The 285898-nt window shown below is 48.4% G+C and overlaps 4 protein-coding genes and 1 non-coding gene across 16 annotated transcripts in view; 2 read left to right on the forward strand and 3 right to left on the reverse strand.

Annotated features, from left to right (window-relative positions):
• Eif3f (eukaryotic translation initiation factor 3 subunit F) overlaps positions 1-7010 on the forward strand; it is a 9342-nt gene extending 2332 nt beyond the window's left edge. The window contains exons 2-8 of the mRNA XM_045146293.1: positions 3832-3902; positions 4099-4178; positions 4471-4608; positions 5559-5650; positions 6010-6146; positions 6267-6380; positions 6782-7010. Coding sequence (XP_045002228.1) covers positions 3832-3902; positions 4099-4178; positions 4471-4608; positions 5559-5650; positions 6010-6146; positions 6267-6380; positions 6782-6859 — 710 coding nt within the window. The 3' untranslated portion in view covers positions 6860-7010. The remainder of the gene's footprint in view (positions 1-3831; positions 3903-4098; positions 4179-4470; positions 4609-5558; positions 5651-6009; positions 6147-6266; positions 6381-6781) is intronic.
• Positions 7011-18833: 11823 nt separating this feature from the next.
• Positions 18834-130478, forward strand: Tub (TUB bipartite transcription factor). 8 transcript variants are annotated; one of them, XM_045145901.1, is made up of 15 exons: positions 41950-42035; positions 44525-44609; positions 45187-45234; positions 75159-75317; positions 113622-113673; positions 113933-114095; positions 117348-117497; positions 118783-118950; positions 121195-121316; positions 121841-122038; positions 122335-122447; positions 123212-123329; positions 124963-125061; positions 125291-125462; positions 125930-130478. In XM_045145901.1, exons 1-15 carry the CDS (start codon positions 41966-41968, stop codon positions 126061-126063), a joined length of 1851 nt encoding a protein of 616 aa, XP_045001836.1. In that variant the 5' UTR covers positions 41950-41965; the 3' UTR covers positions 126064-130478. The 8 variants fall into 8 exon arrangements, with proteins under 8 accessions (XP_045001840.1, XP_045001836.1, XP_045001834.1 ...); XM_045145899.1 differs by lacking the exons at positions 41950-42035; positions 125930-130478 and adding an exon at positions 125546-125923 and having other exon boundaries at positions 44267-44609; XM_045145900.1 differs by lacking the exon at positions 41950-42035 and having other exon boundaries at positions 44270-44609; positions 118864-118950.
• On the reverse strand, positions 54162-54268 carry LOC123459669. The gene has a single exon (XR_006636427.1). It is a non-coding gene; the product is annotated as a U6 spliceosomal RNA (small nuclear RNA).
• A 5719-nt stretch (positions 130479-136197) lies between the features above and the next one.
• On the reverse strand, positions 136198-163266 carry Ric3 (RIC3 acetylcholine receptor chaperone). The gene is made up of 6 exons (XM_004650891.2): positions 163138-163266; positions 160370-160593; positions 158612-158684; positions 155240-155333; positions 149593-149738; positions 136198-137010 (listed from the first exon to the last, which is right to left on the reverse strand). Exons 1-6 carry the CDS (start codon positions 163259-163261, stop codon positions 136571-136573), a joined length of 1101 nt encoding a protein of 366 aa, XP_004650948.1. The 5' UTR covers positions 163262-163266; the 3' UTR covers positions 136198-136570.
• Positions 163267-229169: 65903 nt separating this feature from the next.
• Lmo1 (LIM domain only 1) lies at positions 229170-271210 on the reverse strand. Of its 5 annotated transcripts, XM_045144795.1 has the most exons (6): positions 271134-271210; positions 269283-269379; positions 266377-266682; positions 234051-234264; positions 231220-231345; positions 229170-229573 (listed from the first exon to the last, which is right to left on the reverse strand). In XM_045144795.1, the coding sequence occupies exons 3-6, from the start codon at positions 266399-266401 to the stop codon at positions 229468-229470; spliced, it is 471 nt and encodes a 156-aa protein (XP_045000730.1). In that variant the 5' UTR covers positions 266402-266682; positions 269283-269379; positions 271134-271210; the 3' UTR covers positions 229170-229467. The 5 variants fall into 5 exon arrangements, with proteins under 5 accessions (XP_045000730.1, XP_045000731.1, XP_012806076.1 ...); XM_045144796.1 differs by lacking the exons at positions 266377-266682; positions 269283-269379 and having other exon boundaries at positions 271134-271154; XM_012950622.2 differs by lacking the exons at positions 266377-266682; positions 269283-269379; positions 271134-271210 and adding an exon at positions 266772-267018.
• Between the last annotated feature and the right edge of the window lie 14688 nt (positions 271211-285898).

The following is a 285898-nucleotide window of genomic DNA, read 5'->3' on the forward strand; positions in this document are numbered from 1 at the left end:
CCATTTCTCCAGCCTTACCAGGTTTTTTTAATTTGTGTGTGCGTGTGTGTGCATGTGTGTACCATGGTGAGCAGGTGAAGGCCAGAGGACAACCTCCAAGCACAAGGCCAGGTCTTGTGCTTCTGCTGGCTGCTGGCTGCTGGCTGCTAGCCAGCTGCTGCCTGGCTCGAGAGATTCTCCTGGTTCAGCCTCACACTGGATTCACAGATGCAAGAACCACTTTTGCATCCAGTTTCACGTGGGTGCTGGGGAGGATTGAACTTTGAGCTTGGGCTGCAGGCTTTGCAAGTAGAAGCCAGAGGAGAACATTGGGTGTCCTGTTGTCTCACTTGTTCCTGTATTTATCTCCTTGAGATGGGGTCTCTTCCTCGACCCGAGAGCTGCTGTCATTAGTAAGACCCAGCAGTTCTCCAGTCTCTCCCCTCTCCACCAGTTACTGGGGTTACAGGTATACGTGGCCATACACAGCTTTTTATGGGGGTTCTGGAGAGGCAAACCTGGCAGTCTTCAGCTCAAGAGGCCCTCGTGCTTAAGCAGCAAGCACTGTAACAGTTTTATAGTGTGCGAGTGTCATCAGTGATTTCAATTAATTTAACAAAATTAATGTCAGACTAAGAAAAGTGTCCATCTCTGCATCACTGTTCTGTAACAGGACAGTACTGTGCCCTGGTTCACTTTGGAAGAGTCTGAGGATCGAGCAGACTAGCATCACCATGGTAACTGTGGAGTGAAGCATAAATGACTGCAGCTCAAGCATTTGTTAAGTGTCAAGTCAGTGCTGCAAAATCACTTTTTAACAGAAGCTCGCAGTATGGCAGTTACAGAATGCTGTCACACTGTGGGAGGTTAAGAATGGAGTGAGGAACTGGAGGGGTGGCTCAGCAGTTAGGGCACTTGCCTGACAGACTTCTTGGTGCCCACCAGTAGTATGCTGACTCCTTCAGTGCATTTGCTGCAGCAGCTGGAGGCACTGGTGTGCCCATTCTGTCTGTTCCTCCCTACCCCTCTCTAACCTTACAAATAAATTGAAAACTTATTTTGGTCATTTTTGAAGCAGGGACTCATTCTAGCCCTGGCTGACCTGGTATTTACTTTGTAGCCCCAGGCTGGCCTTGAACTCAGTGATCCTCCTTCCTCTGCTTCCAAGGGCTAGGATCTAAGTTGTAGACCACCACACCCAGATGATACATATGTTCATCGCAGTAGAATAAAGGAAGATAGGAGAAAGCTAACTTTTGGGGACAGTATCAAGTTAGGAGTGAGGCTCAAGAAAAACCAGGAGGTGCCAGTTTGCTCACCCTGGCACCAGAAACTTTGACAAAAATGTCTAAGACTGATCCACAGTGCCCCTACTGCCCACAGTGTGCTGTACTACCTGGGTGAGCTGACCCTTAGGTTCATCCTTCAAACTTACCAGCCAATCAGGTCTTCCCCTTACATACCTGAAAAGGCTGTGGCCTTTCAGCCCCTCCCTCTCGGAACACCTCTCAGTGTGCGCCCCACTGCTCTCTCCCTCTCCAGCTCTTACTGTGTGACCAGAACACACGCAAGTCTGGCCCATTACATTCTTTCTTGTTTTTTTGTTAATTTATTATTTGAGAGAGAGAGAACAGCTGCTCTAGGGCTTCTAGCCACTGCAAACAAACTCCAGATACATGTGTCACCCTGTGCATCTGGCTTATGTGGGACCTGGAGAATCGAACCTGGGTCCTTAGGCTTCGCAGGCAAGTGCTTTAGCTGCTAAACCATCTCTCCAGTCTCTGCACTGTTTCTTGATCTAAACTTTTCCACTTGCCTTTGTTTTATAGATTGGAGTAACATCTCACTACCTGTGTGATACACTGCATGGCTGCTTCCCTGGCTCTCGATGGTGTTCTTGCTTTGCACTCGGGGTAGCCATGAGCGTACTTCTCTCCAACACTCATTCCTCCTCTGATTCTCTTCGTTGATATCTGCCCTCTCAGTATTTTCATTCAGCCTCACCGTTTGTCCTCTTAACTCGCCTAAAAACACATGGCAGTTGCCGTGTGCGTTCCTTCTAGGACTCCCTACACAAGCTCCTAGATTTCGCTTTTCACATGTTCGCAACTTTGCCCTAATTTCTCTCTAAAATCCTCTGTTTCTTTCAAATTCAAGTGCTTGCAGCTTTATTCCAGTTTTGCCCTAGAGACCCTCAATTTCTCTTCTTCTGATACTTTTCCCCCATCTCCAGGAAAGCATGTGGTGGATGCTGTGTGTGTTTTCTGAGTCTTTCTACATAGACGTCTAAGTTCTACTTTCAATGTGCTAAAGACCTTAATTTCTCTTAAATGAGCCCTATAAACTGTACAGTATTTCCACAGGACAGTATGTTTCCTAAACCCAACAATTTGTGACTTCACCCTAAATAAACTTAATAATTCATATTTTAAGTGTGCAGTCTGTCAGAACTATTCAGCTGTCTTTCTAACAAGAAAACAGCCATAGATAATGCAGAAACAATTGGGCATGTAAAGTTTTATTAACAGAAACATTTCTAGGACACAGTTTGACCTAGAAAAGAAGAATTAAGTAAAAACTAGGAAAACAGAGTGCTAAAGACCTTGAGATGTCAGTGTTCTGAGAAGCCAGTCAGTATGAGCAAGAGAGAACTCAAGAGACTGGTAACGTGGAAGCCCGGGGGAAAGAAAGCTGTGGGCTGGAGGAGTGGTTATGTCTGCTGGACGCTGTTGAGAGGTACATAGTTTTAACTGGGAAACAGAAGCCACAGTGCGCTGGAGTGGGTACAGGGTGCAGTCTGTGGGAGAGGGAGCACTCAGAGGCTGGGGTGGAAAGCGCCGGGAGGTGAGGAGTGGGTAAGTCAGGACGAGTCGTTGGTGAGATCAAGGAACTACTGAGAGTAGAGGTTCCAGAGCAAGAGTTTGAGGTTAAGAGGTAAAGACTGACATCTGTCTAGTGTGAGGCTCACAGGGAGAAGGGGGGTTCTACATGAAGATAGCTAGGGCTGTGCTGAAGGAGGTCCGTGTGTATGGTGGTTTATCCTGTCAACTTGACAGGCCTAGACTGATGATGTGTGAAGGATTATCGTGAACAGGTTCGTTGAGGTGAGAGGCCTGCCTGAGTGAGGAGGAGAGCCCGGCTGAGCTTTCTGACCGCGGGCTGCAGTGGCCAGCCCCCTCAAGCTCTGCTGCCGTGGCTTTCTGGCATGACGGACTGCTAGCTGGATTAGTCCTTTCTCCCGTAAACCAATTTTTGTCAGGATTTTTTTTCTCAGCAATGAGAAGGTAACTGATGGGGGCGAGAGAGATAGGTCAGTGGTTAAAGGCACTTGGTTGCCAAGCCTGCTGGTCCAGGTGCAGTTCCCAGTACCCATGTAAAGCCAGATGCAAAAAAGTGGCTCAGATGTCTGGCATTCATGACCCTAGTAGCACACGTGTGTGTGAGTGCCACACTTGCATGCAAGTAAATAAATAATTTTGACAAAATGCATGATACGTGTAACACTCCAAAAGTTGTGCTCAGCATGAGATGAGGCTACTGTATTGGTGTTCTACGTAGACATTAAATCTTCAGGTAGCCCTGCAGGTGGAATTATGAGGAGAAAGTCTAGAGGCTGAACAATGAATGTCTGAATTGCAAGGCTGGTAGTAGAAAGTCAGGGGCAAAGGAGACCTTATGGTGATGAAGAAAAGAGTGCCCATTCTCAGGAGAGTCGTGGTCCTGTTGATGCAAGCTTAGGTCTAATGTCGGTTTTATGGTCACTTACTGAGGGGACCTCCCAAAGTATCTCAAAAGTAGTCAGAGCCTGTCGGACCCCGAGGGTGATGTAATGCCTGGCTTGTTCTCTCACAGGAACTGTGGACAAGCACTCGGTGGAGGTCACCAACTGCTTTTCCGTGCCACACAACGAGTCAGAAGATGAAGTGAGTGGGGTTTGATCGGCAGCTCTGCGCCATGGCTGGGCATGCGCACAGTGGGCCGCACTCGGTACACGGCGCCCAGGGCCAGAGGCTGCTTGGCGCTGTCTCGCCTGCTGGTCCTCTTCTGTCTGCCGGGGGTGGTCGCCTTTTTACCCAGTTTGGTGTGCTTCCTAACACTCTTTTCTGCCTTCCCTCTTAGGTGGCTGTTGATATGGAATTTGCCAAGAACATGTATGAATTGCACAAAAAAGTCTCTCCAAACGAGCTCATCCTGGGCTGGTAAGCTGGGGAGGGAAAGGATGGAAGGCCTGTCACCTGTGCGGCACTCGCCAAGCTGATCTGGCCCTGTGGAGACTGGAAGTGTGGGGCCCAGGGGACTATATTGTATTTTTCTACAGTTCCGATCCTGAAAAGTCAAGAAACTTCGTTGTGAATTGTAGCTTTGTCCTGCAAGGGAGGGGTGGGTGGTATTAGGTTTCACTGCCAAAGGGGTGTCAGGCACCCTAGAAACACTCGATCGCTGTTGTGTTTGCTACTGGTGCCACGAGCCTAACTGTGTCCCATTCTCCAGGTATGCTACAGGCCATGACATCACGGAGCACTCTGTGCTGATCCATGAGTACTACAGCCGGGAGGCCCCGAGCCCCATCCACCTCACCGTGGACACAGGTCTCCAGAACGGCCGCATGAGCATCAAGGCCTATGTCAGGTGACCTCAGACCCCCTGGGCCATAGGGGCTTTGAAGGCAGGCCAGCTTGCCTAGAGAACACCCCACACAGTTTCATTCCTTCAGTGTACAGCTCGCTTCCTCCTCAGGAAGTTCATTGCTCCCTTTCAGCAGCTGTCATGAGAAAAGTTTCACTGTGAAGAAAATTCTGTCCACTTAGAGTCCCTCACTGATCTAGTTACACCAAAGTACTGATTGCTCATAACCAGTCCAAAGGGAAGCCCTCAGGTATCTGAACAAGCTCCTACATTTCTTGCACATAATCTTTCTGGAACAGCTGGTCCTTGTATGGGATGACACATCTCCTGATGCGTGGTGACCATGCTTGGTACTTCGCTGCTTCCCCTTTAGTTTGTTGTTAGAACTTAGCACAGCACTCACTGTGATTTACGTTCTCCTTGTTCTGAACTTGTATTTTCACCTGGGGTTGAGCGCAGTTTTGGCAGTCAGTTTCATTACATCATTGAACCACCAAACTTATGGGCAGCTGCAGTGTGTGTTGGTGGGGTTTGCTGGAAAGACTCCAGCAGCTGACTGAGGGAGGTAAGGGGGGGAGGGGGTTCTCTTTGTATTTCTTAGTGCCGTTCTTAGGCTCAGTCCCAGAAACACCAGTCAGTCTCTTACGCCTGTTTTCCATGGAGATACATGTCTAGGCAACAGGCTCCATGGAGAAATCCAGAGTCCTGTCTTCACGACCTGCACTGCAGTGTGGGAAGTATCTTCTAAGGAGCCAGGCCAGGTCCAAAGGCTGAGTTCCTTCTCACAGGCCAAGGGTTTGGTGTGTGCAGTAAGCCAGGAGAAAAGTGAAGTTTGTTCTGGTTATGCTTTGAGGGACAGCCTCTCTCGTCCTTCCAGTGTCAGAACTATGGAAGCATTACCAGCTGTGACCGCTCTCAAGGCCATCTCCTTAGCTTCTCTCGTCTCTCCCCAGCACTTTAATGGGTGTTCCTGGGAGGACCATGGGAGTGATGTTCACACCTCTGACGGTGAAGTATGCATATTACGACACAGAGCGCATTGGAGGTGAGTAACCCTCCCGTTCCCCCTTAGAGGTCTCCGGCTTGTTCGAGGAAGCTAGATGCAGGTCGTGGGTCACAAAGAAGAATCCTTGTTCCAAAGTATATGGGTTATGGGTGTTGAGAGTTATTCAAGGTAGGATACTGTCAGCCTAGAGGCCACATGACAGTTCATATGAGGCCAAATCAAATGGTTAGCATGCCAGGTAGAGGAACTTAGCTCTATCCAAAGGAAGAGAAGTCAGTAAGGGTAGAGCCGAGTTGAAGAGGGGTGTAAGGGTTAGCGGCATGGTTAGAGGCCTTCTCTTTCCCAGTGGTGGGGCTGCATTCCTTTGTTGTCTCTTACTCTGTACCACACACCCACAGTTGACCTCATCATGAAGACGTGTTTTAGCCCTAACCGGGTGATTGGACTCTCGAGTGACTTGCAGCAAGTAGGAGGGGCCTCAGCTCGCATCCAGGATGCCCTGAGCACGGTGTTGCAGTACGCCGAGGACGTGCTGGTGAGGGGAAGGAGTGCAAGCGGGCACAGGCTCCACCCTGGGATCGCTGAGGGCTTTATGGTGAACCCATGGTGCCAAGAGACGGAGCTGGGCCTCATCTAGTCTTTGTTTTGTGCTTAGTCTGGAAAAGTGTCTGCTGACAACACGGTGGGCCGCTTCTTGATGAGTCTCGTTAACCAAGTACCCAAAATAGTTCCTGATGACTTCGAGACCATGCTCAACAGCAACATCAATGTGAGTGCTGTGGCTGGGCCCTGGGAGCTGGGCAGACAAGGCTGCTGCCTCACAGTCAAGGTGGGGAGGGGAAGATGACCTACCTATGTTCAGGGTGTCAGGTATTGCCGACACTGCTGTGGCTTCTTACCTAGGTTCAGTAGAAATGCTCAAACTCAGGGATAATGAAACAGTTCATCTTCCACCCATAGATCTCATCTAAGCACCCCAGTCCATAGTGCCTTGGTAGGAACAGGAAAGTGAACAAGCATTTCTTCCTGTTTCCACCCTTGACTCCAATGAGGAGTCTGTCCCTGCTTTCATCACCCTGGACTGCTCCATACTCAGTGTCCACGTGGAGCCGGCCAGCACCAGCCCACCTGCCCCTTCCACCCACTCGTTGTTTACCCTGTGTCTTCCAGGACCTGCTGATGGTGACCTACCTGGCCAATCTCACACAGTCACAGATCGCTCTCAATGAGAAACTGGTAAACCTGTGAATGGGCCGCGTGCAGCCTCCTGCCGGTCTCCTCCGTCACTAGGGTTCAGAATGAAGTGGAGGTGAAGTGGTTTCTCTGTGGTCTTGAGTCACGTGGAATCAAGTCAGCTGCTGTGACTCCCAATAAACAGAGCCTGCCTTTTGTAAATGAATCCATCTCATGAGAGTTTATTGCTGGATGGGGGGGAGAAGATTGTTCTAGAGCCCGTACAGAAGTCAGGGAGTGGGCACCGTAGGTGGTACTTGGGCATGACTCATCATCTTCATCTTTAGTTGTGCCCACAGCCCAAGCCACATTAGCTTCACCTGTCCCCACACCAGAAAGCCTTTTTGGCACACTAGTTTTACAGCTGCTCTTTATCCCAACTCTTCATCAGAGCAAACTTTGTTTTGTCATTTCTTCCTCTGTAACATCTTACATGGGTGGCAGTACAAAGGAAGGGTTGCCTTGTGCGCTGTGTGGAAGGACCAGGAGTTGAGCCTGGTGAGCGGGAGGAGAAGACAAAGAGGACGGACACAGGCCTCAGCTCTGAGCCCGTGAGTCCATCCAGGTAGAAGTCCGCCTCAGTCTTTTTTTTGATGGGTCATTTGGTTTACGTAAAACTTCACAAAATTTCCAAGTGCTTTCTGTTATTTCAGAACAGCCAAAGGCAATGAAATCAGTATGTAATAAAATAAATTCTGTTTGTCAGGAATAAATTCTGGAGGTTTGTCATACAGTGTGGTACTTAATGTATGCCTGAAAGTTGCTAAAAGAATAGGTCTTGGGCTGGAGAGATGGCTTAGCAGTTTAAGGTGCTTGCCTGCAAAGCCTAACCTGAGTTTGATTTCCCCAGTACCCATGTAAACCAGATGCACAAAGTGGTACATGGATATTTATCTATGCTTGCAAATAAGAGTAGATCATAAGTCTTGTAACTACAAAGAAAATTAAGTGTGTGATGATAGATAGGTTAGCTAGCTTCATGTAATAACAGTATGCATATATCAAAGCATCCCATTAGCTGGCTATGGTGCCATGTCCCTGTAGTCCCAGCTACTCAGGAATCTGAGGCAGGAGGATCTCGCCAAGCTCATAATTGCAAAGCAGCAGCTTGGCCAACATAGCCAAATCCCATCTCAAAAACACATACGTTGTATATTTTTTCAACTTAAAAATGAAGATACAAGCCAGGTGTGGTGGTGCACGCCTTTAATCCCAGAACTTGGGAGGCAGAGGTAGGATGATTGCCATGAGTTTGAGGCCACCCTGAGACTACATTGTGAATTAGTGAATTCCAGGTCAACCTGAGACCCTACCTCGGAAACCCCCCCAAAAAAAATAAAATGAAGATGAATGAATGGTTAAAATGGAGAAGGGCTCCCTCTCCTCCCTCCCTAGTTAAGTAGAGATGGGTTCGCTGATTGGGAAGCAGGTAAGTGGTCATTTGGAAACAGTCCTTGGATCCCTGATTTATGACTTTCACTGGGATAGTTACAGGTAGATGAGGATGCCGTGGTTTGGATAATCCCCCAAAAGCCTGTGTTAAAGGCTCAGCTGCCAGCCTTAGGAGCCTTTTAGGAGGCAGAGCCTGGTAGGAAGAAGTTGGGTCACTGGGAGAGAGGGGTGCCTTTGAAGTGGCCATCGTAACCCAGCCCTTCCTGTCTGCTCCTGACTGCATGGGATGGGCACTCCTGCCATAATGGCCTGTCTCACCACAGGCCTAAGGTGACACTCCAACTTGCCATAGACTGAAGCCATGAGCCTCTCCTTCTTTAAGTTATCTCAGGTATTTGATCAAAAAGATGAAAATCTGTCTAACAGATAAAATGAAAATTTTGACTATGAAAAAATGCATGTAACCTGACCGGGGCTATAGCCGTCAGTGGAGTGCCTGCCTGCCATGCACAAAGCCCTGGTCAACTCCCAGCACCACACGAACAGCAAGGAGGTCATCATCCTTAGCTGTGTAGCAGTTCAAGGCCAGCCTGGACTACATGAGACCTTATCTTGGGGATGGGGGGGCTGATGTAACTAGGAGGAAAAAAATGCGAAATTAGCGGAGCGTGGTAGCTCACACCTGTAATCCTAGTACTCCAGAATCTGAGGTAAGAGTTCAAGGCCAGCCAGGGATAGAATGGTATGTCCATTCTCTCTCTGTCTAATAAAGTAAAATATTTTTAGTGAAAAAAAGAAAAAGTGGTATCTATAATTTCTTGCTGTTGTGTGCATGAAAACAAATGATAACCAAAAGTATATTCAGGTAAGTGCTGTCAGTAACTATAATACCTTTCAAAAAATAAAATTTAATGGAAAAACTGATGTGTACAATTAGAAGCAGGAAACATGCAAAAGAATAGTCAGATCGGATTCGGGATACTGACGCCGCTCCTTAAGGGAGGGAGGGGAGATGCTGTTGGTGACAGGTACGCATGGTTTCAACTGTGACTCCTTCAAAAGAGGGTAGTGAATCTGGGACACTGAAGTTGACAGAGCTGTGTGCATGAGAACTTTGTATGTTTTTTCATAACTGTCATGTAAGCATATGCAGTTAGACACTTAAAAGGTTAACCTATCTTGGAAAGATTTGCATACTAGTTTATCTTGTGCCCAGAAAACTGGGAGTCACCCGCACATCCTCATTTCCACCTGGATGCACCCTTATATCTCTGTCCCTGTCTCACCTCAGTCACTCCAAGTTCCTGTCAGCTGCGTTGGATTGAGAGCCTCTGTGGGGTAGGAAAGCACACCTGGGGACATCTGTGAGGGCTTTCCAGTTAACTGAGGGGGGAAACCACCCCGAATGGGCAACACTGCCATAGTCTGGGATCCCAAATAGAACTTAAAAAACAGATGAACTGCTGCTCTGCGCCCCTGCCCTGAGGGCCTAAAGCTTGTGAAATCAAATGCTTCCTCCTCGAGTGTTTCATGTGAAACCAATAAGCCTCCCAAGTATCGCTGAAGGGCAAGGGTGAAAAACCCAACCTTCCTGATGGAGGCCTCCTGGGGCCTGGTGGGTGTTGAAAATAGTCCCCTAAGAAATTGCACAGGGAGGCTGGGCACATGAAAAGACACTTGCTTGGCAGCACAGAGTGGTGCATGCATTTGGAGTTCATTTTCTGGTGCACCATTTATATTCATTCCCCCCCCCACACACACACACACACTTGCAAATTCATAAAATATTTTTTTTTATTTGAGGATAACAGAGAGAAAGGCAGATAGAGAATGGGCACGCCAGCGCTTCCAGCCACTGCAAATGAACTCCAGACGTGTGCATCTGGCTAACGTGGGTCCTGGAGAATCGAGCCTTGAACTGGGGTCCTTAGGCTTCACAGGCAAGTGCTTACCCACTAAGCCATCTCTCCAATAAAATTTTTTTTTAATGTTCATGGAGGCTGGGGAGGAGGATAAAGTGCTTGCTGCACAACCCCAAGGATTCGAGTTCAATTCCCAGCACCACATAAAATGCCAGGAGCAAGAGGATCCCTGGGGCTCTGACCAGCCATCAGTGATCTCCATGCTGATGAGAGGCTGCCTCAGACGTGAAGGTGACACTGTTGTCCTGTGGCCTGCACATCGTGTATGTGCACAGACACCTACACATGCACATAGATGCACAGCACACACATACCAAGAAAAAACTTCAAGCTGAGGCAGCCAAGAACAGAACTGCTACAGAGCCCGGCAGAGTCACGGGGGACATTAAGAGTGAGACTAGACCACTGAACAGCGCTTGGCTAATTGTTGGAACAGATGTGTCTCGCTGCAAACCGAATCCACACAGTAAAGCAAGTCGTGTTAGTCCCCTGTGACGAAAATTGCTTGTCCTTCAGTGGATAAGATGGTCCATCCTGGCCTGTATTATTTGAATGGTAGTTTCTGCCTCATCTGCTAGCTCTGTGTTTATGTTCTGTCTGCTCATGATGGTTATCGACTTTATAATGGTCTCATCCCGTGGTATCATGGCTCCTGAACATGAGAAAGTTCCCTTAGGAGCAGTTATCAATGTGCTTTCTCAGTTGCTCCCACTAGAGGGCATGCTGAACATAATGTAAAAGCAGCTGGCTGCTGAGTCTCATGCCCCAAGCAGTTTTCTATGGCCTGCTTAGAAAATGTGTCTTGAGCTTTGGAGATGCCAGGATAGTGCAGAACGAGTGGCCAGCTCCCTTATTAGTTAAAGAGGCTTAAACCACCCTTGCAGGCTGGCCTGCTGGTGGACTGGATCCTTCCCTAGCTAGTTAGGGGCATTTGAGGCAGGATGTGAGCAAAGCACATGGAACCCCTGCTTTGCTGAAATGAAGAGGGCACCACAAATGTCTGGTGTGGGTGCCCCTCGCACTGCTCAGGTCTGCTCACGACCCACAGTGTATTTAAAAATGCTCAGCTGCAAGCTTAAAGCTTTCAACAGGAAAATTCATGGACTTAAAGCACTGCTTCCTGAAGCAGCTGGTCTCAGTACTGCCAACTCCCTTTTCAGCCACTCGTTCACCATCTCCCACTCCCTGGTGGACACTAAAGTGGGCCGGGGCTGCTCATCCCGACCACTGGAGTCCAGGGTGTCTTGCTGTTGCTCAGCTTTGTTGCTGCAATGGGCTGGCTTTTCGCTGCTATCACCGATCTGGAAGCGCCCAGAGATGCTCTGGCACCGGACTCCTTAGCAATTGGGACTGATGGCCTCCTCCAGCACAGCATGTCTCTGCACATGATGCACCATGAGTCCAAGGAACCCACAGTGACTCTGCAGGAGAGCTGATGAAAACATCCTGTTAGCCAGCAGATCCTGAGAGTCCGTGGAGTTCAGGGTCCCTAATTCAACAGAGCCAGGAATTTTAAGCAATTTGCACAAACAGTAAGCCATTTTCTACAAGGAGTTGTCTGGGTAGTAATGAAAGGGAACAGTCCTACTTTTTACCCTTCGTTACTCTGTCCATCGTATGCCCTAGTATGTGTGTGTGGAGGCCAGAGGTTGACACCTGGGAGCTTAGTCACACTTTGCACAACCTGGAGCTCACCAATTTGGCTAGATTAGCTAGCCAGCAAATCCCAGGCATCTTCTTGCCTCTAACTCCCCAGCTCCGGGGTTTAGGCTCGCTATGCTGAGCATGCTGAGCTTTTATGTGGGGGCCGGGGTTCAGGTCCTCTTGCTTGTGCAGCAGACACTTGGCCACTGAGTCATCTCTCCATCCCCCGCCCACGGCTTCTTAAATTGGGCCACAACTCCATCAGGGGTCATGTAACTGAATGTGGGAGTCATGAACATTTAGCAGCAATAAATGTTTTCTGAATGTGCTGCAACCAAAGTTAATTCAAAAGTAAACCTGGGGCTGGAGAGATGGCTTAGCCAATAAGGTACTTGCCTACGAAGCTTAAGGACCCAGGTTTGATTCCCCACTGCCCACATAAGCCAGATGCACAAGGTGACACATGTGTCTGAAGTTCATTTGCAGTGGCTGGAGGCCCTGGCATGCCCACTCTCTATAGATCTGCCTTTTTGTCTCTCTAAATAAATAAAAAATATTTTTTTTTAAAAAAAGAGCAAACCTATAATGAATCTGAGGCCACCACTTCACTGCTGTCGTGGGCACTGCACAGGCCACGCAACCCTGACAAATCCTGCCTAAAGCACCTCCACAAACTCAAGACCATTGTGAAGTGGTGCTCTTCTATTGGACATACAAAGTGTTATGCTCTTACAGAATCATAAGTGCTCAATTACAGAAACAAAAGACTTAATATTTTCCTACTGTGATTCCTCAGCACGTAAGGATCATAGTAGTATGTCTTTGGAGTTGTGTTATGTTAGAACGTTCAGTTTTAAAAGTTGCTATTTGCATTGCTGACTTCAGTTTCATTCCGCAGGACCCATGTTAAAGCCAGATACACAAAGTGGCACACACATCTGGAGTTGGTTTGCAGTGGCCAGAGGCCCTAGCATGCCAATTCTCTCTCTTCTTGCAAATAAACAAATTTTAAAATATTTTTTTAAAGTTATTAACAAGAGACAAGAGGAGGTAATGAATGAGAGACGGTGATGTTCAAAAAGACATAAGCCAGGCATGGTGGTAGCACACCTTTAACCCCAGCACTCAGGAGTCAAAGGTAGGAGGATCACCGTGAGTTCAAGGCCACCCTGAAACTACATAGTGAATTCCAGGTCAGCCTGGGCTAGAGTGAGACCCTACCTGGAAAAAATTATATAAGTGCAATGTATATTCAAAAATAAATTATAATGTACATATATGCACATTACATATGTGTATGTAACATACATTATATGTATGCATAAAACTTGTCAATAAAAAGTTTTAAAATCATTAAATAAAATTTTGCCTAAGATTAGAACGTAATTGCTAACAATTTCTGAACGGGCATGAACATGTTTCTGCTCATTTGTACTACATAGTTATGCAAAGTAGCACCTCAGCCTTGATGATTACATCATCATATCAATTCTGAACAGTGTGGGAGATGCTGTGTCCTGCAGTATCAGATACATGGCCGGGATTCAACTCTCCATGTAAAAATAAACACATCCATCTCATTATTGTGCAGACTTGCTTTGACTTTAATAAATGATAAAACCATATGTGTATGAAAATGTTTGAAAGGAATTTCTTTAGGATTTATTAATAAATATTTGGTGCATATATCTATTTTATATACTTTCATATCTGGGATCACATAAATATTTTTCATGGAAAAAAAGGTGTCACAAGCAGAAAAGCCTAAGAAACTTGGTGCTTGTGCTACGTCTGGAGACAGTGGCCCAGTAATCAAATCCACAGGTGTCACCTCAGAGCGGGCTCTAGCTGAACTTTGCCAGGCCATTCCCACTTTCTTTCTTTTTTTTTTTTTTTAAACCTTTTTTTTTTCAAGTTTATTTATTTGAGAGAGAAGGGGGGAAAGAAGCAGATAGAAAGAGAGAATGGTCATGCCAGGGCCTTCAGCCACTCTTTAAAACTCCAGACGCATGCACCACCTTGTGCATCAGGCTTACGTGGGTCCTGAGGGATCAAACCTGGGTCCTCTGTTGTCCTATGGCTTTGCAGGCAAGCATCTTAACCGCTAAGCCATCCTTCCACTTTCCCACTTTCTGCCTTTTGCTTCCAGTATGTGGGAAGACCCGTTGTTTTAGAAGACCAGCATAACAGTCCCTTGGCTGTAAGCTAGACCCTAAGTTACTCATGCATGACCTGTAAACCACTGGTGAAGCAATGTGGGCATGGAAAATGGGAGAGCACCACACTCAAGAAAAGGAGGCAGTTCCAGTAAGGACAAACTCCTTCCTCATCAGAGTGCAAGAAGGCAGCATTAATCTGCCACCACGTGCAAGGACAGCCTCCTCGATGGCACCATGAAGATCTAGGCCACTGTGGGTAGATCAGCTTGGTGAGCAAGGAGTCATGGCGTTAGGCTCCTACAGAGCTTGCTTTCTGCCACACTCCCACTTCATGCCTGGGTGCAAGTTCTCAGGTGGTAGAGAACACAAGCTAATATCCACAGTTGGTCATTGAGTGTCCTTTCCATAGTAGATGCTTTCCCAGACATCTGGAGTACAAGTCAGACCTCAGTGCTGTCTGTACCCAAAGTATGGATGCCACAAGTTCTGCTCCTGTGTCTGTCGAGAGTGAGACAGCAGCCGGGGCTGGGTGGATGTGAAGCTTAGGTATTGTGTGTTGGTAGACAGAGGGGCTCAGTAAAAGTACTGAGTTTTCTGGGCTCTTGAAATATTCTACCTTTTGCTTTATGCTTAGGACCCTGGGCATGGTGGCTCCCATCTGTCATCCCAGCACTTGGTTAGGCTGAGGCCGTCTTCGTGGGGTGGAACTGCCATCCTGCTTTGACTTTGCTTTGCCCTGAATGTGAGCAGTGCACTGCCTTCTGCATCCCCCATAGCACGTCACAGAAAGTGGTGGCATATACATAGCAGACTTGCTGAAGGTTTCAAGAGAGAAAGGCAACAAAAAGGAGCTCAAAACCAACTTAAAAAATAGTGTTTACTGCAGAGATGGCTCAGTGGTTAAAAGCACTCACTTGCAATGTTTGCTGGCGCAGATTTGATTCCCTAGTACCTACATAAAGCCAGATACACAAAGTGACACATGCATCTGTAGTTTGTTTGCAGCAACAAGAAGCCCTGGTGTCTGTGTGTGTGTGTGTGTGTGTGTGTCTTTGCAAATACATAAATAGATTGGACAACTTCATTCCCCAGATTCTTTTTTTTAAATTTTTTATTTATTTATTTGAGAGTGACAGACACAGAGAGAAAGACAGATAGAGGGAGAGAGAGAGAATGGGCGCACCAGGGCTTCCAGCCTCTGCAAACGAACTCCAGATGCGTGAGCCCCCTTGTGCATCTGGCTAACGTGGGACCTGGGGAACCGAGCCTTGAACCGGGGTCCTTAGGCTTCACAGGCAAGCGCTTAACCGCTAAGCCATCTCTCCAGCCCCATTCCCCAGATTCTTTGAGCATCCTGACCCTGGGAACTTCTAACCAACTACTTTCCGTCTTAGAGTCCAGTCTTCTGCCATTTCACCTTCTCTTCTTGCCCAAGCCTTTCTCCTGCACCCATTCTTTTCCTAGGTCCAGCTATTCTGTTGTCACTTATCATTTAACTACCAGAGAACAACTTCTAAATTCCTAATGCCTAGCCAAGCAGAGCAATCCAGTTTCCATGTAGCTTTTCTATTCCGACTGTGCCATAATCACAAGGCCCATTACTGAGGCAAAAGAAAAATCCTTTGAGATGAATTCTGCCTGCCCGGTTATCTATGGCATAAAACCACCACCGTTTCATAATAGAGATTCTCTGGGCCAAGGCAGGACAAGATGTCTTGGAGTGTGCATGGCTGGTCCCTCTGTGATGTCTGGTACTGAACTAGGGAGAGTAGGCAGCAGAGTGGCTTGAAGCACTAGAGGCTGTAATCATTTGAAGTGTTCTTCATTCGTGTGTCTGGGGTCTGGCTGTAGGCTGGCCCGTCTGGATCTGCCAACTGAAGAATGTATATTCCCTTATCCTTACAGCTTAGGCTTACTCCAGCATAGCAGTCTCATAGTGGCCAGGCTCTAATGTGGTGGCTCAGGGCTCCAGTGAGCAAAGTAACATCAGGAACACCAAAGGGCTTTTTATTAAATTGACATAAAGACCTAAAGCATACAGATATGAGTGAAGATCATAGATCTCAGTAGGGGGAAGAGTCAAGATGTTGCAACCATGCTTTAAAACTGCCACATGGCCCCCTCCCACAGAATGCTGCACCCCACTCCTGGCACAGATAAGGGTCAAAGGTTCTTTGTCTAGGGCATTGTTAGACAACTCCTCTTCTCTGGCCTGGAGTCACCTTTGGGATGTCTAGGGTGTCAACTTTCAGCTCTGTGTCATGACACCAGGCCTGGACTTTGTTTCTGTTTCTAGGGGTGTCAGGATTTGGAGGTGGACATCTGGGAGCTCAGTGCACCTGCCACTGGCTCTTATGGGCATACAATTCTTGTACTGTGCCAACTAACTGGTTTCCTGGGGCGGTAACCCCAGTGGGCTCACCCAGGTAGCTGCAAGGGAGTGGCAAACAGTGCCAATGTCAGTCTCAGGAGGCCTCTGCGATTGCTGGTTTGGACCATTTTTGCTGCTGGGTAGAGCAGGATCTTTCCTTGAGGAAGGTCCTTTCTCCAGTCCTATTGTGTTTCCATCAATCCTTGGAGAAAGGGCTTCCCTAGAGCATTTCTTAACAATAAATGGTGCCAGAGCAGTAGATATGTTCTGTAGTTTCTGTGGGAGAGCTCAGACACTCCCAACAAACTCACCCTACCTAGTCATATAGTCCTACCTAAGCAGTAAGTCCTCACATAGGGTAACAAAGTAGGGGCTTTGTTTGTTTGTTTTGAGGTAGGCTCTCACTCTAGCCCAGGCTGACCTGGAATTCACTCAGTAGTCTCAGGGTGGCCTCGAACTCATGATGATCCTCCTACCTGGGCCTCCCAAGTGCCAGAAGTAAAGGTGTGCGCCACCATGCCAGGCTTAAAGCAGTTTTTGAGTCTCAATCCACTACTTGAGAGGTCACCATTAATTAAGATGTGGTTTAGAGGGCTGGATGGATGGGTTAGCCATTAAGGCGTTGGCCTGCAAAGCCAAAGGACCCAGGTTCAACTCCCCAGGACCCACGTAAGGCAGGTGCACAAAGGGCACATGCATCTGGAGTTCATTTGCAGTGGCTGGAGGCCCTGAGTGCCATTCTCTGTCTGCCTCTTTCTCCAATCTCTCTCTCTCTCTCTCTCTCTCTCAAATAAATAAATAAAACTGATTTGCAAAAAAAAAAGATGTGGTTTAGAAACCATGGTGCTGTGCAGGACTCAGTCCTTTCGTGTGTCTTGGTAAACTCCACAGGACACAGTAGGCGGCCTGCTTGGTATATGCAGTATATTGCTGAGTGTCTGGTCCTTAAGTCAGCAGGGAATCTTCAGTGGTGACAAACTCAAAAGCAATAGGGACCATGTAAGTTATATTGAGAAAAGCTGGCCTTGTGGGTAATAGTGTGCTCCCTGAGCAGAGAACAAACCCCGTTTTCTTCTTTGTCACCCTGAAGGCAGCCCAGATTTTCTTAGTATTCAAGAGAGGACGGAAAGCTAGATCAAGGTGTACCTCCTGGTTTTTAAGGGCTGTCAACTTATTCTAAGTAAAAACATTGTTCAGCGAAAACGCACTTGAGAGCGGAGGCAACAGGTGTGTGGCTGTGGCCAGCTGCAACTTCTGTCACCCCCACGGTCAAGTCGGCTTTACTGGAATTTGTTAGGATCCTCTCGTTAGGGGACCTCACACCCTGCCTTCTCTCACTGCACTTCGCCTCCACACTATGAACGTGGGCCCCTCCCATCGACCCTGACCCGGTCGGGAAGTTAGCCTAGTCTTCCCCCCAACAGCCGCATTGAAAAGCCCTTAGTCTTCTGTGACCTTTGCAAGAAGATTACACCTGTAATCCGCGCAGCCAGCAGCCCACGGTGGGGGAAGGGAAGGGGAAGAGGGGCCTGAGGGACAGACGTTGTGCTCATCTTTCCCTGAGCCCAAGGCAGGGGCACAGAGTACACCTCACTTCCGGATGAGCCAAGACAGCTGGACGTTTTCCAACGGGTTTTTTAGTAGCAATGAAGGAAAAGCACAAAGGGACATAAAGAGAACGAAATGGCCTAGAAACGGGAGTGTTTACAAGAGCTTGGTTTTGGAGCCCTAGAGAGCCACAACATGCTAGCTAGTGGGGCCCAAGGGATCCCGTGGGGGAGAAGTGGAGTGGATTTCCACTCTCGTTTAGCAAGGAGGTGGAGTGAAGAGAGGAAGGGACAGTAGTTAAAACAGTGATTCCCAAACCCGGCGTGGTGGTGCACGCCTTTAATCCCAGCACTCAGAAGGCAGAGGTAGGAGGATCGCTGTGAGTTCAAGGCCACCCTGAGACTACATAGTGAATTCCAGGTCAGCCTGAGCTAGAGTGAGACCCTACCTCAAAAAAAAAAAAAGACTCCCAGGCTGGGAAAGCAGGAGCAGAATCCCGGAAATTAGGGGGTGAGTGGGTATTTCTATTCCCAAGAAAGGGGAGAACTCGTGGGTGAATGGTGGGAGGGGAGGCGACAAAGACTGTCGCGGGGAAAAGGTGGTAGCATATCTGCAAAAGAGACCCTGAGCGCAGGGAGAGTGTACTCCCTTGATGCCCACGCGAGCGCCTCTTAGCAGTCTCTATCCTGGGAAGAAGGTTTGAAAGCAGCGGTACCCGGGTGACGCCGGAAAAGATGGAGCGGTTGCCATGGCGACGCGGAGCACACCTCGGAAATAAATAAATAAGCAGCTAGGGCTGCGGCAGGCAGCCGCTCCCCCGCGGGAACCACGCGCGGAGGAGAGGGACCCCCCTCGGGCCCGGGTCCCCGCGGCCCGTACGCCCTCTCCATTGGCGGAGCCGGAGGGGGGGTTCACCCCCCGGGGGGCGAATGGTACAGTCCTCCGCCCGCGCCCCAGCCCCAGCCCCAGCCCCACGGGCAGCGAGCAAGTGAGCCGGTGAGAGCCCAGTGCCGAGGCGGCTATGGAGGGAGTCAGCAGCCATCGGACCCTGTCCTACAGCCGCTGGAGCTACGATAGGTAGGGTGCGCGCACGGGTGATGGGCACCCCAGGGCCCTCCGGGTGGCTCCGCGTGGGCGCCACTGACGCTCGCGATGCTGCGGGCGCCGCGGCCTCGGAGGGTGGAAGCGAGTGCGAGCACCCTGGGCCACCAGGGCTGTGGACTCCTGGGGTCACTTGGTCCCCCAAGTTATCTGGGAATTTGGGTACCCAGGGCTTCGCCAATCGCTAGGATGCTCCGGCGAAGGTGTCCTCACACCTGCGGGCCAGAGCTGTCGGAGGAGGGCACGTGGGCACTGAGACACGCGAGCTGCCACATACCCCCCTCCCCGAGCCCGCTTGTCCCGTGGGTAGCAATGGTCACAGAACCCTTGGCAGGTGGGGCGGCAGGGAGGGGTGGCGCAAGGAGGGGCGCCCCAGAGCCAGGCCGCGCCCCACCCCGCACGGTCGGTGTGTGTACCCGGCTGGACATCGCCCGGGGACGAGGGTTGTTGGCCCCCGGGGGTGGAGTGCCCGGCTCGCTGCCCCTGACCTGCGAGTAGGTGCCTGCTCGGCCGGGCGCGATTGCGGCCCGAGGCCGGATAGCAGAGGTGGCCCCGGGTGCCCGCAGGGTGGCCAGGCTGCGCGCCGGCTCCACGGGGATGAAAAGCGGCTGCTGGCGTGGGCGGATTGGAGCCGAGCTCCCCACGCATTCGTCCTGGAGGAAGAAATCATCCTCCCTGGAGAAATGGGGAAAAAATCAGGACAAGAGAATTGAGATGTCCATAAAGCAAAGGAGATTTATTCTGAGAAGATTATATCCGTTCTGTCTTTTGGGGTGTGTTAAATGGCAACCTTTTATTTCAAAGGAAATCATGCTGATAGTAGGGTTTTTTGGTTTGTTTGTTTTTAAGTTCAAACCCGATGGGGATCTTTAGAATTCTGGAGTTAAATCTCTGCTTGGTGGCTTTAAATGGTCAAAACTGGAAAAGAAAGTTTAGTAGCTGGACAATCCATCTCTGCCTTCTTCCCTTCTCTCTGAGAAGCCGAATGCATCCCTATGCTTGTTTTCCAAGATTCAGAAGAACTGGGTCCCTCCTTCTCAAGGCTAATTCCGGAGGATTTTTCTTCACTCTCCCTAGATCTCACCTCCCATTGAGCACATTTCTCTCCTCCACGGTCACCTTCTCTCTTTACTGGGTGGTGGTCTACAGACCTGTGCAGGGGTCTCCAGTCTCCTCATGATGGCTACTCCGGGCCCACATCTTTCTCTGCGTTCACTGCCGCCTCTGGGGAAAAGTATCTGCCTGCAAGGGCCCGCTGATTCTCTTTCCTTAGCAAGCCTTCAAAGAGTCCACAGATGAGCTCTCTGCAGTGCCCCCGCCCTCCAGCCCAGTGAGCTTGCCATTCTGAAAAGCAGAGTCCTGTCCAGGGAAGAACTCAAAAATGGTCATAATATTAAACTCAAATAACAAAACATACCAGCTTACTTCATATCGCAAATCATACGTTTATGTATCTATTCAACGTGTATGGAGCGCAAACTGAGTGCTGGGCCCTGGAGATAAGAAGATAACAGGACATAAATCCTCCCCCAGATGAGCTTACCGTCTAGAATGTTGTAGAAGTGAGTGCCAGCCTATGTCAAATGCCTAAGCACATATGAGAGAAAAACTTAAAATTAAGCTAGTTCTCAATAACTAATTTTTCCCTGCACAAACAAAAGCAGACACTGAACTTAAACCAAGTTCAAGACCCGACTCTATCTAACTTACCATAGACCAAGGACTTCCTCTTTTCTGGACCTCAGTCTGTTCATCTGCAGACTGGGGAAGTATCAAGCATTAAGGTCATTAAATATCAAGGGTAAGCCCAGTGTGGTGGTGCACACCTTTAATCCCAGCAGTCGGGAGGCAGAAGTAGGAGGATCTCCATCAGTTCAAGGCCACCCTGAGACTACATAGTGAATTCCAGATCAGCCTGGGCTAGAATGAGACCAAACAAAAAATAAAATAAAATCAAAAATTTTTTTAAATAATAATAAAATCAAGGGTATAACATGCTGTTTGGGATGCAGTTTTATTAGGACATGTTGTAAATGTCTCTAGGAACCACCATTTTCAGAAACTCAATTTAAAATTTATTGTTCTCCTCTTTGGAGGAAAACATTTGCTGGAGTTCTATCCTGAGAACTCTTTTTTTTTTTTTTTCTCATCTCAATACCCAGGCAGTTTTGCAAAGAAAAAGACTTCCTTGGTCCATGTTCAAACTAACTGAATCAGGATATTAGAACCCTGAACTGAGTGTCTGTGCAAAACTTCCCAGGGTTGACGCAGCTGGCTTGGCTGTCCTTATAAGCCAGGTCTACACCACTCACCTCCATTTTCTAGCTAACATTTTTTTTTTCCTGGCGTAGGGTCTCACTCTGGACCAGACTGACCTGGAATTCGCTATGGAGTCTCAGACTGGCCTTGAACTCACAGTGATACTCCTACCTCTGCCTCCTGAGTGCTGAGATGAAAGGCGTGCACTACCATGCCCGGCTAACACTTGATTTTTAAAACATAGCCATGGAGGGCTGGGGAGGCAGCCACAGGTGAAGCCCTCAGGCTCTCTAGCCAGCCAATCTAGCCTACTTGACAAGTTCCAGGGCAGTGAAAGAAACTGTCTGAAAAACAAAACACAAAGACAGATGGTGCCTGAGTCATGGCATTTGAGTTTGGCCTCTGGCATCCACACACATGCACATGTGCACGTGCACACACATCAAAAACCTGAACTAAAAAAGTCATGCCTCAGGCTGGAGAAATAGCTTAGAGGTTAAAGCGCTTGCCTGCAAAGCGAAACGATCCAGGTTTGATTCCCCAGGACCCACATAAGACAGATACACAAGGTGACGCATGCGTCTGCAGTTCATCTGCAGTGGCTGGAGGTCCTGGCTTGCCCATATCTGTGTGCGCCCCCCCCCACAAATAAGATAACATAAAAATATTTTTAAAGTTGAAATAAAAAATCACACCTCAATAAAGCCATTAAAAATATTATACAAGGGCTGGAGAAATAGCTTAGAAGTTAACATGGTTGCCTGCAAAGCCAAAGGACCCAGGTTTGATTCCCCAGGACCCACATTAGCCAGATGCACAAGGGGGCACACGTGTCTGGAGTTCGTTTGCAGTAGCTAGAAGCCCTGGCATGCTCACTGTCTCTTCCCCCCCCCCCTTTCTCTGTCAAATAAATAAATAAATATCAAAAAATTATACAAGCAACATATGTATAGGGTACAGACACATTGAGTGAAATCTTATGATTCTGCTTCCCCGCCCCCACCACTACAAGTTACCACGTAAATAGCTGTTACTTGCCAAACCTGTTCTCTGGCATCTGTCTCCACCACACCTTTGAACCTGGGAGACCACTCTTCTTCAAGTCCCCATCCAAGTTAACATCTTTGCATTGTGCTTATTTAAGCCGTTTGCCCTTTGCTTCTGGGGTCATACATGCATCAGTTATATGTCACTGTGTAACAAAACACTCCCAGACTTAACAACAGGCACTGTTAGCTCAAGATTCAGTTGATCTGGACTCAGTGAACAGTTCTTGTGGTCTGGGTCAGGCATTGGAATCAGCATTCCTGAGCTGGATTTGCTCCTCTATCTGATGTCTCTGCTGACAGGGCCAGAACACCTGGACCTCTCTCCAGATGCTCTGTCAGGTTTGTTTCTATGGTGACAAAGGAGTTCTCAGTGAGAAAAGATGCAAGACCTCTTGAGGCCTAGCTTTGGTACTTGAGGCTACTGCTGTACCACACTGTATTGATCACAGTAAGTCAAAATGCCAGCCCACATTCAAGAGAAAAGAGAAGAAGGTTGGCCTCTTGAAGGGAGAGGTTCACACCATGTAGGACCATGCTATACTTAACCACATTGTGCCATCTATGTGTTTTTTTTTTTAAGTTAAATTAAAAAAAAAATGATTGACTCTTTTGGTCCCCACTGTCCATAATGAATTTATGCCAAAGATTTTCTGTCTTTCATTCTATCCCATTCCATTCTATTCTCAGACTTCACCCCCTCCATGCATTTCATAAAGAACTTCATGCCTTCAATCCTTGTATATATAACATTCTTCTTTCACTAACTCTGTGTTCCCTAGCATCCTTTCACCAATTGGCATGTGTTCTCCATCTAGTCATTTCACCTGTATGTTCTTCTTGCTCTCTCTCTCTCTCTCTCTCTTTTTTTTTTTTTTTTTTTTAGGGTAGGGTCTCTCTGGCCTAAACTGACCTAGAATCCACTATGTAGTCTCAGGGTGGCCTCAAACTCACAGTGATCCTCCTACCTTGGCCTCTGTGATTAAAGGCAGAAGTTACTGTGCCTGGCCCCACCAGTTTTTAGGGAGGTAAAGTGAGGCAACGTGTGTAAAATGACTGGTACAATGAAACCATCAGCAACTCCATTGGTTTTTCAACAGCTTAGCATTCAGTTAGCCATTTTGTCTCCATTCAAGCTCTAGACATTTCCTAAGAGATGTCAGTGATCAAACGAGGGCTTCTCACTGATCATTTCTGGGTCTTCCCATTCTAGAGACTTCCCTCCACCTATTCACATGATAAATTCCTATGTTGACACCTAGACTTGCTTCATTTCCGACCTCTTACCCAGTCATATCCCATACTCTGACCTCAAGGCCCCTCACGTCTGCGCTGCTCCTGCCTCACCACAGGTTCCTCTGGGGCCTTCATCTCTGTGTTTTCCTGGTCTGCTGATCTTTCCCTGGCCTCCTTTTTTTCTCAGCCTGGATGACATGGTGGATTATTCAAGTCCCTCATTGTCATTTTCTTTCTTTCTTTCTTTCTTTCTTTCTTTCTTTCTTTCTTTCTTTCTTTTTTATTTATTTTTTTTTATTTTTCAAGGTAGAGTCTCCCTGTAGCCCAAGCTGACCTGGAATTCACTATGTATTCTCAGGGTGGCCTTGAACTCATGGCAATCCTCCTACCTCTGCCTCCTGATTAAAGGATTAAAGGTGTGCGCCACCACGCCCGGCCCTCATTGTCATTTTCATTCCCTTACTAACTCCAGCCCTGCACAGATTCATGTTCTCCCCATGACATGAGGACACCATCATAGAAATGACACAGCTATGCAGATTTTCATCATGTTTATAGTCTTCATCTTACCTGAGTCATCTACATCATCTGTTGTGTGTCATTCTATTTTTATTTTATTTTATTTTTTAATGATATTTTTATAAATAGTTATTTATTTATTTATTTATTAGAGAGAGAGGGGGGCAGATAGAAAGAATGGGCACACCAGGGCCTCCAGCCACTGCAAACGAACTCCAGATGCATGTTCCCCTTGTGCATCCAGCTTATGTGGGTCCTGGGGAATCAAATCAAGATCCTTTGGCTTTTCAGGAAAGCACCTTAACTGCTAAGCCATCTCTCCAGCCATATTTTTATTTTTCCATAGCTGACTTCTCTCCTGTTGCCCATAACAGTTCTTCAAAACCTTCATCAATCTCAAGATTGCTTGTTTGCAGTGTGAGAGCATGAGCCTAGGGCTTCGCATATGGTAGGCAGACATTCTACCACTAAACTAACCCCCAGCTTTCTTTCTTTCTCTCTCTCTCTAAGTTTTCTTGATATAGGGTCTCGCTAAGTTGCCTTGGCTGGCTTTGAACTCACTATATATTTCAAGTAGACCCTGAACTTTTGCTTCTCCTGCCTCAGCCTCCTGGGTTATTGGCCAGTGCTAGCAGGCCTGGCTGGAACCCTTCTCTATGTGATCCTTGTATCCACACTCCCAGATTCTAAGCACTGACCCGGCTTGCTCCTCAGGAAATGGGCCACATCAGACACTATCTGAAGTTACCTCTAATTTCACATACTTCCACTCTACTCTAGTCAGTCCCTGTGAGACTTTTTTGTTTCCAATTATTTTGCTATTGTAAATATTTGTTATGAAAAGCATCCTTGTTTGTATAACATCTTTCCCTCATGTCCAATCACTTGATAAGCACAAACTCCATGAAGAAAGGTTGTTAAGTTTCAATTTTTGGCTATTGCCCAATTACCTGCAGAGGAATCAATTAATTTCTGTTCCCACAGTCATTCACTTTAATTTACAAAGCAGAGGGCAGAGTTTGACTGCACGGAGGAGCTGGAGAGGGGCGGGTTGCGCCAGAGTGTACCGTGGTCATAGGAACTGATGTGGTGTGTCAGCCACTACATGAAAAAGCAAAGGAATGTATTATGTGACTAACAGAGAAGAATGTCCCAGGGAAAGAGCAGCAAGCAAGTGAAAAGATTTTGATGTAAGAATGTGGCTAGTGTGTTGGCCAGTGGATCTTTGCTCCTCTTGGTAATACTTCCTTCCTGTTTCTGCCCCAACTGCTGAACCCCACACCCATCCTTGGAAAAATGCTGATTTGGTCTGTTTGCATGTCATAGAAGTTGTATAAATGGTATGTACCCTTGCTTCACTTGGCTTCTTTCACATAGCTTGATAACTTTTACATAGCATCTTTCTCTTTTTTTGCTTATGCATGTAATATGGTACACGTGGGGAGGTGTTGCGTATGCACATGTACATGCCCTTGAGGTGCCCTGTGCACTCGCCTGTGTCAGGGTGCATTCACCTGCAGTGGCTGAGTGGAAATTCCAGTGTCCCAGTCCATCACTCTTCTGCCTGTTCTCATTTGAGCTGGAGTCTTTTACTGATCCCAGAGTTTTTTGTTGTGTTTTTCATGAACTTCCTGGTCTCTGCTCCCCTTTGAAACGAGGGTTACAGATATATGAGGCCATGCCCAGCCATTAATGTGGGGCCTGGATATTTGAATTCATGTTGTCTCAGGCCCTCATGTTTTCACTGGAAGTGTACTTAACCTTTGAGCTGTCTCTGCAGTCCAGTATCATTATCTGATGTTCTTCCTTGCTGCATGAATCAATAGATCATTTCTTTTTCCTGCTAAGCAGGATTTCATTATATGGGTATAACAGTTCTATCTAGTAACCCTTTGGTAGACATTTGGATTGATTTTATTTAGTTTTGGAGTATTAAAAATAAAGCTTTTGAGGGCTGGAGAGATGGCTTAGCAGTTAAGGCATTTGTCTGCAAAGCCAAAGGATCCCGGTTTGATTCTCCAGGACCCAAGTAAGCCAGATGCACAAGGGGGCGCATGCATCTGGAGTTCATTTGCAGTGGCTGGTGGCCCTGGTGTGCCCATTCTCTCTCCCTCCTTCTCTGCCTCTTTCTCTCAAATAATTAAATAAAATATATTTAACAAAATAAAGCTTTCAAGAATAAGTCGCCAGGTGTGGTGGCACACACCTTTAATCCCAGCACTCAGGAGGCAGAGGTAGGAGGATTGCTGTGAGTTCAAGGCCACCCTGAGAGTACATAGTGAATTCTAGGTCAGCCCAGGCTAGAGTGAAATCCTAACTCGAAAAAAAAAGAGAGTAAGTCTATGCATGCCTATATGTTTTTATTTTTCTTGGGCAAGTAGTTAACAGTGAAATAGCTGCACCCATATGGCAAGTGTATGTTTTACTTTAAAATTTTTTAATAGTAAGTACTTTATTTTTATTTATTAGACACAGAGAGAGAATGGGTGCACCAGGGCCTCTAGCCACTTTGCAAATGAACTCCAGATGCATGTGCAATGGGCTTATGTAGTTTCTGGGAATCAAACCTGGGTCCTTAGGCTTCTCAGGCAAGTGCCTTAACCACTAAGCCATCTCTCCAGTCCCTACAGTTAACTTTTTAAGAAAACTGCTTGACCTTTCCAAAGCAGATGCACCACTGGACATTCTCATGAGCAGTGCATGGGAGTTCCAGTTCCTCCACATCCTAGGGACAGCTGACCCAGGCAGTCTTTAATGTTAGCCATTCTAATAGGTACATGAGGGTATGTCATTATGATTTTGCATCTCTGTATTGACAGATGACATTAGGCATCTTTTCCTGTGTTTATTTGCCATCTGTATGTCTTTGGGGGCCGAGTGTCTGTTCCCTGTTTTCAAATTGGATTGTTACCTTGTTGGGGTTATATAGTACCTTTGATATTCTGGATGTATGTCCCCTTTTCCAGTGTGTGTGTGTGTGTGTGTGTGTGTGTGTGTGTGTGTGTGTGTAGACAGGCTCTCAGGTAACCCTCTCAGGCTGGCCATAGACTTGCTGTGTAGCTAAAGCTTGTCTCCAATTCCTGATCTCACTACCTCCATGTGTTAAGTGCTGGGAGACGGCAAAGTTCCACCACACCTGCTGAATTCGTGTACTTGGTTAGACATATAACTTCTAGTGTTTTCTCTGAGCCTCGTTGCTTTGTTTCTAGAGCAGAAAGTTTCTCCTATGGATGAAATCTAGTTTATCAGTTTGCTCTACTATGGATGCATTGTGCTTTTGGTGTTGTATTTAAGGAATCACTCCTAACTAAAAGTGGCAGAATCAATCGCCGTGCCAGCCAGCTTCAGTTTGGACCACAGTTCACAGACACGAAGTCTTCCATGGACACTATGGCAAGCAAAACCACAGTCAACACAACTTTTGTATGATTAAAAACAAAGTGTGGGGCTGGAAAGATGGCTTAGCAGTTAAGCGCTTGCCTGTGAAGTCTAAGGACCCCAGTTCAAGGCTCAATTCCCCAGGACCCACGTTAGCCAGATGCACAAGGGGTCGCACGTGTCTGGAGTTCATTTGCAGTGGCTGGAGACCCTGATGTGCCCATTCTTTCTCTCTCTCTCTCTATCTGCCTCTTTCTCTGTCTGTCGCTCTCAAATAAATAAAAAAGTAAACAAAAAGTATTTTTTTTAAAGTGGGGCTGGAGAAATGGCTCAGCAGTTACAGCACTTGCCTGTAAAGCCTAACCACCCAGATTCAATTTCCCCAGTACCTATATAAAGCCAAATGCACAAAGTAGCACATCTGTCCCTCCTCTTCCCTTCCCTTCCCTTCCCTTCCCTTCCCTTCCCTTCCCTTCCCTTCCCTTCCCTTCCCTTCCCTTCCCTTCCCTTCCCTTCCCTTCCCTTCCCTTCCCTTCCCTTCCCTTCCCTTCTCTCTCTCCTTGCAAACGAATAAAAGCAAGAACTTTGTTTGTTTTGAGGCAAGGTCTCACTCTATCCCAGACTGACCTAGAAGTCACTCTGTAACTTAGGCTCGCTTTGAACTCATGATGATCCCCCCACCTCAGCCTCCTGAGTGTTAGAGTTAAAAACATGCACCGCCACGCCCGGCAAAGTTTCAATGCACGAACGTGCTCTAATTTGATCATGACCTCCTTCCATTAGCTTCTCTGGCCCTGCTTGTCCCATCCCATCCCACCGAACCCACTCCTCTGTTCAGGCACTCCTATTTTGATGTCTCTCTCTTTTTGTCCTCCTCCACTCTCTACCAAATGTTGATGTACTACATATGGTGCAGGTCTCGTGACAGTAACAACATCTACTATGAAGTTATGAATGCACCAATCACTTCATGCCTGGAGGACAGTGCCCCAGAGTATTCCTCCTCACCTTGCAGCCCCCAGGTTCTTTCTGTTCCCCGTTCCACATTGTTCCCTGAGCTTTGGAGAGCACGAGAGAGAGCTCTCAACAGCTGCTTGTTCTCAGCACTTGGAAGAGCGTTGAATCTCCTCACTACCCACAGCTACTTCCAAAGAGAAGCTCTTTGGCCAACAGTGAGAGCAGCACTAATATTCTGCTGCCGCCTCCTCTCTTGTCTTTTTATGTTTAAATTTAGGTCTATGCTTTGTTAATTGTTTTAAATTTTATTTTGGTGTTGGGGATTGAACCCAGGGCTGGTACATGCTGGGCAGGCACTCTATGCTACATTTGGAGTTCACTTGTTCTATAGTTTTGTTGTTATTGTTCTTATTGTTGTGTTTTGTTTTTAATTTATATTATATTTATTTATTTATTTATTTGAGAGAAAGAAGGGGGAGAGAGAGAGAGAGAGAATGGGTGCGCCAGGGCCTTTAACCACTGCAAATGAATTCTAGATGCATGTGCCCCCTTGTGTGAAAAAAAAAATCAAACCATGATCCTTTGGCTTTGGAGGCAAACGCCTTAACCGCTAAGTCGTCTCTCCAGCCCCTTGTTTTGTTTTTAGAGACTGGGTCTCACTATGTAGCTCTAGCTAACCTAGAAGTCACCATGTAGACCAGACTGGCCTTGAACTTTTGGTAACCCTTCTTCCTGCCTCTGCTTGTCAAGCTCTAGTATTACAGGCATATACCATCATGCTTGGCTCATAGGGTATTTTCATTCAGAAATAAAAGTTGTCTCAGCACCTCTTTTTTTTTTAATGTTTTTACTTATTTATTTGCAAGGAGGGAGAGAGAATGAGAAATGAATGGGCATGCCAGGGCCTCTGGCTGCTACAGATGAACTCCAGACACACCTGCCACTTTGCGCATCTGGCTTTACACAGGCACTGGGGAAGTAAAGTGCTGGGAATTGAACCCCTGTCATTAGGCTTTACAGGCAAGTGACATAACCACTGAGCCATCTCCCCTCCAGTACCTCTTTTTTTTTTTTTCTTTTTTGGTTTTCTGAAGTAGGGTCTCTGGCCCAGGCTGACATAGAATTCACTATGGAGTCTCAGGGTGGCCTCAAACTCACAGCAATCCTCCTATTTCTGTCTCCCAAGTGCTGGGATTAAAGGCATGTGCCACCACGCCCAGCTCCTCCAGTACTTCTTGAAAAGACTTTTCATTTTGCCACTTTGAGCCTGTGTTGACAATCAAGACTGAATGTGGTGGCATAAGCCTGTTCGCAACCAGAAGGTCACTTTAACTCAGTCATTAAGGCCAGCCTAGACAACACAGAGAGAACCTGACCTCAAAAGAAAGTAAGCAAAGGGAAAGAGGAAGGGAGGGAGGACAGAAGTTATCTTTATGTCTAATCTGTTCCATTGATCGGTTTGTCTTTGTGGATATGGATAATATACTATATCAGTTTCCATAGCTCCAGAATAAATATTAATGTCCAATAGTTTATGACCTTCAACTTGGTTCTTTTTCAAAGTTGTTTTGACTGTTGCAGGTCCTTTTCCTTCCTTTTTTGGCTTCTTAAGGTAAAGTCTCACTCTAGCCCATGCTGACCTAGAATTCACTATGTTGTCTCAGGGTGGCTTTGAACTCTTGGTGATCCTCCTACCCCTGCCTCCCAGGGATCAAAGGTGTGTACCACCATACCCGGCTGATAATGAGCTTTAAATTCAACCAAGGCAATAAAAAATTAGTCTGCTTGGATTTTGGGTGAGATATTATTGACTCCATAGTTTAGTATAGGGAGAGTTGACATCCTAATATCAGCCCATCTGATCCATGAACATATATATCTGTTTATTTAGATCACTGAAATTTCTCTTAGATGTATTTTACAACTTTTAGTATATAGGTCTTAACTCTTTTGTAAGATTTATCCTTAAGCATTGCATGTTTCTAGATGATATTATTATAAGTAGTCTTTTATAAAATTTCAACTTCCAATGATCTGTCGCTATGTGCAGCAACATAGCCAGGAAGCTTCAATTGTGACAAGTAGCATTTTTGATGGTTTCTCAGAGTACAATTCAGTGGCATCAGCTATGTTCATCGATGTAATCATTATCATTATTTCTAAAATATTTTCCTCATTCTCATTATCGTTCTCCCCTAACCTCTAGTCTATTTTCTATTTCTATGGTTTTGCCTCTTCTATTTCATGTAAATGAAATAATATAGTATTTTTCCTTGTGTGTCTGCCTCTTTCACTTAGCTAGATTTTCAAGGTTCACCCTTGTTATACCAATTATAAAATCTTCATTTTTTTCTTGATTGAATAATATTTCATTGTGTACATAGACCACCCTGTTTATCCATCCCCCAGTGGGCAGGCCTTGAGTCACTCCGTTCGTCTGGCCGCTCTGGACCTGCCCTGTGAACACTGTTGCTCATGTACCTGAGTCTGCTCTGGGTCTTTGGGTTCATATCGAGGAGCAGAATTGCTCGATCATGTTGAGTCTATGCTTTTTTTTTTTTTTTTTTTTTTGCATGAGTTGTTGCAGTCAGGTACACATTGCTGGTAGAAATCACCTCATCAAGAGCAGTTTGGGGAAAAAAAGAGGTTTATTTTGCCTTACAGGCTCGAGGGGAAAGCTCCATGATGGCAGGGAAAATGATGGCATGAGCAGAGGGTGAGCATCTCCCCCTGGCCAACATCAGGTAGACAACAGCACCAGGAGTGTGTGCCAAACACTGGCAAGGGGAAACTGGCTATAATGCCCACAAGACTGTACCTAACAATACACTCCCTCCAGGAGGCGTTATTTCCCAAATCTCTATCAGCTGGAAACCTAGCATTCAGAATACCCAAGTTTATAGGGGACACCTGAATCAAACCACCACATTCTACCCCTGGTCCCCATAAACTGATGGCCATGCATGATGTAAAATAAAATGCATTCAGTCCAACTTTCAAAGTCCCCATAGTTTATATCAATCCCAATGATATTAAAACATCCCCATAGTCTAAGATCTTTTAACTGAGCCATAATACCAAAAAATCCCCCAAAGAAACCCATAATGGCACAGAATAAACACATTGCAAAAGATGGCATTGGGCAAAGCAAAGAAATATTTAACCAGTACAAGATTTAAACAGGACAAATATCAAATTCTGTAGCTCCAAGTCCAACAACTCTAGCCAGTGACAAATCTCCAAGCCCAATAAGTAATTCTAACCAGCAACAAGTCTCTGGGGTTCCAATTTGGTCCCTCCAGCTAGGCTACTCACAGTCCTGGAAAACTTCATCCGGCAAGTAGCTCTCCTTAGCAGGCATCTCGTGGTCCCGGCATCTCCATGGGGTCTCCACTACAATCCACGGCTCATCCTCATGGTCTTATGAGGTCTCCATGCAGGCAACCAGCAAACATGTTTCACACTGCCCATAGCCATTTCCGAAACACAAGACTATGTTGAAAACTCAGTGACCCTCTCTTTCCTGAAGTTCTTATACTCCATAATACTAGGTGGGGTGCCAATTTATTAATCCAGGGGGGAATAAAGCTGACTTTGAAGAACAGGACACTCCTTGAGCACTCAGGCCCCTTCAAAAGAGTCTACATTCTTCCTGTTGCCCCAGCGCAGGTCAAGTGGCCCAATCTATCTCAAAGGTTGTAATCTCTCAATTGCAGCTGAATGGGCAGCAGTTCACCCAAAGATTTTTCTTTCTCTGTCATATCCCTCTGCTCACACAAGTTCCTTTCTATGTAAAGCAACCCTGCACAACTTCTCAGGACACAGGCATAACAGCAAGCTTTTCACACAAACTGCCTCTAGCCAGATCCAAGCAAAGCACTTTCTCACCCTCATAAGCCAAACCTCACAGTCCATAGTTCTTACTGCATTCAGGTCTTTCAGCTCTGACCAGAATAGTCCATTAAGCTGTACTTACAGCACTGCAAGGCAACTCTTGGGCCAAGGTTTCAAATCCTTCCACATTCATCTTGAAAATCAGCTCCAAAAGGCCAAAGCCACACAGTCAGGTGTCTAGCAGCAATCCCACTCCTCGGTATCACTTTACTGTTGCAGTCCAGTTCACATTGCTGGTAGAAATCACCCAACCAACAGCAGCTTGTGGGAAAAAGAGGTTTATTTTGGCTTACAGGCTCAAGGGGGAAGCTCCCTGATGACAGGGAAAATGATGGCATGAGTAGAGGGTGGACATCACCCTCTGGCCAACATCAGGTGGACAACAGCAACAGGAGAGTGTGCCAAACACTGGCAAGGGGAAACTGCTATAACTACCATACACCTGTGCCCAACAATACCTTCCCTCCAGGAGGCGTTAATTCCCAAATCTCTATCAGCTGGGAACCTGGCATTCAGAACATCCAAGTTTATGGGGGACACCTGAATCAAACTGCCACATGCATGTGTATTAGTCTATGTGGTGTGTTCACGCACAGCGTGTGAGGAGAATGTCAGGCATCCTCTTCTATTGCCCGTCTGCATTGTTTCTCTAAAACTCTGGAGCTGCCATTTATTTATTTATTTATTTATTTATTTATTTATTTATTTATCAATCAGACTGGCTGACTAGTGAGCTCCAGTGATTTTCGTATATCTGCCCCTCCCAGGGCTGGAGTGACAGGCATGTGTAGCCGTGCCCAGATTTTTCCATGGATGCTGGTAGTCAGACTCAGGCCCTCTCAGGCCCTCACGCTTGCATGGCTAGCTCTCTCCCACTGAGCCATCACCGCAGCCCCTCAGCTTTTATTGTTGTTGTTGGTTTTTGAGGTAGGTTCTCACTCAGGCTGACCTGGAATTCACTATGTAGTCTCAGGGTGGCCTCGAACTCATGGCAATGCTCCTACTTCTGCCTCCCAAGTGCTGAGATGATAGGCATGCCCCACCATGCCTGGCTTAACTTTTTTTTTTTTTTAAGAAACCACAGAATTGTATCCTACTGCGGCTGTACCACCAGCAATGTGCAGGGGTTCCATTTCTCCCCAGATGCCTCTCAGCTTCTGTCACCATCCTACTAGGTATGAAGTGTGTCCCTTTGTGGTTCAGATTTGTGCTTCTAAGTAACAAATGAAAATAAGTAGTGACATCATTTATTATACTTATCTCCATTTGTATGTCTTGAAGAAGTATCCATCAAAATATTTTGCCCATTTTTTTTTCCAGAAAGAGAGATAAAGAACAGGCACTCAGGGCCTCTAGCCACTGCAAACAAGCTCCAGAGGCATGCACCACTTTGTGCATCTGGCTTTACATGGGGGCTGGCGAATCAAACCCAGGTCATTAGGCTTTCAAGCTAGCACCTCAACTGCTGAGCCATCTCTCCAGCCCCTTTGTCTATTTTTATGTCAAGTTGTTGTTTTGTTATTGTTAAGTTATAGGGATTTATTTGTATATTTTGAATATTAAGCTCTTAAAAGATGCATAATTTGCAAATATTTTATTCTACTCTGTAGGTTGTCGCTTTCTTGATAAAGTCAATTGAAGTATAATAGATTTCAATTTTGATGAAGTCCATTTTGTTTATTTTTTTTCTTTATTCCCTATGCTTGTGGTGGTACACGTAAGAAGCTATTGCCAACTCAAAGGTCATAAAGATATCCCTCTTTTCTTCTGTTTGGGGTTTTAGAGTTTTTCTATAGATCAGTGATCTGTTTTTTTTTTTTTTTTTTTTTTTTTGTTTATGTTAGGAAGTGAAGCTCCAAACTTCATTCTTTCACACATGGAAACCCATTTGTCCCAGGACCACTAGCTGGTGAGACTAACTTCTCCTGCTGAATCGGCCCGGCACCCTTGTCTAAAACTGATCTACCCTTGATGTAGAAGTTTATTTCTGAGCTCTCAATTCTGCTCTATTTATATTCCCTTAAGCCATTATTGCACTGTTTTAATTGCTGTAGCTGCATGTCTTTGTATTGGGTTCTGCACAGGAGGGCAGCAAAGGGAGCATGCCACGCCACATTCCTAGGGACAAAAGAGACTCCCAAGAGGCTGGATCACTGAGATGTCATAAAAGGCTTTAGAGCTTAAATCTAGGCATTAGACCTGGGTTCACATCATAATTCCATCTCTTACTATGTAAGCACAAGCCAGTAAGAGGAAATCCTTATTGCTTTTCTGATTATAAAAATCATATCTTGGGCTGGAGAGATGGCTTAGCAACTAAGGTGTTTTCCTGCAAAGCCTAATGACCTGAGTTAAATTCCCCAGTACCCACTTAAAGCCAGGTGCACAGAGGTGCATGCATCTGGAGTTCATTCGCCGCAGCTGGAGGCCCCAATGTGCCCATTCTGTCTCCTCTTCTCTTCTCTCTCTGCTTGCAAATAATAAAAATATTTTAAAAATTAGCCTGGCATGGTGGCTCACACCTTTAATCCCAGCATTTAGGAGGCAGAGGTAGGAGGGTCACCGTGAGTTCAAGGCCACCCTGAGACTACATAATGAATTCCAGGTCAGCCTGAGATAGACTGAGATCCTACCTTGAAAAGCCATTCGATTTTTTAAAAATCACATCTTAATACATTTTTGAGAACATAGCTTCTACTTGTAAAAAGAAAAGAAACAAAGATCAAACAACTTCAAGTTGGATGTAGTGGCACATACCTTTAATCCCAGCACTCTGGAGGCAGAGGAGAATTGCAGTGAGCTCGAGGCCACGCTAAGACTACATAGTGAATTCCAGGTCAGCCTGGGCTAAAAGGAGACTCTACTTCAAAATGATAAAAAAAAAAGTCAAAGTGGGGCCTAGATATATGTATGTATGTATGTATGTGTGTGTGTGTGTGTATGTATGTATGTATGTATGTGTATATATATATATATGTATGTATGTGTATATATATATATATATATATATATATATATATATATATATATGTGTGTGTGTGTGTGTATATATACACACACACATACATACATACATACAGTCTTTCATTGACCTGGAGCTTGCAATTAGGCTAGACTGTGAGGCTAGCAAGCCCCAGGGATTTGCATGTCTCCCCCTCCCCAGCCCTGGAATTTCTAGCACACACTATCATGCCTAAATCTTTTTCTTTTTCTTCTTCTTCTCCTCCTCCTCCTTCTTCTTCTTTTTCTTTTTCATGTGGATTTTAGGATTGAACACAGATGCTCATGCTTGCAAGGAAAGCACTTTACTGTAGCTCTCTCTCCAGGCCCTTCTGATGTGTTCACTTTTCAGGACAGGACCAAGCACACTGGACTGGGTAGAGTAAGTCGGATGCACAGAGTCGGTGAGAACCTCTGGCTCATTTTCTCTCCATCGTGACGAGTAGGGACTTCCCTGCAGACGCAGTAACCCCGCTGTGATGCGGGCACACGCTCCCAGCCAGCCTCCCTGTGCGGCTTTGGGCAGGTGTCCTGGTGTCTGATTCACAGAGGAACACAGAAAACTCTCGGTTGGGTTTATGTGGAAGTGTGTGGGCTTTGGGGACCCGGCTACACATGCTTTTGCCCCCAGAGGAAGACATCTTCAGGTGAATCACAGCAGAGGACTGTGTGACAGGCAGGAACCGGCAGAAGAATGAGGGGCACAGAGTCGGGGGGCTGAGGTCATAGCGTCTGGGGCCTCTCTGAAGTCAGGGAGAGCTGGCACAGGGAAATGGTGACCCAGGATTATCTCTGCATGAGATCCCAGCCTGGCTGTGCCTCCGTGCCCTTCTGGCACTACAGATCAACTTAGCGCCACGCTAGGAAGACCATGGTTTGCCAGGGGTGTACTAGCCACGGGCATCACTCCTCCTCCCACAGGCTGACATCCCAAGTGGTGTCTGTCCTCTCTATTGCCAGTTGTCATAGGGCCAGAGCGGAAGCAGCGAGAGTGGGTCTGCTGGGAAAAAGCTTTTGTGAGCATACCCATTGGCTTGTACTGAGTGAATGCACCTGAGGTGTGTGCACACTGAGCGAGTATGGATAAGCTTGTGCATTTTGGGAACGTGTGTGTATGCGCGCCACTAAGATGGCCATGAGTGCAAGTGGTGTGTGTCTGAGTGGAAGCAGGTGTGCAAAGAGAAGTGATGGGAGGAGGGAAAGAATGACCAGAGCCCCCCCCCCGTCCCTGTATTGGGTGGGAGCAGGGGATAGGACTGTGAAGTGTGGACAGGCCCGGTACACTGCCCCTTCCTTGCGCTAAGAAGAGATGTGGTGAGAACCAGGAGCTTTCATGAATGCAGCCTTTAGCTGTGGCAGACTGGTGGCCTCTAAAAATTTGTCAATAAAACAGTTAAAATAGGGCTGGAAGGGTGGCTTAGCAGTTAAGGCATTGGCCTGCAAGGCCAAAGGACCCAGGTTTGATTCCCCAGGATCCACGTTAGCCAGATGCACAAGGGGGCGCACGGAGTCTGGAGTTTGTTCGCAGTGGCTGGAGGCCCTGATGCACTCATTCTCTCATTCTCTCCCTCTTTCTCATCAATCAATCAATAAAAATTTTTTTTAAGTTAAAATAAATGAATAAATAAATAAAACCCAAAACTCAAGGACCTGCACTGCCCGGGGTATACACCAAAGGGGTCCACTTCATCACTGGGCTGAACAGTGCCCTTGGCCCTTGGGCTGCTGTGTCGAGGAGTCCTCGCTGCCTGCAGTCCAGTCCCAGCGCTGCCCGGAGCGCGGACCTTTGCTCTGCTATGAGGGGCTCTGGGGCAATCCGGGCCGCATCAATGTTGGATGAGCCCGCCCGCACTATGTCCGCGTGGCCTGGATACCATCTTCCTCGGTCTCACTTTTAGTGTAACTGGAGAGCCCACAGACCAGCCTCTTTTGGGGACGTGTGATCGTCTTGCCCCGCGCCACCTGCAGAGGGACAGGGTTGGGTGGGGAGTCTGGGCAGGTCCTACTGTATGTCTGGGTTCACAGTGGGGGTCAGAAGGGCTCAGCGTCACCTGGCAGGGGTCGTTCCAGTCTGGCCTGTCCTCGGCCCCTGGCTCCTGAGGTGCCTGGTTACACCACCTCCCCCCGCGGGCCACCTCACTTTCCCTGGGTGTCATCTGTCTGTTGGCTTGCCCTTAGTGCGGCTCAGTCCCGTCCGCCACCAATCCTGCCCCCTTTCTCTGGGGGATTTCTGCCGGGGAAAGGGCTGCAGGGGCTGCGGCTAGACGGAGAGAGATCCCCACCTAGGGGAAGAAAGGGGAGTAGCAGCGACAGCAGGTGAGTGTCCCCCACACCTGAGTGTTTGTGGGCAAGGGCTAGGAGGGCAGGGCTGAGACCGGCTGCCACTGGACCCACTCTTACTCCCCCCCCCTCACCCTCGGACCCCCATGCCTCGAGTGCCAACCTTCTGGTGGGCTGCGCCAGTAGATACTGGATCGGGGCTGGAGTGACAGCCAGCTCTTGTAAACAGTTTATGGAACAGCCCACGCCGATTTGTTTAAGTGGCTTTGGTGGCGATTTCACTCTGCAGTCTTTTGGAGCTGAGTCTGGCTCACGTGTCTGAAAACTTACCCCCTGGCCCTTGAAGGAAAAGTCTGTGACCTTATGAGCCCTTCTCCAGGCTGTGCTGCTCTTCTCACCCCAGTCTGCCCCCCAACACACACACACACACCTGCTGCTCCCCAGGGGGAACGCGCACCAACCCCTTGGAACGTTACCTTAGGGACCACTCGCCTGACATCTGGTGACAACTCCTGTTTGGCAAGAAGTTCAAATGACCGAGAGGCGGTGAGCACTCCAGAGCCCCCTAGGGTAACAGCGGACCGAGGGGCGTCCCTTGCTGCATTCCAGGTTGTAAGGGAGCCCTTCCCGGGGCCGCAGACGCAGGGGCTTTGTGGTGGTGAGCACAGCTTCTCTGGACCCCCGAAGTGCATATTGGTACCTGGCAGGCTAAGCAGGCCAGTTCTGGGCAGGGGTTCCTGTCACTCCCTGGGTCAGGTCAGGGGGTCTCATTGGAACAGCGGGGACACGTTGGTTGAGTGATCGGATAGCAAGCGGGCGCCAGCGGGCGCTGCACCGGGGTCCGTGCGAGGGTTGGCCCCTCCCTGGCCCCTGCCCTGCTGCTTCCAGCCCCTGGGGCCTTTTGTAATTCTTTTTCTCCGAACCCCAAGCCCTTTGTGAGCAAAACCAAACCCATTTTATTGGTTTTCCTTCCCATACGAGTACGAGGGTGCTTGTCAGAGGCAGGACGGGGCGGGGGGGGACCCCAATAGGCCTGCAGACACACTGCACTCCTGCTTCTTTGTCACTAGATGGCGCTCAAGGTGCCGGCTCTGGAGCTGGATGTTTCTGGCCACTTTCCCCCATTCACACGTCGGGTTGTAGCCCGAAAGGCTGCGGTCCCGCACTCTGAATCCAACTGGCCTGGCCAGTTGTCTGTCCTGCCACACTGAGGCAACTCAAAGACACCTCCCCACCGTGGTTTACGACAGAACTTACTCTCTCACCCAGCATATGCCTGGACCGATAGAGAAGGCAGGGGCGCCCGGCAGTATATGACGTATCAACCATTGTCCACCGCCTTCGCTGCCCAGCACTTGCTTTCTGAGTGTCCCGCTACCTTTTAGGAAGCCGGGGAGAAGGACCGAGCATGTGTGGGCCCTGTGGAGGTCAGCAGTTCACACATGGAGCCGCCTTCCCCATTGTGGTCTGGTTCTGGGCAGTGTCAGAACTCTGTAGGTCCCTAAATGAGATGAGAGGCGTCAGGGTGCTGTGGAGAAGCCAGAGAAGGTTGCTTATTTCTAGGTACAGTTTTCTGGCCCTTGTCTGGAACCAAGAGCAAACAGGGACCAAGATGCAGCCTGGGATGGACACCCAACCCCTAGCATGGCTTCTAGAACCTGGCTCCAACTCAGGCCATTGTAGGAGGCTTCCAGTCCGACAGTGAACAATGTGTGTCCGTACCGGGGTCCCAGGCATTGGAGGGCTCTATTTGTATTCCTGAGGGTAGGCATCCCTCCACCAAAGGAGCAGCTTTTGACATCCAGGAATAAAATCAACAGGGATCCCCACCTTGCCCAAGGAGTGGCAGGTGTGTGTGTGGGGGGGAAACAGTGGGAATGAGGCTTGGAGACTGCAGCTGAGACGGTGGGTGGGGGTCCCTTGGTACAGCAGTTCCTAGGAAGAAGGATGAGCATTCCTGTCCACTACATCCCACTGCAGGGTCAACTTGTGCCCTCCAGCATGGCCCCAGGAAAGAGTCCTTGGTCCCAGTCCCCTGCCTTGATTACTGGCACTGACATGCAGGTGCCAACTCCCTGCCTAGAAAGGGCTCCAGAGTAAGACTGGCATCGCTCACTGGGGTAATTACTGGTTTAGGTTCAGTTTTCCATTCAAAACAGTAATCCCAGCCTGAGCTGGTGTCAGATCTGAAGGTTGATCATTAGTAACATTTATCAACAGCCTCTCAGCTTCAGGCAATTACAGCTAATCTGCCATTCCAAGGAAGTCACGCAAGACTGCCAGCCTCTTCCCTGCCCGCCCCTTCATCCCCTTTCCCCACTTTCTCCTTGCCTCCTCTTAGCAGCCAGCCCGAGGGAGGGCAGGAGACAAGAGCCACCTTATGAGTCACTGTCACCCAGGGCGTAGAGGCCCATGCACAGGCCAGGCACCTGTGCCTCCCAGCAGCGCTGCTCAGGCTGCAGGGCCTGTGAGGTCTGTAGCTGATGTTCAGAGCAGAGAGGAGCCCATGCAGAGGGCAGGTGTGGACCCCTCCACCAGCTCTTTGTCACATGATCTAGTCTCCTAAGGGGACTTAGACTGCCCCTCCCCTCCAGAGCCCAGATAAGGATGAGCCAAAAGAGAGCTCAAGTTCTACTGCACAGGAATCTCCACAAAATGCATGGACCAAGCCAGGCCCGGTGCTGTAGATCCCTATAATCCCAATACTCTAGAGGCAGAAGAGAGAGGTTTGCTGCAAGTTCAAGGCATCCTGGTCTTCATAGTGAGTTCCAGGTCAGGACTACATAGAATGACCCTGTCTCCAACAAAAAGAATAAAGAAAAAAAAAAAACTCACTAGCTCATTAATCAAGATAAATATTTCAACGTAATCTTTTTAAAAATTGAAACACCTGTGACGAGCAAAATCTGAATGTTGGTATAAACAGGACACAGACCCAGCCGTGGACTTTCAGGACCTGGCCAGGCCACACCTGCCCTCCATTCCATCCATTCCAGACTCTAGTGAAAATTTTGATCTTTTGTCATGACATTGTTAGTTTTTGTGTTGTTGTTTGTTTGTTTTTGAAGTGTAACATCTCTTGCCCATGAGAGTTTTGGGGGGCTTTTTGGTATGTCTTTAGATTCTGTATGCCTCCTTCAACCCACCCAGCCCCGGCCTCTCTGTTCCTTCTGCTGGACACTGACTGGCTCCCCTCAGGGCTCACGTCTGCTAAACCAAGCAGGATGGCTCAGCTTCTCTTCAGAGTGGGAGCCGAGAGTGGCAGGGATCCAGGGGAACCCCCCTCCATGGCTACCCGTGGGTGCCCATTCCCCATTCAACCTCTGCGCACCCTGCTTCAGCCTTCAGACACACTTGAGAGAAGGCCTGCACATTGCCATGGTAACTGAAGACCGAGTTTGCTCCATTCCTATAATCACGTCCAGCTAGGGCAGTGCAGACATGCCTGAGAGCCTCTCTGACGCTCACGTAGAAGGAGGCTGGAGCACGCCTGGATGTGTAGGGAAGTGGAGAAAATTACATTTGCCTGAATTCCTGCCAGGGCGAGGACAGCATGTGGCTGAAGGAAGACAGTGACGGTCTGTTTGTGACAGGGAGGTGAACCGCTGAAGCAGACAGAGATGGACGCTGGCTAGCTGACCTTCTGCAGAGGGTAGGTCTCACTCACTGAAGGGCTCTTGTGGTGCCCAGCTGGATCTGTCAGCAAGGAAAGCCCTGTCTCCAAACAACATCCCCTCTGCCACGCCCCAGGCTGCACTCAGCTTGTGTAAGGGTTAAACGACGTTTTAGAAAGATCAGTACTGAAGGGTTGCCGACACATGCTGTGATGTCGTGGGGAGGTCTGAAGCTTAGTCACTGGGCCACTCACTGTCAAGGATGCCTGTCACAGTGGGTGGAGGTGGGTGAGGGCCTCAGGTGACATCTACTAGAAGCACCTCTGTCCTGCCTGTTTTATACCTGATTTCCCTTCTGAGCATCTGCTGTACTGCAGACCTGGCCTGTTACCCCTCTTGGCAATAGAAGGTGGTCTTATCCCTCCATGAACAGAAATAGATCATCCAGGGCTGGAGAGATGGCTTAGCAATTAAGGCACTTGCCTGTAAAGCCTAATAACCCATGTTCGACTCTCCGGATCCCACATAAGCCAGACACACAAAGGTGAGGCAAGTGCAAGGTCGTGTGTCAGAGAGACAGAAAGAGAAGAAGGGAGGAAGGAAGGAAGGAAGGAAGGAAGGAAGGAAGGAAGGAAGGAAGGAAGGAAGGAAGGAAGGAAGGAAGGCAGAAATCATCCATTTCTCTTTTCCACCATGCCACACATTGGGGAAGTCACTCTCCCCCTCTGAGCCCTGGCTTCCTCGTCTGTGAAATGTTGTTACTAATGTCCTCCTTAAAGGGTTGAGCTCCCCACTGAAGGAATGACTGAAGATCCCTGTGAAAGCCTAAAGACTCGTGTTCCCGTGAAGACAGACCCAGAATCAAAGGGAGGTGTGTCTGGGCTTGAAGTGACTTTGCCAAGTGCAGGGGGAAGGGGCCACTCTGGGTGGAGTCAGCATCCCAGTTCTGAAAGACTCACGATGTGGTTTCAGAACCATCTACCCATCAGCTTAGCTCCGAGGAGCTCCCTGCTCTGGGGAGGTGTGGTCCTGAAGGGACGCCCTTTACCTGGCTGTGGTTGTCTTTGACTGTCCTTCCCTGATCCTCCCCAGGGTGTCATGGGCAGAAGCCTTGGTAGCCGCTGAGCCCCGTGGAGCAGCCTCGAGGTGCGGAAGGTTGGGCTTCAAGGGAAGAAGCTGGCGTCCCTCACGGTTGATAAGTTCACCTTTGTGTGTGGTCCACTTCTCCTGCCTTACCCCTGTGGGCCCACATATGAGTGAACCTGAGGGCTTGGGCAAGAAGGGACTAGGGAGAACTGGAGAAAGTACCCGTGAGTGTCAGGTCTAAGAGCCTGGTAACTCCTGATTGGAAGTTTCTAGCCAGTCCACAGCAGGACAGAAGACATCTGAGAAAGAAAAGTTTGTGAGAGATGGAGAAAGTCTCCAATGTCAGATATAAGCACTGCTCCACCTAGAAGATGTCCCCACATACCGTGTTAGAAGCCCTCCCTCCCTTTTACTTTTTTTTTTCTGAGGTAGGGTCTCACTCTAGCACAGGCTGACCTGGAACTCTCTCTGTAGTCCCAGGCTGGCTTCAAAATCACAGCGATCCTCCCACCTATGCCTCTGCTGGGATTAAAGGGGCGCACCACTATGTCCGGCTTCCTTCCCTCCCTCCCTTTTAGCCTCCGTGCTATCTGTAACACTGGGGACAGGAGAGGTACCATCTCAGCTGACAGTCCATGATGCTTTGTGTTCTGGTGGCTGAGAGAACAGACATTCACGGTGCATACTATTCCATGCTACCTAGTCTGCCCATAAGACTCCCTGCTCTGCTTGGCACACTAGGGGCCCAGGTGTCCACAGCCCCATCAAGTGGGGCCAGCAGTTGATAGCTTTGTATCTAGATACTCATTTTGCCACCTGGAATTTGCCATTAGATCCTGAAGATTTTTTTTTTTTTGTAAAATTAAAAGGTTCTAAATTATTATTCCTAGTCGTCATTGAAATTCAAGATGTAAGATTCACAAGAGGATGAAAAGGACAGGGGAGAGCGGGCCTGGAGGTAGAGAAGGAGAAGACAGGAGGTGATGCACCCAGGGGTGAGGCTGGAGAGTCGGCAGGACCCTCTGCAAAGTTAAGCTGAGCCTTCCTAGAATGGGGGGCTTCTGAAGGGGTTCAGCAGGGCAGTGGAGGCACAGATCAGATTGGCATTAGAAAGCTCACTCTGAGGCCACTGAAGGATGGATTTGAGAAGAGACCATTGATGGCAGACACCATCCTCGTGCAAACATCTGGGTAACTGAGGCTAGGGGAGAAGGGCTGGGTAGGGTTCCGAGAGGCTCAGTAGAGAACATCAGAATGCTCCATGGCTGGACCAGTGGAGGCAGGTGGACAGGACACAGCAGCAAGCTAGTACCTCAGGGCCTGGCTGGTGTCTCAGACACAGAAGGTTTTGAATGAGTGAAGGCCTAGGAAGTCCATAAGTGCACATCTCCGTGAGAGAGTTGTGTGGCATCCAAGATGCTGGGTGCAGAGAAGAGGTAAGAGAGGCAGGTTTATTATTTATTTGAGAGCGACAGAGAGAGAGAGAACGGGCATGCCAGGGCCTCCAGCCAGTGCACACAAACACCAGATGCGTGTACCATCTTGTACATCTGGCTAGCATGGGTCCTGGGGAATCAAGCCTCGAACCAGGGTCCTTAGGCTTCACAGGCAAGTGCTTAACCGCTAAGCCAGCCCCAAGAGGCAAGTTTTGAGTCATGGAGAGGCTGGTCTAGCAGAGGGTTGGAGAAGGTTAGATCACCGAGATGCCCTTTAAAATGGAACAACGAATCAAGAGGCTGAGGGTGCAGACAAGCAGATCCTGGTCCCTCATCAATCGCTGAAAGGCAGAGAGCTCAGAGCCTGACCTCAGGCACAAAAGCTGTCCACAGAGAAGGCACCCATGAGGGTGCCCTCAGCCTGTGATTCCCTGCAGATGGGGCCTTTGTCCTCAGTGCACTCAGCTCAGTGTGGGTTGCCATAGTAACCTGCAGAAGCAGGGACACATGGTCTCTGTGTTGTCATGGAAACCAGCAATTGGCTATCCCAGCGTGGCATGGCCACTGAGACCTTGAGGATTTAGGTCTGGGCTGGAAGAGTGTGAGAGGGAGATGAGATTGGCAGAAGGGGTTCCGTGCCCCAGGTAGACTGTGGGGGAGGCTGTTAGCCTGGCTGCCGCCATGGTGATGAAGGGAGACACCCGAGTGCCTTCATGTGCAGCCCGAAGCAGGACCAGTCCCCAGACTCACTCTACCCACTGGCAGGCATGGGGCCAGCACACCTTTGCCTTCTCTCTGGGCTGGCACTCTTTCACCCAGACAGGGATTTTGTTCCCAGGAGGCACTCCCCGGCCCATGGGATCTCGGCATTCAAAGCAGAACAAGAAACCTGGGCCCCTGAAACGAGGCCACCGAAGAGACCGGTAAGCGCTCAGCACCCTGTATTTAGCCCACAGGCCAGGCTGACCCTCCGCAGCAGCAACTCCACCCACCCAGCCCCTCACTGGCCTCACCCCGCATTGCCCAAGGCCTCCCCTTCACCCTGGAAGCCCCTCCTTCACCACATGGGATCCCCCAGCCTTTTCCCCCAAGCCCTTCAGGGTCTAAACAGGTGACCAGGAGGTCTTCACACATCAGGATCTGCCCAGCATCTTTGTGGGGTCCACCAGCACTGGAATGAGGACCTCTCCCACTTCCCTCAAGTCCTCTGCCCTCTTTCTCCCCTGAGGGCTCCTCCTTCCAGCTTCTGCCTGCCCCATCGCCCCCACCCTTAGCTTTGTGAACTGTACTTGCACCCCTCCCTTAGCTCCTCGCTGCACTAACTCTGGCCTGCCTGCCCTGCTGGGCCCACAGAATGAAACCCTCCTACGGTAGCCCTTGTACCCTGACCCATCCAAGGCACGGGAGGAGGCTTGGCGTGTTCATGGTGTGGCCAGGCAACAAGTGGGGACAGCGAGCTGAGCCAGCAAGGGTGTAGTCACGGCTTCTTTTCCCCTTCAGGAGATCGTCCCGGAGGAAGTACTGGAAAGAAGGAAGGGAGATCGCTGGGTGAGCTGGCCGGGGCGGGGGCACTGCTGGCCCTGTGCGTGACTCTATGACCAAAGACCCCCTAGGTGCTTGGATGTGTGTATGTGATGTGGGTTTAGAGAAGGGTGTGACCACTGGGTAAAGTCAGCGCTCAATGTGTCTGTCACGTGCTCCACTAGCACCTCTGGGATCCTCTGAGCTTCTTTGTCTTGTCTCCATCCACGTAGTGCTGATGAGAGGCCTGGAGGAGTTGTCCACTGCATGCGGTCAGCCTGGGACCCAGGGCCACTGACAGGGTCAAGCCAGGGCCTCCAGTCCCCATTGCCCAAGTATACCGTCTCACTTACCCAGTCTGGCATCCCCGGGCCTGTCTTCTGAAGCCATGAGATGGGTCTTGCCCAGGACCCCCGATGAGTACCTCATTTGTAGTTTACTGACGTTGAGGTCCCTGGGATGTGTTTCTTGGCCAAAGGGGATGGTCAGAAATAACCATCTCTGAAGGAGGGTGCTGAGCCTTGTTTATGCACAGATGAGGCATCACAGTGGGGCCATCTCTTTGGTTGGTTGCAGAGTAGCTACTGCAAATACCCAGTACCTGGGGATCTGCCAGCCCTCCAGGCTAGAGAAATACGGGCACCTGTGGCTCTGATTTTCCCCCACATGGATGTTGGTCATGGAACCTTAATGGGATTTGTGATGGAGGCACCTTCTAAAGAGAGGCTCTGTGGAGAAGCAGGGGACTCAGGTGTGGCCCCATGAGCATCCTGTGCCTCTCGTTTTCTATACACAGTCTCAGACCAGGTAGACATTTTAGCCTAAAGACGATCTAATGAAGAGGAAGCATTGCTTGGACTTGGTTCAGGGGACAGCAAGGATGCAGTATTGTACCCTGAGGGGACTACTCTTCTGTAATGACTCTCTCAAACCCTGCAGGCTTCAGCTCGCTTGTCTTCTGCAGCTGGTGTATTGTGAATAACGTGAGCCGATGAGAGTTCTTTTGTGCTATCCAGAACTCCATAAACTGTCAAAGCTGCCAGTGTCTTTGAGATCCTACATCCAACCCCTTGGTTAATAGGCCAAGCTGGGGCTTTGGGGCAAGGTCACACTGCAAGATCATGGCAGAGTCAGAGCTAGAACCAGGCCACCTGCGCAGGGCTCTGTCTATGCATTAAAGATGGGGGAGTCAGCCTTACAGACAAGGATCTTGCTGCAATCACTGTCATAATGCAAGCTCTATATCTATAGGTGATGGCTGGGATTTCTGGACATGTTGAGTTCCTGGGCTGGCTCACTTCTGGAACTTACTACTTGGCTATTTTTACCCATGGCCCTGAGCACCATTGTGGCTCTTTCATGTTGAAAAATTCTTCTAGTATCCTTAAAGATCAGGCCAAACTGTAGTTCAAGATGGTACCCACATCTCACCAGTGATGGCCAGTCCTGTGTGGACACGCAGGGCTGTGAATAGATGGACATGGGAAGTGAGGAGCATGGCAACCTCAGGGTTAGGCACAGAGCCACAGGTTAAGCACAGTCATGACTAAGGGCAAAGTTCCAGAGATACTCAATTTTTTTTGGCTTCTCTGGTCCATATTTAATGGAGAGTTGTCCGGGGCCATACATTACATGATCCTGTGGGTTATGGGAGTATATACTGTATCGGTTACTTTCTTATTATTGTGAACAAATACCCAACCAGAAACAACCTATGGAAGGAAATGGATTTAATCCAGCTTACAGTTGGAGAGCAGGTCTCATGTCAGGGGAGGCGTGGCAGCAGGAGCAGAGCAGAGCTGGTCACCTTGCTCGGCGGGAAGCAGAGAATAAACAGGAAGGAGAGCCCACTATCAAGCCTCGAGGCCCGCCCCCAGTGATCCATTTCCTCTAGCAAGACTCCACTTCCTAACGATTCCCAAACAGTGCTACAAGCTGGGGACCAAGGATTCAAGCGTATGAACCTATGAGGGGTATTTTGCATTCAAGCCACAGCACACATGTTGATGTTGCATGACGTTATGACACAAGGAGCCATCCTGGGCCTCACGTCCGGGGCAGCGAGTTTGGGATGCAGGAACGTGAGAGAACCTTGGCTCTTGGCTCATAGTATATCATTGTAAGGTGTTTTTTTTTTTTCTTTTTTTGTCTGCTTGTTTAACCACTACACTGGAACTTCTGTGCCCATAAAAATATCGTGCTCAAAGCTGGGCATGGTGGCACAAGCCATTTATCCCAGCACTCAGAAGGCAGAGGTAAGAGGATGGCTGTGAGTTCAAGGTCAGCCTAAGATACATAGTGAATTCCAGGGCAGCCTGGGCTAAAAGAAGACCTTACCTTGAAAAAAAAAATAGCGTGCTCATACCCTGACCTCTGAGCTCCTTACCTTCAGCTTGTTCAATATCACTTTCATTTCATCCATTCGTTACTGGCATCTTATCATCATTTGAAACTTTTCCACCTCTGAATTGTTTCATTTCTGGTGTGTGTGTGTGTGTGTGTGTGTGTGTGTGTGTGTGTAATATGTGGCATGTGTTTGTTTGTTATGTGCATGTGTGTGTACATATGTATGTTCTCCTTGGGCATGTGTGCCAAGGCTAGAGGAAGATGTCAAGTGCCCAGTACCAATCTCCCATATAATATTATTATTATTGGTGTTTGGAAGTGGGCTGACCCGGGATTCACTATGATGTCGCAGGATTCCCCCTGGTTTTCTTAAGACAGAGTCTCTCACTGAACCTGAAGCTTCCTGTCCCTATTAGACTGGCTGACCAGGGAAACCCTGCTGTCAGTGCCCCTCCCCTTCAGTGCTGGGATTACCGGCATGCACGCCACTCCCCACTGGTTGGTTTTTTTTGTTTGTTTGTTTTTGTTTTTAGCTTTTAAACTATTTCATTTATTTATTAATTTGAGAGAGAGAGAGAGATGCAGAAATAGGCAGGTAGAGAGAGAGATAGGGAGAGAGAGTGTGTGCCAGGGCCTCCAGCCACTACAAATGAACTCCAGATGTGTGTGTCCCCATGTGGGTCCTGAGGAATAGAACCTGGATCCTTTGGCTTTGCAGACAAGCACCTTAACAGCTAAGCCATCCCTCCAGCCCCCTCCTGGTCTTATGTGGGTTCTGGGGATTGAACTCGGGTCCTCATAACTTGTACAGCCCAGCAAGTGCTCTAACCCTGAGTCATCTCCCCAGCACCACCTCTGGAATCTTAACTTCTTTGTGCCTCCTATGTATTCTTTTTTTAAAAAAAAAATTATTTGCTTATTTGAGGTGGGGGAGAATGGGTGTACCAAGGTCTCCTGTCTCTGCAAATGAACTCAAGATGTATGTGTCAGCTTGTGCATCTGATATCATGTGGGTACTGTGGTAATCAAACCCAGGCTATCAGGCTTTGTAAGCAAGTACCTTAACCACTGAGCTATCTCTCCAGCCCCCCTCCTGGGTATTCTGTTGTGTCCATTCACAGAGACCTCCGAGCTCTTAACTCGGAGCTTTTCTCTTCACTCTGAATCAACTCTTTTTCCTATTCTTCCTGGATCCAGGAGCTTGTCCCTACAACAAAACAGTTCACCATTTACTCCTTGGCTCCCAAAGGCTCCCACTGCATCCTTGGATGGTATCTTCCTACCTTGTCTAGCCTATATTTGAGGGATCCCTTTGTATTCTGAGCCCCCAGAACTGCCCAGTAGTCCTGCTTAGGCCCACACCCCTCTACCTGAGCTCAGTGGCCAACTGTCCAGGCTCACTCCAGGCCCCACAGCTGTTTTCAGAGCACTCATTTAACTTTCTGCTTTCACACATAGCACTTCCCCACTCTTCCTCAGCAGCCAACCTGACCCTGACTTCACAAAGAAAAGGACACTCATTGGCAGGACATTATTTAGCCTCTGTCCTGGGAAGTAAATGTACCTGCATCCCTGTGAGTCTGTGCCTCTGGACCCTGCCCATGAAGAGATAGGTTTCTGTGGTGATTTGATCCAGGTGTCCCCATAAACTTAGGTTTTCTGGATGCTAGTTTCCCCAGCTGATGGCAATTGGAAATTAAAGCCTCTTGGAGGAGGTGTATTGCTGGGGGTAGGCTTATGGGTATTACAGCCAGTCTTCCCCTTGTTAGTGTTTGGCACACTCTCCTGTTCCTGTTGTCTACCTGATGTTGGCCAGGGGGTGATATCCACCCTCTGCTCATGCCATCGTTTTCCCTGCCAGCATGAAGCTTCCTCCTCAAGCCTGTAAGCCAACATAAACTTCTTTTTTTTTCACACAAGCTGCTCTTGGTTGGGTGATTTCTACCAGTAATGTGAACCTGACTGCAACAGTAAAGTGGTACCAGGAGTGGGGGTGTTGCTAGACACCTGACTATGTAGCTTTGGCCTTTTGGAGCTAATTTTCAAGAGGAATGTGGAAGGACTTGAAACCTTGGCCTAAGAGATGCCTTGCAGTGTTGTAAGTACAGCTTGATGGACTATTCTGGTCAGAGTTGGAAGACCTGAATGCAGTAGGAACTATGGACTGTGAGGTTTGGCTTATGAGGATGAGAAAGAGCTTTGCTTGGACTGGGCCAGCAGTTTGTGTGAGAAAAATTTGCCGTTATTCCCCCTGAGAAGTTGTGCAGGGTTGCTTTGCATAGAGATGAACTGGTATGAGCAGTGGGATATGGCACAAAAAGAAATATCTTTGAGTGAACTGCTGCCTGTCAGCTGCAATTAAGAGATTACAACCTTTGAGATTGGGCCACTTGACCTGTGCTGGGGCAACAGGAAGAATGTAGACTCTTGAAGGGCCAGAATGCTCAGAGTGTCCTGTTCTTCAAAGTCTGCTTTATTCCTCCTTGGATTAACAAATTGGCACCCTATCTGGTATTGTGGAGTATAAAGAAATGCGGGAAATAGAGGGTCATTGAGTTTGCAATGCAGTCTTGTGTTTTGGAAATGGCCATGGGCAGTGTGAAGCAGGTTTGCTGGCTGCCTGCATGGAGACCTCATGAGGCCATGAGGATGAACCATGGGTTGCAGTGGAGACTCAATGGAGATGCCAAGACCACAAGATGCCTGCCAAGGAGAGCTGCCGGCCCTAGATGAAGTTTTCCAGGACTGTGAGTAGCCTAGCTAGAGAGGTGGAATTGGAATGCCAGAGACTTTTGCTGGTTAGAATGATCAGACTTGGAGATTTGTCACTGACTAGAGTTGTTGGACTTGAAATTAAAGAGTTTGATGTTTTCCCTGGTTGTTTTAAATCTTGTATTGGTTGAATATTTCTTTACTATGCTCAATGTCATGTTTTGCAGTGTGAGTGTTTATTCTGTGCCATGATTTTTTTTTTTTTTTTTTTTTGGTATTATGGCTCAGTTAAACAACCTTGGGTTATGGGGATGTTAGAACATCATTAGGATTGGTAAAACTCTATGGGGACTCTTGAAGTCATACTGAATGCATTGTATTTTATATCATGTATGGATATCAGTTTATGGGGACTGGGGCAGAATGTGGTGGTTTGATTCAGGTGTCCCTCATAAACTTAGGTGTTCTGGATGCTAGTTTCCCCAGCTGATGGCAATTGGAAATTAAAGTTTCCTAGAGGAGGTGTATTGCTGGGGGCGGGCTTTTGGGTGTTGTAGCCAGACTCCCCTTGTTAGTGTTTGGCACACTCTCCTGTTCCTGTTGTCTACCTAATGTTGGCCAAGGGGTGATGTCCACCCTCTGCTCATGCCATTGTTTTCCCTGACATCATGGAGCTTCCCCTCAAGTCTGTAAGCCAAAATAAACCTTTTTTCCCCACAAGCTGCTCTTGGTTGGGTGTTTTCTACCAGCAGTGTGAACCTGACTGCAACAGTGTGTCCCTCTTCCAATTAGCCTTGCCCCCATGGATTTAGTAACCTTTTCTATATCCCTTGTCCCGTAAGCACCTCACTCTGTTGCCTCTCCATTTTTTCTGTCTTCATGCCCAACTCTCCTGGCACCTCCCTAGGTAACCCAGTTCAAAACCAGGCCAGAGCACCTCAACTTCATGACCTCCTCCTGCCCTCTCCCTATCTACCAAAGTCAGCATCCTCTGTCATCCCCAGTTCCTAGCCTCCTTCTGAGTCCTCAGTCCACTCCAGCCTGGCTTCTTCCCCTCCTTCACGCAGGCAGCTCATACCAGCAATTTGTAGTGTTAGTCCTGAAATCTTTGTTTCTGCTGCTTCTGCACTCCTGCAGCTTCAGTACACTCGGCCTCTTGGTACACTGTCCTTATCTGCCCTGTATACTGTCTACCTTTCTGAATTCTAAAATCACAGAATTTAGAATCAATTAATCAGGGCTAGAGAGACGGCTCAGTGGATAAAATTACTTGCTTGCAAAGCCTGCTGGCCCAGGTTGGAGTTCCCTAATACATGTGTCTGAAGTTAGTTTGCAGTGGCAAGAGGCCCTGGCATGCCCGTTCTCATTCTCTCTCTCTCTCTCTCTCTCTCTCTCTCTCTCTCTCTCTCTCTCTCTATGTCTTTCTCTCCTTTCTCTCTCTCTCCTTGCAAATAAATAAAAGTATTTTAAAGAACGGAATTACTGAATCCGAATCCGAATCAGAAGTCTTCTTTGTGGGAACTTCTTTCCTGGTCCCCCTTCTCCTTTTCCCCAGTTTCTGATGACCTCACTGATGAGCACGTCTTCCATTTTGTCTCCTAGAAAAGCTAGAGCTCCTCCCAGGGCTCTTCCTAGATTGCACTTTTCAGCTCAACCAGTTCTTGCTCCCAGTGCACCTGAATTTCCTTCTTAGGTGTATAACCGTAGGATTGTTCTCTGCTCTAGGATGTTCATGTCTGCACCAGTACAAAGCATTCTTCTTTAGTCCTGGCGGCGTCACCTGCTTTGAAGTCCGTTTTCTGTTGATCAGTTTCTGCATGGCATCTTGCCCCCATCCTTTTGATTTTAACCTCCCTGATGTTATATATGAAATGATTTTCTGTTAGGCAGCATGTAATGGTGGCATTTTATCTGATATGTTAACACTGACCACCAATGAGAGTGTTGGACAGTTACTGTTGTTAGTAACAAAGCTGAATTTCAGTCTCCCATTTTGTTCTTAGTATTGTACTTGTCCCCTGTTCTTTGTTCCTTTCCCCTCTTTCCTTCCTTTTTTTGAAACTAGATTTTTTTATTTTTAATTTTTTAATTTTTTTTGGATTTTCAAGGTAGGGTCTCGCTCTCGGTCTAGCCAAGGCTGACCTAGAATTCATTTTGTATTCTCAGAGTGGCTTTGAACACACCTTGATCCTCCTCCCTCTGCCTCCCGAGTGTTGGGATTAAAGGCGTGTGGCATCACGCCTGGCTTAGACTTTTTTTTTTTTTTTCCCTGAGGTAGGGTCTCACTCTAGCTCAGGCTGACCTGGAATTCACTATGTAGTCTCAGGGTGGCTTTGAACTCATAGCGATCCTCCTTCCTCTGCCTCCCAAATTCTGGGATTAAAGGCATGTGCCACCACACCTGGCATTTGCCTTACATATTTTTTATGATTCTATTTTATTTTTTTTTATGAGAGAGAGGGGAAGGGAGAGATTTGGCATGCCAGGGCCTCTAGCCACTGCAGTCAAACTCCAGATGTGTGCACCACCTTGTACACACACATCACTGTGTGCATCTGGCTTGTATGGGTTCTGGGGAGTAAAACCTCGGTCCTTAGCCTTCACAGGCAAGCACCTTAACTGCTAAGCCGTCTCTCCAGCCCCTATTTTACCTTTTATTCTTATAGCTGTAACACTTTGATTTATTTCTGTTTTTAGTGACTTCTCTAGAGTCTGCAGTGCATATCTTCAACATGCAAGGTTCAAATAATAATAAATAAGTAAAATTCAAATAATAATCAATTTTGAGCATTTTCATTACATCTACTGACAAAGATGTCTATATACATTAGTGGTGTCTCCTACCAACCGCAGCCTAAGGGAATGAAAGAACTGCTAAGCTATCTTCTCTCTTTATAGATTTGCCTATTCTAGGTATTTCATATAAATAGAATAATATAATATGTGATGTTTTGTGACTTTCTTAAGATGGGGCTTGCTTTGCAGTGCAGGCTGACCTTTAATTCAAAGTCATCCTGCCTCAGTCTCCCATGCACCAGAATTACAGGCATCACTACTACAAGTTGGTACAATATTTTCAAGGTTCATCCGTATATTAATGTGTCAATACAATTCTCCATATTAATGTGCTGCTTGGATATATTTTGTTTAGCTATAATCAGTTCTTCAACATTTGGGTGTTTTCGCTTTCTGGAATTTATAAATAATGCTGCTATGACTACTTGCGGACATATGTTTTCCTTTCTCTCAGTAGCTGACTCACATCTCTGCTCAGCCTTCTGAGGAATTGGCTGATTGCTTTCCACATGATTACATCATTTTACATCCCTAGTAGCTGTGCATGGAGGTTCTGACCTTGCTACTCCTTGCCAGTGTATGTTATTATTTATAGTCTTAATGATCAGCATCCTGGTGAGTATGAAGTGGTGACCATTGTGGTTTTTGCTTACATTTCCTAATGGCTGGTATTGACTCACGGTGGGTCTGGAGGCTGTTTGTATGTCTTCTTTTAAAATAATGTCTATTTTTAAAAAATATATTTCATTTTTATTTATTTGAGAGAGAGAGAGGCAAATAGAGAAAGAGAAAACAGGCATATCAGGGACTCCAACCACTGCAAATGAATTCCACCTTGTGCATCTGGCTTACGTGGGTCCTGGGGATCAAACCTGGGTTCTTTGGCTTTGCAGGCAAAAACGCCTTAAATGCCAAGTTATCTCTCTAGCCCAAGCTAAAGTCTATTTTTAATTTGTCCATTTTAACTAGGCTGTGTGTCTTGTAATTATTAGTTGTATGCACTCATTTTTTTCAGTATTCATTTATTATTATATATTTATAATAGGATAATGTATTGCTTTCAAAGCTAACAACTGAATTTTTATGTGTATTTAAAGCATAAAAATATGGAACACTTCATGAATTTGCATGTCATCCTGGCAAAGGGGCCATGCTCATCTTCTCTATATGGCTCCAATTTTAGTATATGTGCTGTCAAAGCAAGCACACTTGCATGCATTCTTTATCTAAGAGACAGATATTCAATTTGCACATATTACACCTCATTTGATGGTTGTCTTTACTTTCTTGACAATATCGTTAACAGTAGAGAAATTTCACTACACACACACACACACACACACACACACACATATATATATATGTATATACAAATACAAATATATATATTGTTTTGTTTTGTTTTTAGTTTTGGTTTTTTGAGGTAGGGTTTCACTGTAGCTCAGGGTGACCTGGACTTCACTATGTAGTCTCAGGGTGGCCTTGAACTCACGATGATCCTCCTACCTCTGCCTGTGAGTGCCAGAATTAAAGGCATGTGCCACCACACCTGGATTAATATATTTTTATGTTTTAATTATTTGCAAGATAGGGAAGGGAGAGGGAAGGAGTGAAAGAAAAAGTATGAGCATGCTAGGTCCTCTTGCCCCTGCAAACAAACTCCAGACACATGAACCACCTTAAATACATCTGGCTTTACATGGGTACTGGGGAATTGAGCCCAGGCAGGCAAGCTTTGAAAGTAAGTGCCTTTAACTACAGAGTTATCTCTCCGGCCCTGAAGTTTCACATTTTTGTGAAGTGTATCTTGCCTTGTTTATGTTCTTTTGTTTTGTGTTCCTTTGGTATTGCATGGAAGAAACCATCACCTAACTCAACTTTACAAGGATTTAATGTCTATATTTTCTTCTAAGATTTTTAATTTTTAGTTTCAGGTCTTGGGTTTAATTGAGGACTTCCATTCATTTTGAGTTAATTTTTGTGTTGCTGTGAGGTAAGGATCTGTGTCAGCTTTTTGTCACTATGATGAAATCATGAGGTAATTAACTAATAAAGAGAAAATATTGGGGCTGAGGCAGTAGATGAGTGGATAAAGCACTTGCTGTGTAACTCTGAGTACCTGAGTTTAGATCCCCAGGCTTACGTAAAAAGTTGAAAGCTGGGCTTGAGAGATAGCTCAGTGGCTTAAGCACTTGCCTACAAAGCCTAATGATCCAGGTTCAAGTCCCCAGTACCCATGTAAAGCCAGATACACAAAGAGGCCCAAGTGTCTGGAGTTTGTTTGCAGAAGCTGACGGCCCTGGAATGCCCATTCTCTCTGTCTGTCTCTCCATGTCTCTCTCTGCTTGCAAATAAACAAATAGATAGATAGATGAATAATAGTTTTTTAAAAGTTGAAAGCTGATGCCAGGTATGGTGGTGCATGCCTTTAATCCCAGCACCAAGGTGACATAAGTAGGAGGATTTCTGTGAGTTCAAGGCCAGCCTGGGGCTACAGAGTAAGTTCCAGGTCAAACCGAGCGGGAGTGAAATCTTATTTCAACAAAACCACACACACACACGTACACACACACTTGAAGCTGTTGTGGGCTTCTGTGATCCTAGTAAGCCCACAGTGAGAAGGGAGGCAGAGACATTGTGCCTAAAGCTCCAAGACCAGAGCAGGCAGCACAGAATACTGTCTCCCATCCCACTCTTTCAGCGAGCCTGAGCAGCCTGCTTGTGTGTACCCTGACACAGGGCACTTGAACTCAGCAAAGCCGATCGTCCGGGTCACTCATGGCCTCACCTCGTTAGTACCATTCAGCTATGGAGGATTATGTCTTGCACCAGTCATCACCTTGTCTCTCTCTCTCTCTCTCTCTCTCTCTCTTTCTCTCTTTTTTTCTCTCTTTTTTTTAATTAAAGAGAGAGGAAGAGGCATAGAGGGAGAATGGGTGCACCAGGGCCTCCAGCCACTGCAAACGAACTCCAGACACGTGCGCCCCCTTGTGCATCTGGCTAACGTGGGTCCTGGGGAATCAAACTGGGGTCCTTAGGCTTCGAGCCAAATGCTGCTAAGCCATTTCCCCAGCCCTCGTCTCTCTCTTTGTGAGTTGGCACAGAGGTTTAGGTTTTATTCATTCTTGCATTTTCAAATACTGCTTCATTTGATTCTTATAAACTCCTCCTCACCGCCCCCAGCCTGTTTCTCCCCTCAGTGTCCTCTCACTTTCTGTTTACGTGTCACGTGTGACCTTTGCCCTTTCCCACCCCTCTTCCTGCGCTCTTTGTACTTGCTTTGGGTCGTCATTCTAGCTCCATGGGATTACCCACATTTGTCCCCATGTATGTAATGTCTATAAGTAAGTATGTCCCCTGACATATAATACCAAGTATATAGTACATATGCATGGGGACATACTTAAATATGTGGCATTCTAGGATCCTCATATCAGAGATAATATGTAGGTTTATCATTTTCATCAAGTTTGAAAATACACTGAGGCATTTCTTTTTTCATGTATATGTGTGTGGTGTGTATGTATGCGTGCTGGTGTATGTATGTGTACATGTATGCACAGGCATGTGGAAGCCAGAGGGTGCCACCAGGTGTCTTCCTCGGGTGCTCTTCACTCCTATTGACTGACACAAGTTCTCTCACTGGAGCCCAGCGCTCACCAATGCATCTAGTCCGGGTAGTGAGCTTGCCCCAAGGATCCCCGTCTCTGCCTGTGGAGCTTCGGGACTACAGGAAGGCCTCCCTGCCCATCTGGCGTTTACATGGGCACTGGGGCTCTGATAGGTGCTGGGGATCCAGAGTCATCCTCATGCTTGAATAGCTTGCATAGTCAGTGCTTTATCCTTTGAGCCAATCCCTAAATAGTATTTCTTCACTGACATTTTTCTGTCCCACCCTACTCTGAATTCTGGCTGTGCCTATGGAGATTGCTTGATATTGTCTTAGAGTCCATTGGATGTTTTCTGCACTTTTTCCATATTTGATTTTGGGGTGTGTGTGTGTGTGTGCACGTGTGTGTGTGCACGTGTGTGTGTACAGGCTGGCCTCAAAGTCAAGAACCTCTTGTCTCAGCCTCGCTGACACTGGGATTATAGGCATGAACCACCACATGTGTGCCCCTCTTTGGACTATTTCTATCAAAGGTTTTGAGTTAACTATTTTTTTTCTTATGGTATCTAATTCTACACAGCAGTTGAATTTAGTCCTTAATTATAGCTGTCATATTCATATTTTCCTTTACTTTCTTTAAATGAAGCAAATGTGTAATTTCTCTTTTAACATTTCTGTGGCAGCTTTAGGTCTGTTTCTATTTGTGCTGTTTTTACCCATAATATTTCTCAGACCAGGTGTGTGTGTGTGTGTGTGTGTGTGTGTGTGTGTGTGTGTGTATTTTCTATACCTAAAATCAATTTGACAACTTTCTTGATGCGTACTGTCTCCTACAATTCAGTTCTATCTTGACTACATGGGATTACTGTGATCCCCCCCCCCCATTCCAGATGCTAAAAACAAGACTCCACTTGCCTCCTGCACTTTTGGGCAACCAGCTATAAATTGAGCAATCCCATAATCCTCTCATCTAACTTGCGAGAATAGATTGTAGAGCCCAGAAAAGACACCTTACTTATTATTACCAGTTTATTAGAACGGACACAACTAGGGAACAGCCATATGAAAGGCACTGGGCTGGGCATGGAGGTGAGCAGAGCTTCTGTGACTTCTCACAAGCCCGGAAGCATGCCAGATCTTGCTGTGTAGGGATTATATAGAGGTCCTATTGCATGGGGATGGTTGTTTAAATCATTTGATATCAGTGATTGAACCCAATCCCCAGCTCTTTCCTCTACCCTGATCCTAGGGTGAGACTGAGGCTCTAACTCCTTAGTCACGTGGCTGATTGATTCATCTGGCACCCGACCCCGATCCCAAAGCCATCTAGGGACCTACCAAGAAGCACTGCGCTGGCGCAGACCCGGGTGTGGTTGGAAGGATCTTCTTAGGAGTAAAGACAAAAAGACACTCCTATCACTCAGGGTTTAAAACACCAAGGGTGGGCTGGAGAGTGGCTTAGCAGTTAAGTGCTTGCCTGTGAAGCCTAAGGACCCCAGTTCGAGGCTCGGTTCCCCAGGTCCCACGTTAGCCAGATGCACAAGGGGGCGCTCGCGTCTGGAGTTCGTTTGCAGAGGCTGGAAGCCCTGGCGCGCCCATTCTCTCTCTCTCCCTCTATGTGTCTTTCTCTCTGTGTCTGTCGCTCTCAAATAAATAAATTAAAAATTAAAAAAAAAAACGCCAAGGGTTTTTAAAGCTCTGGGTCAGGGACTAGGGACAAAGGCCAAATACATTGACCATGAAGTCAGTCAGACAGACAGACAGACAGACAGACAGACAGACACAGACACACACACACACACACACACACACACACAGAGAGAGAGAGAGAGAGAGAGAGAGAGCTGCATCACACCAGTGATTGATTTTCTGGTTGTGAATCCCATTTTTCTCACTTTTGCCTGTCCGCAGTTTTTGATGAGGTGGTGGGTGTTGGGACCCTGTATAGCGGAGAGCTGTCTTTGTTTTAGTCCTCTGAATAATGTTGGGTCTCTTCTGGCACACAATATCACCCTTTGGACTTGGTCGAATCATCTCAGGTTTTCTTTTCGGCTTTGTTAGGACAGCCCACTGCAGCCTTTGGTCTAGGACTGCCTCACCCGTGACTAAAGCTTCCCGAGCACTCTCTGTCTGCGCCCTGGGTATTAGGAGGTCTTTTCAGTGGAGTGGGAGCACAGACAACTCCCAGTTTTCCGTGAGTTCCTGGGATTGTTTTGTCTATTTTCTAGCGATTCCTTCTCCATCCATAAGTAGTTTTCTCATATGCAGGTACAGATTCTCTCTCAGCCTAAGACGTGAGGGAGCCCTCTGCAGGTCTCGGAAGCATACTGCATGTTCCTTCCCCTCCCCGCCCCTCCCCTTCTCTCCCTTCCCTTCCTTTTCTCTTCCCTCCCTTCCCTTCCTCTTCCCTCTCCTCTCTCTTCCTCCTGCTCTTATTCTCTCCTCCTCCTCCTTATGCTTCCTCTTCCTCCTCCTAGTAGCTCCCTCCTCTCTGATATCTCCACAATCAAATTCTAGCCCTCCAGTGACTTTCCTGAACTTTAACTCTATGTGCTCAATTCAGTGAGACCAACAGGCTCTGTTCATGTTTTGTTATGTTTTGTTTCTTTTTCTTTCCTACCTAAATGCTGTGGTCTTGAGCCGGGCGTGGTGGGGCACACCTTTAATCCCAGTACTTAGGAGGATCACCGTGAGTTCAACGCTACCCTGAGACTACATAGTTAATTCCAGGTCAGCCTGGGCCAGAGTAAGAGCCTACCTCGGGGAGAGGGTGTGGGGGGAGCTGTGGCCTGGAAAGCCCAGCCAGCAATTTGGGTCATTTGTGGGCTTCCCTTGTTTGCTTTCTTCTCTCAAGAAACACTGCTGTGCCCTAGTTTTTGTCCAATGTCTATTTCAGATATTTTACCTTGTTTGTAAAGTACAGGAAAAATTCAAAGAAATATAAACCTACTCTCTTATCCTCCATTGTGGCTGCAAGCAGAAGTGTCCCTTTCAGTGTCACAAATGTGACGTCCTAGGATGGGTGTCACCCAGGTCCCTTAGGCCAATGGGTCCAAACCCACATCTTCTCTCTACAATCTACCCTTCCTCTTATATTTCCTATCTCACAGGAACAGCCTGGTTCAAAATCACAAAGGCTCTTTATTATGAGCTTTCTTTCTGTCACCTATACAAGAAATCGAAATTAAACCCTTTCCGCTTCATAGTCTGGGTTCCTCTCAACTCTGTATCTTTCTTCTTCCTTCTTTTCTCCCCACTCCCTGGACCAGATCACTGTAGACCCCCCTCATCTTCAGTCTAAGTTAATATATCGCAGCCTGCACCCCGTCAGGCCAGGCCTACCCCCAATACTACCTGCACCAGCCCCCCCACCCCGTGTGCTCACCCCCAGCTCTGTGGCTCCCCTGCATGCCGTGCTCCTCTCGGTCTTCACCTGGCGAGCTGGGGTGTTCTCCCACACAGTGCAGGTCATAGCATGACCATGCCTCAGTCTGAGTCTACCTCTGAGCTGTGGCCTGAGCGGAGGCGAGGAGGATGTCCCTTTGGGCTTTGTGCAGGGCTTCTCACAGTACAGCCTAGCGCGCAGTATAGCTGCACAGCTGGTGGAAACAAAAAGACCCAGGGCCGGTCGCCCTCTGGTGGCCTGAGCATCCCCAGGCTGTCAGCTCCCGGTGGAATGGCTCAGCACAGCAGGGCTCCCCACCCCACCCCAACAAGCTGAGCAGCTGTGGGATGAGGGGCTGAGCAGCCTCCCCACTCCTCTGCACAGGGATCCGCAACACCTGCGTCAGAGGGAGCCCTGCAGAATCACAAGCCTGCCTGGGACCCCATTTCCCTGGGAAGCCCTCAAGGCAGCTGACATTTGGCTTCTCGGCAGGGGAATGTCCTACCTATGGGCCAGAAGCTATGCCTCCAAGAGCCAGCTATGTCACGGGTCGTTCTTATTGGAAAGGAACACAGAATTGTATGTCATGAAAGGCTAGCTAGGGAGTGCCACAGTACGATATAATTCTGCTAGGAACGGCTCATCCATTTCAGAAATTACTTATTTGCTGCCATTTGATTATGAGCTCGCTCCACAAAAGCAGGGCCACATCTTTGTTTCTTCTTGTTGTGTTCCCAGCCTGCAGTGCATGTGCACGGGAAACACGCAATAATCATTGAGTGAGTAATGGCAGCTAATATTTAAGCCACACTAGATTCGAAGCACATTTCAGATCATTTAAGAGCCACAGTAAGCCCGTGAGAATGGAATATTATCATTCACATTTTGCAGATGAAGAAACTGAGATAAAGTGGCTAAGTGACTCTCTCAAGGTCACGCCATCAAATTTTCAAAGATTTATACTTTAACCTCTTGGGTAAACCATGAACAAGTGAATGTTTTATATCTGTAGAAGAGAATTATAATAGTTACAAAGAACTGTTTGTACTTGATATCTCTGTATGTAGTGTAGAAAATGTAATTACACCCATTATCGAATATCCCGTGCAATTAAGTGTCATACACACATAAACTAGCATTCAGCTATCACTGCATGTTAACCTCTCTATCGGGTGTTTTAGATACATTGTGAAATGGGTGTCAGACTCCGTGACTTCCATGTAGTGCAGCTGAGGCTCAGAGAGGCGAACCTCGAGGCCGCAGAGTTCAGCACAGAACAGGAGCTGAGTCCAAATGTTCCTCCCCGCCCATCCCCCCTTCCGCCCCCTTCCACCCCCACCCCGCTCCCGCACAGTGGCTGCTTAAGCGTGGGCTACGTGGGGCTGTCCAAGCCCTTGCTTCCTTGGCAGCTCCCAGAGGCGAGAACTTAGTCTTCGTTTCGCAGCCCCACTCAAGGGGACTTGCACTGCCCAGGCAGGTTTTCCCATCTCCTACCCAGGAGAGAGAGCTGGCATATCAGCAGCTCCTATCCTGTGGTGTGTGGCCCTGGTGTCTTCACCTTCAACAAATGCCACATCCTAGACCAACTGAATCAAATGGGACCCAAGAACCTGACTTTTAAAAATAACTGGCTATGTGATTTGGTGTCCACTTGGATTTGAGAATCACTAGCCCCGATCTGGAAAAGGGACAATGGATACTTATCAGGAAAAGAAGTGTCCAGGCCAATGGATGTGTACTGTGTGTATATACATGTATATGTGTGTATTTGTATGTTGGTGTATAAAGTAAAACTAACCATATAGGTAACTCCTGTTGACAGATCCATTAAGTTTAATTTTAAAACTTTTTATTTAAATAATAGGGCTGAAGAGCTTGCTCAGTGGTTAAAAGTCCATGCTTGCAAAACTTGATGGCCCGAGTTCAATTTCCTAGTTCCCATGCATGCATCTGGGTGCATGCATCTGGAGCTTGTGTGTTGTGGTAGGGAAACCCTGGTGCACCCACATTCATTTTCTCTCTCTCCCTCCCTCCCTCTCTCTCTCTTTCTCTCTTGCTCCCTCTTTCTGTCTGTCTCTCAAATAAATAAATAAGTAAACTATTTTTAAAAGAAATATAAATAGTATACATTAAGATATCTTTATTGTAAGTTCATAGCATATGTGTGTGTGTGTGTTTTCAAGGAAGGGTCTCACCCTAGCCCAGGCTAATCTGGAACTCACTTTGTAGTTCCAGGCTGGCCTTGAACTCATGGCAGTCCTCCCACTCCTGCCTCCTGAGTTCTGAGCTTAAAAGTGTATACCACCATGCCTGGCTGTATTTTTTGCAGATGAACACAATCATGTTAACACCACCCCTGTCAATAAGTAAAACTCTGCCAATAACACATTAGAAACCCCCCTTGAGCCCCTTCCACAGTAGTTAGCTGTCTATCATCATAGCAGTTTTGCCTGTGTTTGGTACTCAGATTAATGGAATAATTTACTACCTTCTCTTTGAATCCAGCTCATCTTGTTCCCCAGTATACATATACTGTATACTGAGATTCAGCCCTGTTAGCATGTAGTTATGCAGAGGTTCATTGACTGCAACTGTACAGTATCCAGTGGTGTGATTGTGTTAGCATTTATATAAGCATTTTACTGATGTGAAGTTGTAGCATTTAAAATACTTGGAGATCATTGATACCGCTGCTGTGAGCATTCTCATGCATGTCTTTGGTACATGTGTAGATGCGATTCCATGGGGTGTGCATTAGGAGTGAAATTGATAACTTTATGTTCAGCTGTGTACAGCGCCACCAGGCAGGTTTTCAGGATGGTTCTGCCGTGCAGAGTGTGAAGTCTGGTGCCTCTCTGCCTACCAGACCTGCTCTTCCCTGTCTTTTCACGGTAGCTGTTTTGGTGAGGGCACAGTGCCGTGTTGTGGCTTCATTTTGTACTCCCTGGTGAAGAGCATCATTTCTCTAAGGCCGTTCTGTTTAATCTTTTCCTTATGGGAGCCTCTTCTGGTAACCCTTAGTCTAAGAAGAAGAAAAAATAGCAAGTAAAGACAAAAACTGTGAGCATAAAGGCAACACATTCTAGTAAAACAGAAAAAGATATCCTGGTTTTTCTGCAGTGAAATCCATCCCTTAAAAGCAAGTTGTGTCTAACAAGGAGACATTAAAGAAAATGTGTATTCTGATATTGCTCTTTTTTCCTATGCTTTCCGCTTCACTGTGCTTGTCTCAGTGACAGCATTTATGTCTTTGTTGGGATGCAATTTTATGAGATGGTGCCTATATATTATCCCAAGAAAGACCATTATGACAAAGGAAAAGCTTAAATTCAGATGCCTTCGGTAGCTGGTACTAACCCTGAGTCAGCACCAACATGGTTCTGCTGAGAGCTGTCAGAGGTGCGCCTCGGGAATGTGCTGTGAGCATTACAGAGTGGATTCTAAATGAAGGTGGTTTTGTGTTTTCTTTGTGATTGAAGAAAATTGTTAATTTTAAAGAAATGGGTCTACAGTCTTTTTAGGTGGTGTTTTAAAAATATCTTGGAGGGGCTGGAGAGATGGCTTAGTGGTTAAGCGCTTGCCTGTGAAGCCTAAGGACCCCGGTTCGAGGCTCGGTTCCCCAGGTCCCACGTTAGCCAGATACACAAGGGGGCGCACGCATCTGGAGTTCGTTTGCAGAGGCTGGAAGCCCTGGCGCGCCCATTCTCTCTCTCCCTCTGTCTTTTTCTCTGTGTCTGTCGCTCTCAAATAAATAAATTTAAATATATATATATATATATATATATATATATATATATATATATTTATTTATTTCTTGGAGGCTGGAGAGATGGCTTAGAAATTAAAGCTCTTGCCTGCAAAGCCAAAGGACCACAGTTCACTTCTACCCAGTGAGCCAGATGCCCAAGGAGGCGCATGTGTCGAGTTTGTTTGCAGCCTCTGGAGGCCCTGGTGTGCCCACTCTCTCCCCATTTCCCTCTCCACCCCCCCCACTCTCTCTCCTCTCCCTCTCAAAGTGAAATAAATAAAAACAAATACAATAAAAATATCTTGGATGTTATCTGCAAAAATTTGCCATATAAGTTTGTTTGCAAGGGTCAGTTTTATACATTTCTGTGTACATATGTCCTAAAGAAATTTTGTTAATCTGTGCCAGCTAAATTGTTCACGGAATATATTGTCCCATAATGTTATTGGATGAAAAAGTATTTATTTTTTTTTTTGTTTTTTGATTTTTCGAGGTAGGGTCTCGCTCTAGCCCAGGCTGACCTGGAATTCACTACATAGTCTCAGGGTGGCCTCAAACTCACGGCAATCCTCCTACCTCTGTCTCCGAGTGCTGGGATCAAAGGCATGTGCCACTGCACCCGGCTGAAATTTTTTTTTCTTTTTTATATTTTTTTTTCCTTTTCACAATTTTTATTAACATTTTCCATGATTATAAAAAAATATCCCATGGTAATACCCTCCCTCCTCCCCCCCCCGTACTTTCCCCTTTGAAATTCCATTCTCCATCATATTACCTCCCCATCTCAATCATTGTAGTTACATGTATATAATACCAACCTATTAAGTACCCTCCTCCCTTCCTTTCTCTTCCCTTTATATCTCCTTTTTAACTTACTGGCCTCTGCTACTAAGTATTTTCCTTCTCATGCAGAAGCCCAATCATCTGTAGCTAGGATGCACATAGGAGGGAGAACATGTGGTGCTTAGCTTTCTGGGCCTGGGTAACCTCACTTAGTATAATCCTTTCCAGATCCATCCATGAAAAATTATTTTTGATAGCTGCATAATAGTTGTGTAGATTTATTTAACCACTCTTTTATATTAGTTATTTCCATAATTTCTAAATTTTAAGTGTTGAACACAGCATATGAATCTCCTTGCTTTTGCAGTATTTTCTCAGGATAGCTTCAGAGAAGGGCAATTAATGGCTCAGGAAGAATGAATATCTTTAAAGGTGTTTGAGCATGTTTATATTATCTTCCTCCCTTCCAGAAAAGCTATCGATGGACTCTTCCTCACATCACAGAAAGTACCTCCCTCAGGTCATATTTCCCAAATTTACAGTCACTCAGTAGCAGTGCCTCTAGCCTGTGAGACAAGATAGAGTTTACCTTGTAAAAATGTGTGGCTTTTTTTTTAACTTAATAAAATATAACTTCTGGGGCTGGGGAGATGGCTCGGCCATTAAAGGTGCTTGCAAAGCCTGCTGGCCCACATTCAATTCCCAAGCCACCCGTGCAGACACAACAGGAGGCACAAATGTTGGTGTTCATTTGCAATGGCTAGAGGCCTTGATGCACCCATACATACACACACATGTGCAAACGTATGCATACATACATACATACATACATACATACATACATACATACATGAAAATTTTAATGCAGCTTCTGGATTTAAGAACTGAATTAAATAAATATACTTTCCAACTCTCCCGAGATAAGCAAAAGGATATCCCTTGACATTTTCTACTTGTCATTTTCTTGGTTTATTTGCCTAAATTAATCTTTAATCTGTCTGTTATTTGTACTTAGGTATAATGTGAAAATGAGATGTAACCTTTTCTCCAAATGGCCAGTGAGTAGGTCTATAAACCATTTGATCCAACATTTCATCAGTGTTTTGAAAGGTCCTGTGTGCCATGACCCCGAGTCTCCTTGTTCTGCAGCAGCCCATGTGTGGGGGCATTGAGGAGGTTGGCCATTCTCACGTCAGTATCACTGGGTACCAATTTGTAGTGTGCGTGAACATTATTGCAGATTCACACCGTAGTTGGATATTTGCCCTGGCAAGTGACTCTCGGTTGTTTTTTTCTTTTACAAAAAAACGTTTTGACTGTCTTGGAAAGTTGGTTTATTTTTCCAGATGAACTTTGGAATAAATTTATCCAGTTGAAAAGTAATTACTACTGCTGTTGTGAAGAAAATGACAAAATTATAATACCATGTAGGAACAGAGGGGCTGTCTCCTTTCATTAGCATTTTTGTTTGCCTTCATGCATGCCTAAGACACTTCTTGTGACATTTTCTAGTTATGTGTTTTTTTCTGTTGCTTATGCAAATAGGATTATTTGTTAATTTTAATGGGATATTTCTGATATAAAGGAAAATTATTTATTTATGGAAAGTTATTTTATGCTCATCAACTTCAGTGACCTATTCATTCTGGCAGTTTTTCAGAGATGTATTAGGTAAAACAATCATAATAGCAAATAATGTTTATCTTCTCTCTAATAATTACATGAAAAAAATAACAAAAAATTCTTGCATTGTCCAGAACTAACACAACAATGTTTAGTTATATCTAAGATTATTATTGTTGTTGTTTTGTTTTGTTTTGAGGTAGGGTCTCACTCTAGCACAGGCTGACCTGGAATTCATTATGTAGTCTCAGAGTGACCTCGAACTCCAATCCTCCTACCTCTGCCTCCCCTAGTTCTGGGATTACAGGTGTGCACCACCATGCCCTGCTTAAGATTTTTTATCTTATCAAGTAAATATACATTTGTTTCTAGTTCACTAAGAAATTTTCTCCTTCACTCATTCTTTCCCCTTCTTCCTCTCCCCTTCCCTTTCTCCTCTCCTTTCTCCTTTCTCTCCTCTCCTTTTTTCTCCCTCTTCCTTCTCCTTCTCTACAGGATCTCACACTCTACCCTCCTCTGGTTTAGAGCTCAATATGTAGCTGGAATTCATAGTGATCCTCCTGCCTCAGCCTCCCGAGTGCTGGGATTTACAGGCATGGGCTGCCATGCCTACGTATAAGAAATTAATTTTAAGCCAAAATGGGTGCTAAATTTTTCCAAGACCTTGTTGTTATCTGTTAAGAATATGACATTTGTCATTAGGCTTACTAATGTGATATATTACATAAATACAATGACTAATATTCAGTCAGCTTTCCATTTCTGGAACAAGTCCCACATGGTGCTTGTCATGGATTTTTTTCAACTTACTTCTAGAACTGATTCATTAATGTTTTAGTTAAAATCTTACATGTACTTTTAATAAACGAGGCTATTTTGTAGCAGAGTGTTAGGTTTGGGAAAAGTCAGTTTTTATATCAAGGCTTGATAAACCTTGTAAAACTAGTTGCATCTTTTCTATGACTTGCCAAATGATTTCTCTAAACCACTACTTATGTACTTACCCTCAAATTTAGCTTGTTCAGACTCCTTCCTTGACTGAAGATATTTAAAATGTTTTCAATTCCTCTTATAGTTGTCAATCTATTATACTTTCAAGTTTAAAGACATATATGTATATATATATTTTTTTAATTTTGTACTCAGTGAATACAGTCAAGTTGGTACCATTATTAGCCTCCTCCCTGCCCTCCCCCCTCCACAGGGACCCTCCTTGTTGGTGTATATGGGTTGTGCATTGTGGCATTAGCCTTTAGTTTTGGGTAGGAAGAAATGTCTCTGTGTATCATGACCCAATGTGTGGCTCTGACATTCTTTCCACCCTCTCTTCCACAAATTTCCCTGAGCCATGTTGGGTTCATATTAGGTCTGCTTCAGAGTTGAGACCTTGGGAGCCTCTGTGTCTCTGGATACCTGGTTTGGTAGGGATTGATTGTTCTCTGTATCTATCTCCTTCACTGTCGTGCTGGTTCCCAGTTCGCCAAGAAAACAGCATTCTTGCATGTTTCCCCAATTCCTAGTTTCAGCTGGGGCCCTTTGAGGTATGAAGGGGTGGTTCTGTCCTTAGGATCTGCATCTGTTTGAAAAAGAGAAGCAGATTCTCCAATGGAGAGTAGACTTAGCACCAAGTAAATGTGATAACCATTAATTCTTAGAGAGAGTTTAATGGAGAGCGGGCTCATTTTTGGATATGGTTCTGACTTTTTTCCCAGCTCCAGCTATGGGTTCCATTCCACTGAGCAGATCAGTTAGCCAAATAGAGAGCAGTTGGTTTCCCACCATGGCTGTGTGCTACTATTGCTCTTCTATGAGCATCACGTCAGGTTGTTTGCTGCTAAATAGGTTAGACCATGCTTGGACAGATGTTGGTTATTTTTGCCCAGTCGTTCATGTGGCACCTTCTGGCACTAGATGTGCTATCTGGGGACTGTCTTTCAGCTTCCAGCCGTGTTGCTCCATGATACATGCCAACAGTGTGTGGTGTCTTCAGCAGTAAGATCTTACCATTAACCTATGGTGGGTCATCAAGAACTCTGCCATAAATCTGTCTTCTTTTGGGGAGACCTTGTAGGTCTCTATGATCAAAAGCTCATTGTGGATGATACTCACCTGCTGGTACTGGGAGTTACAGGTCAGCACCCAAGAAGAGAAAGAAGAAAAGGATAAATGATATAAAAGAGATAGAGAGATGAGAGACAAGAGAAAGAAGAGGGAGAAGGAGAGGGAGAGACAGAAACAGAAACAGGAGGAGATAATGGTCAGTTTTTGTCGTACCCTCTCCAGGGCCTTGTGAATCCAGTATTCCCTCTAAGGGCCTGGTGAAGGTTCAACCATTTGGTCTGTCTTTTAGGATGTAGACTTTTATGGTCCCATTGCCATTTGGATCCAGTTTTGTGTCCCCCACCCTTTTCCTTACCCTACCCTCACTCCCCACCCACCCTATTGTCTGGTCGTTGAGATGCTTGGTAGGTATGTTGGCATCTTGGGTAGACTCACGTTAGGAGCTGTAGATGAGTGAGACTATGCAGTGATTATCTTTCTGTGATTGAGTGAGTTCACTTACCCATTGTTAGACGAATGGATAACTAAGATGTGGTATATCTACCTGATGGAATTCTACACAGCAGTAAGAAAAAAAATGACACAACGAAATTTGAAGAAAAATGGTTGAACCTCTAAAGATTTATATTTTTATAGAACTCTGTTTCACTGATATTTGTCTAGAAATGTAAAATTCAGGTTTGTGTAGTCTCCTCTGTATTACTGTCATGTCTGGTCTTAACTCTCTTTTCTGCCACTCCACATTCCCCTCCTTAGGCCCAAGTAGAGAGAGCCAGGGCACATGCACGCACGTGTGTTTGTGAGTGTGTGAGTGTGTGTGTGCATGTGCATGTGTGTGCATGGGTATGTGTATGTGGGGCATGTACTGCCCAGTCTGCAAACCACAGAGTGTGAACTGCATGTGGAGTTACATGTAGAGCCCTGGAGACATGCTCACCCACATGTCATTATGTAAGTGCCCTAGCATGTATCTATGTGTAGCCATGCGTGTGTGTCCCTCTGCATGTGTGTCAACATGCATAATCCCCAGAGCTTGTAGATTTCTGCTGCGTGTGAGCATGGCGTGCATGTTCCTGTGTGTGCCACACCCAGGTTCATGCTTGCACAGGGTGAATGTGTTTCTGTAAATGCCACTGGGAAGCACACCCACACCAGTCTGGCTAAGGGAGAGGCAGCGTTACTCAGCAGAGCGCTGGCTCTTACGTCATCATTATAGACAAGCTGTCAAAGGGCCACAAGGGGATGAGGAAGAGGAAGAGGGAAAGGAAGCAGCTTGGAGTGTGGAGGGGGCAGGTGGACCCTCCTGCTGATTATGGGCCCACTTTGGAAGTCGTCTGAGGAGAGGCTGGCTTGGCCTGGAATGTATGTGTCTGAGCTGCAGGCTCGGAGAAGACCTCCCTGGGTCCTCACTATGGTCAGAGGCTTAAGACTTGCCCTGCGCCCCAAGGTGAGCACAGGACCAGGTCCACTGAGGAGCCCCTGAGCTAGATAGGGAAGCTGACTGCGGTTGCTATGGCAATTTCAAAAGAGCATCTTTCTGAAGGAGCAGGATGTACAGTCCAGAGATAACAGGGTGGGGCCAGATTGGTGCAGCCTGTCTCTGGAGGCCCTGCATGTGTACGTGTGTATGGGTGTGTGGATGGACAGGATCAGAGAAGAAAAGAGTGGGGGCGCTTTTGAAAGGGAAGTGCATGCCTCAGGTTCACCTCGAAGGCTTCAGCCATGACTCTGGAACATTGCTGGGTGACACTGTAGGAAGGTGTGATATGCCAGGGAGAGAGTGACTCTGTGTCCAGCAGGGCCTAGTCAATGGGTGTTGCTCAAGTGGGCTGGGACCATCTCAGCAGGTGTGCTGCATGTGGGGAAGACATGTTCACCAGCTGCAGGGAGCTCATGGCCTAGCAGGCGACAGTAGTCACAGCCACTCTCTCCCTGTAGAAAGTGAAAGGGGAAGAGGCCTAACTGAGGCAAGTTGGAGGGTACCAGGATAAGAGCCTGATGGAACCTGCTCATAGACACTTAGGACCCAATACCCTTTCTGTGACGTAGGCAAGGCAGCACTCAGGAGTGTGGGATATCAGAGGAGGGGAAACAGGGGACCGTCATGGCTCTACCATCTTCCCAGGTTTACTGTACACTGGCTCCTTCCTCAGACGCTGGGTGGTTCAGGAGGGAGGCTCTGACCCAGGCCACACAGAAACTGGGGTATGGGAGCAGAGACAGACCCCTCACTGAAGGACTCATACCTGCACAGGCTAGTTCAGGGGTAGGGCAGGCAAACAGAAGGCAAAAGTATAGGATGGGGCTGGAGAGATGGCTTAGTGGTTAAGCGCTTGCTTATGAAGTCTAAGGACCCCAGTTCGAGGCTCAATTCCCCAGGACCCACGTTAGAAAGATGCACAAGGGGCCACATGCATCTGGAGTTCGTTTGCAGTGGTTGGAGGCCCTGGCGCGCTCATTCTCTCTCTCCCTCTTCCCCCCCCCCCCCCCGCTCTGTCTCTTTCTCTCTTTGTGTCTGTCACTTTCAAATAAATAAATAAAAAATAAACAACAAAAAAAAGTATAGGACGATGGTGGTTCTGGGAACCAGATAGGGTTCCAACCTGATGTGGAGCTGAGGGACAGCCAAGGATGGGGTGCCTCTGTCTGTGAAGATGAAGGGAAGGAACGTTCACTCGAAGGTCTGAGAGCTGCTGTGGAGTTTATGGGAGCACTGACCTCCTCGATCTCCTTTCCCCAGCCCCTGCCTTATGGAGGAGTAGAGCCCAGCATTCGTTACAGCCTGTAGAAGTCCTCACAGCTCACCGAGGCCTGGTCTCTGCCTCCACTGGTGTGGGAGAAGCTTCGGGGAGCAGATGGCGTCTACTTTGAGGGTGCTGGGGAGAACAGGAGGGAGGGTGCTGCTTCAGGGACTCACGGTGCCTGAGGACGGGTCTGAGACAAGCAAAGGTGTTGGATGAGCCAGAAGCCCTCGTCTCTTCCCCGCTCTGTGGTTCCCTGTGCCTTGGACCAAAGTCTTATCTCCAGGGAAGTCAATCCCAGCTTATCCAGCTCACACTATAAGGATTCCCCCCACTGCTCCTTGATTCAGAGTGTGAGCTCAGAGGGTTGGCAGGAGGAGGGGTGACCTCTTGTCCTGGAGCATGGGGACAATACGGGACGCTGGAGTGTGAACCGCATGTAAGTGTGGCCATGTGCCTGGGAGAAATGTTGGTGCATGGTGAGCATATATGTGTGGTGTTCATAATGGGGGTAGAGACTGTGTGTGGTATGTCTGTAGTGTTAGGGAAGTTGTGGGCATACTTGTAGACTGCCTGGGCATGGAGACATTGGTGTTTAGTGGAGGGCATGTATGAATGAACTGCAAGAGGGAGTTACAGGTACTTAGCATGTCTATTTATAGAATGTTCATGTGACTGTGTGTGTGAGACGGAGTTGAGGTGTCTGAGTGATGTGTGAGAGACAGCTGTGCACAGGTCATTTGAATATGGAGGTATGGCACATGTGGCTTGAGAGTGTGAGGTGTGTGCATTACCCAGAATGCGTGCATAGTGTGTCAGGAAATTTTAGTGTTGCGGGTTGGAGGGGGAAAATGCCCAGGAAAAAAAAATACTAGAGAATATGAGCACATGTCCATCATGGGCAAGAAAGAGATAGGTGGTGGTGGTGGTATGAAGTGCATTAATTCCTCCTCAAGGGTGAGCCTGAGGTCTGCAAAGGAGACAAAAGCTGCCTGGGTCACACAGCAGAATCTGTTTGACTCTTCTTCTTCTTCTTCTTTTTTTTTTGAGGTAGGGTCTCACTCTGGCCCAGGCTGACCTGGAATTTACTATGTAGTCTCAAGATGGCCTTGAACTCACAGCGATCCTCCTACCTCTGCTTCCTGAGTGCTGGGATTAAAGGCGTGCGCCTCCATGCCACCTCTTGGTTTATTTTAAAAGTGTGTTTCTAAAAACACATGCACATCTTAACAGGGTTAAAACTATATGGGATATATAGTAAAGAGCATTGGAAATTTTATTAAGACTTGTAAGTTGCCTGCTATCCATCCTGTATGTTGGTAAAAGTTATGATAAACTTATGTATGCATGCATGGAAACATTTTTTTTTTAGAAAGCTATCTGTTAAATATCACTGTTTAAAGCTGGCTTCCAATACTCAGTAAGTCCTACATTACCCACACCTCTGACACTGTCCTTTATTGGAGGGAGTGGATGCAGGGGTCAGGTATCTTTTGTAGTCAGTGGCAGTGGCAGCTGCTCCTCAGGTTTCCACAAGCTGTGAGCTGTCACCAGATCATCTGTGATTGCTTCCTGGTCATGAATGGAAAGATCCCATTCATTTAGCACCCATAGCCCAGTCCCTTCTGTGTGCCAAGCACCAGGGAGCTGCATGTGGGGAAGACATGTTCACCAGCTGCAGGGAGCTCATGGCCCAGCAGGCAACAGTAGTCACAGCCACTCTCTCCCTGTAGAAAGTGAAAGAGGAAAAGGCCTAACTGAGGCAAGTTGGAGGGTACCAGGATAAGAGCCTGATGGAACCTGCTTGTAGACACTTAGGACCCAATACCCTTTCTGTGACGTAGGCAAGGCAGCACTCAGGAGTGTGGTATATCAGAGGAGGGGAAACAGGGGCCTGTCAGGACACACTTGGAAAAACACTAGTCTGGGAGGCTAGAGGGTTTGTTCAGGGCGAGGGGACAGGAAGGGGAGATCTGCAAAGAGAGTTGGGGCTGGTTGGAGCACAGTTAAGGTGGGCCAGTCTGGAGGAGAGAGAGCTACAAAAGCAGGAGAAGAGGCAGGTGAGCAGCCCCCCGCGCCCAGCCCCGTGGAAGAGCTTGATGGAATGCGCAGGCGAGGGAGGGTCTACGGAAGGAAGCTGCCCGCTTGGTGACGTGTTCAGACTGACTTTTCAAAGCCTAGATTCCCGGAGCAGGTGGAACTCTGGCAAAGAGGCTGGAAGGAGTCCTGAACCCAGACAGCGGCTGTAGGGACAGAAGGGAAGGGACTGGGTGGGAGGACCCTCAGGTCAGAGCACTGAGCTAGTGACAGAGAGGATTTGGGGTGGCACCGAGCCTCCTGGGTTGATGAGGGTGTGGATGGCAGGGACAGAGGAAGAAGAGGGCTGGAGGGCAGTAAGCTCCGTTTGTGGCTCAGAGATTTTTGTGTTGCCCCTGGAAGGGCAGAGAGGGACCTGGAGCTCAGGGGAGGCATCAGAAAGTAAACAGGGGAGTCCCTGTGGGTAGGTAGGGTAGCAAGGTCACCAGGGAGAACACATAATGACAAGTGTCAGGACACAGTTCATGACCCAATCCTGGAGGGCCAGGAGCTCAGATACCCACGAGAACCTCGTTTCTGGAAGGCATGGCATAGATGCCTGTGAAGAAGTGACTGGGAGCGGGTAAACAGGGGCATCAGAGTCCCGAGGGAGGCTGCTGGCTGTCTTTGAGCAGGACGTGGAGGCCACAATGATTAGACAGGTCCTGGCTCTGCTACCAACTTGCAGTGTGACTTTTGGCCAATCATGACCTACTTTGAACCTCAGCTTTGTCATGAAAATAAGATGGTTGGATGGGACCAGTGATTTTCAAATGACATTTGGAGCCCCCAGGGTCGGGAGAGTCTCCAGGGGTGTGTGTGTGTGTGTGTGTGTGTGTGTTGGGGGAGATAGGGAGAAGAGAGCTCCTGCCACATCTGCCCTCCCACGGAGCAGCTGGCTTTTGTTCTCTTTGGGCCTGACCGTGAAAGGATGTGTGTGCTCCAGCCGGAAGCCACAGGGCTTGAGGATCCCAGACACTGCCATGCACATTTGAGGTCTGTGAGTCCTTGTCAGCCAGCAGAGATGCTAATGGACACTGAAGAGGAAAAAGAGAGCGAGAAAACCACATAGCTCCGTTCAAGACAGTGTGACCCTCTGGGCCAATGTTGCATAGTCCCAGTTATGCCCCTCCCCCATTATGCCGCTCGGGCTGTGCCTGGTGAGGAGAGGTTTCAGCATGGGATGCCACTTTGTCTCTTCCCCTGCCTGGTGGGCTACAAGCCCCCTCTGCAGTGCCCCGGACAGAGTGCAGCAGGAGGCTGGGAAGCAGCACGTGTACCTCCTGCCCTTGGTTTCTTCCCCTTTCTACAAAGACAGAGCCAAGATTCCCTGCACAGGGCACCGAATGCAGAGCTCTTCCTCAGACCTGGCTCCAGTGCCGACGCACTCGGAGGTGGGAGGGCTCCGTGGGCGGGGGTCCTGGCCCCCTTTCAGCCCCATGAAGCTTCCTGACAGCCAAGCACCATGGTGGGGCCCTGGCCAGGGTGTAGGGGAGAGAGGGGGATGGAGAAGGCACCAGGATGGAGTAGACATGATGGTGCCTGGCTTTTCTCCCCCAGTCATGGCCTCAGAGTTGGGAAGGGATGGCAGACCCCCACCCCATTGTTCTGGGGAGCTGTGGAGAGGGAGGAAGATGAGGGATTTCAGCTCACAGAGCCAGAGAGCATGCTGCCTTGCCCTGTGTCACATCAGCCCCCGCTCATGTCCCTTTGCCCAGAAAATGATTCTATCTTGATCTTGCTCCCATAGGGGATCCTGAGTTGACCACTCTGGATCTCATGAGATCCCAGGATCCAAAACCATGATTTTGGGGAGTTACGATCTCCCTCCCAGCTTTCTTGCCTCCTCAGGAACAGCTGGGAGGGAACTCTTAGCAAAAACAACCTTCCTGTCCCCTCCTTAACATCTCTCACTCAGACTCCTGAGAAGCCCCTGACCCTGCGGCCCCTCGCGGTTCTTCCCGGCTCTCGAGGTTCCCCGGACCACCGTGGAGGAGGGCTCCTGGCCCTCACTTGGCTGGGAGGTTGGCCGGGGACAGGGTGACGACTCTCGGTGTTTCCTGACAACAGGCCTGGGGAATCAAGCACCAATGTGAAGCTGAAGAGAGTCCTGGAGACAGGGGGCAGTGACACCGAGTCTGTCCAGGCCACGCCCGTGGCTGGGGTGTGGCCCTGGGCCTGGGGAGGGTCGCTGTTTGAAAGAAGGATGCAACTTTATAAAATGACTCCGTAAGTATGCCCCAGCAGGTGGGGCCATAGATCCCACTGTCCGCCTGGGATGAGGGTGTGGACCAGGACAGGGCAGCAGACAGCGGGGGAACCCAAGGCTCGGGATGTGGTGGAGGCAAAACCTGGCTCTTGGCCTCTGGAGAACTGAGGGGCGTGGCAGCTTTTCGGGACCTCCGGAAGTGCTCTCTGGAGCCCGATGTAGGTCACTTACTGATGGAGCCCTGTCCCTTGAATGGCACATGTGCCATATGTAGTCGAGGGGCATGGTCTCTGCCATGACAGCTGGCTGAAAGCCGGCTTTCTTCACAGTGGCCCCCCAGAACTTAGCCACCAAACCGAAGAGGCTCTGAGAGGGTTTTAAAATCACACACCCGCAGCCCCGCTCCTAGGAAACCCAGAGTGGAACTTAGGACCATGTTCCAAAGGCTGCAGGACGCTCAGCTCAAGGAGGCCACCTGCCCTGGGCCAGTCCTGATGCAGGCACGTGGACATTCAGGCCTTGACACTCGCACTCAGGTTCTGGGAGGTATTCTGATCATCTGGACCCCCGTGTCCGACAGACGTACATGCTCTTCAGTGATTCTCCTGAGGCCTAAGGGATAGAAAAGAAATTACAGGGGAGGGAAAAGGATGAGGGAAGAAGACCGGAAAGGGATGCTGCGACAGACACGGTGTCTGCGCCCACGGAGACTGCGGACCTTGTGGTGGTTTCAAAGTCCCACGCTACCCCTGTCCATCAATGAGCTCGCCTGGCGGGTCTTACAGAAACATTAGAAAGGAGATTATATTTTATTTATTTTTTTTTAAATTTATTTATTTGAGAGCGACAGACACAGAGAGAAAGACAGAGGGAGAGAGAGAGAATGGGCGCGCCAAGGCTTCCAGCCTCTGCAAACGAACTCCAGACGCGTGCGCCCCCTTGTGCATCTGGCTAACGTGGGACCTGGGGAACCGAGCCTCGAACTGGGGTCCTTAGGCTTCACAGGCAAGCGCTTAACCGCTAAACCATCTCTCCAGCCCAAAGGAGATTATATTTTTGAGAGGACTCTTTGAGAAGAGCCTACCCAAGGATCATTAGGTAATCTTGGTGGAATTCCTTTGCAGCATTTGCATTTTAGATGTCTATTTGTCTTGTTTTGTTTGTGTTTTTGAAGTAGAGTCTCACTCTAGCCCAGGCTGACCTGGAATTCACTATGTAGTGTCAGGCTGGCCTCAAACTCACGGCCAACCTCCTACCTCTGCCTCCCGAATGCAGGGATTAAAGGTGTGTGCCACCATGCCTGGCTTTTCTTAAGAAAAGAACCCAGTTAATTCAAAATGACCTTTAGAAAAAGATAAAGATATCTAGTTGACACAAAGGCTGCCGCCACCTGACCAAATTACCCTGAGGGCAGCACAGACTCGCCGGCCGTACGTTTCCATGGCAGAAGCTGGAGTCAGAGGTAGTCTGGGTTGGCTTGTTTCCCATCTTGCAGGCCCAGGGTTGAGCATCCACTCCACCTGAGACTGAACGTGTCCATACATCCCGCTGGAGAGCATCCCGATGTGTTCACTTGACCCAGTTTTCTTAGTCAGTCCCAAAGGGCTAAGCCTTTGGGCTCTTTCCAGATTCTTGCTATTAAAAATATCACAGCCAGGAATATCTCTGTGCAAATTACTTTCTTAGTATTTTACTGGGAAGCATTCCCCAAGTGGAATTACTAGGTCAAAGGGCATGAAAAAATTTTACATTTCTTGTCGCATATTACTAGATAGTTACCCAGATATACTGAAGCCATTTACCAGGACACCAGTGATATATGGCTTGTTCCTACAGTATGCCCGTTTATCAAGGTTCATGTTTTTTGTTCATTGGCAGCCATTTTATTTATAACTGCCCCCCTCTTGCCCATTTTGTTATGCTAGTTCAGAGTGGTCCTGTCGAGTTTTTGCTGCGTGTTGCTGCAACTTGGGTGAAGCTTGACGTTCTCAGAGGACATTCTTAGAGGGGACTATCTGTGATGCAGGATTATGCTAGGATTGGGATTGATGCTGAGCCAAAGGGCTAAAGCAGGCCAGCTGGGCCTGCTGGTGAATCCCTGGAGTCCCAGCTACTTAAGAGGCTAAGGCTGGAGGTTTACTGGGGTCCATGAGTCAAAACTAGTCTGAGCAACATATAAAGACCCTGTCTCAAAAAAAGAGGTGTGCGGATGTGGCTCTATTGGTAGTGTTTACTTGGCATGCACGAGGCTCTGGGTTTGATTCTCGGCAACTTCTCCTTCCAAAACAGGTTAAGATGAAAGAAACAGACAAAAAAAAAAAAAAAATAGAGGTAGGTGAGGGCCCAGCTTACTCAGTCCTTGGTCTTCCTGTACAAGTCAGGGTTACAGTTCTATGCGCCTTGAGACCATGTGATAAATATGTTTTTGGTTAATATATATATATATATATATATATATATATATATATATAATTTCTTTGTGCGTGTGTGCACATACACATGCCTGTGTCTCTTGCCACTGCAAGTGAATGCTAGATACTTGTGCCACTTTTTGCATCTGGGCATCTGGCTTTATATGGGTACTAGAGAATCAGGGACTACTGGGCCCATCAGGCTTTGCAAACAAGCATCTTTAGTCACTTAGCAATCTCCCCAACCCTCAGTGTGACTTTAATTATGGTATCACTTGCTCCGAGTAGAAGACTGATATGAAGGAGAAAGGAGAACCACGGCCCTGTGCTTGCTGGGCCGAACCTGAGCCTCAGTGGGACCTGCAAGAGTCACTCAGCTGTGGCCTCCAAGGTGAACGGATTAGCAGGTGTGCTGACAGTCGCCTGTGGATAGAAACCTGATCTGGAGTCTGTATCACATTTGCTGGCCAATGAGAGCTCTGATGGGGGTCAGCAAGACCAATCTGAGTAAGGCAGTAACATTGGTTGGGGTCTAAGCCCTTGCTTGTGTCTTGGTTAAGTCCAAGCACGGGAATTGTGGACAAGAGGGGTAGAAAACACTGGTCTAAGGAAGAGCTTAAGACAGTGAGCTCACATCATGAAAGGAGGGCTTTTCAGTCATTAGTGACGCCAGGTTTCATGATACAAAACAATAAGGCTCAGGAGCACAAACCAGGACGGAACCAGGATGACATAATGTTGCAGGAGGCAATGCGGCCTCCTAGTGTCAGAAAGCTCCAAACAGAGGAAAAGTTTTAGGGAAAAGAGGAGGGGCAAGGAACATGTGTGTGGCGGTGGCTTAGCGGAGAGGGGAGGCGGGTGTGAGTCAGGAAGTGATGGAAGAGAGGAGGAGAGAGAACCATGAGAGAGAGAGAGAGAGGGAAGGTGTGTGTATAAGGAAAAACAGATGGAGGCTGAGGCTGAGACAGGGAGAGATACACTCAGAGATAACAGAGATGGAGAAACAAGAGAACACAAACCTTACTTCAGAAAGAAGGCCAGAGAGAGAGAGACAGAGAATGACATCTGGGGGCTGTTATGCCCATGCCGTTGAGGTGGGGCAATTTGCCGAGGGGAGGGAAGGGCCTTGTGGAGGGTGCACTGGTGCTAAGAAAGGAGCCAGGTTGGGTAGATCTGCTGTTGAGATTTGGCCGGGCGGTAAGGGAAAGACAGGGCAAAGGAGAGGGCTCTGAGACTCTTGCCACCTAGAATCTCAGGAGAGACAGGCCAGATAGATGATGGAGTCAAGAAGTCGGGGCAGACATGAATGGTGAGGTAGGAGGAAAAGGCAAAATGTGAGACCGGCAGCTTTGAAAACCAACAGGATATTTAAGGCAGGGTGGAGCAGAAGAGTGACTCAGGCAACCGCAGGGTCTTACAGGCCCAGGGCCAGGGGCCTGTCCAGGTTGAAGCAGGTACTTGTGAGGAAGGGACAGCGGGACTCAGCCCCTCGGAGGAGACCCGGCAGAAGTTGGTCAGCGGGTCAGCATTCCAGCCACCTCCTGGATGTGGGCAGAGCTGCTGTCTGCAGAGGGCAGGCCAGGGTCAAGGGCATCAGCTAGGTGTGAAGTCTGCATCTTGTTGTGGCGATGTGTCTTGGGCTCACCAGGGTTCTCCAGCTTAGAGCAGGAAGAGCTGCATTTCCTTTCCCTGTCCTTCTCAGACCGCCGCTCATGAAGCCAGGGCTTGGGTGGAGCTGGGCTGGTAGAGGAGTCATGGCAGGTACCCCAGAGACCCCAAGTAGCAACTAGACAGAGTTGGTGAGTGGTTTGGTGGAGGAGTATAGACCATACATTCAAACAAGACCTGTCTGGTCCCAACTCTGTACCTTACGGGGCCATCCTGGTTATCGTCTCAGAGCCTTCCTTACTTTCCTGTTCTGGGGTCTTCACACCTGCTAAATGAGGTGGCTGAGAAAATTAAATGAGAGAAATGCTTGGAAAGTGCTCATCATAGATCTTGTTGATTGTTGTTGTTTTGAAACAGCGCCTTGTGACATTGCCTAGGCGGCCCTCACATTCCTGGCCTTCCTGCCTCAGCTCCCGAGTGCTACAGTTACCGGCATTCAGGGTCGCACCTGCCATTCTTGCTCAGTGTGTACAAGTTTTCTTCCTCTCGCTTCCCACGGCACCTAGAGCAGGGCCGAATGTATCTGCAGCCCAGGTAGGCCTCCACGCCAGGCCACCAGGGCCTGAGCATGGGGTGGGCAGGCAAAGGCGAGGTGGAGGAAGGGGCAGCGGTTGTGTGGCAGGACCAGGAGAGGAGGCAGGCTTGAGCTCAGCTTCTGGGCTGGTGCGGTATGGGGAAGCGCTGCACTCAGCCAGGGGGTGCACATCAAGGGAAAGAGCACACCAGCGGGCGAGATTCTGACGCTCGGTCTCCTTCTCTGAAAAGTGGCTGTGTGAATGCCTCGCCCCAGGGCTGTGTGCGGGCTGGTGAGCACGCAGGGAGAGTGGGCAGCATCATGCGCCCATGGCGGGAGGTCCACACGTGTGTGATGGCAATCTCTGTGGGCCTGGAGACCTTAAGTGCCCTGGAGGTCATACCCTGTGCAGGGTTTTTCTCTGTGACTCCAGAGTCGAGTCCAGGTCGGATAGACATGGGAGAGGATGTATGCATAGTGATCGTGATTGCACTGGGCCAGTCAGTTAATTATTGTCATCCTAGACAGGGCTGGGGGGGAAGGAGGCCCAGCACAAAGCCACTGCGAAGGCCCTTGGGCCACTGACGAGGCAGAACGGGACACTCAGCTGTCCTCTAGCCCAGGGTGTTCTGAGACTGTCAAGTGCCAGTAGTTCGGTTCAGGCACTGGCACAAGGCACCACTTGGCACATGGCAGGACCTTTCCCCTGCTGGAGTGTGACCAGAGGCAGCAGTGTAGAGATGAAGGGAGGCAGGAGGGCCTAGCCTAAGCCGAGAGTGGGTGAGAGCAAAGAAAGGCGGGTGAACAACCCCGCGGTGCCCAGGGAGCCAGCCCCGGGCTCAGACCTTGCAGGTCACTGTAGAGGGAACCTGGTCATGGGCTCGTTCTTTCCTGGCGGGTATGCAGGCTGCAGAGTGTCCAGGCCACCTGGGGAGAAGTAGGGTGAAGTCACTCCAGCTTCTCTCGGCTGTTTCTCTGCTTGGAGCAGCACCACTTTGGAGCTGGAGAAGCCCCCCCACTCAGAGTCCGTCTGTCCTCCCCGCAAGCCAGAGACCTGGAACAAGCTTATCCTCTGACTCCTCAGACGCTCCGGGCTCTGGTCTCTCCTGCTAGACACTGCTCGTGACCTAGCACGGGGTGGAACCAGATCTGGCCGCTAGGCCCCAGAGCTTGCACCTGAGAGAGACTTCAGCAGAGGCACTGGGGATGCGGCTCAGGTGCCAGTGAGCTTTTCCAGCACGCGCAAAGCCCTGGCTTCGCCCCTCGGTGCTGCATTCACTGCATGTGGTGGTGCACACCTGTCCTTACCACACAGAGACAGCAGATCAGAAGCTCAAGGACGTCATCGGCTACTAGGGAATTGCAGGCCAGCCTAGACTACGTGAAGCCTTGTCAAGAGAGAGAGATTGACAGAGAGACAGAGGTATCAACAGGGTTTATACGGCATCTTTAATGGGCATATAAACTACCTGTGCGAGCCCAGCCAGAGGCAGATGCACACGTCCTACATTTTGCAAATGTCTTCAGTCCATGTCACTCCAGGGCAGTCCTGGATCTGTCCAGGCCTGTATGGATACTCAGACAGTCCTTAGAGCCCACTGTCTCCCCTAGCACACATGTGCGTACGTGTATACAGTCACAAGGAGAGAGATAGGACCATGGGACTTTACTCCCTCACTGGCTTCTAAGCTCCACTGCGCCTCTGGCTCCAGCCAGCAACTCCTATTTCCTGATTGGCTGCATTTGTCTAGCCTCTGGCCTCAAGTCTGGTGTTGCGTAGGTCCTCCTTCTCCAGCTCCTGCCTTTGGCTCCCTTCCAGTGGTCATCGAGATGTAATAACACACAGTCATCATTGTTTTCAAGGGAATTGTTTCCAGGCTGTTCCCTGGCTCCTGGCTGGCAGTATTCCGGAGCCCCCTGCCAGGAGACCTGGGGCCCTGGGGTTGGGTCATGGCTCCTCTTCAGTATGTGTGTGAACTCAAGGCGTCCCACCTTTTAAACCCATTTTCTTCTCATCTGTAAAATGGGAGTGATTGTGCTTCGTCTAGGGGTTACCCTGAAGACCTGCAGGAGCAGCTGTGAACAGTAAATGTTAGCTAACTGCTATTCTTTTGTGCCTAAAACATATTTGGAATGGAAGTCGGAAGAATTACTTTATTCGTGTGGCAAATTATTTGTTGGCTTTCTACTTGGTACCCAGCACTGTCCTGGATCCGGGGGTCGCGCACAGCAGGGCGCACAGCTGTGAAGGGTCCTGCCCGGAAGGGGCCTGGCTTCTGCTCTCCACAGCCCCAAGTTCTCCAGCCTCCCTCCTTCAGCCACCCCCCCGCTCCCCCAAACCTGCAGACTCAGGACAAGACAGATTTCCTTCTCCTCACCCAACAGCACTTAGCTCTGCGCACACTTTTCCAGTCACCTGGAATGTGGTGTTCCCAAAACATAAAGCTAGTGTCTTAGTCCACGTGGGCCAGGTGGCTGATAACAACATCCACTTCTTGCACTTCAGGAGGACGGAAGTCCGAGACGAGGGTGACTGTATGGTTGGGGTCTGGTAAAGGCCTCTTCTGGGTGACAGGCAGCTCACTTCTCACTGAACCCTCACATGGTGGGAAGAGAGAGAGGGGGAGCTCTCCACAGTCTTTCTCATCATTCATGAGGCTGCACCCCCATGACCTAACCACCTCCCAAAGGCTCACATCCTAATAGCATCGTATTAGAAGTTAACATTTCAGCATACGGGGTTGGAGAGATGGCTCTGCAGTTAAAGGCATTTGCTTGCAAAGCCTCTTGGCCTAGGTTTGATTTCCCAGTACCCACATGCATCTGGAGTTCATTCACAGTGCCAAGAGGCCCTGACATACCCATTCTCTCTGTCTCTCTCTCCCCTATCCCTCTCCTTGCAAATAAATAAATAAATTTTATATATATTTTAAAGATTTCAGCATATGGATTGGGCAGATGCAACACACAGACATCCAGCTCATTGCACCTGATACATCCCAACGGCCCTCTCAAGCCTGCCCCTCCTCCTGGGCTCCTGAGGCAGCCCCACCCACCCTGTCCTGCCCCCCACACGTAGCTGCTCCGCTGTCGTCCTCAACGCATGGGCAGAGCACATCCAGGCGCTGCTCTAACAGCCTTCGTTGATTAAATCCTGTGAGTCCTTGACATCCCTAAGAAGTAGTTCCATTTGTTTGCAGAAATGGTCCACAGTGACAGAGCCAGTGAGGGGCCGAACCACGGGCAGGGAGCCAGGCTGTCTAGCCTCAGCCGCTGTCTCCAGAGAAAGTGTCTCTCCTGTCTCTGTGTTTTGCTGCCTAAAGTCCTGGGAGCACCAGCTCCGGCCCTTTACCACATCCAACTGCCTGCTCACCCCAGGGTGTCCTTGCTTCCCCAGGGCTGCCTGTGACCTTCGCCCTTCAGAACATGCTATTTCTTTCTGCTCACTAATTTTCATTGGATTTTTAAAAATTTATTCATTTGTCAGGGGCGGTGCTCACGTGGGTGAGCTTGGGCACGTGCATACCTCGGCGCACGTGTGGAGGTCACAGGACAGCTTGCTAGTTGGCCTTGGCCTTCCACCTCCTTTGAGGCTGGGTGTCCCCTTGTGGTTTACCACTCTGCTTGAAAGCTTCTGGGAAATTCTCCTGCCTCCACCCCCTCTCTCGAAGCAGGAGCACTGGGATTTCAGAAGCCTGCCACAGCTACTGGCTTTTTATGCAGGATCCAGGGAATCCCAGACTCAGATACTTGGAGTTGCACAGTCACTTTATACACTGAGCCATCTCCTCAGCCTTTTTCCTCTCATCTCCTTTCCTGGCTTTGTTGTTGTTGTTTTTCCTGTTCCATTTCTTTTTTGGAGACAGGGTCTTGCTAAGTACCCCACACTGACCTCAAACTCGCAGCAGCCCTCCTGCCTCATTCTCCTAAACGCGGATTCCAAGTGTGTGCCACACTACATCAGGTCACAACCACATCATTTCCTAAGCAGCAAACCCCCACCATTTCCCACTATTAACAGACTGAAGACCACATATTCACTGACTCTATAGCAGTCTGACTTACCTGGCCCCAAATACCTCTCCAAGTCCTCTTGCCCCTATGCATTCCCTGCTCAAAAGAGCTAGACACACCACCTCCCCCAGTTCTTCTCCTTCCTGGTGCTCCCATACCCTACTTGCCTTTACAGAGCACTGCATGTTTGGACACCCAGCCCCAAATGCAGCCCCTTCTGTAGAGTTCCCATACTACCCCCCACCCGCCATACCTCCGCTTTTGACCGAGCTAAGATTTTGTTTTATGTCTGCGTCTATCAATGTCCCTCACTGACCCTGGTCTTCACTGGCCAGCACCATGTCTCATTCCTCTGAATCCCCCCACCACAGGGCTGGGCACAGGGTGAGCCTCCCCACTGATGTGCACAGAACTGATGGACGAGGCCCCTGGGCGATTTGCGCCAGGAAAGGTCCAAATGTCATCTTGTGCTGCTACCTAGACTCCATGTAGAAACCACAAGCAGGGAGTGATTGATCCCTGAACTGTGAATCCCAGAAGGCCGAGCCAGAAGGGCCACCAGAGGTCCTCTGAATTAATCCTTTATCCTTGAAAAGCTGGACTGAGGCCCGGAAGCGGGGAAGGCCTAGCCCACGATTGCTCATCAGGGAGATGTTGTGGCTGGAATTCAGAGCCCTGGCTCCCAGCCAGGCCCGGGCTCTTTCCGCTCTGCTCTGTCTTGCCTTTGTTCTCTCTCTACATCACCCTCTGACGACGGCAGCGACAATACTTGAACTGCAATGTTACCCCGACCTGACCTGACCTCGGAGCTCTGAACCTCTCTCCACCCCTCTCCATGACCACGTGACAAATTGTATTTTATTTTTGACATTTTACTTCCATTTTCTTTAGCTTTTATTTGGTGATTATCACATTCTTTGTTTGTTTGTTTTTGGTTTTTCAAGGTAGGGTCTTGCTCTAGCCCAGAATGACCTAGAATTCACTATGTAGTCTCAGGCTGGTCTTGAACTCACAATGCATCTCCTACCTTTGTCGCCCAAGTACTGGGATTAAAGGCCTGCACCACCACACCGGGCTGATTATCACTTCTTACAGATAAACTAATTTCTTGAAAGAGTTTCTTTCTTTCTTTGTTTTTTTTTTTCCTTATCTTTTCTTTCATTGAAATTCCATGTGAGATTCTTGTCTACAGTCAGATTGTTTTAGTTTTAGCTTTGCATTTTATTTATCTACTTTTTAAGTTTTTTGTTTATTTTTATTTATTTATTTGAGAGTGACAGACAGAGAGAGAAAGAGGCAGAGAGAGAGAGAATGGACGTGCCAGGGTCTCCAGCCACTGCAAACGAACTCCAGATGCATGCATCACCTTGTACATCTGGTTTACGTGGGTCCTGAGGAATCGAGCCTTGAACCAGGGTCCTTAGGCTTCACAGGCAAGTGCTTAACCTCTAAGCCATCTCTCCAGCCTTTTATTTGTTTTTATTTATGGGAGAGAAAGAGAGGGGCAGATAGAGAATGGGTGTGCAGAGCCCTCTAGCCACTGCATAAAAACTCCAGACACATGCGCCACCTTGTGCACCTGGCTTTACATGGGTACTAGGGAATGGAGTGTGGGCCCTTAGGCTTTGCAGACAAATGCCTTAACCACTGAGACATCTCTCCAGCCCTAGCTTTGTGGTTTAATAACTGGTGGGTCTTGTCATGTTTCCACAGTCCTCATTGTCAGAAATGTTTGCTTTCCTCCTATGTCCTTTTGCTTTGGTTTGCTTTTTCCTTCCAGATACTTTTGTTGTTGTTGTTGTTGTTTTGAGATAGGGTCTCACTCTGGTCCAGGCTGACTTGGAATTCACTATATAGTCTCAGGGTGGCCTCGAGCTCACGGTGATCTTCCTACCCCTGCTTCCCGCGTGCTGTGATTAAAGGGGTGCACCACTATGCCCAGCCCAGATACTTTTTACTTAGGCTATCTAGAGTAACTAAAGTCAGTTGAGTAGTCGACACCCAGGCTTCTCTAGTCCTGGGTTTCCACACAGGACAGATGAACTTGGCTCTCTAGACATGGCAGAGATACCCAGTGAGTGGTGAAATAGACAAGAAGAAAAAAAAGAGAGAGAAGTATGATTCTGTGTTAATTACTTTTTTTTTTTTTTTTTTTTTTGAGGTAGGGTCTTGCTCTAGCCCAGGCTGACTTGGAATTCACTACATAGTCTCAGGGTGGCCTCGAACTCATGGTGATCCTCCTACCTCTGCCTCCCAAGTGCTGGGATTAAAGGTGTGCGCCAGCATGCCCAACTATTTTAATTACTTTTATTGTTGCTGTGATTTAAAAATTACTGACATGGGGCTGGAGAGATGGCTTAGCGGTTAAGCGCTTGCCTGTGAAGCCTAAGGACCCCGGTTCGAGGCTCGGTTCCCCAGGTCCCACGTTAGCCAGATGCACAAGGGGGCGCACGCGTCTGGAGTTCGTTTGCAGAGGCTGGAAGCCCTGGCGCGCCCATTCTCTCTCTCTCCCTCTATCTGTCTTTCTCTCTGTGTCTGTCGCTCTCAAATAAATAAATAAAAAATTTTAAAAAAAATTACTTGACATGAATAACTTACGGGAGAAAGACTTTTGGTTCACAGTTTAAGAAGGGTCCAGTCCCTGTCCATCATGGGGGGGATGGCGTGACAGCAAGTGACGTTGTTGATCACATTGACTCCACAGTCAGGAAGCAGAGAGAAGTGAATGCTGGTGCTCAGCTGGCTTCCTCCTTTCTTATCCAGTCCAAGGATCCCAGCCCATGGTATGGCGCCACCTACGGCTAGGGTAGAGCTTCCCCGCTCAGTTAAGCTGCTATGGAGCATTCTCATAAATAGGTTCAGAGGTGTTTCTTTGGTGATTCAAAATCCCATCAAGTTGACTGTGGTCGTTTGAATCTGATAGTTTGAATGCAGGGCCCCCACTGACTCGGTCATTTTTTATTAAACTTTCTACTTGAGCCCCCAGCAGGCAGAGCTCTGTTACAGGGCGTGTGTCAATGGGGGCAGACCTGATTTCAGCCCAGAGGTGTGTTCAGAGCAGTTTCGAGCTCTGGTGGTTGGGGCTTGCTGCTTTGCGTGCGTGCTGCAAGTTTGGTGGTCTCTCTCTGCTTGGGTCTATGAAAGGGAACCAGCTTCTCCCACCATTGAGGGAGCTTCCCCTGGATCTGTTCACCCGAAATAAACCCCTTCCTCCCATAAACTGTGTCTGGTTGGATGTGCATCCCAGCAGCGTGGAGCTGACTGCAACACTGACAAGAAGATTCACCAGGTGCCTACTCCTGGACTTCCTTCTGCCTGACTGCTGCCCGCTAATCTGCCAGCCTGGCATAAAGGACAGATGCCAGATCAGTGCAAGCCGATTCCACAAGATGCATGTGGCTGGCATTGGTGGTCACTCAGAGCCTGGAAGCCCCTCGGCCACTTCCTATTTAGGCTGGAAAGTTTGAGGGGTGCAGGGTGGACTCCTGTGTGCTCTGAGCCAGTAGCTCCATCCAGTCCTCAGACATGGCACCTCGGTGCAGGGGCCAAAGCTCTGCAGTTTCTCCTGCAGGACTCTGACCCCTCAGTGACCGCACCCCCAAAGTTATTAACTCAAATACCACAAGTTTCCATTTATTACTTCTTCCCAAAACCACTCTGAATGGACTCAGATCCAACTGCTTTGTGTGACAAAATTTAGGAGCCAACCGTTCTGGGCTGTGGACAGTGTCGGCATTCTCTCACGGCGTGGGTCCTGATGACCCACGGCCACCAGGAAGCCAACAGGCTGCCTTGCCTTTCTCAAACAGTACCTGTGTTAGTACTTCACAAAGCCATCCGAATTTTTATTTGAATGAAACAAAGTCTCATTCTTTTGTAGGAATACATTAGGAATCTCCGTGTATTCAAGTTGTCTTTATGAATCTCAATTACGTTTAACATTCTTATTATCTTCCTGTGGATCACAAAAGAACCTCATTGATACTATTTTAAGATGTTTCCTTCATAGACTTGCCATTGTAAATGAGGTTTTTTCTTTAAACTTTCATTTTGTAGATGATTATTATTTTACATAGAAATGTTATTTTTATTTACCTGACACCTTTGCTGCTCTCTCTGATTCTAGTAGTTTTCTGGTTGATTCCTTTTGGGGACCTAAATCTGCATTTCCTATCTTGTAAATGGAGAGTTTTCTAATACAGTAGGCTAATGACTGCTCATCAGTGCCCCCCTCAGGAACTTTAAAGAAATACAGGTAATCTGGCCCTTTGGTCCTATAGGTTCAATGGGGCCCATCCCCATTGAATCTCAAGCTGGAGCAAAGGCCTGGACCAAGGAGGGTGAAAGTGAGAGGTGGATTCCAGACCCAACAGAGAACACTGACTGAGGTGGGCAGAGCAAGAGCTGGGCTTGGGCAGAAACAGAACGGTATGGCTGGAGAACAAAACCTTGATTAACTTTGGAGGCCCTTTAAAATGCTGTGGTCTCAGAGCAGGGAAGTCAGTGAAGGATTTTAAGCAGCAGGTGCAAGGATAGATTTGCATTCTGAAAAGATCACTCTCTGCCACGTGAGAACAGACTGCAGGGTGCCCAGAGGGAAAGGGGGTGCAGATCCTTACATAACAACCACTGACTGGAGGCCCGCTGCAAGTGGCTTCCATGTGTTAACTGTTGAGTCTCCAGGGTGCGCCAAGGTCGCGCACAGCAGAGTCGGCTTGCAAACCAGCTGCTCACCCGACACAGCCCACCGTGCCGTCTACAGGTTGTCAGGGACGAGCACAGGGGCACAGGGCCCCATGGGCAGGATGGAACATCAGCAGGGAAGGAGGGAGGGAGGAAATTGAGGCCCGCTGCCAGGATGCACCCTGCTCTTCCCACCTCGCCTCGCTTCTCAGGGCGGGGTAGAATGAGGGGCGGGGTCTCTGGCTCTGGGCCTGTTCCTTTATATTTACATGTATATCTATATCTATCTATATGATTTATTTATTTGAGAGAAAGAGGCAGAGAGAAAAAAGAGAGAGAGAATGGGAACACTAGGGCTTCCAGCCGCTGCAATGGAACTCCAGATGCACGTGCCCCCTTGTGCATTTGGCTTACATGGGTCTTGGGGAATCGAACTGGCATCCCTGGGCTTTGCAGGCAAACATCTTAACTGCTCAGCCATCCCTCCAACTCATGGGCCTTGTTCTTGAGTATAAGCGTCCTACTATGCTCTTCCAGGGCAGTTGAAGCCTGGGCCGAGATCTCTATGTACCTTTATGTAAACTGTCAGAGAGCTCCCTTTACACTAGAGGAATTAGAGATCGCATCTCAACTCCCTCATCTTGTGTGTGTCCACATGTGTGTGCTCCCCCGTGTGGGTGCAGGGGCGCATGTGCCGCGGGGTGAGTGTGGAGGTCAGAAGACAACCTCGGGCACCGGGCCTCACCTTCCACCTGGTTTGAGGCAGCATCTCTTGCTACTTACCTCTGTGTTTGCCAGTCCTCAGCTTCTGGGGGATTCTCTTGCCTCTGCCTCCCTTTTTTTTTTTTTCCCGTAGGCATGCTGAAATTACACATGCTCACATCACTGCCCCTGGCTCTATGTAGGTTCTGGAGATCTGAACTCGGGTCTTCGTGCCGTGTAGCAATAACATGAGACATGAATGGCATCTCCAGATCACGTGAGAATGTTAGCTATCGCTGTCCAGCCCCCCGCAAGGGGCCAAAGGGAGATCCCAAAGTCTACTGGAGTGAAGGGAGTGGAGTGCGATGCAGTTAAAAGATACATTGTATCAAGCCAGATGAAAAAGGGGCAATAGACGGAAAGGAGACAGGCGGAAGTGCAAGGAGGGGGCGCAAGGACACAGAGCAGCACTGGGGAGTGCCGGGCACTGGTCAGGAGGCTGGCACAGAGCACAGTGTGACTTAGCTAGAGGAACACATCCGTGCCTGTGAGGGTCCCTCTGTTCTGGGGAACAGAGACCTCTGTAGTTCATTCTGAGGGCGTCTCCCAGCGTCCCTATCTTCAGAGAGATCTCAGAAGTCCTAGTGAATGTGAAGGTTGTGACAGAGCCAACTGGCATGCGATTTCCAGCTCAGAATCAGGCTCTTTGTCCTGCCAAGCCCAGCTCCTGTCTCCCGGGCTCCCACTGTCCGATGGCCTCAGGGCAGGACCAGCGAGGGGGCGAGCTCCGCTCTGCAGCCGCGGGAGTGGCACGCGGTGGAGACACAGGGAGGAGGTGGACTGTGATCAGGAGTCAGAGAGAGCTTCGAAGAGGCTGGGCCAGGCTGAGGCGCGTACTGGGCCTTCCAGCCCCAGCGTCTGCACATGCTCTCGCTTACAGGAGTCTGGAAGCCAGCTACTCAGTACCTCATCCCAGTGCCAGAGCTCAGAGATGGTGAGGGGAGGTGACCCTCTCCCGCTCCCTCCTAGAGCCCGGGCAGGGCGGCAGCTAGGGCCAGCCTGTGGCCATCCTTATCTCTTCATTGGAAAGTGACCCCTTTGCCCAGGCCTTGGCTGAGTAAATGCCTGCTCTCTGACCACCTACTGTGCACCTGTTTCCTTCAGGTTGTTGTGAGCAATCAATGAGGTCACACCCGCCGGCGCTGCCCTGCGTGAGTGAGGGCTCAGCGAATGGGACTACTACTGACGACCAAATGCCGTCACCTGTCTGTGGAGCGCTGGGCTTCAGCAGCATTCACAGACTCGCGTTCCTTCTCTCCATCAGTTCAGCCTGGCACACTGTGCAGTAGGCAAGACCCACAGCGTCTCTGCTTAACAGATGAGGAAACTGAATTGAGCCCAGGAGAGTGGTTTCTGGCCCCCAGTCAATTAGCAGCACTGAGTATGAGAATTCTCCTCTCTTCACCAAGTCTTGCCTGTGGACAATACTGTGTGTGTGTGTGTGTGCGCGCGCGCGCGCGCGAATCGTCAATAAAATATAAGCACTCTAGTCTTATTGCAGAGTTAAGCAAACTATGACCATCTTTCATCTCCAACAGCCGGATTCCTGTATAGGTAAAATACTATAAAGCTAGGCCTGGAAAGAACTTTTGAATAAAAGTCGTCCTGATTTTGTGAGGCACAGAGATTCTGTAGCAGTCACCTTCCTGTTGCTGTGTGTGGGTGTGACAAGACACCCATCCAGAAGCAGTGTATGGGAGGCAAGGGTTTATTTCTGGCTTAGTTCCGGGAGGAAGTTTTTCTCATGGCAGGGGAAGCACAGTATGAGCAGGAAGCTGGCTCACAAGGTCACATAGCAACAGGGAAGAAGCAGCAAAAGTGAGCTTGCTGGCATTGGCAAGAGGGACTGGATTATAAAACCCCAAGGCCCCTCCTCATTGGCGCACCTCCTCTTGCAAGGCTCCACTTCCCAAAGACCTCACCAGCTAGGGATCAAGGATGAAGCCATGGGGAACATTTTACATTCAGCCATCACAGGTTTTCTCGGTAACAGCACATATAGGTCGAGAAAGTGCAGAAACACAGGACTGTGTTCTCCCCTCTGTTCCCTTCAGGTCTTAGAAACTTGGGGGTTATTTTTTGTTTCATTAAACATTTATTAAATGTGAATCTTGATGTATAAATGCACAAGCAGATCTAAAAGCAGATACAGGAAAATATTGGTTGTGGTGACATCTGGGTAGCATGATACCCATTGACTTTTAAATATTTTTATTTATTTGCAAGGAGAGAGAGAGAGAGAACGAGAATTGGCATGCTAGGACCTCTAGCTGCTGCAAAGGAACTGCATTTTGTGCATTTGGCTTTACATGGGTACTGGGGAATTGAACCGGGGTCCTTTGGCTTTGCAGGCAAATGCCTTAACCACTAAGCCATCTCTCCAGCCCACTGACTTTTTAAAAAACTCTTTTTTTTTTTTGTTTTTTTGAGGTAGGGTCTCACTCTAGTTCAGCTTGACCTGGAATTCACTATGTAGTCTCAGGGTGGCCTTGAACTCATGGATATCCTCCTACCTCTCCCTCCCGAGTGCTGGGATTAAAGGCATGCGCCACCATGCCTGGCTTTAAAAAACTTTTTATTGACAACCTTCATGCATATAAACAATACACCACAATCATAATCCTATTCCACTACCTTCACTTTCCCCCCTGCTGAATTCCCCTCCACTGAGTCCCTTCTTCTTTCCAAGTAGTCTTTCTTTTATTCTGATGTCATTGTTTTTCCCTCCTATTATGCAGGTCTTGTAGCATCAGCGACTGTGAGGTCATGAGTGTCATGGCCACTTTGTGTCTGGGTGACAGTATTGCAAAGCAGACCTCCCCTTTTTATTGGCTCTTACATTTTTTTCCCGCCACCTCTTCTGCAGTGGTCCCAGGGTGTTAGCGGGTGTGACAGAGATGTCTTAGTGCTGCCTACCTCACTGTCACTTCTTCTCAGTCCTTTGATGAGTTTTGAGTCTCGCCAGTGGTCACCACCATCCACAAAGAGAAGCTTCTCTAATCAAAAGAGAGAATAGCATTAATATATGGGCATAAGCCTATGTATTTAGAGGATAGTTTGGTGGACACAGTATGTGCATTGATCCAGACAACAGTAGTAGCTTCCCTGCTAGGTCTTATGACCTTCCCAGCCATTGGCTGTTGATTAGGTTTTCAGTGCCAGGCATGAATTCTCTCCCATGGAGCAGGCCTCAAATCCAATCAGAAAGCAGTTGTTTTCCTCCATAACGGACTTTCCATCATTACACTGGTTGGCATATTTGTCCTGACTGGCCAATCATAAAATTTGCAGTGTCCACTGCTGGTTAATACCACCAATAGGCTACAGCATTCTTTCCAGCTTCCTGACAGCTAGTCAACAGGGAGGAAGCTTCCAGCTCAGCTCCAGCTTGATTTCTCACTGACCTGACACCCAAGCATGTGGTGTCTTCCAAAATAGAGTCTTACTATCTGGTTCTGGTAGGCAACCAAGGCAACCCAGAGCCTTGTTAATAATATAGCCTGTAATGTTTTGGGGTATCAATGGCCTCCTTGACCAACATCTCCCTGGAAAGCACCCTATCCCTGGCACTGAATTTTCTCTGTTTTGGGGGGCGGGGTTTGAGGTAGGGTCTCACTGTAGCCAAGGCTGTCCTGGAATTCACTATGCAGTACCAGGCTGGCCTCGAACTCATGGCGATCCTCCCACTTATGCCTTCTGAGTACTAGGATTAAAGGCATGTGCCACCATGCCCACCCACATTGACCTGGAACTCACTTTGAAGCCCAGGCTGTCCTCCATCTTATAGCAAACCTCTTACCTCAGCCTCCTGAGTGCTGGGATTAAAGACAGTCTTAGAACTTTTACCTCTATTCCAGCAATGGAAAAACAGCAAGCGAGGGAACGCAGTTTAGCTGAAAATCCCATAGCACTACCCTTGGAGACTTATGTCTTCAGCAACCTGGTGTCTTTGTGAATCAGCAACAGCCATAAGGAAGAGCTATGATAGAAGGGAAAATGTGGTGTGCTGGGGTAATAACCAGCAAATAGTTGACATTGTGTTTCAGAAACTGATTCCGCTCACTAGAGACAATAGTTTGTGAGTTCAGAGAAGGATTATTTAAAAATGCATTTCACCTTTTCAATGACCTTGTTTTTCTTAGATGAGGGAAAAACAGGTCAAAATCACAAACTCATGGGCTTTGCTGAAAGGTTATAGAATGAAATGTCCTTAGCTGGAGGATATAAAGGAAGCAGCTTCTGTTTGACAAAGGAGAGGGCACTTCCCCATAAATCCTGCCTTATGAACAAACGAGAGCTCTCTCCCTCTCTTCCTGATCAGCTTAATTCCCTTTTGCTTATCTGTAAAATCCAATAATGCCAGTCAAACAAACCCTCCTGGAGGCTGAGCAAAGGGGCCTGGGCCTCTTATCTTTTATTTAAAACCCCTGCCTCTGCTGCTGAGGACACTGGGCGAGGCTGCTGGGGGAGGGGTGGCAGGCAGAAGGACTTGTTTAGGAACACAAGCTGCCGCAGGTCAGGGACAGTGTGCTTTTGCCTTGAATCTCCCTGAAGAGGAAATGTTCAGCCAGTGTATCCAGATGGGGTCACGACAGGCTGAGAGAAGAATGGGTGCTAAGATTCAGCATCTTTCCTGTACCCCCACCCCCCTGCTCCCCAGCAAGACAAATAACCAGTCTGAAATTACCAACATTTCTTGTACCTGCTTCTATCTGAGTATGGCCACCTGGGTGTCATCATAGTGTTGGATTATGTCATACTGTGTGACTGAGTGTATCAGGTACTCTTTTTGTTGCTGTGATGACCAAATTACTTGGCAAGAAACACGTAAAGGAAGAAGGGTTTATTTCTGCTCCCAGCTCGAAGACATGCATCTTGGTAAGGATGGTATGACGGCAGGAGCTGGAAGCAGCCGGTCACGTCCATTCACCGTGAGCATGGGGAGAGGGGTGAATGCTGCTGCTCAGCTCATGTTTCCCTCTTTCTTCAGTCCGATACCCCATGGCATGGTGATGCCTGGAGTTAAGATGGGTCCTCCCACTTCTGTTAACCTAATCTAGAAACTGCCTCATAGATGTGCCCAGGGATGTGTGTCCCAGATGGTTCTAAATCCAATCAAATTGACAATTGAATTGAACCATCACACCAAGGACACCTCAACCTGTATGGCTCTCACTTTTTTTATTTACAAGATCCACTGTGGATGGACAGTGTATGTTGGTCTATCTCTGTACCCCTGAGGATGTGGATTCTGTCTGTGCTGTACAGAGGTCACTGTGAGGTCTCAGGAGCAAAACGCTATGTTAAGAGGAGCCTGGAGCATCTGGAAGGAGGGACCACAGGTAATGGAATATGGGTCCCAAGGGTGGCATCACTGATGGCAATATACTATGTCTTTTTCAACCTGAGCATTTTTTTTTTTTTTAATGATACCAACTAAGCATGGTGGTGCACGCCTTTAATATCAGCACTCAGGAGGCCGAGGTAGAAGGATTGCTGTGAGTTCAAGGCCACCCTGAGACTACATAGTGAATTCCAGGTCAGCCTGGGCTAGAGTGAAACCCTACCTTGAAAAGCCAAAAAAAAAAGAAAAGAAAAGATACTATTCATGTATTGACAGCAAACGGATCTTTTGTTATATGACATTATACTCATTAGTAGCGCACCCCATCTCATAAACCTATTCCTCTGTTAGTAAAAGTTCTCCATAAATTATACTAATGGGGTGCTGGTCTATCCATTGAGCACAGATTTCCATGACTGAGTCTTCATCGATAGACGCTTGTTCCCACCCCTGCTTATTTCCATTATTAGAAATAAAATGTCAGTGAATGTGTCTGTGCCTCCACTGCTGACTCCATCGCATGTTTCCTTTGGCAAGATTTCTGGAACGGGAATTAATGAGTCAAGAGCCAGGGTCGTGATCCTTGTGGCTTCGTCTAGCCCCTGGCTCTGGAACTCTCTGTTGCCTGAGTTTAAACTTGAATGCTATCATTCATTGTCTGTGTGACCTTGAGCAGATGTTGTGCCCTTGTGTTCTTCCATCTGTAAAGTGGGGGTAATAATAATCACTATGTCAAGTGTTGCAGTGAGCATTCAGTAAGGGGAGCCATATGTAATTAAGTTGAATGGGCATGACTCATGAAATGTCATCATAAAACAAACTTTATTTTTATCTCGCATGGTCTCTTTACATTCTATGAGGCATCTTTGTGCCTCCCCCCTCCCAAATGAGGTGAAATTTAGTCCTAGGGCTAAGTCATAAGATGCTTCTGGCCATTTGTAGGAAACCCAAAATTGCCTTATCAGTAATCTATCCTGTTATAATAAAATAAATAGGGTTGGAGAGATTGCCCAGTGGTTAAGGCACTTACCTGCAAAGCCTAAGGACCCAGGTTCGATTCCCCAATACCCACATAAGCCAGATGCACAAGGTGATGCATGCATCTGGCATTTATTTGCAATGGCTAGAGGTCCTGGTGTACCCATGCTTGCATGTGCTCTCTCTCTCTCTCTCAAATAAATTAAAATTTTGAAAAAAAAATGCTGTGGTGCTAGGGATCAAATCCAGAATTTCCCGTGTAGTAGGAAAACTTTCTGCCACTGAGCTACATCCTCAGCCACAAAAGATTCTTGAAGCTTCAGAATTATACTAACTCCTCCAAGTACAGCCCGATGAAGGATTGCTTCCTGTGCAGGCAGTGTCAGCTTGCAAATGGCTCTCTGATGCCTTTCCAGGGTGCATGGAGGACGGAGTAAAGATGGGAGGAGAGGGGCAGGGCAAGTTCCTCCGTGAGTTACTCTGCTGAGCCCCTGTACATCCTTTGATCTTCTCCCTGCAGGTGGTCTTGGTGGGATGCTTGAGACCATGCCATCCCTGGGGTCACTTCCTACAGCTCTCTTGATGGCAGGGGTGCACCTCCCTGAAGCTCTGCACCTGGTTCCTTTCTCAGACCCTAGAAACCCCGTGTTTTCCCCCTCCCCAGGTGTTACCAACTGAAAGAGGGGAGTCCTCTTTCTTGGCCTGGGTTAAGCCCACTTACACCCGGCTGTCACTCCAGAATCTACCTGAGCTCCGGGAATGGCTCCAGTGGCTATTGCTCTGCAGACCTGGGGGCACAGTCCTGTTCTGATGCCTTGGCACCCTCCCTGCTTTTAGGAAGGAGATAAGCTGCCACTGGCTCTTTGAATTTGTCAAGTGAGCATTAGACGCCAAGACCATTGTAGCCACAAATGCAGCTCTCCTAGAGGTCTCCATAAAGCCTCACTCTCTGGATTTGAGGTGAAAGCAACAGCTTCTTTTCTACTTTCCAATTATTAGAGGGCATTGAGCCTCAAGGACTCTCCCTGAAATTCCTCTTAAAGCTCCATCAACCCTTTTTTTCCATCATCTCTGTTATTGTCTACGTGCTAGAGACGGATGTTGGCCAGCGGCACAAATCCAGGCTTTTTTGAGTCGCGCTTTGTATATCCCATTCCACTTCAGAATGTGGTACCTATTAACTCAGCCCTTCAACCGGAACCTACGCTGGAAGAGGTCCGCCTCATCATCCAGTTGCCCAGATGTGTCCTTGTGAAATAAGCAGAGGAACGCCTGGCTCGGAACACACACTCGGCAAATAACAAAGTTGCACAGGATCCAGGCTCGGTGGCTCTCTGCTTTCACTTTATAACTGCTACATTTGATTTTGTTCCTGGAATCTTGTTCTGTGCCTTGTGAGCTTTATGTTCCCTGAACACTATGCTGTGAGTGAGTGTGTTTGTGTGTGTGCATGATTTGCTATAATATTTAGCAGCAATTTGGAAAAGAGACATGCTGTTTACAGTTCTACTGTTTAGCCTACTTTTTTTTTTCTTAAAGACATCGGTACACGTATTTACCTTCACTTTAATCACTGAAAGTGAAGGGATGGTCTGTGTATATACTGTAGTTATTTAGGTAGGAATCACACAGGGAGCTATCTGGCCACTGGCATGTGGCCATTTTGCCCTGACATCTGCTTGATGTTGTAGGGCCTGGTCATTTCTGCTGGTGTGCTTAAAAAGGTATCCCATCCCATAAACATGTTTCTCTGCTATGCAAATAACTCTCCTTGAAGGATGATTACCAACCCTTCCGGTAAACACTGTACTTAATGTTCTTAACCAACTCCTAGTTGATAGACATTTTGTCCCCACCCTTTCTATACCTCTTTTCTAGCAGCCTCTAACAGTTGCCCATATCACTAGTACTGCAGTACACCTGGACAGTTCATTCTGTTGTCTTAAAAGCTCTTTAGGGCTGGAGAGATGGCTTAGCGGTTAAGCACTTGCCTATGAAGCCTATGGACCCCGGTTCGAGGCTCGGTTCCCCAGGTCACACATTAGCCAGATGCACGGGGGGCGCACGCGTCTGGAGTTCGTTTGCAGAGGCTGGAAGCCCTGGCGCGCCCATTCTCTCTCTCTATCTGTCTTCCTGTGTCTGTCGCTCTCAAATAAATAAATAAAAAATGAACAAAAAAAAAAAAGCTCTTTAATGGTTCCCCATTAGCTATAGGATAAAACCCAAAGTCCCTAGTCCATTTTGCAGAATGACAGATTATCTGACTCTACCTTAATTCTAGGTCCATCTGCCACAGTGAGCCACTCACCCATATGCTTGTTCCCACCTTGGTCTTTAAGAACACTGGTCATGCACCCTTGTGTGTCCAGGACTTTGCTCATGTCACTCTGTCCAGAATGAGCATCATGCCTGGCCAATCACAGAGTCAAGGTAAACATCAGTATCCCTTTTCCTATCAGTCTGTCAAAAACCTTCTCAGCCTTCAAGGCCCATGGTCAGCTGTTATGCTTTTCTGTTCATACTAGAATCTTGTTCAAATGTGGCCATCCCCCTTTTAGTTCCCCTGACTGCCTCTCCTCTACGCCTTCCCAAAGCCCACCATTGGGTACACCTGTATTACATATCACCAACACATTTGATACCGATCCACCCCGTCTCCATGGGCAGAGCAAAAGGGCCCTGAGCCACCATCCACCTGACCCCTGTCAAAAAACTCTGCAGTGGACTTTGACCTGATAAGGTCTTGTGAATGTATGCTTGATTTGAATTAACTTCCTCACACTGCAAGGTCACAATACCAAGTTATCAGGAAGGGCCCAATCTGAACACATATTCATTTATTATTCATACCCCTTTGCTTTCAAACTTGAAAGAAGTGGCCTGACTCACTAAAACTGTCACAGTAGATACAGAAAATGGAAGACTCCATATGGAAGTCACAGCTTGCCAGAATGCTAATCTTCTTCCTCTGGAGAACTGACCTCACTGAGGAGCGCTGGCACTGGGGTACGCAAGCTTAGGTGGCACGTGCAAGAGTCTCCTTCCCATCCCCACACAAACAACTGCCATGTTTGAAAACGTGTAAAGTTTAATATAGAGAATTTAAATTCATAGCACGTATACCATCCGTGGTGGGTTGAATGTGAGTGTATGTCCCCCACAGCCCCAGAGATTTTTGATCAAGACTGAGGTTGTAACTTGAGTCTCCAGTAGCCCAGCGGGAGGAGGGGGAAGATCTTTGAGTGCAGCCCTAAGGTGTTTTCAGAGCCAGTGTGAGCTCTGGCTGTTCTTGGTTTTGTGGTGCTGGCTGCTGGTGGTGTCTTTCTGCTTGGCTCTCTGAAAGAGAGCCAGCTTCCTCCACCATTAATGGGTGTTCCCCTGGGAATAAACCCTTGCCTCCTGTAAGTTGCTTTTAGCTGGGTGTTTGTTCCAGCAAAGAGGAGCTGACTACAACAGTAGAAATGGTACTGAGGAGAGGCGTCACTACTGTGATGAATTTGACCATGTGGATTTTGGGCCTTTGGAACTTGTGTGCTGGAAGAATGTGGGAGGACTCGGTACTTGAGACTGGAGAAACTTTGCAGTGCAGTAAGAAAAGTTTCTTTTTTTAAAATATTTTAGTTTTATTTATTTATTTATTTATTTAACAGAGAAAAGGGGGGAGGAGAGAGAGACAGGAGCCTCCAGCCATTATAAATGAACCCCAGATGCACGTGCCACCTTGTGCATCTGGCTTACATGGGTCCTGGGGAATTGAACCTGTGTCCTTTGGCTTTTCAGGCAAGCACCTTAACAGCTAAGCCATTTCTCCAGCCCGGTTTTTGGTTTTTCAAGGTGGGGTCTCACTGTAGCCCAGGCTGATCTGGAATTCACAGTTTCATTTATTTTCTTTCATTTATCTATTTTAGTGCGAGTTTAAAAATGCCAAATGCAGAATGAATTGTGTATTGTGAAGGCTTGATTTGTGAACTTTCAAAGGGGAAGCAGAAGCTGGGCATGGTGGCCCACGCCTCTAATCCCAGAACTCAGGAGGCAGAGGTAGGAGGATCACAGTGAATCCGGGACCACCTTGGGTCTACGTAGTGAATCCCAGACCAGCCTGCGCAAGAGTGAGACTCTACCTCAAAAAACCAGAAAAATGGAGGATGAGCAGAGAACCTTGTTGGAACTTGGGTAGTGACAGTGAGGCTGGTTGTGTTCTGCCCAAGCCCTAATAATTCGAGGAAGGTTAAATCTGAAGGTAATGGACTGGGGTACTTGGCGGAAGGTATAGAACAGAAAGATATGAAATATGTGGGGTTTATTGCCAGAAAAATTCAAGCAAATTTAGAGTTACTGGCACACAGACTGGTTTTAGGTTACTGACGCTGTAATTATTAAGCAGATTACCACCATTAAGGGTGGGCTAACTGTTTTGCTTGGAGGCAATTGAAAAGGTGTCTGAAGGTGAAATCCACCCAGGAAAGGCTCAACTGAGTAATGTAAATTCTTTTACAAGGAAGTGACTTGAAGGAAGAATTCTAAAGAAGTAGCTTGCTCTTCAACATCAAGGTTTATTCCCCTCTCTTCACCCCCAGATTTTCAAGTTTATGTATGCCTCACACCTGGTGCTGGTACACACAATTCTGGAAATGTTAAGCAGGGACCAGTAAGGCCTTTGTATGAAGATGAATCGATTCCAGTCACTGCTGAGATGTAACAATGGGAAGCAAGGATATTAGAGGCTAAACAGGCCATTGTTTGGAGCTATGAAGATGGACTGTGGTTCTCGGTATAGACCTGAAGATGTTTTGGATATGCCAGGACTGTGAAACAGTTGCCATGGAGAGCTGATGGTTTGGGATGGGATGTTTGCCCAGGCTGTGATCAGCCCAGTGGAAGGAGCATAATTGAAATTCAGAGACGTTTGTCACTGGTTATGGATGTTGAACTTGGAACTGCAGATGTTTGATGTGTTCCTGCTGGTAAATGATTTGTACTGGCCCAGCCTCTCCTTGTTATGCCTTATTGCAATAGAAATGTTTATTATTATTATTATTTTTTTGCCAATATGTGTTGAAAGTAATGTAACTTCTTTTGATTTTACACTGCTCTGTTAAGTGACAGTCTTGAATCTCGGATGAGACTTAAGAATTTGGAGCAATGTGAAAATTGATTTAAAAAAATTATGGGGACCTTTGAAGTTGGCTATGTAAGAAAATTTTGAGGCAGGTTTGAAAGGAAGGAGCAGATAGACATCTCTTGCAAGAGCAGGCTTTTCTCAGGGTTCTGGAAACTTGCAGTACACTGGCAACATTTTGCAAGGGGCTTTCATTAGCCTTGGGTTGGGAGTAGAGTCTTACTGTCAGAAAGAGTGGGGATGAGGGAGTGAAGGGTACAAGCTGCTTCTCCAGGTATCCAGCTCCCCTGAGGTCATAGGTCAGCAGGCTGCTTTCTTTTGCGACAGCAGAGCAGCTTTATGATCTCTGGACAGACTTCTTGGAGTCCAAGGTTTATTGCTAGCTTTTCTGAGAGTCTTGTTTCCTGGCCTCTTTACCCCAGGGTTGCTTGCTGACCCTTTCAGTCTAAATACAATTTATATTGTGAGATGATCATGAGTCTGTGGAGGCCAGGGGCAGAATATGGTGGTCTGAATGTGTGTCCCCCATAGCCCTAGGGATTTTTGATCAAGGTTGAGCTTATAACTTGAGTCTCCAGCAACCCAGCTGGAGGAGATGTCACTGGGGGAGGATCCTTAAGTCTCTCCCTAAGGTGTGTTTAGACCCAGTCTGAGTTCTGGTTGTTCTTGGCACCAGTGGATTTATGGTGCTAGCTGTTGGTGGTGTCTTGCTGCTTCTGCCCTCATAACGGTGTTGCCCTGGAATTAGCAAACCTGAAATAAACCTTTTCTTCCTATTAGCTACTTTGGGCCAAGCGTTTGTCCCAGCAAGGAGGAGCTGAGTGCAATGCCCTCCTTAAAGTGTTTGGCCCAGTGGTAGGGAAGGCATGTTGGGATTGCTGTGCAATAGTGTTTCAATAGCGATGACCTTGTTCCTGAGGCATATGCCCTTTTTCAAGATCATATAGAACAGTTGTAGAACACACACACATACACAATGTTTAGCAGTGGCCTACAAAATTCTTCCTATGAGAGCTGGAGAGATGGCTTAGCAGTTAAGCGCTAGCCTGTGAAGCCTGAGGACTCCGGTTCGAGGCTCGATTCCCCAGGACCTATGTTAGCCAGATGCACAAGGGGGCGCATGCATCTAGAGTTCATTTGCAGTGGCTGGAGGCCCTGTCACGCCCATTCTGTCTCTGTCTCTCTGCCTCTTTCTCTCTCTGTCACTCTCAAAGAAATAAATAAATGAACAACAACAAAAAATTTTTAAAAAATTCTTCCTATGGCTTTCAGAGTGCCTTTTTTATGTGTTTTTAAAATTTATTTATGTGAGAGAGAGAGAGAGAGAGAGAATGGGTGCACCAGGGCTTCCAGCCACTGCAATGAACTCCAGACACATGCACCACCTTGTGCAGCTGGCTAATGTGTGCTCTGAGATATCAAACCTGGGTCCTTAGGCTTCGCAGGCAAGCACCTTAATTGCTAAGCCATCTCTCCAGCCCCCAAAGGGGCTTTTTGAAGAAGCCAAGGTCATAAACGTCAAAGGTTCACCATGGATGTCATTGGAGTGGGAAACCCACCATGAGTTCCAAGTAGAGTGAACACTGTGAACCATGTAGAACACTCCATCTTCCCCTCACCCTGCGTGCACCATCACATATCCAAGTAATGTTCTTGTGCAGGCTTGTGGATGCAGGGACACACACACACACACAGACACACACTCACACACACTCATTTGCACTGGCATGGAGTCCCTTACGGGTCACTCACAAGTACACACTCATAGGTACACAGACACTCATGTGTACACTGACACTCAGTCCTCTGGCTTCCTGCCATTCCATATGTACCCACAGGCACATGAGGCACACGCCACACATACACACACACACACACACACATTCATGAGTACACTGGTACACGGACCTTTGGCTTAACCATATATCATGGGCACACACTCAAACATGCACCAGCACATAGACTTGGTTCCCCCATATCTCATGTGCATATATACTTTTAGGTACACACATACACACATGTGTGCACTGGCAGAGTCCTCCTGACTTGCCACATCCCACGTGCACACACAGCCTCTGCAAGCAGCGGCAGCATAGAAAGCTGCCTCATTTCTGCACCCCACTCTACCTCCAAATTTTCCTCCCATAGGACCACAGCCTAACGTGTCTGTTTAATAGATTCAATTACTCCAGGCTCCTGAGACCTTCCAACTTAATTCTTACTGCATTAAGGTGTCAGATAATTTGGGAATAAAGGTGGGGAGGGAATGCAGCCTCAAATCTTGAAGAGAAAGTCTTCTAGACTTTCTTCATCCTAAGATGTAGCTGATGCTATGACTCTTGCAGAGATGGCCTGGAAGACAGAGCTCCAGGGCACAGAGCCTCTCCCCCCCTCCCACCCCCCTGGCTTCTAGGAAGTCTCAAGGACACAGGCCTGTGGGGAGCAGCTTTGCGGGGACTCCTCTGCCTGTTCCTGGCAGTCCGATGGGTGAGCACAGAGGCTAGGCTAAGCATCCCTGAAGGAACCCCGGCTTGCTGCACTCCCCGAAGATTTGTCTCGTCCCTCTAGAGGTCCAAAGTGACCACGAGAGCTCTTTCTTAAGAGGCTGATAAATAATCAAAAGTAACAACATCCCGGAAGCCTGTGCCAGGCAGGGGAGACCAGGAGTGTGCGCATGTGTGCAGTATGAACGGTGACAGGCACAAGATAGGCTGGGAGTAAGGAATGTGAGCTGAGCACTAGCAGCGTGTGAGAGCTAGCTTCACCGTGGACCACCTACGTGACCTGGAGCAGTGCCTCTCAGATCCTTATCTTTTGTGCACCTCAGTTTCCTCTGCTGTGAAGTGGGTATGAGAGTGCCTACCTCCTACGCCACGTGGTTGTGAGGATTAAATTCTCCTGACGTTCAGCAGGCAGCCCAGATACCTTCATTATTGTTTTGTGCTTTATGGGCCAGACAAGGCAAGGCTGAGAAGCTGGGAGAGTTGAGGGCTAGAGATCTTGGCTTGGCCCCAGGGCAACAGAGTGGGGCCCACCCTTAGGCCCTGCGGGTTCTTGCAGTCTCCCAGTCAGGCCCGCAGATTCCCCCTCCTTCCCCCGCTCTTCTGGCATAGCTGGTGCTACCGAGCCCAGGGTGCACACGAGGACGCCCATGCGCTGGTCCCCATCTCTACCCACAGGCGGGCCTCTCCGCAGAAGGCGCTTTTTTTTTTTTTTGGCCTATCATCAACTGCTGCCCCCAAGAAAGGGCTTTGAAGGACCAAAGATCCTAGATCAATTTCATCCCCCCCCCCCAACCCATCGATTCATGCCTTTAAGGCATGTGAGTCTTACCTGAGAAATAAGGATAAAAGATTTGCCTCTCAAAGCTATTGCTTCCATTAAATAGTACAACTTTGTAAGGGTCTGGAATGCAGGCAAGCCAAGTGACATCCCCCCCCCCCGCCTTGACTGACTGACAGCCCCCCGAAGCTCAGATGGGAAAGAACCCCAACCCCCCCCCCCACCCGGGGTAGGTTGTCTAAATCTAAAGTCAGAAGCCTCCAGAGGCAGGCGTGTGGAGTTGGCTGGCCTTGGTGCTTGGCCAAGGAGGACTTCCTGGACTTCCAAGTGCACATCTGGAGTCCCGATGCCCCGCCCCGGGTAAACGGATTCTTGTGCCCTCCGTGTCCAAATGATCCTCGATCCCCAGAGGCAGAAACTGAGGCTGGGGCGGCAGCCGCGGAGGGCGGGCGCCGTCCGCAGACGCCCGAGGGGGTGGGGGCCGCGGCGGCGCCGGGGCGGGCCCGGGGTGGGGTCTCGGCCGGGGCGGGTCCGGGAGGCGGGGCGGCGCGCGGGGCGGCCGCGGCTGGCGCGCGGAGCTCGGGCGCCGGGCACGCGAGGGGGCGCCGGGCGGTGCGGGCGGTTTCTCCCGCCTCCACGCGCGCTCCCGGCCCGCCCGCTCGCCCGCGGCTCCGCGCACTCCCCGCCGCGGCGCCCACTGCGCCGGCCTCCGCAGACGGGAGTCCGCGGCCGGGGCCCTGGCGTGCAGCGCGGGCCTCGGCGGGGCCCGGCGCCCCGGCCTGGGAGGATGCGGTCCGGGGCGGCCCGAGAGCTGAGCAGGGTCCACGCTCCAGCCCGGTCCGGCCCCGGCCGTCCGAGCCGCAGCCGCCGCCCCGCCCCCGAGAGACATGACTTCCAAACCGCATTCCGACTGGATTCCCTACAGGTACGCGGGCGCTGCACCCCCTCCCCGGCCCCAGCTGCTCTTCATCCTGGGGGACCCACCACCCTCCGGGGCTGCGGGCGGGGGAGGGCTTGGAGCCCGGGCCAGGGGGCCCACACCCCTCGTCCCGGAGACTTGGCCTGGGCTCAGGGCACCCATATCCCCCTTAAGTCGTCCAGCACTGGTGGTGGTGGGGGGGATCTGGTCTTTCCTAGCCCAACTTTAATGGCCTGAGGCCACCGGCCCTCTTCTATCCCCCCCCTCCCCATCACCATCTCCAGCCCGGGTTGCGGGGTCGGACAGCACGATGTGCGGGCCTGGGAAGGACATTCCTGTGGTGAGCCTCCTCCTAGGCCCAACACCTAGGACACACGTCTGCATAGCATGCGCGCACGCACAGGACATCCGCGCATTGGTCCAAAGATGTCCCTGCTGGTCAGTTTACATCTTCAAAGCATGGATTCTTGGAGACAGTTATTCCGAAGCGAGACCACATGGCTGCTCGCGCGCGCGCAGACACACACACACACACACACACACACACACACACACACACACACACAGCGCGCGCGCCACATCTAGCTCCATAGAGTCCAATTCTTGGACTGCACAGCTGCACACTTACCAATCTGTGCACGTACACATGCCAGTTTCAGAATATCTGGCAGTACCTACTCACAAGTACTAAGTACCTTTCAGGATTCAGCTAACAGACTAGCTCACGGAGAACTGCTGTCATTTGCACAAAGGCATTCGAGAACGCCGGCCCTGCTTCTGTGCTTGGACACTTGGCCTGACTCAAGGAAGGTCCAGCTTTTCCTCTTGAGTGGGGAGGAGGAAGCGGGCGGGCTCCCAGACTTACACAGGGGCAGGCCTTTCCCCCTCTACCCCAACTCCATTCTATTACCAGGGAAAGCAGCTCATCGCCATAGCAGCGCCACATCCTTGGCCACCCATTGGCTCTGTGGTTGCCATGGGCTACAGGGCTATCTCTAGGCCTCTTGGAGAGGCATGTGTGTAAAAAGGGTGCTGGACTGCTGAGACCCACTTTTTATTGCTGACCCAAGGTGTACATGCTGGAGAGCAGGGGCGAGGGGTAGAAGCAGACCCTCAGGACCCACCTGCTCCGGGGAAGGGGGGCTGCTCCAGTCACTGAAAGTAATTCTGACAGAGCTCTTTCATGCATCTTTCCAGACAGAGTCCCAAACAGAAACCAGCAGAAACTGTCTGAGGCTTGTTACAAGCAGATCTTTCTGTTGATAGGCCCCTTCACTGGCCTAGGAATTCAAGGAGAATTGTTGGGGTCTCTAATCTATTACTGTGGGGTTCAGTGCTTCCCAGGTTCTTTTGCATCTCCCCACCACCACACACACACACACACAGACACGTGCACACTTGAATCATGCAGGATTTGTAGACATGTACTTATACCTCAGTTTCACATGGATCAGGGAGATGCTTCCACTGGAAACTGGGGACAGGTGTTGTGGTACCTCAAAAGAGTGTCTTCCCCGGGTAGAAATCCAAGAAGGGCACAGGTAGCTGCTGGACCATCCTGGTATTTCTTGGCCCATGTGAGCGGAGGACCTTCTAGAAGTTGGTGCAGCCTTATAGAATCTCTGCTGGCTTTCACAGGCCAGCAGAGGCACAGGACGTTGTCTGTGTGCTGAGTGGACTCCAATGAAGTAACTGCCAAGGGTATCCAGATGCAGGGGGTAGCCATAGGCCGAGGAGGGCAGAGGCAGCCCCGTGGCTATAGGGATGAGGGCAGAATTTAGGGTCCAACAAATAGGAGGCTGGGCCAGGTTCAAGGAGACTTCTCCAAGGACTAACACAATTTGTAAAGTAACAGCTGTGCCTTGGAGAAAATCTGCCTCAAACTGGGGGAGGCTTCAGCTTGCTTGTGGGGAAGGGCACTCCAGGAAGGTAGCAATGTCCAAGAAATGGCATTGCCTCTCCCCACATGTGCATAGACCACTGGTATCCTGCAAGGAGTGATTGACACTTGACTCAGCCCAGCCTAACTACTCCCCATTCTCCATCCCACACTGAGCCTGGAGTCTCCACCCTGGAAGCCTGGTCTTGAAGGCAGCCTGGCACCCCAGTGACCCATCCTGCTTGCTTTCCCCAGCCCTGTCACCCTGCCTTCTTGCTCTGTAGTAGGGATGGTAGATGCTCACCCAGAGGCGGCCTGTAGTCAAAAGTGGCCAGAATCTCCTCTGACATGTCCAGCCTTTCTGGGCATGCACCGAGCCTGGGAAAGTGTCAGGCTTGAGGTGCGGACTTACAGGATGGGGAGGCATGAGCTGGAAGAAGGAGAACCAAATTGCCTCTTGCATTAACTGGGCTGCTGATGCAGGCGAAGCCACATGCTTGTCTGATGAGAGAAAACTGGGACAAAAAAAAAAACCCCGACAAGGCATTTGCTTACAGCTAGGGGTGGGGACAGCATGTGCACACACACACCACTTGACTAGCGGGAGGTTTCCCTGATGTCGCAGCTTGTTAGAACTGGAAGGTGGCGTTTGGGAGAAAGGAATTGGTTGAGTTTTTTTTTTTTTTTTTTTTTCTCAGCATTGCTGATGGGGCCTTAGACTCTGGTGGTGGTTGCATCGTGCATTCCCTGAGCTCAGCACATTTTTTCCAAAGCAGTGATAGTTGGTGATAATCTTCTTATGGGTAATTTTGGCTCAGTTTATAATGGTCAGGGATTAATCTCACATTCTGACTTAAAAGGGAGCCATTTAGTTTATAAACTTGATCTAGTTGGGTTTATTATTTTTTTGCCTTTGACTTATTTTTTCTATGAATAATCATTTCTATTTCTGCCAGTTTCTCTTTACCTGTATTATTTTATGATTATTTATTTGCATATGTGTGTGCATGCATGTGTGCGCACCAAGATCTCTTGCCACTACAAATAGCCATCCAGCTTTATGTGGGTGATTGAAGATTTTGAACTCAGGCCGGCAGGTTTTTTTTTTAAGCAAGTGCTGTTAACCACTGAGCAATCCCCCAGTTCCTCTTCCCCTACATTCCTGAGGCATACTAAGTGGCCATGAGCATGACTTTACAACCTTTTACAAGTTGTATGTGGGTGGAGCTCTGAGACTGAGGAAGGACTGTAGCTGGAGACATATTGAGGGGCTACACCACTGATGGCCAGCCCTGTCTTTAGTCCTCTGGTCTGCATGGTCAGCCCTAAAGCAGTGCCTAGGGTTTCCCTCGCCAGGCCATGAACTTAGGTGGTTTCCTGGCTGTGTGCCCAGCATGGGTAACTGCCTACATCTTCACGTCAACGTGATGTCCAACCCCAGGTGGTAGTCAGAGCGTCTGTAGCTTCCTGACACCATACCTAGGCTCTCAGCACACTCCAGGGGCATGCACTCTGCACACAGCACGGACTCCTGAACGCTGCTTGCAAGGCACGGCTCTAGTTCATAGAGAGGCTTGGGCCAGAAGGGCCTGCTCCACCCTCTCTAGTTCTCCACGCTCTGCTCGGTAGCATCGCTGCCAAGCACCTTCCAGCCACTGGCTGTGACTGCAGGGCTCATCAGGGGTTGAGGCTGTGACCCTGGGCTCTCCTCCTTCAGACTCCTGCTAGGCTCCTCCCACCACGTGCTCCCTTTGCTTTCTGGGGATCAGCTTGAGCAATGAAGACTCTCAACCACTCCGCACTTAGGGTTAGCCTTGGAGAGGCACCCTGCTTCAGCCATCTCCTCCACCTCTGGGAACTCCTACCAACTCCTCAATCTCCTGTTCTTTTTTATTATTTATTTATTTATTTATTTATTTGAGAGCGACAGACAGGGATAGAGAGAGAGAGAATGGGCGCGCCAGGGCCTCCAGCCACTGCAAACGAACTCCAGACGCGTGCGCCCCCTTGTGCATCTGGCTAACGTGGGTCCTGGGGAATCGAGCCTCGAACCGGGGTCCTTAGGCTTCACAGGCAAGCGCTTCACCGCCAAGCCATCTCTCCGGCCCAACCTCCTGTTCTTTAAAGCTCACCAGCCATGGCTCAGTCTCCATCTTCATGGCTGAGAATTAGAACCTCCCACAGCACTTGCTTTAAAAGGTAAAGAGAGAGAGAGAGAGAGGGAGGAGGTGGCATTGATTCTGGGGCATGAACCCCAGTAGTTCCGAATTGCCAAGTTGAGGCCAGTGCTGCTAGCAGCTCGAGTGGAGTGCCCCTGGCATGGTTGGTGACTGCGGGAGATGGCCCATCCTCAGGGGCAAGAGCTCTTGCGAGCAGCACTGTCCTCTCCCTTCTCTTGTTGTAGCTGAGTGCCAGGCAGCTGCCAGGCAACGGGAGCCATGGATATGGTCTTGCTCGAGTCTGGGATTGAGCCCAGACACTCTGGGTGACCCATCCTCTCCTGACAGCCCACGACGGTGGTTCTTAGGTTTGGTAGGGATGGCTTCCACGGTGACTGAGGGACGGAATGAGGACCGGAAGAAGACAGGCCTGAAGCTGGCTTGCAGAGAGTACCTAGATGTCTTAGTCTGTCCCTAAGTTGTCCTGGCCTGGCTGCGTGGTGTTGCTGCATGGATTAGCTGAAGCTCATGGGGTGAAGTGTAAGAGGAGGAGGCTGGAGACAGGCTTCCTAATGTGCTGGCCTTGTGGGGCTTTTCTGGCCTATGGAAGAAGTGCCCTAGCTGTCAGTCTTCATGGTTTACTCCCCATGCCTAGTGCCCAATGCTCCCAGGGCAACAAGTCAAGGTAGATGGGCTGGTTCCTTGGGAAGTAGAGTTGCCACCTTATTGGCCCTGGGTAGAGTGGATGAATTGGGGGACACTTTAGATGACCTAGTGGCTGCTGCATTTTGGCTCCTCCTTGTTCTAGCCCTGAGCAGGAGGTGACCATAATGAAGGAGCCACCAGGGTCAGCTGGAAGACTCATCCGTCAGGGCCCTGTCTCTATCCCAGTCTCCTGGCGGGGCTGCAGCTGGCTGCCTGGGCTTGGCAGTGATTCCATGATTGGAGCTGGAGTCATTAAAAAGCCATTAATGTCTCCTTGCGAGGTTATCGTTCAGAGCAGCCTAGGACGGTGCCCATCAGAAAGAGGCAGGCTGGGGCAGCGTTGTGAGGAAGACAAGACACCCCAGGAAGGCATCGCAGTGGAGTGGAGCTGCAGGCAAGGCCAGCCGGCAGGGGTGGAGAGGGGATCTGGGCCCTGCTGAGGAGAAAGCTTTGGTTCTGCTCTTCCTGGAGGCAACCAGCATTGTCCCCGTCATACTGGGGATCCTTTGTTGTTCGCCAGGGGGCAGATGTCTGTGCTCTGGTGCATTGACCTTAGCCAGGAACACCCTCCGCGTGCAAGCTTGTAACTTCCACGTGATTGTGCTCTATTCTGCACCCTCACAGCTGTTCTAGAAACATGGGTCTCCTCTTGTATTGTGTCCATTGTGGGAGCCTCCTGGAATGATGAGTTTATTGTAGGACCTTCTGAACGGCTTTTATGGGACCTAGCTCATAGTGGTACATCTCCTCAGCTGCTGCCCTGCCGTGTGCCCTTCCTTTTGCACACTTGCGCACGCCTAACACTGAATGAGGTGCTGAGTGGCTGTCTGGTCCCTTCTGAAATATCTGTGGTTTTGGGAATCTTTCACAAAGGCCTCACCGTTGTTTCCATCCTTCTTTGAAGGCCACACTGAAGCCTTTCCTTCTACGTGTGTCTCATCTGGCCATCACTGTTACTAAAGCTTGTGGCCCTTTCCCACCAGGGGATGGAGGCGGCGCCAGAGGGAGGAGACATAATGTGCTCCTGGAACTCCACCTCCAGTCCCAGGCACAGCTCTGTGAGAAGTCCAGAGAAGTATGGCAGTGCCTTTGGTGAGAAAACACCCTGCCTGCCTGGCACAGGGCTGTGAGGCTACCATCTTGTCAGCTGAGCTGTTTCCGTGACCCAGCATCTCTGGAGGTGGCTTTGCTGATGGGCCTCTTGCCTCTTTGAAATGCCCCTAGAAATCTGTGTTGGCACTATGGAAGGCATATCGTGTGTCCTGCTCCATCCAGACCAGAGTCCGGCATGGCCCACGTGGTCATCTCTCCCCCCCCCCCCCGCACTGCCCTCTGAAGACGTGTGATTTGTGACATCCCAGTAAACTACGAAATGGCTTCCCTTTGACACAGAGGAAGCCAACACTATCCTGTGCGCCTGTCAGACACTGTCACTTCTGTCAGCCAGGAGCCACTGTGAAAAGCCCGTACTGCACTTTTTTTTTTCTCAGCCATATTCCAGAAGCAGTGAGCAGGGGTGCCCCTCTCATGCTGCTGATGGTGGTGGACAGCAGGGCTCAGGAGTCAGTCTGAGCAGATATTCTGCCCCCGTGTTACTGATACGAGAAGCAGAGGCAGGGGGAGCCAGGCTCTAAGGCCTGGCACCCATCCCTTTCTCTAGAGGTCCTCGCTACCTCTGACAATTTGGCGGGTTGTGTGTGTGTGGGGGTATCCGCTATGGGGAGATCTTTGCCAGCTCAGCCAACCTTGAAGTTTTAGGAAGCAGGTTTGGGCCTCAGGTCCTGGCAAAGCCCTCAGAGCGCCCCAGATCTGCTGTGCCCCTCCTGCAGGCAGGATGTCTCAGGAAGACTGACATGTCCCGTATCCTCCACCATGTTTTCTCCCATGTGTTGGCAGCTGCGGGGTTGTTGAATAAGGCCACCTTATGCATGGCATCACATCACAGTCAGGGCTCCTCTGATGTGCAGGGCTGCCCAGGGGGGTACCAGGATAGATCTTTCCAAGCATCAAGTAGATGAGACAGCTGTCAGTTAAAATGGTGCCTAGGGCTGGAGAGATGGCTTAGAGGTTAAGCGCTTGCCTGTGAAGCCTAAGGACCCCGGTTCGAGGCTCAATTCCCCAGGACCCACATTAGCCAGATGCATAAGGGGGCCGCACGTGTCTGGAGTTCGTTTGCAGTGGCTGGAAGCCCTGGTGTGCCCATTTTCTCTCTCTTTCTCACTCTGCCTCTTTCTCTGTCTGTCTGTCACTCTCAAATAAATAAATAAAAAATTTTAAAACTATTAAAAATAAAATAAAATGGCGCCTAGTCCTCATAGGTTCTAGCCAGGGAGTAAGCGGGTCAAGCCAGAGGTGGGTGGTGGATGGTCTGTAATATGTGGGCCTCTGAACAAAGTCTCTTGGGGGTATGAGTAGTTTAAAGAAGGTCATCAAGCTAGAAAGTATAGCTGTCAAAAGGTAGAAATGGCCTCACCTCATCTTTGGAATGATCCGACCTTGTCTTCCCCCTTCCACACACCGTGCTCACCTGCGCACAGGCAGGCCCACTTACCCAGGTATCTGCGTGAGACCCTCTCACACCCTTCCTCAGAGCCCCACGCAAGCCTAATGCACTTGAGCCTGCCTGAGCAAGTCCCCACTCAAGACTGGTTCAGCCCGGCTATCTCATACTGCGACAGGGAGCCTGGGGCTCCCAGAGCTCCACTCATTCCTCAGGCCCCACCTTCATGCCCGGCAGCATCCTGACTGGCTTTCATAGCATTTGGGCCTGGGTACCGTGGACCAGCAAGAAAGCCCAGTGGTTAGCTCCCAGCTTCCCACTTCTGTTCTCCGTCCCCTGGCAGGTGGCCCATCTGAGTAAGAACAGGCTGCCTGTCCTAAGAATTTGTTGTCCCCGGAGCTGTCTGTGGTCAGGAAAGGGGCTGATGGTTGGTTGCCGGTGTGTGTAGCAAGCTACTGTGTGAGCCCGCCCAGCCCGGTCCCTCTGCCCTAGGGACCCACTGGTTTCTTAGCCTCCGTTACCGAATGAGGGCGCTCTGCCCTCTTCAGGTGAGAAGAGGTGCTGTCAGCGTCTCTCTGCCTGCCTGGGAGCCAGGAGTTTGGGAATGGGAGACATTCTGTCCCAGAGGACTCAGCTTTTTTCCAAAAATGATGCAGAGAAGTGGGTGGAGCCTGGTGGGGGCTGAAGAAGGCAGACCCTGGCATGCAGGCATCCTTGCCCCTCAGCTCTGGCATGCAACCAGCCTTGCCCCTCAGCTCAGGTTTGTGGCCCAGTACCTCTGCTTGGGTTTTCCTGGTGTCTGTCAAGTTCAAGCCTGGCCTGGATTTGTTCTTTTTGCTTACCCAGGACCCACAGCCACTGGTCTAGAGGCTTCTTTGCAGTGCTCAATAAATGTTTGGGAAATGCAGTCTGGGAAGTCCTTGGAGCAGCAGGACCCCAGGAGGAGATAAGCTATCAAAAAGGGAGAACTGTGATTTAGCCTTTTGACTGATTTCGGTGCTTTATGAGACACACTGGCCTTGAACTCCAGACCCTTTTATCCCCAGTCTCCCAACTGCTGAGACTACAAGTGTGGACCACTACACACATCCCTGAAGATTTTTTCTTGTTTTTGTTTTTTGGGTGTCAGCGTTTTGCTTTTGTTTCGTTTGTGCTGGGGATTAAACCCAGGGTCTGTGCATGCCAGACAATGCTCTCCCAGCGAGCAACATCCCACACCCTTCCCTTTTGAACTAGCTTCCAAATGGCAGCCTCCATCCTTCCTTCTACCATGTGGACTCACTGGGAGCCATGATGGGGGAGGGCTCTCAGGAGGAGGGAGGGCTCTGGTCCATCTCCGGGCCCTTCACGTCCAGCCTTGAACCTCTCTCTCTCTCTCCCTCTGCAGTGTCCTAGACGATGAGGGCAGTAACCTGAGGCAGCAGAAGCTTGACCGGCAGGTGAGTGAGGCTGGGTCTCGGGGCAGGGCAGGGGGAAGAGGGATCCCCCGGTAATCCTGTCCGATGGAGGAGAGAGGTGAGCTCTCTGCCTAAGTAACCCTGCCCCAGCACTCGCCACTTGTGCCAGGACCAGCGTGGACATCACAGCTGGTTCTGATGCCCAGTCCAGTGAGCAGGGCGCTCCCTCCAGCCCCACTCTGAGGGCTCCTTGGTGGAGGCGGCAGGCCAGTTTGCCCATGTCTGCCCTGTGCGTCTGTAGCGGGCCCTGCTGGAGCAGAAGCAGAAGAAGAAGCGCCAGGAGCCCCTGATGGTGCAGGCCAATGCGGACGGGCGGCCCCGGAGCCGGCGGGCCCGGCGGTCCGAGGAGCAAGCCCCCCTGGTGGAGTCCTACCTCAGCAGTAGCGGCAGCACCGGCTACCAAGGTACGCCCGGTAGCCCCGTCTCTGCCCTGGGGCTCCACCCCCATCAGTTTGTCTAGACGGAAGGCAGTACCCACCCAGCCCAGGCAGAACCGCTGAGTGGAGTGGGCAAAGAAACGTCCTCAGCCGCGGGCTCCTGCATGGATGGGCTCAGGCTGCCACCTCCCGAGGCAGTTGCGGAGGCCAGGACCCTCTCAAACCCCAAGGACAGTGGAATCCACAGGGTTTCAGATCTGAACCATCTCCTCGACCTTCTGCACCTCACTGGCATTCGTTCTCTCCTGAGAGGAATCCATCTCTCAGCCTCCTGCCTTGCCTCAGCCAGGGGCTCCGGGGTCACCCGTTTCCTTCGTCTTTGAACTTTCTGCACCCTCGGTACGCCTGGCTTCTTTAGCCGAGGCCTTTTCCCCGGCACCTTGTGCTGCCATCAGTACAGTCGTTTCTCAACAGAGCCTTCTCTGGGGGATTTTCCCGCAGCTCACCCCAGGGCGGGGTGACTCCATCTCACCCAGCGCCCACGACTTTTCCTCCTGCGCAGATCCAGTAGTAACTCGCTGGAGGCCAGGCAGGGTTGGTGAGAAAGAGGACAGAGGGAGACTGAGTCGGTCTCCACTGCCCCCTGCTGGTTGGATGCCAGCCATGCAAGTAGCTACCCCATGCACAGAACACTGGGAGGCTGCGGGTAACCCTGGCCCTGGCAGGTGGGAAGAACCTGGGCAGCCATGGCCCTTGACTCCCTTTGTAGTTTCCTTCTTACGTGGAGCCTCCAGCCGCTCACCTCCGATGGTAACTTCCTCACCTCATATCTTTCTCATGGAACCCCTGGCCCCATCCCCTCCCCTACATCTCAGGTCTGTTTCACGAACCCAGGCAGGCCTTAGCTCACCTGCCCCCCCCCCCCACACACATTCCAGTGCCTTAAAGGGACATAGTTGGGTCTTCTTTGCCTATTGCCTAGTTTGTGGCCTGGCACACCATTTAAGCTTGGTCCCCTCCCTGTGCACACAAATGTGTGTAGGAAAGCCACTTTGTTCCTGACAGAGGAGGCCATCTTTGGGCACGTTCCAGGGCTGAGCATGGAGCTGCTTGCTTTAGCGCTGCGGCAGTATCTGTCGCTCATCCTCACGGAACTCCTCATCCCTTGGGCCTGGGAAGGCCGGGGCCTGTTCAGCAGCTTGCCTGTAGCACACGGCCGTCGAGCCACAGTTTGCATGTTGACCCCCAGGCCCGTCGGACTTGTGGTCTTTCCACCCCATCGCACTGCCTCCCTCTCCGGCAGCTCCGTGTGGCAACTCCCCTGCGAACCTCGGGCCGTACCTAGCATGTCTGAAGGCCCCAGGAAAGCCCTTCTGGAGGGGAGCAAGGGGCCTGAGCCTCAGCTGCTCCCGTCCTGCCCTTGGCTGGCAAGTGCTTTCTCTTCAGTTCTATCCCAAGGATGGCTGTGGTGCTCTGCAGGGAGGCAGCCACTGTCCTTGGTCCTGTGGAGCCTGGCCTACTCCTGGGTGGGCACCACAGTCCCAGCTCTGCCAGGGTGGCACCTGAGCCACTGAAACTGCATGTGGAGTGGGAACTTGCACCTAGCCATTGGACCCTGCCACTTTGTACCAGAGGTGCATTTCTTGACGGAGCGCTGGCATGTGGGGCATTTGGCAGTGTTTCTGCATAGGGCTTAGGCCTGCAGAAAGGCCTACCGTAAGCGAGGCAGCACACGGGGCATGTGTCTTTCCACTGGGTGCTTCCTGCCCATGACTGGCAAGTCACCCTCTCGGGCATGTTTTCCTCCACTTATAAAAAACCTTGGGTTAAGCCCGGCGTGGCGGCACACGCCTTTAATCCCAGCACTCGGGAGGCGGAGGTAGGAGGATTGCTGTGAGTTCAAGGCCACCGTGAGACTCCATAGTGAATTCCAGGTCAGCCTGAGCTAGAGTGAGACCCTACCTTGAAAAACCAAAAACAAAAAAAAAAAAACCTTGGGCTTCAAAAGGGGCTGAGTTCAAACTCAGCTGATGGCTGTTCTCTGCTGAGACCAGAACAGGCAGGGGACACGGTGAGGTGCCTGTTGCTTCCCTAGGGCACAGTCTGTCTCCAGCTCTGAGGGGCCGACTGAAGCCCAGGGGAGACTGCTGCACATCTGCTGTCTGACCTGGCGGCCAGTGTTCTCCTGACCTCCTGGCCTGCCCTCTGCTGGCTGTGGGTGGTAGTGCAGGGGACTATGCCAAGAAACTGCCCAACATCCGAACTGATACCTTCTCCTAGTGAAAGTCTTTGACCTGCTAGCTCAGCTCATTGCTGGTACACATTCATGCATTTCATGTACATTTAGTGAGAACCTCAAAGAAGGCTCTGGACTAGTGGCTGTGGGTCCTGGGCAAGCAGAGACAGGTGTGATCTCTGCTTTCATAGACCTTCAGGTCTAGACGAATGTTAAGCAGATGGTAACCGCTGTGATTTGTGGAAAGAAGTTAGGTTCTGATGTGGCGACAGGACACCTGCTCTAGGTAGCTGGGGACAGATTCCCTGAACTGGTGTTAGCAGGAATTTAGAGGTGGGAATTAATCAGACGGGCAAGGGCCCTATGGCCAGAGGGAGTGTGGTTCATGCACTAAGCCAGCCTGGAGATCTGGAACCTGCATGTGGGCGGTAGAGCGTGTGGGTAGGTCAAGGGGGGAGTGTGGGAGCCAGCTAGACGGAAGGACGCCGGTCTGAAATGAGCAGCTGCTCACGGATTGCGAGTAGGGTAGAGTCCTGCTCGGGGGAGAACACAGAGACCACCAGCCCTGACCTGAGTGTTCCCTGGTGATGTGTATACTCCTTTGTATCCCAGTGTTGTACGTCTCCGGGACCTCACCCATCCCACTCCCACGAGCTCGACACCCGAGGCCTAGTCAGGCACCTGGGAGTGCCCGCCCTGCTTGTGGTTTCTTCCAGAGCCTGCAGCCCTTTCCGACCCTTCCCCCATTTCCCACGACACCCCCTTAGCTTTGCTGGGCTCAGAACAGCCGGCTGGCCACGAACTCTGGTTGCTTTTGCATAGCCGCTGACTTCTTCGCACCAGGCTGGTGTGCCGCGTTGCAGTCCAGCCTGCCCTGGGCCTTCGCCGGGTCGATAGGGGTGGGCCTGGTGACGCAGGCGAGAGGCCATCCCGGGGGCGTGGGTGGGAGTGGAGGTGGGAGGGGTCATGCTGACCACTACGACCGATGGGAGCCGGGGCTCTGGCCTCATTTTCCCCTCTGTCTCGGACTCTCCGCCGGGCAGTTCAAGAGGCCGAGTCACTTGCCAGCGTGCAGCTGGGAGCCACCCACCCACCAGCACCAGCACCAGCCTCTGCCAAGAAAAGCAAGGCAGCGGCCACATCAGGGCTCCAGGGAGGGGCCTCCAAGCAGGAGAAGAAGGGAAAGCACAAAGGTGAGCTTGTCTTCTGCACAGCCCGCTCCCAAGGTCCGGCCTCATCGTGGGGCGGTGGGGAGGTGAGCGGTGGGGTGAGCCATCTCAGTGAGTGGGCACGTGGGTGTGCCCCCCCAGCTGGCCTTGTCCGGCTCATAGGCACAGGCCCAGTTAAACCATCAGGAAGTGAAGCTAGTTCAGCTGTGGCCCAGGACCACCCCTTGTTCCCAGCCTGCTTTGGCCTGCTCTCTCTCTCTCCATCCCGATCCTGGGGCCGTGACACTCTTCCCGCCAGAGCTCCCCGCCTCCCGGCAGCCTGTTGCGCTTGATACTGAGGGCTTGCTCCCACTTCGTGCTCGGCTCCTAGTCCCACCCTCTGACTCGCAGGCGCGTTGGGTGGTCTATGTGCTCCTCTCCAGGAAAGACCCCAGGGGACCAAGGGCAGTGATGGCAGCTTTTGCCCTGTGTCCTCACCTTCTCTTCATAGGCAGTGATTTCTAGGGCCCGTGGGCCTCTGGAGCTGTCTGCAGCATGAATCATGGTTCATCTGGGCAGAGTGGCCACCTGTGCAGGGCAGGCCTTGCTTCTCTTCCCAAGGCTGTGCACTTGGGCAGGAAGGTTGATGTGAGATAGATTATCTGCCTGGAAAGGCAAGCGTATGCCAACCAGTCTGTATTCAAAGAAACTGGGCGGGGGGCTGTTTTTAAGGATTTGTGTTAGTACTGTGTGTGTGTCTGTGTGTGTGTGTGTGTGTGTGTGTGAGAGAGAGAGAGAGAGAGAGAGAGAGAGAGAGAGAGGGAGGGAGGGAGGGAGGAAGGGAGAGAGAGGGAGGGAGGGAGAGGGGGAGGAGAGAGGGAGGGAGTCTGGGGAGAGAGAGAAAGGGGAGGATACACAGAGACAGAAACACACCTGTAACTTGTAACTGGCGATGCCCATGAATGATTGTTGGCTTCAGCTCTGGTCTGGGTTGTATCCTTGTTCTCCATCTTGTTTTTTTTTTTTTTTTTCCACTGTGCAGTTGATTTTTGTAGATGGCTGCTGTCTGTCTTAAGGATGGTGGGGTGTTTTAAACTTAACCCTTGGCAAGCAGTTGATTTGGGACAAGAGTCGATGAAATGGCACCCACATCCCTTCGCAGTTCACCAGTCATTAGCAGGCTGACAGCAGCCATTGGTTTTTAAAAGCCTAGCTTTGCAAATAAAATTTTGCAAAGAGTCTCCTCAGCCATCCCCCGCCCCCTTTACGGACATCAGAATCCAGGCCCTCCTCTCCCTCTGGATATAACTCAGGGGTGTCTGGTCTGCAGGGACCAGCGGGCCTGCAGCCCTGGCAGAAGACAAGGCTGAGGCCCACGGCCCCGTGCAGATCCTCACTGTGGGCCAGTCAGACTACGCTCAGGACGCAGGGGAGACAGCAGCCGGTGGGGGCGCACGGCCCAGCGGGCAGGACCTCCGTGCCACGATGCAGAGGAAGGGTGAGCCCCATGGGGGCCCAGCTGGGACGAAAGCTCAGTCCCAGGTTCATAGATACACCGTTTGAAAGCTCAGTCCCAGGTTCTCAGACACACCCTTCCTTTGTCTGGTCCGCCTCCTCCGTGGATATAGGGGAGAGGCGTTCTTGGAGACAGACAGGAAGCCTCTGGGCCAGGGCTCCTGATAAGGCCAAATTAAGAGAAACACGTACGAATTGGGATAACTAGCCCACAGGCAAGCCCTGTCGCTTGCTAACCCAAGGAGGTATAGATCCCCTTTTCTTTTGCTTCTTAGAAAAAGTTTATTTTGGAAGGAGTTGCCCCAATGTCTACTGGGCTGGTGGGAACAGTCAGGATGCCAAGGTAGGGCAGATGCTCCCTAGACACTTGTTGCCTAATTTCCCCAGCATGGGCCTCGCTGGGGTCCCCTGAAGCAGCATGGCAGAGGAACGAGCCTCATGGGCCTTCACACATTGCAAAGAACGTCCTTAGTGATGGCTTCCGGGAGGAAGGGACGTTGACTCCACTCGGGACTCTGGGTAGGAGAGGACAGCCAAGACAGGCTCAGAGCAAGCTGGGGAAGCCAAGGCAGCAAGTGCCACCTTCCGCCCAGTGAAGTCCCCAGTGAGGGGTTTTTCCTTTGCAGAATCCATGGCTTATGCTACCCAAGGCCTCTCAAGGCCTCTAAAAGGCCTGAGGTCAGAAATGGAAGTCCCCTGTGTAGGCTCAGCTCAGCGCAGGCTTTGGCACACAAAAGACAAGAGAGACGTAACTGTTAGGGAGGAGGGGGCTACAGTGCCGGGACTGAGCTGAACTTGGGCGGTGGGAACGCAACATGAGGATCATAATCAGCCCCAGCTCGTGCGTGCACCAGAGAACGTGTGTCCTTGTGTACATCATGCGTGCACCATGGAGAATGTGTGTCCTTGTGCATATCATGCGTGCACCAGGGAGAACGTGTGTCCTTGTGCATATCATGCATGCACCAGGGAGAACGTGTGTCCTTGTGTACATCATGCGTGCACCAGGGAGAACGTGTGTCCTTGTGCATATCATGCGTGCACCAGGGAGAATGTGTGTCCTTGTGTATATTATGTGTGCACCAGGGAGAACATGTGTCCTTGTGTATATTATGTGTGCACCAGGGAGAACGTGTGTCCTTGTGTATATTATGTGTGCACCAGGGAGAATGTGTGTCCTTGTGCATATCATGCGTGCACCAGGGAGAACGTGTGTCCTTGTGTATATTATGCGTGCACCAGGGAGAACGTGTGTCCTTGTGTATATCATGAGTGCACCAGGGAGAACGTGTGTCCTTGTGTACATCATGCGTGCACCAGGGAGAACGTGTGTCCTTGTGTATATCATGCGTGCACCAGGGAGAACGTGTGTCCTTGTGTACATCATGTGTGTACCAGGGAGAACGTGTGTCCTTGTGTATATCATGCGTGCATCAGAGAGAATGTGTGTCCCTGTGTACATCATGCATGAACCAGAGAGAATGTGTGTCCCTGTGTACATCATGCATGAACCAGAGAGAACATGTGTCCTGTGTATAGCATGCATGAACCAGAGAGAACATGTGTCCCTGTGTACATTATGCATGAACCAGAGAGAACGTGTGTCCTTGTGTATAGCATGCATGAACCAGAGAGAACGTGTGTCCCTGTGTACATCATGTGTGTGCCAGGGAGGACGTGTGTCCCTGTGTACATCATGTGTGCACCAAGGAGGACGTGTGTCCCTGCGTACATCATGTGTACACCAGGGAGGACGTGTGTCCCTGCGTACATCATGTGTGCACCAGGGAGGACGTGTGTCCCTGTGTACATCATGTGTGCACCAGAGAGAACGTGTGTCCTTGTGTACATCATGTGTGCACCAGGGAGGACGTGTGTCCCTGTGTACATCATGTGTACACCAGAGAGGACATGTGTCCCGCGTACATCATGTGTGCACCAGAGAGAACGTGTGTCCTTGTGTACATCATGTGTGCACCAGAGAGAATGTGTGTCCTTGTGTACATCATGTGTGCACCATGGAGAGCGTGTGTCCTTGTGTGTACGTGGACATGTGTTCTCATGCATGTCCAGGTGAATGGGAGTTCGTGTGGTGGTGTGAAGATGTGTGGGTGAGTGCCTGGGTGTAGGTGAGCCAGTGTCTGAATGTGCATTTTCACGTGATTACCTATATTTCTGGGTGTAAACTATGCTCGCTTATCCCTCCTTGTTCCTCCGCTCACCATAGGCATCTCCAGCAGTATGAGCTTTGATGAGGAAGAGGAGGATGAGGATGAGAACAGCTCTAGCTCCTCCCAGCTAAACAGCAACACTCGCCCCAGCTCAGCCACTAGCAGGAAGTCAGTCAGGGTGAGTGAGGAGCCTTCATCCACTGCCGAATGCTGACAGCAATGTGTGAGACTGCCCGGGGGGGGGGGGGGGCTGTGTGACAGCGTGCCACGGAGCTGGCTCTCCTGGGTCCAGGGCGAGGCCCAGCAGACTTGTCTCGAGGAGGGGACAGCTACATCGGGAAATCGCAGTACTGGCACTTCCCCGGGAAGGTTGAAGAGGAGGGGATCTGCTATCTCTGAAGGAGATCTAGAATAGGAATGGATCCTTTTGTCCATCTGCCTCCTAATCTCTTCAGCTACACCATGGGGCTGGGCAGTAGCGAGAGCTGGAATTGGGAAGGCTGACCCATGGCCCGGCCCGTAGCCCTCTTCTGCACCTCCCAGGACTACCGAGGAGAGGGAAGGTCTGGGATACTGGCTCCTACCTTCCACCCCTTCCACTCCCATCCCACCCCCACATCAGGAGGCAGATTTGGATCCTAGACACCAGTTTAGGCTGGCTAGAGTCCTCATGGCTCAGGCTTCAACTCTCTCTCTGCACAGGAGGCAGCCTCAGCCCCCAGCCCAACAGCCCCAGAGCCACCTGTGGATGTTGAGGTGCAGGATCTTGAGGAATTTGCATTGAGGCCAGCCCCACAGGGTATCACCATCAAATGCCGCATCACTCGGGACAAGAAGGGCATGGACCGGGGCATGTACCCCACATACTTTCTGCATCTGGATCGTGAAGATGGCAAGAAGGTGAGGTTGCTTTGAGGGTGCATTTTCATGTAGGCAATCTGGAGGCTACAATATGAGTAGAGTCTACCTTTCAGTTCCCCCGAGAAACGAAAGCCTCTGCCTGCTGTGCACAGACCCATGGGATCACGTGTGTGTGTGTGCGTGCGCGCGTGCGCGCACGCATGCGCGCGCGCACTGTGCAAAGGGGCCTTGGGGAGCTCAAGCAAGAGTCCCTTGTATCAGCTCAGGTGTGAATGGCAGCCATGGTTGTGGACCAAAGGCTGGATTTGGAGGGTGACCTTGCTCTGCTCCCCAAGGTGTTCCTCCTGGCGGGAAGGAAAAGAAAGAAGAGTAAAACTTCCAATTACCTCATCTCTGTGGACCCAACAGACTTGTCTCGAGGAGGGGACAGCTACATCGGGAAATTGCGGTACCAGCACTTCCCCAGGAAGGTGGGAGAGGGAGGGCGGGCAGGCTCTCTGTCGAGGGGATCTGCTATCTCTGAAGGAGATCTAGAACAGGAATAGATCCTTTTCCAGGATCCTTTCTGCCTGTCCGATCCAGTCACAGGCTAGCGCGTGTCCAGCCTTGAACTAAGCTGTTTCTAGGCCGGTGGGCACAGGCCTAGCATGAGGGATGGACAGGTCGAGCCCAGGATGATGCAGGCCTCTGCAGAAGAGCCGCCGTGGCTCCGTGGTCAGAGTCAAGGGGCCGAGCTGAGAAAGCCCTTGAGGTGGGATGGGAGTAGGGAGGTGCTCAGCGAGGCCTCTTGAGGAAGGGAGGTTTGCAGATTTGGGGAGCACAAGTGAACACTAGAGGTTAGTGGCTAACGCTAGAGACAAGGCTGGACAGGACAGGGACACTCACCCCTTCTCCGTGGGGTAGAGTCCTCCGGGGTCTCCTCTGCATGCTCGCCTCTGGTGCGCGCAGTACCTCCGTCCCCTAGAGACCCTGTGAGTGCTGCGTCATGCCCTCCGTCTCCCTCAAGGACACGTCCTTTTGTGTCCGCGTAAAACACGTACAAACCTCTGCTCTGAAGTTGCTCCACCATGGGTTCAGTAAGCAGCATGTCCCCTGGGTCTGCCCTTGGCCCAGCCAGAATATTCTGCAGGCCCATGTAAGACCAACTGTGAGCTACCTCCTGCTACGGGGCAGAGGGCACACAACACTGAGTTGACTGTTCCTTTCTTGCAGGTCCAACCTGATGGGCACCAAGTTCACCATTTATGACAATGGTGTCAACCCTCAAAAGGCGTCATCCTCCACTTTGGAAAGCGGAGCCCTGCGTCAGGAGCTGGCGGCTGTGTGCTATGTGAGTCCTCCGTTCCTGGGTAGACAGGAAACCTAGGCCACACTGCCTGACCTGGGGACCACACGGATCCTGATGGGCAATCAGGGTCATATGGAGAAAGACTGCTCTCTGCAGAGTAACCTCTGCCTCAGACAGGGCCCTGGGCCCTGGGCCCTCAGCTGTCTCCAGGGTTCAGACCACAGCAGGGCATTTGCCTGGACAGCTCTGGAAACCATTTCTGGCTCTGTGCAGCCCAGCATAGACTCTTCTCGAGGAGATAGGAGCCTGGGCTCTTGCCTGAGTTTCCCTCAAATTATCCTCTGCAATGCCAGGTCCTATATGAATCCTGGAGCCCATTGAGAATCATATGGAATGTTCAACCTGAGATTCGATCCTGAAGTTCATAGGTTAGGTCATGAACTAGCATCACGCCAGACAAACTGGAATATAAACACAGGGCATTTCTTTCAGACACTCAGTTTGTTCATTTTTATTATTTTTTTTCAAGGTAGGGTCTCACTCTAGCTCAGGCTGACCTGGAATTCACTATGTAGTCTCAGGGTGGCCTCGGACTCACGGCGATCCTCCTACCTGTGCCTCCAGGGTGCTGGGATTAAAGGCCGCCGCCATGCCCGGCAGTTCATTTTTTAAAGATGATGGATGGGTGCCCCCATGAACCTGCACTTGGAGGCCAGTAGGAACCCGCAGGGTTTTTGAGTGATCCTATGGTGCCACCTGCTGGCCAGTTTTAGAGAGGCAGCTTGAGTCCATCTATGTGCCAGGAACAGGATATAGGAAACAACCCTATTTATACCCTTTGGGCACCTAAGTGCCTAGGGGAGAGACAGACAATCAAATAGATGTGTAAGTGAAAACAGTATGTTCTTGATCAATACTAAGATGAAAAAAGCCAAGTAGAGAGGAGGGTATGAAATGTCAAAACGTGTGTGTGTGTGTGTGTGTGTGTGTGCGCGCGCGCGCGCGCGCACATCTTTAAGAAGGGTGGGGGCGTGCAAGTGTGTTTCACCAAAGTAAAGACCAGAAGAAGGCAGTGAAAGCCAGCTGCCATGTACATGAATGTGGGCACGGCCAGGGCAACAGTCATGAATGCCTGGCATGAAGGAGGACTCGCAAGGAGGGCAGAGTGAATGCACGAGGGAGTGTAACAAGGAGCATAAGGAACTGCGGCCAATCATGTAAGGTCCCGCGGGTCGAATGAGCACTTTGGCTGGGAGCCACTGCAAGGTCCTAAGGAGAGGAGGGGACGGTGTGACTACACGGAGGCCCCGGGCGCTGGGTCAGCACCGGATGGTGGGAAGCAGGCCAAGGGGCTGGGGAAGCAAGGACAGAAGCCAGTCCACCTTAACACCTACTCCAGAGACCTTGGATTCTGGGTAGAGTGTGAAGCTAGCGTGGACGGGTCAGGAGCGGGTAGAGTCAAGTGTTAAACAGATTGCTCGAGCAAATGGAAGTCACCAGCAGAACTCTTAACAGGAGAGCATTTGGGCTGTTGAGTTCAGAGCTGCCTGTTAGACTATCACCTGCACAGTGTGGCTGTCGTCCTTCACCCCCCCACCCGCCCCCACCGCCGGTCTCTGCAGAGGGGAGTGTCTCTTCTGAGTGACCAGGGCTGAGTTGTCTCTCTGTTCCCCAGGAGACAAACGTCTTGGGCTTCAAGGGGCCTCGGAAGATGAGTGTGATTGTTCCCGGCATGAACATGGTTCACGAAAGAGTCTCGATCCGTCCCCGCAATGTGAGTCTCCACCTCCCCGCCCCTTCCCCGGCATCCCAGCCCCTGCGTGCGCTTGTCAGGGCAGAGCTGTAGCAGGTGTGTATGTACAGGGGACACAACTTGCAAGTCTTGGGGGTCATCTAAGCCCAAGTCCTGGGAAAGATCTCTTTTTTTGGGGAGGGGGTGTGGTCATGCTGCCACAGCTTGGGCCTGGCTCAAGTGGGACTGCCCCCCCCCCCCCGCGCCCCAGGAGCACGAGACGCTGCTGGCACGCTGGCAGAACAAGAACACGGAGAGCATCATCGAGCTGCAGAACAAGACGCCGGTGTGGAACGACGACACGCAGTCCTACGTTCTCAACTTCCACGGGCGCGTCACGCAGGCCTCTGTGAAGAACTTCCAGATCATCCATGGCAATGACCGTGAGTGCTTCTGCCCCGCTCCCTACTGCTGTTGTGACACCCAGGACCCTTACCTGAGGGTCTGGCTCACTTTACTTCACCAGGTACCTCCCAGCCAGGGTTGGAGGATGTGGGCTGTGTGGCTGACAGGAGATGTAAAGGACATTCTAGCCATAAGGATTGGAAGGCCCTGCTGGAACCTTCCTTGGAGCCCTGGTCCTAGACCGTGTGCTCAGCGGCCCCGGGCATGGGGACACCTTCTAAACACGGTCGTTTTCTCTCCCGCTCCCCGCTGTCTCCTGCTGCTTGTGTGCACCCCTCCCCACTGCTTCCCCCTTTTCCCAATGGGCCTGTTTTGCTCCCTTTGGGATGTCTCTGGCATCTCTGCTTCCTGTTCTTCCCTCCCTGGCCTGCACATCTGCCTTTTCTTCCTGTCCCCAACTATCCACGCTCTTTTCTTGCCTCTGTCCATCCTTGCTTGCGCCCAGCGGACTACATCGTCATGCAGTTTGGCCGGGTAGCGGAAGACGTGTTCACCATGGACTACAACTACCCACTGTGCGCGCTGCAGGCCTTTGCCATCGCCCTGTCCAGCTTCGACAGCAAGCTGGCCTGCGAGTAGCGGCCCCCCCTCGGACCCTTTCGGGGTGGCCCAGCCTGGAGTGGAGCCTGCCTGCCTGCCCACCTGCCTGCCTGTGGAGACAGCCCATGCCAACCTCTGTTCCTAGGCCTTCTGCCCGACGAAGCTGTGGCCCTCAGCAGGCTCCCTGGCCCGGCCAACGAGGGACCGGCTGCTCTACCGTCGCCGCGGAGGCGAGGCAGCAGCAAGTGGGTGTGAAGGGACGAGAGTAGTTCTGTGCCCCCAGATCACGTGCCCTTCTTTTGGGTCAGTCCTCTGCTTCAGCCGTGTCGGCCACACTGAGCAGCCGCTTTAGCCAGAAGAGGCACAGAGGGGAGCAAGCACAAGCCGGGCCGCCGCGGCCCAGCAGCCCACTCGGCCAGGAGTCAGGACAGTGGTGCACCATGGGGCTGTATGTGTCCATGTGTAGGCCACATGACCTTCAAGTAGCAACGGGCTTGATGGCCAGCAGAAAGCCCTCCTACTTCAAAAGGGCCCATTCAGGTGTGAGGGGGTGTCCCTTGTATCAGCTTGGGGGACAGGTGAGTGGCAGGACCTTGCCGGAAGTGCAGGGGCCTGGCTAAGTGTGGCTGTAGGGATCAGCCGACGCCTGAGAGTCTGAGCTCATTTGTCATTCCAGATTTGCACTGTGGGGCAAGGGGGACCCAGCTCTCAAGGCCAAATGTCTCAGTGGTTAGGGGGCCTACAGGGGGTGCCCATGCAGGCTCCCTGCAGCAAAGCTGTCCTAAGAGACCTGCCAACTGTCCCAGCAGCTTTTAGCTGAACAGCCCCAGTACAACACATGAGATCCATAGGTGGGGGTACCCGTCACCAGCCCTTGCTGGCTGAGGACCATTACCAAGTCATGCTGCGCTTCAGGAAGAATGTGCTCTCCGAAGGGACCAGCTCTGGGTGGTCTGACTGTGTCTCAGCTCCCATCGTTGCTAACCAAGCTGTGGCCGGTGAGGGCAATGTGTGGGGCTCCCCTTGGGCTAGGAGAGCAGAGGGTATTTCCGGAGCACAAGAGGTCAGAGGTGGCAGGACTCTTAGGGATCCACATAACTTCGGTGAATCTCATTGAGACAATGGGACTTGTCCTGGTGACGTAGCTGGTTAATGGCAGAGTTTAGAACCTCAAGTTCTCTTTATTTCCTTATTCCCACAACTTCCCAAGAAACTAGACCCTCCAGCTGTCTGGGGTCCATTCTGCATGCCCTTTCCCTTCTCTGGTTCCAGAGACTTAGGAACTGACGTCACAGTTTTTGTATAAGATGGAGACATTTCAGTAGGGAATCAGGCAGTTGTGATGGTAGTTAGTGGGTTTCTGCACACCACTGTGATCAAGCCCACCCGTCTGCGGGCTGCAGGCCCTGAACAGGCCTCAGTAAGGCGGCTGCCAGCTTGTGTGGGAAGGTGTAGCAGGCAGCCTTAACCGGGCTGCCCTGCCTGTTGCCTCTCTCACTGCCTCTGCCACTCTCCCTGGATGGCGCCCCCACCCTGCCGGATTGGGAACTGGACTCTGGCCTGCTTGTCCTTTGCCTTGGCAGAGGCTGCCTGATGAGGTGGAAATGAGAAATCTGTGGGAAGCAAGTAGCATTGGGGCCTTGCTTTAGAGTAGACATGCTTGTATAGGCTGAGTAGACATTTTTTTTATTTTTAGAACTCTGGGGTCAGGCTGTGTGTACGTAAGGCTTTACAGGGAAGATGCTATTTTGACATAGGTATACGTACTGCGTGCGCGCTCGTTTCTTTGTAGTGCAGATTTTCATGTTGAATGCTTTTGGCCAGGCACACAGGTCATAGCAGGATCTGACCACACCTGAGCTGTACGGCTCTGAGCGGCCTCTTCAGTGAGCTAGCCTCTGTCCACACAGTCTACTTTCTAGAAGGCACTAGGACTTTCTGTGCTGGGGCTGGCCTCTCCTGATACAGGAGTGTGGTGCCATTTCCTTTCCATAGTGAGCCTGCTTGCCTACTTTTCTTCCTACCTGAGAAACTTGTTGGCAGGACAGGGGATGGAGACTCACTGAGTTCTAGTCTGGTGCAGCTGTATGGAACAACAGGCCGATCTGGAGTCCGATGAGAGAGACCGGGTGGTAGGGTAGACACCCTTGGCCTCCGCTCTGCTTTAGCACACAGCAAGGGTGGGCTAGCTGGGAGCAGGAAGCAGGCTGAGCATTGTCACCTGGCTGTGGAGAAGAGCAGCCCAGTCACCTGCGTAAGCCCAGCCTCGCGAGGTCGCTCTTAAGACTGTGCCTCTGGTGATGCTGCCTTACCTTGACCACTGGCCCTGTGGCCACAGGCTCTTGGACTCACAGAGCTGCCAGGGCCCTGGGTTTAGCCTCCCCCACAGTTTTTCACGTCCTCTGCCCAGTCGTTCTCTGACTGGCCAGTGAATTGGTGATGGGAAGAGCAGTCCGTACAGGGTGTTGGGCAGCTGGGACCTTGGGCAGCTCCTCTAACTGCTGTCAGTACCCCTCCCCCCAAAACTCTCCACCCTCTGCTCCAAAACTGTTCCTCTGCAGAGTGGTGATGTTCATCTCCCTGACTCTCCTCCAAGTCTAGCTTGTCTTCACTTCTGGCTCCAAGGTGCTCTGTGTCCATCTGTGTGTCTGTCTGCATGTCCGTGTGCGTGTGTGTCTGGGGAAAATGGGACTCTACAATCAACTGAAGTTTCTGAAGATCTGTTTCCGAGGACGAGAAGGAAGGAAGGAGGAGGCAGCCGCGGTCACCCGCAGCTCAGTCCCTTCACTTCACGGGCTGTGAACAGAAGGTGCCCGCGGGGAACTGCCAGCTCCTTTCCCCCCAGGGTTCTGAACAGGAAGAGCCCATTCAAGGAAGTTGTCTTTCAGTTCTCACTTAATATCACCTGGAGACATTGTTGCCACATGCATCCTTTTAGGTGAATCTGAACATTCTCTAGTAACGGTGCCTTAACAATCATGACACTGGTTTAGAGGAAGCACGTAAGGTCCAGACCAACGGTGGAGACAGGTGTTGGGAGCCAGGGGTGTGGCGACAGGCTCCATGTGAGCTCTCAGCGCCTATTACCTTCAGTGACAAGTAGGGTAACAGGATTATAGAGGCAAAGTTTTCCCTCATTCTAGAAAAAAAAAAGGCTCTCTGCCTCTAATCGACTTCCTCTTTATTTAAAGGTACTTGTAAGTTTAACAGGGATATGACTGCTAAGAAAAAAGCACCCATGCTTTGCTCAGATGGGGTCTGCAGAGAAGGGAGCTCTTGGGATAAGCTGTATCCTTGGCTCTGCTATTGCAAGCACAACCTCCATCTCCCGGATGGATGGCCTGGTTTTCCCTTACCAACCCTGGCCTTCCCTTCTCTGTAACTCTCTGCCCAGGCTGTGCCATCCCTGTGGGATCTCAGGGTGCCAGGCGCCATCAGGGCACACTTCTCCAGGTAGCTGAATGAGTGTGCTTCCTTAGGGTGCCTAGCACTGGTACTGGGGCCTGACTGCCCTGCAGAGGTTGTGGGGGGTCTTACACTGCCCGGAGCCCTGGCTTGTAGACTTCCCACAGCTCCTAGGAATAGGCCAAGGCACACATTCTTATTTCAGTTTATGACCACCTGTCCCCATGTACCTCCAGTTGATAATTTTCTATCATTTAAGACATGGAGGGGCAGAAAAGAAGTCTTGGGATGGGTGTAAGGTGTCCAGTCCTGTGGAGAGGCAAGCTGGTCTTACAGGGATGACTTCCAGCAGCTGTGTGATTTCATAAACACGTGATGTCTAGGTCTGCTCTCTCAACTGCAGAGGGAAGATGCTGGACTCCTTTCTAGCTGTAGGGCTCAGGGTGAGGGGAAGTCAAACCCTTGCTTTCGTCATGACCTCCTGCTATTGCTGTGCCTTCTTCCTTTCCTAAGACATCACATCCCTCTCCTCCTCTGTCCTCCTGTTCTTCCCTCCCCAACCAAGGTCCAGGCAGGGCTGCAGAGGACGCTGGGGTCCAGGGTTTCCTAGAGGGCACCTCCCAGTGGCTTAGAAGCCCAGCTCCGGCCTCTTCACTCCCGCATCGGTGTTGACAGAGGGGCTTGGTAGGGTGGGGCTCGATCGGGTTGGACAGCATCTCTTTTGCTGGGGACACACAGTTAGCCAGCTTTCCCAACGCCTAGAACGTGTATGTCTATTTGCACAAGATTGTCTTTTCCTGTTTTGGAGTGGTCAGACATTTTACTTTTGTTCAAAATTATCTGGAGTTTTAGACAAACTTGCAAAACTGTGCTTTTATTATGTGACTTTTTGAATAAACTTTTTTGGTATTCTGAAGCAAATGTATTTATTTATTGGTATGTGCAATGACAGACTTGGTATTTTCCCATGACATTATGTATGTTGTAGAATTTACTGTTTGTCTAAGCATAGACATATATCAACAAATTAAACTTGAATTGTTTCAACACTACTGTGTCCCTGTTTCTGACAGAGGGACAGAAACACGTCCCCTGTTTTCTATGCCATTCCTAGAAGCCTTACACGATTAGGTGGGAGGTAGCAACAGGAATCATGGCCTGGTTAGAACCAGCGACACAGGTCAGCGCTGCCTGCCCTCTTGCTGTGCTTTTCAAGCTTACGGACCACTGAAGGCTTGCAGGATTGGGGAAGCGGTGAGGATAGATAGAGCAGTCCACTTTGGGGTCATCTGAGCCTCCTGGAGGAATTTGCTGCTGGTTCCCAAGTATCTCTTATGGCGATACTTGGGGCCTGGCCCTTATGAACAGAATGGGGTTGAAAATGGTGGGGAAGGAGCTGGAGAGAGAGCTTACTGGTAAAGGCACTTGCCTACAAAGCCAAAGGACCCAGGTTCAATTCCGCAGGACTCACGTAAGCCCAATGCACAAGGTGGCACGTGTGCTTGGAGTTCATTTGCAGCAGCTGAAGGCCTTGGTGTGCCCATTTTCTCCCTCCCTCTTTCTCTCAAATAAATAAGTGATAAAATATTATATGTGAAAAAAGAAAATGGAGGAGAAGGCCTAGCCCCTCTGACTCTGCTGGCCTTGTTTGAGCCTGGTGTCTTTAAACTGGACTGGCATGTGTGGGGCCGTTTTTCGACTTGGAGGTGGATTTGAAGCCAGGAGGACAGAAGCCTGCAGTTGCTGCTGGAAGCAGTTACAGAAGCTAATTGTCTGATCTTGAGGGAGAAAGTCACAGTCAAGCAGAGACTGAGAATGACCCTGGGCCATTCCCGGAAGACAGGTAAGCTGATGAGTGTCACATGGGACAAGCCAGCTCAAGACTCAAACACAGCGATGCTGCTGAGCACTTGCCACACACTTCACCCAGAGAGACGTCATCAGCTCCTTGCAACCTTCACCACTCTGTGAGGCAGGCATGCTTCTACCCATGATGGAACTGGTGCTCCAGAAATGACAGGAGCTAAGGAAAAAGTGTTTGTCTTGTTTTCTTTGTGGTAGGAAATGGAAAGTACATTTTTAGAAACGATGATGGTTAAGGTACAAAGAGTACATATTTTCTGATTATTGCCTAAGAGTTGGCACATGACACTTTTCTTTGGAATAGAAATAGTCTAGGACTATGCCATAAGTGGAGTTTGTTCACTCCCCACATTGAGGGTTTTGTTGTGACAAGGGCAATTGCTACCTGGACCATGGCTTGTTTCCTATGGCCTCTGCCTTGTGGGAAAGACCATATGCAGGATGTGCTAAAAGGCATTAAGTAGGCTGAAGAAAAAATTGCCTTAGACCATATGTCCAGGAAAGTCCTGATTTATTCCTGCTATCTTGGCATAATTGTTATTAAACCTTCATTTCTCAAAATATGCTAGTTCAGACTTTAGTTACTTCATCATCCAAGCCATAGGAGATGCAGAGAATGGTTTTTTATTTCTCAAGGGCACATGGACCGCCACTCCCCAGCGTACCTGCCGGACCAGTTTCTGGAACTGCTGAGACTCTGTCCAGTGTTTCTGTGGTGACTGGGAACAGCTATCTTCTGCTGGACCACCACCCGATCCGCCCAGCGTGATCCGGGAGAACCCCGTGGTCCTGAGGCCAACCACCTGCCCCTGAGGCGTTAGCACCACATTCTGCCCCAGTGCCCAGAGATGGCGTCACTGCAGACCTAGTGTCAAGGGGCTTAGCAAGTTTTCAGTCCCCCTCATCCCAAGAAATAAGGACTACGGCAAAGAAAATCAGTCCTATGATGCTGGTCAACCTAGGCTGAATATAAAAATGTATACATATAAAGCTGCCATATATAAAGAATAAAAACCTGAAAAATTGAAAGATATATATTCAAAATGACTGACTGAAAAAGACATTAAAATTTCTGATATATAAAAGTAGATTCCTGATACATATGCAAACCAAGATTTAGGGCAGCAAGAGATATCATGAGGGTTAGTACTTAGCACTTCTGCCAGGAGCTGTTTTCACAAGTCAATTTTCCCCACATACTAACTTAAGAAGTTTTCTGTATAACACTTGACAAAGAAACACCTGAACAGGGCTGGGGAAGTGGCCCAATTATAAAGTGTTTCAGAATGAGGACCTGAGTTCAAATCCCCCAGCACCTGCATTCAAAAGCTTAGTGGGGTGACACATGACTGTAATCCCAGTGCTGGAGAGTCTGAGATAGGAGAGTGTCTGGGGTTTATAAGGTAGCTAGTCTAGCTGAACTGGTGGGCTCCAGGTTTAATGAGGGACCTTGTCTAAAAAAAAAAAAAAAAAAAGAATTAGAGAGCAATTGAGGAAGAGGCAGACAGACACACACACACACACACACACAGAGCACATTTGCAAATGCACAAGCACATACACATGTGTGGTGGTTTTAATGTGAATGTAGGACCCCTATAGCTGGAGGGATTGGTTTTATTTTTTGGCTTTCTGAGGTAGGCTCTTGCCCTGGCCCAGGCTGACCTGGCATCACTCTGTAGCCTCAGGGTGGCCTCGGACTTCTACCTCTGCCTCCCGAGTGCTGGGGTTTGACCAAGTAACCCGTCTTCAGCTAGAGGTGGATCACTGTGGGCGGGTCTGGAGTCCAGCCCTAGGGTGTGTGTCAGGCTGTCATGCTTTTTGGGGTCTGCTGGCTGTTTGGTGGTGTCTCTCTGCCAGCTTCTTCTGCATGGGTGGGGGCCCCCTGGAATTTGTAATCCTGCAATAAACCCTTTCCTCCCAATAGCTGTTTCTGGCTGGGTGTTTGTCCCAGCAATGAGAAGCTAGCTGCAAGAACATATATGCATGCTACACACAGTACAAAAAAATGTGAGGGGAGAACAGACACACACACAGGCACCACTGGGTATCTCCCACCATGCAATGCCTGTGGATTCTGTCCATGAGAACCCCAAAACAAACTTCTTTAAAAAAGAAACTCAGGGACTAGGGAGGTGACTCAGTGGATAAGCACTTGCTGTGAGTCTGAGCAGCCGGGTTTGGAGCGTCAGCACCATTGGCAACGCTGGACGTTGTGGTGTCATCTGTAATCCCAGCCATGCCCGTGGACACGAAGAGACATGGAGACCGCTGCAAGCCCGGGGGCCAGACAGCCTGGCAAAAGAGGTGACAACACAAAACCTCGCCTCAAAGGAGGCGGAAGGTGAAGGCAGCCTTCGAAAGTTGCTCTCTGTAGTATGTGCTGTGGCACATGAGCACCCATGCTCACAAAAATCACACACGCACATGTGCGTGCACACACACTAAAAACACTACCACCTGAACACCCACAAACTTTCACACTTACTGCTTTTGTCAACCTAGTCTTTCTGCCCAAAAATGTTCCTTTTATTTCGTACCTTAAGTTTTTAGCATGCTACAAGGTTCCTCTGAAATTTCTTGGGAGTACTTTGGCAAAAAAAATGATTTCTTTGGGACTGGAGAAATGGCTCAGCAGTTAAGGTGCTTGCCTGCAAAGCCGAATGACCTGGGTTCAATTCCCTAGTACTCACATAAAGCCTGGTGCACAATGTGGCACATGCATCTGGAGCTCACTGGCAGCAGCTAGAGACCCTGGTGTCCCCATATTCATTCATTCTCATTCTCCTTGCAAATAAATAGTTTAAAATATTTTTTAAATGATTTTGTTGTCCTTCAGTGCTCATTTAGTTTTACAATTATAGTACATACCGTTATGCAGTGAAATAGCTACCAGTCAGTGGGTGTCAGCATGCATGAACTAGGAGTGATACTGTTTTCCATGTACTGACAACTTTACTTACTGCTTATGACCATGTGGACTGTGGACCTCTACTCCCCTTCCTTCACATGACAAAACCAGGCTCAGACTGCCTAAGGAGTTCCAGGGAAATATCATGGCTCAGTTTTCTCAGACTGCACACTCTTGAACTTTTTGTTTTGTTTTGTTTTTTGCTTTATTGAGGTAGGGTCTCACTCTAGCCCAGGCTGACCTGGAATTCACTCTGTATTCTCAGGGTGGCCTCGAACTCTTGGCAATTCTCCTACTTCTGCCTCCCAAGTGCTGGGATTAAAGGTGTGCACCACCACGCCCAGCTGATCTTAAACATTTTTATGCTTCGTTATATATTTTTCCGTCAGTCTCCTACACCAAATTGGAATTTTTAAAGTCATCTGATCCCAGCATCTAGCATTGGGCATTTGCCTGCTAAATGAAGGAAGCAAGTATTTGTCTCTACTAAAGAATCGTATCCCAAGGCAAAAAAGGATTCAGAACCAGTTTGACCCAAGGCTGCCTTCAGAAATCATCTCTCCCTGGTCAAAGAAGACACTCACACACACAGCAATGTACTGAAGCCGGACACAGTACCTACGCTGCTTTTTATATTTGGTGTCAGGGTGCATCTAGACTATCTTCAGCACATGTTAAACTGCATTCTTTACAATGCGAATCAAACTGATGAGGGGCAGCGTACTTCCCATACACTCAGCTTCCACGACTTTTCTCCAGTTCCACTAACAAGTAACAGCTGACGATTAATTATCTTACCATGACCCACACCTTCTGACGGCGTCTGGTACACTCGAGTGCCTTAGCTGTCTTCTGGCATCATGATCACGCCAGGCACAACAGAACTCTAACAGCAATATCTAATTTTGCTTAATTTCTTAATTTTTGAGTTTTCCCATGTCTTGACTGGAATGTTCTAAGAGACATGCCCTCTTCAAACTCTCAGAGCTTACATGTACTGAATTAATGCACCATTATTTTTCTAATTCACATGTGAATTCTTATGTCATGAAGATACATGACTGATGGCAACTTGAAATAGGTCTTCCTTTGGTCAAAATCTTCCCAGTCCTAATTTACCCACCTCCCAAAGATCCAAATACTCAAATGTAGAACACAATCTCTTCCCTTCAACACTGCTGTCTTGTCCCCTGTAGCTTCAACTCTTATAGTTGTGAAAACAAACTTCCCAAGGGCACACCATTCAGAAGCAGCTTTTAGACAAAGGCTGTGCATAAGGGACGTGTCCTCTCCCCGGCCAGTGCTCCCTGGCCTGAGCCCCTCATGGCAGGACCACCACACACAGGTAGGCCGTCCTGCAGCCTCAACAACCTCAGCCTTTGGCTCTGGAGGACATGAACTGAGGTCTATATACAGTCTCCCCTGGCCACTGAAGATTTGGCAGTTTTATTAAACAGATGAGGGACAAAGAAAGCTAGTGATTAGGGCAGTAGCCAAAGCATAGCAAGGGCCGGAGAGATGACTTAGTGGTTAAGGTGCTTGCCTGCAAAGCCTAAGGACCCATGTTTGACTCTCCAGATTCCATGTAAGCCAGGCAAACAAAGGTGAGGCAAGTGCAATGTCACACATGCCCACTAGGTGGTGCAAGTATCTGGAGTTCAATTGCAATGGCTGAGGGCCTGGTGTGCCAATTCTGTTCCTCTCTCTGTCTTTCTTGCTCTCCCTAAAAATAAAAAAATAAAATAAAATTAATAATAAGTGTAGCAGTCCACAGATGGGCCTATGGGCACATTCTCAGATCAGAATGCCTCACTACTCGGGAGAAGCCAAGATCTGAGACTACATCAGTGCTCCTAGAAAGACCCTCTCAGGAAGCGGCTTCCACTCAGCAATTTCACCCTGTTTTGAGGTCATCCCTCACAACAAAGCCTTGTCTTCCCGCCCCCCCCTCCCCCAGAGACCACTAACCTGCTCAAGGCCCAAAGAATAAGGCATTTTGGACTGAAATCTTCACTCTTCCCACCTTAGTATCTTCAGTATCTGTTAAGCCTATGCTCATTCACAGATAAATCGTCAGAGCAAAAAGAGTCACACCTTCACCCTGGCAGTGCCACCTGTAAGCACAACAGGTTAAACACCACTCTTCACTGGGTCAACTTCTCTGATGGGGAAAGGCAGGACAAGGAAGGGCAAAATGCCCAGAGTTCACACTAAAGTCTGTTTTACAAGGAGGCAGGTGTCAGAGCACCAGGAACGACCATGGTGGCAGCCTCATAGCTATGACATCTGGACTAAGAGAAGGAAGTGGAGGGCACAGGGCCAAGGATGGAATCAGGGGTAACTGGCACCTCACTGAGCTGCCTGCTTTCACTCTAAGCCCTGGGGGCTGCGCTTCCTCAGCACGCCACCTGCATGTGCACCGTCAGGGCTGACACCCAGCCCTTGCTCTTCAAAGCCGTGGGCCCCGTCCTCTTCAGAGGCCTCCTCGTGCTCAACACAGCCATCTGCATTGAGTCCAGCATTCTCAGCCAAGACAGCAGGATCCTCCTCTTCATGAAAACGGCAGGGACACGTTTCTGGCTCTGAGTCACACGAGGTAACAGAACCAGCTTCCTGGGCGCTAGGGTCAGTGGGCAGACACTCCCAGCTCAAATGGCCTGATTCTTCCTCTTCCACCATTCCCATTCTTTCAGCTGTTTCTTCAGCAGAAGGCTCGTTTGGATCAGGGTAATCCACCAGGATTGTTTCTTGTCTATGCTGAATACAGTCTGAAAGGTCATAAATTGGATAAGTCTCTTCAGGATAACCTAGAGAGAAAAGGAGCACAAAGAACATCTCTAAATAAATAAATAAAGTGTCAGGCTCAAAGAGGATTCTCTGGCAAAGGCCATCCTATCCTAACAAATCCATTCAAGAAATCTCTAGGATAACTCTAATAGTTCTAAGGTTTCACTTGAACAAATTCCTAGCAAGCTGGCTGACTACCCCAGTGCTCTTTGAAACACAAACCAATGCAGAGGAAAATCCCTTTTAAAGTGTAAGGTGCTTGGGGCAGAGTTAAGTCTCACCCCTCGTGCTTCTGCAGAACTGATGAAGATTAAATAAATAACACAAGCCTTCAGCATTAAGAAAGTGCACTAAATACCAGATGGAGGGAGCTTAGCTTAAAGCTAATGTTTATAATTTCTATTTGGAACCATTTCCATATCTTCAGAGGGAGGATGGGAAAAAGAATGCTAAGCTCTTTACAAAATAAACCATGAAGCTTTCTACTTATGAAAACAATCAAAATAGTTTGCAAGTGTCAGAAGCACAGGGCACATCAGCCAAGACATGCCTAAGATCCCAAAGGATAAACACTGCATTTTCAAAGACAGAATCCCCACTGCTGGCTTCGTGGTCTTCATAAAATGGAACAAAAGAAAACAACAAACTGGTAAGCAGAGCAAGTAACATCCCAGCTATGATAATGAGAAAAGAAAAGGATGCCAAAGGAGGGAATGAAATAAAATCAATCTGTGTCAGCCAAGCCAAGCCTGAGCAGCAGATGGGCCACGCCGCAGCTCTTATGCCAGGGCTGGCAACAGCCAGGCTCACACACAATGTGCAGAGCTGCAGAATTCAAAATGCGTTTGCACACTGTGGTGACTGACAAATTCAACCTTAAGACACACCACTTTTGCCTACCAGTTGTGAAAAACATCAGTCTTTTTAGGTCTTTTATAGGGCATTTAGCCTTTTGTAGGGCATACAGAGACATTTTTACATTACTTACTGGTTTTTTACTGATTATGTTATACAGACTCAATGCAGAGAAAAACATTTTTTTTTAATTATGACAAGTTTAAAAAAGAAATCACAAATCACTCAGAATCCCACCACTGATAATTTATTGTATTTACCTTTGGACTATTAATCACATGTAAACATGTTTTTCTTCCCTGTTTTAGTAAAAAGGTTCATGCTGCACATGAAATGTACTATGCTTTTCTACACTGTATCATGAGCATCTCTGTGTACCGTTAGGCATCTGAAAGTTGGCTGCAAGATGTCTCATCACACAGCTTGACAGCTGACATGACTTATCACCCCTCTCTGTAGATACTCAGATATTTCTAACTTTCTCTGTTGTAAGTAATACAGTCAATAAAAACTCTGAACAGAAATCCAGGTCTTCTCTAATTTCTTAAAATAGACATCCACAAACATGAAAACTAGACCGAACAGAGTGGACATTTAAAAACTTTTTATACTCTGCCAATTACTTTCCACAAGGTATCTATAAAATTTCAATCCTACCAGTGATGTAAACTGTCCATCTTGTCACACACTCACCAGGACTGACAGTAGTAGAAGAATGTGGCCATGCAATCTTCATGTCCACTCCAAAATGCCTGTCTGTTGAAGCTTACCACTGATGGTACTTGAAGGTGAGGGCTTTGAAGGTAATGTAGGATTATGCCCAGCTGGGGAGGAGCACTGAAAGTATAGAAACTAACCCTTGGAGTCATTGATCCATGAGTGGGCTAGAGCAGAGCCTGAGGGAAAGGGGAGAACTAACCTGCCCCTATTCTACTGAGGGTCCACTGAGGGCAGTGGAGTTACTGGTTTTCACCAAGGGGTTATGGGTTATGAGTTGTAAAAGCAGCAGTCAGCCATTGAGTGTAGGGGGAGACAATGCCTCTGGATATTCCTTCCCACCCTGTGGCTCTTATAATCTTCCCAACCCCTCGTCCGTAATGTTTCCTGAGCCTGGGAGGGGGTGTCCTATGTCTAATTTAATGTTTAGCTCTCAGCAACTTCTGGATTTCTGCTCTGATACGTTTTGAGTGTCCTCAGTCTCTACCATCACCCTGGCAGGCTGGCAGGCTCACTTAGCAGCAGCACGTTGGCTTAACTTGCAATTTTTTTTTTTTTGTGGTTTCACCTGAACCCTGGCTGTTGCGTGAGAGATGGCTCATCTCATGACAGGGATTAGCTATCTTTTCTTGTCGTGTTGATAGATTTTGGTTATCCCCAGTATTTGCTGCCTTCTGTTAAAGAAAAACAGGTTCTCCAACAGAGAGTGAGAGCACTGTAGGCTAAAGGGGATAGCTGAGAGAGCTTCTGGTGGGTACAGCACCTCTTTGGGCCAGACTAGTGACAGCTTCTCACTGGAGTCCGTAAATCTCATCCCAGAGGATTCTGACTTGGTTCCCAGTACCAGCTATAAATTCCTTCCCACTGAGCAGGTTTCTTAGCCAGAGAGCCATTGGTAACCCATCTGGGATGGTGCCACCATTGTACAGGTGAGAACATCCTGTCTGGCTGGTCAATGTCGTACAGTAGGGTCCCATGCTTAGTGCACAATATTGGTGGCCGTTTTCTCCCAACAGCTAATGCAGCACTTTCCAGCATTATATGAGCTAGCCATCAGGGAACTGGCTTCCTTCCAGGTTTCAGCACGTTCTGTGTCCGCAGCAATGTCTTACTTTTTCCCCCCAGGTGAGTCATCAGGGCTTTGACAGAAGTCTTGTTTTGGGGACCTTAGAGGTCTCACTGACCGATAGCTCAATGTGAGTTGTAACTGATTTCTGGCACTGGAAGTTACAAGCCAGAACCAATTGGTTTAGGACTGGGCTTCATCCCACCCTCTCCAAGGCCCTTCTGCTGTCTAGACTACCCCACTCCTATTGAGGGTTATAGCTTAGTCTGCTATCCAGAAAGAAGGTTTCTATGGTACTAATTCACTCTGGCTTTACTTTAGTGTGTATCTCCCCATGCCCCTTCCCTCCAAGCCCCTCCATTCCTATTATCTTTCCCCCAAGTTGCCTGTTGGGTATGCCTGTAACTCAAACTGCTCCAGGTTAGAAACCAAGTATGAGGGAGAACTTGTGGTTTGTCTTTCCCTGCTTGTGTGAGTTTTCTTAGTATGATTTCTTGCTGGTTCATCCATTTTCCTACAAATTTAATTACTTCATTTTTCCTTACTGCTGAGTAAAATTCCATTGTGAAAATGTAACACATCCTCATTATCCATTCATCAGATGATAGGTATTTGGGTTGATTCTGATTCTTATTTACTGTGAATAAAGCAACTGTAAACATAGTTGAACAGATATCTGTGCACTGAAGACTAGAGCATTTAAGGTAAATGCCCAAGAGGAATAGGTGGGTCAGATAATGATCTATTTTCTCTTTTCCATTCTGGTTATACAAGTTGGGACTCCCACCAACAGCGAATGAGGGTTCCTTTTTAGATATTAGACCTCTGTCAATAGTATACAGATGGCAAAGATTTTTTTCCCATTCTATGGGTAGCATATTTGCTCTGTTTAGGGTATGTCTATAGCTGTAATAGCTTTTCAGTTTCATGAGATCCCACTGAGTTTTAATTTCCTGGGCTTACTGGGATCTTATTCAGGAAGTCAATCCCCACTCCTATATCATGACAGTTCACCCCATTTTTCCCTCAGTCTTAAGAGTTTCAGATCTTACATTGAGATCTTTAATCCAACTGGAGGTGGTTTTTGTGCATGATAGGAGGAGTGCATCTAGTTTCATTTTTCTACATGTTGTAATCAAATTTCTCTAGCCCCATTTAGTGAACATGCTATCATTTCTCCAGTGCACAATGGTGGCTCCACTGTCAAAGATCAGGTAGTTCAAGCTGTAGCTGCTTGAACTAAGGGCTCTGTCTTCTATTCTGCTCCTTGCTCAGTGTGCCTGTCTTTATGCCAGTACCATGCTGTTTTTATTACTATGGCTTTGTCATATAACTTTAAATTAGGTATGTTGATACCTGCAGAGGTGATTCTTTTGCAGAGGATACACTTTGATGTCCAAGGTCTTCTGCAGTTTCATATAAATTTTGAGATTATTTTGTATTATCTCTGTGAAGCATGACACTGGAATATTTTTAAACTTTTTTTGTTCATCTTTATTTATTTATTTGAGAGTGACAGAGAGAGAAAGAGAGAATGGGTGCACCAGGGCTTCCAGCCACTGCAAATGAACTCCAGACGCATGCGCCCCCTCGTGCATCTGGCTAATGTGGGTCCTGGAGAATCGAGCCTCAAACCGGGGTCCTTAGGCTTCACAGGCAAGTGCTTAACTGCTAAGCCATCTCTCCAGCCCAACACTGGGATTTTTATTGATATTGTGTTGAATATCTATAATACTTTTGGAAGAATGACCATTTTCACAATATTAATTCTACCTATCTATGAGCATGGAAGGTCTTTCCATCTCCATATGTCTGCCTCAATTTCCTTCTTGAGTGTTTTTATATTTTCATTATATATATTTTTCACTTCCTTGACTAGTGCTATTCCAAGGTACTTAATTTTTCTTGGTGGCTATTGAAAATGGGTCAACCTTGCTGACTTCTTTCTCAGTATATTTGTCTTTGGCATATAGGAAAGCTACTGATTTTGTATCCTGCCACTTTGCTGAAGGAATTTATCAGCTTTAGATGTTCGGTGGAGTCTTTTGGGTCACTTATGTATAAGATCGTGTCATCTGCAAATAGGGCTACTTTGACTTCTTCCTTTCCAATCTGTACCACTTTTATACCTCTCTCCTGTCTTGTTGCTTGGGCCAGGACTTCTAGTACTATGTTGGAGAGCAGAGGTGAGTGTCTTGTCCTCAATCTCAATGGGAACTCCTTGAGTCTTTCCTCATTTAGTATGATCTGGGCTTTCAGTGCTTTGAATATGTATGCCTTTAGGTGGACGGCTAAGTTATTAATTTCAGTTCTGTCTGTTATGAAGGCATTCAGTCCCCTAAATTTTGGTATGTTGTGTTTTCACTATTATTCAATTCTATAAATTTCACAATTTTCTTTTTCATTTTTTTCCATGATCCATTTATTGCTTATACATGTTTCTCAGTCTCCAGGAGCTGGTGTACTTTCGGTTGTTTCTATTTCAAACTTTTCTTTAAAAAATATTTTTTGTTCACATTTATTTATTTGAGAGCAACAGAGAGAGAAAGAGGCAGACAGAGAGAAAGAGAGAGAATGGGCGCGCCAGGGCATCCAGCCACTGCAAATGAATTCCAGATGTGTTCGCCCCCTTGTGCATCTGGCTAATGTGGGTCCTGGGGAATCAAGCCTCGAACCGGGGTCCATAGGCTTCACAGGCAAGTGCTTAACTGCTAAGCCATCTCTCCAGCCCTCTATTTCAAACTTTAATGCATTGTGATCAGATATGATGCAAGGAGGTATGTCAGTCTTCCTGAATTTATGGAGGCTTGCTTTATGCTCTAACATGTGGTCTACTTTGCATGCTCTGCTATATATAGTCTCGTTCATAGAAGGCTGCATGAGCTGCTGAGAATATGTTCTGTGGAATTGGGATGGAATGTTCTGTAGATGTTTGCTCAGTCTAATTGATCTATGGTGTTATGAAGATCTATTATTTCCCTGTTGATTTTCTGCTCGGATAATCTGCATTTTGATGATAGTGGTGTACTAAAGTTTATGGGGAAACAACCCTGAGTCAAACCACCACAGGAAGTTTCTTGAAGAAAGCAGATGGAAGGGGTCCATTTTTCTGACCCACCCTGTTAACCTGTTGTAAGTTGAGACCATTAATAATTAAAGTTATAGCCAGGGGGGGTGGTGCACACCTTTAATCCCAGCACTTGGGAGGCAGAGGTAGGAGGATTACCATGAGTTCAAGGCCACCCTGAGACTACATAGTGAATTCTGGGTCAGCCTGGGCTAGAGCAAAACCCTATGTCAAAAAAAAAAAAATTAAAGTTATAACTCTTGGGCTGGAGAGATGTCATAGCAGTTAAGGTGCTTGCCTGTGAAGCCAAAGGACCCAGGTTCAATTCCCCAGTACCCACGTAAGCCAGATACACAAGGAGTTGCATGCATCTGGAGTTCATTTGCAGTGGCTAGAAGCCCTGGCACACCCATTCTCTCTTTGTCTCCTCTCTCTCTTTGCTTGCAAATAAATAAATAAATAAAATAATTTGAAGTTATAACTGTGATGTTTGATTTAATCCCTGCCAAGGTGAAGGCTTCATGGGGTTTGGTGCTTCTGTACATTTTCATGCTCTAGTTTTGGTTACTGTATTCTTCCTTTTATGGGCTCTGAGGTTGGAATATTCCCTGTGTGGAATATTCCCAGAAGTATTCTCTTTAGGTTTGGCTTTGTGTTGACATAATTTGTAGAGCTATCTTTTATCATGGAAAGTCCTCCTTTCTCCTATTATGAGGGATATTTTCACTGGGTACAGTAGTTTGGGTTTGAAGCCAGATTTTTAGACTTTGAAAGTATTCCATTCCAAGCCCTTCTGGCTTTCAGGGTTTCCATTGGGAAAAAAAATAAATCTGAGGTAGGGCTGGAGAGGTGGCCTAGGGTTAAGGTGTTTGCCTGTGAAGCCTAAGGACTCATGTTCAATCTCTCTCCAGATCCCACATCAGCCAGACGCACAAAGGTGAGGCAAGTGCAAAGTCACATATATGCACTAGGTGGCACAAGCTTCCTGAGTTCAATTTCAGTGGCCGAGGCCCTGGCTCACCAGTTCTCTCTCTCTCTAAAATAAAAAATACATTAAAAAAAGAAAAATATGAGTTAATTCTGATGGAATTACCTTTATATGTAATGAGTTCTCACTGCTTTTAGCACTCTCTCACTCTCTATTCCTTTTTATTATTTTGAGTTTTTACTATGATGTGTCATGGAAAGTTTCTTCTTTGGTTCTGTTTGGTATTCTGTGAGCTTCTTGTATCTTTACGGGTCTCTCTTTTGAAAGAATAGGAAAATTTTCAATAATTTTGTTGAATATGTTCTTTATGCTCCTTGCATGTATTTCTTCCTCTTCTGGTATGCCCATAATCCAGACATTTAGTCATTTTAGGGAATCCCACAATTCTCTCATATTCTGTTGCATGCTTTTTGAAACTTACAGTTTTTGGACTCCCAACCAATTTCCTCTGTTTTGTCTTCCAGTTCTGAGTTTTTGTCTTCCACAAGACTACTCTGTTATCACAGTTTCTAGGGAAGCTCATTTTTGATTTTTGTTTTCTGTTGCATTTTTCTGTATCATATCCATTCCTTTACTGAATTCCAGTTTCAGGTCAAGGTTTGATTTTCTTGATGTTTCTTGGGATACAGTCTTACAGTTCATCATGTCTTCATTAAGCTTAATCAACTGATTGTTGAGATCCTCTATTTATTGACTCACCTTCAATTCATTTATCTCTTGTAAGATCTCTCTGGTTTTCTTTCATTGTGTTAAGCTGAGTTATGAAATTTGTTTGTTGTGATAGATAATTCTGTTGCATTTCATTCATGCAATTGCTGGTTTTGTTTTGTTTTTTTCTTTTTTTTGAGGCAAGCCCAACAGACTGACTTTAAATTTATTTATTTATTTATTTATTTATTTATTTGAGACAGGGAGAAAGAAATATAGTGAGAATGGGCACAGCAGGGCTTCCAGCCACTGTAAACGAACTCCAGGAGCAGGCACCACCATGTGCATCTGGCTTACATGGGACCTGGAGAATCGAACCTGGGTTCTCAGGCTTTGCAGGCATGTGCCTTAACTGCTAAACCATCTCTCCAGCCCCAGACTGGCTTTTTATGAGAGAGTGAGCATGCAAGAGAAAGACAGAATTGGAGTGCCAGATCTTCCAGCCACTATAATCGAACTCCAGACATGTATGCCACCTTGTGTGCACGTGCAGCCCTGCACATGCGTCACCTTGTATGTGTGGCTTACATGAATCTGAGGAGTCAGACATGGTTGTCAAGGCTTTGCAGGCAAGTGCCTCAGCCACTAGCCATTACTCCAGCCCCACTGTTGGCTTTTTGATGCTTTGTTTCCAAATCTGCTATTTGTTTGGTTAGGGTCTTATTAAGTTCATCTAATAAGCTTATTATGCTTTTATTTTGGGATTCTATGTCGTATCTTCTATATCTCTGGAGACTTCCATTACAGGCATTCTTGGTGGGAACCTCTCAGCTTGTCCCAATTTTAGTTTGTGTTTTCTTAGAAGACATTTTTTTGATGTGTTTATTTGTGATCTGTATATCACTGTGAAAATGAAATGCTGCCTATGTCAGTTCAATGTGTTGGTACACTTAATTACCAGCTGGTGGTACTGTTCTTTAAAGTTGTGGATCCTTTAGAAAGTGGACCTACTGGAAGAACTGTATCACTGAGGGCAGGTCCTGAGTTTTTACAATCCAGCCCTGCTTTCTCATCCTCCTCTGCTTCCTCCCTGCCAGTGTGACCATGTGTGATGCTGGCGACCTCCTCAGGCCTGCTGTGCCATGCGTTCCCTGCTGTGAAGGACTCTACCCTCTGTCCCTGTGACCTGAATCAAACCCTTTCCCTTCCATCAGCTGCTCTGGGTCAGGAATTTTGTTCTAGCAACAAGAAAGTAACTGATACAATCCTCTTTGTTGAAAAGTGTATGTATTTTTTGTCTGTTTCCAAAGTGGAATTTCTACTATTGAGTTTTCAGAGTTCATTACCTGTTCTAGATACTAGTCTTTTGTTGTATATATATGACTGGCAAGTATTTTCTCCCGCCATTAAGCTTATCTATTTATCATCCTAACAGTGCCTTTTATGGAACATAAACATTAAATTGTGATTAAATCCAATTTACACCTTCATTAATTATGCTTTTGATATATAACCTAAGAACTATTTGCCTAGCTCTAGATATTAATCTAGATATTAAAGGCTTTCCTTCTTTCTTTGACATTTTTGAGATGAGGCCTCATTATGAATATCCCAGGTTTGACCTTAAATTATTGACTTGTCTTGCCTCCATATCCCAGATACTAGAAATTGTAAGACTGCACTACAATGTCCAACTCTTTCTGTGTATGTGGTTTTTTAATAGAGATTTATAGTGTTATATTTTACATTCAGGTTTAAGATAAATTGAATTATATATGCCAAAAGACTTAGATTGTGGTTGACTTTTTTTGCCTATGAATTACTCAAACACTGTAGTAGTTTCTTTTCTCACTGCTGTGATAAAATACTGACAAAACAACCCTGAAGAATGAAAGGTTTGTCATAGCTCACATGGCTGCAGGAGCCTAAGACAGCTGACCACACTGCATCTGCAGTCAGGAAGCAGAAGGATAAATGCTCGTGGTGTTCAGCTGAATTTCTTCTTTCTATCCCACCCCAAGAATAAAATGGGGTCCTGCCCGATTGAACTGTGCTGCCCATATTTAGTGTGGGCTTTCCTACATCACTAGATTAAAACAATCTAGAAACTCTCTCACAGACATGCTCAGAGACTTGTCTCCTAGGTGAGTCTAGATTCTATCAGGGTGACAACATTAACAAGTCTAGCCTTTGTCTGTTTGACACTCAAACATGTCACTGTTAAACTATAACACCTTGATCCGACAAGCTTAAGACTATCTCATAATGCAAAATGGATTCAGTCCAACTTCAAGAGTGCCCACTGTCTTTAATAGTTTCAACATGGATCAAATGTGTAAGTATAGTCTTCTCAAGCTCAAGCAATCCCTTGTTAACTGTGAGCCCCTATAACATCAAATAAAAAAGTTACACACTTCCAACACACAATGGCACAGAGTAAACACTGCTGTTTCAAAAAGGACAAATGGCACATAGCAAGGAAAGGTTAGACCCAAGCAAGACTGAAGCCTAGCAAACACTAAAGGAGGTAGCTCCACGTCGGGCAGCTGGGCTCTGAAGGGCTTGGGGCAGCCTCGCTCTTCCAGCTCTGCCGCCTGCTGCACTCAGCACGCACAGCCTCTCCCTCGGCCCACCTGCACCCTGCGCCTGCAGCTCTCCTCAGCGGGCACCCCATGGTTTGGCATCTCCAACATCCTGGCTCTCCACTGGAACTTAGGCTTCATGCAAGGGCCACGTGGGCTCCTGTCAGGGCCTCTGACCCCACCACACATGGCCTGGCTGCAGTGACTCTCTGGAGCCATGGAAAATGATCCATGACCCCCTCAATCTTGCATCTTTCTTGCATGTAAAACCACTAACACTGGACAATGCTACCAAGTTCTGCTGTCAGCTTAGGATAGAGGCTGATTCCCTTGGACCATAGCAGTACGGGCCTCTATATGCCTTAGTGGCTTATTCTGCAAAATCACTTTCCTAGACAGTTGTTTTCAAGTGGGGAACCTTGTGTGGCATTCTCAGTTCAATAAATTTCTATTTTTACAAGTTGGGGTCTGATATAGTTGGGTCCTGCCCTCGGGGCACCTTTCCTATTGTCTCAGTGCAAGAACCAAGCTATTCTTTCACAAGATTACTCATTAACCATTACAGCTGTAGCCATGCTTGCTTATTTGTTTCTTTCTTTCATTTTGGTTTTTTGAGGTAGGGTCTCACTCTACCTTAGGCTGACCTGGAATTTACTATGTCATCTCAAGGTAGCCTGGAACTCATGGCAATCTTCCTACCTTTGCAATCCAAGTGCTGGGATTAAAGACATGCACTACCATGCCCAGCCCTTTCTCTCTCTTTTTTACTATAGACCTAGATAAGAGTTCATTCCACAACCTGAATGCCAGCCTGCTCTGAAACTTCCTTAGCAAAATAAATTAGTTTATAACCTTTAAATTTAGCCTCACTCAAGTTCTCAGGACACAGAGTGCAGCCAGAGTCTTTGTGAACATATAGCATGAATGACCTACCCTAGCCCAGTTCTCAATAAGAGTCCTCGTTCCCTTGAGGACTCAGTAAGAGTCCTTGAAATTCATGAGCATGGCCTCCATTGTCTGCATTTCTTTCAGCATTCTGGTCTTCTGAACTCCCACCAGTATGGCTTATTAGGTTTTGCTTACAGCATTCTAGGGCTTTTATAGCCCAAAGTTCTAAACTCTTCCACATTGCCTCCTACAGATGAACTAGTTCAAAGGTCTATGGAACACTGGTCAGGGCTATCACAGCCACACCTCCACTTCTTTCAGAAGCAGTTTTTTGTTTGTTTGTTTTGGCTTTTGGCTTTTTGAGGTAGGGTCTCGCTCCAGCCCAGGCCGACCTGGAATTCACTATGTAGTCTCAGGGTGGCCTCAAACTCAGAGATCCTCCTACCTCTGCCGCCTGAGTACTAGGATGAAAGGCATGTGCCACCATGCCTGGCTTGTTTTGTTTTCTGCATTATCTACTGTCAAAAGCAACTTAAGGGAGGGCGGGTTTATTCTGGCTTGCACTTTTAGGGAATACAGTTCACTGAGACAAGGAAGGTAAGGCTTGCTACCTTGCTGCCATAGTTAGGTGCAAATCAGATGGATGGTGACACTCAGCTCACTTGTTCTTATTCTGTCTAGAACCCCAGCCCATGGCATTGTGACACCCACACTTAGGGAGGGTCTTCCAACACCAATTAACTCAATCTAGCAACCCCGTCTTCTAGGTGATTCTAGATACCATCAAGTTGACAACCAACACAAGCACTGTTCCTCCTTTTATCAAAACTCAGTTGTGGGGAGCTGGAGAGATGGCTTAGCGGTGAAGGCATTTGCCTGCAAAGTCAAAGGACCTCGGTTCAATGCCCAGGACTTACATAATTCAGATGCACAGGGTGGCGCATGCGTCTGGAGTTCGTTTGCAGTGTCAGGAAGCCTAGGTATACTCACATTCTCTCTCTCTCTCATAAACAAGGTGTTTTCATATTAAACAACCAGAAAACTAAACAAAATGTAGGAAGCACCAAGTTTTAAACTGCATAATAGGCAGTACACAGTAATCCTTGAGAGAAGAAAAGGGAGCCCAGTGATCTCCCTGAGTTGAGAAAAACAGAGATTAGAGTTCAGGGAGGGAAAGAAAGCTAGAATTTATAGGGAAGATTACTGAAAAGCACAGAGCTTCATAGAGAAAAGTCTCCTGAGGTAAGCAGACAGAACTTCCTCATGTTTTCACCAAGCCCCAACCCTTGCACACAGGGACAAGAACTAGCTAAGGCTAGGTAAACAACGACTGAAAGCACTACTAGTAAAAATTCCTAAAGTTCACCATAGTTCAGAACAACTCATGTTCCTACTACCACAATGCAAAGCCCCAGAGACACCATGTAAAACAAGAGTGTTGTCTTACCACTGGGGCTAAATTAGCCCCAGAACATGCTGTAGAGCCAACCCAACGAAAATTTAAAAACAAGCCTTAAAGAGATTCATTGTATTAGGAAGAGTACGAAAAAACTGTAATTCTCATATTCTGCTGGTATAAGGACAAAAATGGTACACTCCCTTTGAAAAGCAAGGTGACAGTGCCTAATAAGGTTAAACATACAAATACTATAAACCCTAGAACTCTCACTCCTAAGCATACACCAAAGAAGAAATACCCGTACACATCAAGCACATACAACTGGTTTTAAAAAACTAGTCAAATTTCTTCCTGGGGTGACAGCTAACAGAGAAATAAGAAGATGCTGTCACCTTCCCAGTCCTCCACGTAAGGGGCTTCCTCGGCTTCTCTCTCTGGAGAGGACCTATCAACGAGCTTTCCTTCTTTCATGACTCTGGTGATTTCTCGGAGTTGATGCAGCAACCGTTTCTCTTGGTCAGAAGTGACAGTCTGTGATCTGTTTAGAAACATAAGACAATTCAGCCATTAGTGGTAAATGTTCCTAGGCAATGGACAGAAACATCACTATGCTCTGTATGGATCCTAGAACAGAAAATTTAATAGTAATTATTCTAGGAGTTGATCCTGGAACTACACATCTGCGAACTGGAGACACGAGTCATTATTTTGGTTTTATAAATGGGAAAACTAAGGCTCAGAATATATCAACAGACTGCTCAAGGTCCCACGGTGAGTGTGGTCAATACTAGGATATGACCACAGGCGTCTTTTAGTTCACTGTTCTCATGGTATACCCCACCATCCTAACTCCCTAATCTCCTGCCAGTTTACTCTCATATTTATTTTATTTACTACAGGACAATTTCTCTGAAGCAAGGTCATCAAAAAAAAAAAAAATGTTCTGGGCCACCAGCCTCAACCAGACAAAAATATGCTCAGTTCCCTCACACGCAGGTAAAGCCTGATGCAAAAAGTGGTACATGGCACCTTACATTCATTTAAAGTGGCAAAAGTTCCTGTCATATCTACCTACACACACACACACATCACACACACACAAAAATATTTTAAAGGATAAAGAACAAAATGATTTCCCTTCCAACATTACGATGCTAACTATGGAAAAGGAGGGTACAACATTTCTGCTGGCCTAGGTGGGAAGGAAACAAAGACACTCTGACTGCCACTTCTTCCACACCAAATGCCTCCAGAGTCATGAGCTTCAGAAGTCTGCCCACTCTGCCTTCAGCTGGACCCGGGACCCAAAGTCCTCTTAGAGGTCCGTTCTTCCATCAGTACAGGGTCCCAGACTCACACCTGAGCCTGAGCCCCACGTCGCCTCTTCTTCTCATTAAGACAACTTTCTAGTGGGGGGAGTCAGGGACAGAGCAGGAGAGCCTGTGTGCTAATCACAAATCTCAGGAACCCCCAGACCATTTCTCTGTGCTTACAGCGCTCTGATGTCTGCAGCATGAAACAGTACTGAGATTCCTGCTTCCTAACTCATGAAGAATTAGAAACCTTTAACTAAAATAGGGAAGCTAGGCTTGGAGAATCATTAATAGACAAAATTTCGAATTAAAATGTCCTCTTTGAACTCTGAAAAAGTGTGCTTACATTGATCATTAAATGCATTAAGCAATTAACTATGGCCCACTTTATCTCATCTTCTGAATTTACTACAATGAATATTTTTATGGGATTCTTATGGGATCAACATTCTAAAACTCCTGGAGAACAAGCAGTTGGATACCTTCAATACAGTGTAGCCTCCTCAGCCTATCATTCTGAGAGCTCAGTAATGAAGTGTCAGTCTGACTGCTTCTCATTTCCTCACCATATGTTTATCCACGTCCATGAAATGTTGCTTCCACCCCATCATTTTTACCAAAACTTCCAAAAATCATCAGTAACCACCTTACTCCTTGGTCCAGGGTGTTTTTCTTCCAGTTCATTTTCTTACCATGGACTGCAGTTCTGAAAGTTCCTCCTTTACTGCGGAGACACCTTACTTCTTTAAGTATTGCTTTTGCTCTGACTTGGCCCACTTTCCCTCTTCCGCCTGGTAGAGCATGGACTTCATAAGGGATTAATCCTATAAATGTCCTTTCTCCACTCCTATAGTCATGGTCTAGAGAAGATGACCCAGTATTACAGACTAAGCCGTCACTCCTACAGAGAAGACATCCTAACTCTCTAGGTAATCTTTATTTTTTGTACAAAGGCCCATCTTGAAATGTTGATTATTTCCTTTCCATTTCCACTTGGTGGCCTTGCCACTACTTTCAATTTTAAATTAACTTTAAATTCAGGCCCCTGAAAACCAGGCCCAGGTTCATGAACAGCTACAAAAATAGGCAAGATAAATTATGTATGACAGATTCCCAGACACTAGAAGCACAGACCTGTGAGAGAAAAACACTACAGAAATTGGGGTTAAGAATGAAACCAGATTCATACCTCTCAGTGCCTACCCTAGAATCAACTAAAAATGGATAGGATAGCTTAATGTAAGACCAGGAAAATGAATGAAACCAAAAATCAGTATGTTAAGTGAAATTAACAGACTCAGAAAAACAATTGTCACATGTTTTCTATCATATTCACAACCGAGGTTTAAATTTATGTGTGTGTAGGTCTTGAAACTAGAAAGGGGAGCATGACAGGGGGAAAAGGGAACTTAGAGGATGGGGGAGGGAGGAAAGAGAGGGTAATGGCACACAGGTGATAAGGAAGCAGAAGAGAGACTATTTGCATGGAGGAGGGGACAAACAAAGCACAATCAGGTGACATGGGGAGAACAACTGAGGCAGGAGATGAATTAGAACCAAGTCTGATTATGCATATGTATGAAAGGCTATAATGAAACCCACTGCTTTGCATGCTAACTTGAAAAACGTAATTTTACAAACTTAGGGATACAAATTATAAGCAGGAAAGAAATGTAGAAACATGGGCTGCCTAGCCCTTACAGTTCTGGGTGTGCAAAGCCCCACAGGACTATCTGTAAGGGTAAGGATTAGATTAAGGAACGAGACAAAGTCTCATTACACAGACTGGAAAAGGAGATTTGGAAAGAGTCAGGAGCCATGTTCTCTGTCATGGAAGGAGAGCTGCTTTCTACTTCCCAAGAAGTGTTATAGAAAATGTTCTGCATAATCTTTGCCATGTTACAGGCTAAAATCAGTGTGTCTACAAGGGATCCACATTTCAATATCATACAAGGAGTAAGACATTCTGGGCTAGGACCTGTGCCCCAGAAACCAGGAGGTGGTATAATTCCAGCAGCAGTGCAGGGACAACTTCCCTAGCACTGCAACAAAACATACAATAGTCCTGGCCAAAAAGAAAAAAAGTAGTTAGAATTTGTATGGTAAAGGATCATTTGACTTGAGTTTGAGTAATAGTAGGTGAGTTTGAATAATAGTAGGTAATAATTTAAAAACAACATCATGTAGTTACCTACCCCAAGCCTTAGGAGCTGGGTCTCCCAAGTAGGGGACTCTGTAGATGTTTTGTCAGTAGATTTCATGAATCTTAGGCATGGCCTGGGACTTCCAATGGCTCAAGCCAAGGTATAGATATTTTTCTGAGACATGAGGATCTACAAAAAAGCCTAAGCAGTTTTCTACCCTGAATATGAGTAGAAATTATGGGGTAAAGGCCAAAAAGGCCACAAAGGTGTAAGTGACATGTACTTAGTTTAGTTCCTCATACAAATAGTCACATATCAGATAACGTGTATGAGCAACTCAGAGCATGGTCTGTGTTCAGTAAATATCAGCTGTTTTATGCACTCATACAGATACAGTTATGCATGTGTACTACATTAGGGAGCACTCTATATAGAAACCTGGCTCTCTGAACTATCAGTTCAAGGTTCTTGTGCTTAAACAGACGACATTCATCCTCACAAATTTCATGTCAACACCACTGCAGATATTATACGGCAATGCCAGGCCAGAACGCTGCAAACTGAGGGTGCCAATTCTGCCACGCAGCCAGCGACGAGCAAGCTGGGGTTAGTGCGCCGAGCAAGGGGACTGAGAACTAGTACCGAGGAAGGAGAGCAAACAAGAGGCGAACATTCAGTAGCAGTTTGCTGGGGCAACCCCTCCCCCCAACTGCGCAGGAAGCTTCTGAGGAGCCCTATTATCACATCTTCTGGCATGGGATTTTGCTACTCACCCGAAACCCCTTCCCTCCATCCTTGTTAGATGGTCTACTTGAAACTGAATCAAACTACATTCTGGTTTTCCTCCCTGGACTTCCTATGTCTGTTTTCTTTGTTGTTGCTACTTGGCTCAACCTCCTACACCTGCTTTTTCAGAACCTTGGCCTGTAATAGTAGCAAGAGAAGTGTGCCTCCCTGTGAGCATCCTCAAGAGAAGTGTGCCCTACCTGTGGGCACCCTCAAGAGAAGGGTGCCTCCCTGGGGGCATCCTCAAGAGAAGTGTAGCCCTCCTATGGGCATCCTCAGGAGAAGTGTGCCCTCCCTATGGGCATTTTCAAGTGCTAGTCTGGCCCCTAATACTTACTTTACATGTTTAATTCTGTATTGGCAGTGGGCCCAAAATACAAATACCTAATGTGATAACTTTTTAAAAATTTGGTCTCAAATAGAAAGGATAATAGTCAAGAATCATGTTTACTTAAAATCAACATGAGAGTGAATTTGGGTAGCGCTGCTTGCTCCCCTTCCCCTTCCATCATCGCAGATTGCACTCCTGTGAGTCTGGGCACAGCTGCAGCCAAGCTGAGATCACCTCGGTTACCCCAGCCACAAAGGAGCACATCCGTGAGTGAACTCCCACCAGCACCAAGCAGAACTAAGACAAATGAACACACACACACACATAAACCCAGGCCCTGTGCCAAATACTCACTCAAAAGATGTGCCAGTAAAACCTGACCAACACACTACCTCCAGATAGATGGTGGTGACTACTGAGGAGACTCAAAACTCATCAAGGCGCTGAGAATAAGTGACTGAGCAGGGCTCAGCACTAAACAAGACATCTATACCACACCCTCCAAGGCTCAGCAGCCACTGTGGAAGAAGGGGCAGAAAGAATTTGAGAGCTGTAGGGTGGGGAGGAGAGGTGTGAAATGCTGGCTTCCAGGCCACTGCATCATGACTGCACAGTAACTGCTGGAAACTACACAAGACCTATGCCATATTGGGCCCATCAACATTCTGTGATGAATGATGGAAGAGGGACTGAGGCTCCTATTTCTCCCTGAGGAGTCACTGTCAGTTAATGGTGGCTGGGGGAGTAGAAGGTATTTTTTCTGCAGCAGGATAACCACTGGCAGGATCTATGTGCTCTGGTATATAATTCTCCTCTCATGCTTATATAGGCAAGGCCAATTAAACTCAGAAGGCCATACCTTCACAGGAAAAAAAAAGAAGGCATCAAATAAAAGAGGGATTAGTTAAGAAGAATGAGTTCAGTGGAATGGGTTGAGGGGGGTGTCAAAAAGTTAGTGGGAGGGGATTAGGACCAAAATACATTATATGGCCAGGCATGGTGGTGTCCACCTTTAAAATCCCAGCACTCAGGAGGCTAAGACAGAAGGAGTGCCATGAGTTTGAGGGCAGCCTGGGGCTACAGAGAGAGCTCCAGTCATCCTCAACTAAAGAGTGAGACACCCTGATTCAAAAAACAAATAAAACATTATATGCATGTATAAAATTTTCAATAAAAATTAACTAAAAAGAAAATTATACATTAGAGAGCTAGGAAAATATATTCCTTAAAATTATGCTGTTCTACTTTACAGGATTCATCAATTTATTCACTCTCACAATAATTTGTAACACACTAAACTTTCAGAAGTGTGTTGCTTGATAAAATAAAAATGTTAATTGAGAAAGAAATATTACAAATAAAATGACAACTATGTAAGATGAAAATAAGTGGTATACATCTCAAAAAAAGGCAGAAGTATGGATTCTTCAAGCAGGAAACTGAGTCCTATGAGATGAAAACCTACCTCTCGCCATTAGGCCCCACTCTATTGATCAATTTTTCCATGGCTTCCTCTGTCTCCTTGAGTTTTTCTTGCAGTTGAACAAGTTCAAAATTGGCTGCAAAACAAGCATCAATCTAAGAACCATCATAGATAACTCACTAAGCCCTTCCAGGAAACAAGCTGACTGCAACAACCTACAATAATCTGGTTGGTTCTGAGACTCAAATAGACTGTAGTCTCTAGTTAATCCAATCAGCACAGAAGCAAGAAGGAAGTTCTGGCCACATCATTGCATAAGGATACAAGTTTATTAAATAATAAATTATTCCCTCTTCCATGTAAAAATACAGCAGGACAAACTGAAGAAAATATCCAGGAGATATAAACCTCTACCAAAGTCCCTCAATAAATGCAGAAGATAAACATATAATTTATGATCCAAACAATGCTTTTGAAAAGGGAACCAAACCTATTGAGCACTTCAGAAAAGGAGTAAAGACCCTGAGTTTTACCTGCACTGAAGGTCTAGGAACATACTTAGAAGTTAATTGTTTAAATGTTAATATATTTCTTCAATAAAGGAGGACTTAAATTAGAGTTGAGCTATCTGTGCCCAAACTGTTCTATCCTGGTTGGCTACATTAAAAAAAAAAAGTAGGCCATGCTAGGACCTACGTGTCTCTCAGATGCAATTTTCTCAACCAGGATCAGGAAAGAGTCCACACATCTACTAAAATTAACACTGTGACCCTAAACACAGACTAAGCCACTCAATCAAAACATGAAATGAACTTTTAGGCAGTAGGAAAATAAAATGCTACTCACTATATAAATGATAAAGATTTCCTTCTCATACCGGAGTATTCTTCTACCCAAATATACTGAGTGTATTATGATAAAATAGAATATCTCAAAACCCTCTAGTGGGGCTGGAGAGATGGCTTAGTGGTTAAGCGCTTGCCTGTGAAGCCTAAGGACCCCGGTTTGAGGCTCGGTTCCCCAGGATACACATAAGCCAGCCAGATGCACAAGGTAGTGCATGCACCTGGAGTTGGTTTGCAGTGGCTGGAGGCCCTGGTGTGCCCATTCTCTCTCTCTCTCGACCCTCCTTCCCTCCCTCCCTCCCTCTTTCTCTGTCACTCTTAAATAAATAAATAAATAAAACCTTTTAGTACTGTCAGAACAAGTTCTCACGCATGCATTTAATCATGAAGCTAATCATCACTGCTATTACCATTATTACAGGAAAGGTAGACTTAGAAATTCATTTATTTCTTTCTGTCTCAAATGCATTGTGTGATAAGAAATAGGATCTTCAGGTATGTCCAACCCATGGCCTAGAATAGTCATGAATGTGACCAAGTACAAAATTGTAAACTTACTTAAAACATTAGTATAATTTTTTTTGCAATTTTTAACTCAATTGTGCAGTTTTTGAGCATGACCTTTGTAAGTAGCAAAATCATGTCACTATGTTAAAAGGTTAGGCACACTGGCAAGTGACTCCAAAAATCTGTAAAATGTTATTTGTGCACATACCATGTTGCAGTTAGCTTTGTGCTGCTGGCTCAAAATACCCAACCAAGAGCAATTTATAGGAGGAAAGGGTTTATTTTGGTTCACAGACTTGAGGGGAAGTTCCATGATGGCAGGGGGAAACAATGGCATGAGCAGAAGGTGGACATCGCCTCCTGGCCAACAATGGGTAGGCAACAGCATCAGGAAGAGTGTGCCAAACACTGGCACGGGGAAGCTGGCTATAACACACATAAGCCTGTCCCCAAGAATACGTACTTCCAAATTTCCATCAGCTGAGGAAGGATCTAGTATTCAGAACACCTAAGGTTTTGGAGGACAACTGAATCAAACCACCACATTCCATCCCCTGCCCCTATAAACTGATAACCATCATGATGTAAAATGCAATGCATTCAGTCCAAGTCTGACAACTCTAGTCTGTGACAAGTATCCAAGTAAGATAATTCTAACCAGTGATGAATCTATGCAGTTCCAATTCCACGCCTGAAGCTAGGCTACTCACAGACTAGGAAAACTTCATCTAGTGCTGGCCGCTCTCCTTGACAGTCATCCCATAGTCCTGGGTCTCCACTGCAACTTACGGTTCATCCACATGGCTCCATTGGGCCTCTTTTCAGATAATCCAACAAGCCTGTTTCACATTGCCCATGGCCATTTTCAAAAAGAAAAACCATGCTGCAATTTCAATGACCATCTCTTTCCTGCATATCAGGTAGTACTAGGTAGGCTACCAACTTGTTAATCCACAGGGGAATAAAGCAGACTACGAAGAACAGGACACTCTTTCAGCATTCAGGCCTCTTACTTCAAGAGTCCACATTCTTCCTGATGTTCCAATGCAGATCAGCTGGCCCAATCTCAATGGTTGTAATTGCTCAAACAATTGCAGCTGAATGGGCAGCAGTTTCAACCTCAAGATTTTACTTCCAGCTGTGCCATATCCATCTGCTCACACCAGTCCATTTCTATGCAAAGCAACCTTGCAGAAATTCTCAAGACACAGTCATAAAAGCAAGCTTCTCATACAAACTGCTTCTAACCCAGTCCAGGCAAAGCTCTTTCTTCCCATTATAAGCCAAACCTCAGAGTCCTTAGTTCTTACTGCATTCAAGTCTTTCAGCTCTCACCAGAATAGTCCATCAAGCTGTATTTAAAGTACTTGAAAGCATCTTTAGGCCAAGGTTTCAAATCATTCCACATTCCTCCCTCAAATTAGTCACAAAAGGCCAAAAGCCTTTTTCAAGTTTCTAGTAGCAACAAACCCACTCCAAAGTATTAAACTTTTTCCCTAGAGGTAATTGCTGAGTTTGGCAATGATGCAATTTCTCTGCCTCAGTTAACCTGATTGTGAAATAACAGTATTTGCTATAAGTATCTGGAACTCTGGAAATGAGAACTAACAATACCAAATGTTAAACATGAAGTTCCCAATGGTAACAGAGTGATCTGGGAGTCTTGTACTTTTTGCAGCACCTTTCCCTTAAAAGGTCAATGTTGGGCTGGAGGGATGGCTTAGCAGTTAAGGCACTTGCCTGTGAAGCCTAAGGACCCATGTTCAACTCACATAAGCCAGATGCACAAGGTGACACAAGTGTGCAAAGTCACACATGCACACAAAATGGCACATGCATCTGGAGTTTGCTCTCCCTCTCATAAAAAAAAAAATCACAAAAAAGCCCAACGTTAACATGGAAACCTTTGACAATTCTCGGAGCTAAGGTAAAATGGCATCAGCGCCTTTTACAGCAACATTTGAGAAGAGCTATGAAGACCTCCCAACAGCCTGTCTCTCTGGCTGTTCTGCAGCTGCTTGACTTAATAGCACTCGTGAATACTCTGAGGAGGACCACTTACTAATTTTCCTGTGGGAGTTGCCCGGCATGGCAGTGGCGCATTTCCGGTCCTGCGCAGTTTTCCCCTTTGAGAGCTGAGGGTTGAAGGAGACACAGCACATCAACAGCAGCTTAGAACCTCAAAATCATGGAGACCTCACATTAAATGATTAGCAAGAGAAGGTTGGGAGATAAAAATTAAGTTAGAAATTAAATATTACAACCAACCACTGAAAGATACAGGAAGGTAAAAACTGATCAAGGAACAGGGACAAACATCTCTCTATGGACATCTATGGCACTCATGTGTTTCCAAATTTGGGGGACAGTCTCATACCCAACTAGGCTGCCTGCGAAAGTCCTGGGCAAGTAACTAAAACCACCTAAGCTTACTCTAGGTAGAGGTGAAGCCTCTGTCTCTACTTGCAGGGCACAGGCCTGTGACTACAGAAACCTGCCTGGAGGTGGGCGTCACTGAGGGGTTTGCACTGAAAAGGCCCACACCACAACTCACTAGAACTTGGCCATGTTAGGCCTAGCTTCAGAACATAACAGTTTTGTCTCCGGAGACTTATAAAAGATGACATTAAAAACAGCATCTTGGGGCTGGGAGGTAGCTCAGCTGGTAACCGTGCTTTGCCACACAAGCACGAGGGTCAGAAAGGGCCTGATTCATCCTGACTTCTACTCTCTATTTAAACAGCCGGGGTGGCCATACACGCATGTTACACTAGCCCTGTCAGCACTGGAGACTGAAGAATCAGAGGATCGCTGGTCAGCTAGACTGATCAAAAGCAGTAGATCTAGATTCAATGAGAGACCTCTCCTTTAGGAAATAAGTGGAAGAGCAACAGAGAACATCCGACATTCTCCTCTGGCCTCCACACACATGTATACACTACACACTGACATGACACATAACCACACCACATGTATTACACATGCAAAAAAAAGCATGTCATATCCTTGAGAGAAAAAAAGGAAAACAAAGTGGTATTGGGCCTCACAATGGCTACTTGGAAATCACTGTGCTAATCCTTTGCCCTTTTTTTTTTTTTTCAAGGTAGGGTCTTGCTCTAGTCCAGGCTGACCTAAAATTCACCATGTAGTCTCAGGGTGGCCTCAAGCTCATGGTGATCTTCCCACCTCAGCCTCCCAAGTGATGGGATTAAAAGCGTGTGCCACTATGCCTGGCCTCACTGTGCCAATCCTAAGAATTCTTGGATCTTTATGTTTTTTAACTTGAAAGGATGTTCAGTCTTTTTATTTCCTCTTCTTTATTCCTTTCTTTTTTACTTTGAATTCTATTGCTCATGGGATCACAAACTAAAAATCTAGGTTTGGGCTGGAGAGATGGCTCAGCAGTTAAGGCACTTGCCTGCAAAGTCTAAGGACCTGAGTTTGATTCCCCAGTACCCACTTAAAGCCAGATGTACTAAGTGGAACGTGCACCTGGAGACTTTCATTGCAGCAGCTAGAGGCCCTGGTGTGTCCATTCTCTACCTCTCACTCTCTCTGCTTGCAAATAAATAAAAATATTTTTACAAATCTCATTCAAGTTCTGGTTTTGTCACTTGTAAATTCTGGGGCAGCTCAAACTCTGTCAAGATTACTCATTTTAAAATTTAGGCAACAGCTATGCTAAGTACCTCACAAAGCAGGCATGGTTTAAGAGATGGTGGACTCGAACAAGTTTCATGAGCTCTAAAGGGTTTTAATGGAGACAATCACTTTTTATTATATTAGATTTTCACTGATATATTAAAATTATTCCACTTACCTTAAATAGAATGTATAGTATATACAAAAAAATCCCAAAGCCATAGATTGGAATAATTTGGCCCATCAGGCCTCTTCCACTACTTCCTCCAGTGCCTCCACCTGCTCCTTTGGCCTTTGCAAAGGCTTCTGCCAGGTGAGACCTCTGGAAACGGGACCCAGGGGTCTGGCCATCCAAGGGTGCCGAGCGATGATGCATTACAGGTGGGAATTGACCCGATTTTCCTGAGAAAATAAATCAGTAGGCTTTATCTCTTCCACTATTTTAAATATGGCTATTATGAAAATACCTCTGGCATCCAGGTACAAAGAAAAGAAGTCAACTCAAGCATGCTTAAGGAAAAACGGAAACTTTATTAGGAGGACAGAGGTATTACATGGATACAAAATACAGTGTGGGCAATCTCTAGCTGTCCACTTAACCTGCTTTTTATCTCCCATAGTTCAATACAGTCATGTGACTAGTTTTAGCCAAAGGAATGTTAGTGGCTGTTCTATATTCGGCCTATGAAACTTCTCATGGATCAAACCACATGATCACTTCTCTACTACAGGATGGATGCTAATGTCCAGGGAGAATCCAGAGCCTCCATCAACCTGATTCCTAAATGTACATGTGGCTCAAAGCCCTTCACTGCTCCAACTCTGCTCCCTTACAGTCATCTGGACCTGAGTGTGCAAGAAATAAACTCCTATTGTGTTAGGGCCAGCAGATACTTTTGAGTCTTTCTGTTACTGCAGTTAGCCACTTGTATCTAACACGGACAAAGAAATCGAATGTGGACTCAGGAGAAAACAGAAGCAGAAACTGGAAAGCCATCAGGAGCCAGGACAGTGATTCATACAGCAGCTCAAACTCTGTGGGGCTAGAGGTTTTTTTCTGTTTCTCTGGGCACAGCTTCATTCGCTTTCCTTCAGATAATTTCTCTAGCTTCTTTGTACACACATTGGAAGATGGTCATCCCCAAACCTCTCAATCTGCAAGTCTTTTAAGAGGCTGGCTAAGACTAGCCTGATTCCGAATTCCTTGGTGGAAGGCTGAATGCCAGGCTTGGAGTGGTAAGCAAGCACCCCTTTCTACTCAGCTGTAGAAAAGTCCTCAGCAGTCAGAGTACAAACAGGGCCAAAGGGGCCCAGCCTTGTGATTAAAGAGCAAGAAAGCAAGATTTAGAGAAGGGACGGGTGATTCATTTTCCTACTTTTAATTTGTTTTTGTTTTTTGAGGTAGGGTCTCACTCTAGCCCAGGCTGACCTGTAATTCACTATGTAGTCTCAGGCTGGCCTTGAACTCACAGTGATCCTCCACCTCTGCCTCCCGAATGCTGGGGTTAAAGGCGTGCGTCACCACACCCGACCCAAAAACATGCTTATAAACCTGGATTATCAAATTATTTGGACAGAATAATGCGTCCACTGCACTCAGCCCTTACAGTGTGGTACAACGCGTTATGGTATTTGTAATCTATGGTGCTCAGGAGGCTGGAATGACAGCCCCTATTCAAAAACTTGAAGAGAGGATTACAGGTCAAAAAGGAGCTGTCCAGCAGCCACCGGGTTGAAAGTGCAAAGGAATAAGTTACTGGGCACATTTAACCAACACAACTTCCTGTCCCATCGTAAATGTTGCTGGTTCCTCTTCCCAGTATTCGGTATCCATGTCTTTACATTGAGTCTGTAAAAGTTCTGGAACGTAGCCAAAAGGACTAGTTTCAAAACATCACAAACATAGCAATTACAGAAGATTAATGGGAATATCTTTAAACAGGGGGAATGCAATATTTTGTTCTCCATCTCAGGAACTGAGGCACAAGTTATAAAAGTGTCCAGGTTTAAGCTGCACAGATGGCTTAGTGTTTGAGGCAGTTGCCTACAAAGCCAAAGGACCCAGGTTTGATTCCCCAGGTCCCACTGAAGCCAGATGTACAAAGTGGTGCATGCATCTCAAGTTCATTTGCAGTGGCTGGAGGCCCTAGTGCACCCATTCTCTTGCGCTCTCCCTCCTTCCCTCTTCCTCTCTCTCTTTCAAGTAAATAAATAGAAGGATAAAAATGCCCAGGTTTCTTCCCTCCTCGTTTTCTCCCTGCCCCTCTCTTTCTTTGTTGTTTTGGTTTGTTTTCTTGAGACTGGGTCTCACCTACTGTAGTTCAGGCTGACCTGTAACTCGCTATGTAGATCGGGCTGGTCTTGAACTTGCGTGTTCCTCCTGCCTCTGCCTCCGTGCGAGGCTTACAGGCATGTGCCAGGATTGGAGGTGTCTTTTTTTTTTAAGATTTTATTTTTATTTATCTATTTGACAGAGGGAAAGGGTGGGGGAGAGAGAGAGAATGGGCGCGCCAGGGCTTCCAGCCACTGCAAACGAACTCCAGATGCATGCGCCACCTTGATCATCTGGCCTACGTGGGTCCTGGGGAATCGAACCTGAGTCCTTTCCCTTTGCAGGCAAGCGCCTTAATCGCTAAGACATCTCTCCAGCCACCCCCAACCCCCGAGGTGTCTTTTTAAAGGCAGTGGGCGCCCAGCGCCAAGTTGGAACTCCACAAGGTTACTTCACACAAAAGCAAGACACGGACGGACCCCTCACGAGGCAAACCCCGCTGCGGCCTCGGAGCTCGTGAACGGAGGGTGACCGTGACGAGGGGCTGCGTCAGCCACGGTTCCGGCGAAGGCCCGCCCGGGAGCCTCCGGCAGGTGCAGCCGGCCGCGGCGCCGAGGTCCCCGGGACCCGATCCCGCCCCCGGAGCTCTGGTGAGCAGGCCCGCGCGCTCGTACCTTCGGGGGCCGCCGCTGGCTCCTGCCGCTGTCCGCGGGACAGGAAGGCCTTGGGCAGCAGCAGCGACACGGCCAGGACGAGCCCCGAGGCCAGGGCCACCCTCTGCACCGTGGAGTACGCCATGGCTGCACACCTCCGCCGCAGATGCTCACCACCGCCGCGACTGGAACCGGAACCGGAACCGCGACGCGCACGCCGGCTCCCCACCAGACCGCGGACGGCGTCGCGCGAGGGACAAAGGGGCGCGGGGCGCAGCGTCTGTCTCCTCGCTCCGCCGTGCGGGGCTGCTCCCGCGCCCCGCTCGCCACCCACCCCAAGTCCTACTGTTCGCCAGCTACCATTCATGCCATCGCATCCATGCATCTGCAGCCAGAAGTAGTAACCCTGAAGCGCAGGACTCAAATCCACTACCTCCACATTGCTTTCAGAACCATGTCAAACTCCTTGTGACTTCTAGGCGAGTTGCAAGATCGGGTCTTACCAATGTTCCTCCCTCAGGATGACTTACTACTGCCTAGCAAGTTTCCAACTGACCTTTGCTTATTCTGTCTCTTCTTGAAAACCCTGATGTCTTGGTGGGAATGCAATCTGGTCCAGCCATTGTGGAAATCAGTGTGGAGGTTCCTAAAACAGCTAAAGATTGATCTACCATATGACCCAGCTATAGCACTCCTAGGCATATATCCTAAGGACTCATCACATTTCCTTAGAAGTACATGCTCAACCATGTTTATTGCTGCTCAATTTATAATAGCTGGGAAATGGAACCAGCCTCGATGTCCCTCAACTGATGAGTGGATACTGAAGATGTGGCACATTTATTCTCAGCGGTAAAGAAAAATGAAGTTATGAAATTTGCAGAAAAATGGATGGATCTGGAAAGGATTATACTAAGTGAGGTAACCCAGGCCCAGAAAGGGCCACATGTTCTCCCTCATATGTGGATCCTAGCTACAGATGATTGGGCTTCTGTGTGAGAAGGAAAATACTTAGTAGCAGAGGCCAGTAAGTTAAAAAGGAGACATAAAAGGAAGAGAAAGGAAGGGAGGAGGGTACTTAATAGGTTGATATTGTATATATGTAAGTACAATGATTGAGATGGGGAGGTAATATGACGAAGAATGGAATTTCAAAGGGGAAAGTGCGGGAGGGCAGAGGGAGGGTGTTACCATGGGATATTTTTTATAATCATGGAAAATGTTAATAAAAACTGTGAAAAAAAAACAGGCAAAAAGAAAGAAAGAAAGAAAGAAAACCCTGATGTCATCTACCCCTGTCAAAAACTTACCCAAAGAAACAACAATTATCCTTATAAAACTTTTTCAGTCAACCTCTTCATCCAGTGTCAATCCTCAGTCGTCACTATCTCTATTCATTCAATAAACAATCTTTTAGTTTTAAGCTATGTATCAAGCTCTGAACTTAGCACTATAGAATCTGATGAATATGAGGGACAGATAGGTATCTAAACAAGACAATTCTGGACTCTAGCCATATGCTCAACTGAAAGGAGGAGGAAGCTTCTTAGAAAAGGTGAGATTAGGGCTGGAGAGATGGCTCAGCAGTTAAGGGCCCTTGCTTTCAAGGACTGATGACCCAGGTTCAACTCCCCAGTACCCACTTAAAGCCATATGCACAGAGTGGCACATGTATCTGGAGTTCAGTTGCAGTGGTGGGAGCCCCAGTGTGTCCATTTGCACCTTTCTCTCTCTTCCCCCTCTCTCCTTACAAACAAAATATTTATTAAAAAAGGAAGGGTGAGATTTGCATTCCTTTAATAAACAGATAGGACAAGTTGGAGGAGTTACAAGAGTATCCCAAGAAAAGGATGGAAAGAAAGCTAAGTCAGGAAAGCTCAAAGCTTCCTGGTGCATTCAGAAAATTATCAGTAATTCATCTTAGTTGGCCACATAGTTGACAGGGCACAAAGCGATGAGACTACAAATCTATTGGAATTAGATTCTGAAAAATGTAGATAGAACTTCCAGTTAAACATGGCAGATGTAGCACATGCATTTATCTTTGCTTTCCCCAGACACCTCCTCAAAAAATGAAAACACTGAGATAAAGTGAATAAACCTACAAGACTAAAGAGAATGGCAGAAAACATGACAGCAGATGAGAAATGTCAAAATTTTGTAAGATGCCTAGCAACATTATCCAATAGGAACATAATTCTGCCCACATACATAATTTAATATTTTACAGTAGCCACATTAAAGAAGTAAAAATAAACAGGAAAACTGATGTGAGCAGAAGTTTATTTAAACTGATATATCCGAAATACCATTTCAAATGTTTAGCACTAGAGCTGGGATGTAGCTCAGTTGAATGCTAGCCTAGCCTGAATGAACCCCTGGGTTTGATCCCATAAGTAAATCAGGGGCGGTAACCTGCGCCTGTGATCCAGTATGTAGGAAATGGAATCAGGATAATCAAGAATTCAAAGTCATCCTTGGCTACGTAGCAAATCTGAAGCCAGCCTGGGCTACAAAGGGAGGACTGGGAAGATGGATCAGTGGATAAAGTACTTGATACACAAGCATGAGCACCGGAACTGAGATCCTCCAAACCCACGTAAAGCTGGATGATGTAGAGCTCGTGCATCTCGGGCAAAGAAGGGAGACAGAAGTGTTGCTTGGAAACTCGCTGGCCAGCTGGCCTGCCAAGGGCAGTGGTGAGCAAGAAGAGATTTTTTCCTTAAACAAGACGGAAGGCGAGGACCAACACCTGAAGTCGTCCTTTGATTGCCACATGTGCACTGTGGCATTTGCACACGCACGCACATGCACAGTGTAGCAGTAGTCAGGCTCGTGTCAATGGCCCATAGCCACATGTGGCTAGATGGCTACCATATTGTAGAGTGCATGTGTACAGCATAAAAAATTTAAATGGGGCTGGACAGAAGGCACTTGCCTGCAAAGCCTAAGGACCCATGTCCTACTCTCCAGATCCCATGTAAGCCAGCCAGATGAAGGTGAGGCAAGTGCAAGGTCGCACATGCCTTCCAGGTGATGCAAGCCTCTGAATTGTGGTAGCCGAGACCCTGGTATGCTAATTCTCTCTCTCTCTCATTCTCTTTCTCAAAAAATAAAAAAAAAAATTAAAAAATGAAGTGGCTAAAGAAGCAAAAACTACCAGGAAGCAAATTAAATTTGCCCTTGTAAATTCTTCTGAATTGGAGGCCCTGAGTCTCTTTGGAGGCTGGAGTGCGGAGAGCGCTGAATGAAGAAGCAGTGGATATCGTCCAAATCTCTTTCCTCAAGTCATGCAGTCAAATGGTTACCCCCAGTTGCATCATTCGGATAGCATCGTCACTGGTGTCATCTACATCACTGAGTTAGTACATGTTCCAGTGGTCATACCCATCACGACTCAATTTATTATCCCAGCCACCTTATGAAGTAATCAGTATTATCATATGGACATTTTACATATGAAAACGAGTGTGCAAAAAGATTAAGAAGCCAGGCATGGTGGCACATGCCTTTAATCTCAGCACTTGGGAAGCAGAGGCAAGAGAAGCACTATGAGTCCAAAGGCCACCCTAGGACTATACTACATAGTGAATTCCAGGATAACCTGGGCTAGAGTAAGACCCTACCTCAAAAAAATAAAAAGTTTTAAAACTTGGCAAAAACTACACTGTACAAACTGAAAGTTCTGACTTGAACCCAGGCATGCTTACTTTAGAACTACTAGTTTTACTTCTTTAGAAGTTGAATCAGGGAAACTCTGGTCTCGTGAACAAAAGGTGCAGCCAAGGAAAGAAGTACTTGACAAGATATGGCTACCAAGGGGTACACAGAAATCTGGAATGACACCCAGAATTCTGACTTGATAGACACTGATTCTATATAAAGAGATTTTGAGAACATGAACAGAATAAAGTTTGTGAGAAGGTGAAGAGTTTAGGTTTTAAGCTTGAAGTCCCATGAAATGCCCACGTAGAAAGACTCAGTTGAATATATGCTCAGTTCAGAAGAGATGTTTGGGCTGAACTGATATGGTAATCAGTAGCAAATGAAGTCTGAGAGAATATAACTGTATTAGTCTGGGGTCTCTAGAGGAACAGAACTGATGGAACAAATACATATGACACAGGAGATTTATTAGTTTGCCTTGAGAATGATCTATTCCAGGTTTGACCATTTTTCTACAAATTTCATTGTGTCATTTTTTCCTTACTGCTGCGTAGAATTCCATCATGTAGATATAACCACATCTTGGTTATCCACTTATCTAATGATGGACATCGGGGGTTAGCTTGCCATACAGGATATGGGTTAGGCAGTCCAACAATGGCTGTCTTCATGTTGGAGAGTCTAAAACCCTCCAGCAGTCCCAAATCCGTGCTGATGGCCTAAAAGATCCCTAGAAAGCCACTGGTCTTAGTCCATGCTGGAAGGCTGAAGAAGCTGTGTTCCAAAGTCAGTGAAAGACGCAACAACAGCGTAGATGCCCTCACCAGCAAGTAGCACGGACAAGACACTGCCTTTTTCTCAAACCTCCTTATTCATAAGCTGTGCCTGGAAGGACTGCCTTCTTTGGAGGAAGGTCATCCTCCCTTTGTTAGTCCTTCCTAAAAACACCTTTGGTGCCTGATCTGATCAAGCTGATAATGGAAATTAACCATCACAATAACTTTAGAAAGAATGCTCAGTGAAAGTAGTGGGGTAACAAAGAGGACCTAGGTTGCAACACCATGCTGAAGCTCCCATAGATGAGGACAGAACTAGGGTGGAAATGAAGATAATGATTCAGTTGTCAAAAGGTTGAATGATTGAGAGTTATGTGAAGGTTGGGAAGCTAATGTGCTTAGATGTAATGAACAGCCACATGATAAGCTCTTCTAAGAAGCTGTGATTTTTTTAATGCATTCTTTTTTTTAAATTTTACTTTTTCTCAAAATTTTTAAACATTTTCCATGATTATAAAAAATATCTCATGGTAATATACTCTCTCCCCCCCCCTTTCCCCTTTGAAATTCCATTCTCCATCATATGCCCTCCCCATCTCAATAAGTCTCTCTTTTATTTTGATGTCATGATCTTTCCCTCCTCCTATGATAGTCTTCTGCAGGTAGTGTCAGGCAGTATGAGGTCATGAATATAGAGGCCATTTTTTGTCTGGAGGGAACACATTGTAAGGAGTCCTACCCTTCCTTGGTCTCTTACATCCTTTCCATCACCTCTTCCTCATTAGACCCTGAGCCTTGGAAGGTGTGATCGAGATGTCATTTGGTACTTTAGTCACTTTTTTCCAGCACCATGATACCTTCTGAGTTGTCCCAAAGTCACTGCCATCTAAAAAGTGAAGATTCTCTACCCAAAGTGAGAGTAGCATTAATAAAAGAGTATGAATATTAAGAGAAGTGATTATTGGTCAGTTTGATAAGCATAGTATATACACTTATCCAGAAATCAGCAGATGTTACACCTCTAGGGCTCATGACTACCCCTGTTTTAAGTTTTCAGTATCAGGGATGTATTCCCTCCCTCCAGTCCAATTGGAGGGCAGTTGATTTCCACCATGACAGACCTGCCACTATTGCACCCGTTGGCTCAGTTGGCCTGGCTGGCCAATTATAAGGCTTGCAGTGTCTGTCCACTGTTGAGTATCTTCACTGGTGGTGAATATTTCTCCCACTGAACTGCATGTAGAATGGTTTCTTCCAGATTTCTGTCAGCTGGTCTACATGGAGGAGGTTATCAGCTCAGTTCCAGCAGGATTTCTCGGTGGTCTTGCAGCCCTAGTATGTGCAGTCTTCAGCAATAGGGTCTTACCATCTATTCCTGGTGGGAAACCAAGGGCCTCAGCAATGGCCTATAATGTTTTGAGGGCATCAGGGACCTCCCTGGCCAACAACTCACTGGAAGGTATCCCATACTTGACACTAAAAATTTTCTAGCAAAGATCTATGGCTCCTGAGTGTTCCATTGTCCAAAACTGAAGGATTCTATTTGATTTATTTATATCCTCTTAGATTTTGATTAGCCCTCCCTCCACCTTTCCTTTACTCAATCTCCTCCCCTGACCTCACTTTGGGCCTTTTCACCCCCATTAGTCTATTGTTCTACTTACATATATACAATACCAACCTATTAAGTACCCCCTCCCTTCCTTTCTCTTCCCTTTGTATCTCTTTTTTAGCTCACTGGCCTCTGCTACTGAGTTTTTTCCTTCTCACACAGAAGCCCAATCATCTGTAGCTAGGATCCACATATGAGAGAAAACATGTGGAGCTTGGCTTTCTGGGCCTGGGTTACCTCACTTACTATATTCCTTTCCAGATCCATCCATTTTCTGCAAATTTCATAACTTCATTTTTCTTTACCGCTGAGTAGAACTCCATTGTATAAATGTGCCATATCTTCACTATCCACTCATCAGTTGAGGGACATCTAGGCTGATTCCATTTCCCAGCTATTATAAATTGAGCAGCAATAAACATGGTTGAGCATGTACTTCTAAGGAAATGAGATGAGTCCTTAGGATATATGCCTAGGAGTGCTATAGCTGGGTCATATGGTAGATCAATCTTTAGCTGTTTTAGGAACTTCCACACTGATTTCCACAATGGCTGGACCAGATTGCATTCCCACCAACAGTGTAGAAGGGTTCTTCTTCTTCTACATCCCCACCAACATTTATGATCATTTGTTTTCAGGATGGTAGCAAATCTGACAGGAGTGAAATGAATCTCAATGTAGTTTTAATCTGTATTTCCCTGATGACTAGGGACCTAGAACATTTTTTTTAGATGCTTATACACCATCCATATTTCTTCCTTTGAGAACTCTCTATTTAGCTCTATAGCCCATTTTTTAATTGGCTTGTTTGATTTCTTATTATTTAACTGTTTGAGTTCTCTGTATATCCTAGATATTAATCCTCTACCAGATTTATAGCTGGGGAGAGTTTTTCCCATTCTGTAGGTTGCCTCTTTGCTTTATTCACAGTGTCCTTTGCAGTACAAAATCTATGTAATTTCATGAGGTCCCAGTGGTTAATCTGTGGTTTTATTCCCTGAGCAATTGTGGTTGTATTCAGAAAGTCTTTGCCAAGACCAATATGTTGAAGGGTTTCCCCTACTTTTTCCTCTAGCAGTTTCAGAGGTTCAGGTCTGATGTTAAGGTCTTTAGTCCATTTGGACTTAATTCTTGTGGAGAGAGAAGAATCTATTTTCATCCTTCTACAGATACATATCCAGTTTTCCCAACACCATTTGCTGAAGAGGCTGTCTTTTCTCCAATGAGTATTTTTGGCATTTTTATCAAATATCAGGTGGCTATAGCTACCTGGACTTACATCTGGGTCCTCTATTCTGTTCCACTGATCTACATGTGTGCTTTTGTGCCAGTACCATGCTGTTTTTGTTACTATGGCTCTGAAGTATAGGTTAAAATCAGGTATGGTGATACCACCAGCCTTATTTTTGTTGCTCAGCATTATTTTAGATATTCTAGGTTTTTTGTGATTCCAAATGAATTTTTGGATTGTTTTTTCTTTTTCCTTTTTTTTTAAATTATTTATTTATTTATTTGAGAGCGACAGACACAGAGAGAAAGACAGATAAAGGGAAAGAGAGAGAATGGGCGCGTCAGGGCTTCCAGCCTCTGCAAACGAACTCCAGACGCATGCACCCCCTTGTGCATCTGGCTACCGTGGGATCTGGGGAACCGAGCCTCGAACCGGGGTCCTTAGGCTTCACAGGCAAGCGCTTAACTGCCAAGCCATCTCTCCAGCCCTGGATTGTTTTTCTATTTCCATGAAGAATGCCTTTGGAATTTTGATGGGGATTGCATTAAATGTGTAGATTGCTTTTGGTAAGATTGCTATTTTCACAATATTGATTCTTCCAATCCAGGAACAAGGGATGTTTTTCCACTTCCTAGTGTCTTCTGCAATTTCTTGCTTGAGTATTTTAAAGTTTTCATTGTAGAGATTCTTTACTTCCTTGGTTAGGTTTATTCCAAGGTACTTTATTTTTTCTGAAGCAATTGTGAATGGGAGTGATTCTCTGATTTCATCTTCCGTGTGTTTGTTGCTAGCATATATGAAGGCTACTGATTTCTGTGTATTTATTTTGTTTCACACTTTTTTTTAATTTGTTTTCTGAGGTAGGGTCTCACTGTAGCCCAGGATGACCTGGAATTCACTCTGTAGTCTCAGGGTGGCCTCGAACTCACAGCAATCCTCCTACCTCTGCCTCCCCAGTGCTGGGATTAAAGGCATGCACCACCACGCCTGGCTATGTGTATTTATTTTGTATCTTGCTACATGGCTGTAGGTTTTTATCAGCTCTAACAGTTGGCTAGTAGAGTCTTTAGGGTCCTTTATATATAGAACCATGTCATCTGCAAATAATGATAACTTCATCTCTTCCTTTCCAATTTGTATCCCTTTTATGTGTGTCTCTTGCCTTATTGCTATGGCTAAGACTTCCAGTACTATATTAAATAAAAGTGGGGACAGTGGAAACCCTTGTGTTGTTCCTGATTTTAGTGGAAAAGCTTCCAGGTTTTCCCCATTTAGTAATATGTTGGCTGTAGGCTTGTCATAAATAGCCTTTATTATATTGAGATGTGTTCCTTCTATTCCCAGTCTCTGTTGGACGTTTATCATGAAGGGATGTTGGATTTTGCCAAATACATTCTCTGCGTCTAATGAGATGATCATGTGATTTTTGTCCTTCAATCCATTTATATAATGTATTATGTTTATCGATTTACGTATATTGAACAATCCCTGCATCTCTGGGGTAAAGCCTACTTAGTCAGAGTAAATGATCTTTCTGATATATTCTTGTATTCTGTTTGCCAATATTTTATTGAGAATTTTTGCATCTATGTTCATGAGGGAGATTGGTCTATAATTTTCTTTTTCTGTTCTATCTTTGCCTGCTTTTGGTATTAGGGTGATGCTGGTTTCATAGAAGGAGTTTGGTAGGATTCCTTCTTTTTCTATTTTATGGAAAAGCTTAAAAAGCAATGGTGTTAGCTCTTCCTTGAAGGTCTGGTAAAATTCAGCAGTGAATCCATCTGGGCCTGGGCTTTTTTTAGTTGGGAGATTATTGATAACTGTTTGGATCTCCATGTTTGTTATAGGTCTATTTAAGTGATTAATCTCATTTTGATTTAATTTAGGTGGGTCATATAAATCAAGGAAATCATCCATTTCTTTCATATTTTCATACTTTGTGGAGTATATGCTTTTATAGTATGTCCTTATGATTTTTTGAATTTCTCTGGCATCTGTTGTGATGTTACCTTGTTCATCTCTGATTTTATTAATTTGTGTCTCTTCTCTCTTTCTTTTAGTCAGATTTGCTAAGGGTTTATCAATCTTGTTTATCCTTTCAAAGAACCAACTCTTTGTTTCATTGATTCTTTGGATTTTTTTTTGTTTGTTTCTATTTCATTAATTTCTGCCCTAATCTTTATTATTTCTTCCATTCTACTGATTTTTGGTTTGCCTTGTTCTTCTTTTTCCAAGGCTTTAAGGTGAAGCATTAGGTCGTTTACTTGTGACCTTTCTAATTTCTTAATATAGGCACTTAAGGCTATAAGTTTACCTCTTAGAACTGCCTTCATTGTGTCCCAGAGATTTTGGTATGTTGTGTTCTCATTATCATTTGACTCTATAAATTTTTTTATTTCCTTCTTGATTTCTTCATTGACCCATTCATCATTTAGTTTCCATGATTTTGTATATGCTCTATAGCCTTTCTTGCTACTGATTTGTAGTTTGGTTCCATTGTGGTCAGATAGAATGCAAGGAATTATTTCAATTTTCCTGTATTTGTTAAGATTTGCTTTGTGTCCTAATATATGGTCTATTTTAGAGAATGTTCCATGTGCTGCTGAAAAGAATGTATATTCTGCAGCCATTGGATGAAATGTCCTGTATATACCTGTTAGGTCCATTTCTTCTATGACCTCATTTAGTCCAGATGCCTCTCTGTTTACTTTTTCCCGGGATGACCTGTCAATTGATGAGAGTGGCGTGTTAAAGTCACCCACCACCGCTGTGTTTGGTGTTATCTGTGACCTTAGTTCTAATAGCGTTTGCTTGATGAATTTGGGGGCCCCCATGTTAGGTGCATATATGTTTAGGATTGTAATGTCCTCCTGTTGGAGGGTGCCTTTAATCAATATAAAGTGGATTCCTTATCTTTCTTAACTAATGTTGGACTGAAGTCTACCTTCTCAGATATTAGGATAGCAACCCCTGCTTGTTTTCTAGGTCCATTTGCTTGAAACACTGTTTTCCAACCTTTCACCCTAAGATAGTGTCCATCCTTTGTAGAAAGGTGGGTTTCTTGGAGGCAACAAATTGAAGGCTCCTGCTTTTTAACCCAGTCTGCAAACCTATGTCTTTTGGTTGGCGCATTGGGGCCATTGATATTAAGAGATATTATTGAAAGGTGTGTATTCATTTTTGGCCCCCCCCCACTTTTTTTGTAGTTCTTCCGGTTTTACCTTTGCTGTCTTGTGTTAACTAGTATTTGAGTAGTGTTTGTTTTTTCCTGGTTCTTTACATGTGTGCTTTTCTTTTTCTTCAGCATGGAGGATTCTTTCAAGTATTTTCTGTAGAGCTGGTTTTGTCTTCAAATACTCCTTTAGCCTGCTTTTGTTGTGGAATGTCCTTATTTTTCCAACTATTTCAATGGACAGCTTTGCAGGATAAAGTAACCTTGGTTGACAGTTGTTATATTTCAGAACTTGGAATACATCACTCCACACCCTTCTGGCTTTTAAAGTTTGTGTTGAGTAATGTGCTGTAATCCTGATAGGCTTGCCTTTGTAGATAGCTTGATTTTTCTCTCTGACTGCTTTCAAATTTTTCTTTGGTTTGTATGTTTGGTAGTTTGTTTATAATATGGCACAGAGAAGTTCTTTCCAGGTTTTGTCTGGCTGGTGTTCTAAAGGATTCCTAAATCTGCATTGGCACTTCTTTCAAAATTTGGGGGAAATTTTCTTCTATGATTTTGTTGAAGATGCCTACCATGCCTTTGGAGTGGAATTCTTCTCCTTCTACTATGCCCTGAATTCTTATATTTGATCTTTTCATACTGTCCCGAATATCCTGAAATTCCCACTCATACTTTTCTATAAGTTTGTCTTTCTCTTTGTTGGACTGTATTAGATTTTCCACCTGGTCTGCTAGCTTAGATATTCTGTCCTCTCCTTCATCCATTCTACTGGTGAGGTTTTCTACAGAGTTTATTTCATTAACTGTGTTCTTCATAGCTAGTAATTCTGCCTGGTTTTTCTTTATTATTTCTATTTCCTTATTTATGTCTTGTATTGCCTTCTTTATTTCATGAAATTGGTGTCCTGCATCTTCTTTGATTCCTTTGATTTCCTCTTTAAGTTCCTCTTTGACTCCTTTGATTTGTTCTCAGACTTCTTTGAACATCTTTACAATCATTCTTTTGAAATCTTTCTCAGGCATTTCCTGTAACTCGTTCTCACTGGAGGTCATTTCTGATGCATGAATACTTTTAGGTGGATTTATATTGTCTTGCTTTTTGGTGTTTCTTGTGTTATGATGTATATATTTTTGCATCTTGGATTAAGTTAATGCTTGGATTTTCTAGCTAGCTGGGTATTCTTAGCTGTATCAATTGATTTGATGTTATATATTTTCAGGATAGGTGCCTAAGGTGTTGGGTGTGGCTCTTAAGACTCTCAGAGTATCTACAAAGGTGTTCCTAGGGGTTGAGTTTCCCTGCTATGGGAGTATTCAAGTAGGCTGAGTGGAATAAAATACAGGTAAATTCTAAAATTTAACTGAACACTGTACACATTCAATCAAAAACAACACTGAGTATTTATGCGAGAGTAGTTAATATAACAACCAGATCCTCTATCAACAAAGAGGTTAAGATTTCTGGTCTGTTGAGGGATCCAAGTCAGCTTGTGACCAAGTGAGACCCTTCCCTGGTGCAATCCAAGTTACCTTTTTGGATGATTTTTGGTTTCAGTCAAGTTGCTGGCTGGGTCATTGGGCTGCTTTTCTGATTTGTGGAGCTGGGCACTGGCTTTTCCTGTGGGGCAAACGGAGCCTGGCAACTGTGGCCCTGCAGATTGGCACCCCCACTGCTGGAACCACTACTGCTGCTGCTGAAGCTGCCACTGCTGGGTACGTCACTGCTGCTGCTGAAGCTGCTGCTGCTGGATCCACCACTGCTGCTGCCGCCGCCGCTGCTGCTGTAGCTGTCACTGCTGGATCTGTCGCTGCTGCCACTGCTGCCTCTGAAGCTGCTGCTGCTGGATCTGCCACTGCTGCTGCTACTGGATCCGCTGCTGCTGGGGCAGCTGTTGCCGGCGCCAGTGCCACTGATGTTTTTGATGGACTCTGCTCCTGTTTGGGTCCCGCTGTGTGCTCAAGTTGGCATGGCTGGGTCCCAAGACCGCTGCTCTGTTTGCTGGAGCTGAGCACAGGCAGTGGGGGAGGGGAGGGAGCCACAGCTGCTCTAGTTCTCTCACTGTTCCATGTGTCCTTCTACCTTGTGATCTGCTCCTCTGTTGCTCACTGCTGCTCTCCCTTCACATTTCTTGAATTGTGGAGAGCGCCGGTGTGAGTGGAAGCTCCCCACACCTGGCTTTTCCTATGGCTCAAGCCAAGCCTGGTGGCTTTTTAGTGCACTGGGGCCGCTTTTGCAGGCCTGTGCAGGCTCTGGATGCTCTGGATCTCTCCTACTTCTCTGCTGCAGTTTCAATTTTGTATACACCTCACTTTTTAGTAAAAATGTGTATTTTGCTGAGTTTTTTGGGTCTTTTCTTCCAACCCCCAGGCTGCTTTGGAGTGGTACCTACGCTGCTATCTTAACCAGAAGTCCCCACTCATACTTTTCTATAAGTTTGTCTTTCTCTTTGTTGGACTGTATTAGATCTGCCACCTGGTCTTCTAGCTTAGATATTTTGCCCTCTCCTTCATCCATTCTACTGGTGAGATTTTCTACAGAGTTTTTAAATTTATTAACTGTGTTCTTCATTTCTAGTAATTCTAACTGTTTTTTCTTTATTATTTCTATTTCCTTATTTATGTCTAATATTGACCTCTTTATTTCATTAAATTGGCATCCTGTGTCTTCTTTGCTTCCTTTGATTTCTTCTTTGGGTTCTTTGAACACATTTATAATCATTCTTTTGAAATCTTTCTCAGGCATTTCCTCTAACTCGTTCTCACTGGAGGTCATTTCTGAATGTATTAATACTTTTTGGTGGATTTATATTGTCTTGATTTTTGGTGTTTCTTGTGTTATAATGTATATATTTTTGCATCTTGGATTACTTAATGATTGGATTTTCCAGTTAGCTGGGTATTATGAGATGTATCAATTAATCTGAGGTTATGTATCTTCAGGGTAGGAGCTTAAGGTACTAAGTTTGACTTTGAAGATTCTCAGAGTATCTACAAAAGTTACTGTAAGTGTTGGATGTGCCTGTTATGAGAGTATTCAAGTAGGCTAAGAGGAACAAAATACAGGCAGATTCAAAAATTTAACTAAACAATGTACACTGTCAATGAAAAACAGCACAGAGTATTTATCCAAGAGTAGGTATTATGACAACCAGATCCTCTGTCTGTCCCTTAGGCTGTGTGGTGCCTTACCCACTCCCTTAATCCTGACAACAAGGCGGTTAAGATTTCTGGTCTGTAGAGAGAATGGGGACCAGATAAAAAAAGAAGAAAGAAAGGAAAGACCAAGAAGGAAGATAACAGATATAAAACAATGCCTTTCAATTAAGTTTTATGCCCACGGGCTCCCAGGTCATGAGCATGCTCCACCTTACAGAGCAAGCTGGAGTTCTCCCTCTCTCACCAACTTTCAGTAATGCCTGTTGGCTGCCATATCCAGTACAAACCCTTTGACTTTCCTTTTAAGGACTTGTATAATTCATACTTTTGTGCAAAGTATCTCCTCATCACTGGCCCAGCATGGATTCTGTTTATTCCTATTTAAGAATTATCATTTCATAATTACCCAATTTCTTTCCCTCTCTCACTTTCACAGACAATCTTCCCTCAGTCCCAAAACACTGATTTTGCCACCTGGAGCACCTGGATCCCTCTCTAGCAATCAACAATCAACTTCCTTGAAAACTCACTCCAGGGCTGGAGAGATTGCTTAGTGGTTAAGGCACTTGCCTGTGAATCCTGAGGACCCATGTTCAACTCTCCAGATCCCACATAAACCAGAAGCAGAAAAGGTGAGGCACATGCAGGGTCATACAAGACCACTAGGTGGTGCAAGCATCTGGAATTCAATTTCAGTGTCTGAGGCCCTGGCCTACCAATTCTCTCTCTCTCTCTTCCTAAAATATATTTTTTAAATTTTAATTTAATTTAATTTTATTTTTATTTGAGAGCGACAGACACAGAGAGAAAGACAGATAGAGGGAGAGAGAGAGAATGGGCGTGCCAGGGCTTCCAGCCTCTGCAAACGAACTCCAGACGCGTGCACCCCCTTGTGCATCTAGCTAACGTTGGACCTGGGGAACCGAGCCTCGAACCAGGGTCCTTAGGCTTCACAGGCAAGCACTTAACCGCTAAGCTATCTCTCCAGCCCCTAAAATATATTTTAATTTACTCCAGAGAGTCTTATTTCCAAAGATTACTCACCTTGTGTTCCATAGGTGAGTGACTCTGTTATCTCCTGTGGGTCCCTGGATCCTCCCCACCAGGGTTCCCTGAAGGCATCCCAGCAACCATGGAGAGCAGGGTCTTGAGCCACCCTGAGCACAAGGGGACATACACACCTGGGAGACGACTTCAGAAAGTAGTTTCATTTATCCAATAGGGAGATGGGTTTAAAAGCAGTTGAGAGAGAGCAGGAAGAGGGTCCTAAGGGGATTGGTTTGTCCAAAGGTTACTTAGCTAGGAATGTTCAATCCAGCACGTAGGGAGAGAGTCGGGTGATCTACATAGAGGTGGAAAGAGGGTCGCAGGGGGATGGGCTATGTGAAGGCTGCTGGCTGATACCATATGAGGAGTTTCCTAGGCAAATGGCCAAAGGTCACAGGGCTATGAGCGAAGCCTAAGTCTCAGGATGTCCAGGTGCCCCAAGCTAGGGAGGTCGTGGCCTTCTGTAGCCTGGGGGCTCTTACCTGTACCTGGAAGCTCAGGCTCATTTCCTGGAGGCTCCAGCCTGTGCCTGACAGTACCCGACAATCTACCAGATTTGCCTCTTAAGTAACTGTGATGGTCAGTTTTTCATATGGTTCCCAGATATGTGGCCATGTATCATTCTGGATGCTTCTGTGAGGATGTTTTGGAATAAGATTAATGTGAAATTTTAGTTAAGCAGATTATCCTTCTTAATGGAGGTAAGCCTCTTCCAGTCAGCTGAAGGTCTGAGTAGAACCAACAGCTGACCTCTTCTCTGAGCAAAAGGGAATTCTGCAGTTGGCTGAGTGTTAGATTTGAACTACACCATTCGCTCTTTTTGTGTGTCCAGCTTGCTTTTGAGTTTGGACTTGCCAGCCTCCAAAATCATATGAGCCAACCCCTCTGGGCATGGTGGCAAAACCAGTAATCCTAGTACACGGAAAGTTCAGGCAGGAGGAACAGAAGCTCAAAGACAGTGTCGGCCACATTGCAAGATCAAGGTCAGCCTAGTACAAAAAAAAAAAAAAAAGTAAAACAAACATATGTGGTCCAAATCCTTAAAAAACAATCTTTCTTTCTCTCCCCCCCCCCCACTGTGTGTGTACATACAGTTCATTCTGTTTTTTCTAAAGAACCCTAACACAGTGACCTTGACTAGTTCCAAAAATATAATTGCTACTTTACCTGGGGCTTTTTCATCCAAAGATGTGATTTGGGCTCTTGGAGACTCTTTGAAAGAAGAGTGCAGGGACTGAGGAGATGGCTCACTGTGTAATATGCTTGCCACATTGGGATCCCCGGCACTCACATAAATGCCAGGGGGGCATGGTGGCCCATCTGTGAAAGTTGCAGCAATGGGGAGCCAGAAACTGATGATCCACAGGGCAAGCTGGCTGCCAAGACTAGCCAAATCGACGAGCCCTGGGTTCAGGTGAGAGATTTTGTTTTGATAAAGTATACAGTCATCAAGAAAAGCACCTGATGTAAACCTCTGGACTCCACATGTGTGCACAAGCACATATACACAGTGTGCCCACACATAGGCAACATGCATACACATGTGCATGTATAAACATGCAAGAAAGAATAAGAGCCCATAAGAAATAAAGGCAGCCCCATTGCAGAAAGTCATAGGCCTTACTACAGGCAGAAAATTGGTGTTATAATTAGGGAAACAACATTCAAATACCTAAGTACCTAGAACATGAAGGAAAAGGGAGAAAGTCTTGCAACTCCAAAGTCCTCAGGAAAGGAATTTGGGAGATGGAATGAGATTAACAGAGAAGGCATACTACAGCTGAGCTTTGAAAGATGAGTAGGAATAGGAATCTGACAATTGTGGGTATCCAAAATGACAGAATGCCCTTTCTTGATGTCGTCCGTGTGGAGAATCTCATGTTTTCAACCTGGAGTCCAACAACTTTCACTTCCTGACCTAATCAAGTTGATAATACATGTTAACCATCCCAATAAAGTTAGTAAGAAAATGGCCTGTCTTAACACCGGAGGGAGATACACAACTGATCTCCAACCAGACATCACCAAGCTGGCCTTTAGTTTGGAAGTTATCTATAAGATATCAGCAAAGACCTACCTATTTTGATGGGTGTCGGTGGCCGATGTCCAAGGGTGGGTGGTGGCCACAAGGCAGCTTCCTGACAGGTAGGGCCCAAGCATACAGGTCTGGGATTGGCCGATAGAACTTTCCGGGAGGCCAGTTCTGAGATGTGGCTCTGGGGAGCCATCTGAGCTCTTGAGGGCTCATCAAAGTGCTCATCTGAGTAATGAAAACCACCTGCTCCTTCCACTGAGCTTGCTGGTGTGACAGAGCCTGCGAGGCAGTTGCGTGTAAGACAGAAATAACAGTAGTAGCTGGTGGAAGTCTCTAGAAGACCCAGATTTCTGCACCTACACCTCTTCCCAATGGGGCAGAGTGGGCAAAGGTTGGAAGGAGAGAGGGGCTCCCTGGTGGTGAGTGGTTAAGGTGAGAAGGTCTGCTTACCTATCAACTCTCTTCACTGGCCTCTGGCCCTGAAGGATGCAGAACAGAGAGAAGTCACAGTTGGATACCTTGAGCCTTTCTGCCACGAATAAGGAGAAATAGTCTTTGTCACCAATTAATTAAGCAAACCGATAGAAATTCCCTGCCTAAGTCACACTTTGCATACCCATAATCTCCGCACTGCATTTTCTGTATACTTTACCCCTGGGTGAAAATTGGTGAACATTTAAATGCTTCTTCACATAATCTCCCTAAAGCACACTCTTGCCTATAAATATTCATGCCACTGCCTAAACATTTGCAAGTTTCCCCAAAGGTGAAATGTGTGGATTGTACTTTGTCTTCTGGGTATAAATATTATCCAATACATTGTGGTTAATATGAATACACTAATTATTCCTGCAACCCTTTTTAAAAGGGTCATCTTCCTGATGTGAATTTTTTAAAAAATGTAATTACAGTAATTGGATACTTAATCTAATTAAAATTTGCTTTATCTTTAATGGAAACATTTCTAAAGAGGCATAATGACAATTAGCTTTTTGATAATGACTTCTTTCTTTCTGCAGGGGGATCAAGTCGGTAAAAAGTGGAGAACCAGGCAGGTTTGTGTCTGCCAGCACCCTGGCTGCTGGACAGAGAAAAGCCAGTCTTCCTTATGACTCAGAGTTGAAGGGCCAGATACGGTTTTAGCTGCTGGAAAGCGTGGGTGGAGGACTAGGAGAATCAGTTTCCTTTCTATTCCAACAGATGAGCTGCCTCCCTTCCAGAGAAGCAGACTTCTGCCCCTCTGGACCTGTGATTGGTCTGTGGTGGGCATGTGACCTTAGCCTGACAGAGGCAGGTTCCTCACTAGGCTCCCTGGGGCTGGAGCTGGAGGAGAAGCAGCCGTGATGTTCTGAGAAGTGTGGTGGTGAACCCCGCTGGTCCTTCCGTAAAGTCACCAACATCGTTTCTTTGCCTTGTTGGCCGGTTTCCTGGCTCTCTCAGCAGAAGCCACCCTCTGTCCTGGGGAGCAAGCCAAGTGATCACCTTCAGACTAGCTCTTAAACACTGAGGAGGCTGGGCGTGGTGACACATGCCTTTAATCCCAGCACTGGGGAAACAGAGGTAGGAGGATTGCTGTGAGTTCGAGGCCAGCCTGGGACTATACAGTGAATTCCAGGTCAGCCTGGGCTAGACTAAGACCCTACCTTGTAAAAAGAAACTAAAAAAGAAAACTAAACAAACCAACAAAAAGCAATCAGGAGTTATAGACAAGCACCTCAGCTTTCTTGTTCTCCAGAGAAAGAATTTGGGATTCTACGAATGAAGAACCAATTGCATAGGAAAGAGCCACAATTGAAGTCACGTTACTTCCACCTAGCTCTTTTTATTTTATTTTATCTTTTTTTTTTTTTGAGACTTGATTTGGGATGTACATCTTCCCTCCCACTCAGAGCTACTTATGCAATAACTACTTCTACTATTTTCTAGTCATGAATTATAGGCAAATAAATATCCTATTTTTCTTACAAGCCGTCATGGTCCTACTATACCTCGATCTGAAGGACAGCCCACCCAGCATGAGTGATCCAGTCAGGTTCCAGCCCTGGCAGGTTTCTGGTTTCGAGGCCTCATTAGAACCGCCTTGGTCCTTAGGCACCTCTGTCTCTGTGGCTCCCATCCTCCATTGAAAAAAATATATTTAAATTTTTATTTTCTGCCTCCATTGGTATACAGACAAATACATTAATATTGTATGTGGAGAAATATTTTTAACCTTAAAATTTATTTTTCCTTCTGATTCTAAAAGAAATGAAAACATTGTAGGGCACACCAAACCTAATGGTTTAAGAGGCTTTGCTATACCTGATGCTTGCTTGGTCAGCAACTTCCACTCCAGAAGATCCAGTGTGTAGTGACGTAATCCAACTCCTTGTTTGTGCTTTCTATAACAGTCATTGTTTTCTAATTGTATCTAATTGCAGCATGGAAGTTAAAAGTTTCATGTTATTTTTTTTTTTTTTGAGGGGGAGGTTCGAGGTAGGGTCTCACACTAGCCCAGGATGACCTGGAATTCACTATGTAGTCTCAAGCTGACCTGGAACTCATGGTAATCCTCCTATCTTGGCCTCCTGAGTGTTGGAATTAAAGATGTGCACCACCACAACCAGATTCCATTTAATTTAATTTAATTTAATTATTTGAGGGAAAGAGGCAGAAATAGAGAGGATGGATGCTCCAGGACCTCTAGCCACTGCAAACAAACTCCATATACATGCTCCATCTTGTGCATCTGGTTTATGTGGGTACTGGAGAATCGGACCTAGGTCTGTAGGCTTTGCAGGCAAGTGCCTTAACCACGAAACCATCCCTTCAGTCCTGTGTATTTATTTGTGTGTGTGTGTGTGTGTGTGTGTGTGTGTGTGTGTGTGTCTAAGTGTGGTCCAGGGCCCCTGGCCACTGTAAATGAATGCTAGATGCTTGTGCCACTTTTTGTATCTGTCATATGTGGGTGGCTTGGGAATTGAACCTGGGCCATCAAGCTTCATCAGCAAGTACCTTTAACCACTGAGTCATCTTTCCAGTCCCAGTGCCATTTTTTTGAAGCTAGCAGCAGATGCTTAGCTTCTTAGGATGTAGGAGACTTACCTTGGTAGAGTGGAAGCAGTCCCATGAATTTTTTGGTTCTGTGCAAGCAATGCCCAGACACTAATCTACACTGAGTAGAAGTTAAGACAATGAGAATGAAGGAGCTTCTCTGGAAAACAAAACAAAACAAAACATGGTGTTTGTAGCAGACAACTTCAGGTTCACTGAGATGAACTTCCAGACCACCATAGTGTTTTATTATATATATATATTGAGACTTCTTCATTGAGGAAGAGAGGGTAGCTCTGAAGACCTATGGTTTGTGGATAGGTGGAGCCCAATAGAAAGCCGAGCAGTTAAAAATCTCCTTATTCATAGATGGTAAGACCCTATTGCTGAAGACTCCACATATTTGGGCTGTAAAGCCACTGAGAAATCCTGCTGGAACTGAGTTGATAACCTCCTCCATGTAGACCAGCTGACAGAAAGCTGGAAGAAGCCATTCTGCATGCAGTTCAATGGGAGAGAGAGAAATCACCAGTGAAGACACTCAACAGTGGACACTACCAGACTTATATTTGGCCAGCCAGGCCAAATGAGCCAATGGGTGCAATAGTGGCACGTCTGTCATGGTGGAAATCAATTGCCCTTTAATTAGACTGGAGGCCTGCTCCATGGGAGGGAATACATCCCTGATAAAACAGGGGTAGTCATGAGTCCGGCGGGGGGGTGTAACGTCTGCTGCTGTTTAGCTAAATGTATATACTATGCTTATCAAACTGCCCAGTAAGCACTTCTCTTAATGTTCATACCCTTATATTAATGCTACTCTCATTTTTGGTAGAGAATCTTCTCTTTTCAGATGGCAGTGACCTTGGGATGACTCAGAAGGCATCATGGTGCTGGAAAGAAGTGACAGGAGTGTTCAGTATTGCAATATCTCTATCACACCTTCCAAGGCTCAGGGTCTGTTGCAGAGGAGGTGGCAGAAAGGATGTAAGAGCCAAAGGAAGGGTAGGACTTCTTAAATTAAATGTGCTCCCCCCAGACACAAAATGGCCTTGATACCCATGGCCTCACAGTGCCTGACACTACCTACACAAGACCATCATAATAGGAGGAAAAGATCCTGACATCAAAATAAAAGAGAGACTGATTGAAGCGGGAGGGGATATGATGGAGAATGCAGTTTCAAAGGGAAAAGTGGGGGTGGGAGGGCATTACCATGGGATATTTTTTATAATCATGGAAGTTGTTAAGAAAAAAAGTCTCCTTATTCAAGAATATGACTGATGGGCTGGGCTTCAGTAAAGTGACAGCCAGGCTTTCCTCCTGTATGTTTTCCCCAATGGCTTTTTCCAGCCTGTAGACAAGCCTTTGACGTCCAGTGGGCTGAGTCAGTGGCCTTAGAACAAGGGAGGGAATTGTTCCCTGACCCTACACACCCCCGTTATAAGGTGTGATGATGAATCCTCATTGCCAACTTGACGGGATTTAGAATCACCTAGGAAGCACAGTTCTAGATGTGTCTGTGAAGATGTTTTCAGAGAGATTTACTGAGGAAGGAAGACCCACCCTGGCACCATGCCTTGGGCAGGGGTCTTGAACTGTGTATGAAGGGGGAAATGAGGGCTAGAGGAATGGCTTAGTGGTGAAGGTGTTTGCCTGCTAGGCCAAAGGACTTAGGTTCAATTCCCCAGGACCCACATTAGCCAGATGCACAAGAGGGCACACACATATGGAGCTCACTTGCAGTGGCTGGAGGCCCTGGCGTGCTCATCGTCTCTCTCTTTCTCTGTCAAGTAAATAAGTAAATAAATAAAAATTAAGGAAAAATAACTTTAGAAAACAAAGGGGGAGGAGAGGAGTGAGCTGAGCACCCGCACTCACTGCTCTACTTGCTGACCGGGACACAATGTAACTAGAAGCTTCAGGCTCCTGCCGCCAAGCCCTCCCCACCGTGATCAACTGCACCTTCAAACTGTGAGCCAAAACCAACCCTTCCTTCCATACCTTGCTTTTGTCAGGTAATTTTGTTGTTGTTGTTGTGTTTTTTTAGAGGTAGGGTCTCACTCTAGCCCAGGCTGACCTGGAATTCACTCCGTAATCTCGCAGTGGTGGCCTTGAACTCATGGCAATCCTCCTACCTCTGCCTCCCAGTGCTGGGATTACAGGCGTGCGCCATCACGCTCGGCCCGGCTTCTACCAATCTTGACTGCAGGGGAGAGGGGAATTGCTGAGATACAGCAGGAGTACACAGAGCATTAGGACCAATCACTGATCAGTGATGCGCTGGACACATTGGCTGTTTGTCTCCAGTACACTGGAAGACTGATCCTTGAGTGGGAAGGGAAAGGGATTCGATTCTGCCTTAATGCAGCAAGATGAGGTTCATTAACATCCTCACTTCCTGCGCTCGCCTTTCATGCCCTCTTTGCTTCCAGTCCCAACCACACTAGCTGAGGTTGCATTCAGGACACACCTGGGGAGCACCCACCCTGAGCCTGTGCCTTGTGCCCTCTGCTGGGGGTGCTTTGACCCCCAAGTACCTACATGGCTCAATATGTCGCTTCCTCCGAGTCTTTTTTCAAAGATCACCTTTGGCAGTGAGGCCTTCCCTGGCCTTCCAAAACCATGATGCTCACCCCCCACCCTGGTTTGTCTCCTTCCGTTACGTCTCCTACCAAAAGTACATCACTGCCACTGGATGCCTACTGTCCTCCCCAGAGTGTAAGCTGCAGGAGGGCAGGAGGCCTTTTGCTCACTTCTTCTGCATCCCTAACGCCTAGAGCAGCTCTGGGCATGTGATTTCAGTAAATATTTTTCAAATGATGAATGAAAATGACAGTACCAAGATTCTACGGAAAGTGCTTTGGAAAAATCCCATCTGCCTGGAAATACATTTGTATGTATATTACACAGCAACTGAAAGTCACAATTGGGTAAATGAAGTGGGAACAGGTTTACATTGAGTGATTGATCGCCCACTTTCCCAGGTTTGACTTAGGTGGTGGTATTTATCAAGCCGTGGGTAGCTGGTGGTTTTAAAATGATGTTTTATAGAAAGCTTGGGTACTGCAGGTCTTCCTTCAACATTTGTTCTTAGTTTTATTTTCAAATATTTTAAGGATAAGACACATACTCAGGTGAATGATATATTAAATTTGAATATATCGGCAACTCTTGAGGGGTAGAACTGTCGGGCTAGCTCACTCACTTTTTAAAAATAGAGCTTGCGGGCCCAGAATAACATGCAGAAGGAGAAGGATGAGAAGTGAGACTGTAGAACACTATCTTCTGCATAGATAAATCCACTACACTCATGGACTCATATTCAATAGAGTTTCCTGCACATGATTGAGCAGGTCAATATCTCATCATAGATGAGGGAGGAGTCCCCAAGATCCACCTTTTTTCAGAGTAAACAGTGGAAACTGATGATTGGCAGGAGAGGGAAAATGTCCTTTAGTGGAGGATTGTTCAGTCTCAGATAAATAACCTCCCATGTTTAGTCAAGGGATTCTAATTTAAATCAATGAGCCAAAAAATAAATGGGGGCTGGAAAGATTGCACAGTGGATAAGGCACTTGCCTGCAAAGCCTAAAGGCCAAGGTTTGATTCCCCAGTGCCCACATAAAGCCAGATGTAGAAAGTGGCGCATGTGACTGGAGTTTGTTTGCAGTGGCTGGAGGCCCTGTGCTCCCGTGTTTTCCTTCTCTCTCTCTCTCTCTCTCTCTCTCTCTCTTTTAATCACTCTCTCCTTGAAAATAAATAAATAAAATGTTTTGAAAATAAGCAAGACATGGAATAGGATGAGGACCTGGTGGGAAGAAGGGTTTTAGTGGCGGGGTAAGGGGCAAGAGATAGGGTAAGTGTGTGTGGGGGGGGAATCAGCATACATCATATGTATGTATGAAGTTGTCAAAAGATGTAGTTTAAAACACAGCACAGGAATAAAGAACATTCTGTTATTTCTGTGAATATATTTGGGTGTCTTAAAAATGTGTTCATAAAAGGTTATTGCAAGTTTGGTATTCCTGTTTGTGACACCTTATTTGTGATAAGGAATGCAGGCAGTCAGATAATTTTAGTGATACTCTGTTGTTAGAGAAAACAGTTTTCTACTCTTCTCTTCGAGGCTCTGAAACAGGTTAATTGGAGACTATCTTGAGATTTGCAAGATGTCATTTTTCTACATTTCTCTGCATATTAGGTTTTCCTCAGTACTATGTGACCAAAATAAAAAGCAGGTGTAAGTTACATGATAAACTAGTAAGAATCAGAAAGACTCCTCAGTAGCCTTGCTTTCAAGTTTTTTGAAATGGTAATTATTTTGTATTTGCTATATTTTGGGTGGTCTTTTTTGTTTCTCTTCTGAAATTGCTGGCATCCATGTGAAAGTCAGTAGATGGTTTTTATTTTACTCTTCTTTTTAAATCTTATTTTATTTATTTGAGAGAGAAAGAAGCAGGTAGAGAAAGAGAGAGAGAATGGGCACCCCAGAGCCTTCAGCTGCTGTAATCAAACTCCAGATGCATGTGCTTCCTTGTGCATCTGGCTTACCTGGGTCCTGGGGAATTGAACCTGGGCCTTTTGGCTTCGCAGGCAAGCACCTTAACTGCTAAGCCATCTCTCCAGCCCTATTTCACTTTCCTTTGGATCAATTAACTAGTAACTTATTTTATTTTAGCCTTTTCATCCACTGGGTAGTTAATAAACTGTCCTTAATGAAATAATTTCTACTTTTATTGTTCGTTTCTTCATTTTGCATTTATCAGGATGATTTTGTCGTTTTTTAAAAGTTTCTTAAATGTCGATTTTTTTTTTTTATTTGCTTCTTGACTAATGTTTACTGTGCAGGCGAGATGGTGCTCACTGGTTACATAGATGCTATTCTCGCATATGTCCCAGCAGACCTTGAGGCTTGATGTCCCTGGTTCTGGCCAGTGTGCAGCGAGCAGCGAGCGATTGAGAGTCAGTATGTTTCTTCCCTTCTCCTCTCCCTTTTATTTTTTTGAGATATTTTTATTTACTTATTTTAAACAACTGTTTGTTCATTTTTAGTTATTTATTTATTTATTTGAGAGTGACAGAGAGAGAGAGAAAGAAAGAGGCAGATAGAGAGAGAGAGAATGGGCGAGCCAGGGCCTCCAGCCACTGCAAACGAACTCCAGACACATGCGCCCCTTTGTGCATCTGGCTAACGTGGGTCCTGGGGGATCAAGCCTCGAGCCGGAGTCCTTAGGCTTCACAGGCAAGTGCTTAACCGCTGAGCCATCTCTCCAGCCCTATTTACTTATTTTAAAGAAAGAGAGTAAGTATGGGAATGCTAGGGCCTTCTGCCACTACCAACAGACACCAGGCACATGCGCCACTTTGTGCATCTGGTTTTCCATGGGTCCTGGGGGACTGAATCTGGGCTCTCAGGGTTTACAAGCGAGGGTCTTTAACCACTTAGCAATCTCCCCAGCTGCTCTCCCTGGTCATGTGTTCCTGATGGTAATAGATAGATCTTCCAGAGTGCACGGAACAGGCATGAGAGACGAACCAGAACTAATTCTAGTTGTGTGATGTTGGATCCTTCCACGAGGCCAGCTATCAGTTACTTATCTTTTCTAGCAATATGTTTAGGGCTATGACTCCTCCTAGGAGTATAACTTTACATATAAACAGTGATTTTGATGCACAACTAGAATAATGTTTTGGGATTTTTCCTCCTCAAATATGTAGGCCCTAGTTTCCCCTTTGTTCTCATAGCTGCCCGAGACATCTACTCAGCCTAGTTATTGAAATCATTCTGGTCAGAACTCCAGGCCTCCTCACCTCACTTAAATGCAAGGCCCCTCTAAGACCTGCTGCCTTTGTTCACGGCTTGCTTGTGTTCAAAACGCCCCCTAGGGTGATCAATCCTTGGTCTCATTTCTCCACAAATCCGCTTCTCCTATGATCTCAGCAGGCACAGGCCATCTCTCTGATTGCCTGCTTGGGCTTTCCTCCAGGCTAGCTTGGGTTCAGCTCAGAGGATCTCAAGCAGTCAGTGGCCCAAATACAGCCCTACCTGGCCAACTCAGGAAGAGAGTGTGGAGGAAACACCATCCCCAGACTTCCCTGCAGATCCCAGCCCTCTCTCACTTCCTCCTCCTTGCTCCTCCTCTATTGAAGGACAGACACACAGACACACATGCTACACTGAGTGCGTGGTGGGTGTCTAGGTGGTCACAGTTCTCTGTTTGGCACAATGACCTTGTGTAGCCTGTTGGTAGTTCTGAGGGAAGATGGAGATATGTTGCTGCTTCTATGTACATTATCTTTAAAAAAATTTTTGTTTAGTTTTATTTATTTATTTGAGAGCAACAGAGAGAGAAAGAGGGAGAGAGAGAGAGAGAGAATGGGTACACCAGGGCCTCCAGCCACTGCAAATGAACTCCAGACATGTGTGCCTCTTGTGCATCTGGCTTATGTGGGTCCTGGGGGATAGAGCCTCAAATTGGGGTCCTTAGGCTTCACAGGCAAGCGCTTAACGGCTAAGCCATCTCTCCAACCCTGCACATTATTTTTTTGTGCATGTGTGTGGTGTTTGTGGTGTATGCACGTGGGTATACAGATGCACACCACACTCCATGTGCACACACGCAGGGGCCAGAGGGGAATGTTGGGTGTCCTCCACTATTTGAACCCCGAGCTGATATTTTCAGTCAGACTGGCTGACCAGAGAACCCCAGTGATTCTCCAGTTTCTGCTTCTCACAGACCTGGGGTTACAGGCATGCGTGACCATGCCCAGCTATTTATGTGGGTGCCGGGGGTGGAACATAAGTGTCCTCAGGTCCTCGTGCATGTGTGGTGAGCCCTCCTGCCCGCTGAGCCATCTCCCCAGCTCCCCGCCATCATTTTCACAACTTCAGAACGATCTGTATTCTTGGGCTTTTTCCTTAAGAGGGAGTGTGGGAATACATATGATGTATAATGTAAACAATATACAGTGACAGGATGGGAATGAATAAAAGATGAGTAAATAAAAGCATAGAAATAAATAAGCCTCCTACTCCGGCCCTGTTCTGAGCAGCGAGGGAGACAGTGGGAACGTCCCAGCAGGATAAGGAAGCTGTGCCTCCCCACCCCAGAATACTGGGAATCCTCCCTCCCACCAGACCCCAGCCTGCTAGAGCCCCGTGTCTTCAGCAGACCCCACATTAGGAGCTAACCTCTTCACACCGAGACAGCCTGGTGTGCAGGAAGAGCACACGACAGCTCCTGTCGACTCGTGTTGCAACCTCAGGCAGACTAGCTTCCCTCCTGCTGTGAGCTTCTGGGCTTTGGTTTCCCCCATTGCATTACTTATTTTCATTGCTGTGACAAAGTACTTGACAAGAATCAGCTTAAGGGAGGAAGGGTTTATTTGGGTCACAGTTTGAGGGCATAGCCCATCATGGTGGTGAAGGCATGGAGGCAGGAGAGCGAGGCAGCTGATCACCTTGCACCTGAAGTCAGGCAGCAGAAAGCAGTGCGTAGTGATGCTGAGCTTTCTCCCCCATTTTTATTCAGTCAGGTACTCAAGCCCATGGCATGGTAATGCCCATAGTTACAGTGGGTCTTCCCATCTCAATTCACTGAATCTAGAAAATATCTTACAGATATACCCAGAGATTTGTCTCTGTGGTGATCCTAAATTCCAGAGAATTGACAATAAAAATTAGCATTCACACCCATCTCTAAGTGAAGGTGGTTCAATGCTCCCAAGTTCTTTCATAGAGCGTCTGTAGTCCCTCTAATTAGGGGCCAGTGTGATATGCCATATTTTTGAGCCTCAGTCTGCTCTTTCATAAAATAGGCAGCTCTGATTTCATCTCCAGTGTATTGACTACCCCAACCTGCTCCTAAAGTTTCCAAGCAGGTGTACACCACTCCAACCCCACCCCACCTAGCCTCAGTGCAGCTCTGAAAGCATCTCGTTCTCTGAGCCTTCAGCCCCTGGGCGGGCTGGGGGCAGCACATCCATGTAGCCTCCCCTCCAGCTTTCGGACAGGTTAGGCCCCGTGGTGGCCCCTCTCCTCTGGGCCATGCATGACACAGGGTATCACCTCTAGCCCCAATTGCTCATAGGCCCCCCAAACCCTCCTGCTACAATTCTGTGGTGAGCCCTTGCTTTGTGCCTATACCTCTGTGGCTGGAACCGAATCCGTCAGGAGGAGAGTTGGGGAGCAGAGTCCAACAGACTAAGGATGGGTACCCAGGGAAGGTGAGAGAGGACATGGCCGGCTGGGGCATTTTCCACCTGATAGGACATAATTTCCAGCTTGGGCCAACATTCAGTTCAGCCTCCGGATCACACCTCCTCACTCCCAGCAGATGGCGGTGTGTGTATGAGAACCACGGTGACAGTTCTGGGATGGCTGGGGGAAGATTTTGCAGGCTGCAGAGCAGGAAGGAAACCACTGCTCTACTTGGCAAAGAGCTGGATGATCTGATATGAATCACCCTTGTGATCTGCTAGGGGAAAGTTAAACCAGGAGTGCTGAGGCCCATGGCAGAAAGCCTCTTCTGTCTCTACCACGGAAAGAGATCCGGGGATCCCGCCCACCATGCCCTGCTGTGCTCAGATTATTTCATTCCACGTAGACCTAGATTGAGGTCAGTCTTGGCTGTAAGTCCCCAGGGAAGCCTACCTCTGAGTAGCGAGCTCTGTGCGCTTGCAGAGTTGTCCCAACTCTCAGGTTAAAGCTGCTAGCAATTAGTTTCCCCAAGTCCATTCTGCTCTGTGTCAAGGTCCTGCAGTAAGGGGGGGGGCTGTGTGAGCTCAGCAGCCCCTATGTCTCCGTCTCACCATCCTGGTCCCATTCATGGCAAAGCTTCCAAAATTCAACACAAGGCCCTGATCCAGAGAAACCCAAGCTCCCACACATGCCCCGTGATGTTTAATCTTCATTGAGTAAGTTTGGAATTGCCAAGAGGACACAGCTCTGAGTGTGTCTGGGGTTACTTCCAGAGAGATTTAAATGAGGAGGGAAGACTCACCCTGAACATGGACCAGCACTGTTCCATCAGCCAGGGACCTGGACTGAATAAAAAGTGCAAAGGAGAACACAAGGTGAGCTCTGCTTGTTGACAGCTTGCCTGGAGGTTCTAGCAGGGGCGCGCAGCTACCTGGATACCCTTGACCCAAGACCGCTCCTCCTCTATTCAGGGACGGTCGTCCTCTCTGACCAAGCACACAGCTTCAGGAGGGAAACACATGGAGCTGTGAGGGAGGAAAGGGACACCCGCCAAGCCAGCCAGGTCAGCCAAATCAACTCTGGTGATCAGTGGGGTGACAGATGTCACAGCCAGACTGCCCTCTCATCCTCTCTCTGCTTCTTGATTGCAGATCCAATGTGATCAGCTGCCTCACTCTACTGTCCTCCTGTTCGCCACGATGGATTGCATTTCCTCAAAGTGTGAGCCAAAATAAATCCTTCCTTCCTTCTGTCCTTAAGTTGCTTTTTGTCAGATTTAAAAGAAAATTATTTATTTATTTGACAGAGAGAGAGAAAGAAGGAAAGAGAGAATGGGTGTGCCAGGGCCTCCAGTCACTGCAAACAAGCTCCACATGCATGTGCCCCCTTGTGCATCTGGCTTATGTGGATCCTGGAAAGTTAAACTTGGATCCTTTGGTTTTGCAGGCAAGCACCTTTAACCACTAAGCCATCTCTCCAGACCTTGTCTAGTATTTTGTCACAACAATGAGAAAGGTAACTAATACAGATCCCTCCTAATCTGGGAATCAAGACAGCAGCGTCAGACCTGGAAGAAAGTGACCAGTGGGACATCAAATCTGCAGCTGGCCTGCCTTGAGAAGAGACATTCTAGCACATGCTTGTCCTTGGGTGTGGCCACCAGGCCATGTGTTTGTCAGGTTTGGTGGCAGAGGCACTCTGAGCTGGATCAGGAATGACTGATGGATGGCTCCAATGGTGGCTTTGTGGTGGTTTATTTCTCGCTTTCCTGCAGTCCCACGGCCTGTTGACCCCAGCAGCCTTTGGTTCTAGGTCCGACTTACCAAGACCTGGGCAGGAACTAGGGAAGATTAGGAAGGTTTATGAACGAGCCGGGTTGAAACGTGCCTGCCTTTGTGTCTGTGAGGAGATAAGGTTCTGTTTTACTCAGGGTTGCAGGGAACGGAGAATTACTTGGGTCAAACCAAGCAAGGGAGGTGAATAATCAAGGAAACTGAGCTTTTCGGAACCCAAGGACAGGGTCCTAGTGGAGCAGAGCCCCAAAAGCTGCAATGAAAGCCGGCTTCAGATCCCCAGTGGCTGGGTACCTCAGCGGCAGATGCTGGTGCTCCTTGCTGCCGTGCCCCATTGTTAACCTCATGGAGCTGTAACCTGTGTGTTTGCTTTTCCTTGGCTAGTTACTCTGGCTTTTTTTTTTTTTTAACTGTTTCTCCATTTCCTTTTCACTCATGACTTCTCAATTTTAGCTTGCCATAACCCCACCTAGCCCTTGAGAACTCAAAACCCAACCTGCATAGTAAGATCTTTCTGGATGAATCTTTTCACCTTCTACTGCTGTAATTTATTTTATCCACAGGTTGTAATCTAGATTTCCAAATGAAAGGATATGAGTTGCATTCCCTGATCAGGGGCCAAGGTCTGTGCGCAATTAGCTGTGTTAGGGAACAATTGGTGCCTAGAGAGTTCAAGGTCAGACTTTTTGATGACTGGCAAGGAGGCTGCTTATAGCTGGGCAAGTTGTGCCTACACAGGAGAGTCTAAGTCCAAGGTGGCGGCTATGAGCTGCTTACACTACTTGGATAGTCACACCTTTGGAGGGGGGGTGCTGCAAGGGGTGCCTTTTGCAGGAGAGAAGTGGTCCTGTGATGTGAAAGCTACTGAGTAGCATATTGCATGTATATTGTATGGTGTGCATGCATATGTATGTATGTGTGTATGTGGGTGCACAAATGTGTGCAGATGCATATGTTCATGTGTGCACATGCATGTGGAGGCCAAAAGTCAACATTGGGTATCTCCCTCCACCTCAATTAATGAGATCTGGCCCCTCCCAGAACCCAGAGCTCGCTGACTTGCCCTGTGATTCCAGCTGTTTCCATCTCATGAACTCTGAGGTTATGGGTGTATGCCACCACACTGGACATTTATGTGGGTTCTTGGGATCCGAACTCAGTCCTCACATGCATACAGCAAGCACTTGACTGACTAAACCATCTCCCAGACTGACAATGACAATGCACCTTTTATCCCTTCTCCTTCCCATCCTGTGTCTAGTAGCTTTTGCTATATAACACACCAAGCCTCCTCTAAGTTTGTGCCGTCAAATAATAACTAGTTCATATTTCTCATAAGTCTAAGAACTGGCTGAGTGATCCTGGTGAGCTGGGTCTTCTTTGTTGTTTCTACACTAAGTTTCTTCACGGAGGCTCAGCAGTGGGCAGGATGATCCAGGATGACATCACCCTATGCCTCAAAGCTTTGTGCTAGCAGCTGGCTAATGTAAGTTGAGGACATTCAGGCCTCAGGGATACAGCTCTCCCATCAGTTAATAAGCTTACCTGGACTCGTGCACATGGAAGCTCAAGGCACAGAGAAAACAAGTAGAAGCAACAAGGCTCCTTTTGATACAAACCCAGAATTTTCTTTTTCTTTAACTTTTTTATTGACAACTTTCATAATTAGAGACAATAACCCACCCCACTGCCATTTTCCCATTTGCAACTACGCTCTCCATCATACATTCTCCCCACTCAATCAGTCTCTCTGTTATTTCGATGTCATGATCTTTTCCTCCTATGTCGATGGTCTTGTGTAGGTAGTGTCAGGCACTGTGAGGTCATGGATATCGAGGCCATTTTGTGTCTGGAGGAGTGCATTGTAAGGAGTCCTACCCTTCCTTTGGCTCTTCCATTCTTTCTGCCACCTCTTCCGCATTAGACCCTGAGCCTTGGAAGGTGTGATCGAGATGTTACTCAGTACTCCAGTCACTTTTTTCCAGCACTATGGTGCCTTCTGAGTCATCCCAAGGTCACTGCCATCTGAAAAGAGAAGATTCTCTACCAAAAGTGAGAGTAGCATTAATATATGGGTATGAACATTAAGAGAAGTGCTTACTGGGCAGTTTGGTGAGCATAGTATATACATTTAGTCAGACAGCAGCAGACATGACACCCCTAGGACTCATGACTACCCCTGTTGTAGGTTTTCAGTATCAGGGATGTATTCCCTCCATGGAGCAGGCCTCCAGTCAAATTAGAGGACAGTTGGTTTCCCCCACAACAGCCATGCCACTATTGTAACCAGTGGCTCATTTGGGCTGGCTGGCAAATTTAAGGCTTGCACTGTACACTGTTGGGCATCTTCACTGGTGATTGTTCTCTTTCTCCCATTGAACTGCATGCAGCACAGCTTTTTCCAGCTTTCTGTCAGCTGGTCTACATGGAGGAGGTTTTCAGCTCAGCTCCGGCAGTATTTCTCAGTGACCTTGCAGCCTAAGTATTTGGAGTCTTCAGCAGTGGGATTTTCCCATCTATTCCCGGTGGGAAACCAAGAGCCTTGGCAATGGCCTGTAATGTTTTGGGAGCACCAGAGACCTCCCCGGCCAACAACTCACCAGAAAGAATCCCATCCCTGGCACTGGAAATTTTCTAATAACAACCTATGGCTTCTGGTTCTTCCATTGTCCAAAAAAGTAGGTTTCCATATGACTCATTCATGCCCTTTTAGATTTTAATTAGCCCTCCCCCCACCTTTCCTTTACTCAGTTTCTTCCCCTGACCTCACTTAGGCCTTTCCATCCCCATTAATTTGTTCTTCTATTTGCATATATACAATACCATCCTATGAAGCCCCCCCTCCCTGCTTTTCTATTGCCTTTATATCCTCTTTCTAGCTTACTTGCCTCTGCTCCTGAGTTTTATTCCTACTCACACAGAAGTCCAATCATTTGCAGCTAGGATCCACATATGAGAGAGAATTTTCACAAGAGCTCTTCTGTCAAACGCAGTTTGGAAAAGTCCCCAAACCACCCCAGACACAGAGGTTGAGAAAAGGCCTCTTGACAGTATGTTCCAAGTCACACTGTGAAAGTGAAAGGAAATGAAGCCTCACTCGTGGCTCTATCTGCCACCTATCACAACCACCAACTCGCCCGTGATGCTCCCTTGCAGACAGGGGTGGAATAACCCCTGAGGGACTTAAACACAGTCAGGGAAGCTCTTGTGAGCAGGAACACAAGCTTCTGAGCTCCAAACCCAGATCTGATATTCTGACTAATGACTTGGGGAAAGAAACTGTAGAGGTGTTTTTTTTTTTTTTTTTCTCACAAAATGTCCCTCTCAATTTATATAACATTGATCCCCATAGTTACAATCCCCTCTGAAACCTGCATCCCCTGGAACTCACTGTTAGCCAGAACTAGGGGAGAAGCAGGAGGTTTAAGACCCCAACCTTCCAGTTTCTCAAACTCCTTCCTCCATGGATACGATTCTGCTCCTTATCTTCGCGCTCCCTGGCAGCCCTTGCCTAGGAACACAGCCTTGGCTTTTGGTGCTGTTGTAGTTAGCTTTGCATTGCTGATAGGAAACACCCTACCAAGAGCAGCTTGTGGAAACAAAGGAGGTTTATTTTGGCTTACAGTTTTGAGGGGGAAGCTCTGTGATGGCAGGGAAAATGATGGCATGAGCAGAGGGTGGATATCACCCCCTGTCCAACGTAAGGTGGACAAAAGCAACAGGACAATGTGCCAAACACTGGCATGGGGAAACTGGCTATCAGCTGGGGAGACTAACATTCAGAACCCCTAAGTTTATGAGGGACACCTGAATCAAACCACCACAGGTACTACCTACAAAGCCTTGCTTTCTAGTATTTCCTATAATAAAACCTCATATTTTGAGTATATTCGTACTTCCTTCCTGTTGCTTCTACTGTCCATGCCCTAATTGTGCCTGGCATCTCATCCTCCTCCTTTTTCTAGAAGTCTTTTGCCCGTCTCCTGGCATTAGTTCTTCTCTGCCAGTCGTGGCACCACTCCATGTACTACTATATGGTCAAGGCACTCAATTCCATCGACCTTTGTTTCCCCTCTGCCACTTTGAACAAACTCCCAGCATCCATCTTTCTTGTCCCTGCATGCAGGGACCTGAGGGCTACTAAGGACAATTGTCCAAACACAAGAACCAGATTCTACAGGCTGTGGTGCCAGTTCTGCCAGGCCCCCCACACCGCCACTCCCTCCCTCTGCTCTCCCCAGCATCTGTCTCTGGCTTGCCACAGAAACTACTTCAGAATTCACCTCTCTCCTCTCATCTTTACTGCACACCTGCCACTTCAGTCATTATTAAAAGAAACCCCAAGAAATATAAACCTTTCCATAGAAACTTTTTTTGATTCTCTTCTCTATCTGTAACACATTGCAGCCCCTCCAGACTGCTGGCTCAGACACTAAACACACCCAAACTGTACCTTTTCCTTCCTCTCCTGGGAGAGACACTTCAAAGATACACTCACACCAATTGCCTGTCTAGGTGTAGCCTGGAGGGGGCAGCAGAGCTACAAGCTGGCGTGGATGTCTGAGTACCATGTTGGGAGCTCCAACCACGGCAAAACATGAGCGAGCTAAGTCAGACCCCACATTAGGAGAAAACAAAATTCAGCACCAGAAACTCCCAGGACAAACTCAAAAGAATGAGGAAGGATCAGTGTTTGGGTGATGAGACAAAAGTTGGTATCAGGAAAAGCAGATGAAAGAGGAACAGGAGAGTGAATGTGGGTGAGGATGTGTGGAGGATGGAGCTCACCAATGTCCTTTATGGGTAGGGTGAGACTAGATTTTACCAGAGCAAATGAGGAGGTGCAGGAAGAGAGGGGTTCAGGTGAGGCCAGGAGGGGGAGAGGAGAGGAGAGGAGAGGAGAGGAGAGGAGAGGAGAGGAGAGGAGAGGAGAGGAGAGGAGAGGAGAGGAGAGGAGAGGAGAGGAGAGGAGAGGAGAGGGGAGGGGAGAAGATCAGTATTCTATTTTCATTCCTGTCTTATCAGTCCTTGGCATGTGCACTGAGCTGTCCATGGTGCCCTGGTTCTACAGCCCTTTTCTGGTTTGTGAAGGCCAGATGAGAGTGGGAGGAAGAGGGGGCAGATCCTGGGGGACGCAACAGGCTGTCTTCATCGGCAGGTCTTGGCACATAATAGGACCTCAGCTACTATTTGAATGATAAATGACGAGGTACTGTCTGGAAAAGTTGATCCATTGGCCATTTGCTTCCATCAGGCGATGCTGTCTTGGACCCTGGCTAAAGATGCTAAAGGCCAGATGAGTTCATAGCAGAGCCAGAGCTCTCTCCCCCCCACCACTTCATCCCAGGAAAGGGTGTCATTTTTTTTATAAGAGGAATTCTGGGCTAGGAATTATGCAATAGTGGCCTGGTTCCTTCATTGTCACTGACTTACAGCCTGAACTTGGGGAAGTCACATCCCTTGGGGCTTTGGTTTCCCCTTGAGATAATTGTAGCAGACGTCTTTCTATCACTATAATGAAATATTTCAGATTTTATGAACTTACAGAAGACAGAGCTTAGCTGCTTCTCCAGTTTGGATGTTCCAGCCCGTGGCCCGTTGCTTTGGGTTTCTGGCGAGGCTGCCAGATAGCAATGGTGGAAAGTGTGTGACAGAAAAAAATCACTTATACCATGATCCAAGGACCAGAAGAGGGAGGTTGATTCAGGGGTCTGGATCTCACAGTTCCCACAACCACTGGTGCACCCCAGTGACTAAGAACCTCACACGAGGCTCCCTCCCCTAAAAGTCCACGTCATCTCTTCGCGGCGCCACCCTGAGAACCAAACCTTTAACACACAGGCCTTTGGGGGCAGTTCAGCATCCAACCTTCAGAAAGGAGCACCTTTGTTCCCACAGGGCGATTGTAAAATCAAATGAAGAGTTTTGAGCATCATTCAGCACCCACATGTTGCGTGGAGGTAGGAACCGTGACACAAAATGATGGTGGTGTGACACTCAAGTTAAGAGAAGGCCCAAGGAGGGAACAGAGCTTCATTGCCTGCACTTTCCTGGGGACCCAATGCTCCTTCTTTATACACACCCACTCATCCCTCTGAGCCTGGAATCTGCGGTCTCCAAACTCACTGACTGCCTCCTCTGTACTCCTGCCGCTGTGGACTGCTGCTATTGCCATGTGCTGGCAGATGAACCACCCAACGTGGCACAGTATCCTCTCCTGCCAGTCAACCACCCCCTCCTTTGGGAAACACTGCAATTGTCATAGAACCCCATCCACTTATTGTTACTGGACTTTATTCAATTGGGCAGATCTAATTTTATGGGTTTAAATTTCTTACGATTTGACCAAAAATTTAGAGATGAATAATTACAACCCAACTCATTGATTCATGCCATGAATGGGATCAGGTGTTAGTTAGTTTTCTTATTGTTGTGACAAAATACCTGACAGAAAGCAACTTAAGGGCCGGGCATGCTGGTGCACGCCTTTAATCCCAGCACTGGGGAGGCAGAGGTAGGAGGATTGCTGTGAGTTCAAGGCCGCCCTGAGACTACATAGTGAATTCTAGGTCAGCCTGGGCTACAGTGAAACCCTATCTCGAAAAACCAAAAAAAAAAAAAAAAAAAGGCAGCTTAAGGGAGGAAGGATTTGTTTTGGCTCATGGATTTAGGGTACAGCGTGGCAGAAGAAATGCAAGGTGGCTGGCCACACTGCATGCACAGTCATGAAGCAGAGAGAGATTAATGTTGTTGCTCAGTTCATTTCTCTTTGTATCATTCCAGAACCCAAGCCCATGGGATGTTCCCACGTACATTCAGGTAGGTCTTCCCTCCTCAAGCGGCTCAGGAAAGACCTTCACAGACATTTCTAGAAGTGTGTCTCCTAGGTGATTCTAAATCTAGTCAAACTGACAATTAAGAATAATTATCACAGGCACCCTGTGGAGTGCACACTCCGCCTTTCCCTCCATTCACAGCTGGACACAGAGGATACCCAACCCCAGTCCCCTGGGCTGTTAAAGGGCAACGTGAAGCAAAGAGTAGATGCTCTGGGTTTAGGTGGCTCGAAAGGGCAGATCTGACCTGAGGCAACCACAGTCCAAGGATGAGAGAAAAAAGGCTGCAAGTGCTTCAGAAGTGGTGGATATGTCACAAGGACTGCCTGAGGTTAGTGGGTATGTTCCTGAGTTTTCAAACTCAGGAACAGATGGTTGAAAATCAATTCCCACAATGGCTCTTTCTCTCCCAGCCTAACAATAGCAGCTCACGGCATGAGCATCCTCTCCACATCCTCTTCTGCCTTCCTCTGCTCCTTCAGATGACCCCTTGCTACCCTGACAGCCCCACAACTCCGGATCTAGCTCCTCCCTCTCCCATTCCTCCAGACATCTCCAGTCCATACGTGACTGTGGGGATGAGCCTGGTCTCAGGGGTCAGATTGGAAGAGGAGAATACGAAGAGCCACTGGCCAAGCCTTTCAGGCTCACTGTGGTTCGTGCAGCCCGATCCTGTAGTCCATTCTGACGCTGAAGCCTCAGACACCACGGCAATAAGTCCCTTCTTCACCTGCTTCCTAATCAACATGCACGTGCAACACGTGCCAACAGGTTCCGTTTGACCACGTTCACTGAAACAAGTGACACGCTTACTGGGAACACTTTCGATGGAAATGAAAGTATCAGGGCTGCCTGACGACAAAGGCAGAGCTCTTGGTCTTCAGGAGACCACTGGATCTATTCACTTGCTCTATAATTTGAGTCAAATTACAGTGCCTCATTTTTTTTCTAATCTGGAATGCGGAAAAAGTGAAGGCAGAGGTGAGGAAGTGGTACACTATAAGGCTGAACTGTATGAAATGGCCACCACGCAGCCATTTTTGAACCACAAAACCAGCAACTTCATGTAGTCTAGTGGTCCAAATTCCTTAAGGCTTAGAATGAAACAAGTTGCTTGGTAGGTGGTACCTTCCCTTCCTATGGTTTAGATGCTGTACAATACTGAGTTCCTTCACACTGACTGTTTACTTCGTGCTAACAATACTTGCACAGAAAGCTCTTTCTAGAACCACCAGGATGGTTTTAACTCAAGGTCAAGATACCCAGTGCATTTACTTAACTCAAGACTGGGAGACAATCATGCCAGTGACCAACAAGGGGTTACTAATTGTTTCTGAGTCGGCATTTCTTTAGGTCTTATCCAAAGTGCTCTTCTCTGCATGGTCTAAATATAAAGCTATTTTACATTCTTTCAGTTATCTTAACCGAGAGTTTTGTTTATGGCAGATCATAATGGAATGAAAATTGTCTCTGCTCTTAACAAACAATGTATCTGCTAAATGCACCCGTGTAAGTGAGAGGAAGAGGCAGAAGCAAGGACACGTGGCTGCCAACCTGAGGAGTGAGAAGTCCTCAATCCTAGCGGTACAGCCAAGGGATGGGAGGTAAGGCAAGAGTCTGTTTTCCAGAAAGCTTGAATTCAGAACATGGAGCCTGGAAGTCAGGACCCTGGGTAAAGTCTTCCTTGCTGTGTCCCCTGTTGGATGCCCACACAGGCAGCATGTCTCTGGACATAAAAAGTCTTTACCCTGCCAGAAAGCAGCCCACTGGACCCTGTGTCCAGGGCTGAGGATTTCTCAATGCCCTAGAGCTCTCCTTGAGGTTCCTTCGATCAGAACCTAATTCCTTCCTCTTTTTTTGTTTTGTTTGAGGTAGGGTCTCACTGTAGCCCAGACTGACCTGAATCTCACTACATAGTTCTAGGCTGGTCTCGAACTCACAGAGATCATCCTACCTATGCCTCTCAAGTGCTGGGATTAAAGGCATGCGCCACCACATCCGCACTTCCAGCTTCCTTCCTCCCTTTAAAGGGAGTGAGAGGCAAGGCTGTAATTCTGCAGTCTCCTCCGGGGCCTTCTGACTTGGCACAGTGAAAAAGTGCCCAGGCATGCTTCAGCTACAAATCCCTTCCTAGTTTCCCCCATCTCCTCCTGCAGGCTGTATCCAGTCCTTTAAAAAGGGTCGAATAGGATCCCTGAGTTCCCTAACAAAGAGGCTGCATAGTATAGAGTCCACATGGCAAAGAGAAAGCAAAGGTATGCCAGCTTGCCAATCATTTCCTTCCTTCGAATGGGAAAACCCCACCCCACATGTTGAGCAGGAGGCAGTGGAGGCTCAGAGCAGGGGAGGGCCTCACCCAAGGTCACACAGCGAGCCTCTTTTTCCTTGCTCTAATAAGCTTTTCTCTCCACAATGCTGTATTAAGTGCCAAACTGTAGGCCACCCCCAAAGAAGAAGAAGAACTTAAGAAGCAATCTCAAAGTCTGCATTCCAGCCATAGAACCCTGTGTTATGAGGCCCTTAGGAAATGCACCCCCTCAAGTTTGAAGTGAGGAGCCCCCCCCTCTTGAAAAAAAAAATCAGTTAAAATGCCCTCCTTTATGCACATGCCAACTTTGACTTCAAAAAGACTTTATTCCCAAGGATAAACAACCCCATGTTTGTGTAATATAATTAAGTGAAGGCATCTTTAAATGTCATACTAGCTTGTGCCCATTTCAAATTGTTATGCATCAACAGAACTTAACGAGATAGCCAAGCCTTCGCCTTGCTGTGAGACTGAGATAAGCCACAGCACTGTGGGCCCTTTAATAGATTGCCAAAATAAAGCATTTTCTATGCAAATTATTCATGCAGTGGGACAGCTAATCGCTTGCCAAGAGCCCGCCCACCGCCTCTCTGCAATTAGTCGTGAAGTTGAAGGAGCTCCAGACTCCGCAGGCGCACTCAGGGCCTCCTGCTTCTCTGGTTTGTTTTCGCTTTTCAGGTTAGCAGAAACTTTCCTTCCCCTAGTGGCAGGGCCTGGATGCCTCCACAACAGAGTCAACTGGGTAAAGGGATTGTGGGAGGACGGGGGGGGGGGGGGGGGAAGCAGGGAGAGAGCTGACGGTAGAAAGAGAGGTCTGTTCCTGAATTTGTCCTGGTCCTGGTCCTGACCCTGGCCCGATGGTACAGTGTGTACTTAGAAAGCTGTTGCCCCATGCCTCGGTTTACTTATTCTGTAAAACTGGGATGGACGCTGGATGGAAGAATCCAGCAGCGTGTGTAGTATTTCTTTAAGGATAAATGGCAGGAGAATCAGTATTGAATTTGGCCTTCACCATTCTCAAGGAAGAAGCCACTTTGGGCTTATAGGAAATAAGAGACTCAAGGTGAGGGTAGCAATTTAGAAAACATACAGGGCCCTACCCCCTCACGACTCCCATCCACCCTGGTGACTGTTACGATTGGCTTAGGACGCCTGCGATAGCCAAAGGAGTGTCCTAGATAATCCAACGACTCCGGTCACTCTCCCTCTCTCACATGAGCAAGCCAGCTCTCAAAGGCTCTCTCTGATCTGTCTTTGGGTCTCCCATTGTCTCCCTCTTCTCAGCCTTGTTCGGTTGCCACCTCACCTTCTCTCCCACCAACAGCTGCCCATGCACGTTGAGTCTCCTGAAACATAACCAGGTTTGAGCCTGGGAGAAGAAGGACATGGGTGTCTTAACCTCAGGCCAGCAGTCCCTACGGCCGGAGGACCGCTCGTGCCCTCCCGCGGGAGGTGATGGGGGTCACACTTGAGTTCCGATGAGAGCAGCAATGGTATCAAGTTCCAAGATCAGCGAGAGGAGGCCAAGCTCAAACTGTCCAAAGGAGCAGACTTCTCAGGGAGGGATCCAGGAGCCCGTGAGGGTTCGTCACTGGCGGGAATACATGCGAGAGGAAGAAGGGAATGCCTTGTTTAATTTTTGGTGTGTGTGAGGCAAGAGGAAAAGATCAATGTCCTCCTCCCATTCCTCTGCCTTGTTTTCCTGAGACAGTCTCTTACTGAAGCCAGAACTCCTGCTTTTTTGGGGGGACTGGCTGACAGAGAAGCCCCATTGATCCTCTTGTCTCCACCCCCCTCGGCACTGCGGTTACAGGCGTGTGCAGACATGCCTGTTTTACGTCGGAACTGGGAATTGAACTCAAGTCCTCGTGCCTGCACACCAAACGCCCTTACCTGCTGACCCATCTTGTCAGCCCAGGGACGTCTGTGATGCCTGAGCAGCTTTGAAGCTAATTGCTCACTTGCTGAGTCGGGGCCTGGGCTAACCCTGGCTTCTCAAGTTGGTGCCTTGCTGACGTCACATGAGGCTGTGTTTCTCACACGTCCAAATGGCAGTCACGGCACCTAGCAGAGTGATGACTGAGCGGTACTTGCCTTGACCATTCTTCATCAGCTCAGGGGTCACCCAGAGCCCTAGACGTGTCGCAGAAGAAAGGATCATTTGGTTTGCAAGTGTGAGCATCAGCTCACACTGTCCAGCCCACACTCATCTGCAGATGCGGCCGAAACTCCCCTGAGGCCTGAGGCAGCTCACAAAGTGCCTTCTAGGTTCCCATGCAGGCGGGAGGCAGTGAATCCCTGTTCGGAAAGGAAATGACCCAGGACAACCAACCCACTGAGTCTCTGCTGCTCCTTCACGTTAGATGAGGTACTGATTCGATTGCCTGCCACCTTCTTTTTTATTTTTTTGGATGTACTCGGGAGATGGGAAAGAAGGTCGGCTCTCAATCTGGTGTCACTCAGTGTCATATCTGACAAACCCGGGGCTGATGGCTTTAACTCATTACTTTCAGGCTCAAGCCTATGACAGGCCACATGACTGAGACCTCATCTTCCTAAAGAGAGCTCTTCCCTTTGCTTCGACCACCTTTGCTCCATCAACCTCCCATTAGCTACCACGCCAGCCGTCTGCTGACACTCAAACTCCTTGCGTCTGGGCGTGGCTCTCACCCTGGCTTCTCAAGTTGGTGCCTTGCTGACTTAACATGAGGCTGTGTTTCTCACACGTCCAAATGATAGTCACAGCACCTAGCAGCGTGATGACTGACTGGTACTTGCCTTGACCATTCTTCATCAGCTCAGAGCCCTAAATATGTCACAGATGAAAGGATCATTTGGCTGTAACTGAGTGCCACGATCTTCAGAGTCTCTGTACACACACACACACACACACACACACACACACACACACACACACAGCCTTCTCATTCCCATCACTTGACTAGCTCGTTCACATCAGCTGAAAGAGAGTGGAGTACCATCATGGTGGGCTTTTCCTACCCAACTCAGCTTACGTCCGGATCCTCCTGTAGTTTTTCTGCCTTAGTGGTTGGACTTGCTCATTGACATGCAGACTTCTCTTGTGCCTGAAGCCGTGGATATGTGGATCTGAGGCAGAGGGAAGATGGGAGGTAGCAGGGCTGTGGGACTGTGAGCCCATCTGCAGACCACAGGCCTGCAAAGGTGCAATGCAGGAGAATAGACCAGTGAGGGAAGCAGAGAGCAGCAGCATGCAGTGGGAATATCGGCTGCTGAAGATACTTTGCTGAAGCCTGACTATGCTTTGAGTTCTGGTAAGAGAATAGTTAAGTCCCTCTTCCTCTTTCTTTCCTGACTTCCTTCCCTTCCTTTCCAAGGCCATGGTTCATCCTGTGAAGTGGACAGGCTGAGACTGTTCTACTGTGGGTCTCACAGCATCTGAAGACTATCTTCAGAACGCCCTCCCTTGGGGAACACCCTTCCTGAGAATGCGTTCAGGTTCCCAGTGGATGTCCAGAGGCAGAAATCCTGTACGGCCACAGCTGGCCTACACTCTTGGCCACTTACACCCTCTGCCTTGTCCCATGGGCAGACCCTTGGCAAAGCCTTCCCAACTCCTTTGTTGGCCAATTAGTATTCCCAGAGCTTCCCTGTGTCCATCAGTCCACAGATAGCACACTCTGTGGTTGAGGTAGAGGCCCTACTCTGAAGGCTCCAGGAATGGGTGTATGTAATATTCCAACACCCAGTTGATCCCAAGACACAGCTAGGAGTGGGGACCCTAATCTTGTCAACTGTTTCTCAAATTTCAGCTTGAGAATCTTCCAGAGGGCTTAATAAAGGCTACAAATTCACACAACATACTCTGCATAGTCAGGATCTGATCCAGTCTCTCGTTTTCCTGAGAGCATAATCAAACTGGGAGCAAAAGAAGACAGAGGACACTGGTTCTGAACCCAAACACCAGTCCCTGAGGGCTTGGTTTCTTATTTCAGGAGGGCAACCCCAGTCTGGCCAGGCCCTGCAGGCCGCATTGCCACATGTTAGGCCTCTGGCCTAGCCCAGATGGCTGGGGACGAGAAGAGTGTTAGCCACTGTCATTGGATGGTCCCTCATTGACAAGTTGTCATTGATGACAGAAACTTGGCCAATGGCAATCAATCAGGGGCCCCCATGCTGACCCAAATACCAACAGAGCAAACAGCCTCAGACAGAGCTGCGCCATATATCAATTACCAAGAGGCTGTGGGCTCCTCTGGGTGGAGGCGGCGGGAGTGAGCGGCCAGGGCTGCTGCCCCAGCTGATAAGGGCCCCGCATTGTTCGGGGACAGCTGGCAGCCCGATAAGGGCCTGTTCGCCCGAGATAATGGCAGTGGGTAGGCGCCTCGCGGCAGTTTAGAATTTCTTGGGTCTCCAAGAAAGGTTCTATTAAGCCCACTGACCCCAATTGAATATTAATTAGCTAATTAACGGATTTATTGTTCCACGCCATTTCTGGAGAGGCCATTTTTTTCGAGTGCCATTATTTTTGTAAATGATTTTTCGCATTGTGCATAATTGAATCTTTGCAGCTGCCAGAGTCTTCTGCATGATTTGGCAAAAAAAAGACAGCAGAAGCACTTATGGTTCCCCCCCCCCCAAAACACCCTCTCACGGAACAAATGTTTTCAGCCCCTCCTGCTTATGCTGGAGGAGGGGGGACGAGGAAGAGGGGCAGGATGGCTGTCTCCGTTTCACAGGTTTGTTTTTTAAGCTCAACTGCAAAGTCGACTCCTTTTTCCTGCCTTTTGTGGGCAGCTGAGGGCCCAGGCACTCTGGGCAGTCCTGCATTGACCCTTTGTCTGTCTGTCTTCAGACTGCCCAGACTTAGCATCGCTCAGCCGGAACTCTTTAATGCATTCATTGTGCCCTCTATGAGCGGGGAGAAAGGAGTAGCAAGACGCGAGCTGGCCCCACCCAGGGCCCTCAAGGGGGCAAGCAGGCTCCGAGCTGCCACAGGAGGCGCTCTGACAGCCAAAGACGCTGGCAGTGTCTGCCCCTGTCTACCCCGCCCTTCCCTGCTGGTGCCTACCTGATTCTTTCTGGCTGTACCCGGACCCCCTCACACTAGTGCCTCTCGACTGCTCTTTAATAAGTCTTTGCTCCAAATTCCACACCCAGGGTTGCCCGAGTCCCTGGAGCTGCAAGCTGCCCACAATAAGTTGACCCAGACAGTCCCACAGGCAAATGGCTGATTGAATCCAGTCCATTCCTCTGCAGAGGGGTCTGGAGTGGGAGGGTACGGTGTGCCCGGGTGGGGCTGGAGTGGGCGGTTGGCAATATTGTCAGAAAGCATTGGGGAGTCCCCGTCGGACTTCTTCCGCATGGGTAATGAAGTCAGGGGCAGGCGCAGGCTTCAGGAATATTAGTCAGGGCTCCCGGATGGGCGGGTCTAAGGAAGGCTTGTGCCCAGGCTCTGCCCCTGGCCACCAGGGGCTGCAAAGCTTTATTGGGATTTTTTTATTAAGCCACCTTTTCCTAACCACCCGCACCCCCATCCTGATCCCTACCTGCTGTTTGTGCTTGGAAAGAGGAATTCCGTAGGCTTTTTTGCATGGGAGACGAGTCTTCCTCCATAGGCACTGGCTGGGACCACCCCACCTACCCTTTTCCTTCCCTGTCCAGCAGACAGACCAACAGACTGTCCTGGGCATCCCCTCCAGGTGCAGAAGGTGTGGGAGGAACCAGGTAAGGTAAAGCACATGTTAATTAGCTATGTTTAGCCCTTCTTAAATCCATATGTACTTCAGATTTCAAACATCACATCACAAATACAACTTTATCTAACAGTAAAAAAAAAAAAAAAAGAGTTGGAGGCTGGAGAGACGCTCAGCAGTTAAGGCACTTGCCTGCAAAGCCAAAGGACCCAGGTTCATGTTCTCAGTGTCCGCACAAAGCCAGATAGTGTGCATGCATCTGGAGTTCGTTTGCAGTGGCTAGAGGCCCTGGCATGGCCCATTCTCTCCCTCTTCTCTCTCAAATAAATAAATAAAATAAAGAGTTGTGGGCTGGGGTTAAGTCCTTGCCACGTCAGGAGTTTGGCTCGCCAGAACTCCTGTAAATCCTGGGTGTGGTGGTTACGTGCCAGTAATCTCAGCGCTGACCAGATGGGATCAAGAGAATCTCTGGGGCGCACTGGCTAGTGGTCTAACTGAGAATCCATGAGCTCCAGGTTTCATGGGAGACCCTGATTTAAAGAATAAGATGGAGGGCTGGAGAGATGGCTTAGCAGTTAGTGCGCTAGCCTGTGAAGCCTAAGGACCCATGTTCAACTCTCCAGATCCCATGTAAGCCAGATGCACAAAGGTGAGGCAAGTGCAAGATCACACATGCCCACTAGGTGGCACAAGTGTCTGGAGTTTGATTGCAGGAGCTGAGACCCTGGCACATCAATTCTCTGTGTGTATGTGTGTGTGTGTGTCTGTCTCTCTAAAAATGTTTTTTATTTTATTTTATTTATTTATTTGAGAGTGACAGACAGAGAAAGGCAGGTAGAGAGAGAGAGAGAGAGAGAGAATGGGCACGCCAGAGCCTCCAGCCACTGCAGATGAACTCCAGATGCGTGTGCCCCCTTATGCATCTGGCTAACGTGGGTCCTGGGGAGTTGCACCTCAAACCGGGGTCCATAGGCTTCACAGGCAAGCGCTTAACCGCTAAGCCATCTCTTCAGCCTCTAAAAATGTTTTTTTTTTTAATTTTTTTAAAAATTTATTTGAGAGCAACAGACACAGAGAGAAAGACAGATAGAGGGAGAGAGAGAGAATGGGCGTGCCAGGGCTTCCAGCCTCTGCAAACAAACTCCAGACGCGTGCGCCCCCTTGTGCATCTGGCTAACGTGGGACCTGGAACCGAGCCTCAAACCGGGGTCCGTAGGCTTCACAGGCAAGCGCTTAACCACTAAGCCATCTCTCCAGCCCTAAAAATGTTTTTAGAAAGTGATGAAGAGTGATTAAAACACCGGATGCCAACCTCTGGCCTACACACACACACACACACACACACACACACACACACACACACACACACACACACATTTGCATATGCACTTGCATTTGCTCATGCACTCACACACATATGAACATTTGTACAAACTCATACAGCATACTCACAAACACATGCAAAAAAAAAAAAAAAGGTGCCAAAGAGGCATCAAATATCTACCTAAGGACAGGTAGTAGCCTTTAGAAATGAACAGGGTCATTTAGGCTGTTTGCATACCTCTAGGAATGGGACATTCACTATCCCTAAGGCATCTTGAATATGGAGAAGGGTCGTTCTTAGATAGTCTGCCCACGCGTGTCTCCCTCTCCCTGCGACATCACTTAGCTGCTAACAGCAGTAAGCGTGAGTGTCGAATGCTGATGGAGGACCTGCGTGTTCCACACGCTGCACAAAGTACTTTTGCTTTTCAGACATTTGTTTCATTTTATTTTATTGATTAGAGAGAGAAACAGGCAGATAGAGAATGTGTGCCCAGGGCCTCCAGCCACTGCAAACGAACTTTAGACACGCGTGCCGCCTCGTGTGTCTGGCTTATTATGCTTACGTGGGTACTAGGACATTGAATCTGGGTCCTTAGGCTTTTCTGGCAAGCACCTTAACCACTAAGCTCTCTCTGCAGCCCACTAAGTACATTTTAAAGTGCATCTCATTTAGTCTTCTTACTGTCCCCGTGAGGGAGGGACAGACACAGAAAGGAACCGATGCAAGACCATAGAGAATAGCAATGACACCAGGTACTTGGCACCAGAGTCCCTGATTTTGACTGCTGTGCTCCGCAGTTTTCCACTGTGGCTCAAGGCTGTGCTCCCACAGGGTAGCATGGCTCCGTGGAGGCAGATGAACCTCATCGACGCCTTTGCTGTCCACTTTCCAGAAGCGCTGATGTGATATTCTGGGAGAGCAGAGTGAGCCCATCATGACCTATACATCAAACCTAAAACTCTGGGAATGCAGCCTTGGTCTCCCTTCACAGCCCTCACACACCCATCCACCCACCTGAGGTTCAGCCTCAGCTATTTGGAAAAGAAAATAACCATCTTCTCTTATCCTTTGATTTTTAGAGCAAGTTGACCTACCTGATCATGCCCAAGATGTCAAAGATACAGGTTTTCCTATAGCCCCTAATTCTTCCCAGGGATCCCTTGTCAGATGGCAGGGCATAGCGAGAGCCATCCTCTGGGGCTAATAAGAGACGAGGCCTCCTGCCCAGAGGTCAGGGAGCCTGGACAGGCCTGGCCTATCCTTCTTAGTGCAACCCGCCAGGACCCTCCAGTGCTGACAGCGGGGCCTCCTGCTGGCCTCTCTGGGGAGCACAAGCTAGATGTTAGGTCTTTTGGAAAATTTGTTAGTTTCCTATTTTTAGAGGCATGGTGCTGAGAACGGAGAGGACTCCTGCCCTCTGAGACTCTGTCATGCTCCTACTGTCCGCCTGCGGAGGAGGGAAGATGAATGCCCTCTTGTGGGTCCAGGAAGCCAGGGCTTACAGTTGACTCCGGGGACTCCGAATCAGCAGAGGAACCCACTGGCACAGTGGCCTCCCAGTCAGGCTGCCTTGATGCCTGTACCCATTCCCTCCACCCGGTTCTCGGAGTCAGCATGACTTAAGTTCCCAGCACTACCCGCACCCTCCTCATCAATGTTCCCCAGGCTCTCATCAGGAATCTTCTTGGGGGAATGAGACATTCAGAAAGCAAATCTCTGTCCTTCTGGGAATGAATGCTACCTGGACAGAGCTTCAGGGATCCTGATGGGAGTCTCAAGTCCATGATTCATCAAGCACAAGCTCCAGAGCCTTGGGTGCATCACATCTCTCTGAAGTCCATTCCTTAAGTGTAGTATATGAATAATAATAATAATTAATAATAACGCCTATCCCTAGTTGGTGAAGTCATTGGGAAAGTTGAGCAGGAGGGAGATCTTTGTTTCCCCAAAAGGAGCCCCCCCTGCATTGCTGAAAAGGTGAAACAGGCCTCTCCAAGCAAGAATTAGCTCTACAGAAAAGAATTCAAGGCTGGAGAGATGGCTTAGCAGTCAAGGCACTTGCCTGCAAAGTCTAAGGACCCACATAAACCAGATACAAAGTGACACATGCATCTGGAGTTCATTTGCAGTGGTTGGAGGCCCTGGTACTCCCATTCTCTCTCTTTCTCACTCTCTCTTTCTCTAATAAATCAATTATATATATATATATACACACACACACATACACACACACACACACACACACACACACACATATATATTGGTTTTTCGAGGTAGGGTCTCACTCTAGCCCAGGCTGATTTGGAATTCATTATGGAGTCTCAGGGTGGCCTCAAACTCACAGCAATCCTCCTACTTCTGCCTCCCGAGTGCTGGGATTAAAGGCATGTGCCACCATACCCGGCGGTCAATAATATATTTTAAAAATTGAAAAGAACTTAAACTATGAGAGCTGAGCCAGGCATGGTGGCACACGCCTTTAATCTCAGCACTCGGGAGGCAGAGGTAGGAGGATCGCCTTAAATTTGAGGCCACCTTGAGACTACATAGTGAATTCCAGGTCAGCCTGGGCTAGAGTGAGACCCTACCTTGAAAAAAAAAAAAAAAAAAGCTGGACGTAGTGGTGCATGCCTGTGATCACAGCATGTAGATACAGGAGGATCAGAAATTCCAGGTCATTTTCTTTTATATAGTGAGTTCAAGGGCAGCATGGATGACATGGGATCTTGTCTCAAAAATAAATAAATAAATAAATAAAACAGGAGCTGGGGATATCGCTCAGTGGTTAAGGCATTTATCTGAGAGGCAGACATGATGGTGCATGCCTTTAATCCCAGCACTCAGGAGGCAGAGGTAGGAGGATCACCATAAATTCAAGGCCATCCTGAGACTACATAGTTAATCCCAGGTCAGCCTGATCCAGAGCAAGATAAACCAAAAAAAAAAAAAAAAAAAGGCATTTACCTGAGAAGCCTAAGGACCTAGGTTCAATTCTCCAGTACCTACATAAAGCCAGATGCACAAGGTAGTGCGTGCATCTGGAGTTGGTTTGCAGCAGCTGGTGCCCATTCTCTCCTTCACTCTCTTTCTCTCTCAAAAATATAAATCAATTCAAATAAAGCAAAAATAAAGAAAGGAGGTTAATGTACGTATTTTGAACAGCATATATTACAGAGCTGCAGGATGTGTGTCACCTTTGGTGGGCAGTAGCTGGGAAAGGGCCCCGGGACTTCCAGGGGGATGGTAATGCTCCTTTTCTTTGTCTGGGTGTTGGTGGTGTAGTTGTATTCCTTTGGGAGAATCTATGGAGCACTATTGTGATTAAAACACTTTGTATTGTACTCCAAGAAGAAGCCTGGTTTAGCAAGGATCCATTGTAAGCTCAAGTACATAGATACATGTGAACTGCAAAGACAAAACATGAAACAGTAAAAGACATCTTGTCTAAACAACAGGCTACTCTGTTCCAAGGCTTCCTGACACTGTACATCACTGGGTACCTTCAAAGGAAATGGGGAGCTGGCCTGTGGAAGTGAAGGGTTTCTAACGGCTTGACTCACAATGGTAGAATTTTAGGCTCCGGGCAAACAGGCTGGGGCGTATTCTGGGGCTCTTATTTCTCCTATAGGAACCCCCCCCCCCCCGCCCCGTGAACATCCAAGTGGCAGAAGGCTCATGGGATCATGTTCTTTCAGGAGACTGTGGGGCGTGTGGCCAGCGAAAGCTCTGTGGTCGACCCTCCACGGAGCCAGCCCTGCTACAGATGACTCAAATTTTACTCAGGAAAAAATATCTTAGTTACCATGGGCCTGGGAAGCAGAGAGAGATAGATAAGGGAGATAGGGTCAAAAGGAGAGAGAGATTATAAGGGAGGAAAGAAGGAAGAAGGGAGAGAGAGGAAGGGAAAGTTTCTCAGAGGAGAGACAGCATGCCTTGCTAGAGAAAGGATGCTTTGGTGGGTAGCCCTGGCTATCAAAGTGGCCAGCTGGGGCATTAGCATCCTATCCTTTCCATGTGTCCAAGGTAAGGGAGGAAGGGGCAAGGTGTGACAGTCCCTAAAGTGGCAGTCAGGCCGTGCCTTGGAGCTAGGGAGAACTGATCTGCACAGATCACCACCAGGACCAGTCCCAGCTGCAAGTGGTATATGTGTGGTTCCTCTCCCCGGGGAATAGGGTCAGAAGGAAGGAGAATGAGGGATTGGATGGGGATGAGAATGGTGCTGGAGAAGAGAACAATCTCTCTCTCTCTCTCTTTCTCTCTCTCTCGTGCATGGACACACATGCTCGTGAACATGTGTACGTGCGTGTGTGTATACATTTCATGTAGCCTAGTCTGGTCTCAGAGTCACTGTAGCTGAGGATGACCGTCAACTCCTGAAGCACTTGCCTCCACCTCTCAAGTGCTGTGATTACAAGCAGGTGTCACTACACCAAGCCTCAGCCTTTCGTGCGAGAACCTCCTTTCTGGCTCTTGAGTGAGGTGAGTGCATGACCACCAAGGGTGTTCTCTTGGGAGGAAGGCAGGACACTGGCCCTTGGACGCTCAGGTCTTGAGAGCTGTGCACGGTTTGAAATCCATTCTGAGTGGTGACGCCCAAAGATAAGGCCAGAGCATCATCACCAGGAGGTCTCTCCCCTTTCTCTGAGGGCAATGTACCCATTTTCCCTAGATCTAAAGTGCTCTACTGCAGTGGGTGGAGGTATAAGCACCTCTGATATTGAGGGCTTCAACTAAGCACCCTGAAACCCTGCAGAAGTTGGAAAGACTAGGACATGGGATTTTGTGCAGCAGAGAGGCAGCGGTGAATGGAGGGGTTCAAAGCCTCACCTCTGGGGTCCTTGGTAGGATTCTCTAGCAAAGATGCTTCAGGCCGTGGGGAGCAGAAGCCTCTGGCTCAAAGGCACACAAACCACAAGGGCATCTGGAGATAGGACAGGTCCCTTGCATGTGCAACCAGCAGCTCCATCTAGCCACCAAGGAGCTCAGCTCCTCCATTCTTCCTTTCTTTTTTGGGGGGGAATGGGATGGGGGTGCCATCTTGATTCTAAAAACACATTTCTTTGTGGTCCTAGATGGTTGCCAAGGGCAAAAAGAGTGACTTGCTTCTTTGCTCATGTAGAAAGGAAGCCAGAATGCCTCTCCTCTGTTCATGGAATGTGAGATCCTGGCTTGATTAGCATAGTGTGAATGCCTTCTGACCTTGAGACAATAGTACACCTGTGTGTTGATCCTCCTGAATTTACCTGACATAAAGCTCACCACTGCTGCCAGGTTGATTCTCAACAGACACTGCGCATGCCTCCTAGTTGCCTGTAGTTGTCACCCGGAGTTACTGTGCTCATTTCTTTCCTTCTCCTTTGTAAATTCATTTTATTTATTTATTTATTTATTTGCTTTTTTGAGGTAGGGCACTCTATCTCAGGCTGACCTGGAATTCACTATGTAGTCTCAGGGTGGCCTTGGACTCATGACAATCCTTTTACCTTTGCCTCCAGAGTGCTGGGATTAAAGGTGTGCGCCACTATGCCCGGCCCTCCCTCCCTCCCCCTCTCTCTCTCTCTCTCTCTCTCTCTCTCTCTCTCTCTCTCTTTCTCTTTTAAGACAGAAACTCTCTATGCCTCCATAGATTGGACTTAAACATGTGATCCTCCTGCCTCTGCCTCTTGAGTGTTGGGATTACAGGCTGGTGCCACCATACTTGCCTGTTGTTTTTTTTCTTAATCACATGTGGACCCTTCACGTACAGAAGATGCCTGGCTTAATCACTTTTAGATATTGGCATCATTATTTTTTTTTATTTATTTGAGAGAGAGAGATAGAAAGAGAGAGAATGGGCCCACCAAAGCCTCTAGCTGCTGCAGATGAACCCCAGATATATGTGCCACCTTGTGCATCTGGCTTACATGGGTCCTGGAGAATCGAACCTGGGCCCTTTGGCTTTGCAGGCAAGTGCCTTAACAGCTAAGCCATCTCTCCGGCCCCTGGCATCATTCCTAATTCATTTCCCAATGAGTCCCAAATGCCCTGCTATGGGGAGACCTAGAAGAGACCACGGTTCATTTCATTTGATAAGGAATTATCTGCCCAGTATGAACACCTTTGGCTGTAGCTGTGTTCTTCTCTGGGGTTGGAGCTGCCTGGGTAACTGGAGGCATGTGTAAAGTCCCTGGGTGGAAGTAAGCTTTATAAGCAGGAAAGGCAGACCAAGCACACTCGGGCTGAATGGGAACACTGACTGCTAATTCCTCAAGAATGTTGTAGGACAGGATTTTTTTTAATTTTTTATTTATTTATTTGAGAGCGACAGACACAGAGAGAAAGACAGATAGAGGGAGAGAGAGAGAATGGGAGCGCCAGGGCTTCCAGCCTCTGCAAACGAACTCCAGACGCGTGCGCCCCCTTGTGCATCTGGCTAACGTGGGACCTGGGGAACTGAGCCTCGAACCGGGGTCCTTAGGCTTCACAGGCAAGCGCTTAACTGCTAAGCCATCTCTCCAGCCCGGGTAGGATTTTTAATAGACACAAAAGCCATAAGGCAAACCATGACCACCATGGTAGAACATGTTTGTATTCCCAGCCCTTGGGAAACTGAGGCAGGAGGGTCACTAGTTTGAAGCCAGCCGGCACTACATGGCAACTCCTGGGCTCACCTAGACTATATGATGAGACCCTGCCTCAACAAACCCAAAAATTTAAAACATAATTAACACATAAAATAACTAGGTAGGGGCTCAAGAAGAACAAATGCTGCAGGCTCACTTGTCACCTGGGTGATAAAAGCAGCAGGTGCCTTCACTCCTGATGTCTGCTCTGCCTCCAACCCTGGTATATTTTCCCTTTGGGTCCCCCTTTATGTTACTATCTAAAAGTGATCTCTCGCCCAGTGTGGTGGCGCATGCCTTTAAATCCCAGCACTCGGCAGAGAGAGAGGTAGGAGGATTGCTATGAGTTCGAGGCCACCCTGAACCTGAACTACATAGTGAATTCCAGGCCAGCCTGGGCTAGACTGAAATCCCACCTTGCGAAACCCAAAACTAAAAAATAAATAAATAAAAATAAAAATAAAAATAAAAATGATCTCTCCAATCACGTCTTTGTTCTGCTTCCAGAGCTCTGATACTTCCCTGTTGCACTAAGGATGAAGGCCAATCTCCCTGGTCTGGTGTAGGAGACCCAGCCAGCAGCCTTGCCTCTCGCCTCCAAGGCCTTTGGGCTGCAAGCACACCAAGCTTTGGGCCCATTTCTGTGCTCATCTCCCTGTGTTTGATGGCTCAAGTGTCTTCTCAGAAACTTTCCTTCTCCTGGTCTGTGAGTTCCTTCTCCCACTTCTTGTTTCTTTTGTGCATATAAGTGTGTGTGTCATGGTATATGTGTGGAGGTCAGAGGATGACCTCAAGGTATTGACCCTTACCTTTCACTTTGCTTGAGACAGAGTGTTGCAGTCCGGTTCACATTGCTGGTAGAAATCACCCAACTAAGAGCAGCTTCTGGGAAAAAGAGGTTTATTTTGGCTTACAGGCTTGAGGGGAAGCTCCACGATGGCAGGGAAAACAATGACATGAGCAGAGGGTGGACATCACCTCCTGGCCAACATACGGTGGACAATAGCAGCAGGAGAGTGTGCCAAACACTGGCATGGGGAAACTGGCTATAAAGCCCATAAGCCTGCCCCCAACAATACACTCCCTCCAGGAGGCATTAATTCCCAAATCTCCATCATCTGGGGAGCTAGCATTCACAACACCTAAGTTTATGGGGGACACCTGAATCAAACCACCACACAGGGTCTCTCTTGTTTCATATTGTTTTTATTTTTGCTTTGTTTCTGCTACTTCAAAGCCAGACTAGTGTGGCCTGTGAGCCTTGGGATTCTTCTGACCCACCCCTCATTGCCACGGGTGCATTGGATTACAGACATGTGCCACGGTGTCTGGCTTTGCACGGGTTCTGAGGGTCTGAACTTCTCCAGTCATCACGTTTGTGCAGTAAGTGTTCCCATCCATTGAGCCACTGCCTTCCCCCGGCTGTCAGTCCTGCGGCGTTCCTGTACGGCCCCTGAGCTATGATTTCTTCACAGACTACTTCCAGTTTCCCTTCTCTCTGTGATTCTCGATGGCAGGGCCTAGGTTTCCCCTTGCCTTACACTGCCTTGGACATAGACCAGTCACTCCTCTTGTCCCTGCTTTCCCACTGTGCAGGCGAGGAAGTAAAATACTGTGTGATGCCCAGGGTAGAACAGAAACCAGCTCTCCAGCTTCTTGGGCAGAGGATTTTTTCCGTGGCACCTTAGATGTGGCTGTGGTTTGTATGGGAAGTGTCCCCTACGGGCTCATGTTTGAACGCTTCTCTCCAGCAGATGGCGCTATTTCTGGAGGCAGTGGGGCTGCATCAGTCACTTGTCATATTGTCGTGACAAAATACACTGACAAAAGCAAGTTGAGGAGAAAAGGATTTGTCCTGGCTCACACTTCCAGAACGCAGTCCATCGTGGCAGGGGAGTCACGGTGGCAGGTGCTTGTGCAAGGGCATCAGTCGTCAGGAAGCAGGGGGAGACACATGCTCACTTTCTCCTTTGTATTCGGTCTGCCAATTAGCTTGGGTCCTCCCACCTTAATTAACCTGGTCTAGAAAATCCCTCCCAGGCATGCCCAGAGATTTGTCTCCAAGGTGATTCTGCATCCTGTTAAATTGGCAATCCATGTAAACTATCACAGGGGCCTACCTAGTGAAGGTAGATCACTAGGGGTGGGCCTTTGAAGGTGACACCTTGCCTCTGGCTCTTGTCATATAGCTTTGCTTCCTGGCTATGATGTGAGTAGCCTCTGCCACACGCCCTTGCTACCAGGCTCCCCCACCCTCCGACACCAGGATCCGTAATAAATATTCCCTCTCCGAAGCTGTTTCTTTCATGGGTTGTGGTCATAGTGACCCAAAAGTTAACTAACTAATACAGATGTGATCCATTAGTGCACTGAGAGCGAGGGAAGGGCTGGAAACTGGGCTGTGAGACTTCTGAAGAGGGAATGGCTCCCATTGCATAAAATGCCAGAGAAAAGGGAAGTGCTACACTGCTTCCCACAGAAGAATAAATAACCAGAGATATGAGCAAAGGCCGTGCAGGTCAGCAGGACTCTAATTTTGGCTGAATGAAACAGAAGAGGGGACATTGGGAAACAGAACGTACTTAGAGCTAAGTTAGGGACAGGAGTAATGAGGATTTGGACATCATCCAGATGGGGTCAGAAGCCTGGAACATACATCAATTATGGGACACTGGAATCTATGCCTCTTCTTTCTTTCTGTTTTTTTTTTTAATTACTTTATTTATTTATTTGAGAGAGAGAAAGAGCCAGATAGAGAAAGAGAGAATGAGTGCACCAGGGCCTCGATCCACTGCAAATGAACTCTGGACACATGCACCACCTTGTACATCTGGCTTATATGGGTGCTGGGGAATTGAACCTGGGGCCTTTGGCTTTGCCGGCAAGTGTCTTAACAGCTAAGCCATCTCTCCAGCCCCATATGCTTCTTCTTTCATCTGCAGTTTTATCCTTGGTCAGATATTTGCTTGCAAGCATCAATAGAGAAATCTTGGAGGTACATGGGACTGGTAGAGAGCAAGTAGGAGAGTTAGAATACACTACCCCTCTCTTGGAAGGGCTGCTGGTGTCAAGGGTCAATGAGACTAAGCCAGGGGAGGAAGGTAAAGTCTGATCCCTGACTGGCCCAGAGCCCATAACCGGGCATGTTATATTGCCCCTTCGAAAAGGTTCACATGCACACTAAACCTGAGTGCACATATTGTGTTTAAGTTGGGAGAAAAGAATGCACGGGCAGCTCACATCGCATGTCCCTTGGAAGGGAACTATTAGACTTCCAGCATGTGATAGGAGAGGAACCTTAAGGACTATGTTAGCCCAGTCCTCACTGAATACCGGCAAAGCAGAGCCAGATGGAATTCTGATCCTAAATTAGAGACCCTAAAGCAAAGAAAATAACGTTAAGAAGCAAACTTACATATAGGCTGAAATTAAGAATTACCAGTCTTATTTTTTTAATTTGGTCTATGAAACTATTTTCTCCAAACTGAAACATTCCCTCCTGGAGGAAGGAAGGAAGCCCCTAAGATTCAAGAAGCTGGGCGGGGAGCCAGATGTGGTGGCACACACCTTCAGTCCCAGCACTCGGGAGGCAGAGGTAGAAGGATTGCCATGAGTTTGAGGCCACCCTGAGACTACATAGTGAATTCCAGGTCAGCCTGAGCTGGAGTGAGATCCTATCTTGAAGGAAAAAACAGAAACAAAACACAAACATCTGGGCTGGGAGATGATGCAGTTGGCAAAGTGCTTGCTACATAATAAGGGAAGCCTGAGCTTAAATCCCCAAAACCCATGTAAAAAGCTGGACTTGGTACTGTGTGCCTGTAATCCCAGTGCCAAGGAGGTACAGACTGGATCCTTTCCCTAGGGCTCACTGTTTAGCTAGTCTAGCTGAAGTAGTAAGCTCTAGGTTCAATGAGAAACTCTGTTTCAAAATTAACAATAATAATAAGGTGCACAAAAATTGAGAAAGACACCAAACATTAACCTCTGGCCTCCACATGGGCACACACACACACTCATGTATATGCACATGTATGCACACATATGTGCAGCACACAAATACAAAATACAAAAATAGATATTTGGGAAGTAATGAAGCTTGCTAACAAGGCTCAGGAAGCTCATTAAATTTACAAGGCTCAGGAAACTTAGGAAGCAATGTGATGCATGAGACCCCTTCCCAAGGTTATACACACAGTAAGCACTTGCAGGGGAGAGAAACGTGGTAGAACCAACTGCAAGTTGCACAGGAACTCTAGGGAGGCATGTCTCGTGATGCTGGGATCGCCTTCTTGGTGATCTTATCTGCCTTTGATTCACCCATACTTCCTGCAGGTAACCCCTCAGCCATGAACCTGTAAGCAACCCCTATAGATTCCTGGCTTCACCAAACTAGACTTGGATGGATGGTTTCTTTGCTCTGTCACTGGTTCCCTATCCAAGTGAATAGGTGTTTATTCACCTCCTCCCTGGGAAAGGTCACACAACATTCAGTTTTTCGACTTTTCTGGTTCCAGGCAGGGCAGAGAGGGGAAGAGGATAAAGATCACCATAAGAAACAGATTTTTTTTTTTTCTTCTGGAATTAGATGCAGGAACCTCCATTTGTAGAGCTGAGAGGCCGAGGTGGTCATGCAGTCCCACTAGGATGGCCTTTGAGAAGTTCCAGAACTGAGGAGATCTCCTGGGTAGCCCCCCACCCCCACCCCAGTTAGCTTCCCAGCATGCACCATGATAGAGTCTTGGACTTAGTGGGCAGATTTGCAGCAGACGTCTTCAGAGGTGGTGCTGGTGCCTTCTCGACATGGAGGTTCCCCCACTCGTCACCCCCTTCTTCCTACTCCATCAGCTTGAGCCACCTCACCTAACCCCTCCAGGCTCACGGAGATGTCAGCCTGAAGCAGCAAGAGGCTCTGTTGCTTCCCCAGAAGGTTCTGTGGGAAACGGCTGCCCGAGGTGGGGCTGGGTGCAGGGCGAGAGCAAGGCTCCTCCTTGGACGGGAATGTTTAGTAATTAGCCTTAATGAGGAGGGAAGGGTGGCCCGTTTCATTGCAGGGAAATGGGCTTTTTAAATCATTTCAAGGGCCGTGTCAGCTCTAAATGGTCTGTAGCTGGGCCTCGGAGGGGTGGTAATTAGCTCTCTTGTCTCTAATAAAGGCAGAGGGACAGAGGAGGGGGGGGTCACTTAATGAACACAAGGATTAGCTTCCAAATTGGCCCTAAATAAGAAGGCAGGTGCAGGGGAGGGGGTGAAGGATAGAGTGGGCCAGCCAGCCCATGGGAACTGGGAACAGAGGTCCTGCGTCCCAGGGAACTAGTGACCATCTCAACTCTACTTTGTGCAAAGTCAGTTCCCATCCTTCACCCTGAGAGAGAGGCCAGGAATGGACAGTGATCTGGTGTCCCTAGACCAGGAGGTGCACCCTCACCTCAAAAGGGCAGGTGAAGCAGCGGGAAGTGAGGCCCATAGGAGCCAGCCTGCAGCACTTCCCGTAGGGGCGCAGCCGCGGGCAGCAGACAGGAGCCCCTCACGCTCAGCCTGTGCGGGGCCGAGGAGGAGAAACCCTGCCAAGCCGGGAAGGTTCAGTCGGAGACTCAGGGCTGAGCCTCAACTTTCAGCTCCAACGCCTTCACAGCATCGCAGCCCGGCTCAGATTCCTGCCCGTTTCCAATGGCCTGTGGCCCTCTGGGCATTGCTAATTCCTGCCTTTACAGCAAATTGTCTTTTCCCCTAGAAAACTAGCCATGCAGAGTCTGCAGAGAAACCTGTTTTCTGGATTCATCTTCTGTGCAAGGCAGTCATTCCAAGTGCTCAGAACAATCACACTAAAATCCCCAGAAGAATCCTCCAAAGCCGGAAGCCACGCCAATGTGTTCCCAGTTGAGGGCGTGATGGCACGGGAAGACTAGACGGGTGACAGTAGCCAGGAATCCAACTTCAATTTCTTTGCATTTGAAGAAAAAAATAATAATTTTATGTGTACGTGTGCATGGCATGCATGTGTATTCGTTTGTATGTGGGCGCATGGGTATGCTGGTGCACTTGCGTGGGGGGGGAGGGCTAGCTGAGCCCTAAGGCAGGAGGGCAGCCGGCCCATGAGAACTGGGAACAGAGGTCCTGTGTCCCAGAGAACTAGTGACCATCCCAACTCTACTTTGTGCAAAGTCAGCTTTGGACCCTCACCCTGAGAGAGAGAGAGGCCAGGAGTAGATGGTGATCTGGTGTCCCTAGACCAAAGGTCAATGTCAGGAATCTTCCACAGTCATTCTCTGCCTTGTTCTTTAAGACAGAGTCTTTTGCTAAAGCTAGAGCTCATCAATTTGGCTAGTCTTGCTAGCCAGTGGATGGACCTGGAAGATTCCTTGTCTCAGTCTCTTCAATCCTAGGATTACAGACATGTGGCACTACACCTGGCATTTTATGGGTGCTCAGGATCTAAACCTACTTTACTCATGGAGCCATTTCTCCAGCCCTAAGAAAAACACTTCTTATTATCAGATGCCAGGGATAGGTGGAGCTTCCTCTGCTCTGTATGCCCAAGTGGGATCCTCGATGGCAGTGCAAGTCACAACAGTCAGGAGGCAGAGAGACCTGGGGTCAGGATAAGAACCAGGTGACAAAGTCCCCGTTCTGGGTGGCTGCAGTTTGCCCCTGACCATCTTGTCTTCTCTGGGCCTCAGGTTTCCCAACCAAGAGCCCACTGAGTAAGGTGGCCTCTAAGGGTAGGCAAGCAGAGGCCACTCTATCTAAATAGGCTTCCCTCCAGCCGCTCCCTGCAGTGGACGTCTTGAGCTTGCTGTCTGGCTGATGGGTTTTCTGTCTCCCACTCGGCAGTCTACCTTGCTCTCTGGCGTTTCCAATCCTCAGCTCCCAGCTCCATGCCTGGCATGTGATACGTACTTGATTCCTGTCTGTTGACAAGATGCGCTGGCCTCTTGAAAGAATAGTGCTGTATTGGGGCTTGTCTCATGACAAGCCTGCAGCCCAGAGACCGAGCAAGCTCCCCGCATGACTTTGCCTATCCAGCACCCAGCACAACCCAGGCCTGGTGACATGCTGGGTGAAGACATGCAATAAAAAGCAGATATACATATCCCAGGTTCATCTCTACATACAGACGAAGCCATCAGTGGGAGAAGGAGGGACAGAGGGACAGAGGGACAGAGGGACAGAGGGCGGGCCTAGGGCTTTATCAAGAGAGAAGCCTACTTCTGGACTCCTAGTTCCTTCCACTTCCTGGCTCTGCACCTCAAGGAGTTTTAGCTGGGAGCCACCTACATGGAATGTGGCATCAGACCAGACCTGAGTTCAAATCCAGACTCTATAAATGAAAAAATGCTTTGGGCCTCAGTTTCTCCAACTAAAAATGTGTGAGAGGGCTGGAGAGATGGCTTAGCGGTTAAGTGCTTGCCTGTGAAGCCTAAGGACCCCGGTTTGAGGCTCGGTTCCCCAGGTCCCACATTAGCCAGATGCACAAGGGGGCGCACGCATCTGGAGTTCGTTTGCAGAGGCTGGAAGCCTGGCGCGCCCATTCTCTCTCTCGTCCTCTATCTGTCTTTCTCTCTGTGTCTGTCACTCTCAAATAAATAAATTAAAAAAAAAATTGTGAGAGATGGAGAGATTTCTTAGTGGTTAAGGTACTTGCCTGTGAAGCCTAAGGACCCAGGTTCGATTCTCCAGGTCCCACGTAAGCCAAATGCACAAGGTGGTGTATGTATCTGGAGTTTATTTGTAGTGGCTAGAGGCCCTGGCGCACCATTTTGTCTCTCTCCCTGTCTCTAATAAAATAAATAATTTTTAAAAGAAATTTTTAAAATAGGGGCGGGGAACAAAGTGCTGAGAGTCTGAAATGGGCCAGGCATGTTTTGATCTATGGAATCACTCCTTGGAGGCAAGTGCTTGAACTAGTGATACATCTCTCTGCTGAAATCACCCTTTGGGAATCTGGACTGGACTTGCTCCTGGTCCAGAAAGCACTCTGGTGCCAGAAACACCCTTTGGTGGTGAGGCTCAGGCTGCTGTGATGAGCCAGGCCTCTAGACAGGAAGGGCCCAGGGGCAGTCCTGGAAGTGGGACCAGATAAGACTAGAGGACGTAGTGCTGACTGTGGAATGTGAATAGTCCCCAAGCCAAGTGCGTGTGTGGGCTTGTCACCAGCCAGAGGCTGCTGGGTGCTGTCCATTTGCCCATCTTCTACTGATGGAGCAGCCCGAGAAGTAGGCACTGTCAACATCCTCCTTTTAAAGACGTGACTCTCTGGGTTGGGGAGATGGCTTAGCAGTTAAGGCATTTGCCTCCAAAGCCAAAGGACCCCAGTTCAATTCTCCAGAACCCGCATAAGCCAGATGCACAAGGTGTTGTATGTATCTGGGGTTCATTTGCAGTGGCTGGAGGCCCTGGAGCACCCATTCTCTCCCCCCTCTCTCTTGATCTCTACCTCTTTCTCTCTCTCAAATAAACAAATGAGGGCTGGAGAGTTTGCTTAGCAGTTAAGCGCTTGCATGGGAAGCATAAGGACCCTAGTTCAAGGCTCAATTCCCTAGGACCCACATTAGCCAGATGCACAAGGGGGCGCACGCGTCTGGAGTTCATTTGCAGTGGCTGGAGGCCCTGGTGCACCCATTCTACCTCAGTCTTTCTCTCTCTGCCTCTTCCTCCCTCTGTCTGTCGCTCTCAAATAAATAAATAAATAAAAATTAAAAAAAATAAATAAATGACATATATTAAATTTAAAAAGACAGGACTCTTCTTCTCTGTAAACATGAAGTCCAAGTAACCCATTCCAGACATAACTGCCAGGTGGGGAGCTCTGATCCACCTATACAACCTGGACCCCTGAGCCTGCACCTAACCACCATGCAACACTGCCCTTTCTCCCACAGTTGTCTTCACACCTGCCATCCCTGCAGGTGGAAGCATCATTCTGGGCCCTTCTCCCATTCTCTCTCCATCTCCACGCTGCTGCTCCACCCAATAGCCTCTCTTATGTTGCCTTCCATTTAGCTTCCTGTCCATTTTCTGTCTCTGACTTCTGATCCCACTTCTGACGTGTGTGCTGCCAGATGGGCAGGGAAGCTGGGGCAGGAGAAGAGGAGACCTGAGATTGAAGAGCCTGTGGCATCTTCTCCACATGCCACGGGGGGACCCGCCAGAACAGGAGTCGTAGCCCAGGAACCATATCAGTCTCCCAGCAACATCCAGCTCTAGGAGACAAAACTGAACTTGCCAAACCATAAGCAACCCCAGTCCCACAGCAGAGCCCGGTTGTGCTCAGAGCGCGCTTGGGTGACCAGAGCCTGTCACTGCTCCTCCGACGTGACCCTTTGGACCAGCTTCTCTCTGGAACACGATTGTGTCAGAGAAGCCGTAGGGGTAGAGAGATGCTCGTTCTCCAACCCCTCCCCCCCGCACTCCCCAGCCCTAGGGTCACTCCTGGGCTCAGGGAACGAGGTGGGGACCTTGCTCTTTGTCCTGGGCCCAGAGGTCATGAACTTGGAGGACCTGACCAGAGGACCTTGTGCTGCCTATAGACGTGAACATTCCACAAGCAGCATCCACTGGGAGTCTCAGGTAAGTGTGCAGCCCGGGCTCTGGTGAAAGGGAGAAATCGGGTGTTTGGCAGGGGAAGCCCACCCGTGCAGAGAGGTTTCGCCAGCTCCCATGAAAGACAGGACTGGTGCCCAGACCAAAATCCACCTGGGAGGGTTCCAACTATTTGAATGCAAGTCTGCTCCCAATCGCATCGCTGGAAATGTGCCTTAAAGGTGAACTTCTCTCCCTTGAGTGGATGGCTCCCTCTTCCCTGAGCACACCCAGCTGTTCCTTTTGCTTTTGCCCTGCGTCTCTGATGGCTCTGAGTGGCAGCTTTCTTCCTGCCTCCTGGTTGGCCTCAAAGCCCCGGACGGAGTGCCATGAAGTAGAACCCAGGCACAGGAGCCCCGTGCAGGGAGGCACCATGTTCTAAGAAGGAGAGGCAGGCAGCAAAAGGCGATCTTTACAGGTCAGAAAGGAGCTTGCCAGGACGACGACTATTGAGTGCTGGACTCAGCCAGGAGGGGAGCTTCTGTCTATGTTGGAGACCAGGGGTGGGAGGAGGTGGTTAGAGGAGCTAGACATAATGCCAGGGACCCAGAACTGCTGCTAACTTGAAGAAAGACTCACTGGTAGTATGGGCTCGCTCTTGCGGAGTGACAAAAATGACAGCAAGAGGGGGCTCAAGAGGAGTCTACTGGGGGGTCTCCAAAGCCTGAGGTCTGGGGCAGACTTTGTCCTCAGGTCCCAGGGACAAGGACGTGCAAGCCCTTGTTGGGATAAAGCAACATGAGAGCCTGCCTCCGAGGGTCGCGTGCAGAGGTGAGTTCTGCTGTGATTTCTGATTAAGCCCCCCATCCCGGCCGTGTGTGTGTGTGTGTGTGTGTGTGTGTGTGTGTGTGTGTGTGTGTGTGTTTCATATTATTATTTTCTCATGATACACCAGGCTTGACCAAGTATTTTTTCTCTACCAAGCCCTCATTCATTCATTCATTTTTTGAGGAAATTAATGTTATAGAAGTGACTCAGTGACCTCACTTTCTGTGGCATTTTCTCCCAGGCAATAAACAGTTGCAGCTATGGAACACTTTGCCCGAGCCTGTTCTCCCTTGGTGCCCAAGACAGGTGGCTCTTGGGGTGGGAGGAGGGCACTCGGTGCCAAATCTAGTTAGCCTGGCTAAGAACGGTCTCTTATGACAGACAGTAAGGGAGAAAGAAATGGTCTCTTCTTCCAGACAGGAATGTTTCCAGTAGCCTCCGCGTATCTCGGGGTGTGGAGCAAAGGTCCCCGGAACCAGGTCCATGAGGAAACACAACCCATGTGAGATTTTATGATAGACCCTCCAAGCAACAGCAACATTGGAATCAAGCTCCGGACCAAGGGCTGGGGACATGAGTCGGCCCCATAGTCCACGAGGCTCAGGAACCTGTGATGGCATCTCTGACACCAGGCCACCAAGGAAGACAGGGAGGGGAGATGTTGTCCCGTCCCGCGGGCTGGCTGTGGAATGAGGAGGTTTGTGTGCGGTGATGGTGATTCAAGGCCAGTCCGCATTCCTTCCATCCCGGGATCCAGGCTGACGCTGCTGAGGCAAAGATCCTGCTGGGTACACTCTGCCCCCCCACCCCCCTCCCCGTCACTGTGGGCTGTAGTCCCAAGGAGAACCAGACCAGGACAACCCATATCCTGCCCTTAGCCAAGTTTCTCCTGGCAATAGCAGGAGAAGGGGATCCAGGCTTTTCCCAAGTTACCCCTGGAGGGGATAAATCCCTCCAGGTGCGTAGCCCTCGGCATCTGTCGCCCCTCCCCTCCTGATGGCCATAGTTTCACATGGTCAAGGCCAGGCTGTGTGGCCTCATTATCAGAGCCTCTGCGCTTGACATGGGACTTTCTGATGGGGAGGAGGCTCTACTCGGGGCCCCCCACATGTCCAAGTGCGGTAGCCCAGGCCCAGGCTCATGGTAGAACAGCACTTCACAGTGCAGACTCAAGTCTCATGGCTGACCCGGAAACCAGACCATCCCCATTTTCTGAGTGAATGTGCTGAGAGAGCAAGAGACTGGGTCCATGGTGATGGGCTTGGCCCATTCCATGCCATGTGGAGTTGGAGAACTCTCTCAACGAGGTCCAGGAGTAGATGGAGGAGGTCTGGGGGGTCTTCCCAGAAGGCCAGTTCTGTTCTTGGGGCCTTTCAAACCCTGCCTGCCTGATCTTGAGTCTATCTCATTGAGAGTGAATTAATTGTTGTGCAACCTAGAGTGGTGAGACAAGTTAATTACATAATTACTGCAAAATGACATGTTATTTCATGGCTGCAATATGGTAGCTCTGTTGGAAACAATTGTAATTGCCCAGAAACTGCATTCGAGTGGCTCTGTTATCTCTCCACAACCATGTAATTAACTTGGGTTACAAGTTTATCCGCAGCAAACTCAAGAAGATGGGAGCTGGGCCTTCGGGGCAGGCAGAGCCATCCTAGACTGAAGGCCCAGGGACGACCTGGTGTTGGGGACTCTGCTACAATCCAGGAAAATAACCTGCTCTTTCAAGGTGAAGGAGAGAACTCCTCCGGGTGGACAACTCAACCTAGAGCTTAGTCCCCCGCATTGCAAACGTTCACAACTCCACATCACACACGAGCCCTCTCAGAGGCCAGACCCACCTACTCTGCATCTCTCCTCACACATGTATGTACACCGGCTTCACAGAGAGGGAATGTTCCAAAACATGAAAGAAATCATTGGCCCTAGCCCTTCCTTCCTATGGCCGAAGCCTTGGAGAGCCAGCCTCCAACACACCAGAGAGCTCAGCTGGGCGCAGAAGTGAGCCTGGCACAGGCGGGCGGGAGGCAGCATTTAGGTTCCCCTGGTGCTGGGCTTTGGGCTGTGGGCAGAAGGAATACAGGTCTCAGGGAAGAGAACCAAAGGGCCTGGTGGTGGCAGCCATCCACGCAGCCTTCCTTTCTCAGGTATTTGGCTGCTGCTCAGAGGTCTAGCCCCTTCCATTTCAGTCACTGTACCGTGGCATTGTCACTCCACCCTGGGTGAGCCCAGCTCAGCCGGGCAGGTGGGAATACCTTGCTGTCTGCTGAAGGCCTGGCTGTCCTCTAGCCTGGGCTGACTGCCTGTTGGCTTTCTTGTCTGTCTCACCTGCCCGCTAGCATGTGTCTGTCTGACAATATGTCCGTTGGCCCATCTATCCCCTGTCTCTTTGGAGTCATAGTAAGGGGCCTATGTCTGCCTCAGGAAAAGGGCCAGTCTCCAGTCTCCCCAGTAGCATTCTGTCTGTCTGCACCAAGGGCGTCTTGTCTGTTTACCTGCCTTTCTCCTCCCTTCCTTCACTATGGCTTCTGCCCCCCTGGGCCCATGGTAACCTCCTAAGGGTAAGGACTGTGTTTCATGGACGACTCAGCCTCACGTTTGATTTACTCCACATCATCTCTGCTCACAGCATGGGATTGAGACTTGGAGAGGATCACGGTTTGCTGGCTGACTGAATGGATGTCTTCCAGCCTGCATGGGCAAGCTGAGGGGGAAACAAGGCTGTTTTCACTCACTCAGAAGAGCAAGCAGCCAGGACCCAGTTCAGGTCTGGGACAATAATCTCTGTCACACTGCATGGGAAGAGAGGTTTCTGAGGGTACTGTCATATCAGAAGGCCTCATGAGGGCTCGAGGCCCTACTGTGTTATGCAGGTCAGAACTGGGTTCCCAACTAGGCAGTCCATCAGGGGTGATGATGGATGGTGTGTGTGTGTGGACCACATGAACGTAGGGCTTCATCCTGCCCCTCTTCATAGGGGTCTGATCGGCACCAGGGTGTGTGCTCTATCAGGGGAGGAAGGGACCCCCCCCCCCCCAGTTCTCACCTGTCGCTGGAAGACTGAGCTATCTTCTGGCTTCTTCCCCTTGAAGCCTAGCTTGTGCTTCCCTGCCGGGCAATAACCCATGCTGGCACCTGCCCCCCTCCCCCCCCTACTCCATGCCTTACCCCTGAGGAGAGGGAAGACCCAGGGCGGGGTCTGTTATGTGACCAACGCAGAGTAATGTCCCCGGAAACATTCATAAGTTTAATCCACGCCAGTAATAAAATCGCATTACATTTCTCATAAAATAAATGTTCCCATTTATATACAGAAGATCGACTGTACAGGCTGAGCCCGGCCTCAGGAGCGCTCCCACGTGGACGGGCGGTGGTGGTGTGGGGGGGCCGCCCTCTCACTGAGGCTGAAGTTCTAACTTGCAGGACAGTGGCTGGCCAGCCCGGGCAGGCAGAGCGGCTGGCCAGCCTGCCAGGCAGGTGGGCAGGCGGGCAGACAGATGGGCCTAGAGGCCAGACTCCGGGCGTTACTGAACCTGGGCTTCGAAGGTGCCATTGAGCTGCCCTTCCTCATAGTCCATCTGACACAAGATCATGTTGTTCTTCAAGAAGAATTTGTCTCCCACGCAAAATCTAGAAAAGCCAAGCAAGAAGACAAAAAAGAAAGAAAGAAAAGAAATCCATGGGAGGGGGGTCCCAGAGTGTGGCAGGCCAAGGCGGTGGGACATACAGGAAGAGTGATCCCAGGGGACTAGCTCCTTGAATCCTCCCGAGGAAAGGGAGGCAGCCCTACAGCAAGTTTGGTCCATGCAGCTGAGCCCTGCAGCCTGAGGTGGTAGCACAGACAGACAGACAGTTAAGACACAGACACACCCCCATCAAAGAGGTGGGGGAGCACAGGAATCATTAATCCTAGTCTTAGAGGGCACAAGAGAGAAAAGAAACAGCAAAGGGCAGACAGGATAGAGATGGAGAAAGGGTGGAGGAGGAAGAATAGCTGATTTCCCCCCATTCCTTTCTCCCCAGTTTAGAAGAATGGCTTAGCAAAGGGCGTATTTCCTCTGAACAGACCCGGTAGGCTAGGCTACCTCCAGCATCCTCCCGAGACATAACCCTGTTCCTCTATTTCTTCCCCTACCCAAGGAATAGCGTGCTTCTCCTGTCTCCAACCCAGTCCTCTCTGCAACTATTGGGGAATTTTGCGCTTTCCCTCAGAGATGTCCTCTGGTGGTTGAGACCTGATGTCAGCCCCCAGGTCACTGGCCCAGTCACAGCAGATCCCAAACCAACCACCAGGTGGCAATGTAACTTCACCGAGTCCTTTTAGCAGGTCTGGCCAGAGGTCCCAGCCAGACCAGCGTTCCCTACGTGTCCCTCCAGACTTCACCCTCAAGGGAAATTTATTTGTGTTCTACCTGATCTGGGGACTACTGAGTAAAAGCCCTGCTTTCTGGTGACAGGCCCCAGCCATGCATGAAGGCTGTGGCTCCTCAGATACCCCAAGACTTCCCACAGAACTGGCATCGAACAGGGCCCAGAAATACCACAGAAAAGATGGGGCTGAGGCCAGCTTTACAGGAATGGGGTAAAGAGGGAGTGATATTTCCTGAAGACATCTCACCCCGCAGGCCTGGGAGAGCTTTCTTGTTATATTGTCCACACAAGCATGTGCATTCCACTACACAGACGGCACACACAGGCTACACCTACACGTACATGCTTAAAATATATGGTGCACACGCACATTCACCTCAGCATGTACACATAACATGTACATGACCTTGCGCATGGACCATTACAGCCACATGTGCATTAATGCCACGCATGTGCCCACTTGTACATCAACATTTACAATACACATACATGCACTTGTACAACAGGTATGATGGTACATGCCTGTAATTCTAGCACTTGGGAAGGTCAGGAGCTCAAGGTTATCCTCAGCTACCTAGTGAGTTCAAGGCCAGCCAGAGTTACATGAGACGAAAAACAACCCAAGAACACACATGTACTCACACTATGCACGCCACATGTACATAGAAAATTCATTCATATCACATCAGTAAATTCATACAGCAGTGTGCCACAGGAGCATACACCTGGTATGCTCACATCTGATTACAGGGTTTTGGCACATTCAAGCTCACGACAGCACACGCAGCTACATTCACAGACCCCACATTTACATCCATGCCACCTTGGAACTCCTGGTCCAACCAGCTGGCCTTACACTAGGGCCTGGGGAGTTCATGGGGGTCTGACAAGGGTCTGGGACTTACCTCTGGTTGCAGAGCTGGCAGGCGAAGCAGTCGAGGTGATATACGTTGTCCCGGGCCCGCATCACCATCTCGAAGGCTGGGATCAGCTTGCTGCAGGCCGCACAGTTTCCTGTGGTGCCAAAAAGCCTACAGGGGAGGGGCGAAGAGGACTCAGGGACCTGCCTCTACTTGGGAACGTGCCCCCCCCCCCAGCCCGTGGGATAAGTACGTATGGCCCAGGCTGAAAGAACTAACTGCCACATACAGATCCTGCCAAGAGATCAGGCCCCAGAGAAATCGGCACCTCACTCCCAGCGTAGGCTGTTTGGGGCTCAGGGGTTAGCTGACACCACTCATCCTAAACCCCTCCCAGGTCCCTATGGGGGTCCCTCAAGTATTAGGCTTGCCCCAGAGCAAGGGCTCCAGACCCATACAAGGCCTAAGTTTCACAGGCCGTCTGCCCACCATGGGCTATGTACCCTCAGGCAAGTCAATGACCAGAACTCATACCTCATGGGGACAATGCACTTGGCAGATCCTAACCTTAACCTTAACCCTGCGGGGACCGTCCTAAAGGCCTAGGAAGGTCACCTCATTTGCTCTCAAGGCATCTCTGTAAAATGGACGCATATTATTCTATTTCCAAGATAAGGAGTTTCAGACTGGTAATTAACTTATCAGGGGCCACATGGCTCCTTCAGGGAAGTGCTCTCTGCCACTGCACAACACAGCCTCTTGACCTTTAAAGTCACAGTGCTTGGTAGAAATGTAGCTCGGTTGGTAGGGTGTGTGCATGAAGCCCTGGGTTCCATCCCCTGTGCTCCATAAACTGAGCCTAGAGGCCCATACCTGTAAGACCAGCATGTAGGAGGTGGAGGCAGGAGGCTCAGAAGTTCAAGGTCACAACATAGTGAGTTTGAGGCCAACCTGAGCTACGTGAGACTCTTGTCTCAAAAATAAGATACAGAGTTTTGTTAAATCCTTTTCTGCTGTGGCTTCAGGCTATCTCTTGCTTATTTCCTTTCTAAGAGCCTCAAATTATCCTTCTGTTAAGTGGGAATGCTGGATCGCCTGATCCTGCCCAAGGATCGCCCCTCACATGGGATGGACGCCCAAAGAAAGTTTCAAGGACATGTGGCTCAGGGGCTGCATTGACGCGGACGCCCCTCTTCTCAGCAACTGGTGGCAAAGCTCTAGGGACAGACAGTTCACAGTCTCCAAGGCAGGGCAGTTCTGGGCTGGATGCTCCAGTGGTCTGAGCCCAAAGAAGATCCCCCCCCCCTTGTTTTTCTACAGAGCAAACCCTAAGTAAGGCAGGTGGAGGAGGGGGCTGAAAGGCAGGTGTGTGTATGGGGGAGGGCTTCTAATCCCCAATTTGTCCAGCACAGGCTCAGGCACCTGCAGATCAGCTTGGCTTCATTATTTAGCAGCCTGAACTGCCTGGTGGCTCAGATAAAAAGGCAAACAAAGGCTGGCTGGGCCACAGCATCTGCCTGCCAACGCGGGCCTTTCTGGCCACCAGCAATTTTTGTCAGGTCCTAGGCAGCCACCCCCTCCTCAATCTACTGATCTACCTAGCCCCAAAAGTAATTCCTCACCTCTGACAGAGCACTGGGGGGAGGGGAGGGGGGCTTCCATTCCCTAGTAGCTGCCAGGGTCTAGGCTGTTGTGGATGCCCGGACCAGTAGCTCTCCCTCCTTCTCCCAGTTCTACAGGGCGTCTGATGGTCCGTCACTCCTCACAGCTTGTTAGTTCAACTGCCCAAGTGGATATCCCAAACCTCCAGACCTGAAGGCCCCTCCCAGGTCCTTAGGGATTCCCCAGGAGCATCCTGAATCCCTCCTCCCAGCCTCAGTGGCCTCCTCCTCCACTCCAGGGACACTAAGCCCTAGATCCTGTTGTAAGGTCTGCAAGAGGCAAGAGTTACAAGGAGAGGTGCAGACAGGGAAAGGAGGGAATGGGAATGTGCACCAATATCCTTGCACCCCACCCCATCTTGCCCTGACCTAAGCAGAGGGAGCCCCACCAGCCCTTGCTCTGACCTGTTAATTAATGCAATGGGCCTTCCTTCCCCACAAGGCCCGCCACCATCCAGCAGCAGCCTGCGACAGAGCCAAATGCAGGTGCTGGGTCTCAGCCAAGGCCCCCCCACCTCTTTGTGGCCTCCTTCCAGCCATGCTGATGTCATAAATGGCCTAAGGGAGGGTTAATTGGGGAAGGCAGCCCCAGGGGATGGGATCCAGGTGGTGGGGGAGGGGAGAGCTCTGAGGAATGCAAGGCTAGGAAGTGAGATACTTCCCACCGCTTCACTAGGGATGAAGGATGCCCGTGTCCAATGAAGGCTCATGAAGCTCACGGTTCGGAGCCGATTCAAACCCAGGTCTTTCAAAAGCATCAGGGGTCCTTGTGCTGGCCTATGGCTCCCTGCCAAGGCAATGGGAGCCTAATCCCTGCACCACCTGGAAAAGAGGGCCCTAGGGGAAAAGAGGGGAGCAGGAGGGTCCAGCAGGGAAGAAGGCTCAGGCTGGTCTGAGCTGCCCAGCTGATCCTCCAGCCCCCTCTGAGACATTTCCCCTCCCCACCCAGTACCAGAAGAGATGCGCCAGAGACACCAGGCAAACCGGTACCCACGGGAAGCTTATCTCAGGTGCCCAGCCAATGCCTGCTTGGATGGCGAAGGGCATGGAGCAAGGAGTTAAGGACACGGGCCTGTTCTCAGGCTGCCCATCGGCACCTGGGCGATACAGGGGCACCGTAAGGAAGGAGTGGCCACGCAGACCACCCCTACACCCGAGCTGCCTAGTCTAGAGCCGGGCTGTGGTCGAGGTGGCTCGGACGGGATAGTGACCCACCTCAGGTAGTCACGCCGGCACAGGATGAGGTTGGCCTTCGTGTAGAGGGTGGAGCCCACCTCGCCCAGGCGGCAGTCGCAGCAGGCACACTTGAGGCAGTCCTCGTGCCAGTACTTGTCCAGGGCCTTCAGCAGGTAGCGGTCCTTGATTTTGCGGTTGCAGCCTGCACAGCCCTTCTGCTTTCCCTTGGGTTGGACAGAGAGCATTGGCACACCTGGGACAGACAGACAGACAGACAGAAGAACACAAGATTGGCTGGGGCTGGTATGCACCCCTTTCTGGGAATGGAAGCTTCTGTCTTTTTCTACTGTCTCTCCTACGTTTGAGGTTCCCAAGAGTTTTCACTTTGTCCCCAGGGACATCTTCCCTTGGCCGCAGTGCCTGCCCTCTGGAAGACATGGCATGGCCTGCTCCTTCCCCTAGGAAGACCCTTCCCAAGGCGCAGGCAGCCACTGGCCTGGCTTCACTGAGCCCTCCCCCCTTTGCCTGCATGTGAGCTGATGCAGGCAGGTCCAAAGTCTTCCTCACACAGCCCACAGCTGACAGGAATGAGTTCCTCTAAGGTTCCCAGATTTCTCTTGCTCCCCTGAAGTCTTCCTCAAAGTGCAATGGTCCATGTGCACTTGACCATTTCAGCCTTGGACAGTAGAAGTATCAGGAAGAAAGGTTAAGAGGATGAGGCTGGCTTAAGCGGAGCTCCACCTCAGAAATCAAACTTTCATTTGACCTAGACTGAGCCAAGAAGGTTCTGGAACCTCTGGATCCTGCTACATCCTAGTAGAGCGGGAATCTTTACGCCCTCTCTCCGGGCTCTCATGAGCATCCCACAAGAAAGCAGCAAGTACGGGCCAGGCCTGTCAGTGAGGCTGTCGCTGCAGGAAAGCCTGCTGGCCGGGCTAGCATGTACGCTTAAACACACCCCAGGAGCACAGCATGGCAGGCAGGTGGTGGGCATGGATGTGCACAGAGACACACATGCCTGGTCTCTTCCCCTGGAGCCAAGCCCAAGGGTGGCTGAGGAGGAGATGGGGACATATGGTGTCCAAGGCGACGGACATCCGTGAGGGGCTGGGAGGTGTCACCGAGATGAAAAGCTGGGAGCGAAGCATGGGGCGGGGGTCCTCAGAAACCCACCAGTGAGTGACTTCCCAGGAAAGCCCCCTCACAGTGACAGGGAGTGACAAGCCATCTAGGGGAGGACTCCTTTCAGGATGGAGGTGCAGTAGGAGAGAGGAGCTGACGGAGTCCACCCATTCGTCCCTGCAACGGTTCCCAAGGACTCTGGTTCTCCAGGTCTGGAGTTCACCCCTGTCACCCCAACCCCTGGTATTGCCCCCATCCCCAACCCCGACTCCATGCCTACCCAAAGGCCCACCCGCCGAGCCACGCCCCTTTTCGGAAATGACCATTTCTCAGGCTTCAGGAGAGAACTAGCCACCGCTCACTTTCAGGACCTAGAGACATCAAGTCAGAAGGGCTCTTGCAAATACTCTCCTTCTACAGATGGGGAAACCAAGGCCAAGGTGGTCCAAGGACTCCTTCCTCTTCTCTGTGTGCACATGTGTGTTCATATATGTGTGGAGATGTGTGTGAGGGAGCACATGTGTGTGCATGTATGTGGAAGCCATAGGTCAGTAGGGTATTTTCTTCAATTGCTCTTCCGTATGTTTTAGTATATATATTTTTTGCAAGCAGAGAGAGAGACAGAATGGGCACCAGAGCCTCTAGGCACTGTAAACAAACTCCAGATGCATGTGCCGCTTGACGTGGGTACTGGAAAACTGAACTCTGATCCTTAGGCTTTGCAGGCAAGTGCCTTAACCACTAAGCCTTCTCTCTAGCCCCCTCTTCCATACTTTTTTGAGACTGATTACTCACTGAGCCCAAGACTCACTGATTTGGCTAAAATAGCTAGTCAGTCAGCCCCAGGAATCTGCCTGTCTCTGCTTCCCCAGTGCTGGGATTGTGGGCACACAGCGCCGCGTCCAGCGTTTTATGTGGGTGCCGGGGATAGAACTCACATCCTCAGACTTGCGCAACAAGCATTTTACCCAGGCAGCTGTCTATCCAGCTCTCCATCTCTTTCTCCCGTGGCCTTTCTCAGCTTCCCCTGACTTCTGCCTGAGAAGGGGGTTGGCCCTCTGGGCAAGGAGGAAGCCAGGACTGCTACAGCCCAGAACCAAGGGGACAGGTGAGGGCAAGGAGGAGGTGTCACATTCTGCTGTGGACGAGCAGAGGTCAACTGCTCCCTATTCCCTCCCTCCTCTACTCCCATGGGGCCTGTCTGTTCACTGGGAAGTTTGCTGCCTAATTTCCTTAATGCAGCTCTAAAGGTTAATTGGTCTAAGAGAGCGATAGGGCTCAGGATGATGCTGTCCTGAGGCCTGCCTGCGTCTCCTCTGACAAAGCCCAGCTCTGCCCAGGGAACAGGTCCCCTCAGAGCAGACGGGCCTGCGCTTGGCCTATAGGTAAGGCTGACGTATATGTGGTAAATCGGGGGAGGTTAAAATAGCTGGGTGCAGGGGGAAGCCTGGGACTCCAAGAGGAGGAAGAATGTCTGTGGCTTCTGTGGAACACCCAGCTGGCATAACTATGCATACAAACACTAATTTGCCTCTCCTTGGGGGCCTGTTGCAGCCTCTGCAAGGCGGGTGTCTCCCTTGCTCTGTGGGGTGCATGGCGGGTCCGGCCAGTTCCCACATTCTCCAGCTCTTGCCAAGGCTCCGTCCTTGAGCGACCAGCAGCAAGTGGGTGAGTAGATGCATCCACACTAGAGAAGCCCCAAGCCCACTGAGTCACAGCCCAAAATGCAGGGAGACAACGGAAACCCCAGCACCGGAAGCATCTGCCGCAGCCCCTCTTCCATCTAGGCAGGCTTTCCAAGCTCAGGCCCCAGCGTGGCCGCCCACAGAGCCCGCAGGGCTGGCTGACATCTCATTACTTGAGGACCCTGGGGAAACCAGGAGGAGCAATGGCACAAACCGCGCCCCCCCCCCCCCGTGCCCACTGCACCCCCCCCTCATCCTGCCTGGTGGCCTGTGAGGTGTGAGCAGCGCTCCAGTGGGGTGTGTCCCGGCCTCTGCAGAACTCTGAGGGAAACGGTGGGACTTCTGCTGAAGTGCCCCATGCCCACCTGGACACTGACGCCAAGGCAAACAGACACCACGGAGATTTTTCCACGTGGGAAGGCTGAGCTCCTGGGAGAAGCCTGTCCTAGCACGTGCCTGCTAATGGATCTGAACTGGCCACCAGGTGGTCCAAAGTGGACTGCCTGGCCTCCCGGGCTTGGTTCTCCCACCTGCCCACTAAGGAAAATGCAGACAATTCCTTGTTTCCTATTTCAGTAGCACTGGGTCTGCTCGGTTCGGCCAGGAGAAATGAAGACGCCATTGGCAAGGTGCAGGGACCTTAAAGAGGGTGGGGGACATCTCCAGCCTCATGCTCCCCAAATGGAAGAAGATACTCCCCAAGGGCTGGGCTGGGTTCTCACTCCTGCTTCCCCAGCTCCTGAGCCCCACCGGCTGGTCCCCTGCAGACCCCCCTCCACCCCCATCCCCCCTCCACCCCCCCCCCCCACACTCTAGGAGCCAGCCTCAAGCCATGCACTTTCCATTAGAGAGATAGCAACCCTTTGCTGAAGTCCATTTGGGATCCATTTTAGTGTTATCTAAAAATCAAATCTACATGGTAATCCTTTTAATGTACTCCTGACTTCAGAAAAAAACAGCTTTGCGCTCCTTCAGGAAAGGTTTTAAAGCATTACCCGATCATTACTACTCACCCGTGAAAACACCCATATTTTACAATGGAGGCTGTTGGTGCCAGCACACACGCCTGCCCAGGCACACACTCAGGCACACACACTGGGTCTGGAAAAATAACTAGTTCAGTCAGCCCAGTGCTACCTCCAAATCTCAGGGTGTGTGTGGGGGGTGGGGGGTGACATTTGAAGGGAGAGGATCAATCCTCCGTCCCCGAGTGGGAAGGTAGCAAGGTTGATGGAGGGAGGCTGCCAGGCTTTGGAGAAGCCTCCAGGTCTGACTCATCGGCAGCCAGACACTCACCCTCGGTTCTGTCTGTCATCTGGGGCAAAGCCAGACACTCTAGTGAGGAGGAGGGACTCCCAGAGGTCGTCCTGTCCCCCACCTTTTTCTCCACCTTGTGGAGAAGCTGTCTTTGCAGAGACCTCCAGTGGTACCGCCCAGCCAGACCCATGGCCTAGGCAACCCTCACCTGACAAGCCTAGCCCAAGGTGCCCATCCCAACCAGCACAGGGACTTTTCCAAGCATACCAGCCTACAGACTCCCGGGCCCAGAGGTGCCTCCAACCATGGACAGGCCCAAGCCACTGAGGAACACTCTCACTGCCTGGGCAAGGTTCTCTGGGCAAGGCCCCATCCTCCATGGCACTGTCTAACTCACCCAGCTGCAGGCCACGTCTGGCCACGGAACCAGGGCTCCTTAGCTAGAGACCACCGAAGCAGTGCTGGTGACTTCTTGGTGCCCAGGAGACCTCCCACGTGCCAGGTCATCCTGCTGGGCACTACCAGACCTGTACTTGGTAGAAGCCTGGAATTTAACCCTTTGCTGCTGACTTCTGCCCAAAGGGAGCACTTACCGCTGCTCTTGGAAGAAATGCTACTGTCTTGTCTGAGCCTTCTGGCCATCAGAAGTCAAGGTCAACAGTAGGCCCAAGACTGGGGGTTAGGAGCTCAGACCGTGGGACAGTTGGGGACCTGGAACAGGTTCTCAGCTTTCTAGACTGCACACGTGACATGGGGCCATGAGGTCCCGTTGTCCGTAGACCGTGGAGGGTCACGATAAAGTAATAAACCTGAGGCCACATCCCAGAGACTGGCACAGGATGATGCAATATCCACTTACCCAGAATGTCACCCCTACTCAGGCCCTTGTTTTAAACTTTTTGTCATTTTTCTTTTGAGACAGGGTCTCCTGTAACCGGGCCTGGCCTTGACCTCACTGTGCGGTTAAGCTGTAGGGTGACATGCACGGGTCATCGTCTAGAGGAGCTGGAAAGATAGAAATACTTCATGTGTGCCCACTCGTTTTGTTCTTTCTACTGACATTTTGTTTTTGTTGCCTTCAGACATGAAGTCTATATACTCGTAGATGCTTTGAGTGTATAAATACTTTGTTGTTGCTTTTTTTTCTTAAAAAAAAAGAAAAACAAACATGGGGTATGGTGGCACATGCCTTTAATCCCAGCACTTGGAAGGCAGAGGTAGGAGGATCACCACGAGTTCAAGGCCACCCTGACACTATATAGTGAATTCCAGGACCAGAGTGAGACCCTACCTCGGAAAAAAAAAAAAAAAAAACAAAAAAAAAAAACAAGGGCTGGTTTAGAGGTTATGGTGCTTGCCAACAAAGCCTAAGGGCCAGGTTTGATTCCTCAGTGCCCTCAGTGCCCATGTAAGCCAGATGTATAAAGTGGCACATGCATCTGGAGTTTGTTTGCAATCACTAGAGGCCCTGGCACACCCATTCTCTCTCTCTCTTTCTGCCTCTTTCTCTCTGTGTGTCTTAAATAAATAAAAATAAATTAAAAAATAAACAAGGAGGGACTGGAGAGATGGTTTAGCGGTTAAGGAGCTTTCCTGCAAAGCCATAGGACCTCAGTTTCATTCCCCAGGACCTACATAAGCCAGATGCACAAGGTGGCACATGCATCTGGAATTTGTTTGCAGTGGCTGGAGGCCCTGGTGTACCCATATTCTCCCTCCCTCCCTCTCTCTCTCTCTCTCCCCCTCCCTCCCTCTTTCTCTCTCAAATAAATAAATAAAACTAAAAAAGAAAAGGAGATCCTCTTCTGCAAAGAAAGTACAATGATCAAAACCAGGAAATTATCATTGAGGTCATATTCTTATCTAATCTAGAGGCCTCATTCATTGTCAAGTCTACACATAATCTTTGTTTTCAAGCAGGGTTTCACTACAGCCCCGGCTGACCTGGAACTCACTTGTAGCCCAAACTGGTAGTGTTGTAGCTATTTGAATCACCACACTGGGCTGCCAGTAATATCTTTTATGATTAAAAAAAAAATTCCCGAGTTAAGAATTCAGTTGTCTTCTTACACCTGGAGGAATTCCTGAACCTTTTTTTGTATTTGAAGACATGAACATTCTTGAAGCATACAGACCAGTTATCTTGGGCTATCCCTCAATTTGAGTTTCTCTAACACTTTTGCCTATAGCTTTCATTAGCCTAGGGTCCAGCCTTCCTTTTTCTAAAATAGGTACAAAACAGCACTCACATGATAGTTACCACAAGCTACAAAGGAAGCCTCCAAACCGAACAGGCCGGGCAGTCAGGAGTTATCGCCAATAGCGTCACCCTATTCAGCACACAGGAGAGGACAAACCTCAGGGCCAGCTAGAAACTCAGCTCCCTACAATAGCGAGGGTCATTTGTCATACAAAGCAGCGGACAGGTTTGGACCTGTGCACATAGGCTTTGGCTAGAGTCCGCCACTCAGGGCAGTGGTCAGCACGTATAAAGCCTTGTTATTTCTCATAATCCCTCAGTGAACCTTAGTGCCAGAAAGGGAAGCTCAGCTGCAGGCCCTGCCCAGGGCCTCACACCATGCCACAGCAGCCTGCTGTAGTTCTGGGCTCCCCTTCTTCACCGTGAGCATACGCACCCTAGGGACAGTCAAGAAGCTTAGGCGGGACAGTCTGCCTGAGCGCCCTTCCGGACAATAAGTGCCACTATGTTTCCCACTCTGCTGGTGGTGGGATGGCTCGTATCGGTCTCCAGCTTGACAGGATCTACAACCACCTGTGAGAGATGGCCTTGCTTAGGTTAATCACCCTGGGCGGCACAGTTGCATGGGCCAGGGGGTCCTGGACTGCGTACAAGAGGGTGAGCTGGCTGAGCAGCAGCATTCACCGCTCTACTTCCTCACTGTCGGATGTAACCACCTGCCTCAAACTCCTGCCGCCATCCTTTCTCAGCCAGGCTGGACTGGAACCTGGAACTGTAAGCCGAAGTAAAGCTTTCCTGCCTTAAGCTAATTTTTGTCAGGTATTCACCCCCCCCCCCCCAGAAATGACAAGGTGGCTGACACAAGCGGGAACCTGAGATATAACAAAGGCTCCTAAGGGCTGGAGAGATAGCTTAGCGGTTAAGCGTTTGCCTGTGAAGCCTAAGGACCCTGGTTCGAGGCTCGGTTCCCCAGGTCCCACGTTAGCCAGATGCACAAGGGGGCGCACGCGTCTGGAGTTCGTTTGCAGTGGCTGGAGGCCCTGGCATGCCCATTCTCTCTCTCTATCTGTCTCTTTCTCTCTCAGTGTCTGTTGCTCTCAAATAAATAAACAATTTTTTTAAATAACAATAAAAAAAGAAAGGCTCCTAAAACAAGGCATGGTGGCACACACCTTTAATCCCAGCACTCGGGAGGCTGAGGTAGGAGGATCACGGTGAGTCCAATGCCAACCTGGGACTGCAGAGTGAGTTCCAAGTCAGCCTGAGCTTGAATGATTCTCTGCCTCAAGAGCAACACCACCACCACCAACAACAAAAGGCTCCTAACTTGTCAGTGAGCAAGAGCTGGAGATGGGATCTGAATCCTGGTAGTCTGTCTCTGGGGCCCAGCTCCGGAGTTGTGCGGTGAGATGCTGAGAGACTCAAGCAGTAGAGAGGACCTGCCGGTGACTTGGGGATCAGCAGGTGTGCATACGTGGGCTGCCTACTTCAGGACACGAGAAATACTCACCCATGTACGTGAGGTCCCACAATTCTCCAGTACACACTAGGTGCTCAGTAAGCTAACTGAAACACACACCCATGAGTTTGGTGCTCAGTTATACACACAGGCACTGCTCAAAATCAGGCTCTGATTTGAACACTCTGAGGCCTGGGAACAGAAAACTGTGAGCCTCTAAAGCTCACATGCATTCACACAGAGCATCAGAAACATCCAGAACTTGGCCCCTCCCCCCACCCCCTCTCCCACCTCAGCTGCTCAGAGTGTGGCCCTGTGGGCTTCATGGATGGGGTCCCTTGCTGCCCACCTGAGCCGACAGCCAGACCCACAGCTGCAAGAGAGCCTGCCTGCGCCCCACACCCCCCCCCCCAAGGCATCAATCCCCTTTAATAAGGAAATTTGAAAGTGTAATCTAATTCTGCTGAATCTCTCTCAATCTCGTTTTCTCAGAAGTAACTTCATTCTGCACAGACCTGTACGGCCCGAGAGAAGGCCTCCATTTCACACCCGTTTTATCTCCACAATTTCTCGTGTCATTGCACCTCTATCCCAGGCCTTGCTACGTGGCAGGCAAGGCCTGAACCAATAACATTTCCTGCTCATTTGGAATCAAAAGCCAAGGAGAACAACTGTTGGGACGTGTGGCCACGGTCACCCAGCCTATGCTCAGTACCAACCTCTCTGCACTCCCGTTCGCAGGAACATGTTGACCAGGTAGGGTGAGGGAGAAGAGTGGGGGCTCCCATGGCTACCAGCTCCCCACTTAGGGCAGAGAGGTGAAGGTGAGGAAACTGGCTTGACTGGTGGGGCGATGGTCACCTCAGTGAGAAGACTGGCCTCTGACACTTCCTCTCCAGGGAGTCTGGAGAAGAGGCAGGCTTGAGGACACCCAAAGACGCAGCCTCAGCTTGAGTCCTGGCTCTGTCGTTTCCCCAGCTCTGCCTCAGTTTACTCACCGACTAAATGAGGGCAAACTATGTCCAAGGGTTATTGTGAAGATTAGTTTAGGTCATAGACATGGAGTAGTTAGAACCATGGTTGGCATATAGCCTAACACAGCCAGTGAAGTTAGAAACATCTGTCTCTCCTAAAACCCAGCAGGTTTAGTCCTAGGTATAAGCCCAACAGCAATCAGAGCTTATTTCTTCCAAAGCAGTAACCAGGGATATTCATAGTTTTCTTTATAAGAGCCCCCAAATGAAAATTATATATGTATGTGTGTATATATATATATTATATATACATATGTGTGTGTGTGTGTGTGTGTGTGTGTGTGTGTGTGTATATATACACATATATATACTTTTTTATGTTCTTTAACAGTAAGAGAAGTGACAAATTATGGTATACTCATGTAATGGAATAGTATGCCCTAACAAAAAAGGATGAATTACTAATACACACATGCCCAGATCTTCAGACAGCACAGCACTGAATGGAAGGAGGCAGACACTGGCTGGAGTGATTGCTCAGTGGTTAAAGGTGCCTGCTTGAAAGAAGTCAGACAAAAAAGGCTCATTGTATACAATTCCATTTACATGTAGCTCTCAAGTAGGTGAGACTGATGTGATGTCAGGACGATACTTTCTTGGAGGAAATGGACTATCCCCTAAATGAGCCAGGAGAAAGCCTGTCAAGGTACTAGGAATGTCCCATGTCTTGGTCTGCACACTTTAATGAAAGTGTACATGTGCAAAATTCATCTGAGACTAGTGTATTTTGTGTTATATACTTTAAGTACTTCTTTAAAAATGAAGAGATCTGGCTGGGGTCAGAAGTCTGTATGCCTTTTCATAAGATCCTGTGTACTCAGTAGTCAAGTCCCAGTGCTGTCTGCCAGGCTCCAGCGTCTTTGAATCCTCATATCAACCCCAAGGCACTAAATAATCACACCCATTCCACAGATGAGAAGACAGAGGTCTGCCCAGAAAGGTAGAGGCCCTTATTCAAGGTGACACACCTCACACACTGCAGGACCAAGATTAAAACCCTGGCCCTCGGACTCTGAAGTTCCCATGGCCACCATGCCTGACCCATAGCCTCCTGCTTTGCCCGTGTGAGGAAAGAGGCAGGGCTGGCTTCTCCTGTGAGGCCTGGATGCCAGAAGACCCTGGGGCTAAGCAAGACCAGGAGGACTGTTTACTTTATTTGGACTCCTTGTCAACCCAGCTAACACAGAATATCTTGGGGCACCTTGCTAGGACAACAGAGGACAGGCTACTGGGCCTGAGGCACTCACTCAGACTGAGCAGAGAGGCTGTCCAAGGGCTGATTACTACACAGCAGTCAAAAGCAGGAGGCACTTCCTCTTTAGGACCTTTTATCTGAATCCTGAAGTGGCTGAGATTTTTGGCATGTCCAGAGATAAAAGTGTTACGTGAGGCTCTTACTGGGGAAGGAGGCTAGAGCACATGCAGCCGCCTGTGCTCACCTGGGTGCTCATGACAGAACAGTAAAGACTGGATTGTTAGAAGCAATGGGTACTCTTCTTGCAGTCTGCAGACTGGAAGGGCCAACACCAAGAGTCAAGTGAGTATCCACTTCCTGTTTCCTAGCTAGTTAGCTGTCTTCCTTCTATAACCTCACATTGCAGAAAGGACTAGGGAGCTCTCTGGGAGCCCATGTAAGAGGACACACTAATTTCATCCATGAGACTTTCCTCTCATGACCTAATCACCTCCCAGGGGTCCCGCCTCCTAACATGAACCCTGGGGAGCCTGGCCTTCAGCAGAGGAATGCAGAGGACCCAAAACATTCCAACACTCCAGAGAATTTGCAGGCAGGCGCAGAGGACTCTGGGGCAGGATCACATGTATGGATGTGTGGGAAGGGAAGCTGTGTGGGCTCCATCGCTTGGGGTGAGGCTCAGGCTAACAACACAGGGACCTGTGGTGGCCTTTCCCTCTCTGGGACAGCAACAGGTCTAAAGAAGAACCTGGCCTCTGCCCAGCTGCCCCTCATGGTACCCATGCTACTATCCTCCCAAATGCTTCTAGAGAAATGCAGGGTCACCCCTCTCACCCTGCCAGGACCCTCTCCCCATCCCACCCGCTTCATTTCTAGAACTAATGCCTTCCCCTCGGTTTCGAGACAGAGTCTCATGTAGCTCAAGCTGGCCTCAACCTTGCTGTGTGTAGCCAAGGAGGGCGTTCCTTGAACTTCTGATCCTCCTGCCTCCACCTCTCGAGTGCTGGGATTATAGGTATGTGAGTGCCGGAATGGAACCCCAAGCTTCCCGCATGTCGGGCAAGCATTCTGCCAACGTAGCTGCTTGCCCAGCTCCCCAGTGCTATCATCACTCACCACACTACCACAGAACTCCCACCAGCCTGGTGCCCATGACCCATCCTTCACTCAGCGTGAGGGTAGGCTGAGCCTGGGCTCTGTCTTCCCCCCACACTCCCGATCTCGCTTCAGCCGCGGGATCTTTGTGCATTCGGACTCCCTCCCCAGCCTCTGAAGAGGCTGGCACCTTCCCGTCCCCAAACTTCAGCTTAACCGTCGCCTCTGCAGAGAGGCCTTTCTCGTTCCTTATTTAAACCACCCACCTCCCTGCCCTGTCATTGCCTTTTGAGTTTTCCATCACAATTTGTCATTGCCTTTGTGCTTCTTCAGTAAATTCAGTGGGAAAATGAGTGGTTTCTCTCCTAAGAAGTCTCCATGAAGGTACATTCTAAGGGCCTTGTCTCATCCACCATCATCTCCCCAAAACTGGGCCCCACAGCAGTCCTTTCTAAGCACTAATGAATGAAGAGACTGAGTGGCATCTACCCAGATATCACTGCCAAGCATCAGCTGGCCAGTGCGGACACATTCACACACAGGTAGGCTCCCCAGAGAAGGAGCCTTGATCATTCATATTACTGACCCTCCACCACACAGCCCGAGGCCTCTGTGTCTGTACTCCCCTAATGAAAATACAGCAGAGGCCGCAGCTCCTGAGCAAATCCTGAGAGGTGCATCCCAGAGTTCAAATGGAGTGGTAGCATTACGAAAAGAGAGACCATTTATCCCTGTGATCAAGGAGCAGCAAAATCCTGCCCTTTAAACTCCATCCCCCAGATCCATGGAGAAGGACAGGCCTCCCCTCTGCATTTCCTTTATGCACGAATGCTCCATCCCCACTCAGGGAGTGGGGGGCAGAGTGGCTGGCCCGGGCTTGGGCCCCTCTCCTCTAGCACGTCCTGCGCTGCATTCTTACCTGTGAAGGTCCGCTGGGTATTTAAACACAACCACCAGCAGCCTTGGTCAAGCCTTCAGGGATCCATGGGGGAGGGAGGGAACAGCCCCTGGAGTCTGCTGTGAAAAACCTCAGGCCCTTGGCTGGGGAGATGGTACAGTGGATAAAGAGGATCAGATCCCCAGAGCCCACATAAAAGCCGGAAACCAGGATAGCCTTCTGTAACCCCAGCTTGTGAGATGGGAGGCCCGAAGTGAGCAGAGTAGGGGCCAATGAGAATGAGGGACCCCTGCCTCAAACAAGGTGAGGACCAGCCTTCACATGCCTGACGCGCGCGTGCGCACTCACGCTCTCTCACACACGTCGTACACAAACGCCACAAAAGGTTGAAAAAAAAAACAAAATGAGCCAAAGAAAACCTCAGGCTGAAGCCTCCCTGTGCGGAGCAGCCCCGCGCCCCGTCCTGGGATGGGGGCCACCCCTCAGTTTCCTTTAGCGGGATGCTGCCTGGAGCCACCCAGCTACGGGGCCTGGAGAGGATGTGTCTGGAAGCAGTGTTCCCCAGACAGCGATTCATCTGCTCCCTGGGCACAAGCGTCACCCATCTAATGAAACAGGGCTCCCAAGAGGCCTGCAATCTCCATGGAGGAGGAGGACACAGACTCTCTGCCGAGTCTCAATTTCACAGCGTCAGGGACGCGAGCACCAACGCGCTGAACCAGAAAACGAGAGTCTGGCAGGAGCTGCAGACACACCGCGAGCGTCGGGGGATTGGAGATTAGGGCCCTTCAAAATCAATTTTGAATTCAAACTTTTAAATGTGTTCTCCAGGCGCAAAGAGCGGACCCTCCAGGAAGGCCCCGCCTAGCCAGCCACTGGGTCCCTGCGTCCTTCTTCCAGCAGCGGAGCCCCATCTGTCAGCCGCTGTGCTGGGAGGGGAGCAAGGGTGGAAGGAGACCCTCCCCTACCTCGAGGACAGCAAGACAAGAGCCTCCTGGGTGCTGGCTGACACCCCGAAGACTGCTAATGGCCAGTGTGAGCCCCCACCTGGCTGAGAAGGCTGGCAGGGTACTGGGAGACGGAGCCATGTAGAATGTGGGCTTTGATGTCCTTGACCTGCCAATGGCTAGAAAGGCTGTGTGATTCCTTGATCAGAATGAACTTCTCTCTCGGCAAGCTGGAGGGAGACAGTCAGGAGGGCAGCGGCGTCTGAGAAGTGTGGCAGGCCCGAGGGCGGCTTGCACTGGTGCCCTCAGCCATGAGACGTCTGGAGCCCACGAGCTGCGGGTCACCCTGTCAGTCATCTCTGTCAAGCCACGTTGGGGATGGTAAAGTCACAGGGACACACAAGGGAGCGGGTCTCACTGGGAACCTGAGCTGACTGCTCTAGGCCCACCCTAGAGAAGGCTTTGGGGTCTGCGGGAGGTAGTCCTCGGTGGCTTAGCCATCATGGGGGGTTGTGTGTGGGGGGAGTTCTTGTTCCTGCATGCATCCTTCCCAGCCTAAAGGCAGCTCCAGTACCTGCCTTCCCAGGCTCTGGGTAGGGAGTCTAGTCTATAACAAGCTTCTCCCTCAAAGCTCTCCAAAAGCCCAGGTCCCCTCCCAACTTTCAGCCACACTCCTAAGACACAAACCAACCAACGTGATTGTGAGGCACGTCGGCGGTGAGGGACAGCAGAATGGGCACCGCAACCCTGGACCTGCTTCATGGGAAGCCCCTTTGGGGACGAGAAGCATTGGGAGAGGAATGTGGGGTTTTCAGAGCACATGAGGCAGAGGAAGCAGGGACCCCCTCGCTTGGGAGTGGGCTGCTGGCTTTGCAAAGAAATTACAACGTGGGCCTGGCTAATGCTCCTTTTAGTTACAGCATAAACTGCGGCAATAAAGCGTACCTGGGGAATGTTTAGAGAAAGCACTAATGATTTCTTCCCCAGTGGTTAATAAATTCACTTCCAGATCAATTTGTTCGCGATAGAGCCCGGCGAGCGGAACCCGCGCGGCGGGCACAGCCGAGTGTGTCTTTTTCAGTATAAATGATTTATTACGATGATTAGCGGCACATAAACAATTTAAAATACAACGCTAATTAGTTTGGGGAAGAAAGGAGGGGAAAAGCCACCCTGCCTCTCTCCCCATTATGTTCTACTTCCCTAAGTGTGTACTTTTTAATTAAATCCAAATGTCACAATAAATTTCAAGTGTTTTATTACCACTCGGGCTAACCGAGGCAGTCATGCAAACCCCACTCTCAGGCGCCTGCAGACGGCCCCGGGGTGAGCACCGGGGGCACCCGTACAGGGCTGCCCCCCGCAAACTCTCTTCCAGGCAGGGATATCTGGAGACACCTCGTTTCTGGCAGCCTTGGCTGGCCAACACTGGGACCTCCCACAGGTCTCTCACCTTGGCCACTCCAAGTGCATTTTCTTCCTTCAAGCTTGCTCTGAGAAACCCAGAGAGGTGAGGCACTTCTCCATGATGGCCCCCCACCGCCCTGCACCCTTCCCCTGTCCTGGAAGGCTCTTCCTTCCTGCTGCCTTCTGTGAGCGGCGGTTCTATCACTATCTTCCCCCAGGGACTATTCCAAGGACAGAAGTCGCCATGACTGTTTGAGCTTTATGCATATGAGACAAAGCTCAGAGAGGGGCAGTAACTTATCCAAAGTCCCATAGCTAAAAAGCCCTTGTTCCCCCTCTTCCTCTGCCACATTCTGTCTCAGAGTCACCTGCCCATGTCTGAGCCCCGATTGCCAGTTCCCCAGGATAAAACACAGAATCGGTGGCTACTCAGACAGGAATGTGTTATCCCCTGAGATATATCTGAGGCAGAGTTATTTAGGTCAAGGATCTAGATTTCGATTCATCTGCGTTCAACTTCAGGCTCTGCCATTGGCCAATAAGATAAACTTGGCCAAGTTCTTTAACCTCTCTGGGCCTCAGCTTTCTCATGAGCCAGACAGGAGCAAGATGTACTCGGCTTGCAAAGCAGCCAAATCCATTAACTCACATGGCTGTCTAACCCCATTTCATAGACCAAAAGACTGAGGCCAGCAATGTTCCACTGAATCCCAGGAGCCCAGCAAAGCCTGAGGTAGCCTTCATTCCAGAAGCTCAAACATCCAGGGCAGTTCCCTCCTAATATGGCCCTATTTGTTTGAATTTAAGAACAAATATCTCTAAGCCCAGAGTTTTCATATGATCTGGCAATTTTACTCACAACTAAGTACATGCCCAAGAGAAATAAAAAGGCTGACCCGCACAGAAACCTTCACACGAATGCTCACAGCAGTGCCGTTCACAACAGCCCCAGACTGAAAGCAGCACAAATGTCCATCCTCTGACAAACGAAGAACCAAAGTGTGTGTCTGCATGCAGCGGAATATGACTGGACCATGCAAAGGAACGAGGTCCTGACTGCGTGGACGTTTTGTCTTCCAAGGTTGGTCGGCTGAAATCTCGGCTCCCTTCAAGCACCATGCCTTATCTGCAGAGGATGGGCCCATGGGGAAGAGTCACCTCTCTTTCAAGACCTTGAGCCTGTACTCTGTGGGCACCATAAGTGTGCAATGGCATGCACATGACAACTAAGTCACGGTAGAGGCTGGGGAGGGACGGTGCTACCTCCTGGGGCCTGCGCGCCGGGCCTGGGACAGGGTGTGCAAGCCCGGGTCTAGGCATGAGTCCAGGAAGGAGGGAAGGAAGCATGGATGTCTTCGGAGTGAGACAGCATGACTATGCCCAGGCTATGAACAGAATCCTCTGAAGGTGTGGGCGGCAACACGGAGCCTCCTGGCCAGCAGGGGGAGCCAGGTACACACAATGGCAGGAAGGGGCCAGCTGCCCCACCGAAACCACCATGGTTGAGCTTTCTGGTCTCTCGCGTGTGAAAAGAACCCGTGGAAAAGAACAGGGCTGGTCCACGAGAGGGATACTTGAGCTTTGAGACCAATGGACCCATGCCTGTTTTCTAGGTACGAAGTCTCCATGGAGTCCTCATGGGGTGCTGAGCCTTGCTCCTTAGGGAAACTACCCCTTAATGTCTCCAAACTTCTCCCCCAGAGATCGCAGGAAGCCCAGGGCTGAGGCCTCTGGAGGAGGGGGTGGCCGGAGGGTGCCACACCTACCCTCAGTTTATGCAGCCACCAACAGTTCGTCACATGAGCACACTGTCACCCAGCTGGCAAAGTGCTTGAAGACATTGTCTCTCATTTGAGCTGTGTAAGGGCTAGAACGCTCTGGGCTAATTTATATGTAAGGAAGCTGTGAGGCCAGAGAAGTTAAGTGGTCTGCCCAGGGTCGCACTGCAGCGGTGCGGTAAGTGCTGGAAACTTCACGGTCACAGGATGGCAGGGCAGGAATAGGACAAAATCTGCACTTGTGTCCTCCCAACCCCAAAGCAAGCTGCCTCTGCAGTAACTAGCCATGCCTGCATGAAGCTGCTGTTTGTTTTAAAGAATTCTAATTTCTCTCTAATAAATAAATAAATAAATTTTTTAAAGTGGTTGGAGAGATGGTTTAATGGTTAAGGTGCTTGCCTGTGAAGCCTTAGGACCCAGACTCGATTCCCCAGAACCCACGTAAGCCAGACGCACATGGTGGCCCATGCGTCTGGGGTTTGTTTGCAGTGGCTGGAGGCCCTGGCACGCCCATTCTCTCCCTCTCTCTCCGTCTCTCCCTATTTCTAATAAATATATAAGTAAAAATAAAAAAATTTTAAAATGAATTCTACCAGTTTCAAATCTGCATGTGTCTGGGCCAGTGGCCTTGGGTTTTCTTCTCTCCTTTTTGGGGAGGCTTCAGCTGCTCCTTTTCTGGCTCTCCCAGACTCACTCCTATGCATGCCCCACATGTCCAAACTGTAAGCTCAGAAGGAAATGAAGGGAGGTAGGAAGGAGGCAGAGTGTGTGAGCTGGGGAAGTGGGGAGTAGTTACCTACAAAGCTGAGGAGGAAGGGCCCCTCGCTCCCGCTGCATGTCCCCTCTCTGCTTCTACTTTTATCACTTCCAATAATGCTCCACAGAACAGACCAGACAATCGGAATAAAATGTCAATCTGACCATGAGTCTTGATTCTGCCTAAAGCCCTTCAAAGACTTCCCATTGACTTAACACAGAAACCCCACTTCTAACCAAGGCGCCGCTCATGCGGTGTGGCCTGCCAGCTACAGCCACCACTGCAGACACACCCACTGTGCTCCGAGCTCCAGCTATGATCTCTCTGTCTGCCAACTCCGGGTTCTTCATCCTCTTTGAGACAAAGGAATCTTTAAGAGTATCACTTCTCTCCCCATGGACTGCCTTTACCCATTCACCCACTGCTGTCCATCCAAGTCCACTGAGCATCTAGTGTCAAGTCCTAGCCCCTGACCCTTGGTTTTTTATTGTGTGTGTGTATGTGTGCTGTGACATGGCGTGTGATGTGTGTATGGAGTCCAGAGAACATTGACTGTCCTTCTCTATAACTCATTCGCATATTTTCTTGAGACAGTCTCTCCTTCAACTCAGAAGCTATTGCTTTCAGTCAATGAATCCCAGAAATTCCCTGATCTCCACCCCAAACACAGGATTGGAATTATATGAATGCCTTTTGTTTTTTTTTAAGAGGTAGGGTCTCAAAGAATAAAAGAGATAGGGTCTCGTTCTAGCCCAGGCTGACCTGGAGTTCACTATGTAGTCTCAGGCTGGCCTCGAACTGACATCCTCCTACTTCTGCCTCCATACTCAGAGGCTTTTTTATTTTCTGAGGTTGTCACTCTGGCCTAGGCTGGCCTTGAACTCACCATGATCCAATGATCCAACTACCTCAGCCTCCCTGAGTGCTAGAATTAAAGGTGTGAGCCACCATGCTCAGCATCCATGCTCAGCTTTTTTTATGGGGGTGCTGGGAATTGAACTCAGACAGTTTCAGGCTCTCTTTAACCCCCAGGCTTAAGTGGCAAGTGCTCTCTTACCTGCTGATCCATGTCCCTAGCCCTGGCCCTTTTATTTTGAAAACAACTATAACCAATACTGATGGTTCATCAGAAAGTAGTTCTTAATAATGTTCATTAAATCAATTTCATTTCTTTATCAATTTTCTATTCAATAGAGTGAAACGACTTCCCCAGTTTTATTTTATTGGGATTATATTCATTTGAGATCAATTATTTTTAAATTTTTAAATGACTGGTTCATGAGTAGTTCTAGGTCCATATTGAGTTTTATAACTTAGAAGTTTTTTTGTTGTTGTTAAGATTTCTTTTGTGACAATTATTTCTCCCAGAAAATGCTTCCAGAGCCAACTTCTGCAGATCTAAATTTTGTCAGGAAGCTTTGATTCTTCTGTCAATTTTTAGTCAATAACATATTTTACCAGGTGCAGTCTTAGCTGTTGCCAGATTTACTTTGTGTTAATTATTTCAACCAATTTTAATTTTTTCCTGGATTCTTTTTTCCCCCTTCTTGATAATACTAATGAGATATTATTCTTAGGGATAAGGCACAGTTTTGCCCTGATCTGATAACAGCAACAGAGGATCAAAGAGCAGCAGGGAGACCTCCTTGGGCAAAAAAGGCAGGTGTAAACACTGCACTCTGCACTTGGGCACTGTGCCAGGTTGCAACCAGGTGCCCCAGGGAGCCCTGCCCCCTGCCCGCTGTTCCCCAGGGCCCTGGCCCCTGCCAAGAAGAGGCCTCACAGATGGGAAATGGCTTATAACTTGGGAGGGGGGACACAGCTGCCTGGAAGTGGAGACCTCCAATTGACAGGCAAAGAGACAAAAGAAACTATGGGAGGAGTCCCGAGGCTCCAGCCAGGCTTGACTGGCGCAGAATCTGTTGGGCCACTGTACTCAGAAAACACCTCAAAGACACTCAGCTGAGCTGGAATCAGCCCAGCCTCAGCTTCCCCTTGCTCAGAGGAGGAGGAAAGTTACCATTGTCTCCTCACTCCCAAGCAATGACCGCTATTCCTGGCTTCAAAGCTTTGGGCCTGTTCCCAATAATTCCTTCTGCCTCCTAGTTGAGAGTCTCCCTGGGAACAGCAGGGGCCAGTGGGCTTCATCTGGATTCAGATGTGACAAGATCAAGAGCTGGGGCCCACAAAATGTCTCCTGCAAACTCTGTCTCCTGGCCTCAGGAGACCAAAGGAAGAGAAAGAAACATTTATGGGACTCCTCTCTGATGGCTCCATTCCCAACATCATGGCTCCTGTACAACATCACAAGGCTGCGGAACAATGTAGATGGGGACAGAGCCTGCCCAAGGGCACACTGTGAGGCAGCAGGAGAGCCAGGATGGGGATGCCAGGATGTTCTGGCTCTCAGCCCCATGCGCCCCAGGCACTCCCATAGTGCCTCAGCCCACAGGAGCCCTGCTCCTTGTAGGGAACTATAAAGACACTTTGTCCAGGCTGCCCCACAGGCATGCAGCACCCTCCAAGGAGGAGGCCGGGCCATAGCCGACAGCTGGAGGTTGGCTGACACGGGAAGAAATGAAGCCCAGGTCCTCGGAGGGTCTGGTCGCCGCCGAGAGAAAGAGCCCTGAGTGAACAAGCTCTTCTAGCCCCGAGCTCGGGGTGTAGCACGAGCTCCTGAGAGACCCGCTTGCTGGAGACTGCACTCACTTTGGCTACAGGACGCTGAGCAATCAAGCTGGAGCTGAGACGAGAGCCTCGTTCCTGTGGACTAAGGGCCATAGCTAGAAAGATCTGTGCAGCCTGCTGGGGGACAGCAGTCAACAACGGGCTTAACCACCACCAGATCCTGCAAGCTACAACAGCTGGCCAGACAGGCCAAATGTGCCAACTGGCACAACAGTGGCATGTCTGTTACGTGGGAAATACACTCCCTCATTGGACTTGAGGCCCGTTCCATGGAAGAGAACTCATGACTGGTCCTGAAAACCTAGTCAAAAGCCTATGGCTGTTTGGTCATAAGCCATGAGGGGAAACGACTACTGTTGTTTGGCTAAATGGAGATATATTATTCACCAAATTTCCCTCTAAATATTTATTTCCATTCCCGTATATTGATGTTGCTCTGCCTTTCGGTTAAAGCTTCTCTTTGCACGTGGAGGTGGCTACTGAGGAGACTCAAAAGTCACAAAGTGCTGAGAAGTAACAGTGGAATGAACAGCACTGAGGTATCTCTGTCACAGCCTCGAGGCTCAGGGACCATGACTGAAGAGGTGGCAGAAAAAATGTAAGAACCAAAGGATGAGGAGAGCTTTGAAATGTCTCTCAGAATCAAAGTGGCCATTGCATTCATGACCTCATAATGGTTTCACTACTTACACAAGACCCGCATAATATGAAGGCAAAAAAAAAAAAAACCATGATGACATCAAAATAGAAAAGAGACTAGTTGGAAAGAAGAAGGAATTCAGCAGGGGGAATTTAGAAGTGGGGCAAAAAGAGAGAGATGAGAGACGATCATGATCAGAGTAAATTGTGTATGTGTGTTATCAAGAAAAAGTTTTTTAAAAACCAAAATTGTAAAGCTTGATTTTAATAAATAAAGGAATTAGAAAAAAGGAGACCCTGTTTCCAAAAAAAAGGTATAAAATGATTATTGAGGAAGACATCTGATGTCTACTTCTGGCATCCACATGCACATGTATGTGCATATCTGTGTACACACAAACTTGCACACCATACATGTGCAAAAAATGAAGTTATGAAGGTGAATTAACCTCTTTGAGAAGCTGGATGGTGGCACGCACCTGTAATCCCAGTACTCGGGAGGTGGAGGCAGGAGGATCAGGAGTTCAAGGCCAGTCTCAGCTGCATAGCAATTTCAAGGCCAGCCTGGGCTACAGGAGACACTGTATTAGAAAACAAAGACCTTGAGTCAGGCATAGTGGCACATGCCTTTAATCCTAGTACTCGGGAGGCAGAGGATGGAGGATCTCCGTGAGTTTGAGACCACCCTGAGACTACAGAGTGAATTCCAGATCAGCCTGGGCTAGAGTGAGACCCTACCTCAAAAAAAAAAAAAAAAAAAAAAAAAAACAACAAAAGACTGAGACATCTGTGGCCCTCCAGATGAACCTCCCTGGAATGGGGACATAGCAGGCAACTATGTTCTCTGGGGACAGCTGGCCTGTTAGACACCTGGGGCCTGAGATAGAACTCATGTCAGGTCAGTTGCTAAAATGACCCAAATTCTGATATCCATGGCTTTATGAGATCTTCTACCCTTCTTTGAGTTTGGTCTGGACCTACCCACTGGATTTCAAGCAATAAAACAGCAACGGTGATTTAACATCACACCTGTGACTAGGTGGTGTGACTGTGACGCCCTTCGTGTGATCGGTCTCTGCTTTCGGGAAGCAGGCTGGCATGGTGGGGAGGCCCACACGGAATGGCATGGAGGGCAGCCCACAGGCAGCAGCCAGCGAGGAACCGAGGCCTTCAGTGCAGCTGCCTGTGAGGAACTGAATCCTGATAGTTGGCCCACGGGGTCTGGAAAGGGCCCTTCCCTCAGATGAACCTGAGCAGAGTGAAGGCACAGCCAACACCTTGGTTATGTCTCTGAGAGGCCCTGCGGCTCCTGTCACGAGACATGAGATGACAGAAGTGTGTTGCATTAAGCTGCTAAGTTCCGAGGCTCCCTGTTATGGAGCAGCAACCGATCCACGCCACTTCCTTCACAAGCACAGGCCACTTAACCAAGGTCGTGAGGAGGGTGGAGGTGAACCCAGTCTTTCTAATTTAAAACTTGTGTGAGGGCCACTTTTTTCTTTTTTCTTCTTTCTTTTCTTTTCTTCTCCTTTCTTTTCTTTTCTTTTCTTTTTTTTAACAGATTAAAACAATGAGATTCAGAAACTTCAAACATTCTCTGGTACCAACAGGCAGCACTGCCCATCTATCATCAGGGATGGTGGTCGGTTTGTGCGTGCATGTGTGCATGCACGTGTATAGGCGTGTTCGAATTATGTGGGTATACACGTGGAGGGGGTATGGGTGGGGCGTGCACATGTGCGCACAGGCTTGTGGGGGTCAGAAGTGGACATCAACCACGCTCCATCTTATTCTGTGGGAAAGCTCGGCTCCCTGAAGTTCGTGCTCTCTACCCGGCCAGTGAGCCTCGGGGAGACCCAGTGTGCCTCACCAGAACTGGGATTACAGGTGCACGCCACCATGCCTGGCATTGTGTGTGTGTGTGTGCGTGCGCAAGTGTGTATGTGATGGCGTATGTAGACCGTGCATGAATGTGTGGAGACGCAGGCACCCCATGCGCCTGCGTGCAGAGACCAGAGGACAAAGCCAGATGTCCTTCACTTAGATCCACGTAGTTCCCGAAGACTGTTTCTTCCTCAACGTGGGGCTGCTGTCAGCCAGCAAGCCGCAGCGACTCTCCCGTCTGCGTCCCCTGGTGACGAGGGTTACAGATGTGCATGACTGTGCCCAGCTTTTTACATGGGTCCTGGGGAGTCAAACTCAGCGAGGGGCTCTCATGCTTAGGCGGCAAGTGTTCTACGCCACTAAGCCAGCCTCCCTAGTCCTTGCCTGGCTTTTGTGTGGGTGTCAGGAATCTAAACTCAGGCCCCAGTGCGTGTGTGGCAAATACTCTACCCACTGAGCCATCTCCTCAGCACTCCCCCCCCCACCCGGTTGGTGGTTCTTAAAGTTCCAGGACTGGGGAAGTTGGCAGAGAGCAGGATGCCAGCTGTGGGTCCCTGAAACCCAGGCCAGCATGGCTTCCACTTGTCTGGAAAGTGTAGTCTCCCTCCCCTTTTCTAGCAAGTCACAGAGCCAACCAGCAAAGTTGAATTATTAAAACTCCCTTCTGGGGTACCATGCAGATTTCTCTCCACAGAGACTCAGAGCAGAGGGGCGGCTGCTCCCGCCACACAATATTAAAATGTCAAGAGTTTAAGGCCTGCGTTGGTTGAGTCATAAGTTATCAGCACCCAGTGAGGGCCGACAGAATGCCTCCCTTAAATTATTAAGCAGAGAGCGTCAGACTGTAATATTTTGCTAAACCAAAGTACAGACACAGACAAAGATGTCATTTCAATATTTGAAACCAGCAAGTTTAATTTAAAATAAGAGCAAACCAATAAGCTCAGAACATCGCAGCATATGAGAGGAAAATTATACTGTGAGAGGGAGAAAAAAAAGTGGAAGGACTTAAGAAATTTATAAAAGTAATCTCCAAGTGGAAATTAGAAATCAAGGCCTAGAAACAGAATAACACAAAAGAAATATTACTGTCCACTTTCTAAATCAATATAACACTGCTCCACGCCGGAATTACCATGGTAACTCAAGTAAAAAGAATCAAGCAATTCTTATTATTTCAAAATAAAATCACAGCCTGAAGCCTGGGTTTTATTACAACCACTGATAGATCGCTGGCTTGTATTTATCTGAAATATTGCTTTTCAATCAGCTGGCTTATGAATGTACACAGGCCTCTCACCAGCCCACTTACTGCCCTGTTTTGAGGTGAGGGGCCAACCAATGACTGGAGTCTCTCCCCCAGCATCTGCATATATGACCAGGTTAAGGAAGCTCTGCTGACCACTGACTTCACCCCCTTCCAAATTGTCTGGTGGTTTTGTGGGTCAGAGACACAAGGCTGGAAAAGGCAATGGGAGACAGGCCCTTATGCCTCCACCCTCAAGCTTCCTTTGGAGGGGTGGACCAGGGATCCATAGGCAGGACCCTCAGAAACTTTCTACCCAGCAAGCTCCTTTCCATTCCAGACCATCCTCATGTAGGCGCCATCCTCCCATCCCCAGCGGCGGTTGGGGGGTGGTGGTGTGTCACTTAAGCCCCAGTACTGGCAGTTGGAAAAGGGAGCCCACAGAGCAGAGAATGGGCTCAGAACTCTACGGTCAGATAACCTGGGTTCATGGCCCGGCTCTGGCACTAAAGAGTTGCGGCTCCTGGGACCAAGTTCTGAAGCTGCTTTGACTATGGTTTCTCATCTGTGAAATGATGAAAAGAACAGCGGCTTCATCCTAAGACTATTATGGGTATTAAATGAGATTGCACGGGGAAGACACTTGGTGGGATGATTATAAAAATGGCCCCTTCTGGGAGTGTAGCTCAGTCAGTGGAGTGCTTGACTAGCATGCACAAGGACCTGGGTTCAATGCCCGGCACTACCTACACTGGGCATGGTTGCACTTGCCTGTAATCCTGGCACTTGGAAGGTGAAGGCAAGAGGACAGAAGTTTAACGCCATCCTCAGCTACACAGCAAATTTGAGACCAGCCTGGGCTCCATGAAATGCTGCTTCAAAAATAAATAAATAAATAAAAAGATAGGCTAGGTGTGGTGGCACACGCCTTTAATCCCAGCACTTGGGAGGTAGAAGAATCAATGTGAGTTGGAGGCCAGACTGAGACTGAATTCTGGGCTAGCCTGGGCTAGAGCGAGACTCTACCTCAAAAAAAAAAATTAATAATATCCATACCCTTCATAATACAAGTTGTTACTTCTTACCCTCAAGAATTGAATCTGGGGCTAAAGAAATGGTCCAGCACTGGGAGCAAAAGTGTGAGCAGCTGAATTCATATGCCCAGAACCCACATAAAGCTGGGCACTCCAGCAGTAGCTATAATCCCAGCACACTTCAAGGTAGGCGTTAGAGGACAGGAGAGTCCCCAGGAAGCTCCTGGGCCCGCTACCGTAGCAAGCACAGTGGTGAACAATGAAAGATCCTGCCTCAGAGAAGGCGGAAGGGGAGGATCGACACTCAAGGCTGACTTTCACATGCCTCCACATCAGAGAGAGAGAGAGAGAACAGAATAGAATCAGTTTCCCGACTCCTTGAGCTAGGTTGGTCTTGTGATTTATTTTGGCAGAAAGAATGTGACAGAAGTGACAATATCTCCATGTAAAATGGTGGCCTCAAGAAGCCTGGTATGTTTATATTCTCTCTACAGCCATCTCTGCCATGACAGATACACCAGCTGGATGACAAGGGCCGCAGTCTTGTTACCTTGCAAGCTGTTGAGCAGCCGTCCTCCATCCTCCAGGTGCCAATGAGCCCGCTGAGCCCAGGAAACCTGCCCAGCCAAGCCCAGCCTCAATCATCCACCCACAGGTTTGCGAGCTAAAGACATGCTTATTGTCTTGAGCTTCCGAATGCGAGGAGGTAATGCAGAAATACCCGAAGAGTGTGCATAGCACAAAGCCTCCCTCACGTTTTGGGCAAAACAAACGTTTCTGTGTGTTTATGACCCTAAAGACCGAGACACTGAAGGCAAGGAAATGACCCTGTTCCCGTGAGAAGAGCGGTGTCAGCTCACACAGGCATGAAGCATCCCTGTGCCCCATGTGCGTCCTTGGGCAGCAGATGACAAGACACTGTCATGTTCTAGAGATGGTCTGATCAGCTGTCTGAAGTCACACAGCTCCCAGCAGGGACTAGAACCCAGGGTTGTTTACCTATGCTAGCGGACTGTACTGAGGAAGAGAGAGGGCTCTTGGGAAAGCACCGTTGACCTCCAGGAGAAAGGGCAGGAGGTAGGAAGTGGTGATAAAGCCTTCATAGTAGGTATTTTTTTATTTTTATTTATTTGATGAGAGTGACAGAAAGAGAAAGAGGCACAGAGAGAGAGAGAGAGCATGCCAGGTCCTCCAGCCACTGCAAACAAACTACTGACGCATGCGCCCCCTTGTGCATCTGGCTAAAGTGGGTCCTGGGGAATCGAGCCTTGAACTGGGGTCCTTAGGCTTCACAGGCAAGCGCTTAACCGCTAAGCCACCTCTCCAGCCCCTCATACTAGCTATTTTCTGGAAACTTAATCCAGCCTCCTGTTCCTTCTTCTTGAGCCCAGGACAAACCAGCGCTCATCGGCATCTCCCACCTGCTTTTAATCTGTCTCCAGGTTTACCAGCCACTGTGGGATCCTGCCTCAGAGCATAAACACAAGCCAATCAGTGAGAGACAAGTTTGTTGCTAGGTGAATGTATCTCTGAGCATGGCCAACTGGAGACGATGCGTCAGGCAACAGGACCAAAGGGATGGATAGAGGCACGCATTGTCACTGTATGGGACACGAGCCAGCGCGGATGCCTTGGAACTGTGTGGTGTAGCTCAGCATGGCGTCGGGGTGGCAGTCATTCCTGGGCAGGGCAACTACCAGAGTAGCAGAGGCATGCTCCGCCTGGCTGTCATGAGCACCAGAAGGCAGATTGTAAGTGGGAAGGAAGGATGGTGGCAGTGCCAGGACAGAAAGGGGTAGGTCAAAAGTCCCTGATGAAGGCCCATCCAAAGGTGTGCTGAGAACTCCTAAGCCACCACATCTCCAAAGAAGAGCCCCGATCTGCAGCGTTGGCCAGTTTCCTCTGGTACAATTATTCCTGCCATGTCTGCCGATGTGATGTTACTGAACTCAGAGTTGGAAGAGAGGCAAAAAAATAAATAAATTTTAAAAAATTTCAGCTCTTGCAAGCAATACCCATTGATTCCATGACATGCCAGCACTGGGAGGCACTAAGCCTGGGATTGGGAAGACTCCTGCGAACTTCAGTGTCCTTGAACTCCATTCAGCTCCAGCAGGCGGGATGGGCCACATGCTGTATGCACAAGTGGGGCTTCTTCAGTCTGAAAGGCCCTCAACAAAATAATGCCCACCAACATCTTGCAGGAGGCCTCAGATCTGTTGACAGACTGCTGGGAGCCCTGACTGGGACACCCAGGCATGCTGTCCCAGCCCAGCTGATGATCGATCCCCTCTTATCAGTTTTGTAGCGCCCAGCCTCATCATGCCCTGAGGCCAGGGCCGGGGGCATAGCAGCCAGTCATGGAACACAGGAAACTAAAGCCGTTGGATCTAACTTTCTGCATAGCCCTGGGTAACTCTCTTGTCTTCTCGGTGTCTCAGCCCCCTCCCTCCATTTTATACATGTAGAGACTTGGAAAGAGTGATCCTAGTGGCCTTCCTCGTGAAGTCACCTGCCTTGGGGATTCTGAACAAGTGTGGAGGGGAAAGTCAGTTCACCTCCTGGGCAGCAATGATCCACAGCCATGTTGACCATCCAGAGGAGGCAGAGTAAAGACCAGTGATCATCAGTGACCAGGCCACTGGACTGGGTCCAGGACTGTTTCAGATCCTCCTGAAACTAAGCACCAGGGAACGGTGTTGTCTCCCATAGCTATGAGGCTTCATGCTTATCAAGCATGTGCACAGACAGTGTCTCATTCATTCCAGAGGACCATCAGGTTAGGTGTGGCTATTCCCATTGAGGAGAAGAGAAGGCATAGAGGCGAGGCATCCTTAATGTTGGGCGAATACATGGAGCACTGGTGCAGGCTGTTCCTGCATGATGGCAAATGTCACGGTAGGTCCAGCGATACCTGGTGCACCGAGGCACCCATGCCCTCGTCTCTACTATCTGCCCGAACTCAGTCTGCGTAGTATCCCAATCAGAGCTTAGAGGTGGATCCAAGCAACAGCCATGGCCTCCCTTGCTGCATGGGGGGAGCTTTTCCATGTGTGGGGCCCAGCTCTGGAGGGAAGTCTCTAACTCTCTGGGTCTGCATCTGCCCAGAACCTCAACATGGCTCCGGTCACGTGGGGCGGGGGAGGACTCCGCTTCCCCTAGATACACCACCACAGCTCTGTCTTCTGTTGCAAGATGGCCCAACCCACTCAGCCACAGCTGCCTCCCAACTCAGCCTTAAGCTGGCAGCCCAGCTGGGCTGCGGCTGAGCCTCACATCTCCTTCACGCAGGACCACAAAGAGTCAGCTACCAGCGCTCCCTGGCAGCCATCCATCTGTCCCAGGGGTGAGAGACCAAAGTAAGCCACGTCCAGGTTCCATTCACAAATGGGACCTGCTGAGAGATTCCTTAAAAGGAAGAAGGTTGGGACCAGACTGTCACTTGGCCTGACTGAGGGACAGGGAAGAGGGGAATGAATCTATCATCAGGAGGGTCTCATGGCAGGCCTTGGCTCTAGGAGAATTTCCATGTGCTACAAAAAAAAAAAAAAAAATCTTTGTGGGACACATTCAAAGAGAGAAAGGCAATTCCCACAGCCCCAGAGGCCAAGCGGGTGGCCACACTGGTGCTGAGCCCCGGCACGCAAAGGGTGAAGCTTTTAGGCGAGCAGTGGCCAGTGATCTCAGCTTCCCCCAGTCTTAATGCTCCTGAAAGGCTCCCTGTAATTGGGCATCAGTAGTTAATGCAGTATTGACTGCATTACACGCTCCCGTGCCTCCCCTCACTAATGCCAATTGCATCACCTTGTACAGTCACTGGCTTGCTTAGCCAATAGCCGTTAAAAGCAATCCAAATCATGAATCATATGGGAAACTTTTAGCAAGACACCGCCATCCAAGGAGACAATTTACAGTTGAGTTAATCTGGGTACATTAGCAAGACATGGATTCTGGACGACAGACCAATTTATGTTGATTCTCTGTCCCGTTTCCCCTCCCGTAGTCCTCTGTGTGGGCAAATGAATGGAAGAGCGGGGAACCGAGCAAAGCACCTGCCTCTTTCCCCGAGGTTCCAGGACGGGGGGGGGACACCCCATCTTTACCGACTCTCTGCCTGGCTGAATTCGGACGGGAAGGGGGAGTGCTTTGCAAGCTTGAGATCTGCAATTCCTCCTCCCTCCCAGTGAGGTGCTGCTTCAGGGGCTGGTTACCACAGATGCAGGCAAAGACGACCCCCTACTAGGCACTGGGTAAGTGCCAGGTCTGGCCCCTACCCTGCCAGCCTGGTGAGGCCTTTGCTAGCCCTCAGAAGGCAGTAGCACTCACTTTCTGCTGACAGAGTATAGTCTCCGGCAGAGAAAAGTACTAGAGCTCTCCCTGACTCCATCTGCAGGGCCCAGGGAGGCCCAGGCCACACTGCCAGGAGAAGCCCATAGGACCCTCTACATCCTAAAGCATGACAGGACAGCAGCCCGCAGCCAAGCAAGAGCTGGTCAGGGCCCCAGCACAGCCCAGGGCCTGCCTCTCAGATGAACCGAGTCAGCTGCCCATTCCTAGCAGTCATTAACAATTGAAGACTCCACTGTCTGGTCCTCTGCAAGGCAGCTCCACCCTCCTTAAACATTGTTATTTATTTATTTGTTTATTTATTTATTTTTACTTATTAAAAATGCTCTGGGAATCATGTCTGGTATTTAGGTCCACAATGCGCCTTTCTACTTCCTGTGGTCACCCCCAGCCATCATGCTGGGCCTGTGCAGAAGTGGTTTTGACCCAGAGCTGCCCTGCTCCAGGATGCATGTGAGAACATGCACGTACCCAGGACCTGTGTGCTTGTCACCATCCTCCTCTGCCCAGGCCTCTACAACCCAAAGCCCTCTTCCGTCTAACCCTGCTCAAGGGCCTCCTCTCCAGCAGCAGAGGTTCAAATTTAACTTGCAGGATTCAGGGCAGGAGTTTCCTTTGCTCCCCTGAGACTTCAAGTACCACCTCCCTCCCTCACGCCCAGAGCCTGGTCCCAACCCAAGCTTGCAGGTACCAGGGGAAAGGGCCAGCCGTCTCCAGAAAAGTTGGAGCTCAGCTCCCTTTGGCTGACAGGGAGACCAGGCAGCTAGCGTGTTTAGAAAGCCTGGACCCCGAGTTCCAGTAAAGTGGAAGTGGCTAGGCCAAGAGCAAGCGTCCAAATGAAAGCAATTAATCTTAAAACCTGAAGTTTAACCATTTGCAAAACAGATCTTTCTGTCTCTGTGGTGACCCTTCACTGCTCGACCTAATGGATTACTTTATTAATAATGTACTGTGCTTAAAAGCAAAAAAAAAAATTTTTTTTTCTGACGATTCAATACTTCAGAAAGTCTCTTAAACCCGTTGCTACGGCAAAACGATTGATATTTTATTATCTTTCAGAAGTGCAACATGAAAGCCCTGTAGCCCAGCAGAGCGAAAGCTTTGGTCCTCGGCAGCTGGCAGAGCTGACTTCAACCAGAGGAGCCCCAGCCTCTCCTGACAGGACACTGCCAGGCGCAGAAAAGACATTGGGGGTGGCTAACAGGAGCCCTGGGGTCCTGCTGCCACTAGACAAAGGGTGCTGTGTGCAGCGCTGGGAACACCTCCCTGAGACCTAGGGTACCAAGGCTGCCCCCAGCTCAGTTAGCCACCTGCCGGGAGGGCACAGGTGTGCAAGAAGTTAGGCAGTTGGTGTGGAGAAGCAGCAGGTGAGTAGATCCGGAGTCTTTTCCCGTCCCACAATGAAGATGCTACCTCAGGACCTCAGCCACCTGCCTTCCTTATATTCTTATAGACTCTCGGGTTTAGACGTGCCCGTGGTAGTGGGCACCATATTGTTTAGACTGCACTAGTGGGGGCTGGGGGGGGGCACTGAGCTCCCTTCAGAAGCTCAGGCAGGTCTGAGGGAATCATGCCAAGGATGGCCAGGTGCACAGCAGTTTGGTGGCTCCAGACCCTCGTTTGCTTTAGCATTACCCCTGAGCCTGAGCCACTCTGGGGTACCTGTCTAGACCCTAGATGGAGGTAAGGGTGCCATCTTACTAGCATGAGACCAATCTCTTTGGCCTGAGGTAGCCCATGCACAAAACTCAGGTTTCCTGGGATTTTTGGCTAAGGCCTTGGGAGCCAAGCATGCCAAATAACCTTGCTTAAAGATACATCCTGAAGTCCAACATGCATCCCGCAGCGACCGTCCGTACACACACCACCTTTTTCTTTTCTCCCTCCTTTCTTAGTAGAGGTGCTGGGAATCAAGCCCAGAGCCTCAGACATAGCAGGCAAGAACGTCACCTCTAGTCCTAGGAAGGGGCTCTCTGCATAGGCCTCTCCAAGGGCTTCGTTTTGACCAAGAGGCAAAGAGCCCTCTAGAGATGGCCATGGCTGGTCTGAGGTAACACAAGACAGGGCATTACTGGTGGATGTGGCCAGGTCCAGACATCTTCCCTTCCTGCCCACCTGACCTCAGGCCTGTCCCTTGGCCTTCAGCACAGAACTTCGCCAGCCTGCTCCCCCAAGGGCCCCCTTGGCGCTCCCGGGGACAGTCCGTGAGCAAAGGAGACAGTACTAAAGACGATGCTACACTACCAGCTCAGAAACATCTAGTCCCCTTCCTTCCTGTCTTCTTTCACTCATGCCAAGAGGCAGTCTTCAGTGACTTTCAGGCCCAGGTCTCCCAGGCATAGGACACCCAAGCCAGATGCGTCAAAGGCCCTCTTGGTGCTAATGTTCAATACCAAAAGACAATATAGATAATCCGGGGCGGCAGCTAAATGAACGTTCTGTATGACCTTGAACAAGTCACTTGCAGTTTTCACCAGTGACCGGGGCAATTACTCTCCAGCGGGCAGAAGCCACACAAGCAGCAGAGGACAGCCACCAGTCCCTCCTAGGAGTATCTGATTGCTCCCAGGGACGCCTAACATTTCCCCTCAGCACCTAAGGCAGATGATAGCAGCAACATGGTGGCCAACAATCTCACCCAGTTCTCCCTGTAGGGCCCACAAACCACACAAGCCTTACCTACAGAAACGACCCCCACACACACACATACACACTGCCAGTTATTCCTAGGACCATGTATGGGCCTATCTAGAATCATAAGGCACCCACTGTGCACTGCGTTATAGTTCTAAGAAAGCTGGGAATCCCCTGCTGTCTGGTCTAGAACACATACTGCAAGGCACTAGAGGGGGGGGGGGTCTTTGGGGCCACCTAATAGTGGCTTCCTGCAGCCACGTGACCTTTCAGCCCTGCTGTCCTCCAGGAGGCACCGGGGCTGTGGATCCAGGCCACCCTCAGAAACCTCCCTCTGGAGTGTTACTGGCTCATGGCGGGACACTTTCTTACTGTGGGCCAAACAACCCCTTCCAAGCTCTGGGAGATAGCGGTCCAGCACAGGAAGCCCCCCTCTCTATATCTCTGTCTCTCTCACCGAGTCACGCTCGCTAGCGGGCTGCTGTGTCCCGAAGGAAGGGCCCAGCTGGCCTTTCCCCTTGCGGGCCGAGCATCTCAGCTTTCCACGCTGTCCTCCTCCCGCGCTCTCACTCTCCCCGAAGCTTTCTAGTCTTATTTTTGTGCCCCAAGCCTCTGATTTGCTCAGCGCTCAGCGCCTCTCGGGTTACGGGGCGCTGGTGGAGGCGGGAGGGGAGCGGTGTGGGGGGGGGGGGCGATGGCTGCGGCGAGGGGAGCAGCCGCAGAGACCAAACGCTCCACGCCAAAGCGTCACGGCGCGGGGATCGGAGGGGCAGCCGGAGCCTCCACGCGGCCCCGAGGCGCATCCATCCACCCATCCATCCACCCACCCATCACACGACCGGCTGGCCGGGGCCCCGGGAGCAGCGCGGCCCCGGGGGAGGGGAGGGAAAGAGGGGGTGCTCGTTCAACACCCCACCGCGAGTCCCCCACCTCCAGCAGCCAAGCCCGCGGCACGCACAGCCCCGCGTCCCAGTGCGTGCGATCGGGGGGGGGGGGGGGCGCGAGGGCGTTGGGGGGAGGGGGTACGGGGGAGGGACGACACCCCGGCCCGCCACCTACCGTCCTCCTTGTCCAGTACCATCATCTCGGCCGCTCCGCCGCTCCGTGTCCAGCCGCAGCTCGGCTCGGCTCGGCTTGGGCCGGGAGTCCGGGGATGGGGTTGGGGGAGAAAAGGGCGCCGACTCCGGGTGCGCTTCGGCGGGGCGGCCGGTCCTGGTCCGGCAGCGAGCGGGCTCTAATTACCCGTTTGTCCGGCTCTTAGCCTAGATTGCACTCAGCTAGAATTACATTCAGGAGTGAAGCACTTCGCAGATACAAAAGCGGTCTCACCTACTTTTGTGCCTCAGAATTGCAAGGAACTACGAACTGCAATTTAGGGAGAGAGAGGAGAGAGAGAGAGAGAGAGAGAGAGGGAAGGAGGAACAGAGGATCAGAGCCGTTTCTTTGATTCTCACCTTCTAAATGGCTCAATTTGCCCAGTATAATCTGTCTTAATGTAATTGCATTTGATAGCTCATAACCCTGGCTCTGGCAACGACACAGCTTTCAGCCTCATAAAGTGTTTTCCCCCTCGGATTTAATCTGAATCTCAATCTAAAATTATATTCAAAGAGATGGGGGGAATCTCGGCGGCCGTCTCCCGCTGCCTTTCTCCCTCAATGTATGAGGTTTGCACTCCTGCTACTGAATAAATGCACACATTTCCCGAGGCCCCCCTCCTCCCTTCCTCTCTCGCTCCCTCCCTCCCGGGTTAATGGGGAGTGGAGTCGCGCGGCTGCCTGGCTCTGCAGCGCCACCTGGAGGCCTCTAGTGCTCAGCTCAGCGCGTGGCTCTGCCTGGCTCCCAGAGTCCAGGTTTCCCATGTCACATTGATGGACGACCTGACCCTGGTCTGTTACTCTCAGACCCTCTTGCCCCTATTTCTGCTTCCTCGCAAAAGCGGTATTTCTCGAATCTCAACTTCTCTCTACCAGCTCCGCCTGGGGTTTTGTGGTGAATTCCCCGGTTGTTTGGCCAAGTTAACCCATTGTAGGGCACAAAACATCCTGCCGTGAGTCCTACTGAGTTGCCCTTGACCCCAGCAGCCCACCCACCCCCAGAGCATCTTGGTTCCATGAAGAAGGGAAATACGTCTCAGCTTCTCTCTGGGCAAGCATAGCTGCTTGAAGGCCTTTCCCCTTCTCAAATATTTATTGAGCATGTACTATGTGCCGAACACTTTTTCTAAAGCCCCAGAGATATGGTGACGGAGCTGACAATTGTTGCTCTGTAACTCACAAGGCACAACAGGACGAAGTGCCCATCTCTGCTCCTCACCCTAACCCTCCCCCAAAAGCCCTGGGCTGGTGCTCAAACTGCCAACTCCAGCAAGACTACCTACTTTAAAACCCCAAGGATGTTGCCCCCTAGATATTATAGAGCTATGGGATGGAGTGAAGATAATCATTTTCTTCCAGCACAAGGCGGGTTCAGGAGTGATGTATTTGAAGCTGGGCCCTGTCGGTCACTTGTGAGGACAAGAACGAGGCAGAGTGAAAGGCCACGTCTCCTGGAGGCCACTGGATGGGAATCTATCCTTTTGCAAGCAGTTAACAAATGGCAGGCCTGGCTTGGGAGTTTTTGTTTTTTTTCTCTTTCTCTCTCCATGGGTGTGTGACTCAGTTTCCCTACATGCAAACTAGGTGACCTCTCTTCTGTCACTAAGGTTGCTGAGAGGCTGTCACTAGGTTGCTGAGAGGATCAGAAGAGGTAAGCCTGGAAAAGGGACCTGGACACTGTGGGGAGTTGTCTGGTACAGACCAGTAGGCTAGTTCTTGCCCCTCGCCTCCTGGGAGGCCCCCACGCTTGACAGAGGTGGAGAAGGGGGGACTTTAGCCCATCTTCCTCTCTCCTACACAGGGAAGCCAGGCTTTGAGGAAACCGAAGTGCGTACAGCTGCTTTAATGAGATGCCTCATCTCATCCGCAGCTCAGAGGGTTTCGCTTTCCCCTTCATCTTGAATACTTAATCCTAATAGTCCTTGAGTATATTTGATGTTAAATATATCATTTTGCCCAGACTCGCCGTCCCTAAGGACTGCAAGCTTGATCTCTCCCCTGCCACTACAGCCAGAGCTGTGCCCTCGAGGTCCAAGGAAGGCTTTAGCCCCACCGCCTCAGCACATCTGGTGCAGCGCCACCCCACCCCCCACCCAATCTGTGCTGGGGGCCAGTCAATGAGTGTAGCAAGCTTGGGCCTGGAAAGGGCAGAAAACCTCTAAGCTACCTGGAGGCATACATTCCTTAAGGGCAACAGCCTTAACTCCTGATCTCCAAGGGTAGATTCTTCTCACTTTAGAGACCTGATCATGACCCACACATCAAGACTCAACTGGCTGGGGCCACATTCGCACTTTCTTGCCAGCATGTTCTGTCTAGGCCTTTCTGTCCTATTCCTGTGCTCCAAGTCTGGAGCATTAAGGAATAGGCTGCAGAAGCAGTAGGGCATGTCAGCAGTGGGGTGGGGTGTTGGCATTACGTGTGAGGGCTCCTTATGCCTACAGATGGCTCTTTCTGCAACCTGGCTGTGACCATGGCACTTCCAAGACCATCTGGGGGGGGGCCTTCATAGCTGGGTCACAGAGCTGCCCAGCATCTCAGAGGGTCTGGGATGACTTCAGCCCCCAGCTAGGAAGGAACCAAGCAGAAATCTGGCTCATAAGATGTCCTTCTCCTTTGCGACTCTGACAGGTAAATCCCATCCGCCCCCACATGCTTTCAGGCAGCCTCCAGGTCCAGAGACATGCCCATAACCACTGAGTGGAATCTTCAGATCCCTCCGGGCTGGAAGCAGCCGTTCTTACTCAACACATTCCACAGGTGATGAGCAAGCACTCTCACTTCAAGGTGCCAAGAGTGCTCTCAAGTGTCCTTGACATGCCTCTGGGGACTGTAAAGGAAAGCCAGTTGATCAGTCCCCAGACTTACCTCGCAAACAGGGGTGCTACTGGCTGCCTTATAAATTTCCAAGCAGGTCCCAGCAGTCTGTCCTTGTGTGGGGCAGAAAGGTCCTTAGACTGGGTTCCTGCATTGGGGGTGGGGGATAGTCAGACTTGGCGCCTGAGGGCCCAGGCCGACTAGATATTCCAGAACCCTTCAGTAGAGGCCATCTAATGCCCCCCAGCCTGTGGGCCCTGCCCTCAACACAGCAACACAGTGCAACTGTCTCCAAGATGAGGTCACAGATTGGCCTCACAGGTGACACTTGGGGCCATTGGAAGTGACAAGAGCCCCTGCCCTATGTCCAGGGCAATTTACAGGCTAGAGTGAAACTATCGTCTTTACAGTGCCATTGGGATGCCTGCTGGCCAAGTTCAGGTGGCCTGCCCTGCCCCCCATGGGCACAAAAGCAGCCAGCTGCTGCTGCGTAGGAATTTGCAATCAGCTAAGGTAGAGAAGTGCACAGTCTGCAAACTCCCTCCTTGGATTTCTAGAGGGCCCAGGCAGGGCTTCTCGGAAACCAGAGTCACAAATTGTCAGGCCTTGGACAGGCCTAAGCCAAGTCTGCACAAGTCTACCCTGCCCCTTGATGAATGCCAATCCATCCCCATACATGAGGCCTCAGTGGGCATAGGCTTGTCCTGGGACTAAGGGGTTCCCTTTGCTGCAGGACTTTATTGCTAAAACCATAGTCCTAGCTAACCAGAACAATTGATCAACGCGGTGGTGGGAGGATAACGTGGGATAAGGGACTGATCCAGCCAGAAAGGCAATCAGACCTTTACCCAGATGACGAGCAACTGCGTCTTGACCCTAAACTTATGAGCCTTCTGCCCCACTTCTTCATACTCGGGACACTAGTGGACTGTCCCACCTCGTAGGGATGGTGCACAGGTCAAGAGATGACTCTTCCTAGACACTTGCATTGGAAAGGATGTTAGTTGGACCCTAGGGTGGACCCAGATTTTGTAAGGTCCAGCTGCAATTTAAGAATATGATTGAGACCAGCCTAGAATAGTGGGTTCGAGGCCAGCCTGGGCGGCAGTAATAACTGCCCACCCCAAACCCTCCAAAAAGAAAAAAAAAATATTCTCTCATGTTGATTTACCACCAGGGATCTAGCAACAAACAGACTTTTAGGATTTAAACTTCATCAGCGTCAAGGGCAAATGGCCTCTGGTTGAACCTGGTATTTTAAACTTTGTGGTCTGCCCACCTACCCCAGCCAGCGGAATACCTCCCAAAGCAGACTGGATGAAAGAAGAACGTGCAACTTCCCCAGCCCCAGTGGGGCGGAGGCAACATCACCCACCCTTCAGCTGTGAACTCCCAGACCCCACCTCCGCCGGGGGGGGGGGGGGGGGGGGGGTGGGTGGTTTACGATCCAAGTACCATGCTGGTTAGATTGCACCCTCACCTCCCAGTTCTCCAGGAATCGCCCTGCCGGGGAGGGGGGGGGTTCCGTTCCGCAGTAAGGTGCAGGAGAACGTGAAAACCCGCGGAGGCGGGCTGGCAGTGGGTGGAACGGGGAAGAGCGCGCGGCGCCGGCCAACTAGGCGCTCGGGATGCCCGGCCAGGCAATGAGTGCTGCTGGGGAGAAAGTTCCAAGGCCCGAGCCTGGCGGGCTCTGGGTGGAAGATAAGACTTCCTGATCCCGGTGAGGAACGCCTGGCACGGAGCCTGGCACCCCCGGTACTCCACTACCACCACCACCCGGGACACACACTGAGCTTGTGGGAAGCCAGCCGGCCTCCAGAAGCCAGGACAGAGGGGTCTGGGAGCGGGGGGAGGGAGCACTGCCGCCGTGGTCCTGTGCCCACGCGCCCTGCGGGCACCTACCGTCCTCCTGGTCCAACACCATGGTCCCCCGGCGGCGGCTCGAACTCCCGGCGCCGCCCGTCTGCGCCGCTCGGGCCGGCCGCGCGTGGGGCCCGGGCGCTCGAGCCGAGGCCGCAGACCCGGGGCGGACGGAGCGGCGCCCGGAGCGCAGCAGCCCCGCGGGGCAGGGAGCGCGGGAGGAGCGAGGGCGCGGCGCCGCTGCGGAGCCGGCACGGGGCGGTGGACCCGGGCGCTGGACGCCGGAGCCTTGGCGCGGCCGGCCGGAGCCCGGGATGGATGCAGCCGCGCGCTCTCGCTCTCCCTCCCTCTCCCTCTCTCTCTCTCTCTCTCTCTCTCTCTCCCCCCACCCCAATCGGACGAGCTCGCCTCTGCAAGAGTACAGCTTGCGTTTCCCAGGGCCCCTCAGATTCCCCTGTTAATTAAATCAATTCATTATGCTCAGATCTGATTAGCGGCCCTTCCCCCCTTTGAATCAATTATTCAATACACAAACATAATTGCTTGGGCCAGAGGTGCCCGCCATTAGCTTATTTAACTCCAAGGACACTAATTACCCGCAGGGCACGGGAACTTTTCTCATTAATTCTGACAAAACACAAAAGCACAGCCAGAGTGTGTGCGTGTGTGGGACTCTGCGTGTGTGTGTGTGCGTGCGTGCGTGTGTGTGTGTGTGTGTGTGTGTGTGTGCATGCCAAAGTGAGGGCTGGGTGGGGTGGTGGGCTACTGTGAGCGCTTCCGACCGGAGGGAAGGGGAGCCATGCACGGATGCGAACGTGGACGCGAGTGTCCACACTGTTCTGGCGTGGAGTGGAGGGTGTGACTCCAGCTGGGTGTGGGTGGCTCCGGGCCTGGGACTGTAGGCCCGAGGCTGGGGACTTTGTGAATGTGACTCCCTTCTCGCTGTGGCAGGCCCTCCGTCTCCTTCCTCTGCATTATTACCCAGTCGTTTTGTGCTGCGTTCCAGGAAAGTACGGACCACAAAGGAGGAGGCGGCTGGGCGGATGGGGAGCGGGTGGCGGAGGCTGGAGCCAGGCTGGACCACAGTACCCATCACCGCCCCAGCCACCTGCTCCCTCGTCCCATCCTTCCTCCTTGGCTCTCTCGACCGCTCTCCCCCAATATTGACCCACTCTCCACTTTCATCTGAAACCCTCCCTAACTCCCACCTATGTCTGGCACCCTGACTGACACCCGGGAGGTATTCCACCCACTCCGCCTTCGCTGTTCCCCTTAAGGCTGTGGAGAGGGTGCGCTCACACGGTGGATGAACTCCACATTTTACCTCCCAGGAAATCTCTATTGAGGGAGCCAGGGGGAGAGAGAGAGAGAGAGAGAGAGAGCCCACAGAGGCTGGGACACAGAGGGTAATTGATTCCCCCAAATTAGGTTTCTGCTTTCTAAAGACCAGCATTGTCCCTGTTCTCAATGTGCACAGAGGTATTGAAGATTTCCTTTTTGTTTCCTCGGGCAATGAAGGAGCTTAATCCATTTGGCTTTATAAATCAGGAAACTAATATTCACTCCTTCAGTGGTGGCTTAAAAAATTTAATTGGTAGGGGAGGCACAGTTAGTCACCCTTATGCTACATCTCCAAGGCCTCACTTATCAAAAAAACCATTGTGATTGAGGGGTTGGAGAGAAGGTGGGGGTGGCAGGGCTTGTGCTAATCCTGCCCCTGCTCCATCTTTGCGCATGGACCCAGATTATCTGGGGAAGTCTGTAAAATGATTTGATGAAACTGAACTCCATGCGCACTGGTACATAGAGCTGCTGGGAGCTGCTAATCGTGTAGTATCTTACGTACATGTGTTAGATTTAGTGAAGAAAAGATATCCAGAGGGTTCTTCCAAACTGGCTGCTCTTAATTGTCCACTAGTACTAAACCACTGGGTGTAGCCATGACATGCCCTGGTTTATCAAATCCCCCTCCTCACCGGCCTGAACAGCACTGCCACCAAAGTCTTTCTGGTGCAAAGGTCTGCTGTTTGTTTTAAATTTTATTTATTTGCTTATTTACTTTGATCGAGATAGAGAGAGAGAGAGAGAAAGGCAGACAGAGAGAGAGAGAGAGAGAAATGGGCACACCAGGGCTTCTAGCCAATGAACTCCACTGCAAATGAACTCCAGACATATGCGCCACCTTGTGAATCTGGCTTACGTGGGTACTGAGAAATTGAACCTGGGTCCCTAAGCTTCTCCCGCAAGTGCCTAGACTGCTAAGCCGTCTCTCCAGCCCAGGGGTCTGCTCTTACTCCTCTTCTGCTCAAACAATCTTTGATGGCGTCCCTCATCCATCCGAGGAACTCAGAAGTGCTAACGCTATCACTGCAGCTTCCTTGTGATCTGGAACTGCCTGGCCACTTCCGGGAACTGGCTTCAGTTCGCTGGTTCCTATGGGGTTGCATTACTTACTCCTGACCATTTGGTCTGCTGCCGCGGGACACCTGTGGTTTCCTGCCCCACAGCTCCTCTCACCCACCCACTCTTCCTAGAGGCTCCCTCTCCCCCTGCCACAGTCCCGCGCTCCTCTCAGGAGCCATGTGCCTGTGCCCGTGGTTGCTGAGAAATATGTGCATGATTCCGTGGCCACGTGGAGAAGAAGGTCAGCCCTGAGGTCAGAGTTCAGCTCTCTCCTGTCGGAGGGGGAGCACGTGTAAGGGCAGCAAGAATCTATTTTGGCTGAAGAAATAAGAGACAGGAGCAGGCGAGGGAAGTCTGTTTTTCTGAGATGTATGTTCAATAACAGAGACTCAAAAGGAGAAGCCACGGAATATCATGGGGTTTTTTTTCCTTTTTTTCAGAGATGGCCTGGAACCAGAGCCCGGCAGCATTTACCTTTGCGAGCATAATATTTACATGTGTAGACTCTCTCCATTTAATTTTCTGTGTCACCAGGCAGGATCACTGCCTAAGTTGGTGTTAGCTGGTCCCTGTACTAAAATAGTTATCTGGTCAAGGGGGCAAGGAGGTCCCAAATATCACCCACTCTCCAATCCCCATGTCATGTGCCTGGCGCAGGCTGCATGCGTGCAGAGAGGGCGGCTTTGGGTCATTCATCTACGCAGAAGCATCATATGGACTAGCATAACCCTGCTTCTAGGTAACTCTGTTTGGCCAGAGTTCACACTCAGAGAAGCCTGCCTGAGGCATGAGTACCCTGCCTCTCTGTATTCACCCTGACTGGTGGCAAGAGCCTGTGTGAGATCACAGGAGACCAGCCTGGGGGAGGGGGGGTGGAGAATGGATGAGTGTGCAATAGTCATCACATAATGGACAACCCCATCTTGGCCCCAAGTCCTGGTGAGGGATGCTGAGCTCAGTCCACAGCTGAGACTGAGGCATGGGCGGACCTGCGGCACCTGAGGTGCCCATGGCATGGAGGGCCATGATGGAGGGGAAGCAATGGGCCAAACTGGGCTGCGGGGCCTGCAGTTTCAGGGATGGCGTCAGCATGGGCCCGAAACCACTCGTGGGCACTGTGAGAAGAGGATAGTGGGGCGAACAAGGACCAGGGTCACTGAGAACTCTACTGCTTTGCTTTGGGAGCCCCTGCTGGAAGAGCTGGTCCCCAGAAGCTACGATGCTACCTTGCTGGGTCAAGACGGAAAGAGCTTCGGGTCAGTAGCTTGGTGCCGGAAGCATCGGTTCTCTCTGCCATCAGCCCCCACCTCTCCACCATAGGATTATGAGAAAATGGTTAGATTTTGAGAACTAGTTACACATAAACCATCCCTACAAGGTCTTCCAGCATTTTGGAGAGGACAATCCTTGGATCATCAGGTTGGGATAAAATATTATAAATAAGCCGGGCGTGGTGGTGCATGCCTTTAATCCCAGCACTCGGGAAGCACAGGTAGGAGGATCACTGTGAGTTTGAGGCCACCCTGAGACTACATAGTGAATTCCAGGACAGCCTGGGCTAGAGTGAGACTCTACCTCAGAACATATATATATATATATATGCGTGAGATCTGGTAGTTGGCTCTATATAGCCTTTATGCTCCACTCTGCTTTAGTGGTGCAATAGGCATGATGAGAAAGGCTCCCAGAGCAAGGACGGCCCAGAGCTGCAAGGGAGCGGACCCACAGGCCACTGCGCTCGGCTGCCCCTGGTGGTGGCGCAGGAGCTCCCTGTAGCAAAGTTGCAGTAAATGGGAGCCCAGTGAATCTCCCATACAGCAAAACAGATTGTCTGAGTAAGTTAAAAAATAAAATACAACCAAATGCTGTTTACAGGAAATACTCCCAAAACAAGGTGACAAAAAAGACTGAAAATAAGCAGTGGGTAAAAAATATACCAGGCAAATGCAAGCAGAGAAGGAGTGGGAACAGCAATGTTAATGTCAAACAAAGCGAACTTCAAGGCTAAAAAGCATAAACTGCTTAAAAATTAAGAAACACACTCGGATTACTTTTGGATAAAAACGTGAGATCAAAACTGAAATTGTAGCCGGGCGTGGTGGCGCACGCCTTTAATCCCAGCACTCGGGGGTGCTGAGTGTGAGTTCAAGGCCAGCCTGAGACTACATAGTGAATTCCAGGTCAGCCTGGGCTAGAATGAAACCCTACCTCAAAGGAAAAAAATACCCTGAAATTTTGAGTCATCTAGTAATGATCAACAGAGCACTACATACCATAAAGAACCAATGAGACACAGCTGTACTCAGAGGGAAAAAATACTACAGCCTTAAATGCTTTTGATGTTAAAAAAAGACTGAAAGTAAATAATCGAGCTGTGCAATGTAAGAACAAACAAAGCAATAAAAAGAAGAAGGAAATCAATCAAAGTTAGGAAATAATGTAACAAATATTAGAAAACAAATAGTTAAAAGAAAAAAATCAAAACCCAAAACCTGATGTTATTAAATAAGAGATTAACAAAACAGAAAAATATTTCCAGGAAAATCCAAGAAAAGGAAGCAAAAAAAAGAATATTCCACCATTGGGCTTGAGGTATGGCTTAGCAGTTTTGGCGCTTGCCTGCAAAGCCAAAGGACCCAGGTTCAGTTCCCCAGGACCCGCGTAAGCCAGATGCACAAAATGTTTCATGTATCTGCAGTTCCTTTGCAGCAGCTGGAGGCCCTGCTGTGCTCTTTCCCAACTCCTTGCAAATAAATTTAAAAATAAAATACTTTGGAAAAAAAAAAAGCCACAGTGTGGAGTGGTGGTGGGGGGGGGGGAATGGCCCAGTGTTAAAGGTCTTTGCTTACAAAGTCTGCCAGCTCAGGTTCAATTCCTCAGCCACACACAGAACTCCAGATACAAAAAGCAGCATGAGTATCTGGTGTTCATTTGCAGTGGGAAGAAAACCTGGTGTGCCTCCCCCCGCACACACACAGAAGCACAAAAATATTAGGCAAAGAAATGGAAATCACAGACGCAGAAAAGATTAAATAATTATAACATTAGTATGTATAAGCCTATGAGGAAAAAAATGTAAAAACCTAGAGAAAATGGATGACTTCAAGCAGAGTAGAAAATTATGCAAACCAAGTATGTAAGTCAAAATCCAGATTTGGCCACTAGATGGAAAAGATTCTAAATGAACAGTCTGCCATAAGAATATCGTCGGGTGGTGCTGGGCAGATGATTCTGTGGTTCAGGGCACTTGCTTGCAAGCCTGCTAGCCTGGGCTTGAATCCCCAGCACCCACATAAAGCTGGATGCAGAGTGACATATAGGTCTACAATCCAAGTGTCTGTGGCAGTGAGGGAGGGAGCCAGAAGACCAAAGAAGCACTTGGGCCAGCTAGACTGGCACACATGCACTGGCAGAGACAGAAAGAGAGAGAGAGGGAGAGGGAGAGGGAGAGGAAGAGGGAGAGGGAGAGGGAGAGAGAGAGGGAGAGAGAGAGACTCTGCCTCAAAAAGAAAACAGAGCAAACACCCTGAGATTGTCCACAGACCTACAGACCTCCACATGTGCAGCATGGCACACACACACACATCATGCACACCCACACATACATGCACACAAATAAATAATATATATATATATATATTATTTATTTATTTGAGAGCAACAGACACAGAGAGAAAGACAGATAGAAGGAGAGAGAGAGAATGGGTGTGCCAGGGCTTCCAGCCTCTGCAAACGAACTCCAGATGCGTGCGCCCCCTTGTGCATCTGGCTAAAGTGGGACCTGGGGAACCGAGCCTTGAACCAGGGTCCTTAGGCTTCACAGGCAAGTGCTTAACCGCTAAGCCATCTCTCCAGCCCAAATAATATATATTTTTTAAGAAGTAAAAAAAAAAACCCTCAAGATATTCTGCAGCAATCTACTTTTGGATAAAGATCCAAACTTTCACAACAGCAATGTTCATAATAGTTCAAAAGTGGCAGCAGCCCAAGAGTCCATCAATGGCTAAATGGATAAACAAGATGTGGTATATTCATAAAACAGAGTAGTATTGAACCTTAAAAAAGAAGGAACATGCTATAACATGAATGGCCTGGAGGATGTGATGGTAAGTGAAATGAATAGTCACAAACAGACAAACACTGTGTGACTCCCGCAGACATTGCAGAGGGTCCCGTGTGGGCTCACACTCACCGAAAGCACCATGACAGGAACCTTAGGAAGAAGTGTGGTTTTGTTTAACGGAAATAACATTTTTGATTTTCAAGATGAAAAGTATTGGTTGCACAACAGTGTAAATGTACTTAGTACTAGTGAACTGGGCACTTGATAGTGGTTGGAATAGTGAATACTGTGTGTCTTTTATCGCAATTAGAATTTAAAAATCACAAGGCATAGATTATATTAAAGCAAATCTTACATAACATTTCAAAATATACTTTAATGCTGTTTAAACTATTCCAAACAAGAGGAAAAGTTGGAAATCTTCCCGGTTTGTTTTATGAGTTATCATTTTCTTAATTCCCTAACTTTATAAAGATTGATTTTTTTTTAAAGAAAGGGAAAAATGTCATAGAACAGCTTGATCTGAGTGTAAAATCTGGAATAAGAGAAGAGATGGGAAACATGTATTAAGCGATGGACAGCAGTGAGGAAGGTATCGCAGTACACTATGAGACATTACACGACAAAAAAGGAAGCCTGGTTCAGCACCCACAAATCCACCTATATAAAAAACTCATATCAACAAATAAAGGGAACAATATAATAGTCACATGTCAAAATCATTTAAAATGAAATCACGAAATCATTTGATAAAATCCAGCACGTATTAGGCCAGTCATGGTGGCATGTCCAGCGTCTGGGAGGCGGAGGGAGGAGGAGGTTAAGGCCATGCTTGATTACATAGCAAGTTAGAGGTCAGCCTGGGTTCCATGAGGCCCTGTCTCTAAATGAAACATAAAGAAAAAGTTAGAACAACAGGCTTAGCGTATATTGCTAATAAAATATTAGGCAACACAGAAACAGAAGACATCAAACCACTGGTCTAAGTATGCCAGGTGAGAGCTCTGCCACTGAGCTATATCCCTTGCTCCATTTCAAGCATTATTTGTTTTTAATATTTTTTATTATTTATTTATTTTATTTGACAGAGAAAGAGGGGGAGGGAGAGAGAGGGAGAATGGGCGCACCAGGGCCTGCAGCCACTGCAAACAAACTCCAGACACATTTGCCCGTTGTACATCTGCCTAACGTGGATCCTGGGGAATTGAACCTGGGTCCTTTGGCTTTGCAGGCAAATGCCCTAACTGCTAAGCAATCCCTCCAGCCCAAGCATTATTTTTTTTTTTTTTACCAGCATTATTATTCAACATTTTCTAGAGATTTTACTTCAACAAGACAAGACAATGGATTAACCAGAATAAAAAGGTAGTTTTCAAAAAAATAAAATATGGGCTGGAGAGATGGCTTAGCCTTTAAAGCACTTGCCTGCAAAGCCTAGAAACCCAGGTTCAACTTCCCAGAAATCACATAAAACAGAAACACATGGTAGTGCATGTTTCTGGCATTTATGTGCAGTGGCTAGTGGCCCTGGAGCACCCATTCTTTCTTTCTCTGTGTTTCTTCCTCTCTCATAAATGAACAAATAAATAAAATAATAAAATACGTTTACTTACAAATTATGTCATTATAGGAGCTGGGGATGTGGCCCAGCTGCTGAGAGCCCTTGCTATAAGGAGGAGGCCCAGAGCTCCATCCCCAGCGCCCTCAGAAAGAACAGAACATGGCCACACACACTGAGGGGACAGAGCCAAGAGGATTGCCGGTCACCTATTTTAACCCAAAACTGGGGAGCTCTGGGTTCAGTGGGAGATTCTGTCTCAGGAAAGCAAGGCAGAAGAGCACTAGGGGACACTTGATGTCTTCCAATGGCCTCTTCACCTGTGTGTATGTACCGCACACATCTACACACCTGTACACGTAACACACACACATACACACATACTATACACCCCCCCAAAATAAACAAATTATGTCATCATATACAAAGTCTAATATAATTCAGTTTAAAAGCTACTAGAATTAATTATAAATGAGAAGGTAGCTAAGTGTAAGATAAGTAAGCAGAAATATGTAGTTTTTCCAAATGCAACTGTCTATTAGAAGTAAAAATGAACAAATAGATGATTTTAATAGTAACAAAGCTATAAAATATCCAAGGACAGTTTAAAAACAAGAAACTGCCAGGTGCAGTGGCTCACACTTACAATCCCAGCACTCAGGAGGATGAGGTAGGAGAATCACCATGAGTTTGAAGCCAGCCTGGGCTACAGAGTGAGTTTCAGGTCAGCCTGGGTATAGTGAGACCCTGCCTCAAACAAAAAATCCAAAGCTATGACAAGTATAAAGGCCTCTGAAGTAAGTCACAAGATCACATTGAAGGGCATATAACAAAACTTGATATAGATAGATAGCCACACTTCAAGAGCAACCATGTAGCTGGAGAGATGGCTCGATGCTTAAAGATGCTTTTGCTTGCAAAGCCTGAGGCCTAGGTTTGATTCCCCAGTACTCACATAAAGATGGTGTGCACAAAAAGTGATGCATGTGTCTGGAGTTCATTTACAGTGGCAGGAAGCCCTGCTGCTCCCATTCTCTCTCTCTCTCCCCCTCTCTCTCTCTCTCAAATAGATAAATAAAAATATTTATCAAAAAAGAAACTGTGAAAAAACAGTCCCTTCTAAGTTAATATATAGATTTAATGCAAATTTTATTCAAATCCCAATTTTAAAAATGTTAAAACTTAAAAAATAATTTGCAAAATATCTAAAAATAAATATCTTAAGTGAATTATGAAATATATGTAAGGACACATCTATAGAGAAGTTAACAGATAATGCCACTTTCAACAAAGCCATCATAATCTAATGGTATGGTGTAAGCTCAGAAGAGATACAGCAGAGAAACAGTCATTCATAGATCCAAATGCAGAAAGAAATCTAATATATTACAAAATATTTATTCAATTCATCAGAGAAAACTCAATAAAAGGTATTGTCACCTGCAAACAATTCTCTAAGGGTGACATACACAATAAAACCAGCAAGTGCATGCAAAGATGCTGACATCTTTGGTCATTAGGGAAATGCACATGAAACTCTCAAATGACACACCACTTCACACCTGCTAGGAAGCCAGGATTAAAAAAAAAAAAATCTCAGAAAAGGGCTGGAGAGATGGCTTACCAGTTAAGGCACTTGTCTGCAAAGCCAAAGGACCCAGATTCAATTCCCCAGGACCCACATAAGCCATGCACAAGGTGGCACATGCATCTGGAGTTCATTTGCAGCAGCTGAAGGCCCTGGAGTGCCCATTCTCTCTCTCTCTCTCTCTCTCTCTCTCTCTCTCTCTCTCTCTCTCTCTCTCTCTCTGCTTCTTTCTTTCTCTCTCTCAAATAAATAAGTACATAAAATTTTTAAAAATTCAGAGGGTAACAAATGTGTGTGAGGATGAGGGAAAATCAGAACCTTCCCACACTACTAGAGGGAATATAAAATGGCATGGTCATTTCTGAAAACAACCTGGAAGTTTCTCAAACAAGTTAATTTTGAGTCACAATCTGATCACCAATTTCACTCTACTATATATGCCCAAGATTACAATGGATGTCCATGGAAAAATTTGATCTTTAATGTTTATAGCAGAATTACTTACAATAGGCAAAAAATGGAGTGGGGAATCAAATACCTGTGTTGACTAAAAATTAATACTATTTAGTGATAACAAAGGACTGAAGCTGGGTTTGGTGGCTCATGACATTAATCCCAACACTGAAGAGGCTGAGGTCAAAAGGTCACCATGAAGTTAAGGCCAGCCTGGGCTACAGAGTGAGTTCCACATTAGCTTGGGCTAGAGTGAGACCCTGCCTTAAAACAAACAAATAAAACAGAATGAAACATTGATGCTTGCAGTACAATAGATTATCCTGAAAACATGATGCCAAGTAGAAAAAGGCAGTCATGACAAACCAGACATGTAATCCCACTGTATGAAACGCAGAGTGTAGAGACAGAGGCAGATTAATGGTTTCCAGAGACTGAGAGTAGTAATGGTATGATAGCTAAATGTGAGGTGACAGAATGTCCTAACACTGGATCAGGTGATTCTCCTATCTGTGACTATACACTAAACTGCAGTGGACTATGCACCCCAGAAGGAAGAAGTGTGAAGAATGTGGTCTACATCTCAACGAAGTTGTCTTTCAAAATGGTTTTGGGGGCTGGGGAGATGGCTCAGCAGTTGAAGGTACTTGCTTACAAAGCTTGCTGTCCCAGGTTTGATTCCCCAGTACCCATGGAAAGCCAGATACACAGAGCTGCGCAGGCATGTGGAATTCATCTGTAGTGGCAAGAGGAGAGAGGGTCTATGTTGCCCAGGCTGGCCTCAAACTTGGTATGTAGATGAAGATGACCTTCGACTCCTGATCCTCCTGCCTCTGCCTCTCAAGAGCTGGGATTACAGGTGTGCCCCACCTCTGCCAGCTCCAGCCATCCTTAAAACATGTAATTCCTCAGGGATGGGAAGAGGGCTCAGGGATTAAAGGTACTTTGTTGCAAAAACTGATGCCTTGGGCTAAAGAGCCGGCTTACAGGTTAAGGTGCTTGCCTGCAAAGCTTAAGGATCCATGTTCGGCTCTCCAGATCTCACATAAGCCAGATGCACAAAGGTGAGGCAAGCACAAGGTCGCACATGTGCCCTAGGTGGCCCAAGTGTCTGGAGTTCATTTACAGTGGCTGAGGTCCTGGTGTGCCAATTCTCTCCCTCTCTCTAAAAAAATATTTTTAATTAAAAATTTTAAAAAACCTGATGCCCTAGGTTTGATTCTCCAATGCCCACATAAAGCCAGATGCACAAAATGGCTCATGTGTCTGGAGTTCATTTGTAGTGGTACCAGGGCCTGGTACACCCATTCTCACTCTCTATCTATCTATGTACTTGCAAATAAATAACTTTTTAAAGAGCTTCTTAGAACTGGAGATGTAGCTCAGTTGGTAGAGTGCCTGCCTACAGAAACTGCATGTGGTGGGGCATATCTAAGATACATGAGGCCTTGCCTTAAATTTTTTTCTTAAGGGTCAGTCTTAGTTCCTCAAAGTATAAAACTTCTGTTCCAAGTGATATAAGTACTTTAATATAAGAACAAAATAATGAAAAATGTTTGAAAAAATTTAAGGAGGGTTGGAGAGCTGGCTTAGCATTTAAGGCATTTGTCTGCAAAGCCTAGGAACCCCGGTTTGATTCCTCAACGCCCATGTAAACCAGATACACAAGGGGGTGTATGAGTCTGGAGTTCATTTGCAGTGGCTAGAAGCCCTGGTGCTCCTCTTCTCTCTCTACCTGCCTCTCTCTCTCTCTCAAAATAAATCACTTAAAAATGTTAAGAGAAAAATCAATAGATTTAAATAACAACATAAATGAATTTGTTGAGAATAACAAAGGAAAAGAAAGATCTGGCATATATAGTTTTTGTTGTTTGTCTTCTGAGATGAGGTCTACTTACTGTGTAGACCAGGCTGGTCCCAAACTTTCCGTCCTTAAGCTTCAGTCTCCCAACTGCTGGGACCCAGGTGTGCACCACCATACCCAGTGCCTGAACTTTTAAGACTTGGATGGCAAATAATACCACAGACAAAGGAAAAATACAAGCAATTTTCAGAGAAAATAGTTGCAAGATTTTGGGGAGTAAAAAGAGTAGTTTCTGCAAATTGCAATGAGAAAACAAAAGCCCCAAAGGAGGTTGAACAAGAGGTACGCGCAAGCCAATGAGAGGAGGGAGGCTTAAAGGACCAATAAAATGCTTATTCCATTACTAGTGAGGAAAATACAAATTAAAACAAAATAAGTTTTCATGATTTAAGTTAATTAAATTTGCGAAAAACAACGTTAAAGAAGGTAAAATATTCCTGTCTACTAACATTTTGAGAAAATAAAAGCCCCAGATTTGTTGCTGAACAAGTATCCGGCACAATAGTGGTAACAATTTAGGGCAGATTTGGCCAGGCATGGTGGAAACTGCTCTTATCCCAGCACTTGGGAGTTGGAGACGGTGGGGCCAGAAGTTCAAGGCTCACTTCAGCTACTGGGCTACTTGAGAGCCTGTCTCAAAAGCAAACAGGGACAGGTAACCTGGTATTGTTTAGTAAAAACGTCTTTAATCCCAGTGCTTGGGAGGCAGAGGTAGGAGGAACACCGTGAGTGCATGAGTTCAAGGTCACCTGAGAGTACATAGTGAATTCCAGGTCAGCCTGAACTGGAATGAGACACTACCTCGAAAAACAAAAGAAAAAGTACGTGTCTTTTGACACAGAAATCTTTCTTTTGGTAATGAGTCACACATGAGAAAAATCACTTACCCATAGTCATGACTGTAGAACTTCAGTGTGTGTGGGGACAGAAAACCGCCACCCTGAGTACCAGGTCGACCATTGAGTAGATTGTCCGCCAGCCCCGCTGCAGAGTACTGCGAACCAACAAACGACACCTTCCAGCCATAGCTGCAGTGAGAAAAGTAGCTTGCAGAGCAGCAAGTATTTTCACTGGAAAAACCATCCTTCGGTTGGAATCCTTTCATTACTTATGACCAAGAGTTCAGTGATGTTGAAAATTGTTTTTAAAAGATCTCAAAGTGCTGTATTGTGCACATGTGTGAATGTGGCGCACACACGTGTGGGTGCATGCGCACACGTGCAAGTGGAGACCAGAGGACAACCTTGGGGATTATCTTAAGGAATTCCGTTCACCGTTTTTTGAGGCAGGGTCTCTTATATTATTAGCCTGCTAGACTGTCTAGCCAGCAAGGCCCAGGAATGTCCCTGTCTCTGACTCCCCGGTGCTGGGGTTACAAACACAGGACCAACATTTTTATGTGGCCACTGGGGATTCAAACTCAGGCCCTCATGTTTGTGTGGCAAGCAGTTTACCAGCTGAGCTATCTTGCCAGCCTCAGGAAGCCCTTGGTGACACTCCTTCCTATCCTGGTCATTATTACCGATAGTCCAAGAAAACTCTTACACACAGCTGCAAGAACTGCTTCGCGGTGTCCCACATCCACTCTGAACCCCAGGGGTACAGCTCTGCACAGTCAGAAGATATTTTAAAAAATACAAATCAGATTTTGCCAACCAACTCTCAAACCTGGCTTCTTATTACTGTCTGTCTGGAGCAAGGGCTCCCCACCCCCCACCCCCCCATCCACCGCAAGGCCCACTTAGCTTTGCAGGAGCAGAATTCAGATACATCTCCCATCTCCCACACCCACTTCTTGCTCCCATGATGCAGCCTGATCTTGTCATCACCCTGACACCGCCCAGCTCCAAGCCTGAGGACATTGTATCACTTCTGCCTGGAATGTCCTTCCTCCCCTCATCATCTGGAGCACTTCTGGCTCAGCTCTGAGATCTGGGGCTTAATATCAGGGTGGCCTGTCCCTGCAAGACTAGGCTAGACCTCCGTTATAAACTGACACAGTCTGTCTGCATTTTCTTCATAGCGCTTATCACAACGGTCTAGTTAATTATGTAGTGATTTGTATAATTATTTGTGTGACAAGGATAAAAAAGAAAACTATTAAGCTGGAAATATTTGCATCATCGCCTTCAGGCCCCTGACTTGGGAAAGAAACAGATCAGACGAGGTCTTTGGGGTCCAAGCTGAACTGGCATTCTGAACTTGCCCTTGCATTCCGAGCACCGCCAGGTTAGCCATGGCTGGGAGAATTTGTCTAGCTCTGGTAGTCCCAACTCTCTTTCATGTAGGTAGCCAACCAGCTTTTCTGAGAATTGATTAGGAGACTTCTGAGTTGTTGGGGACCTTATGAGCTTCCCACAAGCTAACGTAAGGTCATAGGGAACCCTCCCCAACCTCCAAATAGCTTCATTCCTGTACCTCTAGTCCTTTAGAGACTCTCACCAAAGGTCAGCGGAGTCCCTATGGTCGCCTCTGAAACTACAAATGCCCAGCAACTACCCCTTAGCACGATCTGAAGCTCTAAAACCTCAAACTGATCCCTTATTGTGGATAATGTGGGGGGTCAACTGTTCCCACTCCTGCCTGGCTTGAGGCCGGGAGCCATCCTGAGCTGGATCGGAGTGGCCAGGAGTTGCAAAGTTCTCCAGAGGCTGGCTGGTCCACATGGACTCCCACCAACTGGCCTATAGGGTTGAGCTCCAGTGCTGTGAGTCACTCCCGGAGAACATGCTGCTTCCCCGACAAGCTCACAAGAGCAAACACACCCACACGCAGGTGGCCCCCTCCGAGCTACAGCCACGCATGTCCCAACAGCACATGCATCTCAGGAGCAGTCCCGCTGCAGGCAGAGGCTGTGGTGTGTGCAGCCAGCCAACAC

Source organism: Jaculus jaculus, chromosome 3 (genome assembly GCF_020740685.1).
Source record: "Jaculus jaculus isolate mJacJac1 chromosome 3, mJacJac1.mat.Y.cur, whole genome shotgun sequence".
In the NCBI taxonomy this organism is placed as follows: Eukaryota; Metazoa; Chordata; class Mammalia; order Rodentia; family Dipodidae; genus Jaculus; species Jaculus jaculus.

What these genes read in the sequence shown, in the direction of transcription:
- Tub (XM_045145898.1), top strand. Translation starts at nt 44,368, where the DNA reads ATGGTGATGAAGGGAGACACCCGAGTGCCTTCATGTGCAGCCCGAAGC. An exon ending in CGGCAGCACCGGCTACCAAG is followed by an intron (nt 114,096 to 117,347) that starts GTACGCCCGGTA and finishes TCCGCCGGGCAG; the next exon opens with TTCAAGAGGCCGAGTCACTT. An exon ending in TGCCACGATGCAGAGGAAGG is followed by an intron (nt 118,951 to 121,194) that starts GTGAGCCCCATG and finishes CGCTCACCATAG; the next exon opens with GCATCTCCAGCAGTATGAGC.
- Ric3 (XM_004650891.2), bottom strand. Translation starts at nt 163,261, where the DNA reads ATGGCGTACTCCACGGTGCAGAGGGTGGCCCTGGCCTCGGGGCTCGTC. An exon ending in CAACTCCCACAGGAAAATTA is followed by an intron (nt 155,334 to 158,611) that starts GTAAGTGGTCCT and finishes CTTGTTTTGCAG; the next exon opens with CCAATTTTGAACTTGTTCAA. An exon ending in GTGGGGCCTAATGGCGAGAG is followed by an intron (nt 149,739 to 155,239) that starts GTAGGTTTTCAT and finishes GTTTCTAAACAG; the next exon opens with ATCACAGACTGTCACTTCTG.
- Lmo1 (XM_045144795.1), bottom strand. Translation starts at nt 266,401, where the DNA reads ATGATGGTACTGGACAAGGAGGACG. An exon ending in TGCCGGCGTGACTACCTGAG is followed by an intron (nt 231,346 to 234,050) that starts GTGGGTCACTAT and finishes CCTCCCCTGTAG; the next exon opens with GCTTTTTGGCACCACAGGAA. An exon ending in TGCCAGCTCTGCAACCAGAG is followed by an intron (nt 229,574 to 231,219) that starts GTAAGTCCCAGA and finishes TGGCTTTTCTAG; the next exon opens with ATTTTGCGTGGGAGACAAAT.